The 257,345-nt window shown below is 40.5% G+C and overlaps 22 protein-coding genes, 2 long non-coding RNA genes and 1 pseudogene across 46 annotated transcripts in view; 14 read left to right on the top strand and 11 right to left on the bottom strand.

The window, feature by feature from the left end:
• The window catches only part of LOC117552054 (protein shortage in chiasmata 1 ortholog), an 18,635-nt gene extending 16,257 nt beyond the window's left edge, over positions 1-2,378 (top strand). For all 3 annotated transcript variants that reach the window (XM_034225259.1, XM_034225258.1, XM_034225260.1), the window contains 3 exons: positions 76-225; positions 1,102-1,858; positions 2,194-2,378. In XM_034225259.1, coding sequence (XP_034081150.1) covers positions 76-225; positions 1,102-1,858; positions 2,194-2,279 — 993 coding nt within the window. In that variant the 3' untranslated portion in view covers positions 2,280-2,378. The remainder of the gene's footprint in view (positions 1-75; positions 226-1,101; positions 1,859-2,193) is intronic.
• Positions 1-26,999, bottom strand: part of LOC117552059 — a 32,430-nt gene extending 5,431 nt beyond the window's left edge. Inside the window, exons 1-4 of the long non-coding RNA XR_004569893.1 lie at positions 26,754-26,999; positions 26,606-26,673; positions 26,099-26,203; positions 5,276-5,367 (exon numbers count right to left, since the gene is read on the bottom strand). This is a non-coding gene — a long non-coding RNA (uncharacterized LOC117552059). The remainder of the gene's footprint in view (positions 1-5,275; positions 5,368-26,098; positions 26,204-26,605; positions 26,674-26,753) is intronic.
• On the top strand, positions 5,820-8,213 carry tal2 (T-cell acute lymphocytic leukemia 2). The gene is made up of 2 exons (XM_034225264.1): positions 5,820-5,997; positions 6,977-8,213. The coding sequence occupies exon 2, from the start codon at positions 6,991-6,993 to the stop codon at positions 7,327-7,329; it is 339 nt and encodes a 112-aa protein (XP_034081155.1). The 5' UTR covers positions 5,820-5,997; positions 6,977-6,990; the 3' UTR covers positions 7,330-8,213.
• Positions 12,679-26,409, top strand: LOC117552055 (UDP-glucuronosyltransferase 2A1-like). The gene is made up of 6 exons (XM_034225262.1): positions 12,679-13,626; positions 13,808-13,956; positions 15,120-15,251; positions 24,058-24,145; positions 24,966-25,185; positions 25,958-26,409. Exons 1-6 carry the CDS (start codon positions 12,903-12,905, stop codon positions 26,241-26,243), a joined length of 1,599 nt encoding a protein of 532 aa, XP_034081153.1. The 5' UTR covers positions 12,679-12,902; the 3' UTR covers positions 26,244-26,409.
• A 2,725-nt stretch (positions 27,000-29,724) lies between the features above and the next one.
• On the top strand, positions 29,725-36,464 carry LOC117552057 (annotated as a pseudogene).
• Positions 36,465-61,309: 24,845 nt separating this feature from the next.
• Positions 61,310-62,803, bottom strand: LOC117552060. The gene is made up of 2 exons (XR_004569894.1): positions 62,594-62,803; positions 61,310-62,130 (listed from the first exon to the last, which is right to left on the bottom strand). It is a non-coding gene; the product is annotated as an uncharacterized LOC117552060 (long non-coding RNA).
• Positions 62,804-63,678: 875 nt separating this feature from the next.
• On the top strand, positions 63,679-70,639 carry LOC117552056 (UDP-glucuronosyltransferase 2A2-like). The gene is made up of 6 exons (XM_034225263.1): positions 63,679-64,441; positions 64,703-64,851; positions 64,952-65,083; positions 65,190-65,277; positions 69,365-69,584; positions 69,783-70,639. Exons 1-6 carry the CDS (start codon positions 63,718-63,720, stop codon positions 70,066-70,068), a joined length of 1,599 nt encoding a protein of 532 aa, XP_034081154.1. The 5' UTR covers positions 63,679-63,717; the 3' UTR covers positions 70,069-70,639.
• A 435-nt stretch (positions 70,640-71,074) lies between these two features.
• zgc:152968 (uncharacterized protein LOC564848 homolog) lies at positions 71,075-80,573 on the bottom strand. Of its 2 annotated transcripts, XM_034225219.1 has the most exons (16): positions 80,079-80,573; positions 78,196-79,676; positions 78,012-78,107; positions 77,399-77,654; positions 75,881-76,221; positions 75,624-75,761; positions 75,433-75,547; positions 75,268-75,336; positions 75,050-75,190; positions 74,789-74,902; positions 74,620-74,693; positions 74,408-74,512; positions 74,097-74,212; positions 72,503-72,641; positions 71,682-71,802; positions 71,075-71,437 (listed from the first exon to the last, which is right to left on the bottom strand). In XM_034225219.1, the coding sequence occupies exons 1-16, from the start codon at positions 80,236-80,238 to the stop codon at positions 71,349-71,351; spliced, it is 3,555 nt and encodes a 1,184-aa protein (XP_034081110.1). In that variant the 5' UTR covers positions 80,239-80,573; the 3' UTR covers positions 71,075-71,348. The 2 variants fall into 2 exon arrangements, with proteins under 2 accessions (XP_034081110.1, XP_034081111.1); XM_034225220.1 differs by lacking the exons at positions 71,075-71,437; positions 71,682-71,802 and having other exon boundaries at positions 72,509-72,633.
• A 480-nt stretch (positions 80,574-81,053) lies between these two features.
• On the top strand, positions 81,054-87,449 carry poli (polymerase (DNA directed) iota). Of its 4 annotated transcripts, none has more exons than XM_034225223.1 (11): positions 81,054-81,159; positions 81,363-81,518; positions 81,657-81,782; positions 81,868-82,032; positions 82,359-82,505; positions 82,817-83,053; positions 83,508-83,686; positions 83,774-83,865; positions 83,944-84,077; positions 84,852-85,075; positions 85,437-87,449. In XM_034225223.1, exons 2-11 carry the CDS (start codon positions 81,425-81,427, stop codon positions 86,178-86,180), a joined length of 2,142 nt encoding a protein of 713 aa, XP_034081114.1. In that variant the 5' UTR covers positions 81,054-81,159; positions 81,363-81,424; the 3' UTR covers positions 86,181-87,449. The 4 variants fall into 4 exon arrangements, with proteins under 4 accessions (XP_034081114.1, XP_034081115.1, XP_034081116.1 ...); XM_034225224.1 differs by having other exon boundaries at positions 81,094-81,111; XM_034225225.1 differs by lacking the exon at positions 81,054-81,159 and adding an exon at positions 85,226-85,275 and having other exon boundaries at positions 81,217-81,518; positions 85,437-85,780.
• On the top strand, positions 87,067-93,235 carry LOC117552036 (ras-related protein Rab-27B-like). Of its 3 annotated transcripts, none has more exons than XM_034225227.1 (6): positions 87,067-87,135; positions 87,888-88,060; positions 88,169-88,254; positions 89,799-89,902; positions 90,081-90,204; positions 92,945-93,235. In XM_034225227.1, exons 2-6 carry the CDS (start codon positions 87,908-87,910, stop codon positions 93,132-93,134), a joined length of 657 nt encoding a protein of 218 aa, XP_034081118.1. In that variant the 5' UTR covers positions 87,067-87,135; positions 87,888-87,907; the 3' UTR covers positions 93,135-93,235. The 3 variants fall into 3 exon arrangements, with proteins under 3 accessions (XP_034081118.1, XP_034081119.1, XP_034081120.1); XM_034225228.1 differs by having other exon boundaries at positions 87,079-87,135; positions 87,858-88,060; XM_034225229.1 differs by having other exon boundaries at positions 87,106-87,135; positions 87,893-88,060.
• Positions 93,236-93,518: 283 nt separating this feature from the next.
• Positions 93,519-100,306, bottom strand: LOC117552035 (sia-alpha-2,3-Gal-beta-1,4-GlcNAc-R:alpha 2,8-sialyltransferase-like). Its single transcript, XM_034225226.1, has 4 exons — positions 99,770-100,306; positions 98,394-98,516; positions 97,630-98,187; positions 93,519-97,428 (listed from the first exon to the last, which is right to left on the bottom strand). Exons 1-4 carry the CDS (start codon positions 99,922-99,924, stop codon positions 97,146-97,148), a joined length of 1,119 nt encoding a protein of 372 aa, XP_034081117.1. The 5' UTR covers positions 99,925-100,306; the 3' UTR covers positions 93,519-97,145.
• Positions 100,307-100,997: 691 nt separating this feature from the next.
• Positions 100,998-113,703, bottom strand: LOC117552065 (cyclin-G2-like). Its single transcript, XM_034225277.1, has 8 exons — positions 113,523-113,703; positions 104,501-104,624; positions 104,251-104,388; positions 103,687-103,937; positions 103,468-103,546; positions 103,277-103,375; positions 102,498-102,700; positions 100,998-101,853 (listed from the first exon to the last, which is right to left on the bottom strand). Exons 2-8 carry the CDS (start codon positions 104,621-104,623, stop codon positions 101,742-101,744), a joined length of 1,005 nt encoding a protein of 334 aa, XP_034081168.1. The 5' UTR covers position 104,624; positions 113,523-113,703; the 3' UTR covers positions 100,998-101,741.
• A 48-nt stretch (positions 113,704-113,751) lies between these two features.
• LOC117552064 (coiled-coil domain-containing protein 158-like) lies at positions 113,752-130,256 on the top strand. 4 transcript variants are annotated; one of them, XM_034225276.1, is made up of 23 exons: positions 113,752-114,160; positions 114,286-114,343; positions 116,692-116,840; positions 117,177-117,286; positions 117,455-117,564; positions 117,643-117,952; positions 118,059-118,114; positions 118,220-118,330; positions 118,469-118,550; positions 118,750-118,845; positions 119,169-119,321; positions 119,433-119,621; positions 119,771-119,939; positions 120,865-121,017; positions 121,363-121,475; positions 126,057-126,215; positions 126,732-126,824; positions 127,312-127,422; positions 127,837-127,964; positions 128,715-128,777; positions 128,976-129,043; positions 129,273-129,413; positions 130,144-130,256. In XM_034225276.1, the coding sequence occupies exons 1-22, from the start codon at positions 114,061-114,063 to the stop codon at positions 129,365-129,367; spliced, it is 2,676 nt and encodes an 891-aa protein (XP_034081167.1). In that variant the 5' UTR covers positions 113,752-114,060; the 3' UTR covers positions 129,368-129,413; positions 130,144-130,256. The 4 variants fall into 4 exon arrangements, with proteins under 4 accessions (XP_034081167.1, XP_034081166.1, XP_034081165.1 ...); XM_034225275.1 differs by having other exon boundaries at positions 117,177-117,346; positions 118,768-118,845; XM_034225274.1 differs by having other exon boundaries at positions 117,177-117,346; positions 127,840-127,964.
• Positions 130,257-130,680: 424 nt separating this feature from the next.
• zgc:158260 (uncharacterized protein LOC571389 homolog) lies at positions 130,681-134,335 on the bottom strand. Its single transcript, XM_034225338.1, has 5 exons — positions 134,201-134,335; positions 132,298-132,646; positions 131,879-132,048; positions 131,583-131,739; positions 130,681-131,457 (listed from the first exon to the last, which is right to left on the bottom strand). Exons 1-5 carry the CDS (start codon positions 134,233-134,235, stop codon positions 131,419-131,421), a joined length of 750 nt encoding a protein of 249 aa, XP_034081229.1. The 5' UTR covers positions 134,236-134,335; the 3' UTR covers positions 130,681-131,418.
• An 8,749-nt stretch (positions 134,336-143,084) lies between these two features.
• scarb2a (scavenger receptor class B, member 2a) lies at positions 143,085-158,566 on the top strand. Of its 2 annotated transcripts, XM_034225249.1 has the most exons (13): positions 143,085-143,594; positions 147,558-147,715; positions 147,884-148,031; positions 148,341-148,535; positions 149,263-149,354; positions 150,072-150,191; positions 150,945-151,123; positions 152,264-152,382; positions 152,676-152,749; positions 152,869-152,920; positions 153,009-153,161; positions 154,361-154,408; positions 154,722-158,566. In XM_034225249.1, exons 1-13 carry the CDS (start codon positions 143,472-143,474, stop codon positions 154,851-154,853), a joined length of 1,593 nt encoding a protein of 530 aa, XP_034081140.1. In that variant the 5' UTR covers positions 143,085-143,471; the 3' UTR covers positions 154,854-158,566. The 2 variants fall into 2 exon arrangements, with proteins under 2 accessions (XP_034081140.1, XP_034081141.1); XM_034225250.1 differs by lacking the exon at positions 154,361-154,408 and having other exon boundaries at positions 143,472-143,594.
• A 5,147-nt stretch (positions 158,567-163,713) lies between these two features.
• On the top strand, positions 163,714-167,521 carry LOC117552018. 2 transcript variants are annotated; one of them, XM_034225189.1, is made up of 2 exons: positions 163,714-164,049; positions 165,823-167,521. In XM_034225189.1, exon 2 carries the CDS (start codon positions 165,839-165,841, stop codon positions 167,081-167,083), a length of 1,245 nt encoding a protein of 414 aa, XP_034081080.1. In that variant the 5' UTR covers positions 163,714-164,049; positions 165,823-165,838; the 3' UTR covers positions 167,084-167,521. The 2 variants fall into 2 exon arrangements, with proteins under 2 accessions (XP_034081080.1, XP_034081079.1); XM_034225188.1 differs by lacking the exon at positions 163,714-164,049 and having other exon boundaries at positions 165,464-167,084; positions 167,274-167,521.
• A 1,435-nt stretch (positions 167,522-168,956) lies between these two features.
• LOC117552069 (serine/threonine-protein phosphatase with EF-hands 2) lies at positions 168,957-182,014 on the bottom strand. 5 transcript variants are annotated; one of them, XM_034225287.1, is made up of 18 exons: positions 181,762-182,014; positions 180,649-180,775; positions 179,486-179,904; positions 178,902-179,029; positions 178,758-178,812; positions 178,494-178,669; positions 177,792-177,906; positions 177,530-177,576; positions 176,771-176,937; positions 176,653-176,689; positions 175,327-175,476; positions 174,936-175,238; positions 173,489-173,674; positions 173,267-173,409; positions 172,990-173,096; positions 172,015-172,193; positions 171,796-171,883; positions 168,957-170,969 (listed from the first exon to the last, which is right to left on the bottom strand). In XM_034225287.1, the coding sequence occupies exons 3-18, from the start codon at positions 179,547-179,549 to the stop codon at positions 170,716-170,718; spliced, it is 2,199 nt and encodes a 732-aa protein (XP_034081178.1). In that variant the 5' UTR covers positions 179,550-179,904; positions 180,649-180,775; positions 181,762-182,014; the 3' UTR covers positions 168,957-170,715. The 5 variants fall into 5 exon arrangements, with proteins under 5 accessions (XP_034081178.1, XP_034081179.1, XP_034081177.1 ...); XM_034225288.1 differs by lacking the exon at positions 181,762-182,014 and having other exon boundaries at positions 179,642-179,650; positions 179,845-179,904; positions 180,649-181,465; XM_034225286.1 differs by lacking the exon at positions 181,762-182,014 and having other exon boundaries at positions 180,649-181,465.
• Positions 181,751-191,452, top strand: LOC117552070 (flavin reductase (NADPH)-like). Its single transcript, XM_034225291.1, has 5 exons — positions 181,751-181,815; positions 188,063-188,206; positions 189,104-189,305; positions 189,771-189,935; positions 190,483-191,452. Exons 1-5 carry the CDS (start codon positions 181,807-181,809, stop codon positions 190,638-190,640), a joined length of 678 nt encoding a protein of 225 aa, XP_034081182.1. The 5' UTR covers positions 181,751-181,806; the 3' UTR covers positions 190,641-191,452.
• LOC117552071 lies at positions 182,933-186,660 on the top strand. The gene is made up of 2 exons (XM_034225292.1): positions 182,933-184,938; positions 185,188-186,660. The coding sequence occupies exon 1, from the start codon at positions 184,116-184,118 to the stop codon at positions 184,749-184,751; it is 636 nt and encodes a 211-aa protein (XP_034081183.1). The 5' UTR covers positions 182,933-184,115; the 3' UTR covers positions 184,752-184,938; positions 185,188-186,660.
• Positions 191,453-194,086: 2,634 nt separating the features above from the next.
• LOC117552045 (long-chain-fatty-acid--CoA ligase ACSBG2-like) lies at positions 194,087-208,886 on the bottom strand. The gene is made up of 15 exons (XM_034225238.1): positions 208,842-208,886; positions 206,965-207,030; positions 206,739-206,860; positions 201,125-201,408; positions 200,566-200,654; positions 199,904-200,024; positions 199,736-199,816; positions 199,370-199,519; positions 198,595-198,762; positions 198,329-198,510; positions 197,276-197,509; positions 196,233-196,450; positions 195,977-196,116; positions 195,650-195,893; positions 194,087-194,937 (listed from the first exon to the last, which is right to left on the bottom strand). Exons 2-15 carry the CDS (start codon positions 207,018-207,020, stop codon positions 194,849-194,851), a joined length of 2,178 nt encoding a protein of 725 aa, XP_034081129.1. The 5' UTR covers positions 207,021-207,030; positions 208,842-208,886; the 3' UTR covers positions 194,087-194,848.
• A 1,950-nt stretch (positions 208,887-210,836) lies between these two features.
• hint2 (histidine triad nucleotide binding protein 2) lies at positions 210,837-212,972 on the bottom strand. Of its 2 annotated transcripts, none has more exons than XM_034225241.1 (5): positions 212,415-212,972; positions 212,191-212,328; positions 211,954-212,058; positions 211,182-211,254; positions 210,837-211,100 (listed from the first exon to the last, which is right to left on the bottom strand). In XM_034225241.1, exons 1-5 carry the CDS (start codon positions 212,637-212,639, stop codon positions 211,009-211,011), a joined length of 633 nt encoding a protein of 210 aa, XP_034081132.1. In that variant the 5' UTR covers positions 212,640-212,972; the 3' UTR covers positions 210,837-211,008. The 2 variants fall into 2 exon arrangements, with proteins under 2 accessions (XP_034081132.1, XP_034081134.1); XM_034225243.1 differs by having other exon boundaries at positions 212,553-212,952.
• Positions 212,973-213,304: 332 nt separating this feature from the next.
• On the top strand, positions 213,305-218,247 carry mrps30 (mitochondrial ribosomal protein S30). The gene is made up of 5 exons (XM_034225239.1): positions 213,305-213,939; positions 215,840-215,985; positions 216,127-216,232; positions 216,778-216,954; positions 217,715-218,247. The coding sequence occupies exons 1-5, from the start codon at positions 213,333-213,335 to the stop codon at positions 217,972-217,974; spliced, it is 1,296 nt and encodes a 431-aa protein (XP_034081130.1). The 5' UTR covers positions 213,305-213,332; the 3' UTR covers positions 217,975-218,247.
• On the bottom strand, positions 218,190-223,213 carry emb (embigin). The gene is made up of 9 exons (XM_034225240.1): positions 223,082-223,213; positions 221,932-222,009; positions 221,640-221,823; positions 221,011-221,093; positions 220,701-220,837; positions 220,058-220,219; positions 219,488-219,605; positions 219,367-219,400; positions 218,190-219,266 (listed from the first exon to the last, which is right to left on the bottom strand). Exons 1-9 carry the CDS (start codon positions 223,152-223,154, stop codon positions 219,206-219,208), a joined length of 930 nt encoding a protein of 309 aa, XP_034081131.1. The 5' UTR covers positions 223,155-223,213; the 3' UTR covers positions 218,190-219,205.
• Positions 223,214-225,076: 1,863 nt separating this feature from the next.
• On the bottom strand, positions 225,077-237,863 carry malt1 (MALT paracaspase 1). Of its 2 annotated transcripts, XM_034225309.1 has the most exons (17): positions 237,365-237,863; positions 236,237-236,403; positions 235,523-235,644; positions 235,011-235,158; positions 234,726-234,904; positions 234,394-234,490; positions 233,036-233,083; positions 232,151-232,174; positions 232,000-232,044; positions 230,506-230,709; positions 230,241-230,418; positions 229,326-229,397; positions 229,110-229,237; positions 227,837-227,980; positions 227,084-227,241; positions 226,822-226,947; positions 225,077-226,071 (listed from the first exon to the last, which is right to left on the bottom strand). In XM_034225309.1, exons 1-17 carry the CDS (start codon positions 237,514-237,516, stop codon positions 225,592-225,594), a joined length of 2,472 nt encoding a protein of 823 aa, XP_034081200.1. In that variant the 5' UTR covers positions 237,517-237,863; the 3' UTR covers positions 225,077-225,591. The 2 variants fall into 2 exon arrangements, with proteins under 2 accessions (XP_034081200.1, XP_034081201.1); XM_034225310.1 differs by lacking the exon at positions 233,036-233,083 and having other exon boundaries at positions 237,365-237,862.
• A 165-nt stretch (positions 237,864-238,028) lies between these two features.
• Positions 238,029-253,177, top strand: prlrb (prolactin receptor b). 4 transcript variants are annotated; one of them, XM_034225307.1, is made up of 9 exons: positions 238,029-238,151; positions 239,749-239,918; positions 245,450-245,582; positions 246,500-246,669; positions 247,902-248,068; positions 251,879-252,020; positions 252,112-252,208; positions 252,295-252,364; positions 252,446-253,177. In XM_034225307.1, the coding sequence occupies exons 2-9, from the start codon at positions 239,858-239,860 to the stop codon at positions 253,085-253,087; spliced, it is 1,482 nt and encodes a 493-aa protein (XP_034081198.1). In that variant the 5' UTR covers positions 238,029-238,151; positions 239,749-239,857; the 3' UTR covers positions 253,088-253,177. The 4 variants fall into 4 exon arrangements, with proteins under 4 accessions (XP_034081198.1, XP_034081196.1, XP_034081197.1 ...); XM_034225305.1 differs by having other exon boundaries at positions 238,032-238,151; positions 239,836-239,918; XM_034225306.1 differs by having other exon boundaries at positions 238,033-238,151; positions 239,839-239,918.
• The last annotated feature ends 4,168 nt before the right edge of the window (positions 253,178-257,345 follow it).

Here is a 257,345-nt window from a genome sequence, read left to right as displayed (position 1 = left end):
TTACCCCCTGACCCCAGAGAAGTGTTTCCAACATGAGTTTGTCTTCTGCTGTGGTTTGGTTTTCTCTCCCTGTAGGAGGAGAAGTGCCTGCTGCAGTTCCCCTGTATTAACCCTCTGGTGGGTCAGCTGATGCTGAGGAGAGCCCCGTCAATCCAGTGGCTCCTGGGGGCCCCTCTGTCTCAGCTGAAGGAGCTGCTCCCTGAGGTTCCACAGAAAGTCCTCAAGGTGATCAGAAATATAAAACCACACTTATAAATCACCCGTATACTGTATGATGGTGTTTTTCCCTTAAAGCTCCCCAGAGGTTTATCGGATCAATACATTCCTTAATGATAACACGTAGTTTTCCAGCGTATACAGTCAGTCTGATTATCAGACCAGTCGTGTCATACAATGCACTGTTTGGTTTTCTGGATGGCGAAAACAGCCATGAAACAGCCACTCTACTCACACTACTCATGTCACGTTAATACATTTAACATGAAACACTCATTTATGGTATTTTGAAAAAGAAGCAGGGCTGCAACATCGTCTGGATTAATCAATTGATCATTTGTCACTCCTCCACCTAAAGATTGATAGCAGCAGAATTGAAGTACTTTAAAATATCTCATAGTAAGTGTAGAGGAAACTTCTGTGTAGCAACGCAGTGGGAGTCACCGACTCAGGAAGGAGACACTGTAGGAGCAGTAGCTTTGATGTCAAACACATGATGGTTTATTTGGAGTTAACGGCCGGAGGATTCACATCACAAGTCCAAGAGTCAGAGGTTCTGACTTCACGGTAGAGTTGCCACGTCAATTCTGAAGAACTCTACCCCAGACCCATGTATTTAGCTAGTTCAGAGAGCATCATCAACATGCTGCATAACAAGATAGAATGATAACACCTCTATCAGCTGACGCCAACAGGCAGGAACAGGGAGACAGAACACTGAGAGCACAGCAGCCAAGGTTACAGGTGCCTGTGCTCAGTCAGGACAGTTTGAACTGATACACTGGGTCAAAGTTATGGGCCTTGGAAAATATTCCACAACAGTAAGGAAAATGTAAACCTTTTAGTGACATCTCTAATGTTGCCCTCTTCTCTTCCTGGTTTCAGCTGTTCAGTGACACCACCTCCCTGTACATGGAGTCTCAGGCGGTCCTGACTGAGACAACACAACACCCCAGCCCCCCAAACAGCCTGTGGACCACCACTGATGACCCCGAGCACAACGACTCTGAACCTCAGCCAGAACTGTTCTGTAGTGACGGCAACAGCAGCTTCCTGTTCGGAGCCGATCGCAGCTTCTGTGAACCAAACACAGACTCCATGCAGGAGGGCCACACAGACTTTAGACTTGACGTGAGTACTTCCTTTAGCAGCCAAGAGGACCTCCACCCCCCCCAGAGGAGCTGGACCAGCAGTGGTCAGTGGAGAGAGGAGGACAGGGAGGAGGGGAAGTTCTCCGGCTGGAGAAGCAGAACTGGAGCCGTGGGGAGAGTTGTTGGAAGAGTAAACAGTGAGTGGACACCAAAGGTTCCAACAATCCTCAACACCCATACTCCAGGACGCAAAAGTCCTTTCGAGCTGGACTCCACCCTCAGCTTCAACCCCAACGCCATGCAGCAGCCAGCCCACAGTCACATGTCCAGGAACTCGCCGGTCTACAGTGTCCATCACCCTGACAACCCCCACGTCCCCTACAGTCTGAGCCCCCCTGCAGAGGTCACGCTTTGGGGTCAAGGCCAAAGTAGCAACGACTTTCTCACCAACAGCAGAGACACCGCGATGATTCCCACTAACTACGGCTCCAAATGCTGGATCGGACAAGAGAGGAAGAGGAGGGGCGAGGCTGCAGGGTTCATTGAAACAGGTGAGTGTTAATTGTTATAGTTTAGGTGTGTCATTAAAGCAAATTGGGGATGATGGAAACAGATGAATAAATCACAACGTCGACAAAGCATGTGACTTAAAGGTCCACTGATGCTTCTTCTCCAGCTAAGAGACTAAAAAGGACTCCTTGAATAAATACATTGCCATATTGGCAAGTTTCATCCTAAGAGAAAGAGAGGGCAAAAACAGGATGACATAATCAAACAGCGCACCAGGAACACTGGAGACTTTTGTGTTTATCTTGATAAATCATTTTGTTTTCTTTGCATAATCGGTTAATACACAGATTGATATATTTCCTTTTTTCTTTTGCAGTGATGACACCGCTGAAGAGGGGGAGGTTAAGCTATGAGAAGGTGCCCGGCAGAAGTGATGGACAGACGAGGCTTAAATTATTCTAAATGACTTGAATGCCTTGTTCCTGTGGCCTGTTTGTAAAGACATCGTTTTGTCGGATTCAAGTTATTAAATACATCATTCAAGTGTTTGTTCAGGTAGAATTACGTTTGACTTGGTCTGTTTGTTCTGCCAAGAAGTTTCTACGTCAAGCATTTTTTGGAAACCATTTCTATACATACATTTTATTTTTCCTAAGCAGCAGTTTTTGTCTTTAAAAAATATGTGTGTAAAGGAAAAACATGAAATACCAACATTTTATTATTGTTCTAATAATATTTTTGTAAAGTTATATATGTTAAGTATATATAATGGCTTGTTTTAAAATGTTATGCTTCTATTTCCAATTAATAACATATGTATTAGTGATTTTAAATAAAACCCACAGGTTGTATTGTTATTATCCTCAACACCTGTACCCTACTTGTTATTCTCCTGTACTGTTAAACAGTCACAACCGGATGCTGCTGTGTAAACTCATAATGAATGCCAATATAAACGTTTAAATGTGTTCAAAGATGAAATTGTATATGTTGAAAATACTGCACATTATTAAATAGTTTATAGATTATTAGGTGCTATAAACAATCTATGTCTATATACTGCTTCTAAGTAATAAATAAGCGAGGTGCTACCAAATATTTTTACAAAATAGGACTTAACTGTGGGCACATTTAGCCTTTGTTTTCCTCCACACAGAGCATGCCTACTACTGAAAAACAAATAGTGATTTATGGCTGGAGGAGTGGGATCGAGAGGGTCTTTCCCAGCTAAACTGATAAAGCGTCTCATTTTAGCAGCTCCAATGGTGGGGATATTTCTTCTTTTTTTTCATTTAGTGAAGCAATCCCCTTATCATCGCCTCTCAGCATGTGGAGAGAGTGCTTATCTTCACGAGCCAGCAGAGTGAAGCCAGCTCCCCGAGGAACCATCCCCAGACAAAGACAACCCCGAGGGACATGGACTCGGAGCCTCCCTCCTCTGGACAGACACATCCAGGCCTGGCTAGCCACCATCAATGACCCACCAGCTTTTTTTGTTGTCTTTTAAACGGCTCTGTCTCTCCGGCCTCTGCCTTCTCGCAAGCAGTGGACAAACAAAGAGACAGAGTAAATGGTTTGTTTTTGTTAATGGCACAGGGACAAAAGCAGGATGGTCAAAGGAGCCCCCGTAAGAAGGCTCGGTAAACAGCAGCCGTAATGGTGCAGTAATTGCCCCCGACTATCCTTAAAGAAGAGGCTGAATGGGACAGGGGAGATATTGTGGGAATTAACAGGCTGTTTAAACCAAAGCTATCCTTTAGGTTGGGATGCTACAGCTGTAAAGGTCACATAGCTGTTATCTGTCATCACAGGCAGCAGTTAACTGTGTCACCTGTGTGCTTCCTCACACACATAAAACACGCAGCCCCAGCAGAGGCGGGATTTCCTGTGTCTTAGGTGCACATTTGTTTGCCTAACTGATTTAAGATAGGACCAATGACACATCCCTGAAGGAAATCAATATCAGCCGAAGCAACACAACGTTTGTTTACACAATAACCAACACTGTAGAGCTGCAACAAAAATAAGCTATTTTTTTTAATAAATAATGAATCTTAAGATTAGTTTTCCATGTAGCTGTATTCAGTCTCTGAAATACAGAGAGTTCTTGCATTTCTCTTTTTACATATTAAACTCAATATATAGATTTCAAATACATCATGGTGGACTTTGATAAACTGGGAGGATTTATCCATTTATCTTGAATGAATAAGATCTTTATTTGCAACTCTCAACATTGCATCATGATAAAGAATATGGCCCTGCATCATCTTCGTGGACAAACAGCATTTGGCCTATAATAAAAGTCTGGCTCAAATCAACATGATTATTATTTGGACTGCTTAAAATGGCTTCACTGTATTTTGTAAACAATATCAATTCAAGGTCTGTTCATCTACTGTGTTTACAATACATCTGCTGGTGCTGGAGTTTCTGTTCATTGATGGGAATTAGTCCATTTGCAAGAAATCTCCCTGCATTTTGCAAGTGGCAATAGCAACTTTTGAGTGATTATTATTAGGAGAATGAAAACATATTTATTTTAAAAGTTGGCTTTTTAAAGAAACATGAAAACCAGACCTGATTTACATTTTGGATACACAAAGTTAACGATAGTCCCGCTTGGTCAGAAGTGAATCAGATAAATGTTGCCAATGATGATTTTCTAACTGTCCTTGCTCCTCTCTAAATACAAATTCTGTATCCCAGAATTGTCTGCACTTATAAACAGTGTGCAATAATAAATACAGCAGTAACCTCTGTTATTCAACAGACCTGACCTCATGAGACTGGCTTTATGAGCCATCTCATTTAGTCTCTCACGGTGTGCAAATCAAAACGCTGCACTTGCAACATTTAAATCACATGGGGCTTCTTAGCTCATCATTCTGCTGTTGCCCAAACATGCATAATAGATTAATCACAACCAATCAGGTATAATCTTAACCTGGCTTTGTAGGTATGATAAAAAGTGAACAGATTTGACACCAGCAAGTGTGTCTGCAGACTCTGCAGTGGAGGCTGGATGGAGGCAGAGAGCGCAGGCCTGCAGGTGCAGCCTCTTGGACGTGCAGCGGGGCCCATGAATGGCCGATTCAGAAAACGGCCCCCATCGGGCCTGTTCTCCAGGCTCGGGGCTAATCCCAGCCCCTAATCGGATTATGTAAATTCCTACTCCACACAGAGACTTTTATGGAAGGCTGCGTCTTTGAAACAACACTTGAAGGGTGTAAAAGGAACAGTGACAATTGGTTAAACTAGACTTGTTTTTTTATCTGAACGGAGGTTGAAAGTGGGAGGCAGAGAAGGGGGGAGAAAGAGGAGTGAGGAGTGGTAAGAGAGAGGTGAGTTAGGACGCTGTAATTTATGTGTGGCCCCTTGGAATGGCTCAACAAGATTACCATAGTCATAACAAAACACATATTGTTCAACTGTCAATCTGGATATGGTATTTTTACCTTTTGTGGCCCAATCAGGCAGAATTCAATAGCAGAGCAGGCAGTGATATCAAGGTCTTTTCCACGGTGCAGGAACGGTGGGTTGTCCATGCCTAATGTCAGAGAAATAGAAAGGAACAAGTGTCCACAGCAGTGAGCGAAGGATCAGGGAGATGAACGTCTCAGTTTCACTTCAATGGGAATGTATTTGTCACATTTAGTGCAAACCTTCAAGGATTAAATGAGCAATGAATCATAAAAGCTGCACAAATAGTCACTTAAAAGGCTGTTTAGTGGGGGGTGGGGGGTGACCCAGAATCCCTTCAATTATTGCACAGAAATACCTATAAAAATAATGTAAAGTGATATATGGACAATATCATCATAAAGCCACCTTCATTGGATCTAAATAATGAAAAGGGAGGGGGTGTGTTTTAACAATCACTCCTCAGTTAACACCAACCTCACACACAATGCCAGAGGCTCCACGACAGCATACGTCACACAAAAGGGTTCACCCTGCTATAAAATGTGGGATGCGAGCATGCGGCAGTCTTACCCCATCCCTCCCTCCCTCACACCCTCTCTCTTTAGCTCTTTCCCTCCCTCCTGCTCACAAGGATCTGTCATCGAGCATGAGAAGACACAACTGAGTGGACATTCACAGCGGACCACTGGACACTGGTGACCTGCGGAGGACCACTCTCAAACTGACATTTCTGCACATTTCTACACACATACAGGTGAGGCGTTTGATGTGGATATCGTTTCTCATTCAGGCCACGTGTTTCCAATTTGGTCAAGTAAATCATTAATCAGCCAGAGTGTTAAGATGATGATTTTCTATACATTTGTGCATACTTTGCATTGACCGGAATATCAAATGATCTATTTATAATGATTAGTTTCCTCTAAGAGCTGTTTGTTATTAAGCTTTTTAGAAAAAACAATTTGGTTAAACTCCATTTCAACCCATCTATTTCACAGTTAATATATTGCAGAGTAATTGACAGCAACTGCATCTCTTTTGAATTGTCGTTTATTATCTATTCATACACCAGCCATAAATGTGGGTGCCTACAGGAATTGTTGTGGACACATATCTGTCACGTACGCTATGTGAAAAGCCATCTTTTAAAGCCATCAGTAATGTATATACTGCTTATAAACACTTAATAATGCAGTATGGTTAAAGCATTTCCAAAATAAGCCTTTAGAATATGAAGGAATGTCTGTTTGTGAGAAAAAGATAATACATTAGAGTTGTATTTTGCAGTAAGGAGCAGAAAACAGCGACATAGATTTTGGTAAATATTCTTGAAGGATTTTGTAAATTGGTGCAATAAAAATGTATCGTTTTGTGAAAAGTACTACAGTACCTTGGCCAATATTCCATCCTTTTCCTTTCCGTCAGTCACTTAAGAACTAAGATTGTTTACCGTGATTCTGCTCATTACTCTTATTATTATTATTATGTAAAACAAATTGAAAAGTGCCCTTTCTAATTTCCCAAAGGTGACATCTTTAAATGTCTGATCAAATTAGTTTACTATCATTAATGACAAAGATAAGCCTAACATATTCACAAAGGAGCTGTAATTTGGGCATGTTTGGGAATTTTTTTGCTTTAAAAAAATAGACTAAAACAATTTCTAAATTATGAAAATAGTCTGATTTATTTTCTATCAATCGACTAATCAATAATTCGATTAATCGTTGCAGCTCAACTCAGCACCATGACCAGGAAGGTGTTCACCAACACGAGGGAGCGCTGGCGGCAGCACAACGTCAACACCGCCTTCACGGAGCTCCGCAAGCTCATCCCCACCCATCCTCCGGAGAAGAAGCTGAGCAAGAACGAGATCCTGCGCCTGGCCATGCGTTACATCACCTTCCTGGTGCAGCTGCTGGAGAGCCAGACCGGTCTGCCGGCCAGCCACTCCCCCACCGCTCTGCTCACCTTCCTCAGAGGAAGCATGGAGCAGCTGAACTCCCCTCCTCACCCCTGGGCCATGACCAGCGACACAGAGGTCCCATCACCTGACTCCAGCTGCGACAGCTCCGAGGCCTGGTAGAAAACACAAAAAAAGGAAACTCTCGAGTGGACCTTCTGACCCTTTATGGGGTTTTGACAAACTGCTCTTGTTTTTTCTCAAGACTCTTTTTGTCTGCATTTGTCACCCGTGCGTGTTTCAATGCAGAAGACCCAATATTGTGTGATAGATGTGGGCTCCAAACATCGCTGAAAATGTTGGTACAGCCTCCACGCTGATCAGTGTTCAAATATGATTTGCGGGTGAAAATGAATTTGTATTCTGCATGGATGTGTAAAAGCCTGGATGTACAATATTCCCTTCATGTCTTCATGTTAATGCCCGCCTGGAACTAAATTAGTTTTGCAATGACAGGGTGTTTTGCCGATGAGGAAAATGGAGGGGATTAAGGAATTTCTCATTTCAAGCAATAGATTCAGCACTTGAATAGATAATGGCTCACCAATTCTCCAGACTGCAATCGTCTCAAAATAGCCAAGGGCACTTTTTTTCTCCTTTTTTCTACGACATGCTGTTTTTTGAAGACTAAATCTGACCTTTATTTTTGTTTGTAAAGGTTATGTGACTTCAGAAGAATCAGTTATTTGAAAGACTTTTGCTGTTTCTCACACATACAGTATTACACAACAGTTATCAGTGTTTCTTGAAGACCAATTTGTTTTCTTAGGATTGGGTTGAGAAATGTCAAAAATGACAATCCGCTTTCGATTAATTACATCCTTTACAACGCATATGTCTTCTAATTTAAATGTGTTTATTTGAGCTTTTGTAAAATACGCATGTCATATAGCCAAAGATTATGAATTGATTGTCTCCTGTGAAGAGTGCTATTTATCTTCTTATACCTCCTTTTTAAGTTATTTTGGTGTGCTTGTTAATATATACAGTATCGTATTTATTTGAACTATTTATTTAATAAATGATTTGTTAAAAAAACACTTTCTGTCTAATTAAAGAGGTCACTAATTGTTTGTAATTCTTACAGCTGGAAACTTCAAGATCTACGAAAGATTACATTTTTGGGTAGAGTTTAAACTACTTACTGAATCTGACACTTTTTAACCGTGGCGTTATATACAATTTGAAATGCAATTATATGTATATGTTATTGCCCAAAACTCCCATTATACATACTAAAACAGATTATTTGTGTTGAAGGACACAATTGTCCCACAAATTTGGGTAAAAAGCGTTTACCCAAAACAAGTGACAGGTGAAATAGCGTAGTGACTGGAAAGAAAAATGGTGGTAAAACAAGACCAGAAACACCTAAAATAAATAAAATAAAGTACCAATTAAATCCTTGGATAAACAACCTCAGTAACAGTTTGATTGATGTGCATCAACAGCAATATTGTGTCATTTCCTGTTTGTATAGACTTGGATAAAATGTAGATTGCATAGTAACAGCAAATATATAATGTACTGAGACATTTACAATGAGTGTGGAATTGGTACATCATGTTGGTCTCCAATGAAATCATTTCCCTGTGTAAAACACAGCTGATGTGAAGTTAAGAGCGGAGCTACCGCCTCTTTGTTCATGCTCAATATCCCAGAAACATTTGTCCGCAGGTCGTGTAATGACCGTGTGGACACAGAGCTGACCTTTGCTCTCTGTCCACTGACCAGAGGTCTGTGAGAGGAGCGCTGAAAGTGACAGCTTAACTTGTGACCCCGGGAGTCGGAGGTCACTCTGGAGTCAAACACTGTCCAGTTGACCAATGTGCAGATGTAGTTCGCTTCAGGAAAACGTAGAAGAAGCACTGTAGGCAGAACTTTGAGTGTAACTTGTTTTAGAAAAAGATAACTGACAGAAGCCACCAGTTCATTTATGTTGTATGGGAATCATCCACAAAAGGTTACAAATCCAATGCATCAATATACAAAATGTTACTGTGCATTTTGATAAATGTTCCTATAGAAAAAAACCTCAAACTATAAAAATAAATAAAAGCTAAAAATCAACCAAAGTTCAAATTGCGCAACCAAGTGCTGATTGTTTTTCATTTTTGATTTAACCATTTTTTTCAATTAATTGTTGAATTGGTAAGTCTGTAGAATGTCAGAAGAAAGTGAGAAAAACCCATTATAATTTGCCAAAGTTAAAATGTGAAATTACTTGTTTTTTCGATGTATATTAATTTCAAAAAGGGAGAAAAACAAACATTTGGCATGTTTTTTTATTTGATAATGAATTATCAAAACAGTTGATCAATGTTTTGTCAGTCCAGAACATGACGAACGCACTGTAATGTAAAGTGTTTTAGCTTTAGTTGGAATATCAGCAGGTTTGTTTGCACCCGTCTTCTTGTTTGTTTTCTAGAGGTCAAACATCGACATGCCTAATCGTCTATTGTGCCTGTGGAAAATGTGCCACATTTTAAGCCAAAAGGGTGCAACTTTCTGAGCTGAAGAGTAAACACCGAGTTGGTTTGGAGCCCTTTCACTGCCACTGTTAAACTCTGGCTAATGGTGTGTAAACGGAGCAGAGGGCAGCTGGATACACTGACTGGAGGCCTGTGGGAACTGACAGGTGACTCTTTGTAATGCTGCAAACACACTAAATAAATCATATTGGGAGAGTGAAAACAACTGTACAGCATCGGTGTGCCTCTCCCCCAGCATCAATTTGGGAGGCATTTACCTCTTGTGCAATTTCACAGTAAATTGAGCAATTTCATGGTGAACTGAAATAAAACTACTCTGGTTATTAATAACTGAACTACCAGGCAATGTGAGATACTATATTTTTAAAACCTGAATCCTTTGTATGTTGAAGGTTTTGTTGTATTTTACACTTATGTTTAAATATTCAGTCATGTTTAGAAACGGGATAGCATGTGACAGATTTTCCACACATCCATGCTGTCAGGCAGTGTAATGCATTTTGCTGATACACCTTATTTACAGAAATCACCCAATCACAATATGAGAATTACCCTGACCTCAACTTTTGCAGGATTATGAAACCCTGCATTGAAAATAATAACAAATCTGTACGCGTCTCTTTCCCTCTACCAAGTATATTTGCCTGATTGACTATTCTCTCCCAAGTATGTGGGTAATCGTCTATTGAGAGCACATTTCCTTATCAGCGTCTAGCACACTGTCTGAATCTGTTATCACAATGGACCAGATCAGTGCAGGCAGCCCCTCGCTCTCCCGGCTGAGGCGCCCATGAAAAAGAATTTCTGGAGTTGGGTGCCAACCGATAGGCCCTGAGCTCTTTATCCCCTTAAAGCCAATTCACACTCTGCATGTTTAAATATCTCAGCTCAACCCCTGCCCTCCCACTCCCGTCATGCACTCAAACCCCCTCCTTCTTCCCTTTTCCTCCCACTCTATCTCTCCCCCTCCATGGCTGCAAGACCAAGCGTGCACTGCCGCCACGGCCGACCATGCAGCAACCCGGGTGGCTGGGTGGGATGCAGGTGCAGGCGGGTTGGAGGGTGAGAGAGGAGGGGAGTTATCCATTGTTGGGCTGGACAGCACCCTCTCTCCTCTGGAGCACCCTCTGATGGGGGAGCCCACTGACAATCACGCATCCTAATCTGATTATGCAAATATCTACTTCAAAAAGCAATGCGCTGTAACCCTTACCCTGTGGTGGGAAGACAGAGCAGGGAAGGAAGGAAGCAGCAGGAATGTAGAGAGGGAATCATAGTATTTTACGCTTGTATTTCATTTTTCTCTGGAATTTTACATTTAGACTCAATGATGAACCCTGAACAAGCTGTTATACCGACCATTACTTTCTCTCACACATCCTCTATGCCACCAGGGGAGGTCTGAGGACGATTCACTTACACACTCTGAATGGCACTGACTCCCTCAACAGGGCATTGAATTCAATATTCAAATGCTTATTGTTTTTCCAGACGCTCCTGAATCCAGCGTCAAAAGGAATCTACAATGTTAATGAGGGGGCCTGAGTACCCAGAGTTTAGATTTAAACACCCAAAGAGTCGCTGGTGACATTTCCCAAGAACAGCATAGACTCAACGCCACTGATTCCTAAAGGCATGGTCGACCACCCCCGCCTCCCGAATATTAACACCGACCTGACCCCTGAGCTGAAATCAGCTGCCTCTTCCTACAGCTAAATACATTTTGAAAACACGCCACACTGTCAATTATGTGAGGCTGTACTTATGCACAGCAATTAATAGAACTAAATGCTACACCACCATGTTAAAGGTCCCATGACATGCTTTTTCTGGTTATTACCCATCCCCTTGTGTTTTTTATGCATGTAAACGGTCTGCAGAGTCACTAACCCTCAAAGTACACCCTGTAGCGAGTAAGACTCTAACACAGAAAAGACCTGTCTATGCTGCCCCAGAACGCCTCATTGGAGATTTTTCTGAGTATAGTGACGTAACGGCTCCTCACACACACACACACACACACACACACACACACACACACACACACACACACACACACACACACACACACACACACACACACCACACACACACACACACACACACACACCACACACACACACACACACACACACACACACACACACACACACACACACGCACATACCATGTATACATCACTTCAGGGGACATTACATTCACTTACATGCATTTCCTAGAGATTTATCCTAACCTTAAGCACAACCAACACATGCCAAACCCTAATCCTTACCCTTAACCTTACCCTAATCCTAATCCTAAACCTAACCAAGTCTTCACCCTAAAATTAATGATTCCCCTCATGGGGACCTCCAATTTGTCCCCATAAGGGAGGCGAGTCCCCACACGTGACTGTGTAAACAGATTTAGGTCCCCACAAGTATAGTAATGCTAGGCCACACACACACACACACACACACACACACACACACACACACACACACACACACACACACACACACACACACACACACACACACACACACACACACACACACACACACACACACAGCCAGAGAAGAGTTATAACAAAAAAGGTATTTGGTCATAACCCTAACTATTAGACAAAAGAGAACATTTGAACTGATGATGTGTTCACCAAACTTTAAAACGTATTTAGGTAAATCCAAGAAATTATCCAATAGTGGACAAGACATTTCAGAACAAACTGCTGAAAAAAACTTTGAGGAAGCTGCTTTTGAAATGTTTCCCCTCCCACAAAAAAAACACATCTGTGGTCATACTTCCACTCCTACAATACAGTGGTATGTGCGGAAATTCTTACACAAGAAAATACAAGCTCAGACACACACACACACACACCACACACACACACACACACACACACACACACACACACACACACACACACACAACACACACACACACACACACACACACACACACACACACACACACACACACACACACACACTCAAATTACTTCAGTGTGTCGAAGTTCACTTGGCTGGAATCCTTATCTGTCTGTTATTGCATTCAGTCTCTCTGCAGTAACAACTAGGTTATGTTTTTACTTACCGATTTAGGATATGTAGTACAGGTTAGAGACCAATTTTGTTTTTGTTTTCAACTCTGAACATTAACTAGACAGCCACTGCTTTTTTTTACCTCTAACCAATTGCTTGGTTTTCACAAACAGGCACCATGAAGCCGGGGCAGCATGTCTCCGTTTGTGTCCTGCTGATACTTTCTGTGACATGGAGCGCAAATGGAGGGAACATTTTGGTGTGGTATACTGAAGGCAGCCACTGGATTAACATGAAGCCTGTGCTGGAGACGTTGGTCGACAGGGGACACCAGGTGAAGGTGCTGGTGCCGAGCACGTCCATGTTCATGAACTCTAGTGAACCTTCTCGCTTTAGCTATGAACCCTTTAACGTCTCCGTCTCAAAGGAAACCATTGAAGAGTTTTTTGAGGAGTTCCTTCACTTCTCTGTCTACGAGATGCATAATATGAGCTATGTTCAGCTTTACATCAGATTCATAGATGTGATGAAGCTTAACATGCATTATACTTTCAAGGTCTTGGATGGCGTGCTGAAATCAGAAACCATCATGAACAAGTTGAAGGAGGGAAAATATGACCTTCTCCTGGCTGACCCAATTTACCCCGGCAGTGACTTAGTAGCAGAGATTTTGGGCATCCCCCTGGTGTTCTCTCTGCGTTTTTCCATTGCCAATATCTGTGAAAGACATTGTGGTCAGCTCCCTGCTCCTCCCTCCTTTGTCCCTGGAGCTATGAGCAAACTGACCGACAAGATGGACTTCTCGGAGAGAGTGTGGAACTTCCTCTTCTACGCTTTGCAAGACATTGTGATGAGTAACATTTTTTTTAAAGATATTGATAAATACTACTCCGAAGTCAAAGGTAAGGAAAAATGTTGTAACAGCAGATTTTCTTAATGGCCTTATGATGTCTAATGATGATTTGATCAAATGCAATGCTTTTATATGCAATCAAAGTTACTTATATATTATTTTTCATATGAAATATAAGAATTAGCTTCATAAAATGTGTTTTATAAATATTAACTGTTGCATTGTGACAGGAACACCCACCAGTGCCTGTGAGACGATGGGTAGAGCAGATATCTGGTTGATGCGATCCTACTGGGATTTTGATTTCCCTCGTCCTTTCCTTCCCAACTTCAAATTTGTTGGTGGAATCCACTGCAGACCGGCTAAACCTTTACCAGAGGTAGGGCTATCTCCAATATCACAGGCATTTATATATTAGGGGTGGGAATCACCAGACTCCTCACGATACGATACTATTGCGATACTTAAGCCACGTTACGATAGTATTGCGATTCTATGATATGCTAAGTATTACGATACGATATATTGCGATATTGCAAATCACATGGGTCATATCCCTGTCCGTCTTCCCTTCCTGGTTAAAAAATGTATTTGCAATATGAATACTTTATGTAAATAACCCAATTTGTGTTCTTTGAACCTGAAAGGAGATGGCATTGTTTTTGTTACTTTCATTGTAATTGTATACATGTCTTAACGTAACTTCCTGATTTATATTATAGACATGCTTTTATTTTGAAGGCGAATTTGCGCAATTGGCAGGAAGTTACTGTTTCCAAAGCAAAAACTTGACGGAGAAAAATAACGGAGATGAAGTATATATTAACGGAGATAACAACATTTCAATTTATATATATACACTGTATTATAACTTTGTTAACTATTTGAAGTTCACTTTTTGAATGGTATGCTAAAGTAATGCTCATATGGATGTAACTTAAATGTATTTGTTGTTTTGTGTCTTTGTGTAGCTCTTAGGCTACATTGGTTTTTGGAGTTTTCAATAAATTAGAAATCATCAGTCAAGTGTACGACCATCTTTCGGAGGGATATGCTACAGTTTATATAATAATAAAAAATTAAAAAAGTTTATATAATAAAATATCGATACTTGGCATCCGTGTATCGATACAATATCGCCACGCAAATTATCGCGATACCATGCTGTGTCAATTATTTCCCCCACCCCTAATATATATATACATATTATGTGGTATTTCCTTAAAAACATGTAGGCCTATAGACTTATACAACAATAATTCCCCTTAATCATCACTATCAGAAGTGTGTCACATGCATTTTCTTCTTATTTTACTTTATTTTTAAAAAAAAGTAGAAAACGTAACCTGATTCACTGCTTTGTTCCTGACATGTCTCCTTATTTTTCACTTGTGGAGCTGGGCAGAAGAGGGCAACTTTGAGTGATGTGTGTTTCCAAACAATAACAACAACATTTGATTCCTTTTAAATGATAAAAACCACAAAAGAAAGAAAAGAAAAAGCTGGATGGTTTACATCAAGATGATGTTTCTCTTTTTGCAGGATATGGAGGAGTTTGTGCAGAGTTCTAGAGATGCTGGCATTGTGGTCTTCACTTTGGGATCATTCATCAAGAACATTACTACAGAGAAGGGAAACATGATCGCCTCAGCCCTCGCTCAGATCCCACAAAAGGTAAGAGGACAATCTGTTTGTGCCAACTGGAATTCACTTGAATGACTTCTTGCTACTTGTAATCCTTCACTTTGGGTGAGGACTTACTCCAAAGTAGCAGTAGACAGTCCTGCTGAGAACCATAGTCTCAGATTTAGAGGAGCTGATCCTTATCTCCACACTCAAATGCTAACCGATGTAATGAGTGCTGAAGGTTGCAAACCAGTGATGCCTTCAGAACAACATTATCTGAGCAGAACTGCAATAACTAAGTACACCAAACTGCAACTCCCCTCCCCATGAATTGCGTTGAGTTCCTGTCCATGAAAGTCACAAACATGATGGTTGACAAAGCGCAGCCCTGATGGAAGCCAATGCTCACCGGAAACTAGGCCTACTCACTGCAGAGGACACAGCTCTTGCTTTGGGCGTTCAGATATGGGACGGCCCTGAGCATTGACACTCACCCCATACTCCCACAGCACTTCCTACAGTATTTCCCAACCTACCCGATCATAAGCCTTAACCAAATCCACAAAACACATGTAGACGGGCCTGTCAGTACCTTGCAACCACCTACAGACTCCTCTTGGATAACATATGGCAGAAGACCTCCTTTTTCAGTGCGATGGGTTCCCTGACCATTTTTGTCCACTAGGATGTTCAAGGGTCACTGCACCTTCAAACCACAGCCCCCAGCAGAACCTTCAGCATAGAGGCTTTAGTTTAAACGGTCACAGCTCACCCGCACTACATGTTTGGGCTTACCAGGTTTGCCAACTGCCAGCTTCGCCCCTCTCTTCACACAAGTGTCCAAGACATACGACCTCAGGTCCGATGATGCAATCGATCATCGGCCTTCTGTCTATGTTGCCGTGGTACTATGTATAATTATGAGCCACCTTATGTTCGAATTTGGTGTTTGTTATGGCCAATCTATGACTAGGACTGTTAGAGCCATTTTCTGTGTTGACAATGAGTGTATTATTTTCTTATTAATTTTGATCTTAATATATTCTTTCCATTTATGTATTAGTACCGAATTAAATATTCGGAGAAAAACCTTGATTTACTGCGAGCCACACCTGTGATATAAGGAAGGGGTGGGACTGAGCGTGAGGAGGAAATTGTCTCCAGCAATGAACGGGGAATCGGAACAGTCTTTGACCTCACGTTACACTGATCATTTTGTTTGTTTAAATATATGGAAGTAAATAAATCGGCCGAGGAAGGCAAATAAATCAGCGCCTACAGAGCTTTATTTGGATGGTTTTTAACGTGTGAGTCAAGAAGCGGATCCCTGTTGACGTGGCACAGTTTTTAGATATCCCACAAGAATGGGCCACGACATAGTCAAAGACTCCGGACCGCTGTAATAACTGATGTTAAGGACGCATCGCTGACTGGAATCCCGGTTTTTTTTATTTGTGAATGGAAGAAGGATACTCCGTGGACAGAGTGTAAGGATTGCGCAACAATCAGCTGTTGAGCCATGCGGAGGGCCGCGAGTAAACAAAGGACGGATCAAGAACAGTGAGTAAATGGACTAATATTAGGAATGAGATGAACCCTTAAGCCAGAAGAAAGACATTAAACATGATCGGGATGTGGATATATGCTGGATGCCTGCCAAGATAAAAGGAAACGGAATGGAGCAGAGAGAAATGTTTGTGACGACGCAATGTTTGGATTAAAGTGCGGATTGAACGATCAAAATAATTGATAAATTGTTATCCTAAGGACAAGGAAATTATGTCATGATGGTTGAAGAACCTGATAAAATAGAGAATAAGTTAAAAACTCTCAGTGCGAAGCGCAGAGGGAAACTGGGCGCGTGCACGCGTAATCTGAATTAACTCAGACCACTGCTTGCTGATAGTGGAAATAGTGAAAGGGTGTTACGAGGTGTGGAACAATTAAAAGTGACTCTGGATGAATGTAAAGAAGCTCATGCTGCTGTCCAAATGCTCTTACCTTCTGAAATAAAGGAAAATGAGACGTTGGACTGGTATGAGCCCAAAATGGAAACATTTGAGAATTTCCTAAAGGAAGTGGATTCATGGAACACTTTTCCACCAGACCCTCAGATGCTTATTAATCCTCATGATAGTATCTCCAATGTATCCAATGAGTCTAGGATATCAAAAATGTTCAAAACAAACAAGACAATCTGCAACTTCAATAGCCTCAGCTCATCTTAAAGTAGCCACGGAGAAAGCTGCATTACAAGCACGGATGTCCACATTAAAACAGAAACAGGCATTGGAAATGAAGAAAAGCAGATTACAAGCTGAATTGGAGAGAATGGAACTGGAGGAGCATATAGCCGAATCTGAAGCCAAATTAAAGGTGTTTGACAGTTTTTATGTGGGCCCTGAAAGACATTCTACAGTACAGGAAAGAGATGGAATGAATGAATATTTGACAAGCCACATTGCTAAAACATCACTTCACAGCCAACCCAGAGCTCAAATACCTGCACTTGCATTAGACCCCTCTGAACCAGCTCCACTGTTGAGCCCGAGAACATCAGAGCCACCAAGGAGTGAAAGTTCTGAGGAATCAGACTCTAGTAGTCATAGTAGAGATTTGGTAACTGTGATCCAGAGGCAAAATGATATTGCAGATTTACTAATGTTACATCAGAAACAATCCTCACTTCCCTCCAGACAAATACCTGTATTTGATGGTGACCCTTTAAGTTTCCAAACATTCATGCGAGCATGGCATTGAGAATAAAACTAGTTGTGATGATGATAGACTTTATTACCTTGAACAATACACTAGTGGCCAACCTAGGGAACTGGTGAGGAGCTGCTTTCACATGGAACCAGAGAGAGGTTATGCTGAGGCACGAAGACTTCTGAAAGTTCACTTTGGAGATGGAGTGAAAATTGCAAATGCCTACATGGGGAAAGCCCTCAACTGGAGCATGATTAAACCTGATGATGGAAAAGCATTACATGCATATGCCCTTTACCTGAGAGGATGCTGCAATGCTATGAAGGAACTAAAAAAGCATGGAAGAACTGGATCTTGTATCTACTTTAAAGCTCATTGTGTCAAAACTGCCATACAAGCTGAAGGAAAAGTGGAGAAATACAGCATTCGAGCTTCTAGAACGAAACCAAAGAAGGGCCACGTTCTCTGATCTTGTTGTGTTTATGGAAAAGCAAGCCAGCATTCTGCAAGATCCCCTCTTTAGTGATATTCATGATGTTATGCCATCCCAGAGGGCCATCCCAAAAGCTACTACATCCTACTCCAAACAGCAAATCAACCAACGAGGTAAAAGTAGTAGCTTTGCCATGGCAATAGAAACGAGGAACTGTAACACTGCAAGTCCAAAAAGCTATCAACGAACTGAAAGCCTGGTTACAAATAGGTGGGATGGTAATTGTTGCATTTGCAAGAAAGGCAAGCACTCGCTAAATGAATGTGAAATATTAAAGCTGCAACCACGTGATGTAAAGGTGCAACTATTGAAGGAAAAAGGCATATGCTTTGGATGTCTAACCAGGGGACACGTGAGCAAAGCGTGTAGGAAAAGGAGTACATGCCTACACTGCCAAGGAAAGCACCCTAGCATTCTACACATCGATAAACCAACCGAGAATGAAAACGACCACATGACCAATTGGACTAAACGATCAGTCAGTGGAACTCCTGTCGTTCTGGATAAAGAAGAGGACATCGGGGCTGGAAAATATTGCAAACTGTCAATAGTACCAGTACAAATAAAAGTTTCCAAAGGCAGCAAAACTATACAAACATATGCCTTTCTTGATCCTGGCAGCACATCAACCTTTTGCACAGAAAATCTGATGCGACGGCTGAATACAACAGGACGGAAGACTACAGTTCTCCTGCAAACAATGGGTCAAAAGAAACCAGTGGATAGTTATGAAATAACTGGACTACAAGTGGGTGATTTGGATGGGAATAACTGTATTGATCTGCAGAAGACATACACACAAACAAAGATACTAGTGACAAAGAGAAACCTCTTCTCTCAAAAGGATCTCAACAGGTGGCATTACTTGAAGGAAATACAACTACAAGAAATTGATGCGGACGTGGAACTCTTAATCGGAGTAGATGTCCCAAAGGCAATGGAGCCCTGGCAAATCATAAATAGCCAAGGTAATGGTCCTTATGCTGTAAGAACTCTCTTAGGATGGGTCGTCAATGGACCGCTTAGTTCAACTACAGCTGTGGACACATTTGGAAGACCAGTGGCATCAGTAAACCGCATCTCAATTGAACAACTGGAAAAGCTTCTTGTAAATCACTATCATCATGATTTCCCAGAGAGAGAATATGAGGGAAAACTTCAAATGTCAGCTGAAGAAAGTAAATTCATGCAGCTGGTATCAAGTGCAGCTACACTGAAGGATAATCACTATTATCTACCGTTGCCACTTCGTAATAGTGATGTCATCATGCCCAATAATCACCATATAGCTGAGCAAAGAGCACATTACCTTGCTAGGAAATTCAAGAAGGATGCTGCTTATGCTGAAGAGTACAAGGTTTTCATGGAAGATGTAATCACAAAAGGCTATGCAGAAAAGGTGCCATCAAAGGACCTTCATCCAAATGATGGCAAGGTGTGGTACATCCCCCACCATGGGGTGTACCACAAGCGAAAAAATACACTAAGAGTAGTATTTGATTGTACATCTTCATACAAAGGAACATCACTCAACAATGAACTCTTACAAGGACCTGACTTAACCAACTCACTTCTTGGCGTTCTGCTGAGGTTTCGCCAGGAACAGTTTGCCATCATGGCAGATATTGAAGGGATGTTCCACCAAGTTCGAGTTCACGAAAAAGACACAAACTTGTAGAGATTTCTATGGTGACACAAGCCGAAGTTTAGAGCAATACCGAATGAAAGTTCATTTGTTTGGTGCCATCTCCTCACCAAGCTGAGCCAATTTTGCCCTGCAAAAGACAGCAGAAGATAATAAGAGCCAGAGTGACGCAATTGCAGTTGACACCATTAAATCAAACTTTTATGTTGATGACTGCCTGAAATCTGTTGCAAAAGAAGAGCAAGCTATTATCCTCACTAAGAATCTGAGTGAACTATGTGCTAAAGGAGGTTTCAAACTAACAAAATGGATTAGCAATAGCCGTGCGGTCCTGGCTGCTATACCTGATGAATACAAAGCCAAACAGATCAAGGCACTGGACCTGGATAGAGAGAAGCTACCTGTGGAAAGGCCCCTTGGAATGTACTGGAATATTGAAGACGACACATTTGGATTCCAAATTGCAATAAAAAACAGGACCCTTACCCGACGAGCTGTGCTCTCTACTGTCAGTTCAGTATATGACCCGTTAGGTCTTGCTGCCCCCTTTGTACTAAAGGCAAAACAAGTTCTCCAAGGTCTTTGTTAGGCTAAGTGTGGATGGGATGTAACAATCCCTGGTCAGTTCTCCAAACCATATGAAAAATGGCTGACTGAGTTGGAACAATTAAAACATTTGCAGGTTAGCAGATGCTTCAAACCTGAGGATTTTGGCCAAGTGGAAACCATGCAGTTGCATCACTTTAGTGATGCCAGTGAGTAAGGATACGGCACTGCAAGTTATCTCAGATGTGTCAACAGTTTGGGTGAAGTTCATGTTGCTTTAGTGATGGGGAAGGCTAGAGTAACCCCTCTCAAAAAGATGACTATACCCAGACTGGAGCTTACAGCAGCCACCCTAGCTGCAAGGATGGATCGGATGTTATGCTCAGCGCTACAGCTAAACCTCCAAGAGTCCATCTTTTGGACAGACAGCCAGTCTGTACTTAAATATATCTGCAATCAAACCAAGCGATTCCACACTTTTGTAGCTAATCGGATTGCAGTTATTCACGACATGTCAAATGAGACTCAGTGGAGATATGTGGACTCCAAACGAAATCCGGCCGATGATGCTTCCCGGGGGCTAAACATTGAAGCCTTCCTAAAGTCTAAAAGATGGCTACATGGACCCGAATTCCTGCAAGAGGAGGAGTCTCAGTGGCCAGGGAACCCAGACAAAAGGTCACAACGATCTCTTTCTCCAGATGATCCTGAAGTGAAAAGGAATGTCACTGTAAATGTGATGAGTATTGAGGGGAAAAGTCCCACAAGTGAACTAATTGAGCACTACTCAGATTGGAACAGCCTGAAAAAAGCTGTAGCTTGGATCCTGAAATGGAAAAGATTGCTCTTGGAGATCACTCAAAGAAGGAAGGTGACAAACCCTGGATTGCTGCCGAGTAATGATTCACTGAAGGAATGGGCCATAAACTTTAAAGTGACCGTCAACACAAATCTGACTGTGGAAGATATGGACAATGCTGAAATGGCCATACTTGCATTTGAACAAAGGAAACACTTTGCACAGGACATTAACCTCCTTGAAAAAAGGAAATACTGCAAAAAGGACAGCCCTATATTAAAAATGGACCCAATCCTTGATCAAGGTATACTGAGAGTTGGGGGGAGGATTAACAGATCAGCTATGCCAGTAAACGCTAAGAATCCCATAATCCTGCCCAAAAAATCCCACATATCAGAAATCATTCTAAGACACATACACATCCAAGTTGGTCACCCTGGAAGAAATTACATGCTGTCTAAACTAGGACAAAAATATTGGATGTCCTCTGCAAACTCCTCAGCACGAAAGATCATCAGAAAGTGTGTTTTCTGCAGACGTATGCAGTCTAAAGTAGGAGAGCAAAAGATGGCAGATCTTCCTCAGGACCACGTGATGCCAGATTTGCCACCTTTCACTGCAGTTGGCATGGACTATTTTGGACCGTTTGAGATAAAGCGAGGTCGGACTAATGTGAAACGATGGGGTGTAATCTTCACATGCCTTACTAGCCGTGCAATCCACCTTGAAGTGGCTAGTAGTTTGGACACAAACTCCTGCATCAATGCAATACGGAGATTCTTATGTCGTAGAGGTACTGTGAAAACCATCAGATCTGATCAAGGTACAAATTTCATTGGTGCGCAAAAGGAGCTTGAACAATCATTAAAAGAACTAAACCACGACAAAATCCAAAGCAACCTTCTCCAAGAAGGGATCGAGTGGATATTCAACCCAGCAGCAGGCCCTCACCACGGAGGCGTATGGGAGCGACTCATCAAGTCACTAAAAAAAGATTCTGAGCTCTGTGGTAAGAGAACAAGTCATGGATGATGAGGCATTGCAAACAGCCTTATGTGAAGTGGAAGCTATAATGAATGATAGACCCATCACAACCATAACCAATGACTTGAATGATGTGGAGCCTTTAACACCTAATCATCTGCTTCTGCTCAAAACTCATCCTGTTATGCCACCTGGACTCTTCGTGAAGGAGGACCTGTACTCAAGAAGAAAATGGAGACAGGTACAATATCTGGCTGATCTTTTCTGGAAGAGATGGGTCAGAGAATATCTTCCAACAATGCAACAGCGAAATAAATGGAATAAGATCAGAAGGAACTTTCTTCCTGGAGATCTCGTTGTTATTGTGGACGATTCGGCTCCCAGAAACTCCTGGGTGCTAAGACGGATTCTGAAGACCCTGCCAGGAAGTAAAGGTCTTGTCCGAAGTGTTCTAGTTAAAACAAAAACAAGTGTTTTACAGAGGCCTGTCAACAAACTCTGTTTGCTCCTGGAAGCTGGAGATGAACTGGACTACTACTGGCTGAAGCTAGAAAAATCGATTTTTGAACTCCAGAAGAATCTCATCTATGAACTCTGACAAGAAGAAAATGAATATTTGTTTTGAATATTGGCTCTATTTATTATTTGTTGTAATTGCTATATTCTATGCAATTAGGGGCTGGAATGTTAGAGCCATTTTCTGTGTTGACAATGAGTGTATTATTTTCTTATTAATTTTGATCTTAATATATTCTTTCCATTTATGTATTAGTACCGAATTAAATATTCGGAGAAAAACCTTGATTTACTGCGAGCCACACCTGTGATATAAGGAAGGGGTGGGACTGAGCGTGAGGAGGAAATTGTCTCCAGCAATGAACGGGGAATCGGAACAGTCTTTGACCTCACGTTACACTGATCGTTTTGTTTGTTTAAATATATGGAAGTAAATAAATCGGCCGAGGAAGGCAAAGAAATCAGCGCCTACAGAGCTTTATTTGGATGGTTTTTAACGTGTGAGTCAAGAAGCGGATCCCTGTTGACGTGGCACAGTTTTTAGATATCCCACAAGAATGGGCCACGACAAGGACAGAATAATAATCCACTGCTCGGGTTCTGATCAGGGAGGCTGTTCCTCCCAATCACACCCCTTTAAAAGTCTACATCATTGCCCACATGATCATTGAAGTCTCCGAACAAGACTAAGTAGTCCCCTTCAGGTGCCCCATACAGCACTCTGTTCAAGGTCTCCAAGAAGGCCGAATACACAAAACTGCTGTTCGGTGTATAGGCAAGGACAACAGTCAAAAGTTTGCCTGGGAAAGGCAGGTTTGGGCCATCTGCTGGAACTGCTACCTTTGCGACCAGACTTTGTTTAATGGATGTTGACAATGGATGCATGATGGATGGACCCCAAACCAGAACTAAGGTTTAATGCATAGGTCCTGCCGATGTGTAGGGCATAAGGTAAGGAGGAACAATAAAGTCTTAACAATAATGTAACATTTAGGAAGATGTTGGGAGAGGTTAAGATGAAGTTAAAAAACGAATTATGGTACCCGTCCCACTAACTAGATCCCTAAAACCGCCAAGTTAAGAATCAAAGATCAACCATTGCTAATTCAATGTTTTACAATGTTGAGATAAATACAACTATTTTACTTTAAATTGTTTTAAGGTGCTGTGGAAATACAGTGGAGAAAAACCAGTGACTCTGGGTGCCAACACTAGAATATACGACTGGATCCCACAAAATGATCTACTGGGTAAGTAAAGCTTTAATAAAATCCTTTGACAAAGAGATTCATGACTTTCACATTTAAATGGGTATCCACCACATTTGTTGTCATAATTTAGTTTCACAGTACAAAATCCTAAAGAGACATACACTAGGACAGAAAACATAGTAATACTATTTCGGTAAAGGTTGTCCTTTTGAATAATGGATATTTCAACCCTTACAAATGTATTAAATGCATAATTAATAACTTTTATTTATCCAGTGAAAAGTTACCTATACATTACACGTAGGTCCACACAATTTAGGCTGTGTCCCTTTCTCTATTTATCATACAGTAGTATCAAACATTTTTAAACTTCATATACTACAGAATTACTTACCAAACGCCAAATTCATTTTGAATGTTATTGGTATTTATTCCATTTATTTTGTACATTTCTTTATGATAAAAAAATGTACATCAACAGCACACAAAACAAAAATGCAAAGGTTGTTGAGTTAACATTCCAATGTTTTTGAGAATACCTACTCACTATCTCTTTGAATATCATTCAAACTCAACCGTTAGTTTTACTTAATTGGGACAGCTTATGCCTGGGTTGGACCAACAACCAGAGTGTCTCAAAGCTGTACTAAAAGCACAAACCATGAGGTCCGGTCCTGTGTGCCTGATTGTCGTTTCTGCAGAGTTTGTAAAATCTCTTTGGGATCTAACCCAAGCTTTTTCAAATGTTCAGTTTGTATAGTATAGCAGTCACATCATAAAGAAGAGTAGAGATGTGCTCTAGAGAAAGTCCTGAGTAAAGAGAGTAACACATGTTTCATTCTTTTTGGTAAAATATCAGGTCACCCCAAGACCAGAGCTTTCATCACCCATGGTGGCGCAAATGGGATTTATGAGGCCATCTACCACGGTGTTCCCATGGTGGGCATCCCCTTGTTTGGTGACCAGCCACACAACATGGTCCATATGAAGACGAAAGGAGCTGCACTTTCTGTAGAATTTAACTCAATGAAGACCGAGGACCTTAGAGATGCAGTCAACACTGTCATCAATGAGAAATCGTAAGTTATTTTATATATCTTGGTATGTTTTAGTCTAATAAAAAGGTATTGAAAGAAGATAGCTTTTTGAAGAGAATACATTTGACAACATACCTCGAAGGAGCTATACATGTAGTGCTAGGATATCAGTTAAATGTACACCAGTGTTTCAAGGTCATTAAGACAATACGAAATCATGGATGACCTTTTCCTCTCATATTGGCATTGTTGTTGGGATTAGGTTTTAAAATTATGACACCAAAAGTCGAGTTAACTGAAAATTCTGAAGGCTGTATGTGATTTTGAAGGGTAAATACACAGACTGAGGCCGATCTCTGGCAACTCAAAGTAATTCACAGGGCACCCAATGCAGCAGGATTTACTCCCTTTGAATAAATTGTTTTTTAGATATTCGTTTGTAGGGCAAAAAGGCTGCTTCATTTGGCCTCTGCTGCCAGTGCAGGGAAACCCATTTGTTATCTGTTTTGTGTGTTCACATGAAAACTGACCGCACGGTCTATGTTTATCTTTATTCTTCATGCACTTATATTTCATATTCTAACAGCTTGTTTTGTAAAAGAAATATTACCAAAAAAAGGTAAATTAATTAAAAGCAATAATGCTTTAAAATATAACCTATTGAATAACAAATTGACGGGTAATAAAAGATAATGAAGGATATTCTATAACCCTGTCCTTCAATATGTCAGTCAACAAGAGAGTTTAACACTCTTTGTAAGGGGAAGAAACGTAACAATCCAATAGTAATTTATCTGTATATCCACACTCACAGGTACAAGGAGAATGCCATGAGGCTATCCAGTATCTTCCACGACAGACCAATGAGTCCTCGGGATGAGGCGGTGTTCTGGATCGAATTCACCATGAGAAACAAAGGAGCAAAGCACCTGAGGGTCCAGGCCCATGAACTCACCTGGTACCAGTATCACAGCCTGGATGTCTTGGCCTTCCTCCTCGCTATTGCTCTGTTCCTCATACTCCTCTTCATCAAAACCTGCAGTGTCTGCTTCCGTAGGTGCTGTGGCAGAAAGGGAAAGACAAAGACGAAGGCTGAGTAAACGACTGAATTGAAATGTAGCTGGTAAAGAACAGATGAATACAGAAATCTGCCTGGTTGTTCATTCTTTTTAGTCTAAAACATAAAATGTTAACGCTATGCCCTGGGTTATAAATAATGGCCTGTTCTCAAAGACGTTGAAACAACTAATAAAAGGTTACAAAAAAGTGTTATTTTATATTCTCATGTTTAATAATTATTTTGATCCCACACATACACTGCTTGTGAAGACAAAATGAAAAGATATGATTTAAGAAACAAAATACTTGTCAAAATCATCAGACATTCACCCTTTGGTCAATGTGAGGAGATGTTAGGAGAGAAACAAAGTTTGCAATAATCTCTCACTCTGTCTTTACCTACCTTAAAATACTGGCCATTCGGGTGCTCTCATGACTTTCACACAGCATCTATCCTCTCACGACTGGACTCTGTTTAGAGTATAAAGAAAAGCTATACACACTCGAAATATTTAGGATGTTTTTAAAGCATAAATCTATGGTATACTAACCTTACGTGGTAACTGCTTCCTAGAGTGGTAATTACACTTCTCCTTACTGATGTGTTTTTCAAGTTTGGCTCACATCCTCCAGAGGGCTTTAACCAACAAAAACAGAAAAGCCTCATTGCAACTACAGCACAGGTGAAGTGTGCCCTGTATTGACAAAATGTTAGAATAGCTTTAAATGTTAGATAAAACACATATCTTTTTTTTCCTACACTGAACAAAAATATAAATGCAACACTTTTGTTTTTGCTCCCATTTTTCATGAGATGAACTCAAAGATCTAAAAAAAATTCTATATACACAAAATAACCATTTCTCTCAAATATTGTTCACAAATCTGTGATAGTGAGCACTTCTCCTTTGCCGAGATAATCCATCCCACCTCACAGGTGTGGCATATCAAGATGCTGATTAGACAGCATGATTATTGCACAGGTGTGCCTTAGGCTGGCCACAATAAAAGGCCACTCTGAAACGTGCAGTTTTGCTTTATTGGGGGGTCTGGGGGGGTCCGAAAACCAGTCAGTATCTGGTGTGACCACCATTTGCCTCACGCAGTGCAACACATCTCCTTCGCATAGAGTTGATCAGGTTGTTGATTGTGGCCTGTGGAATGTTGGTCCACTCCTCTTCAATGGCTGTGCGAAGTTGCTGGATATTGGCAGGAACTGGAACACGCTGTCGTATACGCCGATCCAGAGCATCCCAAACATGCTTAATGGGTGACATGTCCGGTGAGTATGCTGGCCATGCAAGAATTGGGATGTTTTCAGCCTCCAGGAATTGTGTACAGATCCTTGCAACATGGGGCCGTGCATTATCATGCTTGTTACAGCCGCTGGCTCCCTGGTGTCATTAACTCTGTTCTGTGTGTATGCAAATGAGCTGTGAGGTTCCTTAGATGTCATTGGCTGTCCCGCCCGCGTTTCCGGAGAGGGGATTGGATCGACGTCCTCCAATCCCTGCACCCATCCAGCACACCTTACGGGGGAGGAGTACAAAGGCCGCGGACTGACATCATTCGGGAGGGTCTGCTGTGCTAATCAGACGCCTCACACTTCTGCTCTCGCTGTGATATTTACATCAACGGTGACATCAGTGACGGACTGACATCATTCGGGAGGGTCTGCTGTGCTAATCAGACGCCTCACACTTCTGCTCTCGCTGTGATATTTACATCAACGGTGGTTGACTTGTACCTTTCGAGTGTTCCTGTTAGCTTAGCATTGTGTTGACTGGGGTCACATGATATAGTGTGTTTTCTACTAGTATAGCGTTGTGTTGATTGTTTGCTCCATGTACAGCTGTGTTTCTTAAACAGCCTTCTTTTGTTATTTTTGTTCCCTTCTTATAGAGAGGGTTGATTTATTACTTTCTGTTCAGCCTATTCATGTTATTGTAGGCTACTTATCAAGGCTCTTTTGTTGAGCTTCATTTTACTTTGTACTCTTTTGCCTTTTGTTTGTGCCAGGCTGCCTGCCTCATTATTTTCTACCTATATATTAGATATAAATAAACGCTTGTAATATATCTAATTCCATACTGGGGTGTGTTATTTCCTTCTACCCTAGAGAGTACGTAACAATGCTGCAACATGAGGTGATGGTCGTGGATGAATGGCACAACAATGGGCCTCAGGATCTCGTCACGGTATCTCTGTGCATTCACAATGCCATCAATAAAATGCACCTGTGTTCGTCGTCCATAACATACGCCTGCCCATACCATAACCCCACCACCACCATTGGCCACTCGATTCACAATATTGACATAAAAAAACCGCTCACCCACACAACGCCACACACGCTGTCTGCCATCTGCCCTGAACAGTGAAAACCGGGATTCAACCGTGAAGAGAACACCTCTCCAACGTGCCAGACGCCATCGAATGTGAGCATTTGCCCACTCAAGTCAGTTACGACGACAAACCGGAGTCAGGTCGAGACCCCGATGAGGACGACGAGCATGCAGATGAGCTTCCCTGAGACGGTTTCTGACAGTTTGTGCAGAAATTCTTTGGTTATGCAAACCGATTGTTGCAGCAGCTGTCCGAGTGGCTGGTCTCAGACGATCTTGGAGGTGAACATGCTGGATGTGGAGGTCCTGGGCTGGTGTGGTTACACGTGGTCTGCGGTTGTGAGGCCGGTTGGATGTACTGCCAAATTCTCTGAAACGCCTTTGGAGACGGCTTATGGTAGAGAAATGAACATTCAATTCACGGGCAACAGCTCTGGTGGACATTCCTGCTGTCAGCATGCCAATTGCACGCTCCCTCAAAACTTGCGACATCTGTGGCATTGTGCTGTGTGATAAAACTGAACATTTTAGAGTGGCCTTTTATTGTGGCCAGCCTAAGGCACACCTGTGCAATAATCATGCTGTCTAATCAGCATCTTGATATGCCACACCTGTGAGGTGGGATGGATTATCTCGGCAAAGGAGAAGTGCTCACTATCACAGATCTTTTCAGATTTGTGAACAATATTTGAGAGAAATGGTTATTTTGTGTATATAGAAAATGTTTTAGATCTTTGAGTTCATCTCATGAAAAATGGGAGCAAAAACAAAAGTGTTAAATTTATATTTTTGTTCAGTGTATGTCCTGGGTTACCTTTTCCATTGTCAACAATAAGAGTAGCACAACAGCATTTTCACTATGTGACATTTAACACAAATCTGGGGATCTGCAGTGTGTATTTAACAAATAATCCAATAAGGACATTTCTGGTTTTATTGCTACTAATACTACTTAGTTTTGTTAAGCCCCATAACCTTTTACCTCTGACCACTGCCTTCAGTAGGGTGTGTTATCTAATGTGCCATACAGGAAAAAGAGAAGATAAGAGCCAGAGTTCAGCTTTGTTTAGTTAATGGTTACTTTTCTAGTAGCATGTTTGAAAAGGATCAGACTTCAATGACCTGACAAACAGGCACCATGAAGCCGGAGCAGCATCTCTCCGTTTGTGTCCTGCTGATACTTACTGTGACATGGAGCGCAAATGGAGGGAACATTTTGGTGTGGTACACTGAAGGCAGCCACTGGATTAACATGAAGCCTGTGCTGGAGACGTTGGTCGGCAGGGGACACCAGGTGAAGGTGCTGATCCCAAGCACCTCCATGTTCATGAACTCTAGTGAACCTTCTCGCTTTGGCTATGAACCCTTTAACATCTCCGTCTCAAAGGAAACCATTGAGGCATTAATGGAAGAGTTCCTTCACTTCTCTGTCTACGAGATGGATCATATGAGCTACTTGCAGATTTACATTAGATTCATAGATCTGATGAAGGTCAACATGCAGAATTCTTTGAAAATGTTGGATGGCGTCCTAAAATCAGAAACCATCATGAAGAAGTTGAAGGAGGGAAAATATGACCTTCTCCTGGCTGACCCCGTTTACCCCGGCAGTGATTTACTTGCAGAGATTTTGGGCATCCCCCTGGTCTACTCTGCGCTTTTCCATAGCCCACAACTGGGAGAGATATTGTGGTCAGCTCCCTGCTCCTCCCTCCTTTGTCCCTGGAGCTATGAGCAAATTGACCGACAAGATGGACTTCTCAGAGAGAGTGTGGAACTTTCTTTACTACGCTTTGCAAGACACTGTACAGCACCACATTTTTTGGAAATAACGCGATAAATATTACTCCGAAGTCAAAGGTGAGCTTTGAAACACCACTTATTTTAATGGACCTCATGGAGTCTAATGAGGATTCGACCATATGCAATATTTCACTTCCAATCGTGGTTGTTCTCACTTTGGTAATTATCACAAAGATGATACTAAGCTGTATAAAAATCAATATCAATATCCTCCATTCCGACAGGAACACCCACCCTACCCATCGTCTGTGAGACGATGGGTAGAGCAGATATCTGGTTGATGCAAACCGACTGGGATTTTGATTTCCCTCGTCCTTTCCTTCCCAACTTCAAATTTGTTGGTGGAATCCACTGCAGACCGGCTAAACCTTTACCAGAGGTAATTGATGACTAAAGCAATGAAGATAATTGACCATTACAATGCTGAGAAAAGACGGAGCTGGTTGGTTTGCATCAAGAAATGTTTCTCTTTTTGCAGGATATGGAGGAATTTGTGCAGAGTTCTGGAGATGCTGGCATTGTGGTCTTCACTTTGGGATCATTCATCAAGAACATTACTACAGAGAAGGGAAACATGATCGCCTCAGCCCTCGCTCAGATCCCACAAAAGGTAAGGTAAGAGGACAATCTCCACGGAACTGGAACTGACTTGAATGACCCCTAGATAGACATTGTTTTATTTGTTTGTGAAGCAGTAGCTCAGTCTGTTGGGAATTTACTTGGGAATCAGAACTTTGCCGATTCAATCTCTGCTTCACTACTACCCAGCGGCCCATGAGGAAGGCATTGAAACCCAAACTGCTCATGGCAGACCCCTTTTCATACATGTATGTGTGTATATAGGCCCTGCTTGTAGTGATGCTCTGTACAGTAAGAAACTAAAACAAATAATTTGTCAGAAGAGCTTTCAAGCTTTAATTTGATTTAATAAAATGCTTGGCTTTAATTAATCCAACAATTTATCACCTTTGATAAGGAAGGAGTTCAGGAGCAACATGTGATTTGGATTAAATGGGAGTAAAGTTCAGGCTACAGGAAACGTTTTATGGTTGAAAGTGGAGCAGGAATGAGTTCAACATCCATAAAATGAGTTAGCATTTTAGCACCTTTTGGGTTCTTGTTCTCAAAGTCAAGTGGGTTTTTGGTTAGCTGCTTTAGATAATCTGTCTGGTTCACAGATGCTTAACAGATTAGCAGTTTTTAAGGTTTTGCTTCTATGGCCGTGTCTCAATTCAGGGACTGCATCCTTCGGAGGACTACGCAGTCCATGAAGGATGCAGCCCACATAGACCGAGTAGGCTGGACCGAGCGGCCTACGGAGCACTTCTTATTTACGTTTTACGTTTATGTTCTGTTGCGCTGCTCCAGCAGCCTGCTAGCAAATTAGCTTACAAGCTAACTCAGCTGAAAAGGATCCAGAAACTTTACTTTCACTTTTTTACTTTAACCATTTTTTGGAGATAACCGACTGCAATGAAATAAAGAGGACCATGGTCCTCTTTATTTCATTGCAGTCGGTTATCTTTATTTATCGCCAGCTAAATAAGATTAAGCTGTTCCTTTAGCCCCCAGTAATATTACATTAGTAAGTTAACAAGTAAATTATGTATAGCTGATGTAATTTAATGATATTATTTCATATTTAAAATAAGTCTTAATTTTTCTGTAGCCTACTAATAAAACAACATGTTTTTTTAAATGAACAAAAGCATGTTGTATAGATTGATTTTTAACAATATTACTTTCCTAATCTTAATATCTAGCTGTGGTTTATAACAGTTTACATTCTCCCTCTTCCCCTAAACCAGCCCAGATGATATCCTACCTACAGCACCATGACCCCCTGCTCTGCTGAAATATACAATTAAACATTTTCTATGGCCTATGTTCTGTATTGATATAACTAAACAGAATTTAAGACAGTTTAATGACGTAGAGATATCCTATTATTCCACTGCTTATGTAGGAAACATGTTGGAAATAATGGATACAATCTCAGTAAATTAAATAAACAATGTGTTTAACAATTACTATTTTCATTCAATTTTGTATTTTCATCTAATCACAATGTAGAGGTAAGAATATATCCATCCTCTCTCTGCAGCTTCATGTATTCTATTATTATAACTTTCATCATTGAGACAGAGGAAATCAATCATGCCATTGAACATCAACAGCAGTAACACAAATATCAGCAGCATAAGTGTGTTTATGGAGTTGTTTATTTGTATTATATGTGCAGCAAGTATAGAAGCAGCTGTTTCGGGAATAAGACAGACTCAAGCTATAATCATTAAATATCTATTAAAAGAAAGGACATAGAACATTTTTAATTCTGAAACTAAGACACAGAAAAGTGCAAGATAAAATATAGATAAATATAAACAAGCACAATTTAGATAAATTAATATAATCTTAATTGTAGATTAAATCTAGACAGTATTGCAAATAAATTAACTGTTAACAGCAATGTAATAAGTATATACAGTATGCAAAATGAGAAGTACTATATGGCACACAGATGAAATATGTTAATTTGAAGTCAAAGTATGTAAGGCTAAAGTGACAGCAGTGTTGAGCTCTACAGTTCTGCATTCCTACATCTGTAGGAGTGCAGAAAGCAGAGGTTTGGGTGGAGGATGTACGCCGTTCTGCTTTCTCCAGCACCACGGGGGTCCAGGTGGATGGCAGCTCTGTCCTGCTGATTTGCCGTGCACCTTTCAGATCTATTTCTCCAGAATTGTCCTAATCACAGAGAAAAACAAGAGAAAAATAAAAATTAATTAATCACATTAAACACAGAGTTGTAAAATTATTATTGCAAAATATAACTAAGCATTACAGACAAACAATCCCTAAAGGATTATTTAAAAATGATGTACTGTTTTTTTTTTAAAACTAAAAGAGATGAAGTGACAGTCACACTTGCATCCCTTTGACAGCACTGCAAAAACAAAAATCAAGCAAAAGGCTGCTGTCCATTTTGCTTTTCTTACTATTATGGGATTAGGATACATTATACATTACATTATGACTTTAGTAAACTTCTGAATTGAATTAAAAAATAAGTGTAAAACAACAGTGCAGCACGTCCAGCTAGATAGTTAGCATCACTAACGTCACATATTTATCCGTATTATTTAACGAAAATGTACGTTTTAATGCCCCTGGGCTTGACGTGTGTTAGTTGAAACCCAATACTCACATTTATTAGTGATTCCTCCGCTTGCTGCTGCTTTTAAATCCACTCTGCTGGATTTGAAAAAAACTCACTCGCCCCCATCACGCTCCATTGCATCCTGGGATATGGTAGACCGCGGAGGATACATCAGATGTATCCTTCAAATCACAGAAAAGAAGGCCGTATTTGTGGGCCGCATTCGGAGGAGTCTTGTCTTTTTTTTAAATTGGGACAGCCTTCTTTCGGCGGAGTGACGTATGCGGTCTACAAATGCAGCCTCCGAAGGCTGCGGCCCCTGAATTGAGACACGGGGTGTTTCTCAATGTCGAGGAAGGCTCCCCCAGAGCCACTATTTCAAGGACGCTACGTCATCGAGTCCTGCCAAAGGACTGTTCCAATGTCCAGGATCCTTGGAATTCCACCGAGGCCGGCGTCCTTCGTTGCGAGAAATTTCGAGGCTGCACATGTGTATCCTTCGCTGTCTTAAAATCCCCACAATGCTTTGCACACAGACCAATTTCCAAAATCTTTGGCGGAAATCACGCTAATTTAAGACGGGGCCTCGCATATGACGCACACCTGTAAGCCTGTTCCACCATTCTTTGTTTTCCGAGGCTAGGAAGGATTCTTGCCTCGCTTCTGAAGGACCTGACTCGGAAGACATGTCCTACCAAGGAAGCGTCCTCGACATTGAGAAACACCCACGGCCTCCGTGTTTTTAAAACCACTGTTGCTATTTAGTGGGTTAATGAGACTACTAACCATGCTTTAGAGACTAATCTGCCTTAAGTAAATCCATGCGACTGTGATTTGGTTCGTTTATAGCATTAGCTATATTAATATTATTATAATTTAAGAAGTTTTAAATACGGGGGATTCAGATGGGTTTTTTTAAATATATGAAAATCACTTTGGATAGATTGCCTCACAATTTTCCAATCGAAACGTACTAACATTTTAAAAACACAACTACTTTTCCCTAAATGTATTATCAAATATTTTGCCATGTGGAAATGTGTGACATAGAGTTGAGATCTAAAATAGTTTTACTGTTGGTTTCAGGTGCTTTGGAGATACAGTGGAGAAAAACCAGCAACTCTGGGTGCCAACACCAGAATATACAACTGGATCCCTCAGAATGACCTGCTGGGTAAGTACAACTTTAATAAAGCCTTTGTCCATAATCGTCATGACTTTTACTTTAAAATAAAATAGGGTATCAACCACCCTTTTTGGTTTGATTTTACAAAATTCTAAGGAGAAATACAGTAAGGGAAGAAAACAGTCATATTTTTTCGGTATGGTTTGTTCTGTGGCTTGTCAATTTAGAGATGAAGGATAATTCTACCGTTAAACATTCATATTATACACAATTATAAACTATCCAGTGATATACCTAATTATGTAAGTAGGTTCACATAATAACGCATGCATTTGCCAAATGATATACTACTCAATATTCCTATAAATTCTCTTTTATCTTTGAATTGCACCTTTTTGAAGTAAATATATAAAGATACAAAACAAATCAACTTTCCAAACGAACATGAGATGATAAAATACTTGGCATAAAATATGTGGCATTAGATGCCATTTAGACTGCAGCTTTGAGATGCCTCTGCCAACTCGCTATTGCTCTGTTCCTCATACTCCTCTTTATCAGTTTCACCAACATCCACAGTTACATTTTGCATTAAGTGTGTGTGTCACATTATACAAGAGTGAAGAGATGTGCTTTGAAGCCAGTCCTGCTGGGAGAAAGTAATGTATGTTTCATGAATTTTGGTTCCCTATCAGGTCACCCCAAGACAAGAGCTTTCATCACCCATGGCGGCACAAATGGGATTTATGAGGCCATCTACCACGGTGTTCCCATGGTGGGCATCCCCTTGTTTGGTGACCAGCCAGAAAACATGGTGCATATGAAGATTAAAGAAGCTGCACTTTCTGTAGACTTGAACTTCATGAAGACCGAGGACTTAAGAGATGCTCTTTAGAGATGTCATCAATGAGAAATCGTAAGCCCTTTAATCTTAACTGTTATAGTCTATTAAAAAGGTATTAAAATAAGATTTTTTTTTTTTTAATAGCTCACATTATTAATGCAGAAAAAGATTGATGGCATGCCATAAAAGAGGCATGGTTAATGTAGTATGTCAATTAATTAACACCAGGGTCACAAGGCCCCTCAGACATTTAGGAATTCCTGTTGGATACGTTTTAAATACATAAAACATAACAAATGTAACCATATCCCCATTTTGTTGAAGCAAAGAAACTTAAAAATAAAAATATAGATTGACTTAGTTCATTGTTTGAGATTGTTGCCCCTTTAGGTCCACACTCACAGGTACAAGGAGAATGCCATGAGGCTATCCAGTATCTTCCACGACAGACCAATGAATCCTCGGGATGAGGCGGTGTTCTGGATCGAGTTCACCATGAGAAAAAAAGGAGCAAAGAACCTGAGGGTCCAGGCCCATGAACTCACCTGGTACCAGTATCACAGCCTGGATGTCTTGGCCTTCCTCCTCGCTATTGCTCTGTTCGTCATACTCCTCTTCATCAAAACCTGCAGTTTCTGCTTCCGTAGGTGCTGTGGCAGAAAGGGAAAGAGAAAGGCTGAGTAAACGACTGAATTGAAATATTGCTGGTAAAGAACAAATGGATACAAATATTTTTAGTCTAAACATGTCATCACTATGCCCTGGATTATAATGTATGGTCTAGCACTGATAATACCCACAATGCTGAAACAACTAATTATGGTTAAAAAAAGCTATACAGTTATTATTTTTGTACAAAATGTATAAGAATATCTGATAATAAACCAAAGTTATATTGTGTTAATTAAAACCATATCACATTTGTGTTACTTAAGATTTCTCTGATCAGCACCATGCCCGAGGTTAAAGATAAGATAAGATGGAACTTTATTTATCCCTGTGGGTAAATCAGACGTTTATAGCAGCAACAGGGTCAAAGTGAAAAACAAAGTGATCAAAGTTGATCAAAAGTGAATCAAAGTGATTCACACAAGGTAATAAATATAAAATAGGATAAAATAATAGAAACATTTAAAATAAAGTGATATAGTAACTGTTGAACAAAGATATCACAGTAAAACGTTGGTCAATTGAATAGACATATTTACATATTTGGATTGTTAAATATATTTACATAAGTGTGCAGATGTGAGTGCAGGTTCAAGTCTTGTAAAAACAGTGCAGCAAAATAGGTGCCGGGGCCCCGAGCGTTTGAAATTTCCCGCAATGGTCTTGACACTTAGCGGGGCGGCCCTATGTGCTCACTATAAATAACAACCATAAAGGATTTAATCAAGCCATAGCATTGTTTATTAAAGGATCAGTGGGAGCCAGTTAAATGGGCCTAATGCAGCAGATTAAAATATAAGTACAGTATTGTTATCTTAAAATGTACATGTGCTTTGCTGAAGTTTGCTAGTACAGGTGTTGCTGGATCATCAGCCAGTAGGAGCACATGCTTGATGATCAACATTCTGAAAAGTAAATTGGTTACATTACATAATGTTCTACAATCTCTTATTGATGTGGTTGAAATGTATATACCTAATTGTCTAACATTTCTAAATAAATTATTTAACTAAATAAATGTTTATTTGGTTATCATTATGTTCTTTAAAAAGTCTCAATCCTTGACCTGAAGATGGAGCACACTGTTTTAAAGCCGTCCAAGTTCTAGTAGAACACTGATGTCAGGTGTGACTGGTGTATAAAGCTCAGGGGTCTGGTAGGCCCACATCTTATTGAGGGCATTAACCAACAAAAACTGAAAAAGCCTCATTGCAACTACAGCACGTAGTAAGTAAGTAAGTAAGTAAAATGTGCCATGTATTGATACATATTAAAATATCATCAAAAGTTTCTAATTAGATCATATTTAGATATTTTTCTTAGGTCCTGTGTAGCATTTCCATCTATTTTATTAAAATAAAAAAATGAGCAAAATGTGATGAGAAACAAAATCCTCATTCCAAGTAGACATAAGAGGTTTCTCAATACTCAAATGTCCCCTCCTCGACTCCTCGGTCCTCCGGTAGTGATCCGGAAATGAATTTCAGCACGCCATTTTGAAGGACATCTCATTTCTCTAAATGCACTTTGAGGACCGAGCATCGAGGAGGCTCTCTGGAGGAGCTCTAACCGAGGAGACACTGATGGGTCCTCCACGGCTCCTCCGCGGATGCATTTCCGGGAACGGTGGAGGCGTTACGCACATGGATGTATAATAAGAAGGTTACGCACGGCCGGACTTATCTCAGCCAATGACAGCTCTGCATGCATCCCCTGGATATTATTTTAGAAACTGCTTTCATCACGACGCAATGTTTACAGTGAGAATAGCTGTGAGGTCCGTGCAGAAAGCAGAGCAGTGTGTAAAATATATATCACTCAGTATAACAGGCCCACATTACTCTCTGTATTTGTATGCTGTAGTTTAGTAGATATCTACAAACAAAGAGTCGATATTTTTCTAAGACCATTTAGTGCTTCACATTATAAAATACACAACGGCTGTAGCCTATATGCTTTAGGAGCTGTAGGTGTGTGTTGTACAGTGCGTAGATGCGGCGGACAGACGGGTCTCAGTTGGTTTGGTGTCCTATGCTTACTTTTAATACTTGTAAATACAACTTTTGGCCCGTAATTTCAATTCCCCATTTCAGCGACCAGAGAGAGGGGGGGATATATCCAGTCTCTGATTGTGTTACGTTATTATGAGGGTCATTCCAGAATTGGAGGACAATTTAGACACCAACATTTTTGAAAAATTAACCTTTTATTTTATTTTATTTTTTTATGTATTTAGGAAAAACAGATAATAAACCATCAAAAAAGTGATTTTCCCAGCTAGGCATCAAATGTATATTTTCCAATGAAGAATTACCCCTGTTACTCTAGTAACAGGGTTGAAAATCAATGCTAATTTGAGCTTTAACCGCAGGAATTATTGCTAGATGTAGCATGTAATGCTACTTTCAAGGCAAAGACACACTTGGATATTTAATGAAAGAAAGATAAATTTGAAATTAATATGCTTTATTCTGATAATATGAGTAACAGGGTTGAGTGGGTCAGAGTGCCACACTTTTTTAAGACTGAAAAGATTGTAAAAATATGAAAAATAAAAGAGAGGACTTAGTTTTGGTCTACCCATGGCACTAGCACATGGCTAGCTGATGTCCTTTCCACTGTGTCATCTGACTTACATTTTTTTCACTTCCTCTGCCAATCTAAAAAGGTTTGGGTAACAGGGTGGAACACATGTTGAGGGACACACCTTCTGTGCAAAATTACTGTTATTTAAAATATGTTTATGATTTAACAAATTGATTTTACCATTACAAGAGACATATATCAATAGAATAATACCAAAAAAAGTAAATAAAATCCCTATTTTAAATGTTATATTTGACATGCAAGTTGGTCACCAAGAAGCGGGGACAAGAGAAAAATGCCATTTATGGGGGTGTTCGAGAGCTATTTGATAATTTAAATAATATTTTGGGCATGGATTATTAGATTTTTTTATATGGAGGACATGAAATGTCCTCCAATTCTGGAATGACCCATGAGAGTGCTCTCATACTTGTTTGATTCTGAAATTGTATATATTTATATAAATATATGTGGGTGTGTGTATGTGTGTGTGTGTGTATATGTCCGCATCTGTAGCCTGTTATTGTCTCATTATACCGCACTGTCAATGAATTAAAAGTAAGACGTCATGAACACATCTGTCCATTAGACAGAGGGCTGCTGTGCCTCCTGTCATCATTAATGGACGTCTCTTTAAAATGACCGCTCAGAGGAGAGGAGTTCTCATTTCTCTAACCGCCTGCTGCTTCCCCTCCTCTCTCCTCGGTTCCCCTCCTCAGTCCTCCGCTCGCATTTCCTGTGGGCGGCACCAAGTCTAGAGGATAGGAGTCGAGGATAGGAGTCGAGGAGGGGAAATTTGAGTATTGAGAAACCTCTATACAGCAGGGGTAGGCAAGTAAGTTTGGCCGTGGGCCAATTTTTTGCTGAGCCGCAAGATGGCGGGCCAGAACATAATCAAAGCCTAATTCAAGGAATTGATTTTGGTAAGAGGGCGCAGCGCCCCTGTTCAGAAAAAACTCTATCGCTGATAAGCCTCCCCATCAACACTCTGATGCGCAGTCAGATCCGCTGAATGGTTCACTGATGATATAGGCGCCCAATCCAGAGCCTCTGGCTAGACCCGCCCAAAGGGAGGCTCGTCCTCTCTAGCCCCATTTCAGTCCCAAAGCCAGGGCTATTATCTGTATTTTAACAGACTTATCTTTTAAATTGAGGTGTATTTATTGTTCTCTTCAAACTTTATTTTTCTCTGAAATTGTAGGGAGGATGGTCCTCCCTTTTCTCAATGGACGAGCCTCCACTGAGTAAAGTAGAGTTATTAACTAGCAGTGTTATTTAACATACTTTTATTCTGATAAGTATTGTCAAGTTCTCTGGGTTTTTGGCATGTATTTGAGTGTTTGCCCACATTTGAGAGGCTTGAGGGACAACTGGAATCCTTATTCCTTTTCTTTATTTCAACTTTTCAAAGACACATTAGGATTCTTTCAGGTTGAAAACCTTTAAAAAATACCAAAGGACAAAATAAATCAATTACAGCAGTTTTGCTTTGCAATTTCATATATTATAACTAGGGCCGGGACTTTAACGCGTTAATTAAGATTAATTAATTACACAAAAATTAACGCGTTAAAAAAATTAACGCATTTTAATCGCACTTATTTTTGCACCGCGGAACGTTTCTCACTGGATGAGTTTCAGGCGTACCAATTATACTGGAGCACCAACTAACGTTCATGACTTCAGACAACAACAAACCACAGTGAACAACAGTGGGATATGTTGTTTTAAAAAACGGACGGATGGAAGCGTCGATAAGAGCACGGTTGTGTGCAAATTATGCAAAAAGGAATTCGCATATCACCGCAGCACATCAAGCCTCAAGTATCACCTCAATGCAAAACATATAGCAGCTAGCTTGATGTAAATAAGACGAAAGTCTTTCTCTGGTCTTCATCCCCTTAACAATTGTATGTTTTGAGTTGTACTGTACTGTACCCAATATACAAGCTGTTAATAAACTTTTCAATCAATCAATCAATAGCGTGGAAGCTAGCGTGGACGTTAGCCTCTTTTATCGCGTTCACACCAAAAAGAGCCGGTACTAAAATTAGTTCATGAGAACCTTTTTACCCCCACGAAAGTCCCTGCTAGAGAGCAGAGAGCTGCTAGAGAGCAGGGACTTTCGTACGGCTCTCTTGTGAGAAAAGAGCTATATTTCTGATTGGCAGGGCGGATTGCAAACCACGCCCCGTAAAACTCCCAAAAAGTTTTTTGAATTTTATTATCCTCGCATTAGCATTATTAGCATTAGCCCAGCGCAGAAACGCAGAGAGACTAACTTATGGCAACACAAAATAAAACATGGGAGCGGTGGAGATGAGGAGGTGTCGGCGTTCTGGCGATTTACTCGGAAGGCTTCAGTAGAAGCTGCTGGGACTCCCAGCAGCTTCTACTGAAGCCAGTCCCCAACTCCGGGGACTTTGGGCGGCAGTATACGACGTGAAGTGGTTTGCTGCCTGCCAGTAAACCCAAAGCAGAAGAAGAAGTGACGTCAGCGGCTTCATTTGCCTAATCCTCCCCCAGGTTCAAAGAGTTCTCATGAACTAAATTCTCATGAACCTTTGTGGGAAAAGTACTGCGGTGTGAATGCGCCTAATGGTATACTAAAATCCATGTGAAAAAAATTGCTTCTCACTGTTCTCAGGTCAAATATTTATATGTGATTAAAAATGCGATTAATTTCGATTAATTAATTACAAAGCCTCAAATTAATTAGATTAATTTTTTTAATCGAGTCCCAGCCCTAATTATAACCTAAATTAATCAGTAACCAAGTATTTTACTCAAACTCAATGTATTTAATAGTTAAATAAGTACTTTAATTGACCTGGTTCCCCCCAACCACACATTTGCCATATGTGACCCGCTCTATGGAAATCAGTCGAAAGTCGCAACGGCTCATTTCAAAATAAACGTGGATTTGCGTAAAAAAATAGTTTTTCGGGGATTGGGTGTTTTGTTTGATTTTAAATAAACAAAGTCTTGGCTTTCAGAATATGACATTTTTATTTCCAAAATCACACGATAAATACATGTTTGAACTAAGCTTGTAAGGGAAGATGACAGCTCTCCCTCGCCACTCTGCTCTTCCACAGCGCCGCTTCCCCTCCCTCCGCTGACATTATGAATGTAAGCGGATATGTCGGGACAGAATTTATTTTACCGGACAAATTTGAAAGTTACCGGTCATGTTTCAATAATAATAATAAGAATTGTGTAGCAGAGTTTCCGTTAGCAGGTAATCACCGGACTATGACCGGATATGCTGATGTTTAAAACTCAGTTAATGGGGCTCATTTTTATATTTCTTCAGTTTATAATCGTTACAGATAAAAAAATTCAGATTCATTTTTCAATAAATGATTCCACAAACAACATAATTATTACATTCAAACAAACTACTTGTAGTAGATGAAGTACATTATTCAAAAGTTTACATTAACTTTGAATAATAACACGGGAGAAACGGATCCTCTCTTTTCCCCTCTCCCTCCCTCTCTCTCCTGACAGCCCGTCAGTTTCTCATGCAGCTCGCTAAACAGTGGGCGGGGCTTCAGGTGATCATGCAGAGCTGCATGTCTCCATCAGACTCAGCAGCTGATCTGATCTCTCTCTCGGGTCCGGTTACACTTCACTCGCGGTTATGACCATATCGATCAGATCCAGCTCTCCTGATCGGCCTTTATAGAGAGCACTGATCAAACTATTAAGAGTGAATATCGGCCGATAATGACCGGCGGCCGATCGATCGGCGGCTAACGGAAACCCTGATGTGCGACTGTCGGTCCTATTTTGTAATAAAAAAAAAAAATTACGGGCCAAATATTATTGCTGGCGGGCCAACAATGGCCCGCGGGCCGCCTGTTGCCGACCCATGCTCTATAGCAGGGGTGCCCAACCAGTCGATCGCGATCGACCGGTCGATCGCGGGGAGATTCCCAGTCGATCGCGAGATGTGTCTAAAAATAGAACAACAATATTCTGTTTTATCGTTAATGTCCTGTAACATAATCTTCCTGTGCCAGAATAATGCACTTGAACGCATCAAAGCTTTGTGATTGGCCGGCGTGACCCCATGTGTCGGGGCGTGGCTGGTGAGCAGTGGGCAGTGTGCACTGCACTAGTTCGCTAACGTTGTCCGTGTCAACACAGGAGTGACAGGCCGCACACACACAAGACCGCAATTATGGCAGAAGCAAAACATATATAATTCTCACTCCGAGTGGGAGGATGATTATTTTGTATCTATTCCAATTCAAAGTCCATCTGTCTCATCTGCAATGCGAGCGTGGCTTTATCGAAGAAGGGTAATTTAGGAGCGGCATTTCAAAACAGTGCACAAACGCTACGAGACGGAATTCCCTCCTAATTCTGCCCTACGCTCCAAAAGGGGAGGGGCCTGAAAGGACAGCTAAATGCACAGCAGTCCATTTTCACCAGGGCCCAACAACAAGAGCAAGGCTGCTGCTACCAGAGCATCTTATCGTGTCAGTCACGTTCTTGCCAAACACATGCAGTCTTTCAAAGATGGCGAAGTTGTGAAAGAAGCAGTCCTGGAGGCTGCCGACGCGCTTTTGGGGGACAGTAAAAAACGGTAGCATTTCAACAGGTTTTTGATATAATAAAAACTCAAGTTAGATACCGCTATTAATCAGCTTTAAGTTTTAGTTTGTTTGAACTTATTCATTATAATTATTGTACAACATGGTATAAGAATGCAAACATTAAGATATGTTCTGTTTAAATTGATTAGTCTATTATCAATTCAGGTTAAGAAACTAGTGTTGCTTGCATCCTATTTTAAAGGCATTTCTTTTTATAATCTACTAAAATGCAACAAAAAAAGGGTTTGATTCTATTAATTTTGTCTTTTTTATTGCACTTTGGCAGCAGATTCCTGTGTAGCTTCAGATCTGAGTTGTCTTATTAGTAAGCCTCATTTATACTTTTGTAGCAACACTATTTTTATATAATGGCAAATAAAGGGTTCAGAGTCTTTTCTTTTTTTCCTGTGTCATATGTGGCAGCACTTCAATGTTTCTTGAAAACATGACCCACTGTAGTATGTGACGTGTGAATAAACTCCAACTCTGTATCAACAACACTTGTGTAACTTCAGTTAAATACTTGTATGTGTGTAGATTAGAAAGAGGTAAGATAAAGGATCTGCAGTATTTTATGAAGTATTCATTGTAGAAAGGTCAGTTTTATACAAGTAGTGTGTATTTACCTGGTAGTAGGCTGTCAGTAATGGCTACGCCTCTCTATTTGGACTGGTAGATCTCGGCAGACTGGCAACTTTAAAAGTAGCTCTCGGTTCAAAAAAGGTTGGGCACCCCTGCTCTATAGAGAGGTGAAGTCCCTCCCTTTCCGGGGAGCTCCATGGGACCTTATTTCGGAAAAGTATGAATTGAAGTCAATGGCGAGAGAAAGATTATCTTTCGATTCCGTTTGAATTATGCCACGAATTACACATATGATGTTTGTCAATTTAAAAGATAATTTTGCAAGTCAAAAAAATCAAAATGTGTCGTAAAACTGTGAAGTAACCCTTTTTTTTGTGTGAAACCGCTCAATGAACTATATCTCCCGTCTCGCACCACACACCAAGACGACCGTCCCGTTGGCACATTTCACTTCTTTCTTTCAGAATGAGGCGAAAAGTATTAAAAGAGGTGAAAATCACTACTCTGGGCATGTTGAGAGCTGTATACACAAAAGGGGAGTTAATAGGCTTGTTTGAGACAAGCGAGACCTGCGCAGTTGCGATCAACGTCTTGCTCGTACGTTGCATGATGGTTAGTCATTTTGTCCGACTTGCTCTGGAGGCTCGCCTACATGAGACGTTGAAATCTCGCGGGACAAAGACGCCCGCAGCCTTGAGAGCGAGGCGCGGCGAGGCGGCGCAGTTCCTCTCCACGGTCTGCGGAAGCGAAATGCTTGATGGGAAACGACTCGCTGGTATCTCGAGCTGAGCGCTCATTGGTGGTTTTTACCCCGTGCTGCTGATGAAACTCTCCCATTGGCTCCACAAAAGTTTGTTGTTGTTTTGTGTCAGTTTGTCGCCACATCCATTCCCATTGTTCATCATTGTTCCACAATGTTTATCATCATGCCATTAATATCTATGTTATACTATACTTGCACTGCTTACCGTTTTCATACTTTATATATCTTAGCACATTCATACACACTGTTCATACTGCTCACTGCTCTAGTGTATTCATACCCCTCACTGTTTATTCATCATTCAATTCATTCTATATTTTATTCTGTAGATTGTGTACATTGCTTTTCACTTTACTGCTTGTTGCACCTGGTTAGAAGCTAAACAGCATTTTTGTTGTCTCAGTACCTGTAATATGTGCAATAACAATAAAGTTGAATCTAATCTTGAGCAGGAACAAATGTATTTACTTAGTACATATCTGACATTAACGATTAAACACATGTGTGCATTCTTTATAAATGCAAACCGAGTCAAGCCGACTCCGGAGGTGGCGGTATGCACCTTCAAGCTGTTTGCAATCCGCCAAAAAACCGAGAGAAGAAGAAGACGAAGCCGACTCTGAGCTGTCCGACTTAAGGCGAGCTTTTTGAGACCTCCCCCGGCTGCGATCGGCTATTCTCGTCTACTTTCGAGGCGAGCCGCAACGCGTCTCAAACAAGCCTAGTCGGTTCCATAAGAGCCAGCATGTGGGGCCGGGATTCTGGGATTTGTAGTCTTTCTAATTGTGTATTTTTCATAGTCTTATATTTCAACAGTTTTACGACAAACTGTGACTTTTTTGACATGGAAATTATTTTTTAAGATTGACAAACATCATATGTGTAATTCATGGCACAATTCAAACGGGATCGAAAGATAAGCTTTCTCTCCCCATTGACTTCAATACATAATTTTCCCGAAATAAGGTCCCATGGGGCGGAAGTAGATGGGCGGGACTTCGCCTCTCTATTAGGTTGAGTGAGTCCTCTAGCCCTTTAACTGCCAGTGCCACCATTTGGTAGAGCACATTTTGAAGGCTTCTCATTTCTCTAATTCCCCTCCTCGACTCCTATCCTCGTGTCTGCGAGCGGAGGGGAACTGAGGAGAGAGGAGTGGAAGTAGCAGGCGTTTAGAGAAATGAGAAATCCTCTCCTCTGAGCTGTTATTTTAAAGCGACGTCCATTAATGATGACAGGAGGCACAGCACTGTAGAAAAGGCCCCAAAGTTATAGTTATCGATATATATATATATATATTATTTTATTATACAGAGTTGATACCTGTTAAATTGTGCCTTCATAGTGGGGAGGGGCTAACCCACGTGGTTTGGATGACGTCACACATCAGAGGGTAATGTGCGTCAGTAGTTGCAGGAAAGTTAGGCCGTCTTAAGTTTCGTATTGTGTGCGTAAATGAACGTGAGTGTTTGTCCACAGTGCTGCCTGTTATGTTGTTCTACACTTCATTATTATTGTGATAACTTCTGTGCCGATGGGGTTTAATGCAGACTGCAGAGTCTCCGTGCTCATGTGATCGGTGCATGCTGCGTGCATGTTTATTATGGCTGCTCATTAATAGTGATGGCGAGATGAAGCCTTATGAAGCTTTCCAGCCAATTGGTTCGCAAAAGGGTTCATCTCATGAGGCTTCATCATGGGCTTCATTTGAACACAAACCCCCCTGTTGGTCAAAGTGTGTAAAACAGGCAGATTGGACATCTCAACAGTTTAACCCCTGCCAAGCTTCTGGACCTGGCAACATTCCTGGTCGTGTGCTAAGACAAACGCTTCAACTTGTACAATTTTGAATCTGTATTTTTGAATATCGATCTTAAATTGGCGTGGCATTGAAGTCGTGCGACCCTGCTGTAGTTCGTTTATACCATAACGTTAGTATTTTGCTTCTGACAATTCGATGTATGATTCGAAAATTATAAAAGTAGGGTAGACATGTGGATATTATCCGGCTGAACAAAACGTGCATTAATCAAACAGGTTCGTTTTCCACAGACCTTATTTCGAGCTATTTTACAAAATGCTATGGAGAAATCCCATTGCTTTTTTGTTGAGGGAACCGATGCGCAGCTTACTTCCGGGTAAATACGTCATCTCTGCACCACTCTATTGTCTCGAAGATTTGTTGGTCCAGGATGTTGGTTCAAGTCCTGTGTGCATTGTCTTCTTCAACCGTTGTAACCGCTCTCAAGGTGTCAAAAACCACAAGGCCTTCCTAGAATTGTGGTGGAAACTTTATGCTTGGCTTGCAAATTTTAAGATGCACTATGAGCACAGTTCAAAAGTTCAGGATGTTCTATGTCTGGTTTCATATGTCTAGTAAAGGCCCTGACACACCAAGCAGTCACCAGAGGACTCGCCGACGCCGGCTGTTGCGTCGCCGTGTCCTCCTGCGTCTTGGCCATGTGTCGCACGGGAACACACCGCAAAGACTTCAGTGCGTGAGTGGCAATAACTCTCCTTACCAGCAGGCGGCGGTAGTGTGTATTCGTCATTCAAAAGAGGCAACAACCGGAAGACAGAGAAGAAGAACAGACTGCATGATATAAACAAACAACAAATAGCGTGTGCGTTCCATTTTCACTCTCGTCCATCGAAAACATGTTTCGTGCGGCACTGGAGCTATCAGCAGGGTCGGCTCTAGAACAAATCGAATGGGGGGGCAATCATTTACCAAGGGGGGCACACACTGCCATCAACAACCAACACACAAACACCAACGCAACTTCAATTAAAAAAACATGCTGTAAAGTCTATTGTCTTTCACACACATTGAGGGGTGTATGTGCTATTTCCTAGCGCACCTATGACTTGTGCATACATGCACGGTTATGGCACGACCACCAAAACAGAAACATATGGACATAGGCCACCATATAAAAAGTGTGCAAATGTATTTTGTATCCTATCCATGTGAACATGTTTTAGGTGGGGGTGGACCTAACCTCCTCTAGGAGGGTCTGGGGGCATGCTCCCCCGGGAAGATTATTTTTAAAATATTGAAGTTAAATGCATCAATCTGGTGCACTTTGAGAGCAAAATGAAGAGATCAATGGATAGCCTACATCTCTCAGCATTCATATGAAACAGAACTGTACACAGATTTACTTTTTCTTTATGGATATTTTACTAATCACTCCCCTTTTAAACTGTATTCTTGTGTTACTGTCCTATAGTATTTCATACCCGTTTTTCATTTATTCTCTTATTTTTTTAAATAACTAGACTATAGGCTAATGATCATATACATGTGTTCCTCGCAAATACTTGTTTACATAAATGGTGACCAAACCGTTTGAGACCCACTGAGATAATTTACACTAAAGTGAACTATCTAAACACTGAGAGAGTCCTTACCTCACTGAGCTGAGGTTATACGATCCTCTCAGTCTGACAGGAGAGGACTCTCCTCCACCTTGGTGTAGAAACAGCTCTTTATATCTGTTAGCATAGCTAGCTAACCGGATGCTAACAACAACATTCCACGTTACCGCTCGCACACTCACAAAATGCGATCGTGCCACACACACAGAGAGCCGAGCTTGAATGAAACACAGAGACCCAGAAGTAGGCTACTTGTACTGTACTGTATATCATATTATTTTCGATGGCTTTACTGTATAATCAGTGTAACAGATGAACAGATTGCCACCGGCTTTCATCTAAAACACACAGCCACGTAATGATAACAAAACAAAAGTCGGGGGTCATTGGTCAAGCAACACACCAATCAGAGAGCAGCAGTGAGCACACCTCAGGCTGTGTTTTATATTTGTATTCTTTATTTCTGATGTATTTCACACAAAAAACCTTTAGTGGAAACGTTTTCACTTCTATGATTAAAAAAAAAAAAAAAAACGGCAAAGTGGCAAGGCTTGCCCACCCTGCGTTGGGGGGGCACAGTGACTCATTTGGGGGGGCATGGCCCTCGAATGACCCCCCATGACGCCGACCCTGGCTATCAGCCATAAGAGGGGTTAGCGATAAGAAACAATAACAATGTGCCTACATAACTGAGGTTACCTACTGTAACCCAGCTTCTATGAGTATTGGCGCAGCCCTCTAAGGCTATCGCTATTGGGTTTACCCTTCTGCGCCCCCGCGCAGTACTGAAAACACTTGTAGTCCACGCCCACCCGCTAGGTGGGCCCCACCCTCGGGCCTCCTTCCGGTATAAATAGGGAGGTTGCCCGGCGATCTGCTCCCATACAATATAACTTTTCTTCAGCTATTCGTAGAGCCAGTGGGGCCCAGCGCTTAGAGGGCTGCGCCAATACTCATAGAAGCTGGGTTACAGTAGGTAACCTCAGTTCTATTTCGTATATGGCTTCGCCCTCTAAGGCTATCGCTATTGGGTTAAGGGCGAAGCATGATGTAGTCTGCGCCCCACTGGGTCCGTCCAGCACTAGAAGCACAGACATACCTGCTTAATAACACCCCCCTGCCTGTTGTGCCATGCGTAATGGCACATCCCCGTCCCTGGAGCAAACATACCTGTTTTCCTGACGGGGTGAAGGCTAGGAACAATACATACCGACCGCTGTGAGAAAGTAGAGACGAAGGTCCCACCTTGTCCTGCGATCATAGAGGGGGAACAGCCGTTCTCTCCGTGTCAGCCAGGTAGGAGAGCTCTCAGCTGGATCCCTGACGTCACTCACTCTGACCAGGCACTCCCTACGAAGTGTGTCAGAGGAAGGGGAACGTCCCTCTCCTACGAGGGGAAAAAGGGCCGCTCTCTGTGTGCCGCGAGGCAGGAGAGAGGCGCACAGCTGGATCCCTGACGTCACTCACTCTGACAGGACACCCAGTACAGGGCGTGTCAGAGAGGAAAGGGAGACATCCCTCAAATAAAATTGAATAAATGAACAGGGGGAAGACCAAGATGCAGCCGTGCAAATATCTTCCACTGACATTCCTCCGCGCAACACCGAGGAGGAGGAAATTCCTCTGGTTGAGTGCGCTTTGATATTCTCCGGGGGCTCCCCCCCAGAGGAGACATATGCCTGTGACACAGCCTCACACAGCCAGTGTGACAGCCGTTGTGTAGACAGAGGTTGCCCGATCGAGCGCTCTCTGTAGTGCACAAACAGGCGCTGAGAACGTCGCAATGCCGCCGTGCGCGCTACATAGCAGACAGCGCGCGCACCGGCCAGAGGAGATGAGATGTTTCTTCTTCCTCCGACCTCTTGCATCCCATGGAACTGCTGGGGGGAGAGGCTTCTCTGTGATGTGCCGTAATGGTCGTCATGGTGACGTGCCACGCCCTCGCCGCTGCTGCCCGTGAAGCAAAAAAGCTGCGAGGGAGTTTCCACACGCTGCATTCCACTCTGTCTCTCATCATGAGGCGCGTACACGCCCAGAGGATGAGAGGTGTGTGTATGCTGTCCTCACGAGGCGTTATAACAGTGCTCGTGGATTTATTATGACCGTGTGTAAGGCATATCTGGGACAGAGGAATGCCTCGAGCCCTGCAGTTTATAAACCAATAGGTTAAAACAGCATGGCTTCTGCAGTGAATGAAGCACCTCTGGAGACTCCCCCTGTGGGGGAGACCCAGGGGAATCCCCCCCGTGACCAGCTGACGCTAATGCCGAGCAGCTGCGTTATGGAGTGGGCTGTGTGGTTTGTGACACGCCGGAGGAGAGCTGTCAGTTTCTCACTCGCTGCCAGAGAGCGCTCTGCTGCAGGCTGAGTTTTTAATTCCACTCCAGATAACGTTTGTCTGAGAGGGAAGGGAACAGCTCTTCTTCCAACTTGTTATGAAACCCAGGCTTTGACAGATGCGATATGAGATGTACCGTCTGTAAAGCGACTTCCTCCCTGGAGCGAGCCAGCAAAGCAGGTCGTCCAAAGGAAACCACCCTCTCATCCCTCCTCTGTGTAGCGGCTCCAGCCTTCTCTACACAAAAATGGGAGGAGCCAGGAAATATCCAAACGGCAGACGATTGTCTGGTCTGATATTCCCTGAAATGAGAAACCGCAGGAATTTCCTGTGTTTCGGGATGATGGGTACGTGGAAGTATGCATCCTTCAGGTGGAAGTGAACCAGTCGTCCTGGTGAACACATTCCAGCCCCTGTCTCATTGCCCCAGTCTTTTTCGGGATTAGAAAAATAACGGGAGTGAAAACCCCTGATTTTCCTCCCTTTGAGGAACCCTGGAAATATCCTCTTTCAACAGGAGTTCCAGCAGCTCGGATTTGGAGCGCAAGACATAGCTTCTGGGAGGACAGGAGTGTTTCCTGTATCCCATTGAACTGTGGGGGGCTTTTTCGTCACCACGCTGCGGGGTGTGACACGTCGAAGGAGAGCTGTCAGCGTGTCCACTCCACTCTCTGCCGTGAGAGTCGTGCTCTCATGCGGGCTGAGTTCAATTCCACCCAGGTAAACAATACTCTGGGCTGGAATGGGACAGCTCTTTTCCCAATTTATCATGAAACCCAGCTTTGACAGATACGATATGAGTTGTACCGTCTGTAAAGCCGCTTCCTCCCTGGAGCGAGCCATGCAGCAGCAGGTCGTCCAGGTAAAAATAGTACTCTCATCCCTCCTCTGTGTAGCGGCTGCAACGCCGTCTCTACACACTTTGAAAAAGTACGAGGAGCCAGGGAATAGCCGAACGGCAGACGGTTGTACTGGTACGCTATTCCCTGGAATGAAAACCGCAGGAATTTCCTGTGTTGCGGAATGATGGGTACATGGAAGTATGCATCCTTTAGGTCTATAGAGGTGAACCAATCTCCCTGGTGAACACACTCTAGCACCTTTTTGACCGTCAGCATGTGAAACAGGTCGAGGATGGGTCTCATTCCCCCTGTCTTTTTCGGGATAAGAAAATAGCGGGAGTAATACCCCTGATTTTCTTCCTCCTGGGGAACCCTGGAAATAGCCTCTTTCAACAGGAGTTCCCGTAGCTCTGCTTGGAGCGCAAGACACTGTTCACGGGATGTTAGGCATGTCACCTGTATCCCGTTGAACTGTGGGGGGGGAGGCGAACTGCAGGGTGTACCCTCTGCTGATCAGCCTGTTCATCCATCTGTCCATCAAACACATGCGCTGCCACGCCGAGAAACACTCTGACAGCGGGCCGCATGCTCGAGATGTGTTGTGGTTGTCATGACGACGAGCCACGCCAGAGCCCTCGCCGCCGCTGCCCGTGAGGCAACCCAAGGTGGGCCTAGTATAGAGCGAAAGGGCTGTGCGGAGGGCTCCACACGCTGCGTATCACTCCGCCTCTTATCATGAGGCGTGTACACGCTCAGAGGATGGGTGGAGGTGTGTGCAGTAATATCCACATGAGGCGTTAACACTGCGCTCCTGGGCTTATTATGACCGTGTATAGGTGGCGTATCTCGGACAGAAGAATGCCGCGAGGTCTGTGGTTTAATAACCGAAGAGTCATAACCATCAGATCCCTGCAGCGAACCCTGCTGCCTACTAATCACCAGATTGAAGGCAGCTGGTGTAATTACTGTGCTCCGCAGCTTATTAATCGATAGATTAAATAGCGCAGGCTTTTGTATCGAACCCGGCTGGCTATTAACCGATAGATCATGGCAGCTGGCTCACCGGCCAGAGTGGGGGATATGTGAAACACATTTGAAACTGATGACTCAGCCAACATGTTGGGAAATAATCTTCTTTTATTTTCCTCACACTGTCTCCCCAACCGTCACGGCCGCTCTGCTTCCTCGGCGGCTCTCATGGAGCAGACGCCGAACGGGAGTACCTCACTCCCTTTTTACCCCCCCTCTCCTGGTGGGGGGGGCGGAGGCCCCGTGAGGCAACCCAAGGTGGGCCTAGCGAAAAGGCTGTGAGGACGCCTCCACACGTTGCATTCACTCCGCCTCTCATCATGATGCGCGTACACGCTCAGAGGATGGGTGGAGGTGTGTGCAGTGATAACCACATGAGGCGTTACCACGGCGCTCATGGCTTATTGTCACCGTGTGTAGGTGGCGTATCTCGGATAGAGGAATGCCGCGAGGTCTGTGGTTTAATAACCGAAAGTTATAACCACCAGAACCCTGCAGCGAACCATCCATCCATCCATCCATCCATCCATCTTCTCCCGCTTATCCGTGATCGGGTCGCGGGGGTAGCAGTTCCAGCAGAGAGCCCCAAACTTTCTTTTCCCTGGCGACATCAACCAGCTCTGACTGGGGGATCCCAAGGCGCTCCCAGGCCAGCGAAGAGATATAATCCCTCCACCTGGTCCTAGGTCTACCCCTTGGTCTCTTCCCAGCTGGACGTGCCTGGAACAACCTCCCTAGGGAGGCGCCCAGGTGGCATCCTAACTAGGTGCCCGAACCACCTCAACTGGCTCCTTTCGACGCGAAGGAGGAGCGGCTCAACTCCGAGTCCCTCCCTGATGACCGAACTTCTCACCTTATCCCTAAGGGAGACACCAGCCACCCTGCGGAGAAAACCCATCTCGGCCGCTTGTATCCGCGATCTCGTTCTTTCGGTCATGACCCATCCTTCATGACCATAGGTGAGGGTAGGAACAAAAATGGCCCGGTAGACAGAGAGCTTTGCCTTCTGGCTCAGCTCCCTTTTCGTCACAACGGTGCGGTAAAGCGACTGCAGTACCGCTCCCGCTGCTCCGATTCTCCGGCCCATCTCACGCTCCATTGTTCCCTCACTCGAGAACAAGACCCCGAGATACTTGAACTCCTTCACTTGGGGTAAGGACTCATTCCCTACTTGAAGTGGACAGTCCATCGGTTTCCTGCTGAGAACCATGGCCTCAGATTTGGAGGTGCTGATCCTCATCCCAGCCGCTTCACACTCGGTTGCGAACCGATCCAGTGAGTGCTGAAGGTCGCAGACCGATGAAGCCATTAGAACCACATCATCTGCAAAAAGCAGTGGTGCAATCCTTAGTCCACCGAACTGCAGACCCCCTCCCCCATGACTACGCCTCGAAATCCGATCCATGTATATTACAAACAGGATTGGTGACAAAGCGCAGCCCTGGCGGAGGCCAACCCTCACCGGAAATGGGTCCGACTTACTGCCGAGGACCCGGACACAGCTCTCGCTTTGGGAGTACAGAGATTGGATGGCCCTGAGTAGAGACCCCCTCACCCCATACTCCCGCAGCACCTCCCACAGTAACTCCCTGGGAACTCGGTCATACGCCTTCTCCAAGTCTACAAAACACATGTAGACCGGATAAGCGTATTCCCAGGCCCCCTCCAGGATCCTTGCGAGAGTAAAAAGCTGATCCGTCGTTCCACGACCAGGACGGAATCCGCATTGTTCCTCCTCAATCTGAGGTTCGACAATCGGCCTGACCCTCCTTTCGAGTACCTTAGAGTAAACTTTCCCGGGGAGGCTGAGTAGTGTGATGCCTCTGTAATTGGCACACACCCTCTGATCCCCCTTTTTAAAAAGGGGGACCACCACCCCGGTCTGCCACTCCTTCGGTACTGTTTCCGACTTCCACGCAACGTTGATGAGACGTGTCAACCATGACAGTCCCTCAACACCCAGAGCCTTCAGCATTTCCGGGCGGATCTCATCCACCCCCGGGGCTTTGCCACTGTGGAGTTGTTTGACGACCTCAGTGACCTCCCCCCGGGAGATTGGTGTTGATCCCCCGTCATACTCCAGCTCTGCCTCTAACATAGAGGGCGGAGTTGTCGGGTTCAGGAGTTCCTCAAAGTGTTCCTTCCAACGCCCTAACACTCCATCAGTTGAGGTCAACAACGTCCCATCCTTACTGTACACAGCTTGGATGGTTCCCTGCTTCCCCCTCCTGAGGTGTCGGAGAGTTTTCCAGAACAACTTTGGTGCCGCCCGAAAGTCCTTCTCCATGTCTTCTCCGAACTTCTCCCACACCCGCTGCTTTGCCTCGGCCACGGATGAGGCTGCTGCCCTTCGGGCCTGTCGGTACCTTGCAACTGCCTCGGGAGTCCCCCGGGATAACAAATCCCTGAAGGCCTCCTTCTTCAGTCGGACGGCTTCCCTGACCACCGGTGTCCACCAGGAGGTTCGAGGGTTACCGCCCCTTGAGGCACCTAGGACCTTGAGACCACAGCTCCCCGCCGCGGCTTCGGCAATAGAGGCTTTGAACACCGACCACTCTGGTTCAATGTCCCCAACCTCCACAGGAATGCCCGAAAAGCTCCGCCGGAGGTGTGAGTTGAAGGCCTCCTGAACTTGGGCCTCCTCCAGACGTTCCCAGTTCACCCGAACTACACGTTTGGGCTTACCAGGTCTATCCAGAGGCTTCCCCCGCCACTCGACCCAACTCACCACCAGATGGTGATCAGTTGACAACTCCGCCCCTCTCTTTACCCGAGTGTCCAAAACATACGGCCTCAGGTCCGATGATACGATAACAAAATCGATCATGGACCTTCTGCCTAGGGTGCTCTGGTACCACGTACACTTATGAGCATCCTTATGTTCGAACATGGTGTTTGTTATGGCCAATCCATGACTAGCACAGAAGTCCAGTAACAAACCACCACTCCGGTTCAGATCAGGGGGGCCGTTCCTCCCAATCACGCCCCTCCAAGTGTCTCCATCATTGCCCACATGTGCGTTGAAGTCTCCCAGCAAGATTAAAGAGTCCCCTTCAGGAGCCCCATACAGGACTCTTTCCAGGGTCTTCAAGAAGGCCGTATACTCTGAACTGCTGTTGGGTGCATAAGCACACACAACAGTCAGAGTTTTCCCCCCCATAACCCGCAGGCGTAGGGAGGCGACCCTCTCGTCCACTGGGGTAAACTCCAACAACGAAGCACCTAACCGGGGACTTGTGAGTATCCCCACACCCGCCCGGCGCCTCACACCTTGAGCAACTCCGGAGAAGAATAGAATCCAACCCTTATCCAGAAGTAAGGTTCCAGAGCCGACGCTGTGCGTAGAGGTGAGCCCAACCAGATCCAACTGGTAACGCTCCACCTCCCGCACAAGCTCCGGCTCCTTCCCCCCCAGAGAGGTGACGTTCCACGTCCCCAAAGCCAGCTTCTGTCGCCCGGGTCTGGTCCGTCGAGACCCTCCGCTTTCACTGCCACCCTTCTGGCAGCGCACCCGACCCCATCGATGTTTCCCGTAGGTGGTGGGCCAAGGGACGGAGAAGCGGAGGTGTTGCCCACGTTGCCTTTTCGGGCTGGGCCCGGCCGGGCTCCGTGGCAAGCCCGGCCACCAGACGCTCGCCGACGAGTCCTCCTTCTGGGCCTGGCTCCAGAAGGGGACCCCGGGCTTCCTCCGGGCCGGGTATCCTCACTTCTTTGTTGTTCTTTCATGAGGTATTTTGAACCAATCTTAGTCTGGCCCCTTGCCTGAGACCAATTTGCCATGGGAGACCCTACCAGGAACACAAGGTTCCAGACAACACAGCCCCCAGGTTCATCAGGGCACACAAACCTCTCTACCACGGTAAGGTGCTGGTTCTTCAGAGAGGCAGCGAACCATGCTGCCTACTAATCACCAGATTGAAGGCAGCTGGTGTAGTTACTGTGCTCCGCAGCTTATTAATCGATAGATTAAAAAGCGCAGGCTTTTGTAACGAATCCTGCTGGCTATTAACCGATAGGTCATAGGCAGCTGGTTTACCCAGAGTGGGGGATATGTGAAACACATTTGAAACTGATGACTCAGCCAACATGTTGGAAAATAAGCTTCTTTTTATTTTCCTCACACTCCCTCCCAAACCGTCAAGGCCGCTCTGTCTCCTCGGCGGCTCTCATGGAGCAGACGCCGAACGGGAGTACCTCACTCCCTTTTTTTACCCCCCCCTCTCCTGGTGGGGGGGTGGAGGCCCCGCGAGGCAACCCAAGGTGGGCCTAGCGAAAAGGCTGTGAGGACGCCTCCACACGTTGCATTCACTCCGCCTCTCATCATGATGCGCGTACACGCTCAGAGGATGGGTGGAGGTGTGTGCAGTGATAACCACATGAGGCGTTACCACGGCGCTCATGGCTTATTGTCACCGTGTGTAGGTGGCGTATCTCGGATAGAGGAATGCCGCGAGGTCTGTGGTTTAATAACCGAAAGTTATAACCACCAGAACCCTGCAGCGAACCATCCATCCATCCATCCATCTTCTCCCGCTTATCCGTGGTCGGGTCGCGGGGGTAGCAGTTCCAGCAGAGAGCCCCACATTTTATTTTCCCTGGCGACATCAACCAGCTCTGACTGGGGGATCCCAAGGCGCTCCCAGGCCAGCGAAGAGATATAATCCCTCCACCTGGTCCTAGGTCTACCCCTTGGTCTCTTCCCAGCTGGACGTGCCTGGAACACCTCCCTAGGGTGCCCCGGCCGCCGCTGACGGACGATTCTGACGCCTCGGCTGCTGTTGCTGCTGGTGTCTGTCCGTCTGCCGCTGTGGCCGGGTTGGCTGCTACTGCTGCCGCTGGTGTCACTGCTGCTTCACCGCTGGCTGTCCTCGCCTGGGACACCGCCATGGCTGCGCACAGCGACGGTGGTGTGTTCTGGATGGGCTCCTGCCCACCCCAGACGTCTTCCTCACCCGCAGCAGCTAGAGCGTCCGCCCTTCGCTTCCTGCCGGATGAAGGAAGACGCACATAGTGAGGACATGCGACCTGCTGGCTGAGAGCCGCGTCCGCGTGCTCTGGCCCCAGACAGGCTGCGCATATCGGATGCAAATCGTAGCTCATAATGTAGCCCGTATTGCACGAAGGGCACATACGGACACACTCTTTATTGCTCATGATGTTGCTTTTCTCGTGCTTCAGTAAACTGCTGGTTGCTGAAGAAAAGAGGGAGCAGATCACCGGGCAACCTCCCTATTTATACCGGAAGGAGGCCCGAGGGTGGGGCCCACCTAGCGGGTGGGCGTGGACTACAAGTGTTTTCAGTACTGCGCGGGGGCGCAGAAGGGTAAACCCAATAGCGATAGCCTTAGAGGGCGAAGCCATATACGAAATAGAACTGTCAGTTGCAGCCCTAGCATTAGTATTGGTTATAGTAACAGCTACAACATTAAAATACTTCTAGGCAGATTGAGGAGGATAATGGGAGAATGAACAGAAACATCCATCTGAATAATAATAACTTTATTTGTATCGCACCTTTCATACAGGGGATTGCAGTTCAAAGTGCTTAACATCAGTAAGAAATAAGATATAAAATCAGTGTAAAACAAGCAGCAAGAGCAAAGCATAAAGTGGGATAAAATAATGCAGATATATTATATATATATATATATATATATAGTAATCCCAACAGGCCACCTTGTTTATGGTTTGATTCAGTTTTAGTAGAATATAAAATACATGAATGATGAAATGAGCACATAAGTGCAGACATACTATAATTATATTGAGGTACTTGAGACTAATCCTGCAACTGTATAGTTCTGCTCCACAACAGTTCAAGAATGAAGAAACCATCACGTATGAAAGGCTCCATGTGAATAGAGGGGCAGAAACCCGGCTTGCCCATTTAAATCTTGAACAATGAACAGCGGTAGACAGTATCTCATTTAGTTAGACACTGTACTTAAGGACAATGTTGAGGTACTTGAGACTAATCCTGCAACTTTATATTACTGCTCCACTCCCATTCAGTGTACTTTATACCACGCTACATTTATTTGATAACTTCAGTTAACTTTGAAGATTCAGAACACTAGAAAATATAATCAAGACATATTTTATCATGTATTATTATAGGTTAAGATAAAATGTTATTGATCCCATGGTGAATTTCATATAATGTAATTTAAATCAGCTCGTCCACTTCAGCTCTCTGAAGCAGAAATAAATCATTCGATGTTGTGTTATGTAATGGCTGTAGTATGAAGGTACGAAATAAAGTTTTGCATTGCCTATCCTGCAGAAACACCCATCTGAATAATGGCCACTTCTTGCTAAATTGAATGTATGGAGGTATGAATGTATGAAGGTACGAAATAAAGTTTTGCAATTTGCAGTATCGGTAAAAAGTGGTTTATTATCCAAATAAACAATAATAATACAAAAAGTAAACATTCAATAAAAATACAATACAATAAAAATACTATGCAATACAACATGTATTGCCACAACTGTCTGAAAAAAATTAATTAGCCACATCTTTAAAAATTAGTGAACTTTATGTACAAAAATACAGGGCAAGTGAAATGTCTAGAGACAAGTGAAATGACTTGAGGTTTCATTTTCCTCTAAGCAATCAAAGAAGCTATTTTGAACCACATTCAGGAAGCGTCGCATCTGATGAGGTGGCAACAGCCGCAGTCTGTGCTCAAACACTTTGGATTGGGCCGCGATTTCATCATCAAGTCCACTCGGGGCCAACTGTTCCAGTCTTATTTTGATGTCCTCCAGCAATGTTTTTGACGCCTCAACGGCGGACTCCTCCTGTGAATCCTGCATCATCCTGCGCTTCGCCGGAGGCCTTCGAGTGCTGAGTGTGCTTGGCCTCTCTCCGAGCGGTGCCGGTGTGGTGCAGATGGTGGATTCTGCCAGGGGAGTGCAGGGCTCAGCATCAAAGTGGAAGAACTCCTCAGTGGTGCTGGTCGAGGTTTCACTGCTGGTGCCACCGGGGGTTGATTCTGCAGCCACCGGACTGTTCCTTAACATTTTTTAAATAAATTCACAGTTAGTTGGATTTAATACCATGGCTTCTTAAAACTGTTTACTAAGCATTCATAACAAAACAATACCCTGAAATGTGTGTGCCATTAGTTTGGGGTGTGGTCAAGTGTGAGAGGTACATTGTAGACACGTTGTGATGGCTCTATTCAGATGCTAAAGACATACTTCTAGAAGATTCAGAACACTACAAAATATAAGACATATTTTATCATGTATTATTATAGGTTAAGATAAAAGCGTTATTGATCCCATGGTGAATTTCATAAGCTACCCAGCAGTATATCATGTAATTTCAATTAGCTCCTCCTTTACCAGCTGCAACATTAAGGTGATGAGCACATCAATAATTATAATACAATAATATATATATTATTCTGTTATTGTTATATTTAACACTGTAACCACCAAATGAATGAAAATAATGTTTTTGTAAATGAAAGAAGCAAGAAACACTTATTTGTACTCAACAAATAAAATAGTTACCGTGATGGTGAGGTTCGAAGTACTCTCCTTCCTTCTTGTGTAGGGCTCTAAAAACTGCAACCTGGTCAGGATCCACTGCTGTCTGCCAGTCCTTTGTGGTCCACAACTACCCGAAGGGGCAAGTCTCCTGTTCCGGGTGTACTGGGTTCGCATATAATCCCACTTCTTCCTCAGCTCTTTCTCTGAAGCACACAAATAAACGATGTAAGCATTGTGGCTAGTTAGCATGTCCAATTCATATCTATATGCAGTGCCAAACTGCACAGCTAGCACAAGGTTGAAATAACAAATTACATTTCATGTTAACGTCACTGTACGCTGGCAAACAATAAAAATAAAAAGCCAACAGTATCTGCTAAAGAGCTCAATTGATGAAAAAGATAATCTTACCCGAGAAACCAAGTTGCATTTCAATCTCTCGCCAGAGTTCGGTTTTCACTACTCGGTTCGAGTACCTTTTCTCTGTGATGTCGTACAGAGCTGGCCTCTCCTGGATCAAGGTGATGAGCAGGTCTTTGTTTGCGTCATTCCAGATCGCCATGATGAGATGAAAATGAATATCAGTCTGTGTGTGCCTTCTTAAATCGTTTGTTTACGTCCCTCACTTCCGTTTCGCTTCTCATGCACTGATTCGCTAGCTGAACAGCCAATCAGAGTGATTGTTTGGTCCGACTGCCTGACCCGATTCATGGCCGATTCAACATGTTGAATCGGCCATGCATCGGGTCTGGCAGTCCAAATAAGTGTCACTGCCGACGGTGCGGGACACACCAAATTGAGTTTGGGCGACAGGACACGCTTCGTCTTCCGACTTACGAAAACAGCCGAAATCGGCCTGGTGTGTCAGGGCCTTAAGACATTTCTGAGAAATACTTCCTTTCCATCAAACCAAACTAAAGCCAATTCAGCATTTATTTATCAATGGTAAATTGAATAGAGGTAGGTGAGGTAGGTGAGGTCTGTCACGGCCACTTAACCCTTAAAGACCTAGACGGAATTTTCGCCTGCCTGACTCTCCTGTATTTATTTGTTTCTCCTAACCTGTTCTAACCTTTTCTTGCAGTCAGCATCAAGTGCCTTACCTCATTTGATTCAGGAGAACCTCTAGTTCAAGTCTGGCTAATTTGAAGTCCAAATTTTACCATAACTTTGTGTGATAATGGCTGAATTTACCAGCACTTTTCAAAAACGCCAGTACAAATGTTGTGTTTTTTTACTGTTTACTCCGCCAGGAACATAGGGATTTTCTTTTTTATTATTTACAAAGCTGCATTTAGATGTTTTAGGCTTTCAAATTAAATTTCATCTGCATATTATGTTCCCTGAGCAAGTTACAGCTATTTATTACAATATTATCCTAGGCGTTTTTCACTGAAAAACGCCTAGGATCATATGGAATAATTAAAACGAAATGTATTTCCATATTTAAATGACTGATCATGTTTCTTCTGTCAAAAAAAGGTTGAGAGAGTAAACAATTAAACCATAACAGATGACATTGCAACAAAAATAACTTGTTTCAGAGATATATATTATAATTTGAACATTGAAATACAAACACAAACAGTGAAACAAATTCAAAGTGCAAATTAACAAAGTGCAAATTATATTAAAACTATAAACAAAGTATTAGGAATATATAGAAAGTGCAAAAGTACAAAGAGCAAATGATCTTCAAACTATAACCAAAATATTAGAAAAATATATGAAGAGCAAAGGAAATGTATCAAGATTCATCATGGTCTGGGTCGCTCAGATGTACAGCTCTGCTGATTGCCATGAACCTGTCTCTTGTCATGATAGAAGCAGGAAAGAGAACACTCAGGTGTGATCCCTTCCTCCAGTAGTCTCTTACTTTGAGCAGTTTTAGAAGTGCCATGAACATCATAAGGCCGACATACATGAGGAATTTTACCGGCTTTCCCAAACAAACTTTTCCCCCTTAGCCTGCTCCTTTTCAGCATTTTTGTTTGTGTTCTTGCAGATGATATTTACAGCTTGGTTGTTAAAACAATTTCTAAATATTTGTGCAGGAGTATACTCCACACCAACAAAACCTTGGACTCCACGGGCTCTTTTCGGGCAAAAGTGTGGTAGTTGTTGGGCAGTATCTGGCACCTCAGGTCCGTTCCAAACAGCTCCTGGCTCTTCTGGGGTCAGAGATGTTTTTTTCCCTTTTCCTCTTCCTCTCCCTTTCACTGTCAGGGGGGCTGGCATTGGTTTGGCCTTTTTTCTGGATGCTGCACCCTCCTGGCCACATTCTTTTCCCTCTCGGTTTGAAGGAGGCCTACTGATGGGGACAGTGGCTTGTGCATCCCCTCTCTCATCCTCTGTCCTAAAATAAAAGGGAGGAAAATATACAGATATAAATGTCTGAATTTATTTTATTTCCTTTATTGCTTTTATTTCTCCAGTGTCATCCTATCTGTTTTCTAAACACAGTCTCAACTTTTGATTTGATTCACACTTTATCCCTCTGCTAACATTACTAGTTGATGGAATCAGTAACTGAATTGTAATGCAATGAATATAATAACATTAGACCTCATAACAAACAACCAAAGAGGGCAAGCGGAATGAGGCAATAAATGAAAGGTATTGCTTGACGTTTTTTTACTGAAATAAATAGTAGCCTCTATTGATAGTGAATCTTGAGCTCAGGACTTCACTTTATGACACAATTACGGCAAATGGCCATCCATTATAAAAACTCTTAGGACTAATTATTTTCGGCGTTATACAGCAACAACAACCGATAAATGCAACACAAACAATAAGAAATAAGCAAAGTTACTCACTTTTTTATCTTCGAAGGGATCAATCCCGTGATCATACTCCTCTTCCTTGCCAGTTGTCAGCTTCAGAATCTGAGGAATCCACCGCTGCATCGCTAAGCGGTCCGCCAGACAAAATAAATTCTACGGTTTCTTCCGTAGTGTAACGCCGTTTTGACATGTTGGTTTGAATTTGTCTTGGGATATGTGTGTGTGTGTGTGTGTGTGTGTGTGTGTGTGTGTGTGTATGTATGTGTGTGTGTGTGTGTGTGTGTGTGTGTGTGTGTGTGTGTGTGTGTGTGTGTGTGTGTGTGTGTGTGTGTGTGTGTGTGTGTGTGTGTGTGTGACTGTGTGTGTGTGTGTGTGTGACTGTATCTAGATATCTCGTGTTGTATGTATTTCTCTTACGCTGGCAGAATTACTCTTCTTTAGTATTACTCTCTCGTCTCTCTGTTTCTCTTTGTTTATCTCCCGCCGCCAAAAACATACACAGCAACCTATGTTGATTGGTCGAGAAGATGGTAGCATGGGCAGAGGTTTGCCTGGACCTTTACATTTTAAACCTATCCGGACACAGGGGGGTGGGACTTAGTCTAAAACCTTGGCTGTTTGGCTCAGACAGAGGGGCCGCGTGGGTCTCCTTGACGAATCAAGGCTGTAAAATGTGATAACTTTCCCCCGATCACGTCGGAGCCTCTAAATCCCGGAAAAGGACATAGTGATACCAGCAAAAAGCCTAGAATAGCCGCTTTACCTCACTTTTTAAATCAGATGGATAGAATTAGCGGTTAAAAAGTTATTAAGCATTTTAGAACGCTACCTCTTTGAAGACGCGGGCGGCTCGCTCGGCCTTTAAGGGTTAAACAGCAGATCTGTCAACAGTACATATACATATATCTTTTTCTGTATATTATTCATCTTTGGGAATTTCAGTCTCCCTGTTTGTAACACACAATCACAGATATTGATAATACATTTCACTTTGACCTTTGACTTTGACTAACAACTTGCTTGGTATAGGCCTGTTATCCATTGTGCGGAGCAGCAGACAAATGGAGTCAGAGTTCAGCTCTGTCTGTTAATGATTATTCATCTAGGAGTGAGTTTAAAACAAGGATCAGGCCACAGCGTCTTGACAAACCGGCACCATGAAGCCGGAGCAGCATGTCTCCGTTTGTGTCCTGCTGATACTTTCTGTGACATGGAGCGCAAATGGAGGGAACATTTTGGTGTGGTTCACTGAAGGCAGCCACTGGATTAACATGAAGCCTGTGCTGGAGACGTTGGTCGACAGGGGACACCAGGTGAAGGTGCTGGTGCCGAGCACGTCCATGTTCATGAACTCTAGTGAACCTTCTCGCTTTGGCTATGAACCCTTTAACGTCTCCGTCTCAATAGAGACCATGGAAGAGTTTTTTGAAGAATATCTTCGCTTCTCAATGTATGAGATGGATCATATGAGCTACGTTCAGCTTTACATCAAATACATGGATCTAATGAGAATCGACCTGCAGTATACTTTGAAGTTCGCGGACGGTGTGCTGAAATCAGAAACCATTATGAAAAAGTTGAAGGACGGAAAATATGACCTTCTCTTGGTTGACCCCATTTACCCCGGTGGTGACTTATTAGCAGAGCTTTTGGGCATCCCCCTGGTGTACTCTCTCCGCTTTTCCATAGCCCACAACTGGGAGAGATATTGTGGTCAGCTCCCTGCTCCTCCCTCCTTTGTCCCTGGAGCTATGAGCAAACTGACCGACAAGATGGACTTCTCAGAGAGAGTGTGGAACTTCCTCTTCTACGCTTTGCAAGACATTGTGATAGGTAACGTTTTTTGGAAAGAACTCGATAAATACTACTCCGAAGTCAAAGGTGAGTAACTCAGAAACAAAAACCTCTGCGTAACACCACATTTTAAAGTAAATTCTATTAGCTTGATATAACACCAAATATCTACAGAAGTTAAGACATGACACGTTTTATACAGATCAGGTCTGGACTGTTCACTTTACTTTAGTTAGAACCAATATTCCCCAATGAGCAAGAAAAAATGCCATGTTTAGCTTTTGCATCTTATTTATTGGGGATACGTTTCAATGGGCAGCTGTATCCATAACTTTTGCATTGTGACAGGAACACCCACCAGTGCCTGTGAGACAATGGGTAGAGCAGATATCTGGTTGATGCGAACCTACTGGGATTTTGATTTCCCTCGTCCTTTCCTTCCCAACTTCAAATTTGTTGGTGGAATCCACTGCAGACCGGCTAAACCTTTACCAGAGGTAATTGATGACTAAAGCAATTTAGAGAATTGACCATTACAATGCTGAGAAAAGACGGAGCTGGTTGGTTTGCATCAAGACATTTTTTATCTTTTTGCAGGATATGGAGGAGTTTGTGCAGAGTTCTGGTGATGCTGGCATTGTGGTCTTCACTTTGGGATCATTCATCAAGAACATTACTACAGAGAAGGGAAACATGATCGCCTCAGCCCTCGCTCAGATCCCACAAAAGGTAAGAGGACAATCTCCACGGTACTGGAGCTGACTTGAATGACCCCAAGCACTAACCTAACCCTTGAATTAGCACAGGGTTTAAGTGTTTTTACTATGGTTTTAAGGTGCTGTGGAGATACAGTGGAGAAAAACCAGCAACTCTGGGTGCCAACACCAGAATATACAACTGGATCCCTCAGAATGACCTGCTGGGTAAGTAACATTTTTATAAAAACCTTCGTAATCAGTGATCCATATGACTTTTCCTTTACTATTAGAACAGGGTATTTGCCACATTGTGTTGCTTTTTTGTTATTTAGTTTGAAAGTAAACAATCATAAAAGGGACATACAGTAGAGCAGTGTTTCTCAAACTTTTTCATACCAAGGACCACTTAACCAATAAAAAAACACTCGCGGACCACCTAACTCCACAAATATCCCAAATCACATAGTTTTTCTAGAACAGATTACAAATCGCCTGAAAATGGTACGAACAGATGGCAACATGTGTGACGAAGGTGTTGCTCTGGGCTATATCATGCAATAGAAAGTGAAACATAAGCTCGCTCCATTGCGGAGATATTCCCGCGAGAGTGCGGAAAACTTAAATGTATTTATTTATTTCAAATGTGAAATGTTACCAATATACTCACGGACCACTAGGGGGCACTCACGGACCACCAGTGGTCCGCGGACCACACTTTGAGAAGCACTGCTAGAGAGACACATGCATCGAAACACGAGTGCTCTTTGCACATCAATTTAAAGACGAGGGAGAGCACATTATCATGAGCTCGATTTCAAAACCATCTGACAGCTTATTCTAATTATTTGTGTCATCCTTCTGACTTTTCTCTAACACCACAATGAGTTTGACATTTGTGGCACTTTTTGTCACAGTACTGTTTTCTGCAGTTTTACAAAAAAAGATATGCGCTTTATATCTCTTGCACCTCATCAGACTCACTAATGTCATTTTTTGATACCAAGATACACAAGATTCATCAACAACTGACTCATAACACCTCCTGCAGTGTATCTCTTCCTGTTCTCTCGGAACCTCTCTCGTTCACTTTCCCGTTTCATACTTCCCTATGTTGTAAATCGGACCTCATACGGAAATCCAAGCCATCTACCTGTCAGTTAGACCCTCTTCCTACTCCCCTGGTAAAAGCCTGTCTACCCTCTCTGTCCTCCCTAATAACTGTCATCATACACTCCTCCCTCACCTCTGGTCTTGTTCCCTCACCTTTCAAAATCAGCCGCCATCATACCCATACTTAAGAAACCTGGTGCAGACCCCAACCATTTCTATAACTTCCGTCAAATCTCTAACCTACCATTTCTTTCAAAAATCCTGGAAAACCAGTTGCGTCCCAGATCCATGCCCACTTGTCTGACAATAACCTCTACGAACAATTCCAATCTGGTTTCCGCCCCCATCTCAGCACAGAAACAGCACTGGTGAAAATCACTAACGACTAGGGTTGGGTACCGAGAACCGGTTCCAACATTTCGATTCCAACGGCATCATTTAAAAATGTGAATTTCGGTTCCGCTTTTCGATGCCTGAGGAAATGTTTCTCGCTGCTCTCCGTAGCCTACTGTATGACTGCGGCGGGGCGGGAAATGTAGCGTTGTACCTACACTTCCTACAGCGTAACCATGTTCGCCTAGGGCGCCAGATCTGTGGAGGCGCTGCGCTGACAGCTCTGGAAGGGAAAACAAATGTTTTGACCGTTGGGGCTCATCCTAATTTTCGGCCTTGATGTAACAACATTCATAATTAAGTAAATGTAACACCCTTTTCATCCCGGTTACACTTTTAATTTGCTCTGTACGATGGGCGCTGTAAGTGATGAAAATGGGGGATGTTGGCTTATCTGGCACCCGCAGCTCACAGCCAAAGTGCGAGTGAGCGTGGGAGCGAGCGAGGGAGAAAGGGAGGGTGCACCGGTACCAGCGCTGTTGTTATTAGCATCTGGTGCTAGCTGCTCTAACGGAAGAAGAAGATGTTTCTACAATGATGTGGAGGGAGAGTCCTCTCCAGTCAGACTGAGAGGCTGATAACTACAGCTCAGTGAGGTAAAGGACTCTGAGGGTTTTAGATAGTTCACTTTAGTCTAAGTTATCTCAGTGGGTCTCAAACGTTTTGATCACAATTTATGTAAACACATATTTCCAAGGCACTCCTTTATAATGATTGGGATAAAACAGGTTTGAAATCATTCCAATGTATACTATAGGACAGTAAACCAAACATATCGTTTTAAACTGGAGAGATAACAAAATATGCATAAATAAAATAGTAAAATAAGATATGAATGAACAACAAAAATAAATTACGTTACATGTATTTGTTATTGGCCATGGTAGGTTATTGGTTATGTTCACATACTTATTTAATTATTAAAATGTAAACCGATCTTTTTCATATGGGTGTTTAGAGTTGTACCCCCTAGATCTAGTCTCTAGTCATTCTGCTTAAAGTGCACCAGATTGAAGCATTTTACTTTAAAATGTTCAAACATTTCTTCCAAGTATGCCTGAGAAGGCAGATATGCTTGTTTTTCTCAACAAGAACTGTTCTTTAAAAGTTGGACTGTTGCAGCTTCAGTGGTTCTCAGGTTACAGTTACATAGCAGTGAATATAAACAGACTGATTAATGTGAATATTACTGTAAACTAACCTGTGTAAAAGTTTCTCGAATAAATTAAAAAAAATTGGTGGAAGAAGCATGTATCATTTTTTTTACCCTGCCCCTCAAAGAATCGGAATTGAGAACCATTAAGAACCGGAATCGAAAAGTAGAATCGGAATCGGAATCAGAATCGTAGAAATTCAAACGATACCCAACCATATTAACGACTTCCTCATGTCTGCTGACTCAGGACTGTTAACCATTCTCATCCTCCTCGATCTGAGTGTGGCTTTTTACACCATTTCTCACAGCATCTTTCTAGACAGACCTGCCTCCATTGTAATCACTGACACACCCCTTGCACTGGTTTAAATCACATCTCTCTGGCCGCACTCAGTTAATCCAACTCAAAACTTTCAAATCACAGCCATTTCCAGTAAATACCGGTGTTCCCCAGGGCTCTGTCCTGGGGCCTCTTCTTTTCATCATCCATCTACTTGCTCTTGGCCATATCTTCCGTAAATCAAACATTTACTTTCATTGCTACGCGGATGACACCCAGCTCTATTTGTCCTCCAAACCAACCTCCATCCTCCTTCCCACCTCTCTCTCTGATTGCTTACAGGAAATCAAATCCTGGTTCTCCAACAACTCCCTCAAACTTAACAGTGATAAAATCGAGGTTCTCCTCATTGGCACCAAATCCAGCCTAACCAAACCTGACAGTTTCTCCATTTTCATCAACTCCTCAGTCACACCCGCCTCTCAGGTTAAGAGTCTGGGTGTCATCTTCGACAGCACACTTTCCTTCAAAACTCACATCAGTAATGTCATTTGGTCTGCTTATTTCCATATACGTAACATCAAGCACCTCTGCCCGTCCCTTACACCTAACAGCACTGCCATTCTTGTTCACGCCCTGGTCACTTCACACGCATCGACTACTGCAACTCTCTTCTCTTTGGTCTCCCTCTCAAGTCCATCCACAAACTTCAACTGGTCTAAAACTCTGCCACCCACATCATCACCAGAACCCCCTCCATTCACCACATCACTCCTGTTCTTCAGCAATTTAACTGGCCGCCTGTCAAATACCATATAGAATAGATTATAAGATTCTGCTACTCACCTTTAAGGCTATCCACAACCTCACTCCTCCATACCTTTCCGACCTTCTGCTTTCATCCACCTCCACTCTCAGATATTCTGCTTCCATCCACCTCACTGCACCACCTTTCCGCTTAACCACCATGGGGTCCAGAGCCTTCAGCCGCTTTGCACCCCGCCTCTGGAACTCCGTCCCACCTGACATCCGGAATACTGACTCTCTCTCCATTTTCAAATCACGTCTCAAAACATATCTTTTCACACTGGCATATCCACCCTGATCACATCACACGTCCTCCGTTTTTATTGTTTGATTATATTGTCTTGTTTTTGTACTTTTGTTTTTGTTTTGTGTATGGCGTCCTTGAGAGCTTTGAAAGGCGCCTTTATAAATAAAATGGATTATTATGATTAGAGCCAGCATCACTTACAAGCCCAATGTTCATATGTGTGTATTAGTCAACATAGAGAAGTAGAAATATGTGCATAAACACCAATTCTTGTCTGAAGAAGTAAATAATTATTCATGATTTTTTGGAACCCTGTCAGGTCACCCCAAGACCAGAGCTTTCATCACCCATGGTGGCACAAATGGGATTTATGAGGCCATCTACCACGGTGTTCCCATGGTGGGCCTCCCTCAGTTCGCTGACCAGCCAGACAACATGGTCCATATGAAAGCTAAAGGAGCTGCCATAATCGCGGACTTAAACTTCATGAAGACTGAGGAACTTAGAGATGCATTCAATACTGTAATCAATGATAAATCGTAAGTTACTTTTCTTATCTGCACTTGGTCTATTTCAGTGAGTTATTAGAGCTATCACAATGTCCCCACAAATAATTGGCCTCTTAACCTGGTGGACGGTTTTCTGTGTCCCTGTGACCATGGGAGCAGTGTAAGCAATAGTTCCTGCTAGAGACTCCTGACTTAAAATACATGAAACCTTTATGTCCACACTCACAGGTACAAGGAGAATGCCATTAGGCTGTCCAGTATCTTCCACGACAGACCAATTAATCCTCGGGATGAGGCGGTGTTCTGGATCGAGTTCACCATGAGAAACAAAGGAGCAAAGCACCTGAGGGTCCAGGCCCATGAACTCACCTGGTACCAGTATCACAGCCTGGATGTCTTGGCTTTCCTCCTCGCCATTGCTCTGTTCGTCATACTCCTCTTCATCAAAACCTGCAGTTACTGCTTCCGTAGGTGCTGTGGCAGAAAGGGAAAGACAAAGAGGAAGGCGGAGTAAACGACTGATTTGAAATGTAGCTGGTAAAAAAGGAAATGGTCATGGCATAAACATGGGTTCACTAGTATCTTTTTATGTTCCACAATGGATTTATTTGTGGCTTAAGAAGAATAATTAAGACATCAGAAATTAAAGCAATACATTGAAAAGAGTAAAACAATTCAAATCAGTTTTAAGCATAGTAATGAAACTCCTATGTGCCATGTGTTGATCTATACCACACGTGTCAAACTCAAGACCCGGGGACCAAATCCGGCCCGTGGTGGATTTAATTTCGGCCCGCAGGATAATTTCTAATTACTATTAGATCTGGCCCGCCGGTATATTGCACGCACACCTTCACTCAATCCTGAGGGTTTCCTCAGCTCGACCCCCAAACGTTGATGAACCTGCACCCAAGATGAGATGCCAAGTATCTGGCTTGAACTAGAGCAACAAACTGAGTTTCAATGGATGTTTCCTTCTGCACTTTTTCTCTCACGACAACAGGGCATGTCTGGTTTTTTCTTTGAGGGAAATAGTTTTGTTGAAGCTGTTGTTGGCCTGTGGAAAAATGTAATCATAAGAAATGACTCCGGAAAAGCTGCAGATAGAGCCATAAGAAATGAATGCAACTGATTGTTTGATGTTGTTTTTATAGGCAATCATTTAAGCTTTGTTAGTTCCAGGTTTAATATGTGCAATAAGTTCATTTCAATACGTTTTGCAATAAACATTGAACCAGTCCGGCCCTCGACTAGTACCGTTTATTTTAATTTTGGCCCACTGTGTATTTGAGTTTGACACCCCTAATCTATACATTTCAATGAATTCAAGTCAGCAGTCTGTAAAAAATCAATACAATCTTAGCCTTCACATAGACAAACACCATGTATTTAAATCACTAGTAATTACATACAGGTGTGCTCTTATTTGTAATAGCACACCTGAGGCTAATTAGATATAAAATGGTGAATGCCCATTGGCTATTGAGAGCTTCTTTAAAAAAATATATATATCACACAAATTGATTTCATTATGTGCCTTTACTTGGAAAATATTGATGACACCCCATCCTACAGGATTTCACAATTATGTATACAGGCATGGATACATGGGCTGCAAATCAAAATGTAACGTACAGAAAATACTGTAACTAACATAAATCAAGTGATGTAAACAAATAACAGAAACAGCCCTCCAATGTTTTTAGAACAAAATAGATGTGACATACTTGCATGACAGCATGCGTTTTATTATTCATGTATGAAAAGTGTGGCGATTATCATGGTTTATTTCCATCATTTTTTGAATTTTCCATCTTCTTTGACCCTCCATAACATAAGCTCCATGCAGGCAGCAGCATCATCTGCAGTGTCATGGCCACAAACTGGGAGAAACATGAACACAACGTATTTTAATAAACGTACACATTACCAACACACGCATTAGCCATTTAAAAACATGAAACTGTTGCAATTACACACATGTTGATCTATTCTCCATCATCATTTGCCGATCTTTATTTATATTACGTTTTTTTCCCATATTTAAAAAAAAAGAGGTCAAATTGAAATTGAGTAGACATAAAACAGTGATTTGTGTGGTGGATGTGGCTATCCATGATGACCCACCACTCTCTTGGATGATTCTCCTGAGGTAATCAGCGGTGAGTTTGTTGAGGGTCAGCTTGTGAGGGGGGCCCAGACGATGTGGGAAGACCACTGATGTGTCTACCACCGTCCCATGGAGCAACTACAGCAAAAAGGAAAATATCTGAGGCTTTTATGACTGGGTCTAGCCTCTTTGTTCCACTGATGGTGATTCAAAGTCAAACCAGTTGTATAATAGTTGAAACAAATAGTATACCTGATGAAAAATTTACAGACTTTCAGAACTTTGACCTAAGAGTAATATAATGTTGAATGCTAACTATAAGTTATTGAATATACAGTATAAACCTGTTCTAACTTGTGGCCACACTTCCTCTGGTGTGTCTGGTGCAGCTGGTCAGACATGATTAATGAGACTTTCCCTTAACAGGTAACAGTATATTCAGAGTTTGAATATTTCTCATAAGGTAACTCTTTATAAAAATAAAAAAACACCCTCAGGTTATCAATAATCCAAACACTAATTTGCCATTAAAAATGCACTATTGGCCTTTGAACATCATGCTTCGAAAATGTGGCATGGCAGTGAAATGAATATATCACAGCATGAAATAAGCAAAGGGATACATATATGAAGTGACATTAAAAAAGGGCTCTTTGAAGGGAAATGGCTTGGAGCATAGCATGTGATCTTAATGAATATTACTGGCTTTGCTTAGTTTCAGCTTTGTTTTAAAAAATCACGGACTTCACTGGTTAGTCAGGATTACAAATACGACATGTTGTGGAAGATTACGTGCCAAAGAAGACCAATAATGTTGGAACAAAGTTATAGAAGTCACCTTCAAGGCATAGTAGTCTGTTTCCAGGCCATGTCCAATAAGAATGGTGTCAGTGCTGATGAAGCTCAATAAGGTCTCCTGCACCTCTCTGAGGGAGGTGTGGTTCCCTTTAAGATCTTCTTCACTGATGCCTGAAAACCTTTACAAGTAAAGTGTCACACAGGCTTCTAATAGAGGTTGCCAATTAAATATAAAAACACAATACCTTTTCCAATTAAAATTAGGGCCGGGACTTTAACGCGTTAATTAAGATGAATTAATTACACAAAAATTAACGCGTTAAAAAAATTAACGCATTTTAATCGCACTTATTTTTGCACCGCGGAACGTTTCTCACTGGATGAGTTTCAGGCGTACCGATTATACTGGAGCACCAACTAACGTTCATGACTTCAGACAACAACAAACCACAGTGAAGAACAACAGTGGGAAATGTTGTTTTAAAAAACGGACGGACGGATGGAAGCGTCGATAAGAGCACGGTTGTGTGCAAATTATGCAAAAAGGAATTCGCATATCACCGCAGCACATCAAGCCTCAAGTATCACCTCAATGCAAAAACATATAGCAGCTAGCGTGGACGTTAGCCTCTTTTATCGCGTTCACACCAAAAAGAACCGGTACTAAAATTAGTTCATGAGAACCTTTTTACCCCCACGAAAGTCCCTGCTAGAGAGCAGAGAGCTGCTAGAGAGCAGGGACTTTCGTACGGCTCTCTTGTGAGAAAAGAGCTATATTTCTGATTGGCTGGGCGGATTGCAAACCACGCCCCGTAAAACTCCCAAAAAGTTTTGTGAAGCCGCCATTTTATTATCCTCGCATTAGCATTATTAGCATTAGCCCAGCGCAGAAACGCAGAGAGACTAACTTATGGCAACACAAAATAAAACATGGGAGCGGTGGAGATGAGGAGGTGTCGGCGTTCTGGCGATTTACTCGGAAGGCTGCTGGGACTCCCAGCAGCTTCTACTGAAGCCAGTCCCCAACTCCGGGGACTTTGGGTGGCAGTATACGCCGTGAAGTGGTTTGCGGCCTGCCAGTAAACCCAAAGCAGAAGAAGAAGAAGTGACGTCAGTGGCTTCATTTGCCTAATCCACCCCCAGGTTCAAAGAGTTCTCATGAACTAAGTTCTCATGAACCTTTGTGGGAAAAGTACTGCGGTGTGAATGCGCCTTATGGTATACTAAAATCCATGTGAAAAAAATTGCAAATATGTATATGTGATTAAAAATGCGATTAATTAATTACAAAGCCTCTAATTAATTAGATTAATTTTTTTAATCGAGTCCCGGCCCTAATTACAATACATTGAACAGTAGTTGAACCTTATCGTTTCAATGATGATTAGACCTTGCATCTTTTTAAAATATATAATGATAATGTCCAGTCTCCATGGTAAGACCATTTGCTTTAACTGCATATGTATATATATATATATATATATATATTTGCTCATTTAAGAACCAGTTGAGTTGGTTCTTGCCAGTTTCCATATTAGTTTTACAACAGATTTTAAATTGGTTAACCAGAATGTGTTTGAGCCTATAGAGGAAAAACAGGGACGAAAACAAAGCCAAGTATCTTTTAACATTACCTGGTGTTATAGTCAATGACTTCATAATCAGGTCTGACGAAGGCATCATAGACAACTTGCAGATTACAGTTGACTACAGTCACTCTGGACAGCTCCAGGCCATGAATGGTGTAACACTGAGGAGAAAAATGAACACAACATACATTGTTTTTCCCCCAATACTGACTCAACGCCAGCTATACATTCAAACAGCAAAACAAAAAACATGTTCATTTACATTGTTTGTAAGAATTGCTGTGGTCATATTGCTATTGTAAAAAGTCCACAAATGTCTTTGGTAATCAAATGGAGATTTAAAAAAAGCCGATTACCATTTCACAATCCAAGGAGTAGACCCCAGGACAGCTCGTATCTGAGGGACATCTGGGAACGGTCGACACAAACCCATCCATGCTGATGAAGTCATGGACATGCAGCTGTTGAAGACAAAATACAAATGTCAGACATTTACCTGCCAATTCCTTTTGGGATGTTTTAGGGGCTATCAAGTTATGGAATAATCTCCCAATCCACCTTTTCTTACCTTAAACACCTGACATCCAGGTGCTCCCATGACTCCCTCACAACAGCTGTAGCGCGTCTCAACTCCACCTGGCACTAGTGACATCAAAGTGTGTACAATCATCTGTTGGTGTAACCTGTAAAGTAACATTTACATTGTTTTTCAGAGCATTAAACTACAGTAAACTCACCTTTCTTTGTAACTCCTTTCCCATAGTGGTAGTTACACTCCTCCTTACGAATGTGCTTGCCCGTTTGGCTCACAGAGTACGTAGCACCACATCGGCAGCAGATCCTCTTGAGGGCTTTAACAAACACAACCAAAAAAGCACATCAGTAGAGTAAAGTGTGCAGAGCAAATAACCCCTCATGGCAAATACCGCACAGGTATCTTGTGCCCTCTAGTGATACAATATGAGAATAGCATCAAGTTGTGCTTTGATTTCACTTACGGTCTGCGTGGCCTTTCTTGTTGTCAGCAAAAAGAACAGCACAGCCAGGTTTCTCTGGGTGCTGGACAGGAAAGTTGCTCTCAACCAGCGTTTCCTCAGACAAAACATATTCCTTCAAGCTCTCATACAATGCCGTATCATCTGCATGAAAAATGTATTCTCTGAGAAGCTGTCGAAATATTTGAAAAACGCAATTAAATAATAAAAAACATTCTTACCGTTTCCTTTCAACTTCAGATTAAGGGGAATGTTGCCTTTGGATTGTTGGCTGTTAACTTCATTTTCATCTGCACCAGAAAAAAAGGGATTAAATATAACTCAAATATAGCTTTGACATTTTATGACGGTTTCACGGTTATAAATGGGTTCGCAAAAATGCTCACCTTTATCAGCAACAGCCACTTGGTTCTTCAGCTTCTTCAGTGCATTTACAGCAACACTCATATATTTGAGTTTGTTCATACTGCGATTATACACAGCCTTCTCTTCAGCAAGTGCCTATAACCCACAAAAGGGATAGAAATTCAAATGTAAACTGTGTAAGTGAATTTGACATATGGAGGCACAAGCTCACCTTTTCAAAGGCATCATTAACATTGGCTGTTGTCTTGAGGAACTCCTCTGTAAACAAGTTGACATAACGTTGTCGGGTGTCATGGGGAACTTTGACCGTCTCGCACTGCTGCTTCATCTTACGTTTAGTAGGCACCAGCTTAAAAGGATCAATTCATTATAGTACATTTAAAAGATGAAACATGGCCAACTGACATAAGACAAGTTTAGTTCAATTCTTCAGTTCAGACACAACAAATGCTGCTTTGCATACATCACCTTAAGGCCAGCATGGACAGCAGTTTGAGAGGTAGTGGAAGCGGCTGGACTTGAAAGTGTTGCTGCAAAGGCAGAGGTCAGGGAAGGTTTACGTGCCGGCGCAGGGATGAGCACAGGTGCTGTTGTGCGGTATCTTTGCATGGGGGTTACTGCAGGTAGATGGTACATTTGTCTTACAGCGCCATAGCTTGTAGGCAAATGACTGATTGGGGTTAGCACTGAAGTAACTTGGCTGGAACTGGAAGTGACAGGCAGAGGAAAGGTGCCTTCTGGGAGGATCAAGTGCAAGTTGTTGCCCACTCCGATCACAGCCGTTCCCAAAGATATGTAGTTCATGTAAGCTGTGGAATAACACAAAAAGAAAAAACACGTGCAGATATTATGCACTGGGCAAAGCTGCTTTAACAGGATAACCATTTTACTCAAGATTTTGCACAAAGAAACCCAGAAATTAAATACTGCTTGATCTTCATACAGTAGTGTCTCAAGATGTTTTACTGGTAAAATGTCTATTGCAAGGTTTTCATTCAAATCAGTCATTGTTGCTGCTATAAACGCCTGAATCTCCCTACGGGGATAAATGTAGTTCCATCTCATCTAAACCCAATGTCGGCTAAATCAGTAAAAGCAAATGAATGAACGCTCGTTTCCATCAGCTAACATTATGTGATCATTAGGAATTGCATCATTAAGATAAGCAGTAGGTGGCGCCAATTCTCTAGTCTGAAAACGATTGCCAAAGGGCACAACAAGACATCCTTTAAAGTGGACTAATGGGACTTCAAACAGTGAGAAACAATGAAGAAACCTGGAAAAACAGGTGGATGGAAACGCATATATATTCTAACATGCCCACTGACAATACAATTTGACTGTATCTGTGTCTGTTTTTCTTTTAAATGACTTATCCCAGAAAAGACCTCTATGCTGGACTTACGGCTGCCAAGAAATTGGTTGCTATGAGGTGGAAACAACCTGACAAGCTCTCAGTGACCTGCTGGTTACTAACGTTTCTTGACATAGTCTACATGGAACTGTTGGAGTTAAGGAGTCCAATATCGGTTTATGGGTGTCGACAGCTGAAAAATTGAAGGAGCGGATCTAGCTATCTTAACCGATATATTTGTTTGCAGTCATTGGTCCTGAGAGGTCCTGAGAGGTCCTGAGAGGTCCTGAGAGGTCCTGGGATTGGGGGTGGGAGGGGTTTTTTGTTTTTTTCCTTAGTTTTGTCCTCTTGTCTGATTGTTGTTTGTTTTTCTGCATTTTCTGTAATTTGTGTTGTGATTGTAATTTACTAAATGTGTGTGAATAAAAACATTTGATAAAAAAAAAAAAAGGAGTAATAACATTTAAAAAGGCTTTAAAACTTTAGAAATAAAGTGAATAGTTTTCCCTACATTTTATTTAACTTTTTTTTATATGGAAACCATCTGATGTTGACGTTTAAAATGGTAATCTTTCAACAGCAAAAATAAAAAAACGTAATCAAACCCGTCCTCCACAGCTGATGATACTTACTATTTTGCACAGGAGCAGGCTGCAGGCTTTCAGGTGTTTGAATTGAATGCAAAGGTGCAACCTGGGTCTCTAGCCTCCTCTGAGAGATGGAGTGAACCAGAGGCTGAACACCTTTAACTGAAGCCATCAGCATGGAGGCTCTCTGCTGTACCTGCTGGATCTCAGGGGTGATGGAGGGCTGGGAGGCAAATCCTGACACCGCAGGCCCACGCAGGGGAACCAGCACCTGGGGTTGAGGTCTGCTCTTACTCGCTGGCTGAACAAATCAGATTCATCAAAAAATAATGCTACACATATATGTTTGTTATGTCAAAAGGGGTAATGGCCATTCAAAAATATTTAGATTTGTGTACATGTGTGGATATCTTGATTTGTTTGATCAGTAATAGGGAATTTACATAAATGATATCTTAATTTTCATATGGTAAACGTTTATAATTTCCAGAATACTTGTTTGAGATAGAAATGAGCCTACGACAAAAATAATATATTATAAAATGTTTGCTGAATCTTATATTATTTTGTTTGAGTGAATCTTTTTAGCTTTTGTTGAAGTATTCCCCTCCAGTTCAGGAGTGCCTCCCCCAACATCAGCCATGACATGCACAAGTACCTCTATACGTTTGGCTTCATGAGCCAGCCTCTTCTTTCCTGGCAATGCTTGTTGTTTGACATCTAACTTCGTCTTCTCTTCTTCCATAGCTCCAACCTAAAAATGACAGGGTGACGGAAAAATAGTTTTATACTCTGGGAGACATTTCTTTATCTTGGTTCTGGAGTGACCACAGCATACATACAGATACATTGGGCTGCTCCTCATTTCCATTATTCTCGCTGGCCTCCATGAAGATCCTGTAGCATTCCTCCATTGGGTCACTGTCCGACAGCTCCATATCCGAATTGTTCAGTTGATCGTCGTCATCAGAGCTAGAACTAATGAGTATTTCCCCCACGGTCTTTTCTTTCACCAAAAGCTGTTCATTGGATGGGCTTACCGATTCAGCTCCAGTGATCATATTTGATGCCGATGACTCATGCCAAGCTTGACCGTTGCCATGGTCTGAAGTGGGCTCTGCTGGCTCCAGGTAGTTTTCAGGTGCAGCAGCTTGACCCTGCATCTGTCCTGGCTGATAACTAACCCTGTTCTGAGCAGGCTGCTCTGCTGCCTGGGCTTGCTTAGTTTGTTGCGTACACAGAGAGCCTGAATTAGCATCTGGAGCGTTATAAAAAAGTGAATTATTTGGTGGAAAATTATGCGACTGCAGTAGAATCATTTTATCAGCAAAATTGGGGAGCTCACACTGAGGAAATTCAAACTGAAACGTGTCTTCTTCCTTTTCAAACACCAGATCGTTCCAGTCGTTAACTTGCTGGTCTAAGTTGGCAGGACTTGCAGGTCCAGTAATTTTCTCAAATACTTCTTCTGCAGCCTGAAAGTGAGTCATTTCCTGAGTTTCACATCGCAGGTCTTCTGAAAAGCCAGTTAACTCAACCACACTCCCATCAACTGGTATATTTTCACATTCTCTGTTCTCATAAACATTAATATGACTTTTCGTGTTTTCAGCTACGCAGTTACTAGAAAGTCTATTTCCTTTTATCTTTGATGCGGGTTGAGATGTTACTTTGCACGCCTCAGTGTTTAGAAGTAAAATATGTGTTTTTTTAACCTCCAATTTGTCTGCTTCTTCCTTGAGGTATTTGCCAGCAAGAGAATCACCAGATTGTTGAGCTCTCACTCTTTTTTTGTCAGGCGAGGGAGGAATATCGATAATCAGGACGCTGTCTTCATTAGAGTCATCAAGGGGCTCTGGAGAAGGCGAGCAGGAAGGCCCAGGCTGACATAAAACTGGTTTATTTTGGTCACAAGGAACAGCATTTCTTGCCCTTTTCAAACCTTGTCCATGTTTCCCTTTTTGCTCTTTACCTGCTGAGCTGTAGGACCGTATGCCAGCAGAAAAGTTGGACAGAGGGTCATACTCCAAATCAGTCCTTGGTTTTGAATTGTCAACTACGTACTTCCGTTCTCGGGAGTACGTTTTTGTAAAGGTTGTGTATGAAGATCGCCCACAGGTACCTTTAACTTTACCTGCAGTCTCAGGCGTGGAAAGAGTAGCAGTGTTTTTGCTGTCTGCCTGTACGGTCTGGTAGCGTGACAGTCGCTTTTGCTCCTGCTCTACCTCATGCCTTACAGTTTCAATCTCCTTGTTGATCCTCTCCAGCTCTTGGAGGCAGTCATCTTTGGTCTCATCATTCACTGCATAGCCATTTTGAACTCCTGTACAAAAGGGAAATTAAATAGGACTTAGCATTAACACCAACATGTCAACAATTAGCATTGTTGACATGTTGGTAAATAATACAGAGCTCTTTCAGAGTTAAAGATAAATGTGTGAAAATTGATAACATTTACAAATAAAAATACAGGGAACAAGAGTGGCCACTGCTCTTAAAGTGTTCAAGTACATTTCTAACCCTTATTTTAGGAACGTAATTAACATTACACAATTAAGTTGAGTCATCTTTAAAAGTTACTAGTTTAAACCTTTAAAAGCACATCATTATTCAACCCACTTTACAGTTCAATTACTTTGCAATTGTAAAAACGCACCAGGCAAAGACAACGGGCTAATGCACACCTGCACATGGTGCTAGGATAACATTAGCTTAAACCACTGACCTGCAAAATCAACTATCGATGATTTATAGTTGGCAGACTTGGCGCCAAACTTATCCCGCAGTTCCGTGGCATGTTTGTACAAACAGTGAGGTCGCTCACAAAGCCCACGTTTTGAGAATGGACAGTTTATATCAGCAAAAAGACCAGACGAGGGAAACATCAGCAAACACAACACTTCTTCTCGATACGCAACAAACAGTCTGTGACTAATGAGCCGTCAACAGGTGCAGGCTCCTACTGAAGCTGGGTGACACCTGCCACCAATATATAGACACCGGTCAGGGCGCGAGAATCCCCTAAAATATATATTTCCAGATGCGAAATAAAACGTGTTCTGTCCATAGACTGGATATAAAGGTTCTGTCCCTGAATATGTATACTTTTGTGGAGTAAAATGTCATACATATTTGGCCGGACTTTAAAATACAATTAAAAAAAATAGTGGCATTACAATACAAACATGTGTTGAGTAGGAATATATAAAAATGATATTCAAAGGAGCAATTCAAGTGAGTGAAGCCAGTTTGAACATATTATCTTTTAGACTTGATTGAAAATAACACAGTGTCTGACATGATCATATATGTGATATCATTACTGTTATATCATTGCTTACTATTCGTGGTTATCAGACACTTAAACAACAGAGAAGGTTTTAAGAAATAGGACTATACTGACAAATCACATATTATCCTGTCATTGTCTGTTCTGTAGGAAGGAGGAATATAACAGAGTGGGACTATACACTCAAAAACGTAAATTTATTCCAATACGAAGATTGTCACAGATCTGAAAAACGTGTCCTTAAAACGAGCCTCCTCGCAATTGTATGCACAGTATTTATTCAGCCGTTTGCTGTTTAATCTGATATATCATTCAAAAGAGAGAAAAAAGCTTTGAAAAGGGTGAAAAAAGCTTAGAAAACGGCGAACGCTCAATACAGGCGATGACGTCACCTTTGCGCGTCCCCGCGAACAGGGCTTCAATCCACGGCAAGGCTTCAACCGACGGCATAACACCGGCTGTATTTTATGTATAATCCTCATACAGGGTCACGTGTGCTCTATACTGCACTGTTAGGGTACAGTTGTATTATTATTCCTGTTAATATTATTTGTATTAGAGTACAATTAATTGAGTAGGCCTACTGGAATAAATATAATACATTTCAAGGCTGTTTTGTAGTTCCTTGTTTCGCCGCAAACCCGCCAATGGCGCTATTGAACAGAACTGATCTGGGACTAACATGAAAAAGTATTTTCATTGTTTTGGTGCACTTTCCAGGTCGCAACCAACCACAACCACCTATTTAATCCACAAAACGCACACCATTTGAGTTGTATAAAATGGCTAACAGCGAGGATGAAAAGGAAGAGGATGACACCGAGTGGAAATACAGTTTCGTGGATTCAATCCCACTCATTCCCGCTGCTGCTTCTGGTAAAGGGAGAATGTTTGGCTAACTGCAGTTTATTTCCGCTTTCATTTTGCTTTTTAACATACATACAAAAAAACGTCTCTGTGTCACACCTATGTGTGTTAAATGGTGAATTGTGTATGACTAATGTCTTGTTTCAGATCCAAGCCTCAATAGGACATCAGGACCAACGCCTGCACACAGAGTCATTTTGCATTTTGACTTGGACTGCTTCTATGCTCAGGTGGAAATGATCAGAAACCCTGCACTGAGAGAGGTCCCTTTAGGTAAACAGATTCACTACAAAAGATCCTCTGTGGTGGAAGAATACACTCATTGTGCTTCAATAACGTATATATCTTAAATCATCAGGTATTCAGCAGAAATACATCATAGTCACCTGTAACTATGTAGCAAGAGATCTGGGGGTCTCTAAACTGATGTCTGTGACTGACGCAAAGGAGAAATGTCCTCAACTAGTGTTGGTTAAAGGAGAAGACCTGACACACTACAGAGAAATGTCCTATAAACTGACAGGTAGGCACGATTTCCCCCAAATAAAGCTGTAATCTAAATATGAAATACTGTGTTTAGTATTAAGAGTAGGCTATAATCCAACACAGAACACACTTAAACTCATGCCCCATATTCATTTATCATGTTGATCTATGGCTGTTAAGTGGTATAAAATAATAGTTGAGTGAGATTAAAACGAGTTGGATACATGTTTTTGTGGTTCAAATGGGCATTTCAACAAGCTCACTCTATTATCTGATGATTGTTCTATGCTATTTTATATTTTAGCTTGCATCATTTTTATTGTCTGTTCATATTTACCTTGTTTTTCTCTTGTCTTCGTTCAGAGCTGCTCATGTCCTACTGTCCACTGGTAGAGAGGCTTGGATTTGATGAAAACTTTGTAGACATTACAAAGATTGTAGAAAGAAGGCTAGCAGAGACACCAGAGTCTAACAACTTTTCATTTAAAGGACACGTCTACAACCATACTAGTAAGTAATCTTTTGTTTCTCTAGTGTGTAAATGTCTTGTTCAAAATGTGTTTGTATTTACTGAACAAATACAACAATCGGTGCTTACCCCAAGAATCCCAAGTCCAGTATTGACTCAAGATTTTCCACCTCATTACATCTTATACATTGAAACCAGGAAATGAGTAGTGAAAAAGCAACAAATAAATTAAAAATATTTGCATTGCACTCTCAGTTTCTTCACCTCATGAAACGTTTACTTTTGTATTCTCATGAAGAATTGTAGGTTTTTACACCCACAGATGTAATTCTGTGTTTCTTTTCCTGCCCAGGTGCAGAACTTGAAGCCCAGGATCACCCAAGGTTGGCTTTAGGTTCACACATTGCAGCAGAGATTAGAGAAGACATCAAAGGCAAACTGGGACTCACTGGCTGCGCTGGCATCGCCACCAACAAACTACTGGCCAAACTGGTGTGTGGCACCTTCAAACCCAATCAGCAGACCACCCTGCTGACAGAGAACATTGATGACATTATAGGCTCCCTGAGCAGTCTCCGTAAAGTACCAGGTATAGATTTTCCACTTAAGTGTAAAAACGAATTACTCATCAATACATCTATATTTAACCTTTATATATATTTAAGATATTATTCAGGGACAACCACCATTTTCACTGACATCACCTAAACTACAAAAAATCAAATAGAGAAAAACAACACATAGAAATATACCAATAGAAAGAAAAGCAAGCCAATAATACAATAATAAAAGCTATTAAAAGATTCCATATCGTGAATATAATTTGATAGATAAAAAAAGGATAACTAAGATTTTTGCAATTCTTGTAGATCATTTAAGAGATGAAAATGTAAAATAGAACCGTTAGAGATGCTATTGTTTAAGATAACATTCTGAAAGGCCCAAGATGTATGCGTGAATTTATTTTAGAGGATTTTAATTGGTTGCATTTGGAAAAACTATACATATTTTTGCATTTGCTAAAACTATACATATTTTTTTAGGGGTGGGTTATCAAACTTCTAAGAGACTTCAAGCCCTGGGATTGGCCAGCGTGAAAGACCTTCAGCTCTTCCCATTGAATGATTTGGCGAGAGAGTTTGGAGCTCCCAGCGCTCAGCGCTTAAAGAATCTGGCCCTAGGAGTAGATGAGTCACCTGTCACCCCTACTGGGGCCCCTCAGGTAGGTCTGGACATCCCAAAAAAGAAAAAAATATATATAAATGTTTCACCTTAGTTTACCTTAATGAGTATCATTTTCTTGTTTCAGTCTCTTAGTGATGAGGACTCTTTCAAGAAGATATCATCAACTAAAGAAGTTTTGGAAAAGACTCGAGAGCTCCTGAGCAATCTGGTGGAGAGGTGAGATACTTGTCTTTTTTCTTGATTATTTGCTCAAGGCCATTGCATCTAAACTGTTATCATCTTTTTCCAAACTAGGATGCGGAATGATGGCAGGCAGCCTCAAACCTTCAGGCTGACCATCCGTAAATACTCTGCCACTAATAAGTGGTTCAACCGGGAGAGTCGGCAGTGTCCGATCCCAAACCACGTTGGACAGAAGATCCCCTCCGGTAAGCTCCAGCTCCATGAAGGACTGCAAGAGCTCAGGATGGCACATGGAGAAACTTTATTAGGGCCTCCACTCACTGAATACTACATACCTGAAAGCATATAAAGCAGTATGGCTGTATGGAATTGTTTAAAGTCACATTCATCACATTGACATTCAAAATCAATATTTGATCAATATTTTTTGTATTTCTATTCATTCTGTTTAAAGCTGGTATTTTTGCACAATCCTATCAATTGGTTGGGGTAGAGCCTTTAGAAAAACAGATTTTAACTGCAGTCAAAACCCTGCTCTCCCTCTTAATGTACACAAAGAGAAACACACATACCTGTATTTCAGGGGTAGTTTAACAGCCTGGTAACAACACCATTTCATTATTCTTCATTTCATTTTATTTATTTTTGTTCCGTTCATGGTATGCACAAACTCAATGTATAACAATTATTTACTCAACATGTCTGTCAACACACCAAACCCGCAAAGAAGCAGGGAAAATAAATTAATATTACCTGCCCCTTTCTCAAAATAAAAAAATATATAAATAGATGGTCTTCATATTTTCTTATTGACAGCCAATCATTATAGTGTCGTGAGAAACACAAAAAATGCTTTGTTCCCACTGGACAATTAAGGGACTACATTACACTTATATAACTACAAAAAACGATTTTCTTTTGTTATTTTAGGGAGATGACATCATTCAAATATGACAACAGACATGCAGACTTATTTCAAAAACCTGAATATAAGTATTTTGTCTGTAATGTTTCTACAGAGAGCAGTGAAGATGCTCTGGTCCTGCTGCTCCCTCTGGCCATGAAGCTCTTCCACAAGATGGTGGACAGCAGCGCCGCCTTCCACCTCACCCTACTTAACGTTTGCTTCAGCAACCTGCAGACCAAGGGGGCTGCCGTCAGCGGAAAGGGCTCGATAACATCCTTCTTCACACAAAGCACGTCACCTGGAAAAACACAACAAATCTGCTCATCACAAATCCAGGTAGCACAGTGAATAATCCTGTATTATCTTTCTTTTAAATACTGATAAGATCATTTCCATTATGGTATCTGGAGGACTTAAAACCTTTTCTAGAAAGCATGGAATTCGGGATTTATTCCTTCCTTACCTTTTTTGATATAAACATTCCAGGCCCTCCCTACTGGTTTCCAACACACATTCATACTTTACGTGGTATGCAGGTAATAAACTGCATTTATGTGGTACTAAAAAGATCTTCAAAATGCTTACATTTCACACTGTGCTGGTACATGATTCTTACAGGATTTCTTCTTCTCAGAAATTGTGTGTCAGTACTTTGAAATTCCTGAAATAAATCAACTCTTTTTTGATTCTCCATTAGGATTCCTCCTCTCAGAACGGGGGTAGTCACTGCTTGGATCATCCGGTTAGCACACACAGCGTGATTACTCAACCTCCCTCAAAAAAGACAGTAACCACTAAAAGGTCTCGTAGCTCTGAGGCAGCATTACACGGGACTACAATAAAACAGAGCCCTGTTGTTGCTGTAGAAGACACTCGGAGAGTATCCTGCATGTCACACAGTGAAGAACTAGATGTACCAGGGACACATCAATTGCCCCCACATTTTGACCCTGAAGTGTTCAGGCTTCTCCCTGTGGAAATCCAGAAGGAGCTGTTATCCCCTGCCTACACAAACTCTCACCCAGGTACTTCAGTGAACTCATCAGCTCTTATTGATCCCCCCTGCACAACACACGAGTCGTTTAATGACTCGCAAAAAGACATAAAAGAGGCTTTGAACAAATTAGGTTCATCTGATAGGCCAACCACCGTGAATCACCAGAGGCCTGCGGGCACAGTAGAGAACGTCATGGAAGAAGGGAGAGCGTCATTTTCCCGGTCTTCTGACTGCGATTTTCCAGGAAATGTGGACCCTAAGGTGTTTTCAGAGCTTCCGCCGGATGTTCAGAGGGAGTTGATGTCTGAATGGAAGCAAAAGAAGCCGGTGTTGAAGACACCCTCATCCAAAAAACCAGGAAGAAGCCTGACGACCAAAGACAGAAAGGCTGCAGGCAAAGGCAGTCAGGCAAACAATCTGTTCAAGTATTTCAAACCCAGTTAGAGAGGGACTAGTTACTTCTGCGTAAGGTAACTTATTACAGTCATCTCTTGTGATCTATTTTGTCATGTTCTATTAAAAAATATATTTCCATTTGTTCAAAAGTAATACCACTGTGAATTAAAACATGACAATAATTTCGGACGTATTAAAGATAATATCAAAATTACTTACAGTATTTCTTTAAGTAAAAAAATCATAGCAAAAATAATACACAGTAAGACCCACAACAGCATATCATTACACAGTTAATGAATGCGTCATTGATTTTGCCTATTAATGGCATATAAGAAACTACAGACTTATGAAGTCAATAAATAATGCTTAACTGTTGAATTTGATAAACATTTCTGACAGTTTATGATTAAGGGGTTTCTCTTTTTCTTTCCACTCCTGTATTTGAGTGTTAATATGCAGACATTTATTGTTTATACAACTTTATATTGATTTCAAAACGTTTACAAACGGCTTGATTTGTTTCTGCCTTACACATAATGTTTGCAATCTCATTTTACCTAAAGTAATCTTATGTGACAATCTGCAAACATGGATAAAAGTCATTTTCAAAATTATAAGGGCACCGAAATGAAGTCTTGTTTTTGTATTTCCCCATTGTTTAAAGAAGCAGGATTACTTAGGGATGGCTTAGCCTCTGGAAGTGGGGGCCCTCGTTCCTTGGTTGGACGATTTCCGCTGAAATCCACAGAGGCTTATATCGTCCACATCAAGTTTTCAAAGAGCCCTTTTTTCCCCCTTTCATGAGAAATACCAGAAAACACAAGGTCTGTGAGTGCAGCCTCGCTGAGTTCCTGCTGATCTGAAACTCCTCCCTGGATCACATGTAAGAAGGGGGAAAGGTTCAGGATGTGCCATAGCATCATGATAGTGGATACGTTATTCTGTCAGGACGAGTTGAGTGATATCTGAATGGGCATTGGCACTACCTACAGATAGACTGGTAAGGTATATTACTTTTTTGTCATTTTAAGGTAGCTTTATTTGTCTCAATGGGTATTTGAGGAAAATCGTTTTGATAAGGTTCTGTCAGATAAAGACAGGGACTGTTGTTTCTGCAGTTTACAGTATGGTGTTGATGACTCAGCCTCTCCTCACTCATCTGATTCAAAGGATACAATACCATGTACATGGGAAATAACTCCAAATGTCATAGTGTGGTGTTGAAATCTGAGTTAACCCTATATATTTTCTGAATGCTCCTTCGCAAATTGAAATGTTGAATAAACTGAAGGAAATAAATGCTATTTTTCTCTGCCTCTGAGCTGAAAGTGTAATCAAAGCATTGCGGTGACTTCAGTGGTGTCACGCACCGTTTAGCAGTCTGACTGTGGCTCTTAAAGTCAATCATAGGAGTTCTGTCTGCTAAACAGGCCCCTGTTTTTTTCCAAGCAAAGTCTGAGAAAACTGGCAAAACATTTGACTGCTCATGTGGAAGCCAGCCCTGGTCATGTGCTCACCCCTCTCTGATCAGAGCCTAATGCATTGTGTGGAGGTATGACGTCTTGCTTTAATCCTGTGTGATGTCCTGAACCCTCGGACTGAAAAATGTAGTTTAAGTGGAACTATTTCACCTTCCTGTTCTAGTTTACTCAACCTGGAAATGTTGACTTATGCCAGCTTTCTCTCACCTCTTATGTTACATGATCCATCAAACCATTATAGCAGTGTACTGTGAGTTCACTTCTGTGGCAGGTTAGGCACTCAGCTGCACAATGGCTGACTGGGACTATGACTATCTGATCAAGCTGCTGGCACTCGGGGACTCAGGGGTGGGGAAGACCACCTTCCTCTACAGGTACACCGACCAGAAGTTCAACCGCAAGTTCACCACCACAGTGGGCATTGACTTCAGGGAAAAGAGAGTGGTGAGTGATGCCTATAAGTGATGCATACAAGCATTGCATACAAGCATGTTTCTTCATATCAAATAATATGTAACTGAGTCAAAAGATTTTCTCCCTGCTTTGGTTCAGATGTACACTGGGAAAGGTGCTGATGGGGCATCTGAGAAGAACTTCAATGTCCACATTCAGCTTTGGGACACGGCGGGACAAGAGAGGTAAACCTAACCTTGATGTTTACTATATATTTTACATTAGGACGTGTTCATTTAAATCTAATGAAAGCAAGTACCTTCAGAATTATTTGAAAAATGCTATAATCACAAAAACAGTCTAATGCTATGCTATCAGCTCTGTGAGTGTGGACTACACACTAAAGTTCAGTTTAGCATATTAGCATTCAAGCATTATCCAACTTAACACAAACTGCAGTTGCGGCTGAGGGGCATGTCATTAGTTTAGCTGGTATTGGATAACAAAGTATTGGACGTGATGGACATTTGCATGGTGACACTTACATTTTGGGTTTCTAGAACATGTTTGCATGCTGAAAATGTGTCTGCCTTTAGATTAGAGCCTAATTGACCCTCAAATTATTTTGTTTTCATATTAAATAAAATAGCCAAATGTTATACAGCCACGATACAATACAACGATACGATATGATACAACAGCCTCTTCCTTTTCAACCCTTGCTTTGAATGGTTTGGAGCAGGAGTTCAAACAAAGCACAAGCATAATTCAGTTTAAAAGGATGTACAGAAACACTTTTTGGGAAAACTATGAGAATGAAGAAGGTGATTGAAGATGAGAAATGATTGTATATGTATGTATAAATATAAATGTATGTAGGAATAACTTGCATAATGATTTAAAGGACAATCATTGATCAAGTAAGTGGTGGGAATTAATAAGCATTTGCTTCCTCCTACTCCCTTTCGGACACATTATTTATTATTAATATGAAGACATTTTTTGTTTTTTTGTTGAATATACAAATATTACCATGAATGTGGATAAATACTGTATTATAACAATACGGTATTCTGTTTTTCACATTTGTTATTTGTTATTTTTTAATCTGTTCGAAATAAAGACTGAAAGAAAGAAAGAATAAAGAGAAACCCCCCAAAAACGTTTACTGGAACAGACAGATAGGCAATACATAATAAAACAACATCGTAAAAAAATGTTTAATTAATTGTAAAAAGGCACCAACACCAAGAAGACAGAGAGTTTGCCAGGGCTGCTGATGGTCAAGTTTCAATAAGCCTGAGTTAACAGAAAGAGAGAGGGAGACACACACAGCAGTGCTTCTAGGAATACAAACAACATATGTTATAGATATAGCAGAGTCTTATAGAAAGGACTGCTTGGCTTTATTATACATTGAGACTGAATCACTAGCCTGAGGTAAAAAAGCTGTTAAGACATTTGACTTAAAAACTAGAAATCTCAAGCCCATTGGGCTGCCAAACTTCAAAGGAAAAGTTGTGGGGTCGCCAAAGTTGGTAGGATGTATCTAATTTGCTATATGATAGATGTGGATTCAATTTCGGAATAAACTGAACGTGTCAACCTGCTGGTGGCGCTAGAGAAGCCAGGGTACCACCAAAATCAGTAGGATTCACCCTCCATAAATGTCTGTAGAAAAATGTCATGACAAACCCTCCAGCAGATGGTGAGGTATTTCTATCTTGACCTAACGGTGGATCAAATCTCCACATGGTAGCTTCATACTGTGAAACTAATCTTTTTCCAGGTTCCGCAGCCTCACCACAGCTTTCTTCAGGGACGCCATGGGCTTCCTGCTGATGTTCGACTTGACCAGTCAGCAAAGTTTCCTAAACGTCAGGAACTGGATGAGTATGTGTCATCTCAGCATCACTGCTTTGCTTCAGATAAATACTCTTTTGGATCAATGTTCTCTCTGTTGTTGCCACAGAGTTTAGAGAGTTGAGAAAGTCAACTAAGAGAGTTTGAAGCTCATGTGTGTCTATTTGCATTACATGGGTGTAAAAGGACTTCCTCTGTGTTGGTTCAGGTCAGCTACAGGCCAACGCGTACTGTGATAGTCCAGACATCGTGTTGGTGGGCACTAAGGCAGACCTCCAGGATGTGAGGGACGTTCACGGAAGACAGGCCAGAGACCTGGCAGACAGATACGGGTGAGGCTTTGCAAACAGCACTATAGTCATAGGTGGAGTTTGACATTTGCGCTTGGGGGGGCAAACCTTTTTTACTGACGTCAGTACACAGTTCCAACTATTGCGTGGGGTGCTACGGATACAGTAGCAATAAAGCCTGCGCTCACCGCACTGAGTATGACTTTTCCACATACAAACACAACTCATGCCCACCGTACACACACACTCATGTTGGGTCTCTCCCCCCTACAACAGTGCATTACATAACTGTAAAACGTATCATAACTGTGCACATTACATTACATGTTATTTGTTAGATGCTTTTATCCAAAGCGACTTACATACATTCAGTACTGTGGACAATCCCCACAGGAGCAATTTGGGGTGAAGTGTCTTGCCCAGGGACACAACGACATGCTGACTGCAGTGGGACTCAAACTAGCTACCCCCTAATTCGAAGTCCAGCACTCTAGCCACTGAGCCACAGCCGCCCATCTTATACTTATTTGATAACTACTATATCCCTTGGTTACTTGAACACGCTACAATATTATTAACCAGTGTCCTACCTTATTAAAATATTGATATACGAAATATTTGTATTGGAACAGTTTTAGACGTAGTAATGCTGTAACATATTTCAGCCACTTCCCCCCCTGCCCCCACCGCAAAATCCGCCTATGACTATAGTGTTTTAGTTACAGAACATTTAGCTAGTGGAGCCTCGCAGATGGGGGTGCTGCAGCCCCCTCATGTTACTTCTCTCACCAGTACACCACAGGATGATGGCAGTGAGCTCTTTTTAACATGGATCTTCCTCCTAGGGTTTTGTAATTTAATTGAGCACAGTAGTTTCCCAGTGTTTGGGTCAGGGCCCCAGCAATGGGTCATAAGATACAAGTTTGAGGATCATGAGTTTATAGAAAACGGTAGATAGTAGGACAACTCAATCTTAGAACATTGTATGAGAGGTTAAAAGCCAAAAATGGCTTAAGAAGATACCTCCCTATTTATTAAATGTCAATAATCATACGTACAAAGAAAATGGATACTTAGAAAAACAAGAAAAGTAGTGATACAAAATGTATAGTAATGTAAAATCTACATTGAAAGATATTTTAACAAGTTGAGGTGCTTTTAAAAGAAATCCATCAAGTTGTATAAATTAAAGGCCTTTTCAGAAGTTTGGGATACTATTTTCTTTATTCCCGGTAGGGATGGGTATCGTTAGGATTTTATCGATACCGATACCGGTACTGCTTATCGGTATGGTATCGGTATTTTTCGATAATTTGGTGCACAAAATTATAGACATGAATACAAGATGTGAAAATTAAACAGTCATTTTATTGTAATTTTCTTGCAGAAATAACTGTATAACTTATACATTAGCTTCTCAGAAGCAGACACAAATAAATAAAATAACTTAAAGGGGCCTGGCTCGCCCTATCATGCTTTTTGGGGTTTTCTCTCAGACAGAGGATGAAAAGAGGCATTTTTTAACATTTATAAATCAGTTACATCTTCATCCAGACATTTCAAACTGACAACCTAGCTCGACAAGAGATCCTTAAAACATTGTCCTACAGTGACATCATGCAAAACTGTGATATGAAGAAATTGGTAAAAAGGCTAAGATGGCAAAAAGATAAAGGCGAATACGTATATTATTCTGGATTGTACTTTTAAATCATCACAAAATAAATGATGTGCTGAACTGAAACACGTCAAAATGTGTCTGAAGGTTTAAACATAGAACAAAGTATTTGAGCTTAAAATATGTCAATTCCTAGTAAACGACCAACAATTGCTGAACCATACATTGAAACGTTGACCTTTAACAACATTTAAATGCAGTTTTCCAATTCACAATGACAAATGTAAGTTTAACTGGTTTATAAAGCATTCAATGAAAGGCCAAATTATTATAGGTGTAGGAGCTCACATTAATACACTGTCAGTGTTAATAAACTAAAAAAAGACAAGGCGATGTGCCTGCAAGACTTCACTCAGGTAAATAAAACATATTACCCGTGCGCAGCAGCTAACCTGCCTGCCAGCCTTCGCTCAGGTCATATTTACACACGGCGCGGCTGAAGCCCGCTATAGCTAGCAGCCACATTGTTTAGGCTGTCAAATACGCTGCACCGTTTTAGATTAAATGATTGTCTCGTTTGCAAATGCTTCATTAAGTTGCTTGTGTTACCACCTTTACAAGCAAATAATTGAGTATATAGATTGCACCTTGCACTACTATCGCCACTACATTTTTTTAAAGTGCACCCAGACCTTCGATCGCTTCGCTCTGTCCGCCATGCCTGCGGGAGTCTCTCAACATAAGAGCGCTGTTGAGAGAGATGACGGGTGGCATTTACAGTGGCCAATCAGAGGGGTCTCAAACCGGATACATCACACGGGATGAGGGTTCCCAACCAACCAGAATGGTTTAAAGTTAAACTAAGGAAGTAGACGTAACACATAGAACACATACTGAACACATACCGATAGCAGCACCGTTTGTCCAGCGGCTTAATGGTATACCGATACCGTCCAATCAGGTACCGGTATTGACTTAGTACCGGTTCTCGATACCCTACCCTAGCACCAGGCCAATTACTTATTTGCCCCATTAAGTACATTGAGAATACTTTTTAGTTTGAACTACTCAACTTGAACTACTCAAGTCAGTCAGCAGCAGCAACACACTAAAATCCTCTCTGGGTAAAACTGGCACATTAATCTCTCTCTCCGTTCTCCTCAGCATCCCCTATTTTGAGACGAGTGCAATGACTGGTGATGATGTTGACCAGGCAGTGACCACGCTGCTGGATCTGGTGATGAAGAGGATGGAGCAGAGCATTCCCGGAGGCCCCAGCTCTGAACCCAACGGCAGCCCCATCAACAGCCATGAGGTGGAGGAGGCTCCTGTGAGGAGGACGTGTGCCTGCTGATGTTACCACCAGTAGACACTCTTCTCACGTTTGCCCCAAATTACAATATTTTCAAAATGCTGCTGTTTTATAAAGCCTAACTTGGGTGCCTAATAGGTGAGGCCGGGATCTTTTAAGATCTTAAAAATTAAATTACATTTTTTTTCGGGCCCAATATTGTTGTGACAATGCGAATTCCCCTCTTAAAAATTGCTGTGTGATGTTGTTTATTCACAGTCTGTGAGAAAGTGGAGTACAAGCCCCTAGAAACTGTATATAGTAATAATGTACAGGTATTGTTATAAAACTTGAATGTTTTGGATGTGAAAAACAGTCAATTATTGTATTAAAATGGGTCATATCAGAGAAAAAATAAAGTTTGTATTTGACACATTGATGGAAGAATATGCAGGCACATAACGTATATTTATCATGGAGTATAATCCAAAAACATTTAAGACATGGTTACATTTCTTATATGGATGATTTTGTTAGAACAACCAAGATAGATAAGTCATTTATATGATTTATGAATTGTATACGACATGTACATAAGCAGCCAAGCTTTTTTATGCATTATGGATAATATTTGCCATGCAGATCAAACACAAGTACAAGAATGTTAAAGGGTTGTTGGAACGAAAACCTGTATAGTGCTGCGTTTGGAATAAAGACATTTTATGTTTATGTACATGTCACTGTCTTGTCGTTTAAATGTAATGCACACAAAGATAAACTGCTAATCTGACTGGAAATACAATCCTCGCAGACTTTGTTAGCATTGTTATTGTTTACACACATTCTACACATTGATTTTAATTAAATAAAGAGAGAAACTTAAAAATGTCCCGCATTCATGTCAGTGGATTTTTCAAACAAATCTGTCTAGGACATTCATGGAGTCACAAATAAATTCCACCACATTAATTTGGCTGAAGCCAAGAAACAAAAAGTTTGACATTATTGTTGTGCCACAAAGAATGATATTCAACATCAAATTCAACACCATAAAAAGGAAACTCTATTTCTGTTACAATAATACTTGTTGTTAATTGTCATTTGGCTTCCTTAATCCCAAACCAATCCTTATCCAGCCAAACATTTCCTTTTTGAACACTTCGTCTTTGGTGTACACATTTCTTATGAAGGGTCTACAGAAAATATCCTTTAATGTAGACATAAAAGACATCAATAAAATTCAGCTAAAGTTCAAACATTATCATCCGATATGTGGTTTCATGTTTGTTACTGCACTGTTATTCGGAGACGAGACACAAACGTCATCTGAAATGTTGCCAAAATGAGACAGCAAAAGGAACTCTAGTATGACAGCATGCCAATCAAATGCCTCACATACTATCTAAATGAGCACAAAAGCACACATCTGGAAGTATGAATGACTGCGTAGCTCGATGTTTCAAACCTCAGTCTCAGCCAGGGTATTGCAACCAGGACCACATTGTAGACTCATGAGACGAGTCATGTGGCCAGCTTTGAACCCCCACCCCCCATGTCTGCATCAGTGAAGCATGACAGGGAACACTGTTTTTGAGAACCCAAGAGTATCTAGAGTTACAAAAAATAAAGCTTGTTCATTTTTAAGTTTATCTATAGGTTTTGGTCCCATGTAAAATATATTAGGGTTCTTTCTTTAGCCTTCGGAAGTATCTTATACAAAGACACTGGTGTTATCCTTGAGGAATACACCGTCAGTAGTACAAACAATAGCAAATAACTAAATTTTTACCCTCAAAACAATCTTCAAAAAGGTTGTATAAAACTAGCCTAAAAGATTTGTTAGTGCCTCACATGCAATGTCATTTAAATGGATCATGCTCTTTATACGAGATGCACTTAAGTCATATAACATTCACTAAATTCCTTGTTTTATGTCACAAATATTGGAATGATATGGTACATGATGGATGATTAACCCCCCTCCAACTAAAGATATGTAACAAATAGTGTATTTTCCTCTTGATAGATATATTTGGAGAAAAAAAACTGTCCAAAATGATTTATTTTTCTATTTATAATTGCCACGCTAGCACTGCAATTTAGGTCACAAGATGGTCTGGTACCCTCTGGATTCACTTTAAATGTTCTGCCTTGTTATTGGTAAGAATTGTAAAATAGTGTCTCCATTTTTCAATTATTCAACAGCTTTGTTTTCTGGAGCTGGTTGCAGCTGTTCGTAAATTCAAACTTAGCCTTTTTGATCATTTCAAACACATGAGCTTCAAAAAAGTATGTTTGTGTTGTCTTGATACTACTTCTATATACGCTGACTTAACTGCAGGTGCAGGCTAACTTCAACTGAACCAACTAACAAAGCTAACGTTAGCTTGCTAACAAACATCAGTTTGAATTAAGCAGTAAAAAAGATAGTATTGAATTTGACACATCTAAACTGTGTTAAAATGTAAACTTTATCAAATACCTCAAATTACAAAATGATATGCCAGGAAAGTCAGACTTAAGGACCGAAAAACATGCTAGATTAGCATGATCGGACATTTGACAATCTGCAGTGCTAAACTGCATTAATATTACTAGCCTTACTTAAAAACATAATTATTTCTGCATGATGTTGTCATCTATGTAGGTAATACATATAACAATAGTCATACCAACGTTTACACAGGATTGTCAGTTTGTTGACCCCCTAACACATTTAAAAGTATTTATTAGCAAAGATATTGGGTTTTAAAGGATACATAGACCTCGTTTGTTTAAATTGTACAAAAAAACGTGCAAAAAGCAAAACAAAATTAGTTTTATGGGGGGCTACTTTTTTTGGCCTTCTTCCTGAGTTTTTAAACTAGCTATTAGTTAATTAGGACAAACTGAGAAATGAATTTACGTAGAGCTGGAGCAACCTTAGCCCCACTTTGTGACTCTCATGCATTGACACATTCGCTTCATAGAACTAAAATTGTAATTGACAGAAAAATAAATACCCTGTGATCTTTAACCCAACGTACTGCCTTTAAGATATATTTTAAATATCATAAAATAACCTCTAGAATGGTCCTTGCTCAATTGGTGCCAAACTCAAATAAATGTATGAAAACGCTGTGTTGGTAAACAGCATTTTGGGTATTTATTTTTTTGGAAGTTCAATGACTCAAATGTAGCCGCTAGTATGGCTGTGGACTTGCTAATGGTAGATGTTTTTAAATGTCGCAGAACCTAATGTAGGTCAATACCACTTTCTAAAATGCTGTATTCAAATGACAACGCACTGTCCATGAATGTATGGCTTATTGTTGGAATGTCAAATAACTTTAAAAAAAATTGTAGAATCAAAAGAAAAATTGAACAACAACATTTGTGTGTGTGTGTGTGTGTGTGTGTGTGTGTGTGTGTGTGTGTGTGTGTGTGTGTGTGTGTGTGTGTGTGTGTGTGTGTGTGTGTGTGTGTGTGTGTGTGTGTGTGTGTGTGTGTATATTTATATGGGGTGTAGTCTTGTAAACAAATACCATCTTCTAGAGCAGTGCAGATTGTCTGACACCTCATGGGGAGAAAAAGGCCTGCAAACAGAAACTGCACCTCTCTTGAGGCATTTAATCTGATTACAAAAATACACTGATCTAACTCTTTCCCTGAGATTAGGCAGTGATTTCAGTGTAAAGAATCAGTATACTGCTGTAAAAGGCGATTAATAAATCAATACTGTGTTAAACTGAACTGTATGATTTAACTTTTTGTTGCATCCCCCTGCAAACCTCATTTCAAATAGTTCAAGCTGTGTCACCACGGCCAGCAGCCATGCAAAGGAGAGTAATGTAAGCAACTGAGCGACGTAAAAAGCCCTAACTGTGCAGTGCTGAAGACAACAATATACCAATAAATGAGTTACAACGCTGTGATAAGTCTGTGACATCGTCATGTGAAGTTACAGCATGATGTGAATGTGTGTTTGTCGATTGAGGGTGTAGAAATTTGCATTAACACTTATCATGCATTGTGGTTCACAACAGAAGTGAGCTGAGCGGCTGTATCTGGTCTCTGGACTCATCCATGGCAAATCTACGAGCAGTGCGTCACGCTGAGTTTAATCACACCCTCCCTGTGCAGCTTGTAGAGCAGCTTGAACTCGGTGGGCAGCTGGTGGGTCTCCTGCCACTTGGTGGTGAATTTGGTCCCTTTCTTGTCGTAGTAGTGGTACGGCAGATCGTTGCCTGTGTTGGGGTCCCATCCAAAAGGCCAGAAGCCGTAGAGATGGATCTCGTCGCACATGGCGGAGGCCAGCGTGTACATTAGGATTCCAGTGCTGAGACGTTTGGGGGAGAGGTTTTTAGTCTTCCAGTATCTGTAAGAAGAAAAGACAAGTAAGTCATCCACAATCAGAAATGACATGTTAAAGAATAAGAATAATAAAAAGGATTCATCTTTCATCATTATGACACACAATAATCCCAATTCACGTATGGTAAATTGTATAAAAACACAATCACTGCAATGTCCCGTTGGTTGACAGTAAATGAACTATCAAGAAGATCTACACTCTTACTTGTTGACATCATGCATGATGTTTCCAGGCCAGGCCAGTTCCACTTTCAGTTGTCCCTTATGCTCCACAAAGAAGTCCACCAGGGTCCTGGTAACTGTGGCTGAGGTGTGAAGGAAGAAGGCAGGGATCCACAGGATGGCTCCCTCCAGCTTCTTCAGGTTGAGGAAGAAATTATTCCTGTCCTGAATGGTCAGCAGGTTATTGTAGTACCTCTCCAGGATGCTGGGGTTGAAGGTGGTCAGGTTGGTCTTTTTGCCCACGTCCTTGGAGTAGATCTCTGTGGGGGCGAAGTTGCAGCGGAAGACAAAGTCGGCCTGGTCGATCTCGGGGCCACAGTGGCTTCCTGTTAGGATACCGCTGTTGCCCACCACGGCGCACATGCTGTAATGCTTGTTGCGGATTGGAGAGGTGTCTGGGAGCAGGGACTTCAAGTTGTTGCTGATGGAGAAGACGTACTTGTGGCTGGAGTAGTCAAAGTGCATCAACTGGCCGACACGCACACTGTTCTTTGTGAGGGAGAAGTTGGTGGGAATGTCAATGTAGCTGAAGATATCTTTCCTGAAGAAAGAAAATAAATGTGACAGGCAGTGGCAGAAGAAGTACTCTGATCCCACTCTCTGCAGTGTTACAGTATCAAAGTGGGAAGTATCAAAAAATAGCTTTTACAGAGAAACCTTACAAACGTATCCTGCAGGGTGACATAAACTAGGCCTACAGTATAAGTAGAAGTAGGGTTGTAAATAGCTAGAATTTCAATATCTCACCTCTGCTGATAAAAAGCCGTCTTGTTGAACTTCCATTTGGACGATTTTCCCTGGAGCTCTTCGTTCAGAGCGTTAGTTAAGGGGATGAAAGAGGGGTCCAGGAAATTCAAGGCAAACTGAGACCTGTGAACAACAATGATTTAAAACATATGATTCTGAGACAGTGTTGTGTGCTATGTGGGAACTGCTCTCGCATTTGTTTATGTTTGATATTGTCTTATCATTGAGGTATTTGAACAATAAATCCACGCAGATCTGGTGTGGTCATTCTGGGAAAATAAGGAGTTTTTCCTAAAGCCACAAACAAGCATTAATGTCGGATATGGTTGTGCTTTGTTGTCTCCATGTTCTTGGAAAATGTTTAAATTAAATGTTTCTTTATCCTTTCAAATGCAACAGAAAACCTGAACACATTTTATATATCTGAAAAGATAAATGCATCAGTTAATTATTAATCTGATCTTTATCGTCAATAACTGTAGGTAGCCTGGTTGTAAAATATTCCTTTATCTGGTAGGACTGTTCTAGAAAAGGTCTGCTTTGGATCTGCACCAAACTCCATTTATTGAAAATATACTAACATTTACAATTGGCACATTAGATTAATTGAAAACTCTGTCTTAAAGTCATGGACAATATAATACCAACATTTGTATTACACATTTAGTTAGAAAGGGCTTTAGCTGGATGAGGTAAAGCCAACTTTCACCACTTAACTAACGAATCCATTCAAGAGTAATTTAATGTTGTAACTTGTCAGTCGAGCCCATTTTACATGTTTTAAATACCATAGTAAAGATAATTTACTACTGTATTGTATCAAATTATATACCATATGTTTTATTTATGTAAAAAGTGAAATAAATGGAAACATGGAATGGAAATACTCAAGTACTAGTACCTCAAAATGATACATGTTACTTTCCACCACTGTAATCTGTTATGGTTATGTAATGGTCTTCAACCTAACAAATCAGAACTATAACTGTCCAATAAATGTAGCAGGGTAAAAAGAAACAGTATTATACTAAACATACAAATGAAGTGCACGTGACTCAAAAATAACCCCCGAGCACAGTAATTGAGTAAAAGTACTTTTGAGCTCAGGATGTGGAGCTGCTGATGATGCAAACGTTTACAGTGCAAGTACTTTACTTCACTGTATATCACGACATGCATCGCCCAGGGAAACAACAGCATCTCGGACAGCTCACTGTCTGATTGACAGAAGGTATTTTTTAACCAAATTGAAGGGAAAGTGGTGGGGTGCGCTTGTAAGTGCATCACATTCAAGTTGAATCGTCAATACAAGGCCTCAGTGTTTATATTTTACCCCAACAATAATTATCTGCATCACATCAACAAAAACTACTCACCTAAATCCTGCGTGGAACATAATCCTCGGGCCTCCAATGAAATTAGAGGAGGCAAAGAGGCTGTCTTTTCGGAGAGACACATAGCTGATGAGCGACAGTATGAGCACGGCGACGCACAGAATAACCAAACCCAGGGCCTTTGCGATGCGGACCATCTTGGGAGCGTTTTCATTCCCTGTATGTAGCTGCACCGAGGCGTTGGCCTATCTTGTCATTTTAGGGTATTCTGCACACTGGCTGTCTGCAGGACACAGACAAACTGGCGCTCCTGGGCTCATATAATCGTGTAAAATGGACGGCTGGTGGTTGGAGTCGGGTGCATGATAGTGAAGATGCCTCGACTCGATCAGCTCTCATTCCCCCTGACTGCTCCTTCTTCTGCTGCTGCTGCTGCTGCTGCTGGTGCTTCACCCTCCGCTGGGACTCCCCTCCGAGCTGCCGGTTTAATCATGGAGATGGAGCAGAAATGCACTTCAAGTTGTCAACACATCCAGCCAGCTAAAAGAGACAAGCCCCGTCCACTGCCACCAGCAGCATCATCATCATCATCACCACCACCCCCTCTCTCTCACACAAATATTGAAATGATAATTCATTTAATGGGAGAGAAAAAGGGAGATGAGGGAGGAAAGATCATACTGTCAAATCCTCTGGTGTGACCTGTGATCTTTAATCTGAACATTACTCAAACAATGTATTTAATATATTTAGTGAAATAACAAAGGAGCAACCTACTTCCATCTCCATTATTGATATTAAAACAATCTAAAAAGGACCTTCATTATTAAGGATATCAAAACCTATTTTAATGCACATGAGCAGCCTTCCTTTTTAATCTTTTATTCTTTGTTAAGACAATGTTCATACTTTTATATATTAATGTGTATTTGTGCAAACAACCAAATATACTTGGGGTATTTTACTTGATTTATATTCTATAATCCTACTTTCCATTCAGAGGCGAACATTGTACTTAGTAAGAGAGGACATATTTTTGCAACACATGCCAAACTTCTGGTTTCATGCATGAATTACCATAGGATCTCAAATACATTCCTGTCACTAGAGTATGTGTTTTGTACCAGATGTTGGTTTGTAATTGTATTCAGGAAACATTTCTGTTGTGATAAAGCTGCCTATGACACCTTCAGTATATTAGTGTGAGCAATGCTCCAGTTCACCACCAGTTGACAATTCAAAATACAATCAAGTGAATTGAAGCAAAACATGTATACAAAGCTTTTTTTATTTGGAAGTATTGTTTCTGAACCTTCCAACACACTCACACGTAATCAAATACAACATTCATAATGTAGCATTCACAAAACATATTTGTTCCTTCTTTTTTTACATGATATATACATTTTTTTAAACTTTTTTTTTACAGTAAGCTTATTTTGGTAAACATCCATTCATCATCACATATTCTATGATTCCATGCATATACAGTCTGGTATTTTCACACTACAAAGGTCTATTTGCCACATTAGGATTGTGTACATAACATACACTTGCAGAATAATGTGTATATTTAAAGTAATGATTATAAAAATGGGTTCGATTTTTTTTTGAGAATGTGTTAGTGTGTTAGCTGGTATTCAACAGTGAGTGTACCTCATGACTGATATACACTATTTCTCCGTTGTGCTTCACTGCTTTTCCTGGAGTATGCCCAGCTTGGACACAAACAAACACAAAAGAGAACATCTCGGAAAAAGACATTCATATTACCATCAAGCTGCCAAGATATTGCAATTTTCCATTTTGCATTAATACGATATGTTTTTATAACATAAAAAAAAACGACAGTTAACTGAATCAACACAGGCACTTGATTGAAACATGTCACTTGTCGTACCTTTGGTGGTATGACGAGTGAAACACAGGTTTGCTCAGAAACATGAGGACCACCTTAAATCAGATACAGTTCAGGGGACAAACACACTTCTGACTACTTCACAATGAGGACTCGTCACTTTTGGCGGTTGAGAAAGGCAGAGGAGAAGAAGGCTCCTTCGCCGTCACTTCCTGGCGAGCCGCATGGGCTGTCTTCTCCACAGCTCATGTCCTCACAAGAGTCCTCGCTAGGGAAGTAAAAGATGCCGTTAATACTGAGTGCTGATTAATCAATGAGTGAACAGACAGAACATGTTGTGTAATGGAAATGAAGGATTCAATTCAAATCTACTTTTTCATCCTCAAAACACAGTGAAATTTAGACTCTGCATTTAACTGTATGCAGTTCGCCATGGAGCAGTGTGGGGCCTTGCTCAAGGGCAGTTTGGCAGAAACAAGGAGGGGAACTGGGACCTCTCAAAGTATCAGTCCACACTCCGTATTTGGTCCATTCTGGGACTTGAACCAGCGACTCTCCAGTTCCAAAGCTATATGTGCTCTGCCTTAAAGAAAAATAACTATGGAGTTTTTTCGGCTTTGGCTAGGAGACACATTTTCAAAAACAGAAAGCATGTGTTGCAAACTTCAAGTGTGAAGTATAAAACATGTGGCTATTTACATGAAAGGTCTAAAAATGCTATTGAGCCAGGGCTAAATATTCAAATGTAGAGTGTGTATTAAATTAAGGCTTGGATTGGTAAGACTGTCTTTTCCAGCAAACATGTATTTAATGTTAGCAGCTGTGATTTGCCCAAGTCATGAATTGGAGGCCTCCATGAAACTTAAAAATGTGTGTGTTGGCATTCGGGAAAAAGAAAACTGGAATATTAACCTTTCACTCTCGTCCCAGCTCCCCTCAGGAATCGTTGGCAGGCCGGGCACGGAGAAGTGATTGGCTTGAAGATTCTGAGCCGTCCTCCTCGAAACGATCCAAACAAGCTTTTTGTTGTCTGGTTTGTTACATTCACTTGAGCGGTATTCAGTCATGCATTTTGCCACAAGTTCCTTCCAGTGGAGAAGCTCGCCTTCACTGATCTATGAAAAAAAAAAAAGGAAACATCTGAGAGGTGGCAAACAGTCTTAAAAGTCATCAACAACAGTTTTCCCACATACATGTTGACGTGGTATGGTAAGATTGTTGTAAGAAGTAATGGAGTAAAGGAAAAAAACAGTAAAATATGAGCCATATAAGAGAGCTAAATGCTGTGAAATATGTCTTTCAACATAATGTGATAGTGAAAACAAATTGAATCCAAGAGTCTGACAGCAGTGGACAAAAAAGTCCAGAAAAACATAGAGGAAAGAAGTTGGATTATTTATCAAAAATATAGATTTCACATCAGACACTATGAAGCCTAATGAAAGTGTAACTTTAAAAAGTGCGATTTGATTTAGTCTATAATTAATCTATAGAATATTTGTGGCCTAAAAGCTGGATAACAAATTGCTTAAGTCATTTTTTCAAGTGGTTTCAGATTATTTCTCAGACATTTTACGACACCAAGGTCTATAAGGAGATGTGATGGCCATTTTACACTATGTCGATATTTTTACAGCGTAAACATCAGTGATTAGTGAAATAATGAGTTGTGGCAGCCCTATCCTAAATACCTTTAGGTGTCTTTGGAATTGCTGTACAATCTTCAACAAGGTGATGGACTGGAGGCCTTCGAACTCTTGAGCAATGAGGGACAGTGCCAGCACTGATGGCTGTGAAGAAGGAAATCAGTAAATTCATAAGTCACATGACACAGTGTGAGGTCTGCTATGCTATGAAATGTTCTCCGGATATCAATCCTTACTTTTGCTTTAGAGAAAACAAGCCGGCATAAGCAGGCTTTTAGCTGGGCTTCCAGTCTCCCAATGCTTGGGATCTCCTCCCTTAAAATATAGAGGGAATCCTAATGTGATCCGCCAGTAAAAAGCTCATAAGGCAGCATGTGTTTGACCAACTCAATGCAAACTGGAGCAATGTATCAGCAATAATAACAAGAGTAAGCAAACAAAAATGAAAAGCTTACCTTCCAGCTGAGAGGGATGTAAAGGCTGGGTAGTAGAGGTGCAGAAAGGTTATAGCTGTCACTGCCTCGGGCTCCACGCTCAGCTTCTCTGAGATGATCTTCTCCATACGACACAGGTCAGACACCGTGAACTTGCTTTGGCTGATGCGAATGAGTTCATGGGTGGGTGAGACATTGCTTTCTTCCTCGACCATTTTTGCTGCAATGTGAAGGCAGCAGACTCCAATGCAGGGCAAGTGTTTGGGCTGCACCTGACACCATAACACAACAGTGATAAGTGTGAGTCAACATCCCATGATTCAAGGTCATTGTTGTTGTGTTTTCTTCTTTTTTGTGATCGTGAGATGAAAACATGCAAAGTTTTAACTTGTTTTAACACATTATAGTTAAATTATTTAATCAGAATCAAGTTTATTGCCAGGTATGTTTACACAGACAAGGAATTTGCTTTGGCATCTGGTGGTGCAAACATAATAATAATAAATAATAATACATGGGATTAGTATTTTACCTAACGCTCAAAGACGCTTCACATGAAATAAAATAACAACAATTTATTCCTACCTTCATAGTGGTGAGGAATCTATCAAGCAAATTGACAGCTTGCACAAACGTTTGAGCGCTGTATCCAAAGAAACTGGTCAGGCCCCACAGTTCTTCCACTCTGGTGTTTCTGCATTTTTCAGACACTCCACTGTGATTCTAAAAATAAAGCACAATATATTAGTCATTGTTGGGAATATATCATATTTTTTTTTAAATCTTAAAAAATCTGCGCAGACAGCCCAAAATGCAGAAGTAGTTCAGTTGGTACCTCTGTGGAAGTCGACTCCATCAGCTTCAGTCCAGCCTCTCTGGGAAGGAAGTTGTACTCTTTTGCACAACATGCCTTCAACTCTTTCAGGAGCCAGCTGTCAATGGCTTGATGATCCCTCATCCTAAAACAAAACATATTTCAATGGTTATGCATTGAAGTGCAAGAGAAAGTATCCAACAACTGTTTCCCCAGGTTATAGAGAGGAGGAGAGGGCTTATAAATGGTGTCTCCTAAACCAGTGTTTTTCAAAGTGGGGGCCCCGACCCCCCGGGGGGCCGCCAGGGGGCACCAATACATGTTAATTGTTCATATTACTGTTCAAAATTATATAATATTATAAAGACAGAAATCACTTTAAAAATGCTTTAAAAATATGTTTGCTGTTGATATTACTGTTTAATATTGTGTTAAGAATGTTTATAACAGAAGACACAATGAATGTAATGAATGACAAACAAAAGATAAATACATTTTTTTTTTAGAAGAATAACTGATTATTAATTATTAATAGAAATATATATATTAAGAAAATGTATTAAGCTGTATGATTAATTTTTCATATTTTCCATCATAATGTACTCATCATTTAAAAAAAAATTGCAACAGGGGGGTCTCCGCCAGAGGATAATAGATGAGAGTAACACCTACGTCACTTCCGGGCAAAAATTACGGCCCGCCCACTTTTGGGGGAAAACAACGCTGTCATTTGAATGGCGGTCAATACAAATTCTGAAGTTTTTGCCAATCTGATCACATTTTTTTGAAAACCGTGGATTTTTGGATCTTCAAAGAGCTCGATTACGATGGCCAGTCAGGCAAACAATTACATTCGATCATTGGAAATCGACAATCCGTCTCGATATATGGTTAAATTAAAATCAGTAGGCGAGCCTGTAATTTCTCCAGCTGTTACTCTCATGAGCGAGGCAGAAAATAATAGTTTTAACATGCCAAAAAGCTGCTGTGTCGTTTATTGCACCTCAAACATAAAAAATAATCAAGAGTTCAGTGTTTCTGAACTTCCTCTAAGAACAAAGGACAGTAGCAGAAGAGCTCTTTCATGATGAATTGGAAATGGCATGATGAATTGGAAATGGGGGACCCTGATGTAAACAAGACGAAAGTCTTTCTCTGGTCTGCATCCCCTTAACAATTGTATGTTTTGAGCTGTACTGTACTGTACCCAATATACAAGCTGTTAATAAACTTTTCAATCAATCAATCAATCTGTGGCTTCAGGCTCGATCGCCATTCAAATGACAGCGTTGTTTCCACCAAAAGTGGGCGGGGCCGTAAAGTGACGTAGATGTTACTCTCATCTATGAAAATCGATAGCCTACTGCTATATTTAACCATATATCGAGCCCGATCGTCGATTTATAATGGCTTAATGCAATTGTTTGCCTGTCTGGCCATTGGAATCGGGCTCTTTGAAGATCCAAAAGTCTCCGGTTTTCTTACATTTCTGATCGGATTGGCAAAAACTTCAGAATTTGTATTGACCGCCGTTCAACTGACAGCGTTGTTTTCCCCCAAAAGTGGGCGGAGCCGTTATTTTTGCCCGGAAGTGACGCATTTGTTACTCTCATCTATAGAGAACCGCAGTGACGCGTCTTAAAACCCGGAAGTAAGTTAGCATTTTTAGCACTTCCGGTTCCTTCGTCAAAAAGCAATGCATTTTCTCCATAGGGTTTTGTAAAATAGCTCGAAATAAGGTCTGTGGTTGGCACAAATTTAAGAGATAAATCACGTTTTGTTCTACGACATTAAATGCATCAGCAGTGACCCCACTGGTGATTTTTGAAGAGTTTACGTGTCTGGAAAACAATGGTTGTTACCGAGTGGCTGAATAGGACTACAGACATTGTCGAGGCCGTTGTATGTCATTACGCCCAACACGTAAACACTCCAGCTAAGTTTGTTTCCCCCCGTGTTCTGCTTGAAAGCAAGTACCTGCCTATCTCTAGTATCTGTATATCTATATATCTGACCATTAGAATCTGTATTTTTTTTTTAACACCGTAGTTTTACAAATTATAGAATAATTAATTACCAGTGTTTTCCAAGTTTACTCGGCAGTTTGTTTCGTTAGCTAACGTTAGCTAAAGCTAGCGCTACTAGTTAGCTACGCAATGGGTTGTTGCTTTGCTCCGGGTTGCAGCCACAGGTCTTCGCATGAAACGTGCTCGTTCTATCGTTTCCCGGCCAATGTTTTCCAAAGGAGAGTCTGGATTCGTGCTATGAGGTAAGCTGACGTTACATTTGTGTCCATGTCACGGTGACATTTAAATGATGGGTAGTGACTGTATCCAGTACTCGAGTTGAGGGGGGGATGGCATCCCCCCTGAAATAAAAACGGTCAAAATCATCCCCCTTCTAAAACTGCCATTCCCCCTTTCCATCCCTTATGTAATTTTATCAATGAACGTGGCACTGGTATTACTGCTATTTCAACATGAATTTTGCGCATTTTGAGTAATATACTGTGGGCGAGGGAGCACGCACACACGCAATGACATTTTTACCGAGTCACTGACGCTATACTATGCGAGTGCCCTAGAGGGCGCCAGAGCGCCGTGATGCGCCTGTTTGATCGATGCCAGAAGCGCAGGTAACGGTCATCACAATGGCCAAGCAACCAGGAGGACAACGCGATCTGAGGGACTTCATATTTAAAAATAACATTTCAGGTAAGTCAAGAGTCATTAATCTTAGTCATTACTGATTACTTTAGTCACCAAAGATGGAATCTATGGACATAAGTAGCAATAACAACTTAGTTTGGAGTTTAGCTACGTTTTTCTCTCGTGTTAGCTAGCTGGTAAGACTCAAAACTGTTGATGAAATTATACCACCAGCACCAGAAGAGCTGAAACCCCTCCTTCAAGCAGTGAACACTCTGGTCATCTCCACAGCTGAGTGTGAACGTGGGTTTAGTCAGATGAACATTTTAACCACAACTAGAAGCTCCCTAGAGGTAAAAAGCATGTCAGCCTTGCTTTTCATCAAGTGTGTTGGCCCTCCACTGAACAAGTTCAGACCAGAGGTATATGTCAAGACTTGGCTTCAAAGCCATTGCTTAGCTAACAATCCGAAAGCAAGAGCCAGAAAAATTGAGACCAAAAAGCATGATTATGAAAATCTTTGGAAACTTCTATGAGATGGGGGAGAGTGTAGTAGGCAGCCATTGACAACATTGGTCCTATTTTGTATTATCTGTATAATCTTTTAATATATTTTCATATTTTGTAAACAATTTCAATTTGCACTTAATGCCCTGTTAAAAAAAGTAACATTGGGAATGTTGACATAAAATATTTGTATTTGAACTGCAATAAAATGATGACGGATAAATTTTTTTCAAATTTTTTTCCTCACATTTTTCATGAAGTGTTTAATTTACATAATGATTTAATTAATTACAATACAAATGTAACCCTTTAGATACCAGTTTTGATCGTATACCAGTAACTGCTTTTTTGAAAAAATACACTATAATTCAATATTCTAAAAAGTATTTTGACTTTATTATTAGTATAATCAGTTGATCCATCTGAATAATAAATGAGGGACTGTTAACCTACAAGATTTGTACCATATACTTCCATTATAACCACATTTTTGTATTCCCTCCCCCCCTTTAAATTAAAGTGAAAAAAAGATTTTGCACTAATTGTCCTCTGCATTTGACCCTAAATGTTAGTGGTGCCATGGCAGCCCAGGGACCGACTCTAATTCTGAGGTGCCTTGGTCAAGAGCAATGAAAGGAGTATCTGAACATCCATAACATGCATGTTGTTTTAGGAGTATAATAATTATCTTTATGCTGGTTGGTCTCCACCCTCGGCGGGTTATCAGCACAAATGATGTCCCCATATGATACAATCCACCATCCCCCCTGATTTTTTTTTACAACTTGAGTACTGACTGTATCGCCGTTTTAGAGATGGCGCTGCTGAAAAGACCGCAACATAAGTAAAGATAATGAATAAATCCTATTAAAAACCTGTGTCGCTTATATGATAAGTCTAATTAGTACAAGCAGCATAACGTTTCACCATGTAACTAAAGATTGTAGTCAGGGAAATCAGTTTGACATATTGAACTAATAACAAATCACCTCTGGCTGGCAGAGAACTCTGCTCCATAGCTTCTCTTGGACGTAAAATCACATGTACATTTTACATTTATATTCAATTTAATATTCCATCCCTCACATACTTTTGTATATATAATAACTTATATTTTCTTGTTATGCTGCTGCAACACAAACATTTCCCAAATTGGGATCAATAAAGTAATATATTATCTTAATTAAGAAATCTAACTATTATAATTAGTGTAGCAGCTGACACCTATTTTCAATATGGATTAATCTACCATTTATTTCTTTTAGTTCAATCGATCTATACAAATGTCAAAATAGTGAAAATGTTCACGAGACTTATCAAAGTGCAAGGTTATATCTTTAGATGTTTTGTTTTAGCCTATGTACTGTAATGCTCTTATATGTGACGGTGTGACTTCCATGAAACTAATATTTTATATCTTCCCAACAGACGAGCTGACAGGAAGCCCAATGCCTGTTCCCGCATCTGCAGCTGTCATTTTCTTTTACAAAAGAGAAAAAGGCCTGTTTCCTTTTAAAGCACAGAATGTAGAAGAGCATTCCTACTGTCTGAGAGGGATAATTGATGGAATGGAGGAAGAAGCTGCGTGTCTAATGACTGAGGAGGAAGCAGGTCCATCAACACAGGCGGCTGCTAATGAAGATCCTCAACCACTATCTGAGAATGCAGAGGAGCAAGCGACCACGGTAGAAGAAAAACTTCAATCTCAGCAAAGACACATAATGCAGCTAGAGATCCAGCTAGAGGAGTCCAAGGCAAAGCAGAGTTACTGCCGTGACAAGTATTCTGCCTCTCAGCTGAGGGAAAACATTCTTCGGATGGAGACAGGATTGCCAGATAGACACATTCAGTGCTGTGTGTGACTATGTTGCTCGTTTTGAGGGTTCCATTACATACCCAGAAGGTTGGTTCCCCAAATCACTGAGTCTTGAAGACCAAGTTTTCATGACCCTCATGAAACTGCGTCATAATTACACACACCTTCATCTGACTGCACTGCAAATGTGATTGTAACATTTATAGAGGTTCTCCATAAATTACTTTTTAAGGACATAATGAGTACTGTTCCCAGCCGGGAGAAAAATAAAACCAGCTTGCCTTCTTCATTTCGGCACATCCAAAACTGCAGAATGATAGTGGATTGTACGGACATCAAAATTGCTATCCCCAAGCAAATGGATATCCAGAAAGAGACCTACTCTGCTTACTGTGGCATGCACTCCTTCAAACTACTGCTGGGGGTAGCACCAAATGCTGTGATCACATACTGCAGCAAACTATACCCAGGATCAACAAGTGACAAAGAAATAGTACAGGATTCTGGTGTTCTTCAGCATTTCAAACCTGGAGATCTGATATTGGCTGACAAGGGATTCTTAATCCAGAACATTCTTCCTGAAGGAGTCACTGTCAACATTCCCCATTCCTCTGTCATGGCCAACTGACACACAGCGAAGTACAGGCTACAAAGCTTATCGCACAAAATAGGATTCACGTCGAGAGAGCAAATGCTCGTTTGAAAGAATTTAGGATCCTAAAGTTAATTCCATCTCACCTGAGGCACTTCGCAGATAAACTGGTGCAGGTATGTTGCGCACTAGTGAACTTCCAACGTCCTCATAAAAGAGGTGGCAGAAAAATAGTGTCTTTTCACATGTAAACACATATGTTTCATACACATCTTTTCAACTCTGTAAGCCCCCCTCCCCCCCCTCTCAATCAACTTCCTCTTGACTGACTTTTCTGTTTCTTTTATTTTACTATATTTATTTGTTTGCCTATCCTTCATACTGTAAAGCGTCTTTGTAGAAAAGCACTATATAAATAAAATGTATTATTATTATACTTTGTTTTACATTTTGAGTTCATCATTACACTCAAACTGTCTTTTCATTGGGTGCATTTTATTTCTTTTATTTAGATTCTGCTGTTTAATCAATCCAGAAACATGTTTCATACTTTGTTTTACATTTTGAGTTCATCATTAAACTCAAACAATGTATTTAAACTGGGTGCATTTTATTTCTTTTATTTAAGTTCTGTTTAATACACATGTTAATTTGACTCAGATGTGCTGATAATATCTGCAAATATAAATCTTTAAACTGTCTTTTTACCTTGAAAAGTCTGGCCTCTCGGGTAGGCTCATGTTTGTTTTCTGTCTTTCTCTATCAAAAACGTTACTCCAAAGAATGGTTTGTGATTTGGGATTCAGAGGCAGGCTTGAATCAAGAAACCACAATAGTTTTCTGCATGGACTGCCTTTTTTTATTAAGAAATATTATTTTGTAAATATGTTATTCTCTGTAGTCAGAAACCTAACACTCTAACAACCACAACATTGCAAAGGTGAGTAAATGTAAATTAAAAACGATTCACAATTTCTTAAAATTACTATATTTGAAAATGATAGATTTATGATGTTTTTCATCGAACATATGAACGACTCAAACAAGGATCGCAGCAGCTACAAGAAAGATTTTCAAAGGGGAACCATAACATCCTGAAGATGAGTTTTCTCTAAAAAAAAAATATTTTATTTTACTCAGAACAAGTCAATTAATATGCCTTTTTGTTTTTCTGTCTTTTTCAGAAAATAACCACAACAGTGACAAAGGTGATTATTCCGGCAGTGCCAGCTTTGGAAGCATGTGGGCCTTGAAAAAGTCCTCAAGAGCCAACAGGTTAGGCTGCCAATTGTCATCTCGGGCTATCGGAATGATGACACTGTCTTTCGTAGTCCAGACCACAAAGTAGCAAGTCTCTCGCAGTGAGGTGAAGCTGACCTTGCACTTGGTGCCAGTAAGGATGTTCCTCACGCAGGCTGAATGTTTCTCCCTCCTTACTGACACAGAAGCCCTTGATTTGCAATGCTTCACTAATTTTCATTTCCCTGGCTCCGTAGGGACACTTTACCTCCAGCACAGCGGAAGACCCTACCAGACCATCTGGAGATGCCCCCAACACTCCTGATTGGGAGAGCCACAAACCTGACTCATGGACCTGCATCTGGGTTGCAGTGGTGAATGCCCTGACGCCCTTACATTCATTCATTGTCCCCCACTGTACAGACAAAACACCATCAAGGGCCTGTTGTTGCCCTAGCACCCTGGCAATAAGGGAATCAGTCACACGCTTTGACCTCAGGACAGCTCCAAAGTTGCTGGCAGTCAACCTTCCTTTCCTGAACAAATGCCAGTTTGGGTTGGTTCGCTGACCAGTGGTAGCCACCTGAATTGCCCTCTGTTGCTCCTCAGACAATGCCATGCTTGCCACAATTGCCTCACGTCCCTGATGCCCAACAGATTTGATAATTTCAGGAACAGTAAGTGTTTCCAAGTTGTAGTGTTCCTCTTCTGGCTCGGGGGAGAGAAGCCAATAAATCCCTGAGAACCTGCCCCTGAGTCTGTCCCTCAGCCATTCACGATCTTCGGAGGTGGGCTCTCTTGTCAGCGGGTTGAATTAGTTATTGGTTGGAGGAAATAGCTCCTCCACTGAATGCGTACGTTTAGCTGCCTTTGGCTTCTTCCACTGACAGGGGGTGTCAGTGCAGCTGAAATTGTGGATGGCAAAGATGGCTAATGCAGCTGCATGACTGCATTTCCATTCTCCACATGGGCATTCACATTTTGTGGAGAGAATTCCCTCTTCTCCTGTAGATACCTGTGGTGGTGGGATTGTTTTATTATTTAAAATATATTTACATTTGTAATGCCTTCCCAATTATCCCTTTAATTGTTTATAGCCTATACTGTATGTTTATTTCATGGATATTTCTGTGTTTTCTGGTGTGTAATATTTGTAATAAAGATTTCATGTGACACATAAAACGGATTTGTTGATGGGAATTAATGTGAATAAATGAACTCTAGGTTAACGGTACTCTTGCTATCACTACTCACCGACACTCTATAAACCTTGTCTCTCATGCTAGCCCTGACAACACCGGTAAGCACACCTTCATCTAGGCTGCACTACTGTACGTGTCCTGACTTGTAGTGGTTCTCTCCTCTATCTACACTCTTCTTGTCATCTTTGTAAAATGATATCAGACTGGTAATTGACACAGCCATGATTTCTAGTGAAATTCAGTGTGGCTCAAATGAAAAGCTTTGTTAAAATATGCAAGCGCGCGAAAGTCAGTTGAAACGATCTAAAGTTGGCGTGACGTTGAAGTCGTGTGACCCTGCTGCTGTACTTTTTTGTAGTTCGTTTATAGCATAACGTTAGCATTTTGCTTCTGGCGACTAGATTTATGATTCAAAAATTATAAAAGTAGGATAGGCATGTGGAGATTATCCGGCTGAACAAAACGTGATCCGTCTCTTACATGTGTGTCAACCACAGACCTTATTTCGAGCTATTTTCCAAAATCCTATGGAGAAATTGCATTGCGTTTTTGACGAAGGAACCGGAAGGAGTTTACATCCGGGTTTTAGGACGCGTCACTGCGGTTCGCTAAGCTCTATATGGGGTCCTTGGCATGGCAACGTTTGGGAACCCCTGTCCTAAACCACACCTACTTGGTGTCAGGTGTCACTGGAAGATTTTCGCCAAACCGCCCAAAAACAACACATTCCTGATCATAACATGGTTGTTGTTGTTGTTGTATTATAAGAGGGTTGGTTTGATTACTGCATTGGGAATACGCGTCGAAAAAGCGTCGTAAAAGCAATGTTGACAATAGTTTGGATTAAATGTAGATGTCTGCTAAACAACACGAACAGGTCAATCATAACGGGTCACTGTTACACATTTCAGAAAAGGCTGAATGAATAGAATAAGGCTGTTCACTTGTAAATACCAAAACGCTCAATGCGTCTAACACAAAATATGTCAATATTACCTAAGCTAGCTTGCTAGCGAAAATCAACAAACCGTCGTCTTACCTTGCCCAGAAGCCGCAGACGTGCAGGGTAATAAAAGTGATGCAACTGAATTGCACCTCTTAATACTTCATGCTTCCATCTTGATGCAATGCAGTGAACGTTAAAAGAAACGATCCCTGAATCCCTGCAGAAAAGAGAGGGTCCGCCCTGAATAAACAAACAACTGCTGATCTGCTGATAAACTACAATGACCATCATCCATTGCTGGAAACGCCTTTCCGGTGCACGTTTGCGTCACAACGTGGGGTGGGGGGAAGCGGATGTTGACGGAATGTTTCAAAGTGTCGGCGCTAACGTTACTTTTGCTAATCATTTCAGCTTCAGGTTAACCTAACGGAATACAAGACTAACATAGACAGCCAAACAATGTTAACTACGTTTGGGTTTAACGCCAACACGATACAGCAAATTATCAATAGCATAAAGCTAGCTAGTAGTTAGCCACTGATGTAGTTTCCATGGTGATGGAACATAGCTTAACGATAACGCACTGTCTAGCTAGCTGTTGATGTTAGCTTTGAGGAGATTGTGAAAAGAGATGTCATCAGGGTTTCAGACCCCCGACCCTCAGAGTATTCGACTTTCTTGCAATAATGGCGCTAAAGTTGTACAAAGCGTTAACCCATCAGGGACAGCTGGTAAGTTACAGTAAACAAGCTAAAGCCAGTGAAATCTATGTTGGCTTACTTGCTAAACCTCCAGTTTTGTGAACTTGTTTTGAGTAGTTCAGTTCCTAAAGTAATTTGTTTAACTTCCTCTACAGAGACCCGTGACGCCCCTCGTCGGCTGAGATGTAACAGCTTGAATCTGGATGAACTGAGGTAGTTACAACCATTGTGCCTAAATACTAAACATAGCTCCTGTTTTGTAGCCATCAGCCTATTTTATGTTAACCTCAATACCAACTCATGAGCAGCCACTGCTCACAACAAATGCGCCATAACATGTAGTCAAAAATAAAACTAAAACAAATCATTTAAACTTAACAAAAATAAATCTGCATTGAAGCATTTACTGTAAATAACACTAAAACCAAGTGATGACTCAATTGATATTTCATTGAAGATGTACTGTTGAGCTGTGAAATAAAGATATGTTTATGTATTAAAAGAGAAAGTGCTGGTGTGAACATTGATTTTCTTACCAATTTTTATAAAATTGCCTTTTGAAATCGGATCAACACACCATTTAGGCAAGGCAAGGCAAGTTTATTTATATAGCACCTTTCAACACAAGGCAATTCAAAGTGCTTTACAAAAAACCAAAGACATTAAGAAAATGGCATTTAAAATCAGTCATTAAAAAGAAAAGATAATAAAATAAACATTAAAAGAAAAAATACATGGATAAAAGTTACAGTGCAGTCTAAGATATGAATAGTTCAATTAAAAGCAGCGACAAAAAGAAAAGTCTTCAGCCTGGATTTACAAGTAGTCAGAGTTGCAGCGGACCTGCAGGTTTCTGGGAGTTTGTTCCAGATATTTGGAGCATTACATTACATTACAGTACATTGCATTTAGCTGACGCTTTTATCCAAAGCGACTTACAATAAGTACATTCGACCAGGAAGACACAACCTTGAAGAAAACAGAATCATATAAGTACATCAGGTTTCATAGAGCCAAACATTTCAAGTGCTACTCAACTGGCTTTAGGTAAGCCAGTCCTTTATTAGTATAAAAGTGCTTCGTTAATAGTTCTATCGCTCGAAGTGGAGTCGAAAGAGATGAGTTTTCAGTTTGCGCCGGAAGATGTGCAAGCTATCTGCCGTCCTGATGTCAATGGGGAGCTCATTCCACCATCTTGGAGCCAGGACAGCAAACCCACATGTTTTTGCCGATGGGAACTTGGGTCCCCCTCGCAGCGCAGCTTTGAGCATAATAACTGAACGCTGCTTCTCCATGTTTAGTTCTGACTCTGGGGACAGAAAGCTGACCAGTGCCTGAAGACCTGAGAGATCTGGATGGTTCATAATTTAGCAGGAGGTCAGAAATGTATTTTGGGCCTAAACCATTCAGTGCTTTATAAACCAGCAGCAGTATTTTGAAATCTATTCTTTGACACACAGGAAGCCAGTGTAAAGACTTCAGAACAAGAGTGATGTGATCCACTTTCTTAGTGTTAGTGAGGACTCGAGCAGCAGCGTTCTGAATTAGCTGCAGCTTCCTAATAGATTTTGTAGTGAGACCTGTGAAGACACCATTACAGTAGTCGAGTCTACTGAAGATAAAAGCATGGACAAGTTTTTCCAAATCCTGCTGTGACATTAGTCTTTTAATCCTAGATATATTCTTTAGGTGATAGTAGGCTGATTTAGTAACTGTTTTAATGTGACTGTTGAAACTCAGGTCAGAGTCCATGACTACACCTAGATTTCTGGCTCTATTTGTTGTTTTGAACATTTACTGTTTTAAATAAGCCCTGACCCTTGCAAAAACAAATGCTCGTTCAACAGGTTGGGAACTATGTCCTGAGAGTTGTATATAAAAATAGTTGTATGTACAAATAATTGTATATAAAAAGAATGTTAACCTCGTCTCGCCAGACCTGGGGTGATGTTACACAACCTCTCACTTTACTAATAATACTTTAACTCTGACCTGACCTTGAGAAGTCTTTCTTATTTTTGTCTTCATGGCATTTAAAAGAAGTTTCCACAGTGGTATGGCATCACTACGAGTAATACTCTCCATATATCCTGGTTAATGATACCTTTAAGTCCCCTCTAGGGCCCTATGCCCCAAGAGTGCAGCTCTAGTGGTTCCCAGAGTCCGCAAAACTTGATCAGGAGTCAGAGTGTTCAGCTCCCTTTCTCTGGAACCAACTTCCTGTTTTTATTAGGGAGGCAGACAGTGTCCAAAATGTTAAGAGTGTGTTGAAGACCCTCATTTTTAATAAAGCCTATAGTTAGAGACGTCTAAGATTACCCTATGTTTTTCCTCCTGAGTCTTACATTTGATAGTTTTATTGTATTTGATCTCGTTTTATTATTTATCAATTTTATTTGTATTTCAAGTTCTATCTAGTTTTAAAAAAAATATTTTTCTTGTAATTTTATTTATCTTTTAACACTGTCATCTATGTTTGTCAATCTGTAAAGTCCACTGCAACAAATGTGTTTTGTGATATTGGGCTTTATAAACTCAGATTTGATTTGTTTGTTTTACAGTGAGGAGCTTGAAAGGCGCACCAAAGAAACCCAGAGGCTTCAGGAAGAGGTGGAAACCGCAACCAAAGAAACTTTGGAGAGATTTGGCTGCACATTTGGCATCCACAGCTCACCAGGAAGGAGCAACCACAACTACAGGTTTAATGAGTGTGAGTGCAAGCAGCGTCACACAACATTTTGCTTATGTGTCAGCAGCCAAAAAGATGAACAAATAATGTGTTAAGCAAGGGCTTATTTCTTTCACAACACAATAAAAACCACTCAATTTGGTAAAGCTGGAGGTTCATCTAAAATAAATCCTCCTACTAGATATACAAATGTGTGCATAAAAAACATTTGAAAGCATAGTATTTATAAAAAAAAGTATGAAACATAAGCCAAGAGCCCAGCACATATCCCTGTTGTATCACAAACGCATGTTTTACCAGCCCTTAACTTTCACAACATACAGTGTTTATTTTAAACATCTTTTGATTTTTTGGCAGACGATGGAGGTTCCTCTATTCTTTCAACTCAGCAGCAGGCAGTGATTCAGCCACTGGTCTGTGATCTGGATATTTTAAACCAAACGGATATCAGCTCTCCTGGAAAGAAGGTGTTGGAAAATACAATAGATAATTCTCTTCAACAGCTGTCTGACCTGCAGCTCAACAAGGTTCATCATTTTCTTTCAGCCATGAATCATAATTGTTTGATGTGGTCTGAATTCATTATTGGTACTGCTTTCCCTGTATAATGTATTATTTGACCCTCTCAAACACAGATGCACGATGAACCAGAACAAGAGACGTTCAGGTTTGACAAAGCCATCGTGAACCTGCAGACTAAGTTGAACAAAGTCCAGCAGGAGAAGGACGGCCTGTCTGACATCAGGTAAAGACACTGATCAAGTTTTACTCCTCTAAATAAGTGTTTAAATTGCTTTGACCCACAGACCTTTTTTATTTTTAGATTGAAGGATTCAAGGACACACGTTGGTCAGATGGAAAAGATGCTGTTCATGTTGGAAGAGATCCAAAACATCAAAAGGACCAAGGACCAAGAGCTACTTGAGACGGAAGATGAGACGTTGGCACTTAACAGAAAAGTAGAGGCATTGGAACAAAATGTAGAGCAGATGTACTCACTGTTATATCAGGAGACACAACGTGGGGACAATGCAATCAGCAGTCCTAACTTCCATACAAGTTCAACACCGGCTGCTCGGTTTACTGATATGTTTAATGATGAGACAGAGGAGCAACAGGAAAGACTTTTTTTGGTAAGTAATAGAAGTCATCTACAGGTCACGTTCAGTTTACTTTATGTTTCGACTCACATATTTTCTCCTATTATGTCTGAAATATATTTTCTTCTGTTATTGGCAGTCAATTAACCATCTGGGGAGTGAGGGACGCAGTGGAGTAAATAAGCAAAAAGAAAGGTAATTTAAAGGAGAACTGCAGTGTATGGATTGAGACAGAAAATGGAGTAGCATTGTATTTTATAAATAGAATGTGACCGCATTGTTCACATTTCTCTGTCCTAGAATGGAAGGCCTGATATCTAGTCTTGGCCAGGAGATGGCGCTGTTGACTGACAAACTGACCTCATCAAAAAACAACAGCATCAGCCTGAATGTCAAGTTAGAGCTGCTAAAGTAAGTATCTTTCCAAAATCCTTGTGTGGCTGTTTTATCAGTGACGTTTTCATTCTATTTAAATAAATGATCAGACAATGATACATTTTCTGAATTAATGTATATGTGTCAAATAAATAATACATACCTTCTACCCAGGAAACTTGCAGAGGGACAGACATCACTGCACCAGGGTCAGATCAGTGAACTGGAGTCAGCCCTCTGCAGCCACAAAGATCAGGTAAGGAAGAATGTACAGTAAGATGATGAGCAATAATTTACGCAAAGAGATAATGAGGCTGATACAAGTTATTATTAACCAGCCATATGGATCCACCTTGGTTTGGAGATTAGACAAACACAATATGGAAAAGTAGCACTGATTCTACCTCCTATACCAGAATGAAAACTAAAATGAAATTTGATTTGTGACATTGTAGATTTGTCATCTGGAGCAGCAGCTCATTCAGGCTCAGTCGCAGCTGATGGACGCCCAGAGTGAGAGAGAGCGATCTTTACAGCTTGGCCAACGGAAGGTGATTTTTTAGCATTCTATCTCTTTTCTATTGTTATAAAACTGAAAGTCCTAATACAGATACCTGTGTTGTGTTCATTGAATAAAACGCTTTAAAGTGCAGGTGTCAGGTGAACTTCCCATCATCAAAACACTTAGAATATTGTAAATTAAATATTTTATTATACAACTTTAGAATTGAAGAAAGCACTTACGAAATAAGATGTCATTTCAAGCCAGTTTCTCTCCCTTTCAGTGAGATCATATTTCATCCCACTGTCAAAAGATTATTGTTTTTGGTCGTTTACAATCATCCCACTATGTCTCCTGCTTCATCCTGTACAGAGGTGTGGTTTGCAGCAGCAGTGGGAGCTCCAGGAGGAGGTGGAGGCCCTGAGAGGACAGCTGGAGGCGGCCGGGGAGGAGGGGAGGACATCCCAGAAACTCCTGGAGGAGAAACACAAAGACCTCCAGCTCAGACAGCGAGAAGCACAGCTCGTAATGTTCTAGAGGAGATCAAGCATTATGAGTCTATATGGTTTTTACAACATGATCTAGTAACCTGTGCCTAATTTGTAGTCTCATTAATCTGAAACTTTATTTCTCCAGCATCTTGCCAGGTTGGAGGAGGCCCAAAGCAGAGGCCAGGCCCTGCAGGCAGAAGGAGAGACACTGAGGCTGAAGCTGCTAGAGAGCAGCGTACAGATGACAGTGCAGCATGGCCGCACTATCCACGACCTTCACCAGGAGAACAGCCTCCTCAGCAACCAGCTCAAGATGGAGATTCAGCAGCTCAGGGTCAGGAGAGAGGAGGGAAACTTTATTCAAATAGGATGAGATCTCTTAAGGAAGCTTTTCCTTATCACATCTTATCAAGCCTTCCCCCACCAAACTTCATAACTTACCTGACGCTCTCTGTCTCTCCTCCTTTCTATATGCTTATTTAGGCAGAGTTAGACTGGCACAAGTCAGCCGATGCTGCTGCAGAGCACGAGCGGCGCCAGCTACAAGCCTCTGTGGCTGAACAAAGGCAGCGTGTCCAGGAGGAAAGTCTTGAGAAAAAGCAGCTCAACATCCAGCTGGAGCTGCTGCGCATGCAGTTACTCAGCCTCACTCGTGAGTTTAACTTTACTAAAGGAGTATCATCAACCACAAACAAGATCAATATCCATCATTTAGACAAGAAATATAACTTCATTTCCCACTAAATTAATAAATGAATAGTTTTCATACATGCAGCTTACATGTCTTCCTGGGATTGTTCGGTCACATCGTGAACAAACTGACATGCCGGTAACCGACCAGCAAGTTATACAATACATAAAGTGTCCCAGCAGTTTTTAACAATTAAATAAATGTATGCATACAGCCTTAAATAAACTCACATATAAAGGTCATATTGCAACAGAATTCTACATTTACAGTTCAAAAAAAATGTGAACCTCGTTTGTCTGCTATACATTGTGCGTTATGAGGCTTTTGTCTAACATGCTTTGGACATTAATGTTATTTACTCATATAGCCAACAAAGTTCTTCACAGACATAAACGCATAACATTATTTTTTGTTATTATAAGTACTCAAATAAAGCTCCATCTTTAATTGTAATCAGATCTGGAACTTGACCCTTTATCAAACTTATTTTCGAACTACGATATATTGTACAGAAGATAATAACATTATTAGTTTTCACCTTTTTAAAATGACATTGTTAATTGGTAGTCATCCTGGATGGTAAAATACTATCACGGTATTATATTTCATGTGGACTTTAATATATTAATGTTACATCTGGATTGCAGTCTAGTGTTACCACACATTTTCATTGACCAGGAATTACACAGGGCCGTTTCTAGAAAGACTTCAGCTCTCACAGTTTTCTGCCAAATCAAATGATCCTCTTGTCCTGCTGTGTTAAAAAAAACAAAGAACCATGTTTGGTATGTTTTCATTGTCAAACAAGCCCTTCTATCATTGTGTGCGTTAAAGTGGATTTCTCTCAGTGGATGTGATTTGTGTGTTTGTGCGGGCTTGGTTTCAGAGGAGCACATGGAGCTGCAGCAGCTCCACAGCTGCAGGAGTGAGGAGCAGGAGGGCGCGGTGCTGAAGCTTCAGAGTCAGCTCCGGAAAGCCCGGGACGAGCGGGACCAGGTCGGGAGCACCCTGAGGACGCTGGAAGGAGCTGAGGGACACGGTTAGATACATGACATCATTTCATCTGAGACTTCATTAAAAGATCTCATGTATAAAGAAGAAACATCCTCTGATTTAACTCTGTCTGTGATGAAGTAACGAGATAACAGTCTGATTCTTGCACAAAACATTTAATTAAATATTTGATTAAATTGCAACATTATTATATAACCTTCTCTGCGGTATTCCACTCTGAGGTATAATCCTGTAACTACTAACACATGGCCAAAATTAAAGTTCTGTGATTGATTATATGTTCTGAGATTATATGTGCATGATGTACTTCCTACCTAGCTTGATCACTTCCCCGCTCTCCTTCTGTCCTCTGGGTTTGTCTCCACTTTAGGCCTCCAAGTAGCCCTGGACATGCAGAAAGAGATCACCGCCCGGAGACAGCAGGTCGACTCCCTGCAGAGCAAAATCAAGCATTTGGAGGAGATAATGGACAAGCTGTACGAGGTAAAACACTTAGGGCCCAATTCCAAACCGCCCCCTACAACCTACCTGAGTGGTAGTGGGTTATGGAGCCCTCTAACAGCGAGTCTGCATGGCACCTGACTTCACCTGCTGCACTACCTGACCGACTCAATGCTGTGTATGTGTGGGTGTGTGTGTGTGTGTCATGAAACACACTTCTTACAAATATTTCCGTGCAAACATTTACTGATATACTGCAAAACAAGATAGACATTTAATATCGACAAACAGATGTTAATAGTATTTTTTTTTTTATCGTTTTTTTTATAAACTTAGGATCATATGCCCGTGTTTAGTCTACAAAAAATGGTAAATGTGTGGCTTACACAAGTTTTGTATATTCACAGGGACTTTTGCACAAACTAAGCAGAATACGAACATTAGATTTTAAAACAAAACGAGTTCAACAAAAAAGACCATTAAAAATGTTTGGAGTTTAATGTTAGTTGTGGGGGAAACTTCTGAAGCAATTGGAGTCAGGACTCAAAGAGACACGAGGAGAGCTGGAGCTTTGATGGCAAACACTGACGGTTTATTTGGAGCTTCGGCCGGAGAATTCACAAGACATGTCACGGTTGAGATGCCACATCAATTCTGAAAAACCCTCCTGTAGTTCGAGGTTTTAACTAGTTCAGAGTGTAATAATCAACATTCTTCAGTAGAACAGCTGGTGAAACTGAATCAAATTTGTTGTCGCTTATAGCTCGGGTCATCTCACACCCCAAGAAGGATGTGTTCCAGGTGTCCCACAACAATAACAAAATGCTTGGGCAGCCCCTCCTTAAGGGAGATAGCGGCTGTCCAAGGTTGGGCATCTGGGTCAGAGGGCAAAAGGTAAACATGTATACAGAGTTATTCCCTGACAGTGACTCTCTTTTTATCAATTTTGATAACCTAAAACCTTAATTTAATAATAATTTTTCAATTCTTAAATTAATGGGAATCTTCAGATTTGAGTGTGGACTTACACAACATCAATTACATCAATAACAATCACATCAATAACAACATAATAAGATTGAAACATTCAATCACAATGATTGAGACACAATAGAAAAATCATCTCTCGCCAGTGTTTGGCGCATCTTTTTGTCAAAAGCATAATAATGAACACATAAAATCACAGATACATAATAGCAAAAACAATTTTTAAACTAATATGTTTTAACATTTAATCATTAGTTAATCTCACTTATCAAACTATAAAATCAAAACCAGCTTGCAGTTTAAAGATTTACTTCAAGGCAAACACTAGTCAAAGCATTTAAAAATCAGGATCATGAGAGATCCAGCTAAGGTATACAAATTCACACTGGTGATCTAATCAATCTGTAATCTGCAACATTGCAGTGTCTTCAATTTAGGATTATATTTACATTAGCTTCATTAAATATTAAATCAAAAGACGATGGCATGATAACATAATTACATTATATAATATATAATATATATATAATATTATATATTATAATTACAATCCTTATGTCATTTCAAAATCTGAAGGGAAACAATTCTCAAAATGTTTAACAATCTGAAAAGGAAAAGTTAGGCAAATATTCAAAGACTTTTGTAAAAACCTGGAAAGGAAGGATTAAGCATTCCTAAAACTTTAATTCATACATTAGTAAATGCTACCACTGATCTGTACCAAATTAAGTCTATCAATTATTCTTATTAGCTATGCTTACCTGAACATCTACTTATGGTACTTGGAAAGGGTTCTTCTGTGTTTATCTAATGTTGAATATAGAATATCAATTTCTTTAAATTATACTTCTCTAATTTGAGGATCAAATATGCTACGTAATTGTTATATGAATTATTATAAATATTTGTTTTGGTCCAAAACTGAAATTAATCCAGTACTTGAAACACCATTTTAGGTCTGTCTGTGCATGGGTGTAGTGTTGTTAAGCCTGATTGCTGGATGATTAAGGATATTAACATTAACTGTTATAATATTAGGAATACCTTATTATTCAATACCTTATCATCTGAGAATATTTATTTATTTATTTTGTTTAGTGCGAAAGTGTAATCTGATCTGACAAAAATATATGAATCACCACTATTTAACACATGTCTGGTAATTGGAAATATAAAAACAATCATTAATTGTACATCTGTAAACATCTGGTCATTCAATTCAAAGTTCATCTTTGTACGAGAGCTGGAAGAACATGTCCGTCAGTCTTCCTCCCTTTATGACACAGAATGTCTGGTGTGTAAAGGAATCCTGATACTGTAGATTAGCACTGAGGTGCTGATTGACTCAAACTCTTCTTCATCAGAGCGCCATATTTCACCCCCCCAATTGCTCTGCTTTTGTGGCTCATTCAGTGAGCACTGTAGCTGATCCCCCAGTGAAACGGAGGCTCATCTGCCTGCATTCCTTTTGCTATCTGCTTTTTTTTTTTTTCTTTTTTTTTTATCGGTCTAAATCCTGTGGCTGTGTAATTGACCCCTGCTATCTGCTTGAGAGCAGTGCAACTGCGTATTCCTAGTGATGCATCCAGGTGTCCCCCCCCGTGATGGGAGAGGTTAGGAAGACATCAAACTGCTCCAAGAAACATGGAACCTTGTATTATAGAAGCCTCTGAAACCCTCGCTCGTCCTGCAGGGTTGTCTGCTTGAGCCCCCCGAGCAGAAAGGTGAAGAGAATAATCCTCTCTCATTTGGACTGTACTGACTGGGACATTTTTAGGACTGCTACTCAAAGTCTGGATGAATATACAGAGGCTGTGACATCATACTTATGTGATATATATGATCATACATCATCAGCTTCTGCGAGGACAGCTGTGTACCAACACGCACTAGGGTGAGTTTCAACAACAACAACAACAAGCCCTGGTTCACTTCACACCTAAACTGAAACTGCTAAGACTGCAAAAGGAGGAGGCGTTTAGGAGTGGCGATAAAGCACGCTTTAGAGAGTCGAAGTACGTCTTTAGCAAGGCAGTGAGAGATACTAAACGACAATACTCTGAGAAACTCCAGCTCTCAGCAAACGACTCTGCTTCTGTCTGGCGTGGTCTAAGATGCTGTTTACACGGGAACGAAACGGGTTGTATCCGCTACTTTTGTCTTTCGTATAGCCCGTTCGTTCACACAAGGCCGTAACGGAACCTCGGAAACAGACCCCTAAAACGATAACGGGTCCCAAGGTGGATAGATCTGTGGACGGAACGCTCTGGGGGGCCAAACGGCTCAGTGTGTTCGTCCTATACAATCATTTCCTGATAACGATGAAGCCATAGCCCCGCCTCTCCCCACCTCTGCTGCTCACTGCTGTAGCATGTAACACTGCTTGTGTTGGCAATTTGTCCAATACAAATCTTTACATTTCTTTCACACAGAAGTTCCACTTTACTGATGCCTTTCTTTAAGGTTTCTCCGAACATGAGCTGTGTATGCTTGTATGGAACTTCCGTCCCGAGCAGCATACACAGAGAAAATCAGCCAGGACAAAGTCCCCAGACACTGATTCCCTGGGCGTTCCAAGCCTCAGATGTTCATTAACCAAAAACGAAACACAGCCGCTCAGTTTCACAGGTAATTTTAGGATACCGTCAATCATAGATTCTGGTAAGGCAATGTCCAAATGTGGATTTGAAATGACACTTACCAGTTCTGAAGATTTGTTGGTATCCTGCCGACAACGCCAATTTGTGGGGGAAACTTCTGAAGCAAATGGAAACAGGACTCGGAGAGACACGAGGAGAGCTGGAGCTTTGATAGCAAACACTGACGGTTTATTTGGAGCTTCGGCCGGAGAATTCACAAGACATGTCACGGGCCACGCGTGGTCTGACCACACGGTTGAGATGCCACATCAATTCTGAAGAACCCTCCTGTAGCTCGAGGTTCTAACTAGTTCAGAGTGTAATAGTCAACATTCTTCAATAGATACGATAGACTAACACAAACTGAATCCCATTTGTCGTCACTTATGGCTCGGGTCATCAACACCCCGAGAAGGATGTGTTCCAGGTGTCCCAAAACAATAACTATCTCTGACCGAAGTTGCCCAGTCATAAACTGGTAACAACAACAAAATGCTAGGGCAGCCCCTCCTTAAGGGAGATAGCGGCTGTCTAAGGTTGGGCATCTGCGTCAGAGGGCAAAAGGTAAACATGTATACAGAATTATTCCCTGACATTAGTTATTATTTGTTATTGATGATTTGAAACCATTGTTATGAAAAGTTACAGCATTTCCTGTTTCCTCTTCTTGCTTGTCGCTGTATTTACCCTCTCATTCTGAAAGAAGGGAGCCTCCTTAAACTGCAAGTGTCACCCTGCCACGGAGTGGGAGTGGGTAGGCTGTGGTTTGGATTTGGGCCTTAATGTTCAGCACTTCTATTGATTATTCACTTATTCTTCTCTGATCAAGTTAAATACATTTTTTATTTGTGAATTCTTTTGAGCATATTTTTTATAGTTCTGGTTTTATTTATTGAACACCAAATCTTCTACGCAGACAACTCTTTCCCAAAACATGATAAAATTCATTTTTGACATGCCAACATCATTTGTTTACTCTCCTCCCAATCGTGTCCAGGAGAAGCGCTACCAGAGCCTGGAGAACCAGCGGCAGCTCCAGGAGCTAACCTTCGTCAGGGAGGAGAAGAAACAACTTGGCATTGAGCAGGAGGCCCTTCGCTCCAAAGATAACCAGCTGAGGGAGCGGATCGGCCAGCTGGAGGCCATCCTTACCAAGGTGGGGCTCATCTACACTTTCCCTTTGTGATTACATTACCACCAAATCATCTGCTGTGATAGGATGGTTACACACACACCTGAAATACATGTTGAAAGTTACAGGTGAGAATTACGCATGTGATATTCTTCAACAAAGATCTGTTTGTGGCTTCCAGTTCTAAGTGCAGATAAGTAGCTAAAACATACTTAGTTGAGTTTTCTTGCATTCAATTCCCCACCCTATTTTCCACTAATTTACTATCACCTATTTACTGTCCGCTATTTACTTAAAGCATACAATACTCAAATATTTGTTATAGAAGGTTTTAAAATGGGCTGATAACCAGCTTAATAATAATATGACACAATCTGAAGAACTTTTTTTAACTATCGATGTTTGTCACAGTTATCATTTTAAACTGGAACAAAAACGAAATGTTAGTTTGTGTTATCGGGTAAATAAAGAACCTTATCTGTCCTGTTCTGGCTCTGTTTGTGACCATCACTGTTACATGTGCTCTATATCCTTCCGAAGTTGTCAGAAAGCTTTGCAGACTGTCAAGATTTCATCCAGCTGCAGGAGCAGGACTATTTCCGTCTGAAACTCCGACATGCCCTGGACTTGAAGGTAGGGCTGTTTACAGACAAATGTCTTTTTGTGAGAAGGAGTAGGGCATTTCCACTTATACAAAGTATGTCTATATTTGTAAAAAGCATACTTTTATCGAATGTTGTGCTGTTTTCTTTTCATCATACATGTCAAAGTCAACCTTATTGTCAATCTTTCAGTTTGTGTGTACAGACCCTATGGTACAGACAGAGAGATCGAAATACCGTTTCCCACAATCCTGAATACAAAAACAAATATATATAAAAATATGTATGCACTATGCAAATATGTATATACCTATATATATATATATATATATATATATATATATATATATATATATATATATATATATATATACACACAAACAATCAAAGACACATTTATACATATACACACATTAAGACCTAAATAAAAGCACAACAATCTGTTTGACCTAATCAGACTTACTCTAAGAGCTTCATTACATCTGAGCTCCTTATAACCAATGTTATCTTTTCAATAGGAGCTCCAAGGTCAAAACACAGCTCTGAATGTACATCCACCTGTCCTGGACTCCCCATCTGCACTCCCTGCTTCACCCTGCTCCCAGCATGCCTCCAACGCCCAGATCACGGTACACTCAGGAACTTCTTATATCTTGCCTGCCTATCCCGAACTGTTCCAGCCCATCAAGTGAATGTGTGACTCATTGTTTATTTGGCTGCACAGACACAAGCTCAGCACATCTGCTCAACCTTTAAATCAAAAACATGCACACCATCACATTCCTGTGGCCAGGCAATAAAACCTCAATATTAATAATCTAAAAAAAAGCACCTATTAGTATTTGTGGTTTTGTCCTAAACTGTCATAGGGTTGCAGTTTTATATGTTACTACTGACTTCAGAATAAATGAACTTCTTGCTAATTGTCACAGAAATGCTTTATCCGCTGTTTCCTCTGTTTGAAATACAAGCTTATCAGACCAGCTTTTTGTAATATAGACATCACAACTGCACTGGGTTGACATTGTCTTTCTGTCCTCCAGCAGGAAAGCCCCTCCCCAGAGCTCAGGTCTCTGGTTAGAGGGCTTCGAGGAGCGGTTTCAGGGAAGCACAGACCACACACCGATAACAGGAGGAGGTCTGCGCCGGAGAAAGTGCACAGAACCACATTGTACGCCTGGCTCCGTTCCCACACTGCAAGGATTAGCTTGGTTCTTAGGCTAGCTTAGGTCACATCTGAAAATCATGTGATGCTACTAAGTGAACAGGAAGTCATTTAGAGTTGAGGAGGAGGGGGGCTGTATACTTGAGTGGATTCGTTACCCACACTTTCACGGCTTTTACTGTACTACTGTAGATCATACAGGCTGTTGACCCTGTCTAGTTTTTTTTACATTACCGCACAATTAACAATTAATGAATTTAAAGGAAAAAAAGGCACCGATCATGATGAATACAAAAAAGTTTTGAAAAAAGAAGAGAAAGAGTTGTGTTCAAACGATTAGAACAATCCCATTTTCCCATTATGTATCTCCTTATTCTTTTGGAAGAAGTGGAATTCATTTTTCTCCATTGAGCTATAGAGTTGATTGTGTTGATAAGGAGGAGGATAGATGGAGGGTTTGTAATTGTTTTTCTTTATTTGTAGAGAGAAAGTCTTCCAGAGGTATGTGTTGCTTCTACTGAGACCTATTAGGATATTTCTTAGGTACTAAAAGATTAAAGAGAAATCGTATTTCGGGTCCACAACCATTGGGACTTAATGGCCTACTGCTCTCCAAATAAGCTTAATCGTGGACAAGATAAAAACGTATACCTCTGACGTAGTATAGTTAAAACTTAATTTGATATGATAATAAGATATGTTGTGGACTCCTGGAATGTGTCTTACTTATACTTAATTATTCTTCTGCACCCACAGCAACATTGACAAGGAGGAAGAAGTAAAGGTCGGCTCAAGATTGAGAAGAAAAACCTGCGGCAGGTAGAGAGCGCACCCAAACCTTACCACCTCAGGGTCGTCTTTTTTGTTTATATGTCATGATTACGACTTGTCTTGAGGATAAGAGAAGCTCACACCATCTTCCCACGTGACCTCATGCAACATGCAAAGCACCACAAAGTGCTACAGGCTGTGTAATGTGATGTAATGTGTGTCTGTTTGTGCATTTACTGTGTACAGCGAGCCACTTTTCCTGAATGCAGCTGAGCTCAACGGGAAAAAAATCAACAACAAATCCTTCAAGGAGAGTGAGTTTTGGTCTACTACCTTGTAATTTTCATGCAAATCAAGGTTTTCTAAAATATATGTCAGTGTACGCTTCATCTATTCTATACAGTGTTCCTCTGCCATAAAACGTAATCAAATGATTAGTCAATAAACAGGAAAATAACCTGCAAATATTTTTAAATAATTGATGTCGTACAAATACTCTTGTTATTTCCTGCTTTTCTCTTCTTTATGTCATTGGAAACACAGCGTCTGCAGCGAGGTACTCTTCCTTCCCACAGCTGCTCTCACTGGGCCGCAGGTCGCCCGTCCACACTCTGCTGACCTCTGACCCGAACAGCTGACAGTGACAACCATAGACTGTTCACATCGGCCCTCAGGCTCTTATCAGTGAGTTGCTAATAATGTGAATCATATATTTACTGACTGTGTCGTTCGGAAATTCTTCCACATACTGTATCATTACTGCAGTGATTTTCAACCACTGTGCCGTGAGAGATCGTCAGGTGTGCCGTGGGAAATTATCCAACTTATATATATTATATAAATATGATTTAGTTACTGCTAATAATTTGCCATGGTTGTGCGTGTGTTCCTGCAATGTAGTGACTAGCGAAGTAATGAAATACTCTTCCATGCACTGACCTGCCCAGTGAGTGGCAGTAGAGCAATAATTACCTTGTTAATTTAAGACAAGAGATGTAGTGATGCGCACGAGAGGTGTCCGTGACAAGACGTGCAGCGATGGATAAATATTTGAAAAGGAAAAAGACTCCGAACTGGGCCCTCTACAAAATGATAACCTAGATGAAGAGAGTAATATGGGTGGTGGTCAAAAGAAAGCAAAAACAGTGAGTTGAAAAACACTGCGTTACTGAACAACAATGACACAAAAGTCAATTATTTGAATACAATGGATCAAAAATTAATTATAGGACACAGAGACATTCTCTGATATTGGATCAACTATAGTAATTCAAAAAAAATTCACATTACATTGTTACACCTGTCCTTCAGCGCCTCACAAACATTTCATACAATTGTGTTAATGTTGTTTGATCAAAAACCTCTGTATTCACAATTCTCAGAATTAATTAAATTCAAATGTTTTGTCTTTCAGGGAGCTCCCCTTGTACTGCTTTTTTTTTTAAGGCTCCCTAGATGAAGTTGTCAAAAGATTCACTCAGGTGTTTTTTCTAATTTATTGCTGAAATAAAGTTTGATTTGATTTTACAATTGATGTGTATGTCTAGTTTTATGATAAATGTTTATTATATGTTTTAACATTAAGTTAAAGGTGGTGTTAGACTGGACTAAATCGTATTGAGACGTGTTGGGTCTTTGCTACAGGAGTGGGCTGACAATTAGAAACACAGAACAATACAATGCAATTGAATATAGGACCTCAATAATAAATACATAATGGTCAAAATATATGATATGATAATGTCGACAAACTGAACATGATCAAATTTGTCAAGGCAGGATTTATGCCCTAGCTGCAGGTGTTCCTAATGAAGTGTCCACTGAGTGCATATTGGCTGTTCAAGATCATTTTAGTCACCCGTTAAACATAAAACCTCCACTGACACAAGCAGAAGTGGTTTCCTTGAGCACTGACACACTTCTTCTTTTGCTCCTTTTTTACAGTGTGGTTTTGAAGAGCATGTCTGTGGTTTGAACACTCCATACACAGAAACCCCTCCTTTAAATGTAAAGTCTTGCCTTTTAGCCTTGGTCCATTGTGCATTACGTAACTCCTCACAGCTAAGGTTACATACATCTGTTTCTGGTCCTCATTCTGTCAACAAACCAACTGTTCCACATCGCTTCCTGTGTCTGGACCCAACAGGGTCTTCACTGTACATCTTCTAAATCAGAAGCGATTTAGAAATAATATTTTGCTACTCTTTGTTCGTGTTCAAATCCTTTATTGTCCCTGAGGGATTATTGGCTCTGCCGCCGTAGCAATAAAGACAGGGAAACAAACAGATAAAGATCAAAAGGACATTCACAGTCAGATTATGATTACAAGAGTAAAAGGTGAATAAAGGAAAGAACAACATTTAGCAAAAAAGAAAGAAAGGAAGGGGAAACAAGCATGGTTGGAGATGTGCTGATGCTACCCGCACTTTAAAAAATGGTTTGATAGAGAATGTGTATCTGCTCGTATTGGCTAATGTTTGGATCCTGATGGAAGGAACTTAAACTGCAGTGGGGGGGTATTTCCGACGTTGTGGGTTTCTAAGATTTTCTTAACTTTACCGTTTGTGTTCTCTGTTTGGCTCTGCTGCTTTAAACATGTCCCCTCTGTGGCCTGGACAGAATGTCATTCTTGACCTTAGTAATTGTTGCTGCCCTCCGCTTGAACAGGGAATCGTGGTGAAGCAGTGGCTCAGTGTACTGCAGATTCAGTAATATTGGTCTCTTCATCCTGCAAAAGTGAAAGTGTATTTTATCATTTCTTTAACAATATACTGGTTCTTGTGTAAGGTCTGATAAAACAGTACGATTGATGTTATCTTTTCCTTAGGTACTGTAGTGTCTGTGGAGACTTACGGGAGAGGCAAACCATCTGCTGAATATGGTGGCGGCTGCTTTCATGTCCTTGTGTTTGCTGAGTTGATATAGTTTGCCCGTCCGGCCTTTCTTGGAACCATTCCCATTCATTTGTAGCATATAAGGGTTTCTGTGACTTTCATGTTGGACATCAGGGCTGCTTTAAAATGATTGACATGTGTAGCCTTATTATAGCATAGAGTGTAGCCTTATTATAGCGTACAGTTGTTTCTTTTCCAGTTCATTTATCAAAATAATTAAGATGATACTGATACCATGAATCAAATAATACTTGCATTGTATCAGCAGAAGCTCCCTGTTTTACTCTTTTCCCTTCATCCTTCCTTGGCACTGTACAGCTTTCTTCACCTTCGTCCTCCGCATGGTCTTCTGTAGGCGTAGGAAGTGCAGAGGCACTGTATTCGCCTATGTCTGGGTCCAAAACGGATACCACCTTATCGAATAACTGGAGAGAGATGAAGATACCCTGTATGTTTGAGCACTTTTAGCACAAGCCTCCTTGTGCTGATACATAACAGTGTCAGGTAATCAAGCAGGAGGGAACAAAGAGACAGGAAGCAACAGACAAGACGGGGGGTGAACACTTTTCAAACTAAAACAGGAAAACAAAGACAGATCTAGACGGGACAAAATAAAACACAGACAGATTGTGACAAACAGGTTGGTAGTCCAGACTGATGTTGTGTCCACTCACCTCTGGGGTCATGTGATCTCTATAGTGCGGGAACATAGCCAAAGGATGCTGTTTGAGTTTCTCCTCCACAGCAGCCACATAATCTCTGCGAATCTGTTTTTGGATCATCTGCTTTGAAAAGCAAGTGTGTTCTTTAGAGAGGCCTTTTATATGCTTTTGACTGGAGTTGTGGTTTGAAGTGTCACGCTGGAAAATAACCGATGAGACAGCTCTCTGGTTCCTGGATAAATCTGACGAGCACTCACTGAAGTCATCGAGTCTCATGTTGGCAAAACGGCAACAACTGCCGACCAAGGAAATCTTGTTTGCTGGGGCTTTAAGATACTTGGTCTCCAACCTCTCCTTGTACCTAAGGATTCACAAAAAGTTAAGGACTGTATTAATCTTATAGAGCAGTTTAAAAAAAATACATATCAGTTGAAACCACTTGGATAGAATACAAGTTGAAAACAAATTTGGAGTTGACTATTGATTTCTTAATGAACATATTCACACAGTAAGATTATGAGTTGCTGCTTATCATCACAGTTGTAATTTCTGTTCAAATGAACATAATGGATCAAACAAAGGAACAAACATATCTGACTGCACCTCAGAAGATTCTGAAAGAGTTTTTTGTTTTACTTTGCATTGAGCATATCATTTTTCCTTGTTTGAGCAGGAAGTGCTCTGTGAGCTGTCTTTTTATATCCTCCTTCATGTTTGGCCAGTTGGACACCCAGCCAGGACTTGACTGATGATCATTCACTGAGTTGCATCTCTTACAGAAGAGAAGAAGATAAGACAATGTATATCCTCTATCGAGGGCCTGATAGCAAGGCTACTTGGACGTGTCATCTCTTCATGTTGTTTCATTCATTGGATCTATTCTGTCAGGATCCAATAGATGCATAGAACCTCAAACACAGATTTAATGTTAATCTTTGTTAACTTGTACAGAGAAGACTACTGTAGTTCTTACAGATATTATATGTTGTAGTTTCACAGGACAGTTTTAACTCAGGTCACGTGTTAGTTTTATCCTGAAAGAAAGCAATAGTTATGTAATTCCCTTTTACCTGTTCTCACCAGTTTGTGAAGAAATGTGTTTTCAGATTTATTTTCTGAAGTTTGAGGTTTTTTATCATACCACAGATATTATACAGAACTTCAGCTTATGTTTTGGACAGCAGTAAAAGAGTACACAATTGTACAAAATAGATTGTGGATTGATCATGCAAAACACTCAAATTATTTCTAAAGAACTTTATACTGTAGAGGAATACATCAGTCTGCCCGTTGACATGAACACACACAGCTGTTCAGTGATCCTTTTAACCAGCAGTCTTCACTTGCCTGCAGATTTATACTGTGATAAATGTGTCTCATCTGTTTCTGCCTCTCCCTTTGCCTCCTCCTTTGAATTTGAAGTATTTCTCCCCTCCCCTCATTGCAATCTTTTCGTCCATCCTTATTTTTGGTTCAGTTAGGGTGAGCAAACAGATAGCTATAACTGTTCTCCATCACATTGTTATATAAACACACTGAACAGTAAAGTAATAAAGACACAGAGATACCTACATATCTTTAAAGCTGATATGCTATGCAGTTTCAACATTACTATAACTGAAATGTAATTTTGAGGTTATTTTCTTAACTTTTTTCTTTAGAATGTACTTTTTAAAGTGCTGAACACATGAATCCATCAATAATAATAATACCAATCCAATAATATATTATTTTCTTAAATGGGTTGTTAAGCAGGATTTAACTTGCATTTTGATGTGTATACAGTTATACTTTAATACTTTACATGAGTTACATTTTGAGTACAGGACGTTTACTTAAACGACTGCTGAATATTCTTCAGCCAAAATGTAGTAGTGACTACTCTGGTAAAACAAATACATTAAATGTAACTCACCATGGGAACATTGGCCGCGTGCGTTCTGTTTCCATCACTCCTTGGAGTTGTCATAGATCATAGATGGATGAATAAAGGACAAAGGCTTCAAAATACAAAATAATGTTTTCTGACTTGTTCCGAGTGTTTCGCTTGGTACGTGGTAACTATGGCAACAACTGCGGGAAAGAGCCTACGGGTATGGTAGTTGTTGTATTTCTTCAGTTCATAATCGTTTCACAGTTAAGTAAATGCAGTCTTTCCAGGTATGTGTTTATAATCGAAGTAATATCTAACATATCCTCTTAAAGGAATATACATTAACCGTAAACTGATTTACTTGTAGCCCGTGTGCAGACTTAAACATTAGTAAGTATGAGTGGTGATATTAGTGGCGTTTAACAATGTGGTTACAGCTGTTGTCATGTGACAGGTGGCCTCTATTGGGCTACATAGTTAGCTGCTACTTAATTTTAGCCTACAGTATGAGTGCACAAGCCTGGAGCATTTATAAAAGTTATAATAAACAAATACATCAAAATTCCTCATTGTTAACGTATCTGAGCACTAGGGGGCTCTCCTTGTTAAATCATATGCAGTTTAGTTAATTCCAGCCTGAACCACAGCACCATGCTACCATCAGTCACTCTTTAAAACACTATTAAATTCAGAAATCCACTACTTAAATAAAAGTGTTATTAAAGCCTGCTTAGCTTGAATACAAGAATCAACATGTAGCCTATTACAATTTGCAAGTATTATCAGTCTGTAGCCAAATGGTAAGTAAAATATGTGCCTCTTCTCAAGTACAGCAAAATGTAAACTAAAGTACACTGTACTTATATAACCAATGCCCTTAGTTATATTTCACTAACTCTGTGTACTATTAATTACATTAAACATTCTCACTGTGAACTGTTTCTTACATAGCAGATAGAACCACTGAGTTTACTATAATTGTGTGAAATTGCAAAGATTATGAAGAAATTCATAACAACTTCTCCAGCATAGAAAAGTGATTGTTGTTGACTGGATTTAATCACATGTCCTTCCCTACAGGGCCGATGAATTAGCTAATTAGCCTGAGTTCAGATCCCCGGACTCTCCTGCTGTTCCAACACCAGGGAAAACACTGCTGGGACAGAGAGAATAGTGTTTCCTCTCCGCAAAGCTGATTTGCTATTTATACCAACAAACTAACGTGGTAAACAGTTTCAATGCAGTCAGTGAACTGCGCGGTTTCAGATCATTTGTTAGCCAGTGACAAAGCCAGTTTGAGTGCAGGCATAAAACAGTGACATTTGAATACACATTTGAGATTTGACGAATTTGAGAAGTTCCATGTAAACTGAGTAATACACTTTGCATAAAGCTTACAAAATCATGTTATCAAGGAATTGTAATAGCAGTAGCATTTGTTGAGTTCTTCCTAGTTTATAAACTGTTTTGAAAGAACTTTTTTTATACACAATTTGTCATGCTTTTGAAAAGCCCCAAAAAACAAGCCATCAGCTGATTAAAGGGCAGTATATGTGATTTGTAGTTGGTCACAAAGCAAGCATGAACATTTACCAAACAGTATGTTGGTATTTCTGTGCCAGCTTCCAATAAGATCTATGTCAAGCTTCTGTTGGCTGTGAATGGGATTGTTTATCACTCCAGACGTAGAGTTTCTTCCTCTTGCCTATAGATTCCTCGTGCTGTCACAGGGTCGCTCTGAGCTGCTGACATGATGCAGCAGCAACAAAGCAGACCTACGAATGCATAGGCAAAACAGTGTTACGTCAGTGTGGCGCCATTTCCCTGAGGAATTTCCTACTTTATATTGAGGATGGAGCTTCAATCATGTGACTCCAAACAAAGTGTTTTAACAGCTTTCTCCCACATACCTCAACTAGTCTGGGTGACATATAGTGACCTGCAAAGGCCAAGTGTCACGCCAGGCTTTTCCTTCTCCTTTCTGGTCTGCTGACTATTTAGCTATTCTCCTTCTGTTTTTAAAACTTTAAAACTAGCCACATTTGGAGATAACTCTATTTAACCTAGGGCTGCTACCCCTTGTTGATTGTTCATCTATTTGGTCTTTTGAGTCTTAGTCCTAGATTTCTTTAGTTCATTGTACAAGATTTGAAGTGACAATCTGGCATGATTCTTTGTGAAGAACATTGTTTCACAGATCAAATATTTGACAAAATTGTTTGAGTTTTAGTCAACTTAAAATGTCTTTAGTTTGGACAACCATGTATTATTTGTTTAAACCTTGTCCTAAATGTTAAACTGCGAGGTTATGCCGGCTCTCAACATTACTTAAAATAAGGTTTTCGCTCACAACTCTGATGCAGGTTATTCAGTATTTTTAACCCTATTTTTAACCCTATATTTAACCCTATATTTAACCGACCGGCCTTCTGAGAAATCGGGAAATATCTGCAGTCCTTGCGATATTAGGAATGTAATCCTGTTTGTATAAGCCCAAACGTACACGCAGTAATGTGCTCCCTGCATGCACGCAATGTGCTGATCCGTTGATAGATTGACTGTTATACTCCCGATTTGTACCTATCATACTTTCCTTTCCTCTTCACAAGGATTTCCTTTGTGTACATTCTGATTTATAAGCATTGCAATTTGATATCTGTGTACTGAGTAATTGTCTCCAAACAGCTCTCTTACTGGTTGCACCATGATGGCGTGACTGGGGAAAGCTCTGCCCATTTGGGAAAATATGTGAGAGATGTGGGGGAGTGGGTCTACTAACACATGCTAAATTCTGATGTTTAATTAATAAAATGTGTACAATTTAAAACCAATCCCTTTTTTTTATAATTAATATACTAACACAAAACTCTTCTTCAAGCGTTTGGATGCACTATTTCAGCTAATGTTGTATATTTGTTCAAAGATATGCGTTCATTGATGTTGTTTATTTATTCCACACAAGCACAATAATACAAAAACAAAGACCATATTAATTTCCCTCCAGAGACTTTCTACTCAGAATACGTACAATTGGGGGAAACTGATATATTACACAGGAAATGTTGTTGTTTATGGGAAAATCAGAGAGTTTGGCAGCATGCTGGTTACTTTCTTACTTACTGACAATTTTAACAATATTTTACCGCCTTTAGGATATTGAGCAACTGTGGAAAACAATACCCTTGAAAGGATGTGCAAACCTCGAAACACCCTATCTGCACAGGATGTCTTACGGATTGGGCACAACAGGTGTTGCCGTTTCGTCAATGTCCTGTGGTCAGGGTCCGGTCAATTTGAGGTGAAATACAATTTAATTTCCTCATCCTTATTTCATTTCATTTTTATTTGTTCTGTTCATGTTATGCACAACTTAATCTATAACAATTATTTACAAAACATGTCTCTATAAACACACCATACCCAAAAACATTCAGTCTTCAGTCAAATTAGAGTCACAACAAGCTATTTGAATAGACTGGTTAAAAAATAGCTTCCTTAAGTATTAACTTGAACGGGAACAATATGACAAAGTAATGTTATTTAGAACCTAAAAAGTCAAGGCCCCACAACGCCACTTGTCTTTATTAATACATTTTATCTCATGTCATTTTGTGTGTTGTTTTCTGAACTGTGGTAACGTTAGTCTGCCCTTTATTTTCAATGGGGTTGTTTCTCAATGTGACTATAAGAAATAAGGTGAAAATAATTGGGCCTACATAGAAGTAAACTTAGAGATTTAGCTGTGACTAACAATCATTGTTTGATTGTCCATCACAATTTCCCAGAGCTCAAATCATGTTTAAAGTGTGTTCCAGCAGTATCCCAAAACCCACAAATGTACATTGTTTACAATAAGACCATAAAGAAAGGACGGATGCCAACAATTCTCACATTTGAGCACCAAATAAATAGTTTAAACAATTAATCCATAATCAAATTGTAGCCATTTATTCTTCTGCAATGAAATGGCAGATGGATCAACTTCGTACAGCATTGACTACTGTATTAACAAACTGCAGCCAAATAATATCACAAAGGTTTTAAGTCTTTGCCACAGTTTCTAGCTTTGAGCTTTTTACCATTCCTACTGCCTCCACATGACTTTATTCATAATTTACTCTCATTGTTGACTGTGATACAGCCTCCTGGGTGTCTTGCAACCTCACTTTTTACCTTACATTTGAATGAATGAAGCATAATTGTGTGCCTGCTTGGTCAGACTATGCCTGATGAACAATGCATACATTGTTGCATAACTCTCAAGACTGGGGACAGCTGGGCAAAACGGGGTCATCGTGGGAAAAATCACGATGCATATGTTTTCAGAACAACATTATGGAGATCATTTGTTGTCTGATATTGTAATATGGTTTGAAAGCAGTATCTCCTTGAATTCTCACATTACGCTTTGTTTCTCCATGCAGGAACAATGAGTCGCTGTCCCCTGTCACCAAACACTTTGCTGAATGGTGGGAAATGAACCACACCTACGTAAACAAAGGAATTCTAAGGTCAATCCATCACTTAATCGCTGTTGATTGAAAAATAAACTAGTAAAAGCATACCATGAGAAAGCATATACATACAATGGAAAAAAAAACACCTTGATTGTTCTTTAGTACAGAGTATGTCATGTTTTAGTTACAGTGTTAGGTTAATACAGTAGCAGTGGAGTTACTACTGAGATCGTGTAATTAAGGTAGAACATCTAAATATATTGGTCTAAAGAAATGGTTCTTCAAGAACAAGCTAGGGTCATTTATTAGGTTTATATTGAAGGTAAATTTGAGGTAAAGCAGATTTCACTACTTGAATATACAGGTGATTTAGTAGAAGTTCCAAGCCTGAGGATCAGGCCCTTTCAAAAGGTTTTAGGAGTCATGAGGCTACATTTGGTGTTTCAACTCAGATTAGTTTATTCGCAAAAGGAACATTTGCATTGGATGGAAATGCCATTTACCTATAGACATCTAAAACATGGCGAAGCGCCAAAACCAGAGGTTGCTAGATTGTTTTATTTTATAAGAATATGAGTGACATTAACGTAAAGTTTCATACTGAAGAAGAAGTATAAAGAAAAAAAAAAGTGAAGTGCTTCAAAATCATACTCAAGAAAAGTACTTGAGTAAAATAATCCAGGTTAGGCTATTTCCCACAACTGCAGTATTGTTGAAGTTTTGGACATTGGATCTTAGATTTCTCATATTACCTAAGATTTCTTTTTCTGCAACAGCCCAGCAAGTTCTTTCGGTCACTGTGATACTCTCCAAGGTGAGAAAGGAGTGGTTTAACCCAGAAATAAATTCAGTGTAGTGTACTCTTCCCATAGAGGTTTATGGCTCCGTTTGCATTAATCACCTCCAGTGAAAAGGTCTGCCAGGCCTCACAAGTCTCCTTGTCCACAGCTTTGCCTGTATATCAGTCTGTGGCCTTACAAAGACTGTCTCAGCCTTAAAGTACCGTGACTTAATGTTCGGTACCAGGCTCCACCGGGGTGCAGCCCCATGGGTGGGAGCACACCGATTTCCAAGTGTTTACAGAAAGAGTTAATGTTTTTGCTTTTGTGTTGATATAAGAAGCGAGCTGCAGATAGGGAGGACAGCTGATGGAATGTGAGTGGATGTTTTTTTAGATCTATGCTTATTCTAAAAGATAGTAGCAATGTTGTTCCTCACAATTTCATTTTCCAAAAAAGCTTTCTTGATATGTTCTTCATTACCGTGCAATTTTAACATGGTTTAAACACAAGATTTTAAGGCTTTTCTATGACAACATTTGTACGATTTTCCGAATGATTTTTCAATCATGTTTGCAGTCAAACAACTGGATAACAACTTTCTATTCACCAAGTGAGTAACTGAGTCTCAATGCACTCTTCTTATAATTGTTGGGTGTGTGATGATGAGGACCTTAAACACAATGTGAAGTGAAGCCCACAGCCCGTAGCCATGTTGCACTGTTATCAGTGACGACTCTGAAAGCTGACTGTGCAGAATGTGTAAAACATTTAGAGAACACTTTCTTTCCCAAACTCTTGAATAGCCATTTGTGTCTTGCTATTGGGCCACAGCTGCACTTAAGTTTTGTCTTCAAAGCTATGGGTGCATTTTTGGTGGGGGTCAAAGTGTGTTAGAACACAATGAGTTACTTGTGGGGACAACACACACAAGTTCAAAATTATTTACCCTCTGGATAAAAGTCTCCTTGTTGTGGTATGCATGAATGCCTTCCATGAATCCCTTTCATGATGCTGTACATAGAAATATTCACATACAAAAAAACAATCTCTAGTCATCAAATAGCTTTGTGTAGGCCTTCAAAGCTGGGTGTCTTCAGTTTCTAACAAGTCCAACAACAAGAAATCTGAAAAAAAATCAGTGTCGCTCTGCTGACCAAACATAAAAAGAGACCATTACAAAGGTTGAACTGTTTTACCCCTCTTCGCCCTCCCGTCCTTTCTTTTGGCAGAAACAATGTTGCTGCATTACTTGTCTGTTATCCTTCCCCCCTGATGATTTTCTTTAGCATGTTTTACTTCTCTTGTTTGAACAGATGCCGCCCCCCCCTCCTGCAGCCCCCATCCCCTGGGATTGCTATAAGGCTTTGTACAATGAGGTGAAACTCAATTACATTAATGCTAAGAGTCCAGCCCAGTCGGTTCCTTCCAATAAACAATATCAAACGTTATGATGTATATCGCTTCCTGAGAAAAATGTGTAATTCTTTGTTTCAAGTTATTTATGAATGGAAGAGGGAGCTGCATGAACTTGCTCACCTCTCAGTCCGTCCATTACTATTTTTTTTACAGCAAGATATTTTCTTACCTGTAGGCCACCAACCAGACCCCATATACACCTGTCGACGAGTTCGGTGAATATGGATGACGGATAGTGGAGACAAATTTAGCCAGCCTTTCTTTCCTTCCTCTTATCTTTACTGGCATCGTGTCCGTTAGAATTATTGGTAAAGGCTCTTGAGATAAGCAGCTGGTGTTGTCTGTAAATAAGGACAGTGGCTACTAGATGTTCAGCTTTTCCAGCTTTACCTCTCTGACATGCTTCCAATGCCAGAAATTCACCCTAAAGAATCCCAGAAACATTTCACTTTTTACCTCTGCTGAAACAAAATTACTTCAACTAAAATATACCAAGTACATTGGTAGGTGGTTGCTACCATATATACATTTTTCCATTCGAAGAAATCTAAATTGCGTTTTATATTTGTGCCATTACCATTGTGAACAAAGTATCACTCTGCTAGAGGACTGCTGCTGCTGGGACCAAATCATATACACTGGACCAAAGCTTTGGGAGAACAGATCTGTGTTTGAAATTGATTTTTTTTTGTGTAGCATGCAAAGTTAATGTCATGGCTATTTTCCTTCTGCAGGTCACATTGAGATGTTATACTGCCTCTGTTTATATTGAGATACTACTTATATTAATGACATATGTGGTAAAAGTGATGTAAATATTTAACTGTCAGTTCAAAACAAAGGCTACTGCATTCACAGTTGTATTTACAACAAAGACATTTAAGAAGGTGCAGCATGGCTGCATCATAATTGCTGGGCCCGTCTTTCAGTAAAAATTGGCAGCCAAGCCAAGCTTTTAAGCATTTTTAAATCAATTAGTAAATGATGCTGTGTCTTTAATGCTAAGTGGTGCACAGAAATGGCATGACATGACATTACATCACCAGTGAGAAGAACTCATAGAAAAACCTGAGTTCGTATAAGGCCATTATGGCCCAAAGAAGAGAGACTGAGAAAATAGGTTTTCCAGGGCCTTTCATAAAATGTTACTGTTAAAATGAATACATATTGGCCTGGATTTAGCTGGATGTAATATTGAAAGACTTGATCAGGCGTCTCAACTTTTACTTTCCAAAAAGAAATGTCAACGAGTCAGTTCAATTGAAATTACTGCAACATCCGGTTTTTGTTGTGTGTTATTTGCTTTACTAAGGTATAGTGGGTGTTTTTGCGTTTGTCTGCTAACACCTCCTCTCAAGGTTACATTTCTCTATTGACAGCTTTGCAGTGAAATTGTCCCACCATGAATAAGACTTTAGATTCACTTTTTGTCCTTTTAGTTTTTCCATGATGGCTATAATGCAGGCCGTTATCTTTCACATGTTTCTGTTATTCCTCCACAGCATCACTTGTGGTTGAAGCGGCAGCCACTGAACATCGTCTCTCTGCGGGTGGAGAGCATCACGCCGTCGGTTCCCCCTTTATTGGAGCCCCGCCCCGAAATCAGTCGATCAAATTCAGCGTCACACTCGCGACTCTCTGACCAATCAGCGCGCAGAGGAGTGGTCTAGTTCGGTGGTCCGGGAGGGCAGCAGCCAATCAGAAGCTCGCAGTGGTCGGACAAAGGAAAACACGTCGTGTCTGATGGCACATTATTCATGTCCAAGCTGAAATTATTTAAGGACGCGATGAGGAGGTGAGATAGCGGAGTGCTTTAAAGGTATCTGATCTCATCAGCTTCACTTTTTCTGTGAGAGTGAGAGTTTAGTAATACGAGGATGATGGGATGTTATGTCAAAGTGTAAATAATATCCCCTCGATTTAAGCATCGAGACAACCCCGTTAAGCTGATTAGCAAAGCAAGGTGAAATACTACCACACGTTGCTGCTCTCATTCATGAATCATAATCCTCTTTCCTGCTCTTAATGACCAGTAACTTTTAAATTAGATCACAACAGTACAAAAAACAAGCGTAAAGTTTGTTATGAATCAAAACGTGTGCATAAAGACGCCAATAAATAAAATAGGGAAAATAATGTAGTTGATTTATCATGTGTTTTTTTATATAGTGACATCAGCCATGTAGGCAAAGCACCATCACTGCATTTCTCTGTTTTACACACACACACACCGCCCATGCAGCTTCTCCAAAGCGACGCTGTTCGCCTCACTGGGCTCATTAATGTAGAGAAAGGGGAGGAGGAGGACAGCTCGCTCTTCTTCTACGATGTGCTGAGAGCTGCTGTTTCATTTCACCACCGCCTCGGAGCAGCTTAGTCCACCCTCTCTCTCTGGGTTCAAGTGTTATCTCAGATTTTGATAACGTTTTTGACATTTGTTCTACCCTACAGCCACACTGGGAAGAGCACTCCACCGGGCGGAGAAGAGAGAAGTTTAATCCCCTGCTGGTACTCCGGAGACGGCGGATCCGAGGTCCCACGGTCCTACACATCACTATCTCTAGGTCGAATTTTTATATATCTTTTTTTGGGAAGTTCTCATCGACTTCAGTGAAGTTTCTATCCACCCCTGAGACGACAACACATCCGTCCGGCATCATGACTCGGAGATCCTGTGCCATTTACGCCACCGGTATCGTGTGCGCTCACCTCCTGATAGTGGGAATCGCCCTGGTCGTGGCTCAAGTCTTCCAAACAATGATACACAGCCGTTTAAAAAAGGTGAGTTTGCATCAGTTTAAAAATCGCCAATGGTTCTCTATGTTTTCTCCTTCTTTCTCACTTCTCCCATATATCAGGGTTTTGAATGTTAAAGCATGTAATCTGCAGTGGGCAATACTGCGCATTCAGCCACTCACTGATCGCAGCCTATCTGTCACAAGATCATGCAGTTTAAAATATTTTTTATTTAAGCTGTTTATATTAGTGGTGTATTATATTTTGCTGAATTCTGCAGCTCAGTCAGATAAACTTAAAGGCTTTCTCTTCAGCCACCTAAGCCAAGCAACGTAAGTCATATTGCATCTTGTGCAGCTTCTGTGTTTTGTTCAAGCTTGCAATTAAACAAATGCTTCGCTTCAGGTAGAAATCCCGTACAACTCCCACAAGGGGAATTAAGAAGGTGTGACTCAAATATATGAGTTCATCATGACCTTACCCCCCATTTATGAAAATGTCCTTTAAAACAATCTCCTTTCGCATTACTGTAATGATCTGCAGCTTGTAGCTAGCTATATGTTCTGACAACTCATCACAGGATTCAACTATTGAATGGAAGAGAGTCTAGATAAAATGCTCAATATGTTTTCTCTGCTAGGAGCTTTCAGGTAACCTGCCCAGTGCTGCTCGCATGGCAGGGTGACACATTTCTGCATGATGGTTGACTTAACTGTGGAGTGTTACCGGTAGTAGTAGTAGTAGTAGAAATCTCAGCAAGGAGGGAGAAGGTGGTAGGGGGAGGTGGGCCGGCTCTGCCATCATGGGGGAAGGGAGCTTGTGTGAGTGGACAGTCCCTGACTGCCAGGCACCCATCTCTGTTCAACTTGTATTAACCCAAAACAAATCTACTTTCATTTGCATGATGTGTTATTTCTTTAAACACGGATACATGGTGATTCAAGGGCAAAATAATGTGTGTCCTTCTGATGTTTCCTAGTGTGTGTAAAAAAGAAATGCAATACTGGTCTATTGCTAGTCTTTACTGCCTCACAAATCCATCTTGTGATCTCTTTCCTTTCTTGAGACAAACTGTAAATCATTAACCCAACACATAGAATTCCTTATTGAACTAACGATTTACCATTCAGGTTGACATTTCGTAGTAAAGTAGGGTTTAACATTTCTTTCCGACCTCAGCTGGTCCTAAATTGGTTTCATGTCTACAGTTCTGGGTACTGGTGCCTCAGTTTAGGGTGTGTTGGGGTGATGGGGTGATGGGGTGGCTTGGCAGCTGACACCCTATGCCATCCATCCTTTCAAAATACCTTGCATTCCTCTAAGTAACATAAATCACATTGTTGGATGCTCTGTGCCATCCACCCTTTCAAAATACCTTGCATTCATCTAAGTAACATACATCACATTGTTGGATGCTCTGTGTCTCTCCGTAACCCCCACGCAAACTTATTAAGTAGAGAAAAGCTCATCAGAAAAGCTCCAGGCACTATTTTTCCAAGTTCGGGATTCAAAAACAACTTCCCCCCCCCCCCCCGGACACAGTTTCCCCCTCCTGCGGTTAAATACAGGTCGGGGGCTCATTTGTGTCTGATTCTGAATCACGGCCGCGACCCCGGGGACCCAAATTAAAAGAGTTATTCAAAGTTCATCAACGGGGGACATAGTTCTGATGTGGCCGGCGATTACATGAAATGACAGCATAGCTAATCCTCTCTGTGATACTGATGTAGCTTAGTTGTTCAGGACAAGTTACCTCCAGGATACAGACTCTGTGTTTCTGAGCTGGGTGCAGAGGGGGGCGGTGTTAAAGCCATGCAAGCAATTTGACAGACTTCATGGCCTCAGGGGCATGATTTCTGCCTGCGAGCAGCCTCGTTGTTCCTTGTTGTTGTTCCAGGCTCGGCCTATCCCAAATTGTTCTGCTAAGACACGGAAACTTAAAAAGAAAAACACCCGCTTATTATAACACTCCTCTCACCCCTGTGTAGGAGAGCAGACCTTTCAAGGTAGTATGACTGATTTGAGCTTTAAAGTGTTCAAGAACAAGGTCATACCGGTATAAACGCAGTGTGTTTTAGCTCAAAATGTTGCAATGACGCAACACTTGGATGTTGAATATTCAGAACAGGCACCTACAAGGATGTTTGAGTTTTTTCCATGTGCGGTTCAAAGCAGGATCTTGTCACACCTAAGCTGTGCCTGAAGTTGTTTGGCTAAGGGCTGGTTCTCTTAGTTTAATGTGTCGTCCTTATTTATTTTACCTTTCCATCAGTGAATAAATAAACCTGTGTTTTGATTACACCCACAAACCTCTCCACTTTGTCCTTAACTTGTTTTTCTGTTTGATAGATCAAGGATTTCTTTCGAAGAGATAAATGATTGGTTATATAGCCCGACTCTGATGAAGGCCTTTTTGAAAGACCTTTGTTCAAGGTGGACAAACACAGGGATTCATATGAGCTACAGTCCCACAGAGTGCTGCAGGGGAAAGCCAGACGAGACGGAAGCGTTTCAAAAGTGTCAGTTTGCATTTTTAGCTTTGAAAGGGAACACATTTGGTAATTTCTGCTTATTTGGTATAATGTTTTATAGGACTCCCGTAGAGTGTACATGATGGTCATGCACTTCCGTTGCACTACCTGGTTTCCCTTCAGCTCTTAATTAAGATGACGAATATGATATGATCCACTCAAGAGAATCTCACTCTTTAAATACCTCAAGTTCTATTTCTTCAGAAGTAGTTGTGCAACTGTGACGCAGCTCTAGCTCATAATTTAGGGCTTTAACACAACTGACATAGTGTCCTGAGTAGAATCTGAAATTGTGCAATGCAACATCTGTAAGTGGTCATTATTTGGAATAAGAATACAGCAACAACAACAAAAAGAACACTTAGGACGCAGAATAGCAACACTCCCAGTGCTGCAATAGTCAAGTGATTAATTATCTTCTTCAATTTGAAGATTTTCTTTTCTTTTTATATCATTGTTTAACTGTAAATCTTTTGGCTTTGTTTAACAAGACAATACATTCAAATACATCATTTTTGGCTCTTGAACATCAAGAAGAGCATTTTTTCAGTATTGTTGTTGGACTATTTCATATATATATATATCCCTTACTTACATATTTAGAAAGGGTGAAGGCTGTAATTCATCATTTGTGAGAAATGTGCCCATTTTCCCTTTTTGGTTGAACCGCTCTGAGATTTTTTTGTTTTAGGAAAGAAGATGTTACAATATAACCTTGCAAACAAACAATACTATAGAGCACAGCGTGTTTGAAGTTGAAAGCCAAACAGGAAGTGCCAGCCACACCTTAAACTATATTTTCTCAACGGCAACTACTGATTGCAAAAAACCCTGTATAGCGTCTCGAGTGTGCACCTCGCTGTACCCAGTGGCGGAAGGTTTTCAGGAACTCACCATTAAATAGACACAAAGAAAGTGGGTTATCCTTTCCCTAGTTTAAAAATACACCTGGAAAAAGCATGCTTTTTTTTCTCAGTGTCAAACGCCTTTAGTTAACTTACTGGAAGCTTTTCTACACTAAGGTTGGCTTGTTTTCTCACAGCTGAATGTTAACAGTTTATGTTACTCTTGTGGCAGATTATGTCATACAAGGTTACTCACTGGTGACTCTTTTCCCACATGATCACAGCTGAAACATCTGTGACACCACTCAGATCGAAACCATCATCTACGTTCTGTGGTCACTTTGCGTCGACAAAAAAAACCATAAAACGAGACATTTCTGCCTGTCCTGAGGTTTTTCTGTTTTTGCAACTATGAAGGACTTTTCTCCACTTCCCTGCTTTTTTTTGGCTCAGCACCAACTCCTTGCTGAAAAGTGCCATGTGTGCTCTCAGATAGCACTCTGAAAGTGTCCAATTGTGAATAAAACATTGTTGTTTCCCCAAAGTGTACAATTTGAGCTTTCAAAACCTGTCTTTTCCTCAACACTTCCTTTGTTGATTCTCACTCTAAATATGTATTTTTTTGTTTACAGGAAATAACTTTGACAGAGAAGAGTAAAATGTTTGAGTCATGGAAGAATCCCCCTCCACCCGTTTATATGGAGTATTACTTCTTCAATGTCACCAATCCTGAGGTGTTCTTGGCAGGCGGAAAGGCATCTTTAAAACAGATCGGACCGTATACTTACAGGTACGTTTTGAAATGAAGCTGTAATAAACAGTGATGGACACTGGTTCCATGTTTGTAATAAAATCCCTGTTTAAGGAAAGATATCTTGCATTATCCATCTGGGATCGTTCTGTTTCCAATGTGTGACATCAAAACATAAGACTGGACTAACTGACATTTCCACACCAGGGAGTTCAGGCCGCGGGAGAACATCACTTTCCTGGAGAACGGGACCAAGCTCTTTGCACTGAATCCCAAAACCTTTGTGTTTGTTCCTGACAAGTCAGCTGGTAACCCTGAGGTCGACCTTATCAGGACTGTCAACATCCCGTTTGTGGTAAGACATTGTGTCTGGAGAGGATAATGTGTGTTATTAGGACTGGCAGCAGCTAGTAATCATGTCCCTTAGATTTTTAGTTGGACTCATTTGATTGGCATGTATGTTTTCTCACATTGTCCCTTTAACACATTCCAAGCCATGGTCCTCTTAGATTTATTGTGACATTTTGTCAGGTTAAAATGTCACTCATTTCAGACCAAGTGAACCTAAATAGAGCATTAATTCATGAGATTTTCCACACAAAACAAAAGATATATAGCAAGCAGAAACCGGACTAATCTTTCCACTCTGTTTTATCTTCTTCAGGCCATCATGAACGAGCTGAACTCCTACTCCTTCTTCCTGCGAACTATGGTTTCCATGTACTTGAACAGCATGGGCGTTGAGGTGTTCATGACCCGCACTGTCCACGAGGTTCTGTGGGGCTTCAAAGACCCTGTCCTCACAAAGGTCAAGTCCCTCAAGCCAGAAGTGGACGATTATTTTGGGCTGATGTGGAAGGTATGTTTCACTCCCTTCCATGAATATATTTGTCGATGCAAGCTAGATGTTATTGCTTGAAGGTTGTTAGGGATTATTAGGACATGAGGCGTGCTTATGGCAACGTCATGTACGAGAAGTGAGATTGGCCAAATGCTGATGGAAGATGCTTGTACTTCCTGTTTATAGAGCAACGTCTGCAACTTAGCACAGGCAGTGACAACAGCAGCCTTGTGACCCTGAGTGAAGCATTTTTAGAACTTACTGATAAATGAGTTGTTAGTTGATCAGAAGAAAACAGTTTAACAATTGTTTCAGTCATTTTTTTTAATCAAAAGCCTTCATCTTTTTAAATGTGAAAGATGGATCCTTTTTTTCTCAGATTTATCATCAAATGTCTACAGTACTTTGGCTATTGGTCGGACCACCAAGCAATTTTAAAGATGTCCAATTGTAGAAAGTATAAGTAGAACATTTGCATTTTCCCAATTTTGAAATGTAATAGACAAAATGCTAAATCAACGATTTCAGGCAATAAGTGGCAGATTAGTCAACTTATTTTTCAGTATACGTTTTTTCAGAGGTCGAAAATTATGATTTGAAAACACCCACAAATGTATTGTTGTAGTCTAGTCCTATGGGCTTGCTTATGGTAAAAAATACAAAGCAGTAGTTGTCTCACATTCCTTCGTTTGTCCTATAAGAAACATTGGCGCTGTTTCTCTGAACCTCGTCCTGTTTTCTGCAGAAAAATGGCACCCATGAAGGAGAGTTTGTGTTCCACACCGGCGAGCAGAACTACATGGATTACGGCAAGATCGACACGTGGAACGGCCTCAGGTAATGGCATGTCATGCGGAATTTTTCCTTTTTCCTGCTTTCTTTATGATAGGAAATACTTTGTCTTGTCGGCGCAGGGCTTCCACTTCCTCCCAGTAGTGATATTCACATTCACCTACAGTAGTTACAAAACCCGTTTGGAAAGTCCAGAGGGGGTCAGCCTTTGCTCCACTGGCTCTACGTTGAACATTATTGCAAAATGAATGATTGGATATCAAAGTGACTTTATATTAAATCAGAAGGTTTAGTTTGTAGATCCTTTTCTTAACTGAAAGTACACCGTGGCTCAACATATTCAACCAAATTGAAAATGCTTAACTATAAAATAAACAAAACAAAACAGAGATGTTAGCAGAAAAAAAAATGACTTCCAAAAATCACAAGCTACTGTAATCATTGTGCAGAATGGTGGCCTCTGTCATAAATATAATGTTCTAAAGGGGGAACATGTAGTGAGACGATTCATTTGGTGTGAAAGAATAACTAACAAAGTTCTGAATATGTAAAGGTGAGCATTTTCTTTGTTATGACCTTAATCTGTCATTGGGTGTTGGCTGTGTGAAATCGCAATGACCAACAATAACCGGCAGATATAGTGTTGCGCAAGTACTTTGTTTCATCTGAAAGAGCAGAGTCGACTCATGAAATGGCCTGAGATTAACATAGTCATGTCAAAATACCTCATAGTTGTACTCAAGTCATTTTCTGAATTTATAGGGAGATGTCGTGGTGGTCTTCCAATTCGAGCAACATGATCAATGGTACAGACGGCGCAGTCTTCCACCCTCTGATCAACAGGAACGAGCTGCTCTACATCTTTGCTGCTGATCTCTGCAGGTAAGCACGTGGTTATACATTTGTTTATGTTTATTATAGCAATCCGGGCGCAGCTAGGACGAGAACTCCCAAGTCACGAAATTGCACTCGAGTCATCTACAATATGCTTACAGAGACTGATAAGGACATGAGTAGTAGTTTTTACGACCGCTGATAAGACTGTTGATGAACTCAAAACACATGTGGGAAAGTCAAGACTCTCGAAGGGATGATTAAACAGGAAGTTATCATCTGGAGCAGGAAGCTTATTTACGTATTTCGGATGCCCAGAAGATTAAAGAATAAAAGGAACATTACAGCTATTTACTTTTTCTAGATTTACAGAGTTAGTCTTGGAAGTTAGGAAAAGCTTGATTTTCACTGCTATGTTTTCAGGGTTAGGAGTATTAACTTTATATATTTCATAATGTGTTTTATCTACCAATTTAAACCCCAAATCGTTTCAAATATCTACAATGAAGAAATCCTATAGTTTGTCTCCCCGGGTCTCACCCATGTCACAGAGCGGACTGGAGCTAGCTAAGCATTTAATGACCATGATGAAAACATAGATTTTAAGTTCATATTAACAGCTGGTAAAAAGCCACATTACACATTGGTGACATTCTGAAAATCTTTTCTTTAGCTATTGCATTTAAATGTGAAGATAAAGGCTTGTCAATCCTGGAAATCATTAGTTTAGGTTGAAAGTGCTTGATTTTATTCTTAAAAAGCCATATAAACGCAATCATAACAATCTATTTCTTTCCTCAGGTCTATCCATCTAGCCTACGTAAAAGACGTTGAGGTGAAAGGCATCCAGGCGTACCGCTTTGCACCCCCAAACGATGTTCTCATGAACCCCAAGGAAAACCCCGCCAACGCAGGCTTCTGTGTGCCAGCTGGAGACTGTCTCGGCACCGGGGTGCTTAAAGTCAGCGTTTGTCGCGAAGGTAAGGGACTTGCCCCCCTCTCACACCCCTCTCAGTTGCCAGAGAGTCTGACCCATTTACCCGTTCCCCCTCCTTATTCTACCCCCAAAAAATGTCCTTTCAGTCAGCAGCCGTGTCCCCTTGTCTGCTATCTGACATTCCCACTGTTTGAGCATGCCTGATTTTCACTCAATACACGGTTCAATGATTAACTATACTGTCTGTGTTTGCAGGCCATTGAGGTATTTATAATGGTCATTGAGTGGAGTGGGATTGCTCTGATTAGGCTTGACACACGAGGACAGTGTGCCCACAGATATGCTACTGTAGCCACAAAACTCTGTTGTGTGTTTTATTTTACAGCCACTTTCTTTAGGATGCTTATTTTTCTGTAATTTTGTTCTAACACATACAAACCCAGTGCGAGAAACACATCACTATATGTATTGATGTATGTGCTTGAAACTGATTGGCTGTAGTATCAGCGTCTCATTTTCATATGAGGCAAAGGCGTCTGATTGGAGGGATTGTTGTGATGCTTTCAGAGAGCCAATCACGACCGAGCCCTGTTGTCATGTCATGTGCAAGGGTGTCATTTTGAAACTGCCTCTGTGGTTAAAATCATTATCTGTGTCTTTTTTATCGTTCACAGTTTGTACGTCAACTGAACACAATTTGAATTTGTGATTAATTTGATGACCTCCTCTGTAGCAGTTTAGTAAAAAAAAAAAAAATCATATTTAAGCTTCAGCAGCAGTATATACTTTGGTTCTTTTAGTCCACACATTCATAAATAAAGATTTCAAAATGTCTCCACCAGGACCTTAATTCCTTTCATTGTAGGCAAGGCTTACAAACAGTAATAAGACCTTTTTATTTGGAAATGTAACTTAAAAGAAAATCCAATTTTAAACAGTTAAATTATGGATAACATTTTAAATTAAGGGAAAAACTGTGTTTTTAGTGCTGAAACACAATCTTGTGTTTACTTTTCCAGCTTATCTTTCCTTAGGATTATAAACATTCTCCAACTATCATTGCACTATACCACTATCTACTAAATACCATTTAATTTAATCTTATCATGTTTCTTGAATCTTTTTTCGGCCTTGTGGTTTTGAGTTGTTCCTCACTAATGTTTGTCTCTTGTTTTTATTCAAGGTGCTCCCATCGTGGTATCTTTTCCCCACTTTTATCAAGCCGACCCAAAGTACATCAATGCTGTTGAAGGGCTTAACCCCAACAAGGAGGAGCACGAGACGTATCTGGACCTGCAACCGGTATGACTAATATTTAATATCCCTACTGATTACAGCCCTGCGCAGCGATCTGTGTAGAGGCTGGCTTTGTTGGTTGTTAACTGCCTTTTATCTAAATTACAATAGTTCTTTTGAGTCACCATAGAATTAGCTCTGCTTTTATTTGTGTTTTTTTTGGCCAGCAAGTTACCTTTTAAAAAAAAAATATATATATATATATATTTCAACATCACCAGTGCTTGACTCGTATTTTAGGACAAAACACGCATTCAAAAGCCCAATAATAAATAACGCTTTTTATCTTTTTGTTATAGACCTCAGGGGTTCCCATCCGTGCCTGCAAGAGAGCTCAGCTCAATATCATCCTGAAAAGAGTCACAGGCTTCCCGTGAGTCGATCTTTGTCCAACTCTGACCCCGTCCACTGTTGCCACACTTGTGTCCTCATTATGGTCACGTGTTGAGCCAAATGTCCTCCCTGACATCTGTCTCTATTCTTCAATTTCAGTAAAACCAAGTTGATCCATGAGACCATTTTCCCCATCATGTTCGTCAATGAGGTGAGAATTTTCATTCAAATGTCCGACACGAATCCGGCTCTCATCATTTTTTAATCACAAATCAATAATCATCATGTCTCAATTCTAGACTGCAACCATCGATGATGATTCTGCATCCCAGATGAGGACACTTCTCCTGATTGTGACTCTGGTGTCAAACTTCCCTTTGCTCATCGTGGGCATGGGCATCATCCTGCTGCTGGTGCTGGTCGTCTTGTTCTGTCGAAACCGCCAGAAGAAGGTAGGAGCTTCTTCTCCCCCTGTGCTTCTGTGGAGTAAAATGTAGTTTTTAATTCAGTTAGCGAAAAGGCTTGTGCTACCCACTGACATTAGCTCACAGTATAAAGGCTGCGGTAATATCTCACAGTAAACAGTTTTAGCATGGTTAACGGTTTCCTCAATGAGCTGCTGCAGGTTTTAACCCCAAAGCATGTTAACTAACACATTGCATGATTCCTGTGCAGCAAAGCCAGCATGAACAATTTTCCCACAATTCTGAATTAAATGTTTGTTTTTTTCCTTGTTGAATGTTTTCTAACAGTCGTTGTATCTTAGTTCCAGTTCAGTGTAGCTAAGAGCTAGCTTTGCAATATCGAGTAACAAAGTGCATTGAACTGCTAAAGCCGTACTGAGAATAATGTCCAGCACATGTTCAGCTCTCTTATCTCCGGTAGTGCAGGATTATTGATTTGAACCCTGACTGGCACTGCCCTCAGACTACTGCAGTTTAGGTTATTCACTGTCCAGAGAGTCGTATGCTACATCTCAAAGGGAGCAGTTTGATATTCTGTAAAATATTCACTTTTGTTAATGTGGGGCAGATGGGAAGATTGATTTCAGTTATGTCTGTTTGATAAATATGTTCCAGGATCTGTTTTGTCTTTATCTTAAAACAGTGTTAATTTAACTATTTGGTACTTGGATTTTTTTAACAAACAAGATCCATCTGGTTAATTAGTAAGTTTAAAGAGGTGCATGTAGGCCTATCTGGACTTTATTATTATAGGCAAAGTCCTGCTAGCCTTTTCCTCTATTTCCAGTCATTTCAATCAAATATAGTTTACTGCTATGAACGCAACAAGAACAATATTGCCAAAGTGTAAAAGAATAATGAGATTATAAAGAAAAAGAACAAGGTATTGTTATAAAATCATGAAAATAGCAGAAAATGATCAAAGCTTCGGGCTAAGCTAACTAGCCGTAGCATCAGGGTTAGCATACAGACGTGAGTGGTATGAATCTCCTCATCTCAATCTCATTAAAAAGGAAATATCTCCCCAGACTATTTGTTTAGCATGCAACAGTTTAGTCAGTAGTTTAGAGAAGAAAGAGAAAATGTTAAAGACATGCTTAATTGCACTGTGAAGAAGTGTTGTATTAACCATGTTCTAATTTAAATTTTCTGTAACCTCCCCCCCTTTTTCCCCTTTTCTGTTTTAGAATGAAGTAAAACGTATTGATTTTACTGAAGCTTTTCATTCTTTTGCTGTAAGTCTTAATTTTTGCCTTGTTTGCTATTCTCCTTCTTAATTTGTTATCCATCATCTCTGGTTGTTATAATTTAAATTAATTTGGGACATGATACTCCTTATCTGTTGAGTTACCGCCTCACAGTGTATTTCTTCTTTTAGTTAAAGTAAAAGTTGTCAGTGGTGTTTGTGAATACTTAGATGTTTGTGGTTTAATGTGGCCATTTCACTCAAAAGCATTTCTTCTCATTGTTGTCTGTGTCCATAAAATAATATTTAGACATCTTGCCACTTCGCTAGTTTGTACTCACGCCTTCTGTCCTCCCGCGCAGACGGTGAAAGACGACACGGCCTACACTCAGGTCAGCGACAAACCCGACGAGCCGTCAGAAATGCCCACCAATCAGCCAATGAAGAACGGCTCCTACATTGCCATGTCTCCAGTGGAGGCCCAGAAGTGTTGATCAAGGATCCCCTCCCCAAGTGTGGAGCCCAGGAAGGGGGCTGAGGGAGCAGCACAGGGGTGTTACATTACCACGGGTGGTGGGTTTGCATAAACAGCAGGCTCATTTACTCTTATTTTTATGAGGGGTGGGGGGGTTGGGGAGGAAAAAGGAATAGCGTGGGACACAAGCCCCGGTAAATGTTAGACAAAAAAGACATTGCTCCTCAAACTGAGCCCTCTGACTGTCTGTCCTCCTCTTCTCTACCTGCTGAGCATGGCCCTCGCCGCCTGCCGTACTGCAACTTAAAAAACTCTCATTCCTCGTTTCCGTCCTGGTCGGCCTTTTTAAAGATGATGACGGGAACCCAGGCAAGAGGCTGGGCCAGGACAAGCCTTTTTTTCCATAACTCTTCTGTGGGAACACAGTAGCTTAGGTGACACTGACGCACACAGACTCTGCCGACTGATACCGCTCTGAGAGAGTTTTACTGTTCACCTGAACAACAATTGCTGTTGTTAGCGTCGCATCCTCGCTCTTTTCCTCTATGTCAGAGGAGAAAACTTGCAGCTGAAAGATTAAAAGGAAAGACCCCGTAATCGGAAAACCTAGGACGAAACTCTTAGCTCCTGCGGTCAGAAAATAAAATGGTTTTGCTAAGCATATCCTTTTTGTAAAGAAGAAAAAACACTGAGCCGAACCATTTCTAGCATTTTTGCCTTTTGGTCCTAAGATGAATTGGTGCACCCACACACATATGCAGCGCACTTCCAGTATCAGTTAGTAAAAGTGTGTGTGCACCTTTTATCTTACGCTGTCCTGGGAAACTATTTTTTTGGATGCAGGCACAGTGTAGTAACACCTGGAATACTTGTGATTTTCATCCCCCCCCTCCTCCAGAACACTAGTTAGAAGTAGTCAGCTGATGACTACTCAGCTGTGAATTTATTAGGGCTCCTGCCAGTAGCTTGATAAAATTGCGCCTTTTTTTTAGGCCTCATCACACATTCAAATAAAAAAAGGAGAAAAAACACCCACAGAACTTAAAAGGGAGACTTGAACCTGCTTTCTGCCTTATAATGGTTCAGTGTGTTCTTAATGTTCATACAGTGTTCAAATAAGCTGGAAATCTCGTTATTGTAAATATGTAAAAGGGGAAATGTTGAGATACCTCTGACCAAAATCCAGTAGGCAGTCCTTCTAGGTGTGCTGAAAGACACTAACGTTGCTCTGGTGTCGACACGCTCCTGCAAGTCTACACTGTTATTAGAGAAAGCACAATTTGGATGGCTAAAACCAGTCCTCACAAGGATACCAGGTTGTTTTCATCCTGTTACCATATATATTAACAGCTGATCCGTCAAAGACACTATCAAAGTGCAGTGACTATTAAACAAAAAAAGTGGAATCATTGGGGCTTTTTGAGGGAGCCTTGGGCACCACTCGCCGCTGTGCAGTCTTTCAGTTTGCCAAGGAGCTGTAGGCATTCAGGCAAAACGCAGCACACAGCACTTGAATCACTGTTTGTCTTATGTTTCATGCGTCGTTGTTTTTCTGTCTGCCACACTCGTCTTGTCACGTCAAACCCAACAGCGGTAGTTGTTAATGGGAAGTGAATTTAAGGCCATAATAATGTCAACGTGGAAAATTCCCTGCACTTTGCCTGGAATTGTGCCCTATGTATTTTCATTGTTGTTTTTTGTCCTATTCATTACAAGCCAAGTGGTCCCTAACTTCAATACATTTCAATTATTTCCTTGTGTTTTCTTTTGTTCTGTTCATTACAATGTCGGTGGTCCATACGTTCAAAACATTTCAATTTATTTGTACTGTTTTTTTTTTTGTCCTGTTCTTTACAATGAAGGTGGTCCAAATGTTCAATACATTTTGTTTCTTTGTCCTTGTAAGTATTGGTTAGGACGGATGTTAAATGCACATCCGTGCCTCTGTGTTACTTGCTTTCCACCACATGGAGTGTCTTCTTTTGATATACTATTGTATTAGTTATTGCTGCTAAAAAAAAAAAAGAAATGCCATAACCTGGACTTGTATTTGTACAAAACGTGCTCGTATTGTTTCAGGTTGATCTGCAGAAGCTTTTTCTTTAAAGGCTTTCTGTGTCACCAACACCTTTTTGACACCTGAGCACAAGATACAAAGCCCAAAGCTTGCTGCCATTTATTGGAATAAGCAGTTACAGTTATCACTAGCAACACTTTTGTAAATCTATCACACTTAACACACTTATTCCTCTTATTAGCAGATGATCATATCACATGTATTGTTATAATTTTATTATAGTAGTAGTAGTAAACGTAACAATCCGCCGGAGGCGCCTCATAATGGCGCTCCTCTTCATGTAAAGATTGGTGTCAGAAGTCTGGGTTAAATAATCACACTGGTGGAGAGGTCGAAAGTATTCCTTTAAGGTTGAATCGATTCACTAAAGGCCTTTTGTATTCCACATAAATGCAAGCAAACGCCGCCTTGTGCAAACTCACAGTGCATCATTATCCACCTTTCAAAAACTTGAACCTATGAGACCTTAATCCCAAGTGTTGCGTGTCTGTTTAAACACGCCTGAGCCACCACTCCTCCGCTGTCTGACTTCTACAACACTGACCTTTGAGTCCAATCTTTCAAGCCTATTGGCTCGTCCCTGCTTGACCAAAGATAACACACATAGATCTTCCCCAACACCGTGTTTACTCTCCTCTGTGATAACGGTTGTGCCACAAAACCACCCCCTACCTTGTTCTTTTTAAAATTGTGCCACCACTTATGTGAAGTATTTGCAGCAGTGTTGTGTGAGCGTGAACGCATGTATGTATGTGCCTTTTTACAACAAGGCAAGAAGAGAAAGAAAATGAGAGAAATTTCACAAGTTGGTTTGATGGGTATTGCTTTTTTTGTCCCCTGGTGCAAGAGCAAATAAAAGTAATCAATGCTCTTCATGAGCAGATCTCAGTATTAAGTAAGTCAAAGCAATACAGAGTTGTGTAAAATAAAAAATGTTGTAAGGGGCCACACAATATTTATGTATATTATTTGATTTGGTTTTTCCCGAAATTTGTGATTTTTGTTGTGTAGCAGTATTTGTTTCTGTAGCGTTATTTAGTTGTCGTTTTTTTGTGTAATATCCAACATTTCATTTTTGATCATTTACATTTTTTCACACTGAAATAACTAAAAAAGATGGACCAGTATTTCACACTGGAAGCTGTACAATGTCTAAGAGTGTTCATGAATGGTTTAAGATTTGGGTGTTGAACCTGTATGAGTAAATTTGTGTTTGTGGACCTGTAAACACCATTTCTGTCAAACTGGAGTGATTTTTTTACTGGAAGGCTGATTATCTTGATGACTGCGTAAAGTAAAAGCATTGATGCTGTGTAAACTATCTAGATGAATGAAGCCCTCCTTCAGGGATGAGCACTAGTGCCATACCATCCTTTCGTTATTATAATTTTCCTTAATTTGCTCTTTGGTGTAACAAACCGCACCTCCCCATGTTCTGAAATCACTAACGGACGTTTCCTCTTGAGATATACTCATTTGTTTTGCTGCTGAATAGGACAGTCCTTGTCATGTGAGGTGCAAAATGAATCTAAAGTAATATCCATTTTTAGTTTTGATAATTTACACTGCACAGATGTTTCTACAGTGCTTTTGTAAACATTTATAGTGTATTTGCAAAAAAATTAAAGTTGCAATCAAATGCAAAGTTCACATTGTTTTCTGCTGTCTTTTGTATTTCTGTTGGCGAGAGATATATGAACCAGTTAGTGGTAATAAACACAGAGGAAGATAATACATGAATGGGGAAACTATAAGCAACTTCACTTCTTATTTTGGAGCTTAATTTAAACTGAATATACTTTATTGAAATGTACTGAGTTTAGAGCATTAAAAGATGTAACCTTCAAAAGCATCTCTCTGAGTTTATGTGGTTTGACTTCCACTAGAAGTTAAAGTAGACAACTTCTTGCTTCATGGTTTTAAATACTTTACCTGTTTAAGTTATTTTTACAAGTCCAGATAAAAAAAATACAATTACAATATTCACAAACTTAAAAGTTACTCTTTCAAATTAAGACATGAACAATCATCAGGCCTATCCCATCAGGTTACTTTGACAGTTATGTAATTCACTGAGTTTCAGATCAGCAACATAGTGCATTTTCTACATCTAATAACATTTTGATGGAATGAAAAAGCTTGAAAGAACCTTCTAATAAGTAGAAATATAACTCACAACCCAACACACACATTTAGATAAATTAAGTTGTACACATTTCTGTGCTGTAAAGCTAGAGCAGGTTAACTTATCCTTGCACTAAAACAGGTAGCCTACCAAGTTACACCACAATGTGATGTATTTACACTTCAGCGATTGTAAAGGTTAAGCAAACAAGAGATAACAAGTTAAACATAGAGTCATAGAGGTGCTGATGGTTGTGACATTTTGAAACCTTTGGACAGAGCCAGGCAAGCTTACACTTGTTTACAGTCTTACATTTTCTTTTTTTAATTGAGTCAGGCACAATGAGTTTAGATTTATACAGTCAATATGTTTCCCTTTCCCCCCCTCCCCTCCCGGTCCTAGCTAGTAAAGTAAATAGATAAATAGCCTATTGGTACAAATAAAGTAATGTAAAAGATAATATTACAAGAAAATTAATCGATAAGGAATCATTTTACCTACGTACATACATGTATATAAATACTGAAAGAAAAAAAAACACATACATTCATAGTCAATATCATAGAGCCCCAGCTAACCGGCTGCTCCTGGTAGTTCTCAAAACTCTGACAGAAAGCACGCTAGCTTCCCCCCCCCCCCCCCCCCCCATAACTACGGTAGGCCTACTGCTTTAAATGTCACAATTATTTTATATATTAGAAGTTAAATGTCAAAATTCAGTTGCTTGTAAAATGTGGATAATCAGGCCTATGTAATTGTATTGCTTTCATAGGCTATGTGTAACAAGTCACTGTATACTGTCTTCTCTTTATCACTTTGTTCTAAACATTAACTGATTAAATGACTTGACTGTCTTTGAAAAAGGGAACTCGCTTTTTAACAATGACCAAGCATTTTGCAATAGGCCTTACTGGGCTAAAGGCTTTGATAAAGTTTAATTATTTTTCCTGCGATTACCTCAACTGACACACATGATCTTCTTTAGACTCACCTGTATGCATAATACATTCAGGTAAAACCCATGCTTTATAATAATAATAATAATAATACATTTTATTTCTAAAGCACCTTTCATTGCTAAAAGTAATAATGCTTTATGCTGCAACAAGGTTTGTGACTCATCCAGGAGCCCTCCAGTGCTTTTACTTCCGGCTGAACTGCAACAAGTTCATGCAGGTGTTTAGGGAGCATAGGAGGTTGTGTTATTCATCTTAAGGTGTAGATACAGAAACACATAAAGGGTGCACATAGCTGCAGCTGTATCCTAACTTGTGGCCTCGGGCGAAGTTACATTTCCCTGGTCTGACCTCTTCTGAGACCTCACGTGTTTTTGCCCTTCAGATTATCCTTTCAGGGCCTGCAGGCGTCAGCATGTACGCACTGTCTCGTTCAGGCTTTCCGTTAAGTTTAAAGTATTCATTTTTGGACTTTATTGACCTTCAATAGGGTTGACGACTCAACGTTCTCTGCTGACGTTGTGTCTCTGCTGCCGATTGCTAATTGACATCACATGCAGGACATGTTCTTTTTTTAAATCCAAGTCTGACTTATCTCCCATTAAGGCATAACCAGTTTAAAGTATTCATATTTGGCCTATGCATCTACCAAGCTTCACACATTTTGAACATGATATAATGAATATGTTTGCCCACTTTTATTGTGTTCTGTCAGTTCACAAACCTTCATTGGAGATACAATTGGAGCTCACTGAGGAGACTATTAAAGAAATTGTTTTTATATCAGCGTAAAAACGGAGAATACAATTGTACACATGATGACAAAAAGTCACACAGACACAATGAGCTCCAAAAATGCATAATATCTAATAGTATCTAAATAGACTAATGGCTCCCTTAAAGACCAGCGGAGGACTTTAATGTTGTTTCAAAGTGTAATTGGGCCCTCGGCAGAGGCCTTATTTATCACAGCAAGTGCTCAGAGACGATTCAAAGAATCTTTCTTTCAAACGTCTCCATTAAGGTAAAGCTTCAGCAGCGTTACAACTGTAAGACCACCTGCAGACAGACAACAATAGGTGTGTCCCCCTCCTCCAATACACTAGAAAAATAGGTCTAACTGCCTTCTTCTTTGGTCCTGCTTGTCACCACCGTGTGGGTCTCTGTGTGGTGGTGCTGAGTGAAAAGCATCACGGGGGAATCAATTCCTGTTATAAAAAAGATTACTTTACTTCATTTGACAGGGAATTCTTGGAGAGATCATTAACCTGAAAACTGTTTGAGTTGGTTAGTTAGTTTCTTTTGGAATAACATTTAACAACAAAACATGTCATCATTTTTCATTTAGTTTACCACTGATTCTTACTTTTACTTTAGGTTACTTAAAGTAAAGTTAAATTAAGTAAGACTTTGAACACTGGACGTAGTACTTTTACATACAACTGTTTATTTGTTTTATGGATTTGCTGTTTTGTCCAGAGTAACACTCTCAAGCAGTATCAGTTTACTCTTGTAGCTAAATGGCAGGAAAGTGAATAAAACTACATCCGCTTATGTGCTAAAAGTAATACAATACTGGAAAATAATACAATAATGGAACCCTGTTTCTTCGTAGTTTTGAAGCTGTTTTGTGTATATCTTTTTGTGTGTCTGTGAAGCTGTTTTTCCATCTCCTTTAACGTTTTTCTGAAGTCATTTTGAGAATCTCAAAATACAGTCCACTCTTTAAACAAACTCCTCTCCACACTGTAAAATGTTTGGCTGTAAAATTACAGTAAATTACTGGCTACTAGTTGCATGGATTTCACAGTAAATTACTGTATATATTTTACAGTAAATTAGAATAAAAATACGACTAAATACTGTGACTTTACAGTTGCCATGCCCATGGAATTACTGTGATATAGCAGTACAGAGCTGTGGTATTATGGTACCTTGCTGTACATAAATTACAGTAATGACTTGTATTTTCACACTATTACTGTAGAAGTAATGCAACACAGTTGCCAGTAATTTACTGTAAATATAAAAATGTAAATAATACGATATTATATTGTAAATCTGACTAGTTAACTGGGATTGTACCATAACTACACAATTCAATCAGCTCAACCAACAAAGAAAAACAAAGAAAATGTCCATTTTAACTTGTTATTACTCCATTGAAGTGCAAAGTGCATTTCACAGTGTCTTGGACATGTTGTTACGGCCCCAACCTCTACTCGGCGATAGTGGCTCGTGCTGAGACCCGCAACATGAAAGAATACACGCAATAACCGGTACTTGGTAACGAGCATTTATTGATAATCAGCCGTTTGCTCACACAAGCGAAACGGGAAACAAAAAGAGGTCTGGAGGACTGGCCAAAAGGAACAAACAGAAGGAGGGAACCCGAGCCAGCCACACCACGGGCCGTAGGACCCAGAATTCCCCCCCCCCTAACCAGAAATCAATTATAAACCCTATGAGAAACACAATAAAGCCGCGAAAACTGGACTACCAGGTCCTCCAGGCTAAACATAAACACATCTGCAAAAATATGGCCTACAGCTCAAAATGGCAAAGAGGTAAGGAGAGTGTCTCCCGGCGTTAGGATAGGCGAGACATCCTTCTCCTCCAGCTTCTCTTTATATATACACGGCTGAGTGGAATTTGGAACACCTGGGCAGAGGCGGAGCCAGGGGCAGACCAGGTGCACCTGCGCAGCAGGGAGACAGAAAATAAAACAAGAAGGGGAGCACATGTCTACACAGACATCCACTCGAAGTCAACAATTTTCTGAAGAATGTGCTGACATGGGGGTTTAAATTGCCATGCCTCTTTTTGGCTTTCGAGCCCATCTCAGGATTAATGCCCAGGAAGCCCCTGAAAACAATAAGCCAAGACACCAATTTCAATTTTACATAGATTTATATGTTGCATAGTTTATTTTAAGGCACATGCAGCGGTGCCACTTTCAATTTAAGTAAAACCTGCACCAAAGAAAGAAATGAGTATTTAAAGCCAAGCAAGAGCGATGAAAGCAAGAAAATCACTTAATTTGTTGTGTTATCACAGAGGATGGTCTGAATACAGTATTGTACTGTGAAATAATACAGTAACATGTTGTGAAATCCTGGTAATCATTTATCCTGTACATTCACAGTAATTAACTGTGCCTGCATTGATTTCACTGTGACATTCAAAATTACAGTATTATATTGTGAACATCACAGGTAAAGACTGTAAAGTGGTAAAACAGTAATTTATTGTAAAATATTACAGCTAAATATTGTGAAATCATGGTAATATTTTACAGTGCAGGTAAACAATGGGTGCGTTTCAATTCCTTTTTAATCCAACCTACTGCAGGCAGCTCCGGACATGTTTAAATATCCACCCACTTGAAAGATTATAATTTGAAAGGAAAACTACTGTCCCGACCTCAGGGGCTTACAGAGAGATCATGCTGTTAACCCTGGGTGTCCATTAACTGTTGCTGCAGCCAGGGGCGGACTGGCCATCGGGAATACCGGGAGTTTCCCCGGTGGGCCGGTGCTGTGCGTGGGCCGGAGGGCCAAAACAATAAATACATTTTTTTTTTTTTTTTACATTTTTTTTTTTTGCCTAAATCCTACCGGCCCACATTTGTAGGTATACCGGCCACTCCCTTTTTTTTTTTGCTTAACTAAATCCTACCGGCCCACATTTGTAAGTGCCCACATTTGTAAGTGTTCCGGGCCGGCCACTCCCCATCAGGCCCGTAGCGGCTGTCACTGCGCAGTGAAAGATCAGGAGTGAGTTACTGATGGATAAACAAGCTCCAAAGCGTAAAGGAGGTGCACAAAAACTTAGGGATAAAAAAATGAAAGCACTTGAGGAAGGTTCAGCAAAATCAAAAAAAATTACAGACTTTTCGTTTGGTCCTGCAGCTGGTTCTAGTTGTAGTACAACCACCACCGGAGAAGCTGATGTAACGTTAGCCGACACAGCGGCCATTCCCAGTGGCAGTGAGTCCAGCAATGAAACTGACACAGCACAGCGGCATCTAGAGCCCAGTACCAGCAGTGATATGATGGTAAGTTAATGTTATGATTGATGCTGAAAGTGAAAATCCTCATTTGGCTAATGCTAGCTTGATTTTTAATGTAGCAGATGAGGTAATATTAGCTAGCTAGCCTATTTCTAGCTAGCTAGGCTATTGCCTATAGTACATTGTGTGTTCACAGGGACAGCTAATGCATTAGCTAGCTAGCCTATTGCCTACAGTACATTGTGTGTTCACAGGGCAGGGTAAAATTAACACCATTCACTGACCAAATTCTGGTGAAATATGCAAGCTGCTGGTAGATTTGCTTCACTCATTGACAACGGTAATCTATTTGAACATTATAGCCACTTGACTTGGGCTGGTGAATCAATGAGACTACTATGATTGCTTATACTGTCTTTTGTTTGATTAGCTTAGACGTTAGGTTACCTTATTAATACTAAAAATAAGAAAGGGTCCATTATTTGTCAACCTGCAACTAAAGTTACTGTCTGGTGGAAATTAGCCTGTTACTGTCTTTAAGACTTTACTTGGTTTACATACATAATAATAACATGGTGGTAACATAATAACGTAACATACTAATCAATACTAATCATTTATGTAGGCTGAAGATGATCCTGCTGCTGACACTGACAGAGTTAGTCAAGGCCAGGATGTCAGTGCCACCCCAGTTAATTATTTCACCAGGCCGATGTCAGGCACATTAGACCTATTCTTCCGTTTTCACCCCCAGCAGAAGGCAGACAAGGCTGTAGTGCAGAGGGCTTTTTTTTGCAAAGACGGCACAAACAGGAAATGGCTATCATACAGTGAAGCCAGAGAAGTACTCTTCTGCTCCCTTTGTATGGCTTTTGCTAATCCTAGAGATAGCAACTCCTTCATCACTGGCATGACCAACTTCACACACATACATCAGAGAGTCGAGGAGCATGAGCAGAGCCATGCTCACAGAGGTTGCGCTGAGGCATATTTCCTCAGATTCTCAAAAAACACAATTCAGGACCTTCTCATGGGACCTCAGATGTCACGTCACAGAGAGGAAGTCCGCAGGAAGCGTCAAGTGTTGGAGCGCATCATAGATGTGTTGAAACTCATTGGTCAAAGGGGTTTGAGCTACAGGGGCACGCAGGCGGAGGCATTATATACACTAGATGATGACACCATTGATCATGGTAACTTTTTAGAGATGATTGTTTTGCTGGGAAAATATGATGTGTGTCTCAAGGAACACCTCACTCTCTGTATAGAAAAGAGCAAGCAAATACACCAGTCTGGTTTAAGACAAGGTAGAGGTTCCCTTGTCACTCTCCTATCCAAAACAACCATCAACTACATCATCACCACCATCCAACGCCTAATGAAGGCCACCATCGCCACTGAAGTCCGGGAATCTGGCATGTATTCTATCCAGATTGACCCCACACAGGACATCACAGCCCAAGATCAGTGCTCTGTTGTCATACGATATGTGACAGACATTGTTCATGAGCGACTTGTTGCTGTGATTAAATGTGAGGCATCCACTGGGCAGTACTTTGCACAACTTGTTGTGAATGAAGTACTGGAGACCATGAAACTGGATGTGAGGCAGTGTATTGGAAATTCCACCGATGGGGCCTCCAATATGCAAGGCCAATATAAAGGCTTCTCTGCACTGCTCGCCAAAATGTCCCCCACCCATGTCCATGTATGGTGCTACGCACACGTCCTGAACCTCGTCCTGGCAGACACAACACAATGTGTATTGGCAAGTGGGTCTCTTTTTTCCCTGTTGAACAACATCGCTGTCTTCATCAGAGTGTCCTACCAGAGGATGAACATCTGGGAGAAGGAGAGCAAAGACCCAAGACACAGACGTCTCGCCCCGATTGGAGAGACACGCTGGTGGTCCAAAGACGTTGCTGTGACTAAGGTATTTGGCTCTTTTGGAAAGCCAGATAATGCCCTGTATGTTGATGTCCTTCATACCCTCTCCGCCATTCAACATGGACAGACCATCAACGCCACTGCACGGGTCAATGCACGTGGATACATCACCCAGCTTCTGAGGTATGAAACAATACTTACAGCTCAGATCTTCCTGAGAATTTTCCAGGTCACCTCACCAGTCTCAAAATACCTTCAGAAAAGTGGAATGGACATCCTGACAGCTCATCGGATGATTGTGGCTGCAGAAACACAGCTGAAAGATATGACCAGAGACTTCGAGAAAGTCAAGACGGCGGCCGCCACATTCGTCCAGTGGGCCAACAATCAAACAGAGGAGCAGAGTGAGGAGACTGAGCTGGAGGTTGAGGCCGCTCTGCCACAGAAACGGGGTAGAAAGAAGAAAACCATGCCTGGAGAGATGTCCAAGGATGAGGCTGTGACTGATGCTGAAACATCATACAAGATTGATGTCCATAATCAAATCATGGACACAGTCACAGGAAGCATGCACCAGCGCTTCCTCAAAAATGGCACTTTGTATGCTGATTTGGCACTTCTGGACCCAAAAAGATTCAGCCAGGTAACATCTTATGCCGGTGGTTTCCCAGAGGCAGCACTCCAAGAATTAAGCAAGTGCTTGCTGCCATTTGATGACAGAGCAACGGTGGCCAAATTACAGAGTGAGCTCATCAGTCTGGCAGGACAGTGGAATAGGTTGAAGACATCTGTATTTGAGGAATACACAACCAAGACAACAGAGGCTGGGCCAGAGGATGCTGAATATGAAGCGGAGATGGTATATAAAAAGTGCTCATCTTGCAAGGACTGCCCATTGTGTTGCTACCGTATCCTTAAGCAGTACAACCTCCTGACAGATGCATACCACATCATTGGCCTTGCATACAGGTTCCTGCTTACCCTGTCTGTCACACAGGTAGCATGCGAGCGAAGCTTTTCAACACTAAAATTCATCAAAAACAGGCTCAGGAGCTCGCTCTCTCAACAGAACCTGGAGTCCTTTATGCTCATGGCTACTCAACCAGATGTTTTGAAGATGCTGGATAGTGACCAAATTATAGATGGTGTTGCAGAGAAAAGTGAGCTGCTGCAGAAACTACTAATTCAGTGAGGTAATAATACATTTACATTTATTACTATGTGACTTCCCAATCTTGACACTAATAAATTAGTGATTATTGCAGACTATTAAACAACATTAAAAACATGACATTTGTTCTAATGAAGGCTTCAGGTGGATGTCAGTATCTCTTCGATAATGTGTACATAACATGCATATATGTTTTGTCTCTCACCCATAGGCCACCCTATTTTTTCCAGAGGGGACTGACTTCTACAACCTTGCTCCCAATGTGAAAATCAACCACTTCAACCCAGCCTCCTCCTTTTAAAAGCAACACATGGATGAGCTCACTTATAGACCCAAAAGGGTAGAGAGGGAAGTATTGACAGGGCTTATTGTTTATAAGTATGTTGCCCTGCCCTCTAGTGTTTTTTGTTGTTGTGTATGTGTATACAGTATTGTAGCGAGCCCTGGGTTCAGAGGGAGGGGCTTGCATAGGGGAGGGGGGGGAAAACGGGGTTCAGGGGGAGTGGCTGCACCCGTAGGATAGAAAAGGGGGAAGTGACGTCTGACTCAGAGGTCGCACGGCTGTGGAGAAGAACGTTCATTCAGAACCCACATTCTGTTACTGAGTTTAGGCTAGTTAGCGAGCAGGTTTATTGTTCTGGGTGCAGTCACTTTTGCCTCCACTTGCTGTTCAAATAAATGTTGAAAGAAAAAGTAAATCTGTTTACAGTTCTGTTTCATATTGGTGTTGAGAGATGTATCCATAGATTTAGTCCCTAATTTTGCTCTCAAAATGCCCCAGATTGATGCATTTAACTTCAACATTTTAAAACAAATCTTCCCGGGGGAGCATGCCCCTGGACCCCCCTAGAGGAGGTGAGGTCCACCACCTGCCCACACCCCCTGTCAAATTGTCTCACCCACATTGAGGATGCTTCCTACGCCCATGTTTTATACCATGCGTCAAGTCAGGCAAATTGGGTCCAAATGTTATTGCATCAATGATCTGTTAACATTAAAATCACTAAATATATGCTGTAACTATTTTGCTTAGGCAACTCAAGGGCTCAGGTAATGTGATGACTATATGAATAATGGTCCAAAATAACATAAAATGCATAGGGTTTTTTGTTAAGTAACATACTTTCGTCGCCGGCCGGCCGATACATCCGCGCATTAAGTGGGCCTGTCTGTCAATTAATCCCCGGGCCACTTTTTCCCCCCAGTCCGCCCCTGGCTGCAGCTCACATTCATGATGTGGTAATGCCTTCAGGATCCCAGCTGTAATTTAACTACTATTTTTAAATAATATTTAATAACTTTTTGTGGATAATTGTGTCTTTAAAATAACAGTTTTCTGTTAATTCTATTATCAGTCCAGGTAATTGTACGACTACAAGTTGTACTAATTGGTCTGTTGTGCCCCCTGCTGGTGTTTCTGAAAACCAATCTTACTATCCTTATAACAGAATGGTCATCGATGAGTTGAGTTGAGAATGTGGCCTGATTTTAATGTGAAAGATATTTAACAGCACCTCAACCTTCTAACTAAACTAATAGATTATTCATATGGTTGAATTTAATCTTTCAATGTGTAATACGATTGTAGATATTCGATCTGTTTTTGCAGTTTAAGCATGTTTTGGGGAAGAAACTCTAACAAACACAAAATTAGCAGATTTATCAATCATTTATGAAAAATATTAGTTAATTGAAGCCCTAAAGTAAGTGCAGTGCACCTTTCTGTTGTTTGAGGTTTAGAAATACATTAATAGAAAATATTATATATATTAAAATATTGTTTGGTAAAATATCATGGTTATAATACTTATTATATTGGAACAATTCTAAAGGCCTTCAGTGACATGTGGTTAATATACAATGTTTGGATCAGTTATGGTTCTTAAAATTCAAATTAACAAACACCATTTAATTAAATAACAGACTCATAAATGAATGCTGAAACGTTTACAGGGGTCAGCATGCAAAAACAAACCCGCATATAATAACGTTTACATTCTCCATACATCAAAATGTTGTACATGCACACTGAGCGATTTCCTGATTTCGTTTAGTTATAATAATATTTGAAACAATGTTGGAACTTGATCTAATAATGGACAGAGAAGATATACCAAACCTAAAACATCATATTGTCTACATATCAAATCAAATCAAGTTTTATTTATATAGCACATTTATAAACGATTTTTGGTCGAGCCAAAGTGCTGTACATATAATAAAAATAGCCTACAGTAGAGACATATCTTACAGGAATAGTACAACGTTTTGCTTATTATTTGCGTTCTCGACAATAGAAGACTGATTCTAGATTGAATATGCTGCCACAGCCAGCTGCCGGTTAGCATAGCTTAGCATAGAGACAGGAACATCTTCATTTACAACACTGCAACTGTATGAGACATACATCCTAACAAAAGCATGAGTTCACCGTTCTGGACAGGGTGAGGGTTTGAATCCCGCCTGAGACCAGGAGGGACCCCGGTACTTGTTGGCAGTTGGCACTGATACAAAACAGCATTAGTGTACACTTAACTTCGCCTCTAGAAGTTAAAACACTTCTTCGCTAAGGCACCTGCAACACTTTAGCTGCAATTAATTAGTGCAACTGATGTAAAGCTGCACAATGATCAATTGTTGTATCGTACAATGTTGTTTTGTTTCTTAAAGCCTTTAAGAGGAGTGTAGTTTCTGCACATATATGGAGATGCAAAGCCATTTGAAATCAACATCTGCACACTGACACAAACAGTTTAGTCATCAATCAGTGATTCAACAGAAACATAATCATAATTATTTCAAGGAAAAGGGGTACATTCACAGTTTTATGTTATGATAATTGTGTGGATTTGTTGTTTTTTGGTTTGATATCATTTTAAACTGAGTCACTTGAAGGGGCATCAGAGAAATGCATTTTATTGGCCTCTTATGAACAGGCGCTGCAATAATTAGTTTAAAAGATTTTTAAAATAATGTACATCTATTTTGACAATTGATTAATCATTTGAGTATTTTTTTAGGTTATATCCAAACATTCTGTTGTTTAGGGGTGTCAAATTTGATTTATTTTAGTCGGCCTAACAATGTATTAAATGTAATACTTTTAGGAGTTTTAGGTTTTCTGGTCAGACAAAAAAAAAATCATGAAATCAACTCAGATCTAGAAAATCTAGAAAAACATTCACTACTGATTATATATGGGATTTGATTTAAGAAAATTAAATAAAAATTGGCGAGTCAGTTGCAGTATTCTTTTCACTTTTAAAGTCTTTTGATAAAAATAATGACAGATATGGCTAATAAATGCAGAATCTAATATTATTATTATTTGAACAATTCAGCCTAAATGTGATGTTCTTTTGTTTCTGTGTTTGTGGTTTATGCAACACTTTTTGTGTGATTATATCTTAATAAAATAAACAGTTGGTTTCACCTTAAAACTACACTGAAATGTCAAGTGGACATTTGCTGTCAAATACCCTGAACTCTAGCCTCGCCTTAATCCCATGTGATCAACACGGCTGTTGCTCTGCAGCATCCTACATCTCAATGTGCGTCATAGAAGCAGCTTGGCTTTATCTGCCCCGTCTCCCCTCCCCCTGCTACCCGGTGAGGAATCTGAGCTGAGGTCAGTTTTCAGTGTTTCCCTCTGCTCAGATGTTGGGGTCTCCCTCCAGCTTGGTGAGGTCGGAGGCCGTCCCCATGAACATGCTGCGTCCTCGCTCCAGTCGGCTCTTCTTGTCCGTGAGGCGGAAGGCCTCCATGAACTCCTCGATGTCGATGCTGCCGTCCTGGTTGCTGTCGATGGTGACGGCCAGGTCCGAGATGGCTTCCTCCGTGATCTCCATCTTCAGGTAGACGCTCAGCAGCTTCCAGGTCTGCCGGAAGTCCTCCATGGTGATGAAGCCTGGGTGGAGGGAGGAAGTTAAAGATGCTGTGATAGAAACCGGCTGAGAGGGGCAAAAGTGTGCGCGGTGAGAGGAGGGGGAGGCCAGTAGATCAGTGGGTTAATCCTCGTCTAAACATAGCTACAGGTGGATAAGCACTTTACAAAGCCTTGACACACTTCACACCTCCACTGAAGAACACCGTCTCTCATTGGATGGTCTGTGCATCAGAAAAGTCTTTGTATAATGGGTTAACAAACTTTTTATTTAATCGTTGGGCATATGGGACAATAGTTTTTTCTATATACATCATCCTATTTTCAGGAATTAATCATTAGTCCCATTTGCCCAAAGACCATGAAAATCTAAAAAAATCTATGTACTCAGAACAAGCTGAATATCAAAGATATGCACACATGTAGACTAAAATACTATTTTATATGAAAGCCTTTCCTCATTTAACCAGGCCAACCCCTCCCTACTCCCCCCTCCATCAGGCAGACTGCGTGGGGCCTTATCTTTCGGAGGGGGCCTCGTCATATGCGCAAATGTGGCGTAACTCATCTTATGCGCAAATGCGGTGCTACTATGCGCGCCACAGTTTCCCCGCTGCGAGGCTCCGGTGCTAACGGGAGTGACACAGACCCTCTTCACACAATGTTGCGTGGGGCCACAAATTGGTCAGGGGCAGCCCTGCATTTAACTATTGCTAAAAGTTTGAAGTATTGTACAGTAAGATGCTCGGCCAAAATATTGTCTTACATGGCTTTTTTTGTTATATGTCAAATATAGTATTTGGGCACAAATGGTGCAACTTCTTTTCCAGTGATGAATAAATAGTTTTACCTGAGTTGTCCGTGTCTACGATTCTGAAGATGGTCTCCAAGGTGGAGCGGTGGCGATACAAAGTCTCAAGCAGACTCTGGTCAATATGCTGCAAGAAAGTTATTTAAACAGTATTTAAGTGTGTTTAAGTTAGAGTGTGTCTGAATCAACATATGCAAGCAGATATCAAATCAGACTGCATTATTTCTGTGGCGTTCTGTCTCCAGCTCGGTAACTCACGTCCGCGTTGGCTCCCTTGATGGCGAGCTCGTTGAACCACTCGTAGTAGTCGATGGAGCTGTCGATGGAGCTGTCGGCAGAGCGACCGGTGACCAGTTGAGAGCGCATTATCCTCCAGGGCAGGCCGAGGCGCATCACACTCTCCACCGCAGACGCCCAGTTGGCCAGACTGACACGACCTGAGGGAGGAGGAAATGTCATCCGTCACCTGATTTATCCAACAACTGTTTTCCAGTTATGTCAATGGATGCTTGATTGTAGTCCTATCGTACGTTTATTATACCAAATCACAGCATGCATTCTGATGGTATTCCTTAAGGCCTTCCTGTGGTACTTCAAATGGATGTTGACCATTTTTAAATGGAGAACAACTTTTTTATAGCACCAAATCTGTATAACAAACTGTTGCTTCAACAACTCATTTTAAAACATGGGGTTGACCATCATAACCTTCCATTATAATGATCCAAGCCAAACATTTTCACAATATATTTCAATTGATTATCCATTACGTGTTATGTAGTGAGTGTGTGACTTTTTATTGCCACCTGAACGTCCCCTGTCGTTCAGAAGCTAAGTATTATTTCTAAGGACCAGAATAAAATGTAAAGCCATTAAAAATCATATTCTTTGAAAATTACACTAAATATTCCCCTGTAAACAAGTACATTTGAAGTGAAATAACTCAAACTGATGAGCTAAACTACATAAAAAACACATGATATGCTTATAATGTACTTGAGAATCAAGAATAGCGAGTAAATCCCAAGACAACAAGTTTCTATGAAACTGTCAAACATTCATGAATGGACTTTGGGTCAGCCCACAGTTTTTATCTGAATAGGGATAACAGTTGGGAGCTCATATTTCTCCCTAGCCACACATTGTCCTCCGAGAACTTCAAGTACACAAGAGAACTTCAACACAATTAAATAACACCTGATCTGACTGCTGGAATCACACACACACACACACCTTTGTTTCCACTGTCCAACTTTTTGAAGGCACAGATCAGGTCGGATTTATGTGCAAACAGCTGCTCCCGCAGGACTTTGTTGGCTGAGCGTTCGCTCCGCCCCGCACTGCAAACAAGACAACAACAAATAAAACACAGAAAAATAATTAAAGGCTTGTTGTTAGTGTTACAGGAAATATTCTGACATTTCTATAGCCAAAAACTGATAAAATGCATAAATAATAAACCAATGACTCCCACTGTCTAGATGAAGACTTTCTGGAAGTGTTGTTGTACCTTTGTCTCACGCTGAGCTCTCTGATCATGCTGCTGGCCTGGTACTGAACTAAATAAGGCACAAGGTCTGGACCCAACTTCACGTAGGCCCCTCTGTTGCTTCCCACATCATAGTAGTTTGAAGCGGAGAACAGTGTGAGGACCTAGGTGAAATGAAAGAAAATCATTTAGTTAATTCTGAAAACATTAGAGGGTCTTCGGGCTGTCAGAGTCTGAGCTCACCTTACGGTTGTGGCAGAACTCGTAACCTTCCTGTTTGCACTCGTGCGAGCGGATGATGAGCTGCAGGTTGTGTCTGTTCAGGAAGTCTTCAGTGACATCGGGGCCCCAGTAGCAGCCCCCGCCCCGCACCTCGTTGGGCACGCAGCCGTCCTGAGCCATGGGGTCGCTCCACAGCAAGTCCAGGATCTGGAGGCACACGGGAAGGACAGACGAGAGAGATTTAGATTAAAACCTTCAGATTTTTTGTGTGCAAAATGAAATACTGGTACACCTGAAAATGAAAAATAATTGAATTGGAGAATTTCAGACCTTTCTAAAAAAAGGGACATAAAAAGGGAAAAGGAACCCTCAGAAATAGCAGTTGACAACACAAGGTCATGATAAGGAAAAAAACATGTTTTCAAGCCAACATGGATAGAGCATCCTTAGAAAAAGGGAAATATAACATCTACAAACTCCATCTGCTGAGCAAGATCATAAGATCAAGATCTCCACAACAGCTACTAACGGACCCTGTGTTGATTTGATTGACTGTTCACTGGAATAGCAATTCTAAAATATCTTATTCTGAATTTCAACAATTAAATACCAGTTATTTCCAGCTGCTGTTACTCGTGTTTACAGCGGAAGGCGCTTTATAGGTCAAACAATTTACTGAATGAGTTACTCTGAGTTGTTTACAACGATGTACCAAAGTATCAGAGTCAAATGAGACCACTGACTTCTCCTGATCGTGCTTAAGGTTGTGACGGTGGTGAACACACTGCAGAGGGATTCATGATGCGCTGGATTACAGCACGTTAAAGCTCCACACAAGCAACAATCCTCAGCAGGCGAGTGTTGATCACTGATGGAGCGTCTGTCAGGGTGTGACTCAGGACTGACTAAGCCCTCGCAATCAAAATAACTTTTTTTTCTCATGACGTCACTAATTAAAAATCTAATTCAGGAAACTTTAGACCTGAGAAGAACACACAAGCCCCATACTCGCGTAAAACCATTAATGAGTGTTGACCTTCTACTCAAACAGGGTTATGACTTAAGGGTCTCCTGGGAACAAAACAAAAGACAAGGATGGTTGAGGGTTGGAAGGTCGACCTAGCTTAGAAATGATGATGATGTTCGGCGATGTCAGTGGCCAATCTTTATCTGTTGAACTGGATACATTTTGCGATGTTGTTTTGTGTTCGGACTCAGACCAAGCTGATATACCCAGCTGCTGATTTGAAGAAGAAGCCACTGGCTGGACCCAACTTTGGCATGATGTAAGAGTATAGAGTACCACCCATCCCGAATGGAGGTTAATAACCAGATCCCCTGACATTCACATCTGTTTTCATATGAATACCCTCAGGTGTCACAGGTTTAAAAAAAAAAAACTCAATGTGTAATTCCATGCTATATATTTGTAAGTATCTGAGCAAAGCCCTCACTAGTCGTTCTTCACCTGTCTCCACTCGTCTTCGCTGCTGATAGACTCGCAGGACTGAGACGTGTCATTTTCTGGTCCTAAGGGGCCCGGGAGCCTCTTGTGGATCTCCACTTCCTCCACCGTGTTCGCTCTGAGCCGGTCGGAGAAGTCCTGCAGCGAGCGGTTCTGGAAGCAGTCTTTGGTCAGAGTTCTGGGAAACGTGAGGGAGGGTCTGCGCTGGAACACCTTGTTGGTGGACCCCGCCTCCTCGTCCGAGTCGATGGACTTCCCCGCTACGTTCTGGTGTCTCTTCTTCGGAGGCCTCAGCGCCGAGTTGTACTGGAACAAAAACAGAGCAGGAATTTCAATGGCTTTCAGGATGATTGATAAAACATTTAAAATGAACATGCCTGTGTTCGAGGCTCACATTGTGTCTGTCCACTCTGGCGAGGACGCTGAGGTCGGTGGTGTTGGAGATCCCTCCGTGGATAACCAGCACCTTCTGGTCTATTACAGTCGCTAACGGCAACCAGCTGAAAATCTTCTGCAGCAGCTTCAGGATCCGTTTGCCGTGCATCTGAGGACGAACAGGAATTAAATTCCCCATCCCTTCTTTATTCTTCAGTTTTAGAGTTTGTTGCCAATATGAAAGAGGAGCCATATCTTATAGCCCGAGTTAAGTTTGTACTCTTTTCCTTTTATTCCAGGATTACATTTTACACAATAATTTCACCAGATTTGAATTCCCACACTTTGACAGCAAACATATTTAGGAAATGCCAAATGTCCTGCTTGTTTGAGGATGGCGCTGCTTTGACATGTAACCTGTTCATTCACTTTGTCTGCCATCATACACAAAACACCAAGCCCACATTCTGTTTATTTTTTATGAAATTATTAGAATGATTTTATTTGTCTTATATTGTTGTGGCTGAACATTTACTTTTGATATATTTGCCATCTAATAATTCAGCTTTATCTGTTTTGGAATTAAATAAATAGGGTTGGAGGGGGGGAAATGAATTGCAACCACAACTTGTCATCTAAAACAACATCAACAAGTTTAATTAATAAATAATAACAATAATAACAATAACCCCCAGTACTGGTTCCACATCCACACTTGTATTTTTATTGATTTCAAATACATTAAGATAAGAACAATGTATGCAGAAAATGTCATTATTTAACATTGACATTTGAACATCTTTCTTGATAAGGATCACTGATTTTGCATCGCCTGTCCAGTACTTTCTAACTTTGTTTTATGAATTTTTCTTGTCATGATGCTGTTGTTGTCTTTATCTGTGTTTGTAGGACATACGTTTACAATTGTAGTACAACGCGCACATTTCTACTTTATGTTCTTTATCTTTATTTAAAGTATAGAAGATAAAGTATTTGTATTCTTATTGATTAATACATTTGGTCTGGGTATGGCTCCAATTAAAATGTTTTTTTCCAGATTGTGAGCTTAATACTTGTTTATAATTGTATCCAAACTAAGGACAGTAACCTGAAACATTTGGGACATCTGGGGATTCCCTTGTGGATCTTTGACGTCAGACAGTCAACTTTAAAGACGTCAAATCCTCTCAGCCGCGAGGAGGAGTGTCCCTTTTTATATTAGGAAGGAATCTGGCCCGTATCAAGCTTTACTGAGTGTGTAGGCGCAGGCGGGATTACTAAATAAGCAGGGGTTGGAGTTTACCAAACATGTGCATGGAAAGTTTGTATGGTGCTAACAACTTACCCTGTATTTAGACAACACCTCCTTTGTGAAGCCGTACCTACATCAGCCAGAGACACACAGGATGACAGTTATAAACTCTGATTTTAGGCTTCACCCCCCCAGTTAGACATGGTTTCACCTCAGGTTGACTATGTGGTCCTCGTGGTTTCCTCTGTTGAGGTACACTTCACTTGGATAGACGAGCAGGAATGAAAACAGGATGATGAGGATCTCTATGGAGTCTTTGCCGCGGTCTACAAAGTCTCCGTTAAACAGATACGGCTTCTCCAAGGACGGCATGTCATTCTGTGATGTAAACAAATGAAGCCATCAGGAGTGAGTCATTTTGTAATCTCAAAGTAAACACATTACAGGCCACAGCACTGATCCTGGTTCACTAATTCGGTGTTTTCTAAATGTAGAATAATGCAGCATGTTGCAGCTTGACAGTAAAACGAATCATAACTGATTTAACGATTAGCTGATAGCGTTTTGAAAATGATTAATCATTCAAGTTTCATTTTAGAAAATAAATCTGTTTTTCTCAATTGCAAATCATGAAAATAAAAATAAACGAGGTTTGGTCAGACAAAACAAGACATTTGAAGACACCTTAGTGTTTTTGAATATTTATTTTACATGATATATAAATACTCACTCAATCATTTAAATTGAAATAATAAACAATAATTAATTTACTTGCAACCTGATAACTACTATCGGGCCCTGGAGTACAGAAGGAGGTTTTGGAGGTTTTAATAACAGTAGAAGATTTCAATCAAATATTTATTTCTATAGATGCCTCTTTTTAAAATTAAATAATCATAGCTCATGAGAAAAAAACATTTTCACGTCAGCTATTCTATCAGTTTTAGATTTTAGAAGAGAAAATATGTACCTTGTAGAAAATCAGCAGCAGGTCTTCCAGTTGTCCATGCAAATCTCCTGTAATGAAGAGGATATATGTTGATGAATAAATAACAACAAACATAAACAAACTGCCTACATTACAGTCAGAAAGTGCTTCACAACAGAGAGGCAGTTTTTTTTCAGAGCAATTTTCTTGATTAGTCTAAAACTCCAAAAGATTCAGTTAGCAATCTAGACGCTGGAATCAGATCACTTTAAGTTAGTAAAATGATGAACTGATCAAATCTCACCACAAATAGTGATTTCTTTGCTGTGGCAGGTGGAGATACGGTTGATATTTGGCAATAGCCGAAGCTGTTTCCACGTTTCAAGCAGGAGCTGGAGGACGTAGCGCGAGTGCAGCTGCTACTGGGAGAGAGACTTATTAGCAAAAAGGTTTTAGACACATGAACAGGTAAGACCACAGCAGTGATATTTTGATTCATAGGTTTGAGCTTTAGGCATTTTTTTATAGCACAGCATGTGAAACAACAACAATAAACAAATGATATTTATTTTTAAAGATTGCTTTTCTGCCGACTAAACAACAAGTTAAGAAGGAAAATGTCATAATGATAACATGCCAATGAAGATACAGATGTTTTTTATTTTTTATATATATATAATTAATACCAAGAAATACTTGTTAAGTAAAAAGCAGACTCCTTCTTAAATGAATACACATGATTGTAGTGGTCAATTGACACACCTTAGCATGTTTCTATAGAATAATGTCTGTTGTGGATCTGAGACTGTCCAAAAATCTTGCAAACCTGTCAGATTTCTTTAAAACTTCATAATGTTAAATTCTGGTCATGTTATTTCGGGTCCAGTGAAACACGAGAAGTAGACTATCATGTGCAGTGATACAAAACCAGTGAGTCTGTTCATGAACTGTGACGGAGGTACATGTTTCTTTAAGGCTGGACTGTAAAGTGGAGGTGTGCACCTACCTTCTTGTTCCTGAAGGCCTCCACCAGCCCCACCGCCTGCTCCACCGTCAGAGGGAAGGTGAGGTGGGGTCCTGAGTAAAGATCTGGCACCTCGATGTTCTTGTAGCAGAAGTACCTCTCCCACTCTGCATCCCGACAGACCTCATTCTCTCTGAAGATGTGCGAGATCAAATTCCCTGGAAGCAAGGACAAGAGGACAGTTCAAAGTCAGGGATTCAGGAAATGCTCGTCAAATAAACTGTCTGTTAAAATGTCAAAGCTTACGCTCATTGCTTGCAGGTGTGAAATTGTCCATCAGGTAGCCGAGGAAGTTATAAAGCTACAAGTGGAGGAGACGTGAAAGTTAAGATCTTATGTTCATTCTTACTATTTAGAGACATATACAGGACCATCCCTGTTGTTTCTCACCTTTATCTGAGCCTGTTCTCCAGAGTATTCGATGGACTGGAAGATGTGCCAGGTGTATCTCCGCCTCATCTCTTTGCGGGCGACAAACTGACGGTACCATCGCTGAATCAGAACGGCAGATTTTATAGCTGAAACGACGACAAAAGATGATCAGAAAATATTCAAATGATAGAATTGTTCACAACATGCTATTGCTTTTCCAACATTTAGTTAATAATCGTTCTTCGTATCCTTCTTATTAGGAGACACATTTAAAAAGAAAGTTCTGGTTCAGTTATGACTTAAAACAAACTTGACATTTGTTATGTATTGAAAAGGAGCCTATAAGAGATTGTGATATTGCCAACATTTGATATTTATGTCAACACCGGTAAAAATCTTTTTGAACAATACTGTGATATCCTCCTAGGTTGCCCTGCCCTGTATTGAGACCAACAATCTGGCACGGACCATAACAGACAAAACAAGAAGGGAAGTAAAAAAATAAGATTTACCACATTATCACTATAAGCTTGTAGCTCTTTGGTGTTTATTTTAAGTTCAATTCTCAACTCAATTATTTGTATGTATCATTTCAGACTCACCACAACAACTGGAAATTCCCTCCACAACAAAAATGTGTTTAGCTTGTGTGAAATATCTGAACATCTCTGCTTAAGCTGGGTATTCAATCTTGCTTCCACCTGCCCTCATACTCATATGGAAAACAACAACAACAATCACAGCAAGGTGTGGCTTACTTATAACAGCTGCAGACAGCAGCAGAGGAAAAAGGTCAAAGAAAAATACAGATTATTACAACAAATACAACAGGGAGATTACATCTGAAGGGTAAACTATGGTAGACAACAAGTGGGACATAGTGGTGAGGATTTATATACATCTCAGAAGGTTAAGAGAGAAAAATAGGTGTATCGGTCAATGTTTGAAGGATCATGGTTACCTTTTCCAGAGTTTTTGTGGAACTGGTTGGACTTTGAGACGCCACATCCCATGACTGTTCCTGTTCAAAGCACCAAACATCACATTATGTAAAAGCTATCAGAGGAGTGCATTACTTTTTTGGAGTCACAAAACAGACTTTACAACAACTTAGTAACCTGCTACAGTCCAGTTGACCCTGTTCATTGACAGAGTGGAAAGTTGAGCGTGGCTGGTCATCAGCTGGAGAGCTGGAGTTGGAAGACGTTCAACCTTTTAATCTCATTACTGCTGGCTCCTCACTTCTGTGATTGGCCTCAATCTTAAAGCACGGGGCTTTTTTTAATGTAGACTAAAATAATACCATCTATGAAAGTGAAAAAGGGAGGAAATATCTGTATGGACTGAAGTAGTTTTTATGAAATGGACAAATTATTGTTTTAAATCACCATCTGTTGTATACGGTAAACAAATAATCCCTTAATGAATGTTTACAATGTACACAACCGTTGATTGATCAATCTGTATTTTAGGTTGATCAATCAAACCTAAAATATACATTTCATTGAATTGGGTGGCACATAATTCTCTTGCTGGTTATGACCTACTTTAAAAGGAACAGATGGGTGACTTTGCTAACATGTAAAGAGATCTGTACTACAATGTAAGCCTGGCATTTTAAGTGGACTAAAATACATTTTGAGAAGCTCTTGATTCAGATCTGGAACATGAAGATGTTTCTGTCTTTATCTGCTTTTTTCTGGTTTAACTCACTTGATCTAACTGCTGTAGAAATACGAGATCTTTAAATCAGCAGTGTACTTACGTGGTCACCTCTTCAATCCAGTCAACAGCTCCCAAGTTGTTTGGCTTGCAGTTTCAATAAATGTTCAAACAGCCATTTGCTCTGTTTCATCCTCCAACAGTCCAACAGGTCAAGAACTGCAGGATGTCTATCAGACCATCATTGTAATGTGAGAATGACAGCAAAACCCAGTAACTCAGCACAGAGGCCTCATCAAGCTCCGTGAGTCTGTGCTGAAGCTGGTTTAGTCTTTAGTGCTTCAGTGTGTGATCGTATGAGAAAGACACAGAGTCAGAAGTGGATTACTTGAGCTAATGACTTGATGCGACTAGACTGGTCTTTTTATAGGAAGAGGGTGAAGTGCCGCGGGAAACTATAGTTAACAAGCGGCCAGGATGTGTTTTTGGTCTTTTTTGATCACATGGGCTTCTTTTTTGGATTGTGTGCTATGAAGTAAGTAAGGTATTACCAAACCTAAGCATGATGATGTTTGTTAGATGTCACCTTATGTTGAGCAAAATAAAGGTAATCTCCATGTTTCACTTGCAACGATGATAGTTGTCTGACATTAGAGTTATGTTCATGGCAGGCTGTAATAAAAAGTATGTCTCCCCAAAAACAATTCAGTATTAACTTTAACTAATTTATCACTGTTTTTACCCCTCAAATGTTTCCCCAATGTAAACCCCAACAAGTGATTTAGAACATAATTTAAAAATATTACTTCATTTCACTTGCTGCAAGTCCCACACAGTTACATCTTTGAATCATTATTATTACAATTAAATTAAATGAAAAAAGCTCAAATGTACACCAAAGGTTACCAGTCCAAAGTTGTATCTTTATAGCTGTATTTATTTATATATTTTATCTTGAAAAATGACCACATAAATAAAATGTATTAGAACTTGATAGGAATACAATATTACACATGGCTAATAATTAAGCTAATTTCCAACGAATGGCTAATCATTTACACAACGTTATAACGCTAGGTGCTAATCAAATATTTGGGATGCAATTTCACTACGAGATTAACTTGAAAGGGTCATGTAACATCATCCTGTTTATGACCAACATCAATTGACATGTTATTTAATATATAAAACCCATTACGTTGCTTTACAAACATACCTGAACGCCGCGGCTCTTGAACGCATCCCGCAGCACTGCAAACGTATGGCGGAGGTGAGTTAGCTAATGTTGGCTAGAAACCTTTTAAAAAGCTAAAAGCAAGCTGTCCTGTGTTTTATATTGACATCAATTAATAGCGAATTGTCATATTTAAGAGAAATGTAGGAGAAACGTGTGTTGCTCCGCGTGTTGCATGGCATAAGGAGGTGTGTTTGAGTCGCTCACAAACACAGGTTCTGTTATGGGTTCATGTGAGGTTCAATGTGGTTGTTACATTAACTCCATTGACAGCTTGTTCGGTACTTAAAACTAATGCTATCGTGTTCAACAGTCTTTATATATTTAACAGTCCTTGCCTTGTATTAATAGAAAGTTCATTTATTTTGCAATACTTAGGCCTACTTATCAATATACCCAGTGTTGGGCAAGTTACTTCCAAAATGTAATATATTACATATTACTTATTACTCTCTTTTGAAAATAATAAGTTACAATATTACTGTCTCTGAAATGTAATGAGTTACACTACTTTTGAGTTACTTTTGAGTTACTTTCACCAAAATAACCGCAAAAGAATGGCTAGGTATTTTAAATGCTAAAATGTAGTTTAGTGCAGCTCATTATACATCCAGTGAAGGGCAATGTGGTATAGCATAACAACTGTGTAGGCCCTTAAGGCTATACTAACAACTTTGCACGGCTTAGTTGAATACTCGATTCTGATTATAAATTCTTAACATGTGACTCGTTGTTAATCCACTGTCAAGGACTATAATGAAGGTTGCTAAAGAGGATCAGGAAAGAGAAAGGAAAAGAGGTTAAAAGACGGAGCGCTGGACGTCAGATAAATCACCAGAAGAAGGCAGACAGGAAGTAAACACTAACGGGACACGGAACGGGCTCTGTAGTGTGTTTACTGTTTAGTATATGGCCATGTACAGGCCCGGTTCCAGAACAAAATTACTCAGGGTGCCTCTGAGATTACAGGGGGCGCAGCAGTAGTAGGTTTACATGAGCAATAGTGGCGGCAACAGCAATGAAAAATAGCATTGATGGTCCCCAATGAACAGATTATGGCCTTTGTTATGTTTTGAAACCAAGCAAGTGAGAACATTTCAAGTTAAAAGTGCAATCCTGAAATATTTCATATAGTCCAAAGTGGACTATGGCAAAGAAAAGCACAAAAGCTTCAAAACTGTAGATGACAGGCACCTCTCACTCGCAGGTCTCAAGGTTGGCAAGTATGCTCATGGACCACACCCACCTTTTATTTTGAAAAACTGGGTGACATACTGTCTGCAATGATGTATTTGGGTTTAGATATGTTAGTGGAGAAATGTAACATATTATTTCTTTAAAAAGTATAAAAACTTTCCTAAAATATACTTTATTCTATTTTTTGAATTCAAGTTTGAATCAATAACGAATGGATAATACATACAATATTTGATACATTTTATCTTTCATTAGTATCTCAGGATTACAGGAGTTCAATGTTGTATTGATAACTGCAGACTGCAGTATATATTCCACCTAGGGCTGAACGATATATCGTGTCATGGCGATAACCGCGATATGCGCATGCGCAATATTCACATCGCAGGGACGTGCGATTTTATAAAAAAAATTATAATTTTTTTTTTTTTAGGACGTGCGATATTAAGTAGGTAAATTAACTCAAACACGTCATGTTACAATTATTTTGCTGCTTGCTACAAAAGGAAAACTTGCGCGGCTCTGGGGTACTTGAGTGAGTGACATGCAGGCTCTGCATGCACAGCAAACCACCAATCACAATCATTCTTGATCAGATCACAGCAGGCCCCTGATGGTCTGCAAACTATAGTTTGGTCTGCAAACTATAGTTTGTCTGCAAAACTATAGTTTGCAGACCATCAAAACACCGGTAAAAAATTAGCGAGGAACAGGAGGACAATACCGGCGAGAATGAAGATTTACTTCCAAAAAGAAAAGCAACATCTGCCATCTGGAACTATTTTGGATACAAAAAGGTTCTTCTCTTCTTCATTCACAGATGAACCCCCTTATTTGAGGGTAAGCAACATGCATTATCATGACATGTTAGATCATGACTTAAGGTATAATGAGTCAACCAGTTAAGATCCAGTCGTCCGTGACTAAAATCCTTCATCCGGTTAAATATAGCTAAAAAAAACGCAATATATATCGCAGGGGAAAAAAATATATATCGCAATGTCAGTTTTTTTTCAATATCGTGCAGCCCTAATTCCACCAGATGCCAATGCTAGCGCGGCGCTAAGTCAGCTACATGATGCTATTAGCAGTCAACAAAGCATGTATCCTGAGGCTGTCACAGTGAGGCTGTCCACATCATGGCGGGGGACTTTAACCATGCCAACTTAAAGGTAGTGCTTCCCAGACTCTACCAGCATGTTAAATATGCCACGAGGGGGGATAACACACTGGACAAGGTCTACACGAATATTAAGGGGGGCTACAGAGCTAAAGCGCACCTAGGCCAGTCAGATCATGTGTCCCTTCTCCTAATTCCGGCCTACTCCCCCATCAGGAAAAGTGTTTCCACCATTATAAAGACAATTAAAACCTGGCCTTTAGACGCCACTCCACAGCTGCAAGACTGTTTTGAGAACACCGACTGGGTTTTTTTCGAACATGAGGACCTGGAACAGTACACATCAGCAGTCCTGGGATACATCAAGCACTGTTCAGACTCCGTCACTGTGGATAAGCGCATCCGGGTTCATCCCAACAAGAAGCCGTGGATGACTGGAGATGTGCAGCACCTGGTCAGGGAGAGGGACATCGCCTTCAGGACTGGTGAGAGGAAGCTGTACAGCACTGCCAGAACCGACCTGAAGCGGGGGATCAAGCGGGCCAAGATGGACTACAAGGGGAAGATTGAGGACTGCTTCCGGGTCAACGACTCCAGGCGGGTGTGGCAGGGGGTCCAGCTACAAACCCAGCCACCCCTCGGCCGACGGGGGTGACCCTCAGCTGGCGGAGGAGCTGAACTCCTTCTACGCCCGCTATGAGACGGGGCTATCGGAAGCAGCCACACCATTACACCCACACCATTACACCCACCTGCCCTCAGCATCCTCACGGAGCACGAGGTGAGACGCACACTGAAGGCAGTAAACCCGAGAGAAGCAGCGGGGCCGGACGGAGTCTCAGGACGGGTGCTGAGAGACTGCGCTGACCAGCTGGCGGGGATCTTCACCAAGATCTTCAACCAGTCCCTGTCCCAGGCCATCGTCCCATCCTGCCTGAAAACATCCACAATCATCCCGGTTCCGAAAAAGAACAACATCGGCTGCCTAAATGACTACCGTCCAGTGGCACTCACCTCCACCCCCGCTAACGTTTTTGAGAAGGTGGTCCGTCCCCACATCGTCTCATCCCTCCTTCCCGGTCTGGACCCCCACCAGTTCGCCTACAGGGCCAACAAATCCACGGAGGACGCCATCGCCACAGCTCTCCACTCTACCCTGTCTCACCTGGATGCTCTTCGTGGACTTCAGCTCGGCATTTAATACCATCCTCCATGACACTGGTGACCAAGCTATCAGTCCTGGGAGTATCCCATTCCTTGTCTGATCGCCCCCAGAGAGTGAGGGTAGGCACCCACACCTCCACGTCCCTCAGTCTCAGCACCGGGTCACCACAGGGCTGCGTGCTGAGCCCCCCTACGCCCTCTACACCTATGATCTCGTCCCCGCCCACACCAGCAACTCCATCACAAAGTTTGCTGATGATACCACCATGGTGGGCTGCATCTCAGGGGGTGACGAGACCGCGTACATGGACGAGGTGGAGCAACTGTTAGCGTTGTGCAAAGTAAACAACCTGCAGCTGAACATGCTGAAAATCCAGGAAATGATCATTGACTTTAGGAGGAAGAAGACCGACATGCAGCCCCTGTACATTGATGGAGGCTGTGTGGAGAGAGTCTCAGTGATCAAATTCCTGGGCGTTCACCTGGCGGAGGACCTGTCCTGGAGGACCTGTCCTGGAGGACCAACACCACGGCAACCGTCAAGAAGGCACAGCAGAGACTATACTTCCTGAGAATACTCAAGAGATACCACCTCAGATTGTCATATTGTCTTGTTGTTGCGTGTTGGCACCTTGAGTTCATTGTAATTTCGTTGTACCTGTACAATGACAAATTAAAGATCTATCAATCTATCTATTATGAATGTTGGCTTTTTCAATTGAGAAAAAAGTCAGTCCCATAACAAGGGTTTTACATTTTTATAGAAAATAAATCAATAAAATGATAGCCCATCCTTGCATTTTATTTAACTCTGCTGATGTCACAGTGCAGCATGTGGCTCCACGTTGACGATAATAAACTTAAACATAGCAGCTACTACTTCCAGGAAATACATTCTCAAAATGGTTGCCTAACCAACATAATGTGAGATGAATTCAGTTTATTGTAATCTTCAGAGAGCATCTGACTCACACACTCGTCATCCTCCACTGCTGCAGAAATGATAATCTGTTCAAATTCAACAAAGACACACTGTGTGTCCATATTTGACCTCCATTTTAAATGTTCCTGTTACTCAGCTGTGACAGCTTAAAAAAAAGTTGTAATGAATTGTTGTTTTAATGTTGTGTAAAGTCCCATAAGACATATACGATTGATAGCAATGTGCAATCCAATGTCAAATTCCCTGCAAAAATGTAGGCAATCTAATAATTGTTTCAATCCTGTTAAACCCTGAGCCTGCTTTTCAGGTTTCAGGCTCGAAAATGACATTCCCAGAACAAATGACCATATCTTCCCTTCTAAAAGGGTTAAATTAATAATCTTTTTTCTCAAAGCAAGGTTACACCTGTGAGTTGGATGTAGAAGTGTCAGAATCAATATAGATGTTTTTATTTTAAAGTATATTCAGATTGAACACAGTAAAAAAATTACTTATAGTGAAAACCATCCTTGAATGATGGGATGGCAGACTAAAAGCTTTAGGAATCCAAACTACAACATATAAGTACCCTGTATCAAGATTGATGCAAAACAAGTTAAATGTGACCTTTTTAGAGAGATTTAGCACACAAAAAACACTTCTGGGGTCATTTGGGTGGATTTGACCTATCTCTAGCCCCCCTTGTTCGATGTTGCTGATTGACATCTCTTTCTAACCGTCAGAGCCAATGGAGTCGAGGGGATTTCCCACATACTCCTTATTTGGTCATGTGTGTAACTGCCGCATAGCCAAGACCGGAAGCTGCGATAATTCTGGTGGCTACCATTAGCAGCTAACTTTTACTCTCCGATTTTTACATAAAAATTGAATTATGGATTATAAATTAAAAAAAGTATTACCCAGAAACATTACCAACCTATGGATTAACCGATTCAGCCGCGTTTTTTCTCGTTTTAATGCCATTGAACAAGTCTTTTGATCAGATTGACAGCTACGGTGAGAGGATCTCCCGTAAAAGCTACGTAAAGGTACGTGTTGTGATGTCTGAGTTTGCTTCTCCTGTCACGAGTTCGGATCATTTAGTGATGATATATATACCTAAATAATCTGTGGAACCTCAGCTTTAATCGGATATATTGTATGTGCAGCTACGATAAGTAATAAGGGTATCTTTTATCTTGAGTTCTGTGCCAAAGTGTGTTAGCATTTTTCGCTCGGGTCATTTAGATGCTTCTTATGAGACTTGTGTTTTGTTTTGGTAAAAATGGTTTGTGTCGTCAGTTAGCTGAGATTATTCCCGTTAATCTGGTATAATACATTAATAGGTTCTTAAATATTAAGATCCCCTAAAACACAGTGTCGTGAAAAAAAAGGACCCGCCGAGGGCGTCCTTGGGGCATAACAGGTTCAATATGTTCTATTTCCAGGCTAGCAAGTATGAGGTTTTGCTATTTTTGTGTTTTATATATTTATTTTATAATAGTTTGTTGGACTTAAATTAAGGCTGGACAGCTTAAAACACATTATTGTAGATGTATTAACATTTAAAACTATAATTTGCCCCCCTTAAAATGTTAAGAAAACGTCCACACATTGTCTTCATTGAACATGACCTTTTTATAAAAGTATTTATCTTTATTTAGTGACTCCTGTAGAAACAAGGATTCAGTATAGCATGAATCCACAATTTAAACACGTAATCCATCAGATGACAAACCGAACTTCCGAAGAGAGAGCTTCTTTATTGCACCATATAAATCATTTCTGTACTCTTGTGAAACAGGGTCAGAGCATTGGTCACGCGTCGTGTATTGATAAGCTTCCGCCCTGACTGAGCTGTGTGTGTGTGTGTGTGTCAGAGTGTGAGGATGAAGATCGCCGTGCTGGGAGCCACGGGACAGACCGGACAGTATCTGGTCAACCAGGCGCTGCAGCAGGGCCACACCGTAACTGCCATCGTCAGGAACCCCGCCAAACTCACCGTGCATCATGATAACCTCAAGGTATGTGGAACCAATGGGTGGTAGTCGTTGTGTTGTGCTGCTGCTCCGTGCATGTTGGGCTCAAAGTTCAGTCATAAAATAAATGATAAATGTTTTATCATGTCCAAAGGATGGTTGTATGAGGTAAAACATGTGCTGCTTATGTTCCTTAACATAAGCCAAAACAACTTTTACATGTGGGTGTGGTACTGTGCACACAGGAAGGTGGGGCACTGCCAAGATAAAAAGCCCAGTGTTATTTTATTTTGCATTACTCTGAACAAATCCCATTAAAAGACCAAATAATAACAGTTACTTACTTAATAATAGCAATTGAGTATTGGCTGACACATGTAATTCTTCTGAGCCAAAGAACTGTGTTATTGGCTATTACTTGTCTTACTACTTTTAAATCCAGGCTGAAGACTTTTCTTTTTGCCGCTGCTTTTAATTGAACTATTCATTTCATATCTTAAACTGCACTGTAATCTTTATGCATATATTTTTTCTTTTAATGTTTATTTTTATTATCTTTGCTTTTTAATGACTGTTTTCAAATGCCATTTTCTTAATGTCTTTTCTTTTTGTAAAGCACTTTGAATTGCCCTGTGTTAAAAGGTGCTATATGAATAAACTTGCCTTGCCTATTAAAAACACTTTAATGATATATTCTACACTGTTGACCCTGTTATCCACCATCCAAATATTCCCCAACAAATGCTTTTTATTCTTCTATTTTACAAGATTTTTGCAAACAGTTACTGTACAGTGCCACACCCAAGCTACAAGAGAATACAACAAGTGAAGAAAGATGGACAAAACGGACATGATACAAGATAAAGCCTCAAATAAATCCATCAGCAGGATTGAAAAAAGTAAAATTCACCTCAGTAATTATTTGTGTTTCCCTACTTCTAGGTGGTGGAGGCTGATATTTTCTCAGCAGACAGTCTGAAGACTCACTTCAAAGGACAGGATGTGGTCATGTCCTGCCTCGGTTTCCCGGCCTCCTTCTTCTCAGGGGTTTCGGGCTACACCTTGTCCATGACCAGCATGATTAGTGCCATGCGAGAGGCCCGGGTCAACAAGATCATCACCATGACCTCCTGGTACACAGAGCGTAAGTGCAGCACACGTAATAATGCATTGTAAGATTCAATAATGAAATAAGTCCACCGTATCAATGTCCTAGGAGTGGTTTTGTTTTGATAAACTGTAATCTATTTCTGTTTATCATTCTCAAATTACCTTCAGATATCAAGTGTTAAAGTGTGGATTTCAATCAAGCCTTTCTAGATAAAATGATTGTGTTTATTATTTTGTTCAGATTTGGATAAAACTTCAAGAAAGAAACTCAGAGAGATCCTAGCATGGCCACTGCCTCTTTATATTTTGGATATTGGTTTTACATTTGTTTTTTGATTTTCATTGGAAGAACAGGGTACTGTAACTTTACATTCTAATTTAGAATTGTAAGCACTAAGAACTGCAATTAGAGCTTAAATACAATGTTTTTTTCTGTTGACATTATTTGTAGAATGTAAGAGGATAATTTCTAAGTTTTTTTTTTTCTTGTTGATGTTAGCTAACTCTGGAGCGCAGTCATCTTTTCTGATTCGATTCCTCCTGCTGCCGATGATCCGCAGCGTCCTCACCAACATGCATGAGATGGAGAAGTTATTGCACAAGACCGAGGACATCAGCTGGACGGTGGTTCGCCCGCCTGGTCTGAAGAACCTGCAGGCTTCAGGTAAAAGCAAACAGGCAGTAGACCAAAGAGACACACCTATAGACTGCGTTCTCACCGGACGCGGCTCTAAACGTTCGAGTTTCACCGCGGCTGTCAGCTGTGTTTACTCCATAGGTTTATTCGCATAATTCAAACAAGACGCAAGGCTCGGGGCTACAACTACAACACAATGAACATATTTTACCGTGATTTAATTGTAATACACGTTTCTAAATGATGTCGAAGCAACAACATACTGATACCGGTTAGTAAAAAACATGAAATATTGCTTGACAAGTCTCCAGATAGACGGCAGGCGAAAAACCTTTTAGAATGCTTTTTTTCTGAATGAAGATCGGATCGACCAGGCTAAGCTAACGTTGTATATGCTCCGTCCACACTCACAACAACGGCCTACAGACATAAATAAACCAGCGACTGTATTCGCCATGAGACAGACAGACTGTGGTTTGTACTTGTTTAACTTTTGTCCAGTTTCTGAACAGATATGAGGAGCTGTGAGCTCTAACAGCTAACGGCTGATTTTGTAATCTTTGTGTCTCTCCAGCTCAAGAGTTTCTGACCCATGAGGGGTACTTTGTGCCCGACGGCAGTGGTCTCCCTGTAGGCAGCGCAGTGGGAAGAGGAGACGTGGCTCGCTTCATGCTCTCTCTACTCAACTCCAACGCCTGGGTCAACAAGGGAGTCGCCATCACTACCAAATAAAAAATAAGAAGCCAGTGTTGCCCTGATTAAAACAGTCTGTTCACCCAAAGTAGCCTACAACACATCTTTTTTTATTATTTATATCTACCAATTTTTCTTAACATGTTGAGGTTGTTTTTCCTTTTGCCTCCATTCCAATGCGACAGAGCAAAATGTAGATTTTTAGTCCACTTCCCTTCTGTTTTTTGTCACTGGCAGGGTGTGGTAAACAGCGACATAGCTCTGGTAAAACCACTGTAAGCTACCTGCTCTGCACTTAAAAACAGGCAAAGCAAAGAGTGAATATTGGACTTGAATGCATCATTTTACAAGAAGCATGACTCCAATTAATTGTTGTTGCTTCTTTTCACAAGTTCACATCATTATAAGGTGATAAAATGTCATGGATGTGGATCGAAGTGATTGGAAATCTTAAAAATTCATATCTCCCAGTTAAAGAGTTAAAAGAGAACATTCGTGTTTTGTAATTTGAGTGAACCGGCCCTTTAACAAATGTGCAGTCTTTCATCTTTCAACATATGGTGTAAAATATATATCTCTATGCCTTAAATAGCTTAACATGTCTGAATGTCTTTTTTCATACGCTTGTTTTTAGATGATCTTAAACCTTCATCGATAATTTAATTATCAAAGACTTTTGGTGTTTGGACATAACATCAGTGGTAACAAGTTATTAATTTAAGAGGGTTGTATTTGGACAGCTTTGTGTTGTTACTGACAGATAATACTGCACAGTTTATTCACATGAGTACTCTATATCCAAATGTGTACTGTATCAGTTCTGTAAAATAAACACACAATAATAAACCTGATGAAGGATCATTTGTTCTGCAATTGCATGAATCTAACATGCCTTACAACTCAAATTATATCAGTTGTGTAAGTTTCCTGGGTAAACAATTTAGTTCAACAACTGATTTGACCTCTGATAAACTGACACTAAAAAACACATGGCAGAACATTTTTGTTAATTATCTTCTAAAAGTATGCAGCACACCCAAAGCTGTGACGTTAGTGTTTGTTTTCTACCAAAGATAAAAACGTGTCTTCAGCTGATCAGGGTGTTCAAGATTAGTGTCTCTTTATTGGTCCTGCTTGGTTAAACTGTTAGCTGCTGCATTTTAAGTCAGTGTTTCAATTGAATTACAGGATAATAATGTGTGTTTTTAGCTTGTTCATTGTTTTAAGTTCCATTACTAACAATTCCAACGTGCATGGTTAAATCAGCCTCAGACGAGTAATGTGCAGGAAGCTGTGTGGATTGGTCATGGGCCAAAAAGTATAATTTTCTTCTATTGATATTTGTTTTATATTAACTGGAAGGTAGTATGATTGGTAGAACATTTAACATTTGGTTGAAAATGTGGAAGTTTGGTTGTCATTCAGTTGGTCGGGTAAAATGGGGGTAATACTGTTTTCTTTCAGACAGAAGGAAGTTGATCCATCTTTCTGTTCAAAGAAACTATGTCAAGTGTGTGGATGTTCCAGATATATGAACTGATATCAGTACAGTCTGTCAGACGTCAAGTAGTGAATGTGCAGCCCAACCTTGTACATGCAGTTTAACTATTTAAAACAATGCCGGAGGATAAGATGTTTAGATAAATTGTCATTACGTCCAGCTAAACTGGGTCTGTTTCTCGTAGAAATGCCATTGTAACTTTCCCGCAGCAACACAACCAGTTTTTTAAGAATGCAAACTGATATGACTGAGAAGTAGAGGGAATTTTTGCAGATGTTCTTTTCACATTGTTATGTATGGGAGCTGTACTACAGCACACACACTCACACATATACGTATACACAGTATATACATAAGGTTTTTTTACATTACATTGCATTTAGCTGACGCTTTTGTCCAAAGCGACTTACAATAAGTACATTCGACCAGGAAGACACAACCTTGAAGAAAACAGAATCATATAAGTATATCAGGTTTCATAGAGCCAAACATTTCAAGTGCTACTCAACTGGCTTTAGGTAATCCAGTCCTTTATTGGTATAAAAGTGCTTCGTTAATCGTTCTAACGCTCGAAGTGGAGTCGAAAGAGATGAGTTTTCAGTTTGCGCCGGAAGATGTGCAAGCTATCTGCCGTCCTGATGTCAATGGGGAGCTCATTCCACCATCTTGGAGCCAGGATAGCAAACCCACGTGTTTTCGCCGATGGGAACTTGGGTCCCCCTCGCAGCGAGGGCGCAACGAGTCGTTTGGCTGATGCAGAGCGTAGTTTTTGGTGATATATCGGTACTTTAAAGGTTAATATTATGTAAAATATTCACATATGTTGTGTACATTCTTACATTCAAATGTGTGATTTATTGCCAAAAAGAGACACTACGCACAATAAACAAAGTGTTTTGGACTGAAAGCATTGTTTTCTATATGTATATATTAGGGCTGTCAATTTAATGCGTTAATAACGCGTTAACGCAACAAAAAAAATTAACGCCACTAATTATTTTAACTCATGTGTATTTTTTTTCCTCGGCCGCCCCGTAGTTTCAGAGCGCATGGAGTTTAAAATACCATCTACAAGCTGATGCTGACAGCCCCGCTCCTGCTGCCCGCTTGTGGCAGACCACACTTCCAAGCTTACCGGCAGGCACCGACTGGCCATCTGGAGGACCGGGAGGGTGTGTGTATGTGTGGCCCGAGCAAGCGAGAGAGAGACCTTACGTGCATTGTTGTTGTTAGCATCTGGTGCTAGCTAGCTGCGCTAACGGATACATTTCGCCACAACTGCGCCGAGCACTTGACTTTATGCAGGAAGCCAGACAGTGGGACATTGTACGAAAAGTCAGCACACTCAGCACGGATAGTGTGCGCAACATGATTTCAGGGTCCAGGCAGCTCCCGTTCGAGCATATGCCTTGAGTTGCACATAGCTCCAACGATCCATCACACACACACACACACACACAACACACACACACACACACCACACACACACACACCACACACACACACACACACACACACACACACACACACACACACACACACCCCATTTGTATTGTATTATTGAATGAGAGGTTCCAGGTTGAATTGAGGCGAATATTTGTAATGTTCAGAGGTTGTTGTGTTTAATATTCATGAGTATATTTGTCATTGTTGAAATGATAATAAACATTAGCATAAAGCATATTTGTCCACTCATACGTTGATAAGAGTATTACAAACTTGAAAAATATTCCTCTAAGGTACATTTAGAACAGATAAAAAATGTGCGATTAATTTGCGATTAATCGCGATTAAATATTTTAATCGACTGACAGCCCTAGTATATATAAACATATACATATGATTACATTCATAAGTTTATGTATGTGTTAATATGTGCCTACTAAATAAATACATTTAGCAGAGCAGTGGTTTATATCCCTCCAATATGCACTGTACAAATTAAAGTAATGATTCATTTCTTCAAAGTACAATTTGAAACAAGTTTGGTCGATTCGTTCCCTCTTTATTGACAATCGTGGAACATCTGCCACAAAATAAACATTTTAATATTTGTCAAACTGTACATGGAGAAGCACAAATAAAAATGTATGCTTTAAAATTGCACTTGTGTTGGGAAAAATGTATCAACTTGATATTCTTATCTTAAATCAAATATTTCATCCAGTTTTTAGGGGGAATGTATACAGCTTTGCTAGATTGGAATGATCTCACAACATGAGAACGAAATTGGCGATTAATGCTGTAAAATCTTTGAGTAGTAATCTTTATGAATCGCCGCTTCAAACATAGTGTAAGCATTCTGGTAAGCTTATGTCCAAGTGAGTTTCATCTCTCAGGCCACAGTGGAAGAACAAAAGTTCCTTAAAAAACAAAAAAATGATGAATGACACAATCCAGTGTTTTCCGTATATGCCAACGGGAAATGGCAAGATTTGGCTCTGATTTGGATGATTTATTTACAAAAGGTGCACAGCTGCTTTGAGACCGTATGTACATTTAACAGCTTAAATAATAACAGAAGCTTATTTAAACATAGCAGCAAAAACACTTTTCTATTAAAAACACAATCAGATTTATGATTTTTCCCCTTAAATAAAAAATGTATTTTGAAGGTTTAACATTCAGTTGAAAAGAGATTGATATACTTCACAACATGACCTCTGTGCACAGTAGAACATTCATAAACATGCCTGCAGTTTCTCAGAACACCTATCCTCAGCATTATCTGTGCAATTACAGTCTACTACTTTTCCATGGCCACTCCATACAATTCGTTAATTTTCTCCTGGTACATCTTCACAACAATGGGCCTCCTCAGTTTCATGGTGGGTCCTGCACAGACGAAAATTAGAAAAGAAAGGCAGGTTAATTCTGTTCTGTTCTTAAATCTCAAAGTAGAGGCACAAACATTTGATCCACTGCAGATTTGAAATGTTTTTGGGTGATGTTGGGGAGATATTTTCCAAGGTCCATAGCTTTGACCCAGTTTATCAGTTCATGATAGAACATGATAAGTCCTGACCTTGGCTGCTGTGCTCTCAAGTGTTCTGTCTCGCTGTTCCTGCCTGTTGGCGTCAGCTGATAGAGGTGTTATGATTCTATCTTGTTATGCACAATGTTGATTATTCTCTCTGAACTAGCTAAATACACGGGTCTGGGGTAGAGTTCTTCAGATTTTACGTGGCAACTCTCCCGTGAAGTCAGAACCTCTGACTCGTGACTTGTTTTGTGAATTCTCTGGCCGAAGCTCCAAATAAACCATCAGTGTTTGACATCAAAGCTCCAGCTCTCCCCGTATCTCCTTCCTGAGTCGGTGACTCCCACTGCATTGCTACACAGAAGTTTCCCCCACAAAATGAGACATTTAATCACTGTCGAACAATCTTTCGTGGAATGTTGTCTGGCAGACAACACAGTCACAATACTTTCTATTACGACTTGCCCTCGATTTCAAGCTGATTGAACCTGGTTGTCGCTGAAGTGAATACTTCCTTGATGACAGTGTTGTTTGTACCTTTGCCCCAGTTTTAATAAAGTAACTCACCCAGTTCTCCTCCACCGATGGAGAAGTCTTGCTCCAGGATGACAAACTTCTGGATCTTCTGGGCGTTGGACGTCGCTCTGGCGTTGACGCGCTCTATGCCCTCCTGAATGGCTGTGTAGATAGCTGGCTCCTTATTGGCTATGATCCCTGACACCGTGGTCGCTGTGACGTTGTGCTGCTGGCAGAAACTCAAGGCCTCCGGGGTCAGTGCGTCTGTGGGATCGCCGTTGTCGTCCACCACACACTGGAAAAAGAGAGGGGTCATTACTGTGTGTGTTTTATTTATTCAGTAGCTGTGACCCTGTGCAGAAGTGGAGGCCGGGTTACTTTGAGTGTGACCATGATGGAGAGGAACTTCAGCCTGTCTCCGATCAGCATGGCGTTGCTAATGATGGCCACCTCGGACTTCACTGAGTCCTCGATAAGTACGGGAGGGATGTTCTCTCCTCCGGCGGTGATGATCAGCTCTGGGAACGCAACGTTGTCGTTTAACCATTCAGTTACCAACAAGTTCTTTTGATTGCTTTTAACTTGTGTTGAATCACATTTATAATGTTTTTTTGTCTTTGCGAACACAGCTTACCCTTGATCCTTCCTGTGATGAAGAGGAAGTCATTCTTATTGTGTCTTCCCAGATCTCCAGAGTGCAGCCAGCCGTCCTGGTCGAGGGCCTCTGTTGTTTTGTCCGGCATGTTCAGGTAGCCCATGAACACGTGGCGACCCCAGAAACATATCTCTCCACTCCCGTCCTGATCAGGGTTCTCCAGCTTTGTCTTGGCGCCTGGCATCACCTTTCCACAGCTGGAGAGTCAACAAATAAATAAACAACAAGCTCACCGTGACCAAATGTTGCACTACAACTGCACCCCTACTTTAACTTTTAAGTACATATAAATAATACATTACAATGTACATCATTGAAAGAACATTTTTCAGGTCAAAATAAAAGAAAACATGCTCCTTAGTGAATATTTAAACCTGTGGTTCGCAACCTTATTTGGCTTGTGACCTCTTAATTTCTGATTATAACTGCTTATAATAAACATATTGCAAATACTGTAGGAAGGTAGTAGTGAGGAAACATTAATAAACAACACATCTTAAATCCCATCTCATCGGACCCTGGGTCAGGACGTCTTCAACTGATTGAGCACATAATATTAATTACGCTACTATATGGTTAGGTTTAGAAAAAGATCATGGTATCTTACACAGGTATGTTACGTAACTTTAAGTGGCAATAGATAACACTTTAGCTCTCCCTTGTGATTATGAAGTAAATGTTAATTGCACCAATAAATGGCTGTAAATAAATGACACTATCTGCATTTAGATTAGATGCCTTTAAGCCTTGCTTTCACTATGCAAACGGTCCGTCTCTGGGTCATGATTTCACTTTCACAATTAAAGCCCAAAACATATACACTGCATCATCACCGCTTATCAACAGGAGCAATGTTGTCATGGGGATGAAGGAGGCAAAGCAAGCTCCAACCAACACTGCTTAAGGTAACATCACTTGGAAACAGAGGTGAGTGAATCTCACAAAGTCTTGTAATATTCTCACATTCATATCAGCATCACATTTGATATACTAGATTTGTTAGATAATGCTTTGCTGCTGACCTTGCGATGCAGTAGCTGCTGTTAGAAGAGATGGTATGTGGGCCGGAGCTTTCACTCATGCCGTATAACTCCAACAGCGGCATGTTCAGGCTCATGAAGTACTCCAGAGTGTCTTTGGTGACGGGGGCAGCGCCCGTGAAGCAGAACTTGCAGCGGTCTAAACCCAGCGCTTCACGGACTCTCTTAAAGACCAGATTATTAGCCAGCATGAAGCCCCACGGCACCTGATTTTCCCTATGAGCCAAATACAAAGTCACATGTGTTACATATTTGAAGTCATGAATTGTTAGTAATTAAGAACGGCCCATAAAAAAATAGGTAGCAATGTTGAGCTGAAATTGACCCATAACGAAATAACTACAGGATGGATTGCTATGACATTTTCTATAAACAATTTCCCCCTCAGGATGTTTTGTAGCCACTGTGGGTATCTCCACTTAATATGGTGTAATCATAAGCTCAAAATGTCAAACCACAATCATGCAGAGCTAATGTCAGCCTCAGCTGCATCAGCTGTTCAGCGTGACCGGCCATTTTATAATGCAAACATGAGGCTGGACTTCCTATTATTTTGCAACCCTAAAAGTCCGAACTGAAAGCCAATTTGCCTGATAATAAAATCAATGACTGCTCTGATAGTATAAACTCTCATTACAACAAAAAGATACACATGGCTAATTATTATGCAGAAGGACATCATTGGACCATCCCAGTTATTATAGGCTATATCTATTTCCTAGTATTGTGAAGGCATGCTCTGCCAAACTCTTCCTCTGATTAGCTATTGTAACTGTGCCTCACTCCTAATACCTAAACAAAAGAATACAAATATTGCAGCTGCAAAGGTCCGATGACATCATTTTGCGTGATCATTAGCCATGTGCTGCTGTTTGGTGCTAGTGTGTATTTTCTAAGCTACATGTATGGGCCATCTGCATAAAAACTATTTGTTACATGAAAAATGGGCTTTCGATCCAATTGGAAATCTTTCAGATCATTTGGATTTCCGAAAAATGGCATGGCACCAATGAAACAATCTTTGCTCGTCCTTACCCGTTCATGACACTGTAGTTGTACTGCAGGCCTATGGACTTGGCCCAGCCTGCCACTGCGCTCCTCATTGGGGATGCCTTGGCACCGACAGCTTTCATCTTCTCCTGCATCTTCTCCCACACACGAGGAACCCCCAGGAAACAAGTGGGACGAGCCTCCTTCAGTGTGTTCACTAAGGAGCCCTGGGAAAACGGAATGGAGATTATAGTCAAGATAGAAAACCTTCATTATAACTCAATGTTTTATACAGCTCAAGGTTTCCATACCTTGAGAGCATCTGGATCTGCGAAGTATGTTGTCATGGCAAAACAAACACACATCCACATGTCAATTAGCTGGGCTGCAACATGGCTGAGCGGCAGGTAGCTGACCAACACCTCCTCACCGTACTTAAGACCGGCCACGAGAGATGCCGTACGGACTGTCCATGTCAGCTGCAGATTAAAGACAAAGGTAGGAGTCATCAGAGAGTCAGAGACATTTTTCTTTAATTTTCACAAAGCAAACACATTGATGTTTAGAGAGGGGCCACAATTTCTTGTTTGATGCCCTTTTGATGTTTACATTCTCAGGAGCTGCTCTAAATCACAGTAAAAAGGTTGGAATCAATTACTGAATCTATGTATATTACATTTGAAAACCCTCCTGAATACCCTATTGAGGCCGACTGTCTGATGGTATTTGGATGTTTTAGCATTAAATGTTAAAATGTAGCAGTTTCAGGAGTTCCACATGGCTCTTTATTGGGTATTTACAAGAAGAACCACTGAACTAGATTCTGTTAAAACGATCATACATCTTCAAAAATTCAAAACAGGTTTGGGAACATTTTATTCTTCTTAATCTGAATATACATCAAGGCCTGCAGTATTCTTTTCAAATGTCTTTCTCTTCCTGACCCAGTAATCATTTTCACACCACGTTGTCCTCTTTGGCTTTGGGAGATGGTAATGGTCAGTTTTTCATATTTTACAAAACTAAACACTTAATTAGAGAGACATCTAATCTACAATAAAAATAAAGTAATTGTCTATAACTCACATTGTCATGGCTCAACATGACTCCTTTAGGGTTGCCAGTTGTTCCCGAGGTAAAGATGAGGGTGCAGCACTCATTGGCCCGAAGACTGTCAATCACAGCATCCAGCTGCTCGTCAGGCACGTCTTCTCCCTGCTTCATGAACTCTGCCCACTACACATATAGAGAGAATTGGTGAAAAATGTGTCCAAACCCAGACTAAAATGTAACTGATGCAGTTTAATACATTTAAGTGAATTATTAAAACATACATTTTAATGATCCTAATTTAGCTTTAAAAATGTAAATGGTGCTACTGTAGGCATCACACACAGTTTACTATCAGATCATTTGTTTTACTTTGTCAATATGTTTGGTGAGGGAACATACTGTATACAGGAAGGGTGCTTTCTGCTGCAGCTCGCCTTTATACTGGACAATTGCTTTCAGATGAGGTAGTTGATCTTTAACCTGTTGAGAAACGTGAATTACACAAAGTCATGTGAGGACAGATTTCTTTCTATCTTCCAAAAGTGAAACATTTTCAAAGGTCCTGACCTGCAGAATCTTTTCAAGCTGTTTCTGGTTTTCCACAACCAGGATATTAGCCTCACAGCTTTCAGCAACATACTGACAAGCTTCAGGGGAGTTGGTGGTGTAAATCCCAGCTGCCAGACCCCTGTGGCACAAATCAGAGAAAGGAGAGTATTCATCTCTGTTGAAGGCACGCATTATTCACTGTGGAGTTTGCCATTTTTAAACTTAGCTTGACAAGAAAGCCTAGTAAGATAAAACAAATAGTTTTTCAAGGTTGTGTTTGCCAAAATAGGCAGTTTCAGTTAACACTTATACAAGGGTAATTGAAACTTGAAGAATTCTAAAGTTTGTAATAACTACAAATCCAGTCAAAAGCCTGTGATTCGTGCCTTAACTACACAAGTTCAATGTTACTCAACAGCTGGATACAAGATTAACATCAGTACTTGGTTTCCTTAGACTTTAAACTGTTTTGTTCTAAACAGGAGTCGAGAGAGACAAAGAGATGGACTTTGTAAAGCGTCTTTGGGTCCAGAAAAGCGCTATATAAAATTAATATATTATTATTATTATTATAAGCATGCACAGAGCAAAATGTGCAGTGTCAGGTGACGCAATGCTGAAGCATCTCTACAAGTCCACATGAGAATGTATCTACCTTAGTTCTTTAAATGAGATCTTACCCGGCAAAAATGCAGCCGACGTCTGAGATGAACCATTCAGCTGAGTTGAATCCCAGGATCCCCACACCATGGTAACGCTCCAGCCCCAACTTAAAGAATAAACATTGTTTTTTTAGGAGCATGTTTCAATGACGCAGCAGCACTGTGTCTCTATTACTCTTGACCTACATCTAATTTAAAAAGCGACTACCTTATGGGACACAAACATGTCCGTGAAACAAGAGATGAAACACAAGCTGTTAATTTCACACGCCCCAGTGTTATTTTTCAGCAGCCTGTTCTCACACAACGCGATGAGAGAGTGGGGAAACTCTGGGGTAGCCTACTGTTTAAAACGCAGGTAAAAACGTTATGTGTGCCACACAAATTCCCCTATTTAAACAATGACTTATAGTAGTTTAGTTAATAAATGTAGGGCATACACAGGCTTAAGAGACACAAAAAATGTTCTGAAGGAGAGTGACAACATTCCAAAAAATAATCTGCCACTGCGCAAGTATTATTGATGTTTATTTTTTTTTAATGTATGCATATCATGTCAAGTTGCAGTCAAACAAACCTTGAGGAAGCTTTTAGCTGCTCCACGGCACTGCTCGTAGTATTGCCTCCACGTCAGGGTCACCCACTGGCCCTCTGTTTTGGAAACCAAGGCGGGACGATCCCCGTAATTTTCCACCGTCTCCATGAAGAGCTGATGGATGGTAATGGGGGTTACTGAGGCCGCACCCGAGCCCTCCATCCTCAGCCGCACCGCCTGGTCTCTGCTGGTGCTCCATAGCTGGTCTGCTGGGGCCAGAGCGGTCTGTGCTTTGGCCGTCGACAGAGGAACTGCCCTGGGCTCTTCTGTATTGGGACAACATGGGCAGCCGTGTTTACCCGCCATTTGTTACAGGTTAAATACGGAAGATACCACACCGAGACACAGTCAGCTTCAGAGGAGTCAGGTGAGCGAGAGGACTGCAGACATCTCTGGACTGTGGGCTCTAACTCCTGAGGTGTCAGAGCAACACGATCTGCAAGCTGTGCAGTGGATGAGGAAACACATACCAGATACTCAACAGGAATATCAAGTATACCTACCAATCAAGTTTGTGGAGAGGAAGTTTGACAAGAGTATCAAATAACACAGACATAATAGGCCTACCAGCCGCGGTGCCAGGATTTCAATTGTGGGTGGGCCAATGTAATTTCGGCTGGGCCTGTTCAAATGTTTTCTCGCGATTTTTGTTAATAATCTAATAAAAATAGGCTATGCCTAGAATGACATTCGTGTTTACTGAGAGCATAGTCGATGTGTTTCCAGTCCCTGTAACCATGGCGACTGAATGTATCTTCTCCGCCGGCCTCGCCTTTCTCTGAGAGGCGAAGTCCCGCCCATCTACTTCCGACCCATGGGACCTTATTTCGGAAAAATTAGAAATTGAAGTCAATGAGGAGAGAGAACTTATTTTTCGATCCCGTTTGAATTGTCAATCTTAAAAAAGAATTTCCATTTCAAAAAGTCACAGTTTGTCGTAAAACTGTTGAAATATAAGACTATGAAAAATACGCAACTAAAGACAAATCCCAGAATCGCGGTCCCGCATGCTGGCTCTTACGGAACCGACTAACTCCCCTTTTGTGTATGTACAGCTCTCAACATGCCCAGACTTGTAGTGATTTTCACCTCGTTTAATACTTTTCACCTCAATCTGAAAGGAAGAATTGAAATGTGCCAACGTGACGGCCGTCTTGGTGTATGGTGCGAGAGGGGAGATGTAGTTAATTGAGCGGTTTCACACAAAAAAAGTGTTGCTTCACAGTTTTTTTTTTGTACTTGCAAAATTATGTGTAATTCATGGCACGATTCAAACGGGATCGAAAGATAATCTTTCTCTCCCCATTGACTTCAATACATAATTTTTCCGAAATAAGTTCCCATGGAGCTCCCCCTGAAAGGGAGGGACTTCGCCTCTCTATGCCGGCACATTTTACAAAACACATTGTCCTTGCTAATGCTATACTCCAAGGATGTGTACTTGTCATACCAGTGGGCAGCGAAGCTCCTTTTCTTTTGTCCGAAAAGTGTCTGAGGGTAGGCTACTTAATGAGCTTTGGCCGTGTAGCCGCAGGGTCATCTATAGCTGATAGGTCCGGCAATGAGATGCTATTTTATGTTATCCTGCAACAGTTGCTATGTCCCGCAGAGGGACTGAGCTCAACGGGGGCACAACATTAAACACTCTCTCGTCTCTCTGAGGCGGGAAACTACAACAAAATGAACATATTTGACCGTGATTTAATTGTAATACACGTTTCAAAATGATGCTGAAGTAACAACATACTGATACCGGTTAGTAAAAACAATGAATGCATGCTTTGACAAGTCTGCAGACAGACGGCAGGCGAAAAACCTTTTAAAATGCGTGTTTTCTAACGCAGTATATGCTCCGACCGTCCACACTCACAACAACGGCCTATGCATATAGGCCCATACTTTCTGATCTGCTTTCGATTTGTTGTACTTAATGATATATTTTCCTCAAAACTTTAGGATGGTAGGGGTATGATTAGTTTGCTCCTTTTGCTAAACCTTATTTTGTTCTTCTGCAAATAGTGAAAAAAACAGAACTTCAGTCTGGTTCTAAAAATATTTGACATTTTCTTAAAGGTCACACATTTAAAGATCTGACTGAATTTCTGGCTGAGGTGGGAGGAGTACTCTCAGATGCTTAAATACATATATAAATATACCAGAGTGTAGAAATACTCTGTTATAAGTAAAAGTCAAAATGTCAAAATGTACTGTTAAGTAAAAGTACAAAAGTATTATGATCAAAATAAACGTTTAGTTACTTTACTTATTATGTGTTTCTGAGGTATAACATTAACAACAATTATATGATGTATTTTTTGGATACTGTCTTGAGGTCAAATGTCTAGGAATCCAAACTAGTATTATTAGAATCACTGTTTTGTAAGCTAAACATATAACTAGCTAAATATGGGTCAAGCTAGCAATCAGGCAGGTTCACAGGGGGTGAAAGCATGACTGGTGGTCCTGGGACGGTTGTAACACGGACCATCTGGGACGGTTGTAACATGGCACATTTACAATGATGGCTCATTTGCTCGAATGATCAATATTGTTGATTGGTGTGCATTGTCCCTGTAAAAATAAACGGAATAAAATACTGTACGTAAAGTGTGTGCGTGTGTTTACAGTATGCCAAATGTCAGAAAGAGGAAGACAGACAGGGGAGTGCCACTTCCTCTGCTGCAGAGGGCCTCAGATGAAGTTCAGGAGGGCAAATCAGTCAGGGCAGTGGCAAAGTCCCATGATATATGCCATGTCACCCTGTACCGGTTCCATACAAAGAGGCTGAGGTTGGAGAGTCAGGGATCAAAATCACCCCAAAGAGTAGGCTACTGGACACCAAAGAAGGTGTTCTCAACAGAGCAAGAGATGCTTTTGAGAGACTACTCTACCTGATGGAGGCAGCTGATTTATACTATGGTCTCAGCTCAAAGGAGAATAGGCTATCTATACAGATGGAAGTGACTTTTACACCTGCCACAACTGTGAATCAGATTAATTCCATCTGGTGTTCTGTTATAAGTTATGTTCATTGGAGGATGTGTGAAACCCCATTCAAATCTTGTTGCCTTAGAATTTGACAGCTTTCCCTCTTTTTTGTCATGTAGTGTGAAAAAAGGTAACCGTTATTAACATGTTACAACCGTCCCTGTTGTAACAGTTGAGTTTTTAAAAAAAATACATTTTCCAACCTGTACTTATTTCATAGAAACATCTTAAATACATTGTTTCAGTAGTTGACACATTGAGAATGTATAATATAGCAAAATGGCTATCCTAGTGTAAATGGCTTTTTACTTATTGGAGAAAACCCAAAAAGTGTTACAACTGTCCCTGGTCTCCCCTACAAGTCTCTCAAAAAAATTGTACTTAAATACAGTACTTGGGTAAATGTACTTAGTTACTTCCCACCTTATTTTTGGATACACTAAAACTTAACTTAATCTCTTCAACCTACACTGGCTCCAGGTCAAGTCCCGTATCACCTACAAACTCCTCCTCCTCACCTACAAATCCCTCCATGCCCTCTCCCCTCAGTACCTCACAGATCTCCTCCACCCATACATCCCGTCCCGCACCCTTCGATCCTCAGACTCTGGCCTGCTCTCCATTCCCCATTCACGCCTCCGCACCGTCGGGGACCGTGCCTTCAGTGTCGCTGCCCCCACCCTCTGGAACTCCCTCCCTCCGCAACGCCCCTTCTCTTAACATCTTCAAATCAACCCTTAAAACTCATCTGTTCAACATCGCCTTCCAACAATAACTCACCCCCCCCCCCCCCCACTTACACTTCCATTTCTGCCCCCTGTTTTATGTTTATGTTTTTTATGTTTTATGTCTTGTCCTTGTATGTTTCTTTGTAAAGTGACCTTGAGGTTATGAAAGGCGCTATATACATTCAAGTTATTATTATTATTATTATTATTATCGTCTTGTTTTGTATTGATCCCTTTTCTTTAGTTATATTATCCACAAGTACATGTTGCTATGTCCCTTTAGATCAGGGGTGGGGATCCTCCGGCCCCCGGGCCGTATACGGCCCGCGAGACCATTTGGTACGGCCCTCGAGGTAATTTATAAACACACGCAAAAAAGTTAAAGACATCTAGACCGCAAACAAATTAAACAAAGCGAGTGCCTGTTTTTCCTGGCCACGGTCAGGGTCCTTGAACACAACACGAGCCTAACGTGTCATCACGTGGTACATGTCTCGTCTGACAGGGGTGCAGTTCTGACGGAGAGCACCAGAACGTCGCTCCGGCACTTCCAAGCTGTACCCATAAGGAGCCGTACACATGCCGCAGTTTTTGCGTGGCTGTGTCTTTAGCTGAAAGCCCAGTGGCGATCTGTTCTACTGTCATAGTGATCATTACAGTCAATAACTTTGTTGTTATTAGCATCTGGTTAGCTAGCTATGCTAACGAATATAAGAAGCTTTTTCTCCAACCAGTGAGGTAAAGGCACATCTTTATATAATCATTATAGTTATAAAAAAATAAGAGAATAAAGTAAACGGGTATAAAATACTATGATAGTAAAAAAAAGTTGTTATTAATAAACAAGAATACAGTTTGAAAGGGGAGTGATTTGTAAAATATCCATAAAGAAAAAGTAAATATGCTTACAGTTCTTCTGTTTCAAATGGGTGTTGAGATGTTTCCATAGATCTCCTAATGTTGCTCTCAAAGTGCACCAGATTGATGCTTTTAACTTCAACATTTAAAAAAAAAAATCTTCCCGGGGGAGCATGCCCCCGGACCCCCCTAGAGGAGGTTAGGTACCCCCCCACTTAAATCATGTCCACATGGATAGGAAACTAAATACATTTGCACACATCTTTTGTCCATATCTTTCTGTTTTGGTGGTCATGCCACACCGTGCACGTGCATGCGCGGGTCATGGTAAAATATCTGGATTAAGAGGTTGCTTTTTCTTTGCACAGCATGAAAGAAAGGCCAAATGAATGGGCTGTGATTTTAGTTTTTTTTAAGCAGAGGTCAATAATTTGTACGGCCCTCGGAGGATGTTGAAAAAATTGAAATGGCCCTTGAGAGGAAAAAGGTTCCCCACCCCTGCTTTAGATTCTAGGGACCTAAAATGTTATGACTGTTTGAGAGCCTATCAGATTTACAAACTGAAAAAAACTATTTTTGCTCAATCCTACCCTGAAGCTAGAAATGAGGGTCATTCATAAGTCAACCTTATGTTCAGGTGTTATCTGAGGCTACACCACACCTCTTAGCTCCTGCAGAATGCTGCTGGAAGGGTTAGGCACCAAACAGACTTTGTGCATCCCCATATTGTTTGTTTAAGTATAGAACACAATGAATACATATCTCACAAACTCTACCCTTAATGCAGCTACTAATACAGTGACTCTTTTGGCTTTTTACCTTTTTTTAGACTTAATGTCTATTCAATATCCCCTTTCACAGGTTGCATAGGTTTCAAGACATTAGTGTTTGATTTAAGAGTTATACTGCCTTTTCAGAACTCATCAGTCGCTTTTAAAGATAATCAGAATTTCACAATAAAAGACAGCACTATTAGTGATGCAGTATATAGTACAAATGCATCACATTAGTTAGACTCTCACCTAGTGAAAGTCCTTCAGTGGCTTCCTCCAGCTCAGACGTTGAACTGAGCTCGGATGTGATGGCTTCTCCGTTCAGAGTGGAGTTCATCTTTAAGTCTGACATAGCCTTCTGAGTACAGCTGCTGTAGATGAACAACATTTTTAGAAACCTAGTTTAAAATCAAATGGCCCTATAAAATATACATGATGGATTTATTTTCTTTGGGACATGCATTATTTTACATACCTCTCAGCCATGACCGCGACACCATTGCTCTTAACCGAATCCTCTTGGACACTCATCTTGTAGTTGCTGGAATAATAGACAAAACAATTTTAGGACGACCAAAAACAAATGAGCATTAAGACCCTTTACTCCAAGCCGATCAGAATATCTTTAATGAAACTGAACTGCTCTGGTGATTTATACAAGACTGACACCAAAGTCATTGCAACAATGGGTCAGAGCAAGAGGCTGCAATTGCTAAATGTTCAAACTCTGAATATTGTGTCAGAATGCATTGCAGGACATCAGCATGCATTCGATATAGTAGACTACCCTTTGACCCAAATACCCACACTACAATATGCTGTTGCTGTATCTCCGACATCGCTGGTTAATACAATTTGAGGTGAAAAATAGTATGTAATGACATGTAAATATTGTAGAAAATTCATGATCATGGCTTCAGGGGTTCCTTGTGTGGACTGTGAAATAATGCCATCTAGTGTGTAAACCTATCAACTACTGTGTAAGATCTCAAGTTGTTCCTTCTAATAACTTAACTGTGTAAAGAGTTCAATCAATTCAAACACTCTTTCCAAGTCAAAGTCATACATTAAAGATTTCCCTTCATTTAAAGTTAGGGTTATACAAGCATTAACAGCAAATGTACACAGAATGGTTCCTTTCAGAGAGTTTGGTTATTACATAGATCACATATCAATACTGATGCTTTACCACATAGGCAGCATGTAAATATGTAATAGCTGGAACAGGTTTTAATTACCTTACATACAGCTAAAATTATTTATTCTACACAAAAAAATGAAATCTAAGCAGAATACCATTTTATAAATTGATCATTATGTTGAAATCTGTAAAATAACTTATAATTCCCGCTGTCAGATAAATGAAGTAAAGTAAAAAGTACAATAATCCAGAAATCTAGCAGAGTTGAAGCAGAAAGTATAATAGCATACAATTGAATTACCTAACTCAATGATGTGATTAATAACAGCACTTAAGTAAATGTGCTCAGTTACTTTTCATCACTGCAAATTAGCGACACATTCTCTAATTATATATGGCATAAAAATCATTTTGGATTAAGATCTGTCAACCCAGCAGATTCTCTCTCTGGCCTCTAGTTTTGGAGATAACTTTGGTCAAAAATGTCTTTGGACCAAAGTTCAAAACTACAGTGTGGCAATATGAAATGGCAACGGCAAAGTCTAATATTCTACAAATATCAATTCAAATTCCCTGCAAAGTAGATTTCAGTTCCATTAATAACTTGGATTTGTACATTACCCAGAAAGCAGATGTAACCATTGAAGAACACTGAGTGATATATTGAATCTTTTGGTAAAAATGTGTAGAAGACGTCCTATAGTCCCATAGGAAAACGTCAAAAGTAGTTACCGAGGTACAGTATAGTGACTGTAAGCCTTGGATAAAACAATTCATGCTTGTAGCTGCTTGTCTAGCTTTTATAGAGCACATCTTATTGGGAGAGTGATTTACAGTAAAGAAACCAAACAATTGACCAAACAATTAAAAGCTTGGCAGCCTGCCCACATCAAATGAGGGATATTCCGTTAGTCAGGTGTTTGTCACAAACATGACTTCCCTCAACATGTCAACAATTACAAGTGCGTGCATATTTCTCAGCCTTAAAATCATAAATGTAATTAAGATATGTGTTTATTGTGTTCTACAATTAAACTGATGTCAGCTTAAGCAAAAAGAGGTGTACCATGTCAGTAAAATAATGTTTTTTGTGCATCATCCTCATACAGGAAAGCTAGTCCCCATAGCAACTTATTACAATAAAACACACCTGACATAAGACTTTTCAGAATCTAAAAATAAAAAAAGCAATATGCTTAAATGTCCCCTACCTTCTCCTGGCAGAGAGCTGATTGACAGTAGCTGTCAAGTGCAGAACAGACTGAAATCAACCTTTGCCCGGCGCAGGCTTCAACTGTTGCCCCCTGGAGAGAATATCAGCCTATAGTGGACTTGCATGAATACATACCAACTTCCCCTGCACTAAGGCCTCGTCCAGAGCTTTGCACACTTTCGTAATCCTCTGAACATCTGCCGCTGAAGCTGGGCCCACCGGTTAAAGATCCACCAATATGCTTTATCATAGGTTATGGCTTAAGGTGAAGAAGACCCGTCACCTCAGACACAAACAGTCTGCAGCTGGTAGAAACCTGCTCTGTTTGTAATGATTATACCAGCAAACTGTTGGCGACGGTTCAAAACATTTGACAGTTTAGAGCAGATTTTATTGAAACCTTTATCATCCAAAATCGATTTATGAAGACAAGTCATTATCAGATATGCATGACCAGGCCTGTCAGAGAAATAATGATACAACTAGATAAGTTCTCTCCGTTTATGACTAGACTTTGGACCATCAAAAAGTTACTCAACGGCTGAACCAGACATGTGCAACTTCAACTTTTTCTTACAAATCAAGAGAGAACTGTCAAGATGACGGCAACACACACTAAAATGCACGAAATATTCAAGAAATGTGCTGATATCCTGACTTGACTTTCTTAAAATCTCCTTTTATTCTTCCACTTTTCTAACGCCATCTAATCATTTGGGATTTTTATAAAGAACATAAAAGAAATCAGTTCGACAAAATTATTCCTACTGGATGAAAGCGGTTTGAAATGTCCAAAAATCTATTCTGATCACGTTTCACTACAGCCCTGATTTCCTCTCCTCTTGCTGAGCTTCATATCTGTCTTTCTGATAACCGCGTTCAAGGATATTTCATAAGTAAATATAGAGGAAAGTTCAACCGTCCATTTCCCAAATGATCCGTAGTTACCTTGCTCACAGGTACCGGGGTCAGTGAATCATCCCACTCAGTCACACCATATGTGTCCCTGCTCCGACCCTCACTGCTCATATCTCGGCACATGCCATCTGTGAAGGGTGTGAATGGTAACTGAGGGCATGAATCAGCAGAAAAGTAGACGGCATACAAAGAAAACAGGGTTCTTCGTGTCAAAAGGTTGTCCAGTGAGAACAAGATATTAGAATACATAATCTATCACTGATGCTTTAAAGCATTTCAATGTTCCAGCTGATGTGGAGCACATTTGAATCACTTTGCATTATGTTGGAAAGTTTAACCTACAGCACAGTATCATATTTTATAAAGTGATTTCATAATCTCTTTGTAAAATCTTTATCTGTTTTCTAACTTTGTGAGTTATCGTACTTTGAGTCAATGTACATTCCAATACTGCAATAAAGCAACACATTTACTGATAAGTCATTTTAAATTTGTAATTAAAATTGATAAGATTAAGATCTGTCGTCCCAGCGGACTCTGTCTGGCCTCTAGTTTTCAAGATAACTTTGGTCAAAATTTCTCAGCAAATCCAAAGTTCACACCACTTGCAAAACGTCTGTGTGGCAATATGAAGTGGAAATGACAAAGTATTGTACTTTCCTAGAAAACCTCACAAAGTCCCCAGTGTAAAGTATAATTAAGTAGTTTACTTACTTTCCGCCAGCGCAAACAAGCAAAACACATAACGGTTAATATGTCTGAAGCTTTTATCGTGACATATCGCACCCTAAACGCAAGATTTACAGGGAACTAATGTAAACGCCATTCTACAGTCATTCACTTGGGAAGTCAATATCCAATTCATAAGCAAAATGATGTCTATGGCCACTTTAATGTATGTTGTCTGACCAGAGACAGGGATAAATCTATAGCAAGAAGATAAATGTGTTTCACTGATAAAGACCTGATAATATTGCTGTTAAGATTACACCTGCTGTAACTGGTAGTAGTAGTATAATCTGCTGACAATTTGTTGTTTTTCCACCGACTGTCAGATAAAATAACCAAATTGACCTTTTGCCATTCCACATTAATAATGTCTTTATTTGCAGCCATATTAAACATCATGTATTCACTTTTGAATTAGTCCATTAAACAATTATTTGTGGTTAATTTACTTTTTGTACAGAAGGACGGGAAGAGAATATGACCTACACCCTTCATATATCAAGTCATACATGTCGCCATTATCCTGGTGGCCACGCCAACTGTCTTCCTCCCAGGACGTGGAGGTGAAGGTGGTAAACTGACTGAGCACCATGCTTTCCATCGTTGATCACTGTATGGCAGAAAGATACCCAGCATTTAGTAATACTTCACTACGCAGCCTGTATATATTATAGGTGTAACTGTCACCTACCAACTCTGTAGCCTTCAGTTAGAGATTCTTGCTTCGCCACTGTTTTGGCAACAATCAACAAATGTCCTAAGAGCTGAAATTGTATTTGAGTTAGAGGGGTGCATAATATAAAAATGTATGTTTTAAAGATTAAACATTTTGGGTGTTGTTACTAAAGGACCCTTTGGAGCAAAAATGTATTCAGAGTACTACATTCTTGCTCTTTGCATTTGAATGTGTAACATGTCAGATTTACCTGTATTTAAATGTACTAAATCAATTAAATTGTCTTGCTACACTTTCATATTAGGTTTTTGACTATGGTAATGCATTTCACTGACTGTTAATAACTAATAATACAGGAGACATATAAGGCATGTTGGATTTATGTTACAAAATGTGTGTGAGCTCTAAGTATAAGTATGTTTTCATACCCGTCACATATTTTTCAATAACCTCTGGTCTGGAACTATTCTTAATTGTTTGGGGTAAGATAAAGTTGTAAGAATTTAAACCAAACTCAGAGAAGGCCTTATTGCCCAACATTAATGTCCATCTTCACTAACTCTCTTGTGTCTGATGCGTGGGGAAATCCCTGCAGTAAGGCTCCTAAATCTGTACCTTTAAAAAAAAAGGCAGTAGTATAAATGAAAATACATACAAAATTACAAATAGTGTATGAAGTGTATATGCCATCCATATATTGTGAATGTGGATGTAGTTATATTCCAAATATCACTCACAACCCCTAAACAGGAGTGGCAGGTTGAGCAAATTGATGGAATAACATTACCTCAGCATCATCATCTTTGGCCTCACTTATTCTGGGGATAGGGACCCTTGGAATAACAAGGAAGTGAACAGGTGCCTGTGGGCTGATATCCCTGAATGCCAAACACTGATAAACACACAAAAACAACATTAATAAAGTGTTTAGTTGCACAACTTCTTAGCCCTCAACAAGCTGCTGATTGATCTGTGGTTTCCACGTGGAACAGGCCAACATGATAACATGTTTTGTTTTGTTTACCTTCTCATCTTCATAAATGATATCTGCAGGGATGCTTTTGTCGATCACTTTAGAGAAGATGGTTGGAGCTGGGGAGCCATACTTGTTGCTGGCCTCCTCTGCCAGCCTCACCTCGTCATTCTTTGTGCACAGTGGTCTCTGGAGGTCAGAAAGACACATTACACACCTGTGATCTGAAAAACGGATGCTAGCATACAAACAGCACAATTCACAGTTCACCAAACCTCTTGGTGGTGGGGCACTGCAGAATCCCCACAGCCACCACCAGGGCTGGTAGGACAATCGTTTTCAAAATGCAAAGCTGCACACGAGGAAAATAAAAAGTTTATGAGAATGAGATGGATTATTTTCAGAGCAGCTACCTCGGCTCGACAAACACGTTGCAAACGGTGGAGTTGGACCGTTCTCATCCCGTGTAACTGCGTCCGCAAAATCTGACGAAGATACATGTTTAGCTAAACAGCTAATGTATTGTTTCGGAAGTATGTTCCAAGCTTTATCGCGTGTCTTTTTTAACACAACACTGCACAGTTTAAAAAATCTTGTTCACAGACTACAACTCTTTTCTGTACATTGGTGTTGCCTTCACGTACCCTTGTAACGTTTGTTTACCCTTTCTGAATCACCTCTGGTATATGACTTGTCTCGGTTGGAATTATAACATAATTTGCTGTATTTTCCCCTCATTAATTGTTAGATATTATTTAATTGCTTATTGTATCCAAATATTGCACCTGGTACTGTATAGTTCGGTTCTTGATTATTCTTATTTCCATGATAATGGTGTGCTTATGTCAAAATTACGAGACCTTTAAATGCGTCCAAAGGGGGCGTTTCCGTTGCTTTAAGGGTAGGTTCAAGAGCTCTAACGTTTCATAATGTATAGTTTCAAACTTTAGCTGTATACGTAAATCAATCACATAATATGGCCTCTAACTAAAATAAAGTAAAATATGGAGCTTTATTGTATTAGTTAATATATATGGTTGATGTTTAGACCATAGACTGTATATATCAAGGTTAGACATGAAACACTCTCCAGTATGTTAATCCCATGTTTATTACTTTTCGTGCCGCAGTGGGCGCTGTTGTGGGAGAAACTTAGATCTCATGTCAACGAAAGAAGAAGTCAGATAAGAAACATGGCGGCCCGCACACGCCTGCCCTTGCTCTTCCCTAAAAACCTGCCTCCATTTAGGAACCAAAGGCTTGCACACACAGAGGCGGCCGTCAAGGAGCCCGCGTATCCGCCCATCATCCCCTCTCTCACGGCTAAAAGCAAATCTGCCCGGGGGAGACAGGTTGACGAGCAGGTACAGAAGATATGTGCCTCTTCGGTGGAGGAGAAGCTCTCCCTCATCACTCGCATCCAGCGGATGAAATTTGTGGTTTACCCTCAGACTTTTTCAAGGAACGCGGACACATGGTACCAGCACTTCACCAAGACCGCGTATATCCCCGGCCTGCCCGAGAAATACACCCTGAGCCCGGAGAGGGAGACCGGGGGAGAGGAGGAGCAGCCGGCCGCTGCTCAGACCACAGTGCCGGGGGTTGGACATGATGGGTTCACGGAGATCCGCTCCTTGGTCACTCGTGTGATTTTACAGGAGCACTGGCAATTGAGGAACCGCGCACCTTTCCTGTACAGAAAGCAGGAGCAGACGGTTGGACCTTTTCTGAGAAACCTGGTGACTGGACTCACATTCAGTCTGGCCAAATACAACCCACTGTTCCTCTCGTCCAGTCTGGGTACGGATCATTGTTGTGGCACCAGTCAAACTTTGGAGAGTTCCTCTGCTTTAGCATCCACTTTAAACTATATTTGTGGCAACACTGTGAATGTGGCTAGTTTCATATGTGGACCAGTAAACAAAGTTGTATTCTGAATTTCTAATCTTTACTAAGCAATTGTAGCAGGTTGTTATGAACACCTTCACCAATAATGTGACATGCTTGCTACTTTCTTGGTGAACATATTAACTCACTAAAGTGAACTGGGAGCTGTAGTAATTAGTGTATCATGGGAACATTGCATGGCATCAACCAGCAGTGCCAAACATTTTCTAGTGCAATCTTCTCAAACGCTCTCAGAAACTTGTTTATGCCCTGGTGGCTTGTGTTCTAATTTTTACTGCACCTCACCAAAAGTGCTGCATAAAGCTTACAAATACATATACAGTACATCTTTAACAAGGTGTTATTTAATTTGTTTTAATACTATTGCTGATACAATATGTTACTTGACGTTGGAACTGATACCATATCTAAAGTTGAGCAGTAAAAATATGTTTTTTCATTCAACAAAAAAGCCACACAAACTGCTGAGAACTTACAAACACAAGTGCAATACATTCTTAGCTAACAGGGGAAATGTATCATTTGAATATAAGAGAAAACCTATGAAGTTAACAATGATGTAGAACTGAACAGATATATAAATATTACAAAAGCCAAAAAGTTCAAATGAGGACAACACATAGACCTTAGACCAGTGGTTCTCAAACTTTTTCTGTCTCCTTTGGAGAAAAAAAAAAGTTGGGCCCCCCCAACACAAATAGTCAGGCTCAGTGGCGGCGCCAGAGATTTATTTTGGGGGTGCTGCGGGGTAGCTTGACGTTTCATAGAGGGTGCTCAAACATTTAGCGTTTCCCATTAATGTACCGGGAGCTACAGTTGAATGTTCTACTGCAACACTCCCCACGCAAATACAGTGTACCCGCAACTGTTACAATGAAGGCTCGATAATCAGCTCACGGCATATAGGTGTAAGCAGGGGTAAAGTGCTATTTTTACAGGTGGTGTGTGGACCTCACATAGGGGGGTCCGGGGGTAAGCTCCCCCGGGAAGATTTATAAATATTGAAGTTAAAAGCATCAATCTGGTGCACTTTGAGAGCAAAATGAAGAGATCTATGGATACATCTCTCAACACAGAACTGTAAACAGATTTACTATTTCTTTATGGATATTTTACAAATCACTCCCCTTTTAAACTTTATTCATTTTTTAATGTCATATAGTATTTCATACCTGTTTTTTATTTATTCTCTTATTTTTTTATAATGATCATACAAACGTGTGCCTCGGAAATAATTGTTTACATTAATGGTGACCAAAATGTTTGAGACCCACTGAGATAACACTGATAACACTCTCCTCCACTTTGTTGTTGAAAAAACTCCTTATATCCGTTAGCGTAGCTCGCTAGCACCAGAAGCTAACATCCTCTCTCTCTCTCTCTCTCTCTCTCTCTCTCTCTCTCTCTCTCTCTCTCTCTCTCTCTCTCTCTCTCTCTCTCCTCTCTCTCTCTCTCTCTCTCTCGCACACACACAAAATGGCTCGTTCCACACACACACAGAGCTTTAATGAAACACAGAGACCCAGACGTATTTTCGAATCAATAATTTTTAAAAATATGATTTTTTTTTTTTTTAAATCTTTTTTTTTAATAACCATTTCTCCTCCTGGTCTCTCGCGCCCCCCCTGTCATTCCTCTGCGCCCCCCACTTTGAGAACCGCTGCCTTAGACCATAGATCCTACCTGGTATCTAGTACTAGATTAAAATAGCAATATCATTGTGCATTCTTACCTTTTTTAATTTTCCACAGACACAGCGTTTTGAGTCATATTTTCTGTGTTTCTCCGTCAGATATTGATCCCAATGTACATTTCTACTGGAGAAGGGGACAGACAATCATCCCAAAGGGACATCGAAGAGGTCGGCAAGAGCCAACCAGATTCCAGATCGATGACCGGCCAAATAGTCAGATCAGGATAACTGAACAACTGCCCCAGGTACACATCATTCTCACATTATGAAATGTATGTTATACAAAATCTGTCAATATTGAATTGTCATGAATCAAACTAGAGCAAGGTTTTCTACCAGTGTCACATAATAACATATAAATAACAGCTAATTTTCATTTCTCTTAGTTCATCTCGCTGGAGGACTCTTATGCTGCTGAAGTTCAAGAGGTCACTTTGTCTCCCAGCGTCATGCCTCTCTTCAGAAGGCAGTACGACAACAACATGTTTACAGGTAACACAAGAGCAGTCACATCCAACGTTTCTCACTTCTTCATGATGTGATTTCAGAGTAGCCAAAAGAACAAATGATGAGTGTATGTTTGTTACATTTTGTAGTATAAGTAAAATGCTCATTATTCAGTGACTTCTGGTGCCACTAGGGGGCCCAAACGTGCAGCTGTTCAGTCAACAAAAATGTGTGGGTCATTTATTCCAAAGAGATGGTTGTTTTTGGAGATGTCAAATTTGGAGGAAAAAACCTTAATCAGCTTATTCTACCCACTGACTAGCTGTAACTATTAAGCATTTTCAATTGTTCTTACAATGGACGTAAACCTAGATCAACTAATTGTTGCATCTCTGACAAATAAATTCCAAATTCTGTTTCATACAACAGCGGTCATGATTAAGTCGCAAATATGGATGGAGAATTACAAAACAATTATAAAATGATCATCCTGGAGAAAAATATAGAAGCCTATGGTGTTTCTCCTTAACCCTTTCTCTGCAAGCTGTGCTCTGTTTACATTAAACTCGTCCTCTGGTTCTCATCAACAGGGGCGAAGTTACCGGACCCGGCCTGCTACGGTCACACTCAGTTCCACCTGGTGCCGGATCGCTACCACAGAGACAGGATGGCCCGGCAGCAGCAGTCCGATCAGGTGGAGGTCTTCCTCCGAGCCAACGCACTCACCAGCCTCTTCGCCTGGACCGGAGCTCAGGCCATGTACCAGGGTGAGTAATAGGGGTGGTAGAAATAATCGATACAGCATAGTATTGCGATACTTTGCGTGGCAATATTGTATCGATACACAGACGCCAAGTATCGATATTTTGTTATATAAGCTATTCATATTGCAAATCCAAATTAGCTTAGCAAAGCTACCATCAAATACTGAGCGAGCTAAGAAAATAACTCGATCATCACCTACTTCATGTGACCTGCGTCCGTACAGCGTTGTGGAAAACGAAGGCTTTTGTCACATGTTAAAGACACTGGAACCCAATATATCATGCTATCATATCAATATATATGCGCAATATATTGCAATATATCGTATCGCTATACTTAGCATATCGTAGATCGCAATACTATCGTATCGTGAGGATCCTGATGATTCCTACCCCTAGTGAGTAACACAGGGACAGACATCAGATAACAATACCATTTATATTTTTAATGATTCTAGATTAGTTTGTTCCTTTATTGTATATGAGTGCAGAATCCCAACTCTATTCTTCATGTATCATGGAGACTATAGTAAGTCTTTGGGACATGTGTTAGGAAAGAACATCTAGTAAACCCAAAGGTGCTTTTTCACATTTAGTATACCTTTCTTTTTTTTTGGTAGTAACAACAATTGTTCTCAAATATCAGTCCATGGAGATGTAGCAGTGGTCGAGTCACCCTGACACAGTTTGCATTAAAGTCTCTGTTAAGTGGATTATGATTGAATTGAAGAAATTATATGATACTTCCCCCTCACCTCTGTAGGTTTCTGGAACCACGAGGACGTCACCAGGCCTTTCGTGTCCCAGGCTGTGATCACAGACGGGAAGTTCTTCTCCTTCTTCTGCTACCAGCTCAACACAGTGGCCCTCTCTGTGGAGACGGACGCCAACAACCCCAGAAAGAACCTCCTGTGGGGCACCGAGAGCCTGCAGCTGTACGACAGCGTGCAGGACGGAGAGGTGGTGGGTCTGAACGACGACGTCCTCAAGCTTCTGGTTCAGTTCCTCATGAACAAGCAGTAGACGTTCTCCAGGTTTCTGTGTTGTAACATTTCTTTAGGGAGATTGTATAAATGTGGAAGGTTTTGCTAGAAATCAGGAGGAAAACCCCAACATGGCGGAAATTAGGACGTTTGTCAGAGTGTTTAAAATGAAACGTTGAAAAAATCAGCTTTCTTTAACAGCCATCTGAGTATGAACAAAGGGATGAAAAACACTGTACACACATCAGAGTATTATAATGGTGCAGACTGTATTTATGAAAAAATCAAATAAAAAAAAACATGCTTTTCAAAATGACCCTTTGTTTGTCAGGGCTTACAACAACATTTTTAGCATTTATAGGCATCTTTTAACTTGTATTCCCACTTCCCTTTCAAAGAGTAATGCATGGAATTAGCATTATACTACTTGAGTAAAGGAAGACCATACAACTGATGCAGATATATCCTCTTTTATTCCATATATCCTTTCTTCTTCTCCATCATAAGGATTTATACAACTTATTTTCACATATGCAGTAGTTCTGTACAAGCAGACTGAGGTTTCTCTTTAGAAACAGTCTCCAGCACAAAGGCGTTCTTAGTTATTCCAGGCAGTGACTTGGTAGTTTTCATTTGCGTGTTTACATATAGTGGTACACCTTTAAGGTTAAATGCAGGCTGATAACTCGGACCGCCTTCTGATACATCAACATGAAAAAAGCATCTGCATATGTGAGGATTGATACACATGTTATTAAAGCTAATAAACATCATTTTGGGAAAACCTAAAGGTATGCAAAAAAGGAAAGATAAACAAAAAGACAGTTAGAAGCACAATATGAATGAAAGTGCTTGTGAAGAGCGTAAGGCACTGCTCACGAACCATTACTCATGAATACAAAGTAAAGGGGAGTTAGTTGAGGTTTCACTTGCCAGAAAGAAGAAAAATGTTTGAGAGGTGTCAAAGAAATAGCGATGCGTTTGAGTTTTTCCGCAGGAAGTGGGTGAATACAGGGCAAGAAGGTAAATGCTTTGCTCTTTTAGCTGCCATGACAGCACAGTTAGATTAGAATAGAAAACATATGTTCCAGTGAGATAAGAGTGAACATTAGACCTAAAAGAGGCTACTTGTGAACATGTTATTGCACTTTGTTTGGTGAACACATACACAAAATAGTTGCTGAGATATTGCTTTTTAAAGTATATAATTCACATTTGAATATAAGCAAATTAGTTTTAAAGAAGCTTGGATCTTTTTGGATTTCAAGTCTTTACACTTTTCTTTGTCTCATCGAAGAACTTTCCCCTGGTCCATTACTTTCTCCTTGAGTCCTGATAAGGAAGCAAAAACATTCACGTCATAAAAACTCACAAATATATACATACAACATAAAAAAGGTTTTTAAAACTGCACCACTCCCACAGTACTCACAGTGTATTTGTTTGGTCTGTAGTCCCATTGTCCGCTGAGAATAAAGCAGAATATTTAAATATGAAACACAACATACGATACACATAAAGATGAAGAGGCGTGTCTGTTTCTGTCTGATTACCTGCCGTGCTGTTTTTCTTAGACTGGCTTTTCTCGTAGAGCAGAATGATGGCGACCAGGACGATCACCGCGATCACTATGGCGACGAAGGGCTTCAGAGGCTCAAGGAAGCTGATGACCTTCAGCAGTAACAGTGGAAAATTGAAAAATACTCGATTACAAGAAAAAGTAAAACACTTTACCTAAAATAGAAGTAGAGAAGTATTGCAGGCAAAATGTACTTTAGCTATACAAAGTTAAATGTGAATTGTACATTTTTAGATAATTAGTTTTAACTTCTTCATTAGTTAATTTATGTGGTGTTTCGCAAAAAAGCTCCTACCCACAAGTCACAGGATAAATCTGAACTGTATTGAAATGTTTAATGGGGTAGAAGAGAAGAAAAAACGTCTTAGATCTTTTTGTACAAATGATGGAAAGTCCTTGGGTCTCAAACTTAATGTTAAAATGAAACCTGCTGAGAAGAGGTCATGTGGACAGTGCATTTGTCTCAACCTTTATGGCTTGTGACCAAACACCACTAGTTAAGCACAGTATTTGAGTAAATGCACTTATACTGTCCACATCTGACCTTCAGCTCTACGTGGCTCATGCTGGTGCTGATGGCGTACACCGCCCCGCAGAAATACAAGCCTCCGTCGGCCTCCACCAGGCTGGACACCACTAGTTTGGTGTTCCTTTCTTCATTTTTGATTTCATATCGAAGAGGCTCTTCAGCTGCAATAATCTGCTCCTGGAACGATAAAGAATGTGAAACGGGTCAGTGGCCATTTATATATATTTACATTACATTTGAATGTATTGATTTTCTTTAACTGTGAGAAACAAAAATAAAACATTTGAGTTTGTTTTTGAAAGATTTGTTTTGGGCCACCAGTGCCTTTATTGAAGAGACAGGAACAAAGCTACATTGAGTTTTTGTAACTGAAAATACTTTAAACAAAGTCAATATTCTGAATATTATTACAGATTTACTTTAATCCATAAACACCTGCACACATGTTTTCAATTTGCCTGATTAGACACATCTTGAGAACAGTTAAAGAAGAGGTCTAATCACCTGTGTGTACAATATGAGTGTATAGGGCTGTACCGTGCAGATGGCATTATTCAATCTTTATTTAAAAACTCAAATGTATGGTAAAAGGTGTCAATTCAAATGTCACAATTGGCCTAATCTCATTCTAAGCCACAGCTCTGTGCAGCTCACCCACCTTGTCTGTACCGTTCGCTTTGTACCAGTACCAGGTGCTGGGCTCTGGTTTGGTCTCCTCCATTTTGCATGTGATCACCGCAAAGTCCCCCAGATAGCTGATTATCGGCTTGTCTCGCACGTCCCCAATCTGTGGAGCTGTGGGGACAACAGGGGGAAAGAGCATGGTAAAAACACAGCTTGTTGTACCATTGAAACAGAGTTACTCAGAGTAGTTATTGATATTCATTATAATGAAACAACAGGGACTTGCTGATACATTTGCAATGCATACAAATGTGATTAATATAACTAAATAATTAGATTTGTACCTGCCAAAACAAAGTCTATTTTGGCTTTACTTCCAAACTCGCATGTGTAACTTCCAAGGTCTTCTTCATTGAGAATGCTGAACCTGTAAGCAAAAATATATACAAACCATATTATGTTACATTTAGGACAAGTGATTTTGGGGTCAAACCTGACTATTATGCAACACATTAATATGATGACAGGCCTTTGTAAAAGAGATCGTTGATCTCAATGGGATTTTTTACCTGGATAAATAAAGGCTAAGAAGAAGAAGATGAATAATTTAAATGTGAGTGGTAGGCATTTAATGTGTTTTACTTTCAGGTAAATTAAAGTACTTTTTTCTATTGAAATAAGGTAGTTATACTAGAAAAACAGCAAAATATGTCTTGTTTTTAAAATTGTACAAGACTGAAATAAAAACTAAAACAAAGTCATTTTCTCTAGCTGCTGTTTATTAAAAAAATATATTTTCTACAAATTCTAACAATGTATGCACATTATTGACTATTTTTGTAAATGATGATGTAAAAATGCATAAACGTGAGTAGATTGAAGCATCTACCTATCAAAAGAGACAAATTAGTTTAGGAAAAAGTTCAAATTACTTGAGCTAATGGATGAAATAGTTGCCATGTGAAGTACTTACACTCGTTTGAGATGATACTGATCGTTCTCCATCGGCACTGTTTGATTGCTGTTCTTTACCTCCTCGCCATCTTTCCTCCAGAGCCCTGTTATGTTTGCCAGTTTGTCCTGGTTACCTGTCCAGGTGCACTCCAGAGCCAGATTCACAGGGTTCAACAGCTCCACCTTCTCTGTGTGGCTCTCACCTGCGTGGAGCACATGCACAACGAAAATTCATAATTAACAAACATTCACAATAACCTAAAAAAAACACGTATCCCTGCCATCATAGGCTACAATTGAAAAATAGCGACCTTTAAGAGCAACGCTCCTGACATCTGTTGGCAGTTGATCGATAGGAATCCGCGGTGGGGGCGTAGGGCCAGGTGTCTCTGAAAGGAAAACAGGCTATTATATAATACACACAAAATGAACATCTAAATCTATCTGTACTGGCTTTTAAAAAAGTAAAATTGAAGTTGTCTTTAGGGAATTACTTGGTGGTTATGAGCTATGTGTTTAGCTGGCCCCACCCCCATGAAAGCCCAGGAGGTTTTTACACAGAACATTAGGGCAAAAATAAACTGCATGCATGATGTTTGAGATAAAGGCTCCAGTGTGATGTCCCCCAGAGGACAGACAATAAAATACGGGTCTTTAGACAACTTAACAATAAGTGTCCCCTTCAAAGTGTTAAGTCTTTATTTGGAGGACTATCTATCTATCCGTATGTCTGTCTGTCTGTCTGTCTGTCTGTCTGTCTGTCTATCTATCTATCTATCTGTATATATATATATATATATATATACAGACTTTGTTATAACTTAATAATAATAATAATAATAAATAATAATAATAATAATAATAATAACTTTGTTATTTGTTCATTTCCACAGGCCTCAAGAAATTAAAAGCAGTTTATTTCTATATATATATAGAAATTAAAAGCAGTTTATTTCTATATATATATAGAAATAAACTGCTTTTAATTTCTTGAGGCCTGTGGGAATGAACAAATAACAAAGTTTCCATTCAACCCGATTATTTTTCTTTTTTTAAGTTATTTATTTCATTAAGGAAAACTGGTTCCAACCAAATGCAAATGTTTGTTGAGTAAAACACAATAAATTGAATCTTCAGTAACATGAGAATCCCTGTTATATCCCTGATCACAGCTATATACAATTATTTCAAATCAATATTTTTTTTAAATCCTTGAATAATAATAATATATATATTTTTATTATGGAGTTTGGGATATGATCATGGCTGTCTCAGACTATCACATACAAAAAAAACAGACATTGAATATCAGGAATTTCCAGACAGTTGTACATGATATTGTGGAAGATATGTGATGTCTTCTACTCCTCACAAGGTTACAGACCATTTAGAGGGGGAAAGGCAGAACAAGGTTTTGACACAACCCCACACATTCGATAATAAACCCAAATGGTTATTTACTTGTATTGATGTGTCTGCAGGAGACGAGAAGCAGGAGGATCTGCAAAGAGAGCTGCTTCCAGGAGGCTGACATGATTGTTATCCCACTGTGCAGGTTTCTCCTTCGTGCTCTCGCCTCTCTCTGCCTGCTGCATCGCCTCAGAACCACCTCCCCCCCTCCTCCTCCTCCCTGTTCAAGTGACGCAGCCATGGTATCACTGTGCAGCTTGTGGGAGGCAACTCCATCCATTATTTAATCAGAAAGGGTTCATTTCTCAATGCTGGGTTGCAGTGAACTGTCCTGTGAGGGAATGCATGCCGGACAAACCATGTATGTACACCCTCCTCTGCTTTGGAGCGACATTTGGAGATAAAAAGTGGTCTGCTATTATGTAGCTTTTCCCAAGGTGCTCTATGTGTTATGAGAGAGGACATGACCTGCCAGCCCTCATGAAAACAGACAGGAGTGGAAACACCCACTACTGCTGCTACTGTAGTGGGTTTGTCTTTGTTATACATTTTGAGAATACTCTGAAACCTGATATTTAAGGTAGATTTACGTAATCTATTTAATGTTTATAAAGGAGATAAACATTTCATTTCAGCAACAAATAATATCACATTTAATTATTCCTTCATACTCATGGCCAATATAACATTTAACAGTCATTATCATGCATATTGTTACATTTGTTTATATTAAATATTTTACGCCATGATGTTAGTAATATTTACTATACATTTTATATTTTGATCGCCGGTTTTTTATTCTTAGTCATTTTTAAGCAATCACTGGTCAGTAAATTAATTAGGATTATTAACCCATAAGGACCCACCGTGACACGGGTGTCACATGCACTTTAAATGTTCTGGAAAGTTCCTTTATTTGATCTCATGAAGTCCCTCAGTGACACTGAACAGTGTGGTGGGTCATGGTCCAGGGCATTTGATGTTGTGTTCCCATGACAACATGTCCATGTGACAAAACTAGCTACATTTGAAAAGCTTTTTTGTTTGTTGCTAAAGGTAAAATTCAAGCCATTTAAGAATTAAAATGCTTACATAACATGTCCTTTATTACATTTAACCTGTTGTGGAAACATTTATTGATCAAATTGATATGAAACAATGAGATAAATATCGCTGTGACACTAGTGTCACATCGGGACTTTAACCCTAAACTTTCACAGTAAACCCAAAGTGACATATATGTACAATTAGAAATATGATTATGATCTGCTCAGTTAATTTAGCCGATTCAATTATATTGAGTTAATAGGCCTATGTTCTTATTCTTCAATGAAAAGAATGTTCAAACTAATTTAAACCAAAAAATCCTCATTAATTAAGTTAAAAATAAGAGTTATTTTACCATTAAAGCCCAATGTGACATATATGTCACATTGGACACACTCCCCCAGGTATCTGTTATCAACTTTACCTTGACTATAGGTTGGCTTATATGGTGTTTGTACCATTCTTTTGACATTAGTACCTTTTACCACTACTGTTCTGTCAATTTCCTGTTCGTTTTGTAATACCTCTAACTTTAAATAATTACTGTGTAAAAGCAGGTTGAACTGGTTCTTTGGCACATTCTGCAGGTTTTGGCTGTCTCTGTCTCTTTCTGTCACTTTGTGGGACAGCGTTGCACAGACAAGACTCTTTGTTTCTTATGTAGAGAGACGATCCAATCTAAAAGTAGCAACATTAATTTGTTGGGGATTATCAAGTGAATAGTGCTTTAAATCGCAGCAGGAAAGTTAGTGAGTGGAACTATTTTGGGAAGTTTTGCAGTTCAGTGAAGAGCAAACAGTGACTAAACACCAATATGAGAGGAGCTGCTGAGAATAGGTGCAGCAGGCAGGTCCAGAGAGTACTAGACACAGCTAGTGGAGCAGAACTAAGTCTTAATAGAGGAGCCTTTTTTGGCCATGCTGAGGGATACAAAACAGAACATTGATAGCTTTTGGGAAAATGGATGGCAGATTTAAATCAGATTGTATGTCAGACATATTGTTTTTACGGCCGAGTTTATTTTATTATAAAATGTCGGCTGATGGTTTGTACAGCAAACCATCCTTTAAAAATTTTAAAAAAAACTTACATGAACAAATGTTTACAATGCTATTCTTGCAGTAAAGACAGGCAAGGCCTTGTGTTCATATTATTCCACCTAAATCATACAGTCCCATAATATTATATACAGTAAGTTCTCATTTGGCTCATATTTAAAAACAAACATTACTTAAGATTTCCAATTCTAGCTTTGTAAAACATATGTCTGATCTTGCAACTACAATCCAGTATCTTTGATTTTCTTCTGTCAACTATTAGTAAATTGACACCTCTACCACACATAATCACAGCAATCATCCCTGTTTACTACACTTTTCTTCATTATACTAGATACCTATAAAAAACTCCCAAAAATAAAAGTACATAGGAGAATACAATATTTAAAAGAACAGCGAATGAAGTCACATCGTTTAACAGAAGGAGCAGCAGTGATCCAGACATTTGAAGGCGTCTCACTGCTGCTGAAGCTGCAAGCTATTGATGAACACGGTCTGCAGCTCGGTGATGTCGTCGGTGGTCTCTATGGGGATGCTGAGCCGGCCTGGGGAGCTTGAAAGTCCGGCAGCAGGTTCGTAGAAAGGCTGGCACAGGTTGTCGTAGTAGGAATCCCCACAGCCCCCCACTGCACCCTGGAAGCGCTCAGTGACGTCAGGGCAGAGGTGTAGTGGTGACAGGCGGCTGAAGTCCTGGACCTGGTGCCCCCCGTGGGGGGGGTGCAGGTGGTGTTCGGGCCCAGGGCTGTGGCAGGGGCTGTGGGACGGGCTGTGGGGGATCAGGCAGGTCTGCAGACAGCTGTTCCTCCTCATGGCCCGGTTCAGGTCCAGGCGGGCGATCAGCGGCCGACCGATGCTGATGCTTTTGGTCCAGTGGACGGATTCATCGTCCATGGCGGGGAAGGTTCCCTGAAGGCACACGGTAAAGACCAGCTCCTCCTGTTGCATGGTGGGTTAGAGGAGGAATAGTGTTTAGAAACAAAAAGGGATTCATTTGTATTTTTATGGGCCTCAAAGCTAAATGTATCAAAACGCTTTCTCGGATGAACACATGATCACAGAATAAAATATCTATTCTGTCCAGTGATATATTTTGTGATTAAGTTTGGTAGCGTATGATACATGATATAGAATATGAGTTTAATTTTTAAATACCAAGGGTATATAGCTCTTGAAAAAATTAAGAGACCACTTCAGCATTACCAGTTTCTCTGGTTTGACTATTTATAGGTATGTGTTGGAGTAAAATACATGTTTTTTTAATTGTATTCGTTAAACTACTGATAACATTTCTCTGTGTTGGAATTCAACAGACTCTGGAATTGAATGGCTGCCATCCATGTAGAGATTGAGATTTAAAGAACATTTGGATTGGTCTCTTAATTTTTTACAGAGCTGTATCTCTTAACTATTGACAAAATGTACGAGGGATTTGGTTCAGGTATTCACGATGACTTAAGGATGAGCCACCACCAGCTCTAATGGGGTAACACAAAATGTGTTAAAGACAGGTGTTAAACGTTGGGCTTCAAACAGGAAACAATAGGCTTCCTCAAGAGCTAGAAACATTTTCTAAAACCCTATAAACATAACAAAAACTGTCAATTTCTTTGTTTAAAAATAAATAAAAAGCTTGAGTTAAAAAAAACACATCGATGTTTATAAAGAGATTGTCATGTTGAGTTTTACCCTGAGTTTCTGCAGAGAGCTGACTCTGGTGTAGAGGCAGTGCTGGGGCAGGTTGCTGGACAGAAGGTAGATCCCCGTCTCCTCTGGGGTCTCTCTGTTCATCTCCTTAGGGTCCACATCAAGGTCCTGTAGTGAGGAACACATGCAGGTGGCAGTGGAACACACTTTATGGGCATTTACAGTACATATGCTGTTAGATAGGTGAGAGAGGTGAGAAATGTATTTCTTTCTTTATGGCCAGTGTTCATGACAACATACTGACCTGGGAGAAGTCGGTGACGTGCGCCTGGCAGGACGACATGTTTTCGGGCTTCTTCACGATGTGAGTGTAAATGACGAGCACGTTGGAGAACTCTGCAGCGAAGCCCAGCTTGATCTGAGCCCCACAGTCAAAGTTAAGACACATGCTCTCGGGAAGCTCTGGAATACAGTACACAAGTAAAAAAAAAAAAAAGACATGAATGGAAAGGGGATAAATAGATAAAAAGATAAATGGACATTTTAAAACGGTTCTTTCTAAACTTCATTGTTATTCCACACACAAAAAGTCACAAGATCATCTTTTCTTAAAGGCTCTACATTTTAAAATCTTCAACATCAGCGATACCCAAGCTGACATTCAGGTACCCTTAATTGAATGGTTTCACAAGCCAAACAGATTTGAAACCACTTATAGAGAACACTCCACAGGTACTTTTCAGGATTGTAATATTTGACAAAATGACGGGAAGTTATGTTAACTTCTTCGCTAGCTTCTGTGTTCCCTTTGCAAATATTTTTTAGCTGATGCCAGAGGTGCTAATTTGATTATCGGGGGTTTCTTACTCTTCCCATCATGTTTCTAAAAACATGTGTGGTTTTCTTGAGAAGCCTCAATGTGTGCATGTGTGTGTAATTTGAGTGAGCACTGACTGTTTAGTCAGCATTAACCTGAGTCAACATTTGACTGAGCGTGCAGTACTGAGTGGAGTGATACAATACTAAACAAACATTTTCAAAACTTTGTCAAACATACCGTGAGCCTTTGCCCATTGGAGACTGTGAGCGTGATCACCGCTGTCGCCGGGCAGGATAGGATCCGTCAGTGCCCTTCTCTCCGACAGACTACTGCGGATCTCCAGAGCCTGCTTCCCCTTCGTAGCGTCAAACTGACCCATATCTGGACACAAGATATGGATTACATGTTTACCAACAGCTTGTCTTGACTGGAATACCACACAATATTTTAAAAACTCCATAACATGATCCGGTCCGACCTGCACTGTGAGCTCACTGAGACTCACATTATGCAAGCACATTTAACTAGCCCATCCTGAAGGTATCCTAAATGTGGTTCAAAAGTAAGTGCATTTTACATCCACCTCAAGTCATTTTCCTTCATTAACCCTGCACATAAAATGAAACTCCATTAGCCCTCGAGCAAATACAATTTTGAGATGAATAATTCAAAGCATGCTACATTTAATCAACTGTATTTGCCTAGATCAGTGCTTCTCAAAGAGTGGTCCGCGGACCACTGGAGGTCCGTGAGCGACCCCTAGTGGTCCGTGAGTATATTGGTAACATTTCACATTAGAAATAAATTTATTTATTTAAGTTTTCCGCACTCTCGCGGGAATGTCTCCGCAATGGAGCGAGCCTAAGTTTCACTTTCGATTGCATGATATAGCCCAGCGCAACACCTTCATCACACATGTTGCCACTTGTTTGTACAATTTTCAGGTGATTTGTAAAAAACGATGTGTTTTTGGATATTTGTGGAGTTAGGTGGTCCGCGAGTGTTTTTTTATTGGTTAAGTGGTCCTTGGTATGAAAAAGAGAGAAACACTGGCCTAGATGAAAACACATCCTATGAGAAACACAAACTGTAAAACAATTGACTTCATAACCAAACACTGAATTGAAATTGTCTTTTAATTCTTCATGGTAATCTTCTCAACACAAATCAAATACATTAACTAGCTAACTTAATTTAACTACAGTAAGTCATTTTCCTGTTACATATACATTATATACATTATTCGTAGGAGGGGTTAAACAAGTAATAGATTGATTGCTATTGTAATATTATATTTTGAAATGAATATATTAACGGTAACAATGGTTATTGTTTTTATTTATAATCTTTCTTTTTTTGTGAGGGTACTTTGTTCTTTTGACATAATATTTGTTTATTTGGAAAATATGCATGATATACACATTTGAAAGATCTTTTTGCATTATTTATATAAGTAATTATTTAAGCGCTTCATGTTATTATCATGTGTGGTGTTTCTGGTCTCTCTCACCCTCGGCCACTCTGTCCAGCACCACGGTGATCTTCTCATTGTCCAGCAGCCGCTTCTTCAAAAACTTGACGAACACGCCGTTGGTGAAGCCGCTGGAGCTCAGCTCGAAGGCCTCTGCATCCTGGCACCTGGCCAGGCAAAATACAACATTTTTACACTGGGAAACAAAAACTGTATGCATTTTGTTTTGGATGATGAGTGATGTCTTAAACTTACGTGGCGTATCCAAAGACAATGTTGGCTGTAACCCTTAGGATGATGTTTGGAGCGCTGTCATCATGGTAATTTCTGGATTTTTTTTAAAGATGCAACAACACATTTGTAAATCCTTAACAGGTCTGCTGGAGCAAAAGATAGTCCATAAGGCCCCTAAAGCCGCATAATACTGCAGAAATAACATCTCTGGTTCGATTGCAACTGACCTTTTGCATGTCAAACCCGTCTCTCTCTCCTCTCTTCAGAATCCCTAGTTATTATCACTTTCATCTATCTAATAGGGCTTCGAATTCTTCCATTATGTAATGCAAAATCTTCAACAAAATGTAAATGAATCTACTGTAAATAGGTTGATGACTCAAGAGGAAATGTGCCACGTTAAACAATAAGAAATATATTTGTTACCGAAAACCCTTTCGAAAATAAATGTCCATTTTAGTAAACAAAAGCTTTCGCGGAAATTACACTGCATGGAAGCATTCCCATGGCAATTATTTGTGCAGTTCTTATTGTAATACATTGTATGATTCATTATAATGAAGAAAATGTAAATTCTTACTATTGTTACTCAGGTTTTCTTGCAGTATTCATAGTTTGTAATATTTCAGGTATAGTATGAATCTGAGCACTCCCTACACATGGTTGCTTTTATGATACACTGGAGTAACTATACTCTATTACCTACATCTATTGATACCCGGAAGTCAACTTTGAAACTGTTCCCAGCATTGTTATAGGCCATAGTGACGTACACTTTCTCTGTAACAGATCCAATCTATGGTCTTCTCAAATAGCTCATGTCACGCTGACTTTATAAATATTGGCAACGGGAAACACTAATTCTCCTGCAATGTGAGTATCACTTACAATCCCAGTTAAATGTAATAGGTCTAAGGGACTGAGCCACTGCCTCACCTCTTCCTGCACATGTCCAGCAGGAAAACATTGAGGCCCGTCTCCTTCTCCTGCATCAGTTTGAGGATGCTCTGCACACACAGACAGTTGGCTGAGCGGTACGGGTTAGGGGCGTCTACCGGAACCATGAAACTGTTCCCGTAGTTCTCATACCCGTGACCAGCGTAGTACAGCAGACCTGAAAAGTGAACGTCATGTTATGTGAGGTGAGTCTTTTTAGATCTTCGACCATCAAGCAAGATTCCGAAGTCAAATCCTAACGTACCGTAGACCCCCTTGTGTAGCAGCAACAGGAACTCGTCCACAGCGTTCCTCATCTCCGTCTCTGTGAGGTCCAGCAGTGAAACCACCTGGAAGTTGAGCTGCCGCAGGAGGTTGGTAAGGTCGTACACGTCCACCATGGGGGCTTTGAGCTGCGGGTGGTTCTGGTAAGACAGATTGCCAATCAGCAGCGCCACTTTGTCAGTCGCTGTGAGAGAGAGGGAGAGGAAAGCGCTCTTTAAAACTACAGGGGGGAAAACAACTCATATGCATCAATGAAACACCTTAACGAACCAACAAGTGAACAGAAAATGTGAAAAGAACCGTAAAGGGCTTAGTTTTTACTGCAATGATTGTCATGTCTAGTTTACTGCAGGTTGTGCATTTTGGCTTTCTTACAATAAACCCCATGACCCCACTGCACATTATACATATATTCAGTGTCAGGAGGGTTACTTATTAGTTACTTAATAATGTTACTTTTTACATTTGATTACTTTTAAGATTGACTAAAAGCACAGCATTCCTAAACCGGGCAGTGTACAACTTACAACAGTACTCGACACTGTTTGAAATTGTTTTCAAAGGTCTTCAATAGAATTAGCATTACAATTGAACAAGGCAACTAAATAAATGTTATGTTGTACAACTCCTTTGTGAACACCAACATTTTTACAAGAAAGTGTAATATAATTAGATTTTTCGTCTCACAAGATAATTAATTAATTACCTAATGCTGTCACACATTACTAGTCCCTCCACAACACTGAATACATTTATCCGAATTATTGCTTGAAAATAAAGAAAATGCCCCACGGTTACCAGGAGGTTCTGGTTGTAACCTTTTTTTTACCGCCTCCTTAATAAAGCCTGCTAAAGCAACTTCACTGGCTGACTCCATGTAGAGAAGCAGAGGATTTACTTGTGATCAATGTCGGAGCAGATAGTGTAGATTTTTCCTCCTGCCTACATGTTTATTTTCTAATCTAATTGATTCTAATTTGATAACAATAAAGATCTGTAAAAGCACTGACACTTTAAACCAATAGTTAAGGAAGTGATGAATTGTAAAAAACACAATTACATAGAAATACAGGCAGGATGTAAGCAATATTTCTCAGAATGTCAAACACAATGAAATTAATATCTGTGATTTTCTTTTTCTGGTGACAGTGTGCCGTGAGGTGTTGGTCAAACTATTCTACGGGTATTTTAGAGGTAATATTCTCTGTTGTTGTATGATTTTAATATGTTGTAAAGTTTCATTTTTGCTTCCTGTGTAGCTGCTGACATGCAAGCAAGTTTCACATCTTTTCTTTGGTGTTTATTAACTGACAAAGATCCTGATATCAGACAGTTACAAAGCTGACATACAGAGGAACTGTGCGTCAGCCATATAAATCATTAAAATACGTAAGGGGGAAAAACAGGTTAACAATAAAGTGGTCATATATTTATGATTCACCAACACAATGAAATGAAATGAACAGACACTTACCATAAAGATGACCTGGGATACTATTTAGGAAAAATGCACTGGAACCTAAAATTGAGATGTCACAATTTGAATATAGCAAAGCTGTGTAAGGAAAATATGTGTTTGAATAAGTAGAAATGTATTAATCCTTTAAAAGTAAAGTTATTCTTACCTTCTCCAATGGTTAAAACATCATCTAGAAATACAAAAAATACAAGAATATTACAATTAAATAGCTGATCAACTTTTCATGTTGTGCTTGTTGTTTTGAAATATCCTTTTGATTAGGAAAAAATATATTATTTACATGTAAGGTTAGCATTAGACTCAATCACGATGCAAAACATTTCAGGCTGGGATTCTATGGTTTCCTAATGTTAAGAAATCCCATAAATACAACAAAACCAACAATTGGTCAGTCCTACTGAACACATGTATGTTCAGGTCACTAAAACATGGTTTTCTTTTTGAAAAAGCCTCAGTACTCCGGGCCTTTTTTTCTGTAAACATTACCTGCAATTGTTAGGGAATATTTTCAGTGGTTGAGTATACACATTGAGTGCTTTAGTGAGTATTTAGCAGGATGGTTTAAATGTTAATTATATCAGAGTTGTATGCCACCTTGTGGTACAGCGTGGCTCAGTAACGTGTTTTTTATAGTATAATGTTTTCCGGCAGCAATGACAAAGAGGAATGAGCTATATCTGGCTTTGAAACACAGATCATACTTCAGTATTAGGTTAGAGTGATAAAATGTTGGATTTTGTCTTATGGGATTGTTTGAAAATAAGACAAACATAAAATACAGCCATAGTTTAGCATGGATTTGATTAAGAGTAGTGACATTAGTCAAATTAAAAAAGCATGCATTCGAAACCAGTAGATCACACTGTGTGAATAATACCTTGTGCTGGTTAGTGTTTATGTGGCAACAATCTAGATCATGACCCACATGCAGTTACAAAAGTACAAAAATTACATTTGCATGCAGCAAAATCTTGCTAATAGTTCCCCTCCTGCCGTTTATTACACCATGCAGCAGTATGTTCAAATCTACCTTCTGAGCACTCCATTGCCACTGAAATCTGGACAGATATCCTCGGTTCTTTCAGTTAAGAGCAAAGCAAATAAGCACACAGACATACACTGAACAAAAATATAAATGCAACACTTTTGTTTTTGCTCCCATTTTTCATGAGATGAACTCAAAGATCTAAAACATTTTCTATATACACAAAATAACCATTTCTCTCAAATATTGTTCACAAATCTGAACAAATCTGTGATAGTGAGCACTTCTCCTTTGCCGAGATAATCCATCCCACCTCACAGGTGTGGCATATCAAGATGCTGATTAGACAGCATGATTATTGCACAGGTGTGCCTTAGGCTGGCCACAATAAAAGGCCACTCTGAAACGTGGAGTTTTGCTTTATTGGGGGGGTCTGGGGGGGTCCGACAACCAGTCAGTATCTGGTGTGACCACCATTTGCCTCACGCAGTGCAACACATCTCCTTCGCATAGAGTTGATCAGGTTGTTGATTGTGGCCTGTGGAATGTTGGTCCACTCCTCTTCAATGGCTGTGCGAAGTTGCTGGATATTGGCAGGAACTGGAACACGCTGTCGTATACGCCGATCCAGAGCATCCCAAACATGCTCAATGGGTGACATGTCCGGTGAGTATGCTGGCCATGCAAGAACTGGGATGTTTTCAGCCTCCAGGAATTGTGTACAGATCCTTGCAACATGGGGCCGTGCATTATCATTCTGCAACATGAGGTGATGGTCGTGGATGAATGGCACAACAATGGGCCTCAGGATCTCGTCACGGTATCTCTGTGCATTCACAATGCCATCACTAAAATGCACCTGTGTTCGTCGTCCATAACATACGCCTGCCCATACCATAACCCCCACCATGGGCCACTCGATTCACAACATTGACATCAGAAAACCGCTCACCCACACGACGCCACACACGCTGTCTGCCATCTGCCCTGAACAGTGAAAACCGGGATTCATCCGTGAAGAGAACACCTCTCCAACGTGCCAGACGCCATCGAATGTGAGCATTTGCCCACTCAAGTCGGTTACGACGACGAACCGGAGTCAGGTCGAGACCCCGATGAGGACGACGAGCATGCAGATGAGCTTCCCTGAGACGGTTTCTGACAGTTTGTGCAAAGGAGAAGTCCTCACTATCACAGATTTTTTCAGATTTGTGAACAATATTTGAGAGAAATGGTTATTTTGTGTATATAGAAAATGTTTTAGATCTTTGAGTTCATCTCATGAAAAATGGGAGCAAAAACAAAAGTGTTGCATTTATATTTTTGTTCAGTGTAACAACAGTAGAGCTGGTTTTACAGGACTGTAATTGCAACTTTAAAAAATGTACTGAAGTGTGACTTACCGATCACTATGTCCACTTCGTTGGACCACATTCTCTCTGTGCTGCTGCTGATCTCACAGCGATACCTGCCGCTTTGATCCTGTATCGAGTGAGGAATCTAAAATGCATAGATGTTTTTGATTAACATGGAGCTGCTGTGATGCAATTCAAATTTCAGACTTGATCGGACCATTCAAGTCGTATTAAAGCCTTGTTCCTTAAAAAAGAAAGATGTTCCTGCCTAAATGTTGCCGTCTGTTCACTTTAAACAGAACAAAAAGTCTCCAAACATAAAGAAAAAGTAACCTAAGTAACCCTTAACCTATAAATCTTCCCTAACAACCTCTCCTCACCATGAGTTTCCTCTTTGTGGCGTTGGAGAGCGGTACGCCATTTATGTGCCACTGGTATCGAGGAATGGGCCGTCCCACCGCTCCACACTCCAGCTGCAGGGACTCCCCTACATATAGCCGCTGGGACTGAGGCTGGATCACCATCTTCAGCCGACCCTCTAAGGAGTGATAACTCTGCCCTGATAGGAGAAGGACACGAGCCATTATTGGTATTTCATCTCTACAATCTCGTTGGGAAAATATAGTTTTAAACAGAGCAGCAGTTTAACATGTGTAATATCTTACCGCAAGACACTGTGACATCCATGACTTCCACCTGAGCCCAACGGCTGAATTCAAAAGCATCTCCAGAGTTGACCCTGCAGATGTAAAAGCCAGCGTCCTTCAGATGGACTGGACTTATCACCAGGTCCGCAGAGAAGCTGTTTGGTACCTGTGGTTGTGGAAAATATGAAGACTGTTTACTAACTTTAAATAAATTAATTACCTCTTTAGCGTTTACTATTAGGTCTTTTTTCTTCATCCCCCATTGGCTCTACTCTATTTATCAAAACATATGTTTTCCAGGGCTGTGTATCTTGTTGAATACACAAGGTGCATTGTAGGTTTTTAGTTATTTTTCAAGATCAGAGAACATTATGCAGAAGGTATCTGTGTCTGTGTTTGTGCATTAAAATGATCAGACTCTGGCAAAACAGTGCCATCTTTCAAAAAACAAAACAAAGAAACACACACATATTTGATCCAAAAACACCTTCCTTTAAAGTTGTTAGTGTATGGGAGGTGTGGCAGCTCACCTCTTCCTTGGTCTTGAACCACTGGTACTGAACTGGAGATCTGCCCGAAGCAAGGCAGCTCAGCCGAAGATTATGACCGGATATAAGAGCCACCGACTGGGGCTGAAGGAGGATCTGCAGGGCTTTAGGAGAATTTGTATTTTAATTCATGCTTTGTTTTAATTTGAAAGACATCTGTAGCAAAGACAACACTAAATACAACATGTAAAAATCGCCCAATTGGGTTTATATATGGTGGTGGTTCCCCCTAAAAGTGTCAATGCAGTCTCACTGTACTTAACTACTACAATTAACATTATGACTATTTCCTAGATTCATTGATTATTTTTCAATCTATGAAATGTAAGGGTTTAGGAATAGGCAAAGGTGATGTCTGTAAGTGATTTGTTGTGTCAGTCTAAACCGTTCAGTTCAATGTGATAGAAGACAAAGAAAAGCGGGAAATCTCCAGAGACTTATAACTGAATTTTTTAATTAAGAAAGATTACTTTAACAATAATAGAGAATCAATAAATAAATACAAAACTAAAACTGATTGAACCTTACTTGAATTAGGAGCTTTTTTACTCACTGTAACCTGGCTGGCAGTTGTACTGTAAAGGTGAGTCATACTTTACCTTTAAAGCTAAAGTTACAAATACAGAGAACAAAGATCTCCCTGATTTGGAGACTTGATATCATGATAACAAAAGTCTGGAGGCGTTGTTCCTGTACCTGGGGGTTTCAGGCACTGCAGGGCCTCAGAGTTGCCCACAGTTTGGAGGTAGTCTGCCAGCTGACCCGTGGTGCAGCCTCGTTCTCCCATGAGCCTCAGCAGCATGCGGCTCGGGCTTCCCTCCAGCTCCAGCACCTTCAGAGAGCACATCTCCATGTCGTCTGAGCTAGAGAAAGAAGCAAGAGGAGGACAGCACGTCATATTTTAGAAATAACAATCACATGTTTTACCAAGTATGTCGACACATACAAGGAATTTCCCTCTGGTTTATATAGGATAATGAAACATAGACCTATTCAAAATAAACAGGCAATAGCTGAACAGCAATAACACCGCATAGGGGACAGTAATAGTATAACGTCAAATCTACATGGTGATGGCTTTATAGATTTATTAATGGATTACGTGCAATTCTTTTGACCTTGTTGTCACGTCCAAATATTCAACTATGATCTAAATGTAAGAACAAGGTTTCAGCTTCAGCACAGATATTACAAATCCAAACACAGAGCTGGAAACTTCTTTTAATCCTAAATTGTTTTCTAAAAAGACGCCAAAAAATAGGTTATTATATATTCTGATTCTGTTGAAAATGCTTGTTTACGTCATTTTCGGTGTAAAATGTGTCTTTTTCTCAATATTATGTCATATTATGTGATAATAAAACTATAATACAAACGGTAAAAAAAAAACAGATTTAGATTTTATGCACAGAATCTTATTGTAACTATGTGTTCATTTACAGGATGTGGACACATAACCATCTATAGGAGTTACGCATTATTAACATTAATGTCCTTTGTGTCTTTTATGTTTTTCACAATAACAATCCAGCACCTTGCTTAATATGTAGGCTAGTACTATCTAGGCCCTACTTAATTGTAACTTATAAAGTACAGTTGGGCACTTTAATACTAAATGTGTAGAAAATCAAATACATAAAGTACAATGTTATTATAGTAACCAGGTAAATTCATCTATATGAGAAAATAAACATTTCATATATCATACCATAATACAGCCTGCAACGCTTGGAGTCAGACACGCTTGGATTGTTTTAACAACAATATCGTTGTGATTTGAATCGGTTAACCATGTCAATTCTTAATGTATTAAAGTCAGCCTACCTGACTCTGAACCGTCTGTCATTACCGACTATCTCTCCAAGTTTTCGCCATCCTTTCTTGCTGGATTTGTCCAACACATCGCAGAGCTTCTTCGCCGCCGGCTCCTTCAACAAGTTGATCTTCGTGGACCGCTCCAAAGAAGAGTCCGACATGATGGAGCCAGGCAAGAATAGTTTACCATCAACGCTAATTAGACTGAAGACACTAGTGTTACACCTGACAACACTTCACTTCACGACCAAAACAAGTTGACTTCCTGAAAGAAATGGTAAAAGTGATACAGACCCTCCTACTGCGCCGTTGTGGGTTTCCCCCCACGCAGCTGCGCGCTTCTCCTGCCGAAGAGTGTGTATGCAGCAAGATGAAGTGCATTTGCAGGTTGGATTTTGTGTTGCCCAAGAGTATGCAGAAGGCTGCTATCTTGGGAAGATAGATCAAGATACATTTCACAAAGGAAATGTTGAGTAAAATAAATTCAATATTGAAACATCGACATCTTGTGGTATCTGCACTCTTTGGCTGTAATTCAATGTTTGTTGTGGTCACATAGAGAAAGTAGTCTTGTACTGTACTCAGATCAGCTGGGCAATTTGTGACGACAACAAGCCCCTCCCCTTCCATGTCTCACAGGACACCTCCTACCCAAAATCATTTCATAGCTGAGGTGCCGGACACACCGGTTGTCAGGTGTGAAGAGATCGTCCATGTAATGTAAAACTGAAGAAGGCTTCTCGTCTCTGTCGATGTGTCAACACCAGTTTTATGTAGCAAAACCCGCCCTGAAGAGGTAAGTAAACAGATTTAATAATGTTCATTGAGTTTGTGTACTGTATGTAATAATACGCATTAAACATACTTATTATTACCTTCGAGTAGCTTAGTGTGTAGTTCTCAGTTTCTATTAAAAGCAGTGTAAAGCCCTGTTATTTTCACATATTCTGTGATCACATAGGCCAACGACACATTTGATTGCTGTGTATTGTTTTATTATTTTGATAACTAGGCCTACAACAAAAACAAAACACTATATGATTAAACTGAAGAGAGCATTTATTTATTTGATTATTTAAGGATAGGCTATATTATCACAGTTGCTTTTTGTGTTCTTAATCTCTGTGACTTGTTGTCTAAAGTAATACTTACATTATGGTGGGGCACTGAAGCATCCTTCCATTTAAGGAATTATTGTCACATGCACAGTATAGCTAGTGTAGATATAGCAATGACAATCTTAAATTCCAAGCTAATCCTGATATTATTATTTGTTTGTCTTGGCACAGAAAAATTGAGGATTTAAACTTGTTGTGTCTGATATATGAACGCAAAGATAAATTGTGATGCATTTATATGTGATTTGATCATTTGTACGAATGGCTGCCATGTGCATATAACATTCATAATACCACAGACAAACTGCTAAATTCAAGTTTAATGCTAAATATTTAGCTTATTATTTTTAAAATGTCAATCTCTGCTTGTCTTCTGTCAGAACTGAAATAAATGCCTCCTGTAGCCCGCCTTGCTCAAGCAATTTTGTTCAAACTCATGAAACTAATTTTCACTGAGGTTATTGTATAAAAAACAAGAAAAACATAATTACACAGGTGTAACCTCCTACCATTGTGGCATCCTGTAAATGACATGCTGGACGAAGCGTTCCCACACCTTTTCAGGTGAATATTGCATCAAGCAGTTCAGTGTTAAAAAGATCAGGCAGTCTGATCCAGGGAGCATAAATCTGCCATAAACAGCAGGAAGTGGGCTGTCACATATGCCTGTCTGTGTGTGTGCGTGTGTGCATTTGTGTGTGTGTGTGTGTGTGTGTGTGTGTGTGTGTGTGTGTGTGTGTGTGTGTGTGTGTGTGTGCGTGTGTGTGTGTGTGTGTGTGTGTGTATGTATGCGTTTGAGCTTTATGAAATAGGGAAGTGCATAAAATTGGTCTAAATTCCATTGCAGCTATTTCCAATGTTCACTTTTACACCAGTGAGTGAGATGAGCTAAACAAACAAAAAATGTAAGTTGTGAAATAGTTGTAAATTATATTTCTGCGTATTATATATAAACTGAACATTTATGTTTTGTTTGACTAATTTAACACAATACCACCAGGTTATAGTTGAATCCTATTTAGAGTTAATTCTGGTAAACCGATATTTGAAACCAGTCTCGCCTTCACAACTCTATAAGCTTTTTTTGGGTAATGTTGCAGATCCCCTCGATGAAAGAGTTGATGAAATTATACTGTCCTGTTGATTCTCACATATTTCTTCATAGTATATCATGTTACGATTGCATCTGGTGAGGGCCTTTATGTATTGGCTACAACATGTACAAACAATTATTGCTTCTCCTCGTTGTTTTCCCTTTATATCTCCTTGTTTTAGGTAAAAACAAGGCACGCAGCCAACCCACGGGTTTATATCGCATCATTAACCGCTTGTTGGTAATGTCACTTCCTGTTTCGGACCAAGCAGTGTGACGGTTTGTGCCAGGATGAGGAGAGATCTTCGGGGGGCACTGCTCCTGCTGCTGACTGCAGCTGTGCAGTCCAGCAGTAAGTGGAAAGGCTCTTTAGTTAGTTGTTTTGGTTAGTTGTTTGGTGAGTTGTTTGGTTAGTTGTTTTGTTAGTTGTGGGTCTGTTTACAAAAGAATAAATAAAAATACTTTCCTCCACTAATATATATATCTAACTAGACCAGTGGTTCCCAAACTTTTTGTGCCCAAGGCACACCAAAGGACAAGTAAAAATCTCAAGGCACACCTATTGTGCAAAATAGCCCTTATAACACGTGTTATCACTCATATCATGTAAAATATCTGTAAATGTGCATAATTATTTACTAATGCCAAATAAAATGTGACAAAGACAACTATATTACTCGTGAAATATTTATTAACGAAATATTTCAGAAATTAATTTGAAACTTTATCAAATTAGGCTTCATCAAAGCAGCAACACACTCCTTTAAACCAGACAGGTCACACAATTAAAAATGAGGCAAAGGAAACTCAGCAGAAATTCAGCACAGAGAACTGTCAATGCAAGGAAGCTGCATTGTCCATGGTCCTGAACTACAAATTATAAATGTAACATTTCAGCAATCAGCATTGAAACATGTGCTATTGTAAATATTTTTGCCGACTTACAAATTAGTGAGATACATGTGCCTGTCGGGGCGCACAGAATTTTTTAATCCTTGGTGGCACTGAGGAGAGGGCCACTCGCAAGTCCTGTTCAACAGAGAGCCGTGACCTCCTGTTGTTCTTCATGTAAATCAGAGTAGAGAACGCCAACTCCAAAAAAAAAAGTCAATCAAAGAACTAGATTCCTATACCGGATCTCCTCTCTGGTCAACAAAAACACCCTGAAAACTCTGGCAGGAGCACTCATTCAAGGGTACTATGACTATGCTTGCACGTCATGGTACCATAGCACCTCCAAGGCGCTAAAAATAAAACTTCAAACATCGCAAAATAAACTGGTCAGACTACTGCTTGACCTTTCATCTAGAACCCACCTCACCTCTGCCCACTTTGACAACCTAGGATGGCTTAGAGTAGACGACAGAGTACAGCTACTTGCAATGGGCCTGGTCTACAAGATCCACTACACCTCTATGGTACCCATGTACATGTCAAAATTCTTCCCAAAGGTCAAGGAATACCATGATCATAACACCAGAGGGAGCTCCACAAATCATGTGAAACCCAGATTTGGCACAAAAAAGGGGGAATACACGTTTCGCAATTATGCCACATCAAGGTGGAACGCTCTTCCCACAACTGTAAAGGAAAGTAAAACTATACTTACCTTCAAAACCTCTCTTAAAGAGCACCTTCAGGGGGAGAGCATTGCAAAACTGGCCCCGGTAATGGTACAAATCTCAACCTGTCGTTCAATGGACAGCTTCCCCCCCCCCCCATCTATGTATATACTCGCATTTTAGACTCTGTTACTAACTGTATATCTGTAGACTTGGTATGTCTTAAATGTCCGGTTAGGATGTATTAGAACGAAATCTAAAATGAAAATTGTAAATAAGCAATCTGTATGTAAAAAACCACCTGTATGTAAATTGTAAATAAGCCATCTGTATGTCTTATATGTCTTAAATGACATGATGAATTGGAAATGGGGGACCCTGATGTAAACAAGACGAAAGTCTTTCTCTGGTCTGCATCCCCTTAACAATTGTATGTTTTGAGCTGTACTGTACAGTACCCAATATACAAGCTGTTAATAAACTTTTCAATCAATCAATCAAGATGGGGTCGTTACTAAAAAAATGTAATATATTACATATTACTTAAATAAAATAATATATTACACTACACTACGTTTGACGTGGTATTTACAGCAGTGGATAACAGCTTCTGGCCTGGACACAGTTTGCACCTCACCCTCACATTCGTGTCTATTCTTCGGACGAACTCAAAATAATGGGCATACCTCCACCCAGGGCCGTTTCTTCCTATATGCGGACTATGCGGGGGCATAGGGCCCCCGCGGCCACTAGGGGGCCCCCAAGCTGAAAGTATTTTTTATTTATTTTTTATTCATCCGAAAAACAAAAAAGGTTTAATTCATACACACAAAGATTAACAAAATTAGTAGAAGCGGGAGGGCTGAAGCATAGCTTGTGGAAAGTAGCCCTCCCGTGCATCATCCTAATACAGCGGCATTATTGCGTCAACAACATATAGAAATGAAGGAGAACAAAGAAATAAAGAAAACAGGAGAACAAATTAAATAAAAGTTAGGGCAGGAAAACAATAAATGCATATATATATACGAAAACTAGATATAGGGTCATTTTCTGCACATGTCAATAGCAGTTTCAACTATCTTTTTTTGGAAATAAAAATACTATATATACATAGGTACACATGCACTTGGCAAATGAATAATAATAATAATAATAATATATGCACAATTGCATATAAACATTGTGAACATTTATTTTCAAGTGACTTTTTTTACATTCATATGTTCACGCTGTGGTTTGGAACTGCTTTTGAATGTTATTAGGCATTTTCTTATGGAAAATGTTGTGCATAATCAGTACTGTTTTAAGCTGTACTTTCTCAACACATTTTAATAGATTGAGTTTTTTTAAATATGGGAGTTGTGTGTTCATATTTACCAACACCACAGACTATTCGTAATACTTTTTTTTGGGATGTTATTATTTTTTGTAGATTTGTTGGGTACGTGTTTCCCCATATTTCGGAGCAGTATCAAAGGTAAGGGAAAAATAGACTGTTATAAAGAGTATATTTTCTTCAAGAATGTTCTTAGTGCGATACAAAATACCTATTGTTTTTGACAGTTTAGTCTGTACATAATGTATATAGTGCTTCCAATTGAGTTTTTCGTCAACAAGCAGTCCTAAAAATGTACATGCACCAACTTTTTCTATCTCTGTATTGCAAATCCGTATAATGTAGTCATTTCTACTCTCAGACTTTGTATTGAATAACATGTAATTTGTTTTGGACACATTAAGGGATCATTTATTAACTGCAAACCAGTTACATAGTATTTTTAATTCTGCATCCACAATTTTAACAAGATCGCCAAGATTATGATGGGAGCAGAGAATTCAAAGTTCAGGTTCAGCCTCAATATATTTGGGGAGAATTAAAATGAGCCGTCTTTATTTGTAGACAGCCAAGCCCCCTCCTGTGAGTGTTCGGTGAAGCATTATATGCAGGGATGCACATAACTTTTTTGCCCTGGTTCTCAAAGGAGCACCTGGAGATGTTTCTTGGTGCTCATCCTTAAAATGAAATAAACCGTAACTTTTGAGGGGGTCTTGACTTTATTTGCCAGACACACGGCACTGAACACACGTGCAAAGGTGAACACAGAACACACATGCAGAGGTGAACACAAGACAACATTAGCACGACCAGTAATCCTACAAGCTGTCATCACTACCCTCCTGACTGTTCCTCTCTGTCAGACATGGTAGCTAATGATGTAGGCCTACTACTTTCTCTCTGGTTGAGTCTGTGATTAGCTGCTTGCTGTTGTCATCTTAGACAAGTGGATGTAATCAAATAAGTATGTGAACATAACCACCTATAGCCAATAACAAATGAATGTAACTTATTTTATTTGTGTTGTTCATTCATATCTTATTTTACCTTAACATTTATTTATTTATGCATTTTTTTTATCTCTCCAGTTTTAAAGGATATTTTTGGTTACTGTCTTATACATTGGAATGATTTGAAACCTGTTTATCCCAATAATTATAAAGGAGTGCCTTGGAAATATGTGTTTACATAAATTGTGACCAAACCGTTTGAACTTAGACTAAGAGTCCTTACCTCACTGAGCTGTAGTATCAGCCTCTCAGTCTGACTGGAGAGGACTCTCCCTCCACATTATTGTAGAAACATCTTCTTCTTATATCCGTTAGAGCAGCTAGCACGGCACCAGATTCTAATAACAACAGCGCTGGTACCGGTGCACCCTCCCTCTCTCCCTCGCATTTTGGCTGTGAGCTGCGGGCGCCAGATAAACCAACATCCCCCATTTTCATCACTTACAGCGCCCATCGTACAGGGCAAATGAAACGTGTAATCGGGGTGAAAAGGGTGTTACATTTACTTAATTATGAATATTGTTACATCAAGGCCGAAAATTAGGATGAGCCCCAACGGTCAAAATGTTTTTTTCCCTCCCAGAACTGCCAGCGCAGCGACTCCCCAGATCTGGCGCCCTAGGCGAACATCTAGCCAGTGCTACGGGCCGGCCCTGAGTTCATATCATGGTTCATATGCAACTCGCAAATATCCTTCTTTCTCTCTCTCTCTTCTCTCTCTCTCCTCTATTTTCTATTTTCTCTTCTCCCTTCTCTCTCTCTCTCTCTCCCTCTCTCAATGTTGGTACGCAAATGCGCTTTGTTTCAAATGACCCGGTGCTCTTTTTTTGGCGGAGGTGCGCATGCGCACCTGCGCACCAGTTATGTGCAGCCCTGATTATATGCTTACAAATCCAATGTAGGATATAAACACGACTAAACTGCAATGATAGCAAAGCTGTGGCTTGGGTTTTTGGGGTAAAAAAGTCCAAATCATCGTTGGGCTGACAGCTGAGAAAATGCTGCATCTCTTGCATTTATTGACATAGAGGAACCTTATTTTTTACCTTTTTAATATAATTTTTTTTGTCATTTTCAATTGCTTGGTTTTCGTGAAATTAGCCTGTTTTCCTATTAAAGTGTAACAGATTGATGCATCTCCACAGATCATCTTAAAGGCTTCGGAATCCCCGCCATTGAAGTTAAAAAACTATCAAAACTAGGGCCCCCAAACAGCATCTTGCATAGGGCCCCCAAAAAGCTAGAAACGGCCCTGCCTCCACCCATGGAAAGTTATTGCTGACTCAGCCATGTTTATGCAGCACTGCACTTGGAGATGTGGACGCGCAGATTACGTACATATAAACCTACAAAGTACTGATATAGTAAATTAAAAATTATTATTTTTGTGTAGTTGTATATTGCAATAATAACGTATGGTTGTCACAAAATCCCACTGCACACCCGGACTTGCCTCACGGCACACCAGTGTGCCGCGGCACACCGTTTGGGAACCACTGAACTAGACAAACAGATTTTGGATTTATTTGTATAAGTTTGGAGATCTACCTCTGATATTTTTTCAGTGCCCACAGCATTACAAATTGTTCCATTACTGCTGAAAGAAAAGTACCTAAGATAATTGTATTCTATAAAATAAATTAAACCAAACTATGTTAATAAACTGGATGCTGCTCACAGTGTCTTCTCTAGATTATCCACCATGCCGGCAAAATGCATTAAAATAGATGTCACAAGAGAACAAGAACAACTTATTCAATACTGTGTCGAAACAAATCCAATCTTCCAGGGTTGTTGGTTGGATGAAGAAATCTTAGATACACATATTTCAAAAACGTGTCCAGTTTCATTAAACAAAGGTTCAAAACAGCCCATTAACTTGTCGTTTTAAATACGTTTCTGTTGTTTCATATATTACTGCTACTGAGTTTTGATTTACGCGCTGAGGTTTGTTTGTCTCATGTGTTGAAAGGCATGTCTGCACCAGGGAAACCGGTCCTGCTCAGCTGCAGGTCCCCAGAGAAGGAGACGTTCACCTGCTGGTGGGAGCCAGGCTCTGATGGGGGGCTGCCCACCACCCACCACCTGTATTACGAGAGAGAAAGGTCAGTCCAATTAGCTTTGTTTTGAATGTACTTGGAATTTGAGAATTGTGCATGGATTCAACAGGTCACAGTAAAAGTTGTAGGAAAGGTGAGATCGAGGTGAATGACCCAAAACAAAACATCAAACCAGTACTCACGGTATGTTTTGACCCCAAGAAGTCCCATAAAGACCAAGGAGTTTATCACCCACACCAGTGAAAGTGAAGCTTCTGTTGTTGAGTTGTACTGTTGGAGACAGGCGAGTGGAAAACTACCGGCTCTCTTGCGGACACAGTAGTGCTCGGTCAGCTGGGCACGAATCTTTGTTGCTGTGCAAGTAGACTCCAAAACGTTTCACCTGTGTGACCCTCACTCGTCCTGGCCTGAGAAAATGTAAAAAAGCTGCTGGTTAAACATTTTGCAAATGTTGGCAGCATCAATTTTTATGTCCACTAGTTTGGTTCGAAATATCTCGACAACTACTGTAAGGATTGCCATAAAACGTTATACAAACAGTCAAGGTCCCCTGAGGATGAATCCTTACTAGGGATCCCCAATGCCATTGATGTTAACCAATACTTCGGTTAATGCCCGAATAACTTCAATACTCACCCTCAGCTGTAGCTTGTGTTTAGTGCTTGTCATCAGCATGTTAGTTAATTGATGTTAGCATGTATATTTGCCTAATTCCAATCTTAAAAAAGGCCACAATACATGGCATTGTTTTTAGTGACAAAAAGTCTGACATTAAGGATGATGTTGTAGTGGTTATGAACAGACTGTGTAGACATCAAGTCCAGCCTTGTACTTGTTTATTGAATGTCAACATGTATTTACTGCCCACAGCACAGTTTTACGATGCTGACTTGCTGTCCTGTCAGCAGAATGCCCTGAGCAGTGTTCACTGCTCACTGAAGGTCTTATTTGTCTACGTACAGATTGGAGGGGACGTACGAGTGTCCGGACTATCTGTCAGCTGGCAGGAACTCCTGCTTCTTTGACAAGAACCACACCTCCATCTGGGTCGACTACTACCTGACTGTAATGGCCTCCAATGCCCTCGGGAATGCCACTTCAGACCCCTTCAAGATGGATGTGATGGAAATCGGTATGTTTCTACCAAAAATAAGTACAAATAAAGATATGAACATCATCCTTATATTTAAGTAAAGACAATGATACCAAGCAGGAAAACCAAAATGTAGACAAACACAGTAACTAATGAAGAATTAATTTGTTTTGAAAATCTGATCCTTATAGTGTTATTTCTGGACCTTGGACAAATATGTGGAATATAATTCCAGTGGATTTGGCTCTTCACTGAACTACTTTTACTATAATGTCTTTATCAATGGTCACATTCCTTTATGGTCTGTTGCTTGATAACAACGAATCACAAAGGAAATAGTTGAGGTTTTCTGCCACTGATTAAATCAAATGAAGTTAAAACATGTTTAATTACTCATTCAATTATATTAGAGTATTGAATTATTTATAATCCAGAATATTTATAGAATATCTTCCTTGCTCACTGGTGTTTTTGTGTCACACTTGAAGCGATACCCTTTGACCTATTGACAGCCCCTCGATCTGTGTATTCCTTAGAGTAGAAGACAGCAAGCAGCAGAACATGATCTGTATTAATTCAGCTAATCAGTTTTATTGGCTGTGCAGCCTTATTGAGTTTAGAAGAATGGAAAATGACTGACAGACGGAAAAGAGGCACAGAAGAAAGCCTGAACAGAATGAGGAGGAACTGGTTTGGGACTGGTGTGAAACTTGTGTACAGTCCAGGATCAGATTTCACAGCTTTAGTTTGGTGTTTGAATGTGGTCTCCTTACTACTGTACATGTGGAGCAGGAACACATTGCATGCAGGAAAATAATGAATCAACTTAATTAGATTTTGTCTGAGGGATCTTAACTTACAGAAATACCTCGACAACTATTGTATGGATTGACATGAAATGTACCTTTCTATAGCCCCACTGCTATATGTCAGTTTCCACTTGTCCACTGAAATATTTCAACAAATATTGGATGGATTGATAAAACTTGGTACACACAAAATGTCCCTCTCAGGAGGAATGCTGATCTTATTTTGTGATCACTCAAATTCTCGTCAGGTAACAGGTAACAGTTGTATTTGTCCAATACGTTGGTTATATTGTTTTTAATTATTTCGGGGATGTTTTCTCTTTACAATGACTGACAGGATCTATTTTAATTATAGTAATTTTTGTATTGTTGTTTTGAATATATTAGCATGTTGGCTTAATAATTTAGCGCACAGCATTTCTTGTATGACTCTGGGCTCAGACTGTTGTTTTGTCTCGACAGTGAAGCCCGATGCTCCTGGAAATGTAACGCTGCGGGTGGAAGAGAGAGAGGCCAGTCCATGTCTCCACGTCAGATGGATGCCTCCCTCTAACACAGACACCAAGTCCGGTTGGGTCACTATTAAATATGAACTAAGGGTCAAAAAAGATAACAGCAACAACTGGAAGGTGGGTTTGAAATTGTAAAAACTGAATTCCTACAAAATAATTTTCACACAAACACATCCTTCACAGTGGCATCAAGTAGTATTACAGTTGTGTTACCCTTTTGAGTTCCCAAAACTAAATGTGGACTCATGGGATGCTTCACAGTATGTTTGTTGTGCAGGACAGTGTTTCACTACGAGGGCCGAAACTAGACAATCCATGATTTAAAATCTGTTATAAATGTTTTCAGATTCTTTTAGAGGTTTGTTTTAGAGCTGAAACCATAAGCTGATGAATTGATTAAGTACAAAGGTACCTGCTTCTCAATGGTGATCATTTGCTTAGTCCTATATGATAGCCAACTGAATATCTTTCACTTTTGGACTAAGGGTTTGACAAAAATAAAAACACAGAAAAATTATATGCAGATTAGTTTCAGCACTACTTTCTTCTTCATCACTTACTATATGTTTGTATGAACAGTAATACGCCCTTTTGTTTTGCAATTATAATCAGTGGACAAACTATATAAATATATGTGTACATACATATATATATATACAATATATATTAATGTGACTGACTGTATCCAAGTCATCATTTGCAAAGTGAAGTGTGAAACAGGCAAGGCAAGGCAAGTTTATTTATATAGCACTTTTCTGTACACGACAATTCAAAGTGCTTTACAAAACAAATAAATACATTAAAAACACATTATACAATTTTACAACAGACATTACAAAGCAAAGATAATAAAATAATAAAAATAAACACCACAGGTAAACAATACATGTTTAAAAGGCATACTGTAGTTCGAATATGAGCATCTCAATTAAAAGCAGCGGCAAAGAGATATGTTTTTAGTCTCGATTTAAAAATAGTAAGCGTTTCTGCGGACGTGCATGATTTGGGTAGTTTGTTCCAGAGTGTCGGGGCATAACAGCTAAATGCTGCCTCTCCATGTTTTGTTTTTACTCTCGGAGCCGATAGCAGACCCGTCCCAGAAGACCTGAGGCACCTTGATGGCTCGTAATTATGTAGGAGATCAACAATATACTTTGGTCCTAAACCATGTAATGATTTAAAAACTAGCAATAGTACTTTAAAATCAATTCTTTGGTCGACTGGAAGCCAATGTAGATCAAGCCTAAATGTGCCTCTTTCACTTCATTTTCCTTTAAGAAACATGATTAACACAAATTAAAACAAGGAACTGGCTGGTAGAAAAAACTGGAAAAGTACAGAGTTGGAATAAAAATGTTTGGGGCATTTGGGACCCAGTGGCGGTTCTAGAACATTTTACATGGGGGGGCAAAGGGGGGGGCAAGAGGTCATGCCAGGGTGGCATGGGAGGGCGGACAGTACGTGGTATTTTATACTGTGTATAACCTATTTATTGTTAATTCATGCCCTAACACAAGTGTTCTTAATGCACAAGAGAAACAAGGTGTTCAGACAAACAATCGGGTGCCCTTTGAGTCCCCCAAGCTTACCTCAACCATTTGAAATGAAAGGAAACTACAAAATGTATTTTAAAGCAATGAATTAATGGAACAGGTTTTTTTGCATTACAATGTAAAACTAAATATATATTTTGTTTTTAAAAAATTGGTTTTCTTAGTATTAGACAGACATATTTGCATGTCCTCACTAAGCATTATTACATATTAATTTAATATCAAACCAATCAAAATGGCCAATTATCCCAAAATGTTGCTGCTAATATAATCATATGCTTGTCAACTTTAACTGATCAAAAAGAAATTCTGAAAAAATACTTGAATTATCTATGAAATTGCAATATTGTCCCTCAGTTTGTTTCAACCCCGTCACGCCATACCATTTACCCTCCTATTAAAATAATGGATCAGTCCATGTGTGATCTGCATTGAGGGAATTACATCACAAAAGTGTCAGTTTCTTCTCTTACCTATATTTCAGTTTTTGTATTTTCAGATTAAGATTGACAAGCTCAACATTTCAATTTATAATTAAGTACACAAATGACATCACCCATCTCTTCAGAGAGCAGAAGGTGACCTGTGCAGCAACACATTTCAATCAATATTTGTCAATACTAAGAGCTGCTAGATTGTGCTGCTGTAATGGAATATGTAAGGAGAATAAGAACATACCATGTGGTCCAGCTGGAGTTTCATCTGCCTCCTGATCCCTGCCTCTGTCCCTCTTTCTGATACTTCATCTTTATTCCTCACATACATTTCTTCTTCTTCACTAATGTCTTCATCTCCTCCTCCTGCTCTGACCCTCCTGGTCTCTTCATCTCCTCCTCTTCCTCCTGCTCTGACCCTCCTGGTCTCTTCAGTGAACTCTCTTTTCCTTTTCCTCTTTCTGTTCGTCCTGATCACTTCTCATATGTCTTTGTGTTGTTGTTGAATCACTCCTATACTCTGGCCTGCAAGAGTCTACTTGTGAAAAGCACTGGTACAAATGCTTGTATAACTCTACGTGTTAGGGCCATGTAGCCTAGCTAATATGTAGCATATCATATAACATCAGAAAGTATTGATCAAGCGCACACAGGCAGCTGTGTTTGGATCCAGTTTTTACAGTAAAGGATGTATCCTGGTTTCATTGATCTGGCCTCATGGCTGTGATGTGTAGTTTACGTGGATTTAATAGTAGGCTACCGCGTAGTTTAGCAAAGTGATCGATCTCCCAGCTAACGCTGTCTGCGTAGTATTTTGTAACGTAACGTCCCAAACAGCGCCCGTCTGTTAAACGCTATCGATTCAAACGACAGCGTTTTATTAATATTTAGTTTCAAGCTCTCGTCCTTAGTAAAAACAAAACTAGTGGAAAGGGAAATGCTCCCAGGGGAAGCTGATCCATAGGTGCTGGGACAGCTCGCTCCCTCTCTGCAGCGGTGTGAGCCGCGGTCTGTGTGAACGCCGCTCCGCAGTTTAATGCAGGGCCGTAGCTGCGTTTTTAACGGGCCTAAAATTATATTTTAAATGATTCACTTTTAACTAATGTAATGCTTGTTTTGTTGCTTGAGAAGCTTGTGGAAATAGTGTAGGTTTGTTTTAGTACAGTTTTAGGGAAACACAAGTTAGGGGGGCAGCTGGGGGGGCAAGGCTCTACAGTGGGGGGGGGGGGCAACTGCCCCCCCTTGCCCCCCCGTAGATCCGCCCCTGTTGGGACCCAAAGTTGTCTGACCAAACTGGTGAAAATTGTAATTATCTATAACTTCTCTTGAAATCAGGTACACTGTTAAACAGTCGTTTGGTCAATCCAGTAGAGGGCAATAACAGTCTCCTCTAGGACTGTCAACAGGAGTTTCAACTTTGATCCAATTCTATTCTACAGACTCTGTTTCCGTTTCATTCAGCATATTTTAATCATCCTACTGTAATTCAGTTAAAATAAATGTATTGCAGCAGTAATAATTAATTGGAGTCATTATGATACCTTTCTAAAAAAGAATGCCCATTAGAACAATTGAATAACATAAGGACATTAAATGAAAGAAAAACAAAACTATACAAATAAAGTGTTTCACCTTATTTTTACTCCTTTTGAAAAAAAAAAATGTCTTTCTTTTATTTCTCCCTACCCTCGTTTTTGTTGGTTAGGAATCACAAAATCATTTGATTCCTAACTAACAAAAACGAGGGTAGTTTTCATTATCTGTGCAGTTTTTAAGATCATCTACACACAAAGTAAAAACAAGCTATAGTTGATAAATATTGTTTTATAATATTGCAATACTTTTAGCCATTTTTGTTTGCAACTACCATTTGACCAACATCTAACCTTAATCTGGGTATGAGGTCAACGTGGTGATTTTTGTCTTCTGTATTTCTCTAGGAGTACACGTCAGGCACGCAAACTCACTTCAGCCTGTACAGCGTCAGTCCTGGGGGGGTGTACACAGTGCAGGTCCGCTGCTTACTAGATCACGGCTCCTGGAGCGAGTGGAGCAACACCACCTTTGTGAAAATCTCCAACTGTAAGTCTCAGAAGCTCTTTGGTGAGGCAGCCACTGTTGCAAGCATGACTAATTACTGAAAATGTTTTTTATTTTGTCCTGTTGTACTTAGATCTTCAGAATGAGAGACCGTTGTCGATGTTGATTTCTATCCTCTCTGCCATCCTATTCATAATGGCAGGGTTGATTTTAATTGCGAAGAGGAAATCGTATGTATCTCTGGCAAAAAATATGTATAACTCTTAATAGAAAGTCAAGATGAGGATACTTTGACTGACTCCCCTTTGTTCCCCAGGGTAAAGCAGTGGGTTCTCCCCCCTGTTCCTGGTCCAAAGATAAGAGGAATCAATTCTCAACTTCTCCAGGTAACACTGAATCATGATTTCCCACTTTTGGGGATTTTGTTGAGGTCATAATGTACTGAAATTACTCTAAATAACTTCCAGAGTGGGGGATCTGACGACGTCGGCAATGTCCTGATCATCAAACAGAGCTTTCCTCCTATTTATTTTGTCTGGGAGGACCAGATGGAGGATTACCTAATTGTGACTGAAAATGAAGATTGGCTTTCGTCCAACTCTCAGAAAAGGAAGAAAAGCTTGATTCCTGCTTGCTTCCACTTCGATTCGGAAATCCATTCTAAAGAGTCACCCTGCCACCAAAATGACTGGGAAAAGGATGAGGAAATTAGCCAAGTGGATAACAACAACAAACCATTCACGAACACAGGTTATGTGGATTTTCAGAGAAATGTGGAAAACGTTGATGTGAAGCATGTGGACTACAGCAGAGTTAAAGAGGTGAAAAGTGACAATATTATTTTCCTCGAGAAAGAAAAGGTCCAGAGCTCTGGCTACATACACTTTCAGAGACAAGAGGGAATACCAGAGGACTACAGCAGGGTGAAAGAGGTGGAGAGTGATCATTTGGTCGTCCTGCAGAAACAGAATGCAGCTGACCTGTCCTGTAAAGACGAGGGAAACCACTACACAGACTGTGCCCTTCACAAGCCAAGAAAACCTCATGTATGCACAGAACTCAGCGATAGTGGATATGTAGATACAATCCCTGCACCACCTTTGATGTAAAGTTTTTGTTTTATATTCAGTGTACAAATATAAAAGTAATATGTCCTGATTTATTGTTGAGAGTTAAAGAAAAAGGCTGCAAATATTCTATATTTGTTGTCATAATTATTGTCTGGATTGCATTGGAATTTGGAACAGACATTCATGTTCAACAGAAGATAAACCGACCTTTTCCTTTTTACAACATCCATGATATTGACATTTTAGTGTTAGAGTGAAAATGTAACAACCATGGGATAGATTACTGTAAAGTGTGTTACAGATTTTTTTTAATGATATACTCTAATGACATTGACTTCTCTCCTGCTTCCAATGATTCAAACTATTTACTTATACATTGAAAAAGCTTGAGATCAAAATCGTCCTCAGACATGCATGTTTTCCATCCTCAGTGAATCTGATTGTTCCTCTACTTACTACCGCCGAGTAACATGTATTGACAAACAAGGGAGGATTTGCATGTCATTTAGGACAGACATTAATGATCTCCATGGATGAACTTCCTCTACCATGAGGTTGACAATCTAAATGTATTGTTGTGAAATGTTTGACATGTATCCCTAGATAATTAGCTTAAAGGTCCCATGTCATGCTTTTCCGGTTATTTTTTCTCACTGTCTGCTCCTCGCAGCAGCGAGCCCCGCAACGTCCCGCTAACACGGCACCCAGACCCCAAGCAGCATTTTCATCTGTTTGTCATTACCGGTGTCATTTTCTGGTTGCTAACGCCATTGTAACACATAATCACTGATGTTATATTTATTTCCTTAATATGAAATGTATTTAAATGAGGACTTTAAAATAGCTCAAACATTAAGTTGACTTTATATTACTTTTTAAATAATATAGATTTGTTTTTATATCCATGTAAGGATAGAGTATTCCAATGTCTTGACACGGGTGATATATTTGTATTAGGGCCGGGACTTTAACGCGTTAATTAAGATGAATTAATTACACAAAAATTAACGCGTTAAAAAAATTAACGCATTTTAATCGCACTTATTTTTGCACCGCGGAACGTTTCTCACTGGATGAGTTTCAGGCGTACCGATTATACTGGAGCACCAACTAACGTTCATGACTTCAGACAACAACAAACCACAGTGAAGAACAACAGTGGGAAATGTTGTTTTAAAAAACGGACGGACGGATGGAAGCGTCGATAAGAGCACGGTTGTGTGCAAATTATGCAAAAAGGAATTCGCATATCACCGCAGCACATCAAGCCTCAAGTATCACCTCAATGCAAAAACATATAGCAGCTAGCGTGGACGTTAGCCTCTTTTATCGCGTTCACACCAAAAAGAACCGGTACTAAAATTAGTTCATGAGAACCTTTTTACCCCCACGAAAGTCCCTGCTAGAGAGCAGAGAGCTGCTAGAGAGCAGGGACTTTCGTACGGCTCTCTTGTGAGAAAAGAGCTATATTTCTGATTGGCTGGGCGGATTGCAAACCACGCCCCGTAAAACTCCCAAAAAGTTTTGTGAAGCCGCCATTTGATTCTCCTCGCATTAGCATTATTAGCATTAGCCCAGCGCAGAAACGCAGAGAGACTAACTTATGGCAACACAAAATAAAACATGGGAGCGGTGGAGATGAGGAGGTGTCGGCGTTCTGGCGATTTACTCGGAAGGCTGCTGGGACTCCCAGCAGCTTCTACTGAAGCCAGTCCCCAACTCCGGGGACTTTGGGTGGCAGTATACGCCGTGAAATGGTTTGCGGCCTGCCAGTAAACCCAAAGCAGAAGAAGTGACGTCAGCGGCTTCATTTGCCTAATCCACCCCCAGGTTCAAAGAGTTCTCATGAACTAAATTCTCATGAACCTTTGTGGGAAAAGTACTGCGGTGTGAATGCGCCTAATGGTATACTAAAATCCATGTGAAAAAAATTGCTTCTCACTGTTCTCAGGTCAAATATTTATATGTGATTAAAAATGCGATTAATTTCGATTAATTAATTACAAAGCCTCTAATTAATTAGATTAATTTTTTTAATCGAGTCCCGGCCCTAATTTTTATGAATCTGTTTTTAAAGTAACAAAGATAGCAGAGTGCATTTGAAAGGTTTGTTTATTGTTGCACTTTTTTAAGCGCAGAGTGCAGTGTAAGCCCTGGATTGCATCAGTTTAAGGACAAAAGAAGAGTGCATGCATTTTGTTTTCTACTTGTTTATTTTCCATCTACTTTTTTCCAGCTCTGTCATAAGATGTTTTACCTCTTTTCCCCAAATAAACACTTTCTTCTATAATTCAACATTTCCAAGATTCTTTATTTAAGTCAAGAGTTTAACTATTTACTCTTACACATGACATATCATTAAAATATCAAAACATATCAAAATAATGTTCTATATCTTTTTCATTTTAAACTTTTAGAAGACTCTGAGTTTGGGGATTCCTTAGGAAAGCGTACTCGGTCCACTTCTCACTCATGTTTATTAATGACGCCCACTAACTTTTAGTAAACACTGCATTTATTCAATTCAATTGACACCGTACATTGTTATTCAGCTTGAATTAAAATGTATCAACTATAACCTGAATTTGTATTTCCTATTTTACATGTGACTGACAAATCTATAAAAGAAAACAAATATTGCTTGCATCTTGATACTCACAGGAAATGTTTTCCATACCCACCCTTTCCTTGAGGATGTATACTTTAGTTTTCATCCTACTGGAATTGGTTAAAATCTTCATGCAGTTTTACATTCCCATTGAATCACAGTTTGGTCTCTCACCACCACAGAACTTTGCCACTTTACAGGTAGTCTTTTCCCTAGGGCTATTTAACTTTTCTTTCATTTGTAATTCTTTAGAGCCAAGAAATAGTCATAGCTCACAAAACCATAAACCGGTTCATGTTCTTCTTTACACGACAGTTTGCAATGACAAAGCAAATAAAGACATTATGTGTTAGTTATGAAGCTTTAAAGGCTGTGCTCACTCCCATGATGCTTGATCTGAGCAGCTGGTGGCTGTAGTCTAAGATTCACTCAAAAATGTTGAGGCAACTTCCTAAGGAAAGTCTTTCTGCTGTTCCCTGCAAATTGTTTAAGACATTTTAGAAACAAGTTGACATTACATATTCTTTTCACAATTTAAACATATTAATTATTTCTCAATATTCATAAGTCACAATGTAAGTATTCTCTTCTGTAGTGTTCATCCAAGTCCTCTGAAATTGAACTAATTAGTTTTAAAATGTCAAATGTTGCCATTTATTGCTTTTTCAAAGCGTGATTGACACCTATCACTTTGTGATTCTTCCTGTTGTATCATTAGGCTATTTTATAATTCCTTACTATGTGGGTTCAAAGATAACTCACAAAACAACCATTTTAATTAAATGAACAGCTTGTAATGTTCCTTAACATTATCATATGCTGCCAATCACACCTAATCACAGGCAGTTCTACAAACGTGTGAAAAACAAAAAATACAGGCTCTACTATGTAGTGCATTTGCATTCAAGAAGGGGCACTTAGGACTCAAAGATGGATGATCTAAGATCAATAGGATTTTGAGCTTGTGAAATGAAAATAAATTAGACGCTTTGTAAACCTGTAAAAATCTGTGCAAAAAGGTACAGGAACATTTGTAATTATTTTGAAAATGGGTAAATAGATGATTCCACGTATTTCATCAATAGGAGGCAACACAAACAATAAGAAAAAATAATAATGAGTGTGACTGTGTGAGAAACTCAGCGCTCCAACTTCCCCAACTCCAACTGTGTGCGACACTGAATCCACATCTAACATTTCCCCATCAATGCAGTGCACAAAGGAAATCTGAAACCTAAAAATGTGGCATTTTTTAAGTTTCATATTTGTTATAATGTATTGTTAGTGTCCATCATGGTGTCCATCCATCTTCTCTCGCTTATCCGTGGTCGGGTCGTGGGGGTAGCAGATCCAGCAGAGAGCCCCAAACTTTCTTTTCCCTGGCAACATCAACCAGCTCTGACTGGGGGATCCCAAGGCGCTCCCAGGCCAGCGAAGAGATATAATCCCTCCACCTGGTCCTAGGTCTGGTCCTAGGTCTGGTCCTAGGTCTCTTCCCAGCTGGACGTGCCTGGAACACCTCCCTAGGGAGGCGCCCAGGTGGCATCCTGACTAGGTGCCCGAACCACCTCAACTGGCTCCTTTCGACGCGAAGGAGGAGCGGTTCAACTCCGAGTCCCTCCCGGATGACCGAACTTCTCACCTTATCCCTAAGGGAGACACCAGCCACCCTGCGGAGAAAACCCATCT

The sequence above is a fragment of the Gymnodraco acuticeps genome, unplaced genomic scaffold, assembly GCF_902827175.1.
Source record: "Gymnodraco acuticeps unplaced genomic scaffold, fGymAcu1.1, whole genome shotgun sequence".
Classification (NCBI taxonomy): Eukaryota; Metazoa; Chordata; class Actinopteri; order Perciformes; family Bathydraconidae; genus Gymnodraco; species Gymnodraco acuticeps.
The sequence above is the reverse complement of the archived record's forward strand: the minus strand, read 5'-3'. Positions and strand labels throughout refer to the sequence as shown.

Bases quoted from the DNA above. Each gene is read 5' to 3' on its own strand.
- LOC117552036 (XM_034225227.1), top strand. From the start codon at position 87,908: ATGGCTGACTGGGACTATGACTATCTGATCAAGCTGCTGGCACTCGGG. The intron at 88,061-88,168 runs GTGAGTGATGCC...GCTTTGGTTCAG, and splicing joins ACTTCAGGGAAAAGAGAGTG to ATGTACACTGGGAAAGGTGC. The intron at 88,255-89,798 runs GTAAACCTAACC...ATCTTTTTCCAG, and splicing joins GACACGGCGGGACAAGAGAG to GTTCCGCAGCCTCACCACAG.
- LOC117552065 (XM_034225277.1), bottom strand. From the start codon at position 104,623: ATGAGGGATCATCAAGCCATTGACAGCTGGCTCCTGAAAGAGTTGAAG. The intron at 103,547-103,686 runs GTAAGCTTTTCA...CTATATTTTAAG, and splicing joins ACATCCCTCTCAGCTGGAAG to GGAGGAGATCCCAAGCATTG. The intron at 102,701-103,276 runs GTATTTAGGATA...TTTTTTTCATAG, and splicing joins AATTCCAAAGACACCTAAAG to ATCAGTGAAGGCGAGCTTCT.
- scarb2a (XM_034225249.1), top strand. From the start codon at position 143,472: ATGACTCGGAGATCCTGTGCCATTTACGCCACCGGTATCGTGTGCGCT. The intron at 148,536-149,262 runs GTATGTTTCACT...TGTTTTCTGCAG, and splicing joins ATTTTGGGCTGATGTGGAAG to AAAAATGGCACCCATGAAGG. The intron at 151,124-152,263 runs GTAAGGGACTTG...TTTTTATTCAAG, and splicing joins AGTCAGCGTTTGTCGCGAAG to GTGCTCCCATCGTGGTATCT.
- LOC117552055 (XM_034225262.1), top strand. From the start codon at position 12,903: ATGAAGCCGGGGCAGCATGTCTCCGTTTGTGTCCTGCTGATACTTTCT. The intron at 13,627-13,807 runs GTAAGGAAAAAT...GCATTGTGACAG, and splicing joins ATACTACTCCGAAGTCAAAG to GAACACCCACCAGTGCCTGT. The intron at 25,186-25,957 runs GTAAGTTATTTT...CCACACTCACAG, and splicing joins ACTGTCATCAATGAGAAATC to GTACAAGGAGAATGCCATGA.
- LOC117552071 (XM_034225292.1), top strand. From the start codon at position 184,116: ATGGCGGGGGACTTTAACCATGCCAACTTAAAGGTAGTGCTTCCCAGA.
- LOC117552056 (XM_034225263.1), top strand. From the start codon at position 63,718: ATGAAGCCGGAGCAGCATGTCTCCGTTTGTGTCCTGCTGATACTTTCT. The intron at 64,852-64,951 runs GTAATTGATGAC...ATCTTTTTGCAG, and splicing joins CGGCTAAACCTTTACCAGAG to GATATGGAGGAGTTTGTGCA. The intron at 65,278-69,364 runs GTAAGTAACATT...GAACCCTGTCAG, and splicing joins CCCTCAGAATGACCTGCTGG to GTCACCCCAAGACCAGAGCT.
- hint2 (XM_034225241.1), bottom strand. From the start codon at position 212,639: ATGTATCTTCGTCAGATTTTGCGGACGCAGTTACACGGGATGAGAACG. The intron at 212,059-212,190 runs GTAAACAAAACA...TGTGTTTATCAG, and splicing joins TCATTTATGAAGATGAGAAG to TGTTTGGCATTCAGGGATAT. The intron at 211,101-211,181 runs GTAGGTGACAGT...TCTGCCATACAG, and splicing joins AACTGAAGGCTACAGAGTTG to TGATCAACGATGGAAAGCAT.
- LOC117552035 (XM_034225226.1), bottom strand. From the start codon at position 99,924: ATGGTCCGCATCGCAAAGGCCCTGGGTTTGGTTATTCTGTGCGTCGCC. The intron at 98,517-99,769 runs GTGAGTAGTTTT...TGTTGTTCACAG, and splicing joins ATGTTCCACGCAGGATTTAG to GTCTCAGTTTGCCTTGAATT. The intron at 98,188-98,393 runs GTGAGATATTGA...TTCTTTCTTCAG, and splicing joins ACGGCTTTTTATCAGCAGAG to GAAAGATATCTTCAGCTACA.
- zgc:158260 (XM_034225338.1), bottom strand. From the start codon at position 134,235: ATGGAAACAGAACGCACGCGGCCAATGTTCCCATG. The intron at 131,740-131,878 runs GCAAGTATTATT...ATTTTAAAGCAG, and splicing joins GGAGCTTCTGCTGATACAAT to CCCTGATGTCCAACATGAAA. The intron at 131,458-131,582 runs GTAAGTCTCCAC...TCACTTTTGCAG, and splicing joins GCAGATGGTTTGCCTCTCCC to GATGAAGAGACCAATATTAC.
- emb (XM_034225240.1), bottom strand. From the start codon at position 223,154: ATGTCAGCCTCCTGGAAGCAGCTCTCTTTGCAGATCCTCCTGCTTCTC. The intron at 221,094-221,639 runs GTAAGTACTTCA...TTTTGCTTACAG, and splicing joins CAGTATCATCTCAAACGAGT to GTTCAGCATTCTCAATGAAG. The intron at 219,606-220,057 runs GTCAGATGTGGA...TTACTGCTGAAG, and splicing joins TGAGCCACGTAGAGCTGAAG to GTCATCAGCTTCCTTGAGCC.
- zgc:152968 (XM_034225219.1), bottom strand. From the start codon at position 80,238: ATGTTTCCCTCGTCTGGTCTTTTTGCTGATATAAACTGTCCATTCTCA. The intron at 75,337-75,432 runs GTGAGCATTTTT...TTTCTGGTGCAG, and splicing joins AGTGGCTGTTGCTGATAAAG to ATGAAAATGAAGTTAACAGC. The intron at 71,438-71,681 runs GTGGGTCATCAT...TGTTTCTCCCAG, and splicing joins GAGAATCATCCAAGAGAGTG to TTTGTGGCCATGACACTGCA.
- LOC117552018 (XM_034225188.1), top strand. From the start codon at position 165,596: ATGAAACTGGATGTGAGGCAGTGTATTGGAAATTCCACCGATGGGGCC.
- LOC117552064 (XM_034225273.1), top strand. From the start codon at position 114,061: ATGTCATCAGGGTTTCAGACCCCCGACCCTCAGAGTATTCGACTTTCT. The intron at 119,322-119,432 runs GTAATGTTCTAG...TTATTTCTCCAG, and splicing joins GACAGCGAGAAGCACAGCTC to CATCTTGCCAGGTTGGAGGA. The intron at 119,940-120,864 runs GTGAGTTTAACT...GCTTGGTTTCAG, and splicing joins GCAGTTACTCAGCCTCACTC to AGGAGCACATGGAGCTGCAG.
- malt1 (XM_034225309.1), bottom strand. From the start codon at position 237,516: ATGTCGGACTCTTCTTTGGAGCGGTCCACGAAGATCAACTTGTTGAAG. The intron at 235,645-236,236 runs GTACAGGAACAA...ATTCTCCTAAAG, and splicing joins GCAGTGCCTGAAACCCCCAG to CCCTGCAGATCCTCCTTCAG. The intron at 227,242-227,836 runs GTATGTTTGACA...ACTGTATTCCAG, and splicing joins CCAATGGGCAAAGGCTCACG to AGCTTCCCGAGAGCATGTGT.
- mrps30 (XM_034225239.1), top strand. From the start codon at position 213,333: ATGGCGGCCCGCACACGCCTGCCCTTGCTCTTCCCTAAAAACCTGCCT. The intron at 213,940-215,839 runs GTACGGATCATT...TTTCTCCGTCAG, and splicing joins GTTCCTCTCGTCCAGTCTGG to ATATTGATCCCAATGTACAT. The intron at 216,955-217,714 runs GTGAGTAATAGG...TCACCTCTGTAG, and splicing joins AGCTCAGGCCATGTACCAGG to GTTTCTGGAACCACGAGGAC.
- tal2 (XM_034225264.1), top strand. From the start codon at position 6,991: ATGACCAGGAAGGTGTTCACCAACACGAGGGAGCGCTGGCGGCAGCAC.
- prlrb (XM_034225305.1), top strand. From the start codon at position 238,108: ATGTGTCAACACCAGTTTTATGTAGCAAAACCCGCCCTGAAGAG. The intron at 239,919-245,449 runs GTAAGTGGAAAG...ATGTGTTGAAAG, and splicing joins TGCAGCTGTGCAGTCCAGCA to GCATGTCTGCACCAGGGAAA. The intron at 245,583-246,499 runs GTCAGTCCAATT...GTCTACGTACAG, and splicing joins CTGTATTACGAGAGAGAAAG to ATTGGAGGGGACGTACGAGT.
- LOC117552045 (XM_034225238.1), bottom strand. From the start codon at position 207,020: ATGAGTGTCCAAGAGGATTCGGTTAAGAGCAATGGTGTCGCGGTCATG. The intron at 200,025-200,565 runs GTAAGATCTCAT...TTTGTGCCACAG, and splicing joins GTCGGCTGCATTTTTGCCGG to GGGTCTGGCAGCTGGGATTT. The intron at 196,451-197,275 runs GTCAGCAGCAAA...TTGACTCTCCAG, and splicing joins AGCAGCTACTGCATCGCAAG to CTGTGGAAAGGTGATGCCAG.
- LOC117552070 (XM_034225291.1), top strand. The intron at 188,207-189,103 runs GTATGTGGAACC...CCCTACTTCTAG, and splicing joins TGCATCATGATAACCTCAAG to GTGGTGGAGGCTGATATTTT. The intron at 189,306-189,770 runs GTAAGTGCAGCA...TGTTGATGTTAG, and splicing joins GACCTCCTGGTACACAGAGC to CTAACTCTGGAGCGCAGTCA.
- LOC117552069 (XM_034225287.1), bottom strand. From the start codon at position 179,549: ATGTTCAGATATTTCACACAAGCTAAACACATTTTTGTTGTGGAGGGA. The intron at 178,670-178,757 runs GTAAGCTTTGAC...CCTTGCTTCCAG, and splicing joins CACACCTGCAAGCAATGAGC to GGAATTTGATCTCGCACATC. The intron at 176,690-176,770 runs GTGAAACCATGT...TGGCTGATGTAG, and splicing joins GACCACATAGTCAACCTGAG to GTACGGCTTCACAAAGGAGG.
- poli (XM_034225223.1), top strand. From the start codon at position 81,425: ATGGCTAACAGCGAGGATGAAAAGGAAGAGGATGACACCGAGTGGAAA. The intron at 81,783-81,867 runs GTAAACAGATTC...TTAAATCATCAG, and splicing joins ACTGAGAGAGGTCCCTTTAG to GTATTCAGCAGAAATACATC. The intron at 85,076-85,436 runs GTAGCACAGTGA...ATTCTCCATTAG, and splicing joins TCTGCTCATCACAAATCCAG to GATTCCTCCTCTCAGAACGG.